General features: G+C 38.7%; 3 protein-coding genes and 1 long non-coding RNA gene across 7 annotated transcripts; 2 read left to right on the forward strand and 2 right to left on the reverse strand.

The window, feature by feature from the left end:
* Positions 1 to 7975: 7975 nt before the first annotated feature.
* Positions 7976 to 17949, reverse strand: NSMCE4A (NSE4 homolog A, SMC5-SMC6 complex component). 2 transcript variants are annotated; one of them, XM_063307284.1, is made up of 11 exons: positions 17626 to 17949; positions 16931 to 17011; positions 14600 to 14736; positions 12783 to 12925; positions 11165 to 11264; positions 10645 to 10735; positions 9970 to 10064; positions 9285 to 9333; positions 9047 to 9135; positions 8231 to 8312; positions 7976 to 8101 (listed from the first exon to the last, which is right to left on the reverse strand). In XM_063307284.1, the coding sequence occupies exons 1-10, from the start codon at positions 17819 to 17821 to the stop codon at positions 8259 to 8261; spliced, it is 1035 nt and encodes a 344-aa protein (XP_063163354.1). In that variant the 5' UTR covers positions 17822 to 17949; the 3' UTR covers positions 7976 to 8101; positions 8231 to 8258. The 2 variants fall into 2 exon arrangements, with proteins under 2 accessions (XP_063163354.1, XP_063163353.1); XM_063307283.1 differs by having other exon boundaries at positions 8226 to 8312.
* Positions 17950 to 85392: 67443 nt separating this feature from the next.
* TACC2 (transforming acidic coiled-coil containing protein 2) lies at positions 85393 to 218915 on the forward strand. Of its 3 annotated transcripts, XM_063307285.1 has the most exons (20): positions 85393 to 87109; positions 112008 to 112124; positions 122338 to 122472; positions 167184 to 167332; positions 168182 to 168232; positions 172473 to 173787; positions 182905 to 182965; positions 183960 to 184167; positions 190351 to 190412; positions 190689 to 190801; positions 191447 to 191618; positions 192456 to 192596; positions 197802 to 197891; positions 204353 to 204490; positions 205605 to 205681; positions 206628 to 206671; positions 215388 to 215548; positions 216366 to 216472; positions 217260 to 217380; positions 218414 to 218915. In XM_063307285.1, the coding sequence occupies exons 1-20, from the start codon at positions 85590 to 85592 to the stop codon at positions 218477 to 218479; spliced, it is 4848 nt and encodes a 1615-aa protein (XP_063163355.1). In that variant the 5' UTR covers positions 85393 to 85589; the 3' UTR covers positions 218480 to 218915. The 3 variants fall into 3 exon arrangements, with proteins under 3 accessions (XP_063163355.1, XP_063163356.1, XP_063163357.1); XM_063307286.1 differs by lacking the exon at positions 197802 to 197891; XM_063307287.1 differs by lacking the exons at positions 85393 to 87109; positions 112008 to 112124; positions 122338 to 122472 and adding an exon at positions 152258 to 152495.
* Positions 218916 to 231017: 12102 nt separating this feature from the next.
* Positions 231018 to 263854, forward strand: BTBD16 (BTB domain containing 16). The gene is made up of 17 exons (XM_063307288.1): positions 231018 to 231124; positions 231850 to 231916; positions 234420 to 234579; positions 237911 to 238031; positions 239004 to 239080; positions 239180 to 239323; positions 239834 to 239959; positions 240670 to 240784; positions 243078 to 243147; positions 243802 to 243932; positions 244868 to 244987; positions 253947 to 254042; positions 257573 to 257651; positions 259626 to 259703; positions 261129 to 261227; positions 262518 to 262706; positions 263786 to 263854. Exons 1-17 carry the CDS (start codon positions 231018 to 231020, stop codon positions 263852 to 263854), a joined length of 1848 nt encoding a protein of 615 aa, XP_063163358.1.
* On the reverse strand, positions 261020 to 280789 carry LOC134500162 (uncharacterized). The gene is made up of 2 exons (XR_010068218.1): positions 280546 to 280789; positions 261020 to 262253 (listed from the first exon to the last, which is right to left on the reverse strand). It is a non-coding gene; the product is annotated as an uncharacterized LOC134500162 (long non-coding RNA).
* Positions 280790 to 288358: the final 7569 nt, after the last annotated feature.

The following is a 288358-nucleotide window of genomic DNA, read 5'->3' on the forward strand; positions in this document are numbered from 1 at the left end:
TCAGGAACCGCCAGTTCCTCCTCCTCCTCCTCCTCCTCCTGCATGTTTGGAAACAACAGGATCCCTCTATCCCAAAGTGCAGAAAGTACAGTAAACTGCTGCAGGGTTGGGGTAGCCAACTCTACCTTTAGGCAAGTAAATACCACGAAAGTTACTGTTAAATTTCTACTGCTAATGACTAGAAGACTCGAGGGTTTTTCTCCTTTACGTGCCAAGATGCTTTGTTGCTTTTCCTCGGGCACAAAAAATGTTAGGCTGACCAAAAGATTAGAAGTGAACATCGGAAAACGCCCGCCAGTCATTGGTCCTGTCAATAAAAGCCTAATTTTATATTGATAAAGCCAGTGCGTATTGCAGTAATGTCTGGATTTTTGTAATGTTAAATCCTCTACTCTGCTCTTGCATTGGTAGTACGCTTCTCTAATCTAAACTCCCTCTTTATCGGTAAGGCTAAGGGGTCTCCCTAAGCTGGATGGCTTTTTTCACGAAGTCGTGGGGGCGGAGTTCGGGCAGCACATGGGCAATTAATGTACTTTTTGCCATCTTTCCTTTGGGGTACAGCAGCGAACCGACAGATAATTGCCTGGTTATGTGTCAAGGAGTCACTGCCCATTGTGACATACGTGAGAACCAGCAACGGCCATTTGAGGGTTCTTTTTTGCACTCATGTAGAGATCCAAGGTATAACGTTTCCCCTCTCCAGGAAATAGTCATTGCCATCCAAGCGCCCAGTTCTCTTCATGTTTGGAGGAAGTGCTTTTGGACAGCTTGCACTGCAATACTTTCTAGGTACTGGTTGCTCTCTCTGTATTTGCAACAGATCCATGAAAGCAAATGCGCGTCCTTCCCCCGACCTTCGTCCTGCTTCAGCTCACCATCAAGGGTTCATTGCCTGGTTGTACAAGTGTATTTTTTTCTGTTTTGGAAGATCATCCAGCACTAAATACATTCCTTAAGACCGTTTTAGGGCAACAAATTATATTTGACAAAACACATGGGGCTGCTGCTGTTTTAAATTTAACAATATTGTTACCAAGTTCAGTATAGCAACAATAAATCATAGTAAATGGCACTGGTTGGTTTCCACTAAACTTTTTTTTCATCCTTGCAGGAGAACTGAGAGCTGTTCATATAAAAGCAATGAAGAATATCAGAAAACCTTGCATGCTTAAGTCTGGGTTTTTTAAACTGGAGTCGCATATTTTCCCAAGTAAGTGCATTCTTACTTTCTTGGTATGTACATATCTATAGATTTTCAGCTGATTCTTTGCATATTCAGTCTATTCTGACTACAGAGGTATTCATATAGTTTGAACCTCACACTTGGACTCCTATGTGTTCCAAAGCTAATGTTAGTTTTTATTAAGCATAAAAATAGAGACTAGAAAATATCTATTTATGGTATGCTGCAGGAGCTGGATTTGGCAGGATCAGAGGCACTATTCTCATTTGTCACAGAATGTAGTCAGCTAACTCATTATGGTTATATAGTCACAAGGATGATGAGATACAGAGTAGTCTTTGCTTAACAACCATTCATTCAGCGATGGTTCAAAGTTACAACAGTGCTGAGCGAAGGGCCTTACAACCAGTCCTCAAAGTTCTGGACAGTGCAGCACCCCCGCGGTCACATGAACAAAATTCCGGCCTGCCTGCATTTACAACTCCCCCCCCCCCCCGGCTGACCCTTGTTGTCATCTTCACTTGCTTCCCCATCACTGGGCTCACGATCCCAGCCACACATGGGGGATGTACCATGGAAACATCCTGCAGGTGGGTACGTGCTGTGCCGCATGCCACTACCGGCCAGGGGTTTCCTTTCACGCACCAGCCAGGGTCTCCTTTCACAAGAAGGCCCTGCTGCGCTGGCACAAAAGGAGGCCCTGGCTGACACAACAGGTAGCCTGGCTGCGCCAGGATGAAAGCTGACCCTGGCTGGCATGCAAAAGGACCTGGCTGCACTGGCATGAAGGAAGACCCCAGCCAGTAACGGCGCATGGTGCAGCAGGCAGGGCTGGGAGGGAAAGGCAGCTGGCGGGTAGGCGGGGGGCCAAAAGGGCAGAGATGTGGGGAGATAGGTGATTGGGGGAAGTTGAAGTAGAGGCAGTCTCTTACCTTCTTCCAAGAATGGCTTGGATCCTGGTGGGTCCTCGCTTAACAACCACATAGGAGTCATGTGACAGCAACTGGGCTTGCTGGAACTGCTGTCACTAAGCAAAGAGGTCACATGACATTCCGCTTAATGACCACATCAGTTTGTGTTAAGTGAGGACTATCCATACCTCAGTAATTCCAGGCACAGGAAAATAGGTTTTATTTTGCTTTTTGATTATGTGCCATCAAGTTGGTGTTGACTTTTAGCAACCACATAAATAAGATTCTGCCTTTAATTAATCCATTGTAGGTAGAAACAATGGCAATCAATTAAAAACTTAATATATTGTTCTAACCATTTCCATCAAACTCAAAACAAAAAATAGTTCATACTTTTTTACTGTTTTCTTGGATGGAGAAAGTATGCGTATACTTTAGTTCTTAAAACTGTTCCACTTATAGATATGGAACGCTTTTCTAGGTATGAAGAAATAAAATAAGTTACAGGTAGTCCTTGCTTAATGACCACAATTAGGACCAGAATTTTGGTTGCTAAGCAAGGCGGTCATTAAGCAAATCCAACCCAATTTTATTACCGTTTTGCAGCAGTCATTAAGTGAATCGCTGCAGTAATTAAGTGAACCACATGGTCATTATGTGAATCACAGAGTTCCCCATTGATTTTGCTTGCCAGACGCTCACTGGGAAGGTAGAAAATGGCGATCACATGACCCCAGGACACTGCGACAGTTATAAATGTGAACCGGTTGCCAAGCACCCAAATCATGATCATGTGACTGCAGGGGCACTGCTACGGTCGTAAGTACAAGGAATGGTCATAAATTGTTTTTTCCAGCACCATCGTTAAGTCCAAAACATCACTAAACTAATAGTCATTAAGTGAATGACTTTTTACATCACGTCTTAATGTGGGCCACCAAAATTGGCGGAGTACCAGATGCAAGGTTTTGACAAACCCAAAATGACCAGCCACTTTATCATCATGAGATCTAATCAAAATTTCCCTTCGCAAACTGTCAGGGACATAGAGGCGGTTTTGCTTCCAAGCTAAGCCTCTGTCAAATGTAACATTGTTTCTATTCGCTTGCAACCAAGTATCAGATTTCACCTCTAGCAGAAACTGTTGTTGCAATTGCGAGGGAATTGGCGTCCTTCCCCCAGCCGGTGAATCTGAAGCTGGGGGCAGCTGCGCATGAGTTTGACTGCGTGTGACAGCTTGCAAACCCAATTGTCCTAACAACCAGGAAACACACTGAGACAAGGAACTGGTCTCTAATATTTATTATTAGTACTTAACAGGAATCCTAACAAACTGAAGAAGCATGGGAAAAACCCAGACATATAACCCCTAAGGGTTAAGGCGGTCCCGATCTGTGCCTCTTTGAATGGCTGAACAATTCCTCAGTGCTACGCATGCGCTTGACAGTCTGGATGGGAGCCCCCTGCTCGCCATCCTTACTCATGACACCAATTGGGGTTCTGTCCACACTGTACCCACAATGTCAGGTGCCTGGACCGAATCCTGAGGCAGGCGGGAAAGCGCATCAGCTAGGAAGTTTTTCTTTCCTGGAATGAATTTCAACTTAAAGTCAAAGCGACTGAAAAATTGAGCCCAGCGGATATGCTTAGGACTGACCTTACGGGGCGTGCTGAGCGCTTCCAAATTTTTATGGTCAGTCCAAACCTCAAAAGGACATTTAGCCCCCTCTAAGAGGTGGCGCCATGCCTCCAAAGCAGCCTTGACTGCAAAAGCTTCTTTCTCCCAAACATGCCATCACCAATTTCCGGGACAGATACGCACAGGGCTTCAGGCGGCCAGCAGCATCCGCTTGCAGCAAGAGCGCTCCAATTGAGAAATTGGAAGCATCCACTTGAACCACAAAGGGTTTAGTGTGATCAGGGTGTTGAAGAATGGGTTCAGCAGTGAACAGGCTTTTGAGTTTGTCGAAAGCCAACTGGCAGTCAGGTGTCCAATTGAGCAATGCCCCCGGGTTCTTTACCTTGCGTGTGTCCCCAAACCCCTTTGTACATAACAAGTCAGTGAGAGGCAACGCAATTTCTGCGAAACCCTGGATGAATTGGCGGTAATAGTTGGAAAACCCAAGAAAACTTTGGAGCTGCCTGCGGGTGCGCAGGCGCTCCCACCCCAAAATGGCATGAATCTTCACAGAATCCATCTCAATGCCCTTGTCAGAGATCCTGTACCCCAGGTAGTCAAGCTGAGTCTGATGAAATTCACACTTAGAAAGCTTAGCATAGAGCTCAGCCTTTCTCAATCTGCTAAGCACCTGTTTCACCAAGCGCTCATGTTCCTCTTCCGTTTCAGTATAGATCAGAACATCATCCAAATAGACCAGTACACCCTTGAACAAATGTTCATGTAACACTTCATTGATCAATTGCATGAACACCCCTGGTGCCCCCAACCCAAAAGGCAAAACTTTATACTGAAAAGAACCCAGTGGACAATTGAAAGCAGTCTTCCATTCATCCCCCTCCCATATGCGGATACGGAAATAGGCTTCCCGCAAATCCAGCTTAGAGAAGATTTTCCCCTTAGCCAGATGGGCTAACATGTCTTTTATTAATGGCAGAGGATATTTGTTTAATATCAAGGTCGCATTTAATCCGCGGTAATCTGTACAAAGTCTCAATGTCCCATCATTCTTTGCTCGAAACAAGACGGGGGCGCCCACTCGCAAATTTGCTGGTTCAATAAAACCCCTGGCCAAATTTTTGTCCACAAACTCCCTCAACGCCGCCAGTTCCTTTTGAGTCATGGCATAAATTTTTGGTTTGGGCAGTTGAGCGTCGGGGACCAACTCTATCGCAGTCAGTTTTTTGATGGGGTGGGAGTTGGTCCGCTTCTTTCTCACCAAACATATCCGCAAAGCCTTGGTATTGCTCTGGCAAGCCCTCCAATGGTGTGACAGCAAAATGCGGGGTTGCTGCCGCCGCCCTCCCCACTGCAGCCTCCGGAGCGTCGTCCTCCCCAGGGGCTTGATAGAAACCATCCCCAAAAATCAAAGTCCTGTGTACCCAATTTATATAGGGGTTTTGTTAGACCAACCAAAGAATCCCCAGAATGACTAAGGGATGCCCCACAGACGCCACCACAAACGGCAGCCCCTCACGGTGGCTGCCCATTTGCAACGCCACCATGCCCGTGTAATGGGTGACCGTTTCCCTCCCCCCACCGTAGAACCATCCAGCTGAGTGAAAATCATGGGACGTTGCAGTGGAAAGCTGAGTAACTCCAAAGCAGCCACCACGTCAGGGTGCATCAAGCAACGCGAACACCCCGAATCGATCAATGCTCAAACTTCAACGGTTCTTGTGCGGGAGCCTAACTTCACTTTCACGTTCAGTGTGGGATAGTTGGCACTCACCGAAACATGTTCTTGCCCATCCTCCACCACCTGCCCACAGGCGCTCCTTAGAGCAGGTGGCTGGCGTTTCCCGCCGGCTGGTGTAGATCGGGCTCCCCCTCGCCCCCAAAGTAAGGAACCTCCTCCACTTCAGTTTCAGCCATGGCTGCCTTCATTTTCCTGGGTAGGGAGGGAGATTTCCCCGTCGGCTTCCCTGAACAATCATCGGTCTTGCCCTTTAGGCACGCCGCCGCTCGGTGATCTTTCCACATCGGAGGCACTGCCCTTTCGCATAGCGGCGCTCCCTCTCCTCTTCCCAGGCACATTGACCGGACTTTCCAGTAGGCGCAGCAGAGCGGGAACCCTTGCGGAGCCCGGAATATCTCATCACCTTCCTGTGAGCAAAGGCTTCATGGGCATGCTCAGCCTTCCCTGCCAACTGTATCCATTCATACAGGGTATCTGGGTCGTCCCTACCGAGCGACCTCAGGACCTCCGTGTTCAGACCGTCCTTAAAAAGTTCTGTTAAGGTAGATTGGGACCAATCCTCAACCTTCCCAGCCAGAGCCTTAAATTCCAGAGCATAGTCTGCCACCGATCGTGGCCCCTGGCTAAGCTCCCTCAGCGCCCGTTTTGCCCTTTCTTTAGCTAATGGGTCTTCAAAGTGTAGCTTCAACGCCCACAGGAATTCTTCGAACTCCTCCAGCTCAGAGGCATCCGATTGACATAACTGCACATACCAATCGGCAGCCCGCCCCTTGAGCTTAGTGGCAATGGCATTAATCTTGGCTCTCTCTGAATGAAAATACGGTTCCCATTCATCCATATAACTCCTTGCATTGGTAAGGAAGAACAATAGCTTAGTTGGATCTCCATCAAATTTGACTATAAAGTCCTTAACCCCCACTCCGGGCGGTCCCTTCGCCACAGCTGGGCGGTCGGACTTTCTTTTTGCTCCCAGGGATCTCCGCTCTCGAGGAGGGGACCTTGAAATTCTCACCCTCGGCGCCCTTGCCTCCTCTCTGCACCGGGTCCTACGCCTTTCCTCCGAAGAAGGTGGGGGCGAAGGAGGAGACAAATGCCTATTACTAGACTCCTCTCTCCTCCTCTCCCGGGGACCCCAGACCCTTGACATTTTCTGAAACATAAATTCTAGTGACTCCAATTTGGCCTCCACCAGTCTTATATGGTCAGGGGTTTGGGAATCCTCCTTTCCCTCCTGCCTCACCACAGTTGGGGAACTCGGGCACCGCTGTTTCCAAGACGTTTTGGACGTCCCTGGTAGGGGTCCCTGTGATTCATTCCAGGTGACCAGTTCACCTGGCGACTCGCCAGTCGGTTCAGGGGCTCTTTTACCTCCAACCTCCTCTTCTCCCAGGCTGGAGCTCGACACCTCCCGAATTTCTGAGAGCTCCTGAGTAGGGACCCTCTCTGTTCCTCTCACCATGGAGTCGGGTTCCCCCTCGCTCGATTCGCTTTCTGTGGTTTGGGGATTTGGTTTGCTCATCGCTAGCACTTCTCCCTCACAAAATAAATCTGGAAAGGGGCTAACGGAAAATTTTTTGAGATTCTCAGCTTTATGTAAGGATTGCCTGTCTTAATAGACTCAGACTCACAAGCAGGAACTTAATGATATCTGATTTATTAAAGAATAGTATGCAAATACAGAGAAAGCTGAGAATGAGCAAAAGCGCGCCAAATACAAACTAAAAACCCTCAGCTCAAACGTAATCCCTCCCCTCGCCCTGCCGTTGCAAACTCTCTCCCCCCCCCCCCCCCCCCCAGGTGCTGGTAACCGTTTCTGCTGATGTCCTGGGAAAGGAACCTTGAACACACAAGATAACCCAAACACATTCCAATCCAGCTGCTAACATATAACAATCCCACGAGATGGAATCCTCCTTCCCTCTCAGACGAAACCCGCATCAGCCAAATGACATGCGAAACGTTACGATGTAACAGCAACATTGGAACGGTGAACGTGACAGTACCCTTCTCCTCAGCCTTTCTTTCCTCTGAGTCTTGCATTTCCACTCTCCCTTTTTCTTCCCTACACCATCATACACAAATAACGAAATTCAAAATCTAATTTTATTATGTAACTACAAATAAGATTTATAAAAGTGCATGTTCTCCTAAAATAAGGTATGATTAACACATCTGCTGCAACACAGTATAGAACAAGCTCCCGTGGGAGCAGTGGCAAGCTATCACTCTTTCCCCCTCTGGAGAATAATCAGTACCTTCCTCTGTTACTGAAATAAAGTTTTGTATTTTGTTTTTACTGTTAGCCAACTGTTTGCTTTGTGGAAAGGGGAAGTACACGTTGAAACAATGCAAGATGGACCAAATTAATGTGTAATAAGACGAAACACATTCGAAACATAAATGCGGGGGGGAAAGCCACAACAATTTGAGACTAATTTGCTGTTACAGCAAATAAACCATATACAGTATGTTGCACAATACACCATTATTATCTAGAAAACCTAGAAGCACTCCCTTTGTTCAAGCAAATATGCAATACTTAAACAGGAAAGTTTTGCTAGTTTCCTCTGTGCCTTCTCCTGCCAAGATCAGACTGATCTGTTTAAGTGTCCTCATGGAACTATGGATACCTGCATAAAAACATGAGATTGAAATTTGCAGTGGATAGACAGAACCCAAGCCAACTCTAATTTTTATCATGCTTGGTTATAAACAACGAAAGTACTATCAGAGAAATTAAACAAAAAATAGTACCTTACATTCAGAACAGCTTCATCTCATCAGTGGCTATGAGGGAGGTGGAATCATGGGCATTGAAATTTCAAATGTCTCCACAATATTCTATTTGAAAATAAAAAATTAATGTCTTTAATTCATACTCTCATATATAAAAATATGCATTAATAAACATGTCCACCTTTTCAGCTATCATTAGCTAAAATATAAAGCTGTTAAATGCAAAGTTATGTACATCACAAAGAAACAGAATATCAGACTAGCATTTATTCAACTTTACCATAATAGTACCAAACATTTTATAATGTAAATTCTGGATCTGCCTGAGTGCTGCAATTTTTTAAAATGGGAGATTATACAAAATACATGAACTGAAATATGTTGCTACTCTGGTCAAAAGCCAGTCCATCTTACTGTGATACACAAGTTGAAGGAAGAAAAGAAGGGATGGGGGAATTTTTCCCCCCACTCCAAACTACAAAACCAGTTTGGTCTAGTGGTTAAGGCAATGGGCTAGAAACCAAGAGACTGTGAGTTCTAGTCCCGCCTTAGGCATGAAAGCCAGCTGGGTGACCTTGGGCCAGTCCCTCTCCCTCTCAGCCCAACTCACCTCACAGGTCTGCTGTTGTGGGGAAAATAGGAGGAGGAAGGAGTATTGGGTATGTTCGCTGCCTTGAGTTATTTATAAAAATAATAAAGGCAGGATAGAAAATAAATAAAATAAATAAACTTGGCTTTCCATGTAATATAGATATGCTATTCCTAGGGTATTACATTTTAGGCACAGTTCAGGGATAATTAAAATAGCTTCAGGAAATGAAAGAATATTTTCATTATACCTGCCATTCTTGATAGTTAATTGATATGACTGCTTGTTTCCGTGCTTGAGTATCCTCATCATTTTTTCCTCCTTCTGGATTTAAAGGTTCTAGTAAAGTATCATATTTTTAGGAAACACATTTATATTTGTAGAAACAGAAACGCCCTTACACTAAAGCAATATAAAAATTAAGTATATTAGTCAAATTAGGACACATTAAGACATTTGTTTAAAACAATTTCTAATATTAGTTTTACCTATTACAGGAAGCTTATCTTGATCCAGTTTTATTCTTGCAAGTCCATCCTAGAAAAAACACACCTCAATTAACCCTTAAGGTAGTAATACCTATCAGAAACAATTAACGAAATCTGAAATACAGTATTTGCTAGGCTGAATTCAACAGTGCTAAGAATGGGTTCACAAAACAGATTTAGCCACAGTATGATTTATTTGGCTTAGATTAAGTGGGTTGTATGAATATAGACAATTGTGGTATATTAAATAAACCATGATTAAGTTAAGCCTTCCAGTGGGAATGGCGGACTGAACAGCTGTGCCTGCTGTTTCAGCGGGCGGAGCTGACAATGCGGTAAATTTTTTCAGGCTCAGGCAGGTTTTTCTGAAGCCCAGAAACATTCTCCAGATCAAGGACAATTGATCCATATTTCAAGTTCTTAAATATCAGACCATATTCTTTATAGTTATCAAGCTTGTTTCAAAATCAATTTATTATTAGTGTCAAAGTACAGAAATCTGGTTTTTAAAAAAGGGGTTAGTAAATTATAAACATACACCAAACTATTTTTATTAAATAAGAGGTAAGGAATTAGCCAACTAGCAGCCCTCCAACATGGATAGTTCAAATCCCATGCTTCTTTATATTTGTGCCACAATACATTTTGCTTTTTGTAACTAAGAGATAAAATTGTTTCTCCTTACCCTTATTAAGAATGAGACATGAAACATGTTTTCCACAGTTCGTGCAAAAGAATTTGGGTCAGTCACAAACTCAAGGAAGGATATTGGTGTATCGGCTGCAATATAAAAACAACGTATTTTTGATATGGATACATTAATTACCTCCAGCCTATTTTTGGTTTACTTTCCATGTTTGATTTTATCTAGCTATCATTCATATATCTATGGAAAAATCTTTCCTATTCCCATATTTAATCTTTTTCACTATTCAATTTTTTAATTTAAAGGGCAGATCTAATCCATGTTCTGCGCCAGAATGAGAACTACAAACTGAATTCTCTTAACAGGTCTTGAACATATGTTGTGTGAACATGTTTCCTACAGAAACTTATCATAACATCAGATTGAGAAGTATGTGTAGATGGAGTCAAATCAATGTAAGTGAGCATTTCCAGCACAAATACCACCTTAAAGTTAAGCTAATTGCAGAAAAAGTACAACTAAATGTAAAGTTTGTTTGAAGCATACAACCTCTTTATAACTTCATATAGTTATAACTGACCTTTTCTGCTCAAATATTTAAGTTTCTTCTTATGTAACATTCTCAATACCACATTTTTCCTCTCCTAGTCACCATAACAAAACTTAAAGGAAACAGAGAGGCAACTGAATGTATGTTAAATTCCATTAACTTACGCTCTTCTGCATAATAGGCTTGAAGGAATCCCAAAATCCTTTCTACTTCCTTTTCAGTAGCTTCTTGATGAGATTCTTCCATTCTCTTTAACTAAAAGAAGAATTAATTTAACAAGCTATCATTAATACAGCTAAATTTTATGGCAATATTACAGCAGTCTTTCCCTTACCATGATAATATCCTCAGACAAGGTTTTTAAAAAATGTTATGGTCTTCCTTAAAGCATACTTTATTATGGTGTCTTGTAACGTGCAAGACTTTTATCAATGTAAACTTGATTTCTGGGATAACTGAAATATATTTTTAAAAAGAGTAAACATCTGAAGCTGATGTGAAGTTTTTCCTTCACGTTCAGTTATCCCATTTCCTATGGGAAATGCAAACATCTAACAGATATGAGAATGTGCAAGAGTATTATTTATGTATCCTCCTCTGTTACTATACTATGAATTGCAATTGGAAGTTTCCCATCTCAAAATTAATGTTCTAAGCTTTGTATGTCTCGCACACATAACTCACTTGTGCAGGCATTGCTCTGTTTCCATCTGAACTTTTCTTCTTTCGTTGCCTTTCAATTCGTGGCCTCTCAGCAGGAGGATCAGGAGTAAATGTGCCCAACCTAAACCAATTAAAACATTGTAAATTCCTTATGTAACATTCCAAATAATCTGAAAACTTAACACTGTAATTCTTTTTGCAAGCAGGGCTAACAGACGGTATAAGCATATAGCAACTTAACCCCCACAAAAAAGTTTTTTGACTGCTGAGAGATTAGAATTTCTTTCAGCTTCATGCCTTCAGACCTAATAAAGTTTTGATTTGATTTTATAAAGTTCATGTCAGATTAATGCATGTAAATGCAAAGTCCTAGTCTGGTTGCTCTCAACTACACACATTTCTCACTCTTATTTCAAACTTTAAAATGTTATTATCTAAGAGCAGCAAAAGGGGACATTAATAGAAGGCCTCTAAAGCAATGTTGGAAAGAGGATCTTTTTCCAATTATGGAATAAATTAGGAGCAAAGACATTCTCCGTCCAGAAACCTCCTTGCCCCAAACCCAGTTGATGTATGTCACATGGAAGCAAGCTAGGAATGACAATATTATGAAAGATCTTTGGTTTCTTTATCTGCAGAAATCTTAAAGCCCTGTTAAATATAATATAGAAGCCAGATATTTTGCTCACTTCAACAAGTCCTCAGGAACTCCATCCTAATGGTCATTTGAACTTGCAATAGCATGAAACTTCCAGAAAATACATGCAAGGCTTCTCAAAGTGTATGAAGTGCAGAAAACAGGGCTCAAAGAATGGGGAACAGAGAAGGAGTAAACAAACACATCTAAAATAATAATTTGAAAGTTGCCTTACTTGTGCTATTCAAGTCCCAAACTACAATTAATCTACAAGTAGTCCTCGACTTACGACAACTGGGACCAGAATTTCCATTGCTAAGTGATGTGGTCGTAAAGTGTGACTGCACTGCTTAGCAACGGCAATCCCTACAGTCCTGACTGCCATAATTAAGTGAATCCCACAGTCGTTAGGTGAGGCAATTTCCTGCCAGCTTCCCACAACCAAAGTCAGTGGGGAAGCTGGCAGGAAGTTACAAGTCCCAGGGCAGCAGGTACATAAATGGCTGCTGCTGGGTCAAGGAGGGTGCGCAGCCGCACGTGAGAGGTGCCGCACAGGTTGGGGAAGGTGCACAGCAGTGCACAAGAGGCAGGCCAGGGAAGGAACGTGGGGATGAGCAAGGTGCCATGCGGGTACGCGAGAGGCATGGCGCAAGTTGGAAATGATGCACGAGTGGCCAGTGCAGCATGAGCGCAGAGGGGCTGGGGAGGCTGCACAGGTGGGAGAGACTTACTCAACAACCTGCAACCTGCCTTGCAGGCTTTCCCATTGACTTTCTGGGGAAGCTGGCAGGGAAGGTTGCAAATACTGTAGCGATCACATGACCATGGGGGGTGCTAGGATGGCTGTAACTCTGAGGACCAGTCGTAACCACATTTGTTCAGCACTGTCGTAACTTTGAATGATCGCTAAACGAATGGTCATTAGTCAAGGACTACCTGTATAGCAGAACTCCTGTGAAAGATATCACACACTGAATGGAAGGATACCACAAATAAACTCACATGAAATGAAAAACCGGTGCCCTCCTAAAGTGTTTTTTTGCTTCTTCACCAAGTTTATGCCAAGCATTATTAGGTAAGAATCCACTAGCAACCTGTTCTTCACTTTCTTCTCTTTCCAAACGATTTAGACCCATAAGTGATAACTGTAGAAGAAACATATTATGGTATCAGTTTGCATTTTAGCAAAAATTTATGACATTATTAAATTAGAATTCAAGAAGAAATATAACATTAAGATGCATGATACTTTGACAATATTTGTAATATCATGTTCATGGAATTCCATCCATGTCTGAATCTATACTGAATGATGCTATATGCATGTGTAAATAATTTGAAATACATTGCAACTTTTATCCAAAATTACAACATCCTAATCTTTGGGAAAAAAGGAAGGTCAGCAATTTATCTTTTTTCTTGCTTTTAACAGGAAATCATTATAAAATATATGGTACAAGTAATCTCTTTGCACACAGAAGACAAACCTCTCCCCCTCACACCACCTCCAAAAATGCAGAACTAGTCACATAACTTAAATTGAGGAGGCATCCAATTCTCTCCTCACAGCAGTACCAGGAACGGTTTAAATTTCCTTAGCTACTATAACACGTACTTCCAGACAAGAGAGCCGACAAATATCTGTTTTTCCAAACCCAGACTGCCCTAATTTCAGCAACTCTGGCCTGTGAACCCAGCTAAAAAAAGAGAAAATCCAAAGAAATCAGAGCAATAAGAATATAGAATATATTTACATGTATTCTACATACAATTTTCTTTAGCTTTGTTTTTCACGATTGGTGATGGAGCAGAAATGAATATTAACTGTGACACATGGCTTACAATTCTGTCAACTACCCAGTGCAGCAAAATAATTCTATCAGATAAAAAAACATCTTCAGATCACTATATTTTTGATAATATGAATAGTTTGATTTTCAATTCTGCAAGAATTCAATAATTTGAAGTTAGTGTGGGAAAACCAGGGAATAGATCATAAACTGATAGCCCAAGAGTTACAGTTTACATTTAAAATAAGCAATACGGTTCTAACTCCTGTTAAAATATATGATTAATGCAACAGCAGTCTTATCCAGCTAACAGTCTGGCTTCCATGAACTCAGGGACCTCGAGTGCACTGCATACTTTCTTGGTTTCAGGTTCACGATCAATGAAAAAGTAAAAACACAATCCAAACCTGTGCCATTCAAATAAATTGGATAAAATTTAGACTTCATGTCTCTTTTATATAGTTAAGGGTGTGCTGGTGAAGAATTTTAATTTGTTGATAGTCTTACACATAAAGGCTAGTATCAGACTATGATCTGCATTAATTAGTTAAGAAACAATAGTACAATTTGTGCTATGATGAAGCCACCTTCTGAGCAAAGCAATGGCCCTTAACTGTGAACTGAGACTTAGAAACAAAACAGCCAGAACACATTACATTTTAAAAATCAATTTTAAAATGTAATGTTAGACCTTGGGTTGTCTATCCCAAGCAAGCTATAGTCTGTGGGCCATCTGTTTCACACATTTTAAAATGCCATAATTTTGCATTACAACTGAATCAAAGTATGTCCTAACTGCACTTTAAATCTGATATTTCAGTTTATACGACTGAGAGATTTAAGTATACTTCTAAACACTGCTACCAGCTTTGCTAAAAAAGTTATTTTGTTTCACATTTAAACAATCAATACATAATGAGTTACTATAGTGAAAGTTGCCAGAGTTCATAAAAAACGATGTATACAATCAAGTTCTATTTAATAAAACAGAACTTTTTATTACTATACAACTCATCACTGCAAACTTACTAAATCTTCAGCAAATGCAGAAGGATCAAATCCTGTCATATCTGAGCGCAACTGGTTTGCTTTTTCTTTTCCTAGATTTGATGCTAAAACTAGGAACTGGGCATCCAAAGCAGCCTCCCTTGTCGAGGGCACTGTCACTGTTTTGAAAGAAGAAAAATATTTTGCTACAGTCAAAGGCAACTGAAGACAAGAATGTGATTTTCATTAATATCCAATTTCTGATGAATGCCTGTTGCTTCCAAGAGCCCCAAGTTAACTAAATAAGAATTAGTTAGTTAACCATTCAATGGAATATGCTGGAAGAAAAATATTGTATTTTTTGTGAGAATTCTGAGACAAGATATGCATTCCAATTATTTGCTTTATGATCTCCTAGAAAAATAGGGAAGTTCTATTATAATTGGCAATATTTAATAGATTATAATCTGTAAAAAATGTTGATTTAGTATAGGTCACACTAGTTGTGTATTTTTTGTTTGTGAGTATTTTAATACCTTTGTTAACAGCTTGACAATATAAGAAGATTGGACATTACTGGCATTGACACCCTACCAACATTTGTCTAGAAAATCTTGAACAAGACTAGTATCAGGACTCAGATTCACAAACATTAAGCTCTATATTTTTTGACAGATGGAAGCTTAGGAAATTTCAGAGATTCAATTTTTAAGCTATAGAATCTGAACCACATGGAAGGGGCACGCATAACTAAGTATCAGTGTCTTATTAATAATATTCCTATTAATATTATTAATAATCTTGCTCATTAAGAGAGAGGATGGGTGCTTGGAAGGGGAGAAAGAAAAAATAAACCCTTGTCTATTATCAACCTTTCAAGATAACAAGGTGAATCTATTAAGAGCAGTGTCGAGAATGACAATCACATTTTGCAATCATGTTTAAAGTATTTTATCAGCAACGCAGTGTAACCCACTGGCCAAAAACAGCAGCATGCAAGTGTACTAGAAGCTGCCACCCATCTGCAAAGGAAATAAAAGTTAGAGATAGAACCATTAGAGCCTCAACAGTGAAATAAAGATGTGCTTTATTAAAACAATTTGAAAAATTACAGATTTGTGTCTGACAATTTATCTCCAAACACTAATGGGGCTAGCTACTTCTCAGTACTGGATTTTATCAAGAAATAAGCTTAAATTCCCCTACCCTTATTACAGAAAGTAATAAGAAAAGTTCTTCCTTGAAGCTTAAGCTTTGAGGCTTGCCAATCAAAGATTGTCTTCAAAGTGCACTAAAACTACAAGAGAGCCCAAAACAAAAGAAAACCACTATTGCTCAGAACTAGATAGCTATTTGTAACTGAAAAGGCAACAAAGAGATTATTACTTTGTTGATATTACCTTGTAACATTCTTTAAACATGATCTATGCTATATGAGATGCATTCCCCATATGAGTTATCTCTGATCAGTAAGATGTGTTTATTTATTTGCCTAGCTCAGTGGGAGCTGGTCTGGAAATATGGGGCTCTAAGACCAGCTAGAAAATCTGCTGCTTAAGGTACTAAAAGGCAGTCTGAACACACAGCCTGGTTTCTTGCATTCTGTATTATTCATTTTATCTTGCCTGGGAAGATTCTGAATTTAGCTTCAAAGACTGCCAATTAATAAAGCTGCTATGTCATTATTGGTTATATGCTTAGCAGTGTTCATAGCTGCATCAGATGTATCATTTAATTAATATTTGATAGCTGTATATCATTGCCTTATTGCTTGCTTATATTATTCTATATATCATTGCTATGTTCATTATTACATTATTGTTTTGTAAAAACACGCTATGGGTTTCTGTTAATACTTAAAACAATGATAAGAACTGCTTACTGCTGATTTTCATATTTTATCACTTTATTTTTCATATTATATCCCTTGATATAACATGTCCTGGCCACCAAACATCAAAACACAGTCTATTAATAAATGACAATGACACCAATGCCTATAAACCAAAAAGAAAGTGGCATATCATTAAGACAGAAACAATTATTGAGGGAAAAAAAGAGATGAGATTGTATTTTAAATTGCTTTTAATCACAAAGGAAAATAAAGTCATTTCTCTCTCTGCTTTCCTCCTCTAGTTCCTTCAGGCCTCTAGAAAGTTACTTTTCATGCTTTCTGAAGACTAAAGAAGGCAACTATTAGTAAATAAAATCTGCTTACATTTTTCTTCACTAGAATAAGTTGAATGTATTAAATAAAAGTGGTAATGTCCCTTTGTTTGACATACATTCTTTCCTGTTTTTATTTCAAGCCCTTTCTAAGAGGAAATCAAGCACTGAAGAAATGATAAATATTCTGGGCAATTCTCATCTCACCTCCAGTAAATAGTTTATCAGCATCTTCTAGAGCCTCTGTCAATTTATCATTACTGGTGCTCAACATCAGCTCTCTGTTCTCTACAAAAACAGAAAAAAATTAATTGTTGAGATACCCAAACCAAAAAAGTCACTCTGTTAAAACCAGTATATGCACCAATTTGGAAGACAGATTTCCATTTCCTGAAGCTACAGCCACAACACGCCCAAATATTCCAGTAAGATTTAGAATACATTTTGAAATATCTTTTTTTATAAAAAGGAAGATTGTGAGCCCCCAATTAGTAACTCGAGGCATTCAGACTTCACTTCGAAGGCATCAGGTTTAAGGAAAAAATTCTCAGAAAGGTGTGAGCTCTCAATAGCTTGTCTTCCACCAGACCGCAACAACCTGGGGATGGAAGAGGTAAAAGACTGGGTGCACCTCATTCATGTTCCTCAGAGACAGGAGCGAGGATCCCAAATCAGAAGGGAAGCAGTTATTCGTGTACTGCACCGCTATCTCGCACGTTCCTCGGAGAGCCCGAGGCGCCACGCCCCCCTCTTTCCATCTCCACACCACACCGCCCCCGCCAAGCAGACGGGGCTGAGCTGCAATGACCGATCCAAGGCCACCCAGCGAGTTTCCTGGACCTGACCCCTGATCCCGGCTTAGCCCGCGCCCCTTCCCTCCTGCTCCAAGGGGAGGCACCTACGCTGAACGGTAGATATTAGTTCTCGGTACTGCTGGCGGATCAAGCGGCGCCTCGTCACGTCGCCAAAATCCTCTCCGGCAGTTTTCTCCCCAGGGAGGCCCCTGTCGGCTCCTCCCCTCCTTTCTTCTTCGCCGTCGGGGTCACAGTCGCCATTTCGGGCGCAGCCACCGACCTCTGGAGCCGACCGACGTTGCATGGGATCTCAGCGGTAGCCGGCATAGACTACAAATCCCGGTGAGCGCCGAGACGAGCCACCCCCCGGGTCCCGGCCTAGCCTCCCGCCTAACGCTGCTTTCGCTCAGCTCTTCCTTCCCGCGCAGAACTCCGGGAAAAGGGGGCGGGAAGAGGCGGAGCGAAGTCCGACACAGAGATAAAAAGTGAAGAGAGAATCCTCGATGCGAAGAAGAAAGGCGAGGTTCGCACAGTAGACTTTGGAATATGCAGACATATATTTAGCCGTCTACAGTCTGTAATTTGTAACGAACTGGCGAAAACCACTCGAAATCTTCAGCTTTCAGCGTCGCTGTAGTGTTGTTTCCCCTTGGGATAGGAATAAAGTTAGGGGAACTTTACAACAAAAAGTTGGCTCTGTCGCTGTAAAATTGTGTCGGTCAACCTATCTAAGGCCACGGATTTGATCCTCAGAAACTTTCTGGAAATGGCGACGGCAACTCGGCCGGTTCAAATCAGAATACGAATGTTGCGCTTTCCAAAGTTCGGTATTGGTGGTTCTTCCCCCATCACCTAGAAGAGAGTTTCTCAAACTCAGCCACTTTAAGATGTGTGGACTTCAACGTGCTGGCTGAGGAATTCTGGGAGTTGAAGTCCACACATCTTAGCTGAGTTTGAGAAACGCTGACATAGAAGAATGAGGAGTTGTGCGTGTTTTCTAGGAAGGCGTCTATTTACTGAGATAGACAGACAGACAGACAGACATGTTTTTTTTCGTTTTTTTTCTTTTATAATTTTGTATAACCTTTATATTTTATTTATTCTTTAAATATACATTTATTACACACTAAATAGTAATAAAACATGCAGTAGAAAATTAAGTAAGGATGTCTTGTGAAGAAATGTGCTCTTGTTTTCCTAACCTAGTTCTATCTGAGTTGCAGGGAAAGCTGCTGAGTGAAAATGCACAGACACCCAGTTCTATTATTCCATTTTGTTTCGTTTTTTAAGTAAGAGAGCTGATTTCTTGATTAGACTTTGGCAGTGAAAAAGGGTACCTCCAGCAGTGGCAACTTACAGTCATCCAACATGATGCAACTGGCATTTTAAGGATCTTGATTAAACCAAGGTGGTCTAGTCAGAAAATTAAACGGTGATAAGAATAGAGTGTGAGAAGAACAGAGGTGAGAAGAATACAGTAGAGTGTGACCAGTTATCTAGCTGTGTTGTGTTTTGCTGTTTCCTTTAGTCACAAAAATAAATTTGACCAAAAATTAAAATAATGGAAGGACGAACCATTATTATATGCTTAGTATATTTTCCCTAGTGGACAGAAATATGTTTATTTGGACATTGTAGGAGGAGAGCAATGTTAGACTATGGTGGCAAAAACTCAGAAGTCTGGTAGCATCCTTCCTCAGTCTAGCTCCTCTATTAATCTGATGAAGTGAACTGCAGCTCCTGAAAGCTTACGCCTGTTCATAAAATTTGTTAGTCAGAAAACACTCCTGATGTTTATTTGGAGTCACTCTTTAATATGGTTTACAGACTTTAAGCCACTATTTCTTCAAGCTTCAGATGGTTAACTGTATTTTAAAGTGCATAAAATAGTATTTCCTTATTCTGAAATGTATCAAATTGCATGTTAAAAACTGTTAACGAATTTTCATAATAAGCCTTTTCATAACTTCTATGAGCACTGGTCCACCATCAGTACCACTGGACTCTATATGGACATTTAGTATTTAGAAGTCACTATCAAAATACTGTTCTCAGATGGCAGTAACAATCAAGCCACACATAACTCAGAGATACGCTGCATCCTTTGTACTTTATTGGAGAGAATTAGCACACTGGCTGTGCTTGCACTGATATGATTATCCATGTTTTACTGAGCTCTTGTGATGCACAGAACCCTAAACTAACCATTTGGTTTTGCCCAACAAGCCAGCTAAATACAGCGCATAGTCGTTGGCTAAGTTTTTGTTCCTATTTATTTATTTATTATTTGTCACAGGTGACTTTATGCAACTTCAGTCAAAAGCATCTGAGCAGCCCACAAAAGCTATAATACCAATAATAACCAGCACCAACACACATACTCAATTAACTCCTCAATCCCCATCTAAACAGCCAGCGCTTAAGATCTTTGAAATAACAATGTTAATTCAAAAATTAAATTATTTTGAGCGAGTATATTTCTGGGAGCAATCAGTTCCCTAAGAGGGGACCTCTGGCAAAGGATATTTGCCTTTAAATGCCTTGCCTGCCACACTTCAGAGAAAGAAGAAACGCTCAATGTACACTTCACTGGCACCCCTTGGAGGGCAGATTCTACCTGAAATAAGCATTCTCACAGATGCCCAAGTCCCAACCTATGTGTCATCTACTCCTCAAATTGCACTTGCAAGCAAACTGGCACCAGTGCAGCTCCTGCAGTACTGAAGGGTGTATAATAATATTGTGCGGCAGCAGTGTTTCTCAGCCTTAGCAAGTTCAAGATGTGTGGACTTCAGCTCGCAGAATTCCCCAGCCAGCATGCTGGCTGGGGAATTCTGGGAGCTGAAATCCACACATCTTGAAGTTACCAAGGTTGAGAAACACTGTGTGAAAAAGGTAGTGATTGCCTTGGGAAGAAGGAAGGGAGCAATGCAATATTACGGAAGGAGAAAAGTTTACACCATCCTGAGAAAGAAGGAAATGTGAAAAAGAAACTCAGAATAACCCCACCTTGATTTTGTTTGGCAGGGAGAAACTCCAACAAGCTTTTCAGATTCTAATATTCTACCCTACATCAATAAAGAGCGTTCCTGGAATCCCTGCTGCTTCTGTTTCTTTACCCTGTCTTGAAGGGCTGTCATCCTGAGATATTCCCATTAGCCCATTCCCATTTTGTTCCAGCTGAAGTTTCTGGATGGTCTTGAAAAGTCTCTGCCTTAATATATACAGGGATATATTGGCTGTAAATTGAAAACAGTTCAGTTGCTAGAATTCTTGGGACCCAATCCTTAGATTTCCATAAATCTTGCTACAGAGAATGCTCTGAGACTCTGAATCCCCTTCAGTTCTAAGCAGCTGCTAAACAGCCTGACACCCCCCATAAGTCATCAACAAAAGTGACCTGTGCAGTTTCCACTCCATGGTTCATGTACTAGAGAATGATTTAATGTGCTTTCAGAACCCATGAGCACATTGAGGTTGGGGGGATTTTGATGTTTGTGTGATTGTGTCATGATATAAATCCCATGACTTATGTACTTACAACAGATGTTGTGATGTGAGTATCTAATTTTGGCATTTGTGTGTTGCCATTGTGTGTATATCATTTTTATGTCTCTGAGGCGTGTTATGAACACCACCATCAAGATCTTAGGATTCTTGGCTTTGTTTGCACTCTTTGATAACCAATGTTTAATTGAAAATGGTTTACTGAATTAATGCAATTGCCTCGGTTTGCACAACCATAACTTATTCACATAAGCTGGATTCGCAGAACACAGTGCTGTGCTCATTATCCATGATTAACTCAACTACAGTTTATTCATATCCTCTATTTAGGGGGTAATTTGCACAGCACCTTGAATCATAAACTAATCAAGCAGGCTGACATAATACAATTTGCCAGACCCTCTTTTCTCAGCTAGGGTTCCATGAAAAGGCGCTAGGGGTTCCATGAAAAATTGTGAGTAAAAAAAACATTTTTTTAAACTTTGTATGCTGCACAATGCCTATACCCACAGTGGTTTTGAATTTTTACATGCTGTGACTTAGATGCCAGCCATTCACGTTGCTTTTCTTGCACATGCAGTAAAATGTGGATTGTGTAGGTTAGAAATTAATTGTTTTGTGAAGTTTCTTTTTTCTTTTTTTCAGATTTTTAGGCAGGGGTTCCCTGGGACCTGAAAGTTTCAAGGGTTTCTCCAGGACTTCAGGGTTGGTGAAGATGATGGAACTTGCTGAGATGGCTTAATTGACTTCTTTGATCAGAGAAAATGCAATATCTACGTTAATTGCTGACTGGAAACCCCTTATGGACTTTTTGCAGAAAACAGAAAAAAATGAACTTATGATTTATGATTTTGATGATTAGACAGGACGGATTATAGGATGAAGAGAGTTATGTTGTAACCACAGAGTTAGGGGTAAATTTATAATTGTACTTATAACTGCTGTAACGAATATCAGACGCTATTTCATTGTATCTTTTTTCTTCCTTTTCTATTTTTCTTTTACTTTTTCCCTGCTTTCTTGCACTTTTAGCTTCCTTTTGATTTCTTTCTTTTTCTTTTCTTTTTCTTACTTTATATTAGTTTGTATTCATTTTTAACCTTCCTTTTTAAAAACCTTTAATAAAAATCATATGTGTGTGTGTATACACACACACACACAGTATATGATTTAATGACTTCAGACTGAATCACCATTACTAACTGGAGGAGCAAACTATTACAAATATGCATAATGAGCCTCCAGATGGATTAGTTGCTTTATTTTGGGTTGCAATTAAAAGGCTTATAATGCAGTGTATCTGGAGGAACATTTTAAAATGGTGTTTTTCCTGCACTAATAGTGCCGCATCTCCTTCCCTGCACCCCCAGGCTTACCCATCTCCACAGACAGTGACTTTCTCATTCCACGGTTATGTTTGTACAGTTGTCAGAGTACCAGGGCTAGAGAAGAGCTAATAATATTGAAGCATTAAGAGAGAAGCTGCTCTCATTATTCAGAAATACTCTCTGTTTATAGGCCACAAGGGTTTCAACAACTCTAAAGAAAAAACTGGTTTGACCAGACCATAGAGGGTCACAATTACACTACTAGAATCATGTATATTATGGTCACAATGATTTCACAATTATATTTTCCTTGAAAAGCTAGACTTTTTTTTTTTTACAACTAAGCATTGAGCTTTATACCAGAGCATGGTATTGTGAGTACAGGAAAAGAAGGTGTTTGGAAGGTCATGTGTATTTTTAGCAATTATACTCTGATCGTTCTCCTTGTCATTTTTTTTTTTGCTCTGTTAATTTCATGCAATATTTCTGGGCATCAAAAACTTCAACTCTTCACAGGTATGGAGTTTAAAAATTATATGAAATAAACAAACACTACAGTACTAATTTCCCACTGTGAAATCTTTTCCCAGATCAGAACCAAAAACTTGGTTTTTTGTTAACTCTCATTTTTAGACATTAGCTGCTTGCTCCTGGCACCAGCCCTGCTGAGCAAAGGGATTTCTTTTTGCTTTCCTTTTGTTTCTCCCACAAGAGTGCATGGTCTTCTGTGCCATTTGGTTGCAGAAACGCAGGCCGAGCTATCCCGCTACCCTTGCATGCAATCTGACTCTGATTCAGTAAACAGGAGCCCTGCAAACTTGGAGCACGTTTGACTTGCAGCTGCTGTCCCCATTACCAAAACTATCTGGGAGAAAAAAAGCAAGCTAAGGGTAGATGGTGTCAGAAGGATGGGATGGGAGAATGTCCAGAGTGTCTCGTGAACAGGCTGGACATCATTCAGCCTGGATCAAGTCCTTATGCATATTGTGTATCAGGCCAATCTATAGAAAAATTGAATAACGGAATTGCTTTCAAGCAATGTCTTTTCTGTGGAAAATAATGGGATGTTTCAATCATGCTTTTGTCAACTTTTATGAGTAATTATTGATTTATTCATTAGATTTATATTGTACAGTACCCTTCATCTGCAGCTTACATTGAACGTCTTCATTTTTTCCATACAACAATCCTCTGAGGTAGCTTAGGCTGAAAGAGAGTAACTGGCTCCAAATCACCCAGCAAACTTCTGCGGCAGAGGGTAGAACTGAACCTGGGTTTCCCCAACCCTGTTACAGCATCCAACTATTGTACCACACTGGCTCTCACATCTGGTACAGTTGATTCTCCAGAAAAGTTTTTTGGTGGAGATTGCTATGCTGTACAGTTTGTTTACCCAATATTATGCATGTAAACTTTAATTTTTGGCAAGGATATCACAGGTTTTAAGTATAGGCAGGTTTACTTGCTTACCATTATAATTCTGTTCATGATAAGCAGGCAAAACGAGATGTGCTTGGGTACACACACACACGCACCCATTTACAGAAATATAAATACCTATATACTGCACTTCTAAGTATACAGGACAGAAATGATATGTGTATGTACTTAGGACTGAAACCAGAAATGTATAGGGTAAAAAAAATCCATTAAGGCTATGTGACAGAAAATGACACACTAGCACCAGACCTGGTTCGGAAGCACATCGGTGCTGGCTTGTGGAACTTGCAAGGATAGACGTACTGCCTTTTCTTTGTAATATTTTCCCATTCAGTAGCTGACAGCTCCTGTAGAGTACTGACATTGCAGCTTAGAGCTCCCGGGTCAGATTCCTTACCCTTCGGTGTTATCCAGCCCAGTGTTCTCAAACCTAAGCCAATTCACATTAATAGAACCCTTTCATGTGATCGGGCGAGGGGGGGAGTCATCCCAGCACAGAGAAGGAGTGAAAGGCAGTGAAGGACTTGGGAAAATGAGGTCTCTCTCTCTGTTTTCAGTTTAAGGAAGACTAGGTAAGTACATCCTCAATCACACTTTTATAAATCCTTGATAACAGAAAGCTTAGATGGATTTTGTCAACTCAAGTTTGCAGTGTTACCAAAAAAAGACCTTTGTTTTATATTTTGTACTTCGTGCTGAAATATTCATTTTATGATCATTCTCAAATATTGGTTTGCTAGCCTACATAATGACCGAAGGAGAAAGAACATTTTGTTTTTCTGGCATATATAATTGGAATAATGTACCCATATGTCAGAAAGCCAAATAGAGGTGTTATGCCAACATGAGTTATGCTAAAGCAACTCTTGTAAAGGGGTAGGATTACTATCAGTGGTGCTTTTTTTTTTTAACTTGTAAGAGACTTAAAATGCTATTTGTTAACTTTCAGGAGTTTATTTATTGGCTTTCAATATCATACAATACAGTAAAATATAGGAAAACATTTCCAACTCCAGTATCATGCTTGGTGTTTATGATTTCCATCCACTCAAGTATGTCCTAAAAATATATGGCTTTTCTTTCTTACCTTGAGTACATCTAAAAATAAAAATACTGACACATTGCTGTAGTCTCCATGGCTATTTATCCCAAGAATATAGTATGGACAGAATTTAAATCTCTGTTAGCTCATTAATTTTGCTATGTTTTTGTCGTTAATTGAAATAGTCTCTGAAGTTTATTATAATCAAATCAATGCAATAGAGAATATTCAAACTACATTTTAAGTATACTTGTCACGCATGGAAGAAAATGATTGAACCATACTTTTTGTATTTCTCAGTATTATCATTATTCTGTATTTGTTACAAATTTATACTTACCTTTCCCCCAAGGCATTAATCAGCTTGGTTACATAAGCCGCCCTGATTTAGGCCCATCTAGTTCAACTTTCAGTTTCTCATAATAGATAATAACTTGCATTTGGGAAGCCTCAAGCACAACAATGATTCTTTCCTGCTGTTGTTTGCCTGCATCTTGATTCCCTTTGTGAACTTTCCAAAAAGAGGACATTCTGGCAAGGGGGACAAAGCTGTATCAGCATCTGATAACTCATGTGGTAGCAATGTATCCTCATACAGACTGAGTGTATGGAATGAGTCACAAGGAGTACGTTGCATGGAGAAGTCCTTATGCCACACTGTGTAGCTATTCTTCTATTACTTCTTGTTCATTATGTTTCTAGTAAGAAAAAAAGATAGGAGCAACATTCAGAAAACACTGAAAATGATGTATTCAGTTAACAATATCACTTAACTGCCTCCCTCATAACATACCATGAATGAGGTAAGATGACTGCAGAATAAAAACCCAGATTGGAAGCAACCTCTAGCCTTTCAAACTGAAAATTTGAAATAATAATAAAAACATATTAATGAAGTATATGTTCACCTTCACAGCTATAGTACATTTTCCATAATTATTGGTTTTAGTCTGGGTAGAGTACAAGTGTAAGGAATGCCTAAGACCAAATAAAAGACTCAGACTCTAAATCAAGTTTAAGCTCTGGCTTTTATTTAGAATAGAATGCACACCAGTAAAAAGCTGAGAGTGAGGGAAACGCGCCAAAAGCTGAATTAAATAGTCTCGCGCCAAACCACTCCACCCCCACACTCTCCGGGTGTGCCCCACGAGTTCCACGGAGTGACAGGTCATCAAGACTTGATAGGTGAGATGTCGTCCAGCCCCATTCGCCCCGGGCATCGCCCTGTTTATCTTCCTGTGAGGTAATGGTCCATTACCGGATGATTAGACCTCGATATTCCTCGAAAGCCCGGACGCGACCTTCCGAACCTCGCCCTGATCATTTCTTTGACAATGGTGTCAATGGTCGATTACCGGGCGATGAGACCTTGTTGTTCAATAGATCTCCCAAACCCATTACCTTCTTTGTCTGGTTTATTGCCCGCACCTCTCCAGTCATTGACATGCATCCGCGCTTTGTCATGCGAGCCGTTACGATGTCACAAACATTGCAACAGCGATCATGACATACCGCCCCCCTGAAGAAAATCAAGCCGAGGGCTTGGAGGGATATGCAACATGGAAATTGCAGACTAGCTCAGGGGCCTGAATGTCATGGGCAGCGACCCACTCAGGGTGGGGAAAGTATTTCCAGCACACTAAGTATTGGAGAGAGCCACGAAGCTTGCGGGAGTCAAGAACCTCCTTGACTTTGAAGTGCTGCTGTCCATCGATCATGACGGGTGGAGGGGGGGAGTGCGTGGATGCCACCAGGAGGGGTCACTGGCCGGCTTGAGTAAGCTGCAGTGGAACACAGGGTGCAGCCGCTTCAAATTATGAGGTAGATCCAAACGCACCGTGACCAGGTTCACAATTGTGTAACCTGAAAGGGGCCAATAAATTTGGGGGCCAGTTTCTTGGAAGGCTGAGGTGACTTGATAAATTTAGTGGAGAGATAAACCAGGTCCCCTACTCGAAAAGGCAGCTGTTGGCACCTGTGCTTGTCAGCCTGAAGTTTGTATGAGGTCTGAGCCTCATTGAGAGCGTCCTTAATGACGGGCCAGGAGTCTGCGAGTTTAGAACCCCAATCACAGGCCACCACTACTGGAGACAGGGGCTGTGGGAGCTCAGGAATGGGGACGAAGTCCCAACCCGACACCACCCCGAAGGGGGTTTGTCCCATGCTTTGATGCACAGCGTTATTGTATGCAACCTCCGCGAAAGGAAGCAAATCCACCCAGTCCTCCTGGTGGTAGTTGATGTAGGAGCGGAGGAATTGTTCAAGGGTGGCATTGAGGATCTCAGTAGATCCGTCAGTCTGGGGATGCCAGGAGGTTGACAATGCTTGCTCGGTGCCAATTAGTTTCAAAAAAGCCCGCCAAAATTGGCATCGGGTCAAGTGGAGGGATTTGAGGAACCCGAAATGACCAGCCTGTTTGCTGTCATGAGACCGGCTGAGGATAGTTGATCATTGCGAGTCAGGGACGTATAAACGACCCTCCACCCAGGCGAGGTCGTGTTCCATGGAAACCTTGTCAGGGTTAGCAAGGAGTCAGGGATCAGACTTTAATGCGAGGGCAAAATCTGCACGTAACCCACCCGGCATCTGTGGTTGCCTGCGGCCCGGAGCGGGCTGTGCTGGAGTCGTTCGCAAGGGGGGGGGGGAGGCTGTTCCCGAGCGCGGCTCCGGGTGACAGCGGCCAAACCCAATTGAGACTCAGAGAGCACAGTCCCCACGACGTCGGAGACAGGCTCCGCGTCCTGGGGCAGTCGGGAAAGTGCATCTGCCAAAAAATTCTTCTTCCCCGGAATAAACTTCAGCTGAAAGTTAAAACGGCTGAAAAATTGAGCCCAGCGAATCTGCTTAGGGCTGAGGCGCCTGGGCGTGCGGAGCGCCTCAAGGTTGCAGTGGTCTGTCCAGACCTCAAAAGGGCAAGTTGCCCCTTCTAAAAGGTGACGCCAAGCCTCCAGTGCCGCTTTCACTGCAAATGCCTCTTTTTCCCAGACATGCCAGCACCTTTCCATCTCGGAAAATTTCCGGGAGAGATAGGCACAGGGCTTCAAGAGTCCGGCAGAATCCTTTTGTAATAGGATAGCTCCAATTGAAAAATCAGAGGCTGTTTGGGGTCGGGATGGGATAAAATTGGCTCTGCTGTAAAGAGAGCTTTCAACCGGTCGAAAGCAGCCTGATAGGCGGGAGTCCAATTGAGCACGGCCCCTGGGTTTTTTTACCTTGCACGTCTCCCCAACGCCTTTGGTCTGCAACAAATCAGTCAAGGGCAGGGCAATCTCCGTGAACCCTTTTGCGAAGGATCTGTAGAAATTTGCAAATCCCAGGAAACTTTGGAGCTGGTGCCAGGTGCGCAGGCGCTCCCAGCTCAAAACAGCCTGAACCTTTGCAGGATCCATTTCGATGCCCTTATCTGAAATCCTGTAGCCTAAGTAATCCAGATAAATGGAATTATGGAATTCGCACTTGGAAAGCTTAGCATAAAGTTTAGCGTGCCGGAGTTTGGTGAGAATCTGTCTTACCAATCTTTCGTGTTCTCTCTCAGTTTTGGAGTATATCAGGACATTGTCCAGATAAACCAGTACTCCTTTAAACAAATGGTTATGCAGAACCTCATTAATTAGTTGCATGAAAACCCCCGGGGCCCCTGCAAGACCAAAAGGCAGTACCTTATACTGAAAGGAGCCCAAGGGACAGTTAAAAGCTGTTTTCCATTCGTCCCTGTCCCTGATGTGAATACGGTAATACGCCTCGCGGAGGTCAAGTTTGGAAAAAACCTTTCCAGTCAACAAGTGTGCCAACATATCTTTGACGAGGGGGAGGGGGTACTTGTTTGACAAGGAGGCTGAATTTAACCCGCAATTGTTTGTACACAGTCTTAGGGTATCGTCCTTCTTCTCGCGGAACAGAACGGGTGCTCCAACCGGCGAGTTTGCTGGTTTGATGAAGCCCCGAGCGAGGTTTTTATCGAGGAAGTCCCGCAACGCCGCCAATTCCTTTTGTGTCATTGGGTAAATTTTTGGCTTAGGCAATGGGACATGAGGGAGCAGTTCAATGGCACAGTCCGTCTTGCGATGGGGGGGTAACTGGTCCACCTCCTCCTCCCCGAAGACGTCAGTGAAGTCTGTGTATTGTTCCGGCAACCCCTCCATCGGGGAAGCATGAACTTGAGGGTCGACAATCTCAGCCCTCCCTACAGTCAAAGTGAGGGATTTCCCCTTAGCAGGTGCCTGGTAGAACCCATCCTCAAACATTATCGTACGGGTCCTCCAGTTAATGTAAGGATTGTGGCGAGTTAGCCAGGGGATTCCCAGAACTACTATAGGCTTGCCCACCAGGGTGACCACGAATTCTATGGCTTCCCTGTGCATGCCTATTTGTAGGGTAACATTCCCTGTACCCTGGGTGCCTGCCCACCCTCCCGCCGTGGAACCATCGAGTTGCTGGAAGATCAGCGGCTTCGGGAGAGGGAAACAGGGTAAATTTAGCGCAGCGACTAGGTTGGGGTGGATCAGGCATCTGGAACACCCGGAGTCCACCAAAGCCCCGACTTCGATGGTCTTGGAGCAGTAGCTCAGTTCAATTTTTACAGCCAGGATGGGACAGTCTGCACTCACCCTGGTGGTATCATGCCCATTCTCCACCACCTGCCCAGCGGCGCTGTTTAGGACAGGTGGAAGGCGTTTTCCACCGGCTGCTCCAGGGCAGCCAACCCGTCCCCCGCGAGGTAGATGTCCTCTTCTTCGTCCGGGGTCGCTAGTGCCCCTGTCAGCCATTGGGGAGGGTTGGGTGGTTTCTGCGGAGCCTTCTGCGTTGGTCTAGGTGGGCGATCCGCCGTCCTAGCCTTGTGGCATTCTGCCTCATGGTGACCTGCCTTACTGCACTTGATGCATTTCCCACGGGCAACACATTGTCTTTCGGCGTCCCATGTCGGGCCCGACTGTGGCACTGGCCCTTTCCCACTGGGAGGAAGCCTGTCTCTCTTAGCCGCCAGCATGAAGGTGCTCTGGGCGTGTTCAGCCTTCCCAGCAAGACAGTTCCAGTCATGCAGTGAGTCTGGATCATCTCTGTACAGTGCCCATTGCAACACCTCTTGACTGAGGCCATCCTTAAACATATCGATCAGGGTGGCTTCCGACCATTCAGGGACCTTCCCTGTCAAGACCTTAAATTCTAGGGTGTAATCTGCGACCAATTTCTGCCCCTGATTAAGTTCTTTCAGAGCACCTTTAGCCCTCTCCTTCACCAGGGGGTCTTCAAAGTACCACTTCAAGGCGGTCAGGAAGGTGTGAAAGGTAGCCAGGGTTGGGGCTCTGGACTCTGACATTTGTACGTACCAGTCTGCAGCTCTGCCCTTAAGTTTTGTGGCAATAGCCGAGATTTTAGCCCCTTCCGATGCAAAACAATGTCCGTATAGCTGGATGTAGTTTGTTGTGTTAGTTAAAAAGAATGACAGGTTCGTGGGGTCGCCATCAAATTTTACTGGAAAGTCTTTAGCGATCCCACCAACTGGAGAAACCCCAACCTGTGAGTGAGTAGGGGTAATCCCCACTGGAATAAAACCATGGGGCCCTGGGAAAAAGTCCCACACCTGGCCCCTTCCTCTCGGGGCTGGCGATAGGGTGGGTGGGATGCCGAGACCCCTCCCTGCGCCCTGCGCAGCAGCACTCTTCGTGAGCTCACTCACCACAGTTGACATGGATCGCAGCATGTGTTCTAATGATTGCACCTTGGACTCCAGAGCCCTGATCCTGTCCGGTGTGACGGGATCGTCCATCCTCGGTGCTGCCGGTTGTTGCCCGATCGGCGGTCCTGCGAATTCCCTCTTGGGTGTCTGGGGGCATTGGAGTCTCCAAGTGGTGTAGGATGTACCCAGCCGGGGGTCTGCTATGCTGTCCCACCTGAAGTGTTGTTGACTCACAACTCCCTCTTCCATCGGGGCCCTCCACTCCGGGCTGGGGCTCCAGGCTCCAAACTGGAGTGAGGTGTGGGTAGGGAGGGGGCTCGTGTCCTATCTTGGGAGTGCCAATTCCAGAAGCTGTCTGGTCACCTCCCCCACTCGTGTTGAGTCCTTCGCGTCTCCGCTCTGAAGTGCCGACTCTAGGATCATCCCCGGTTCAGTCATCGCTAGTTGCTTCTCTCGCAAAAAAAAAATTCCTGGTAGAGGCTAGCGAGGTTCGTTCTTAAAAGACTCTCAGCTTTATGTAAGGAATGCCTAAGACCAAATAAAAGACTCAGACTCTAAATCAAGTTTAAGCTCTGGCTTTTATTTAGAATAGAATGCACACCAGTAAAAGGCTGAGAGTGAGGGAAGCACGCCAAAAGTTGAATTAAATAGTCTCGCGCCAAACAGCGCTCCACTCCCACACTCCCCGGGTGTGCCCCACAAGTTCCACGGAGTGACAGGTCATCAAGACTTGATAGGTGAGAGGTCGTCCAGCCCCATTTGCCCCGGGCATCGCCCTGTTTATCTTCCTGTGAGGTAATGGTCCATTACCGGGCGATTAGACCTCGATATTCCTCGAAAGCCCGGACGCGCCCTTCCGAACCTCGCCCTGATCATTTCTTTGACAATGGTGTCAATGGTCAATTACCGGGCAATGAGACCTTGTTGTTCAATAGATCTCCCAAACCCATTACCTTCTTTGTCTGGTTTATCGCCCGCACCTCTCCAGTCATTGACACGCATCCGCGTTTTGTCATGCGAGCCGTTACAATGTCGCAAACATCGCAATGGCGATCATGACAACAAGTCCTATTATTAGCGTTTATTCAGCTGACAGGTGTTAAATGATCCCTTTAAGTAGATGGACTTTTGGCATAACTTTTGAAACAATTTTATGTTTTGAATAAACAGTCAAGCCACAGGAGTGCCATTTTGTGCATCCATTGGTAGGGGAGAGGAAACAAGGAAAGCAAAATCTAAAAAAATCCTTTCTTAATAGAAACTTAAGGATTAGAAAGGGTGACATAACTGGAAAAACCTGAATATATGACAATCCTACCTTAACATAACATATGGTCATCATACTTAATAATATCTGATAGTTCTTTCCTCACCACTTTTTCCTTTCAACATCTCTCTGAAATAGGTTAGGCTGAGACAGAATGACAGAAAGCAACTGTGTTTCATGAATGGGTAGGAATTACTACTTGGACTTTCCCAGTCCTGGCCTAAATACAATAGCAAATTGCTGAGTTCTGCAGTGTTCCTGGTAACAGCACTGCATATTCATATTCATTATTTTTTAGCATTTTATGGTGAAAACATATTGTGCCTCCATTTTTTCAAGTCATATATGGTGATGAATGGATAGCTGCATTATTGTCAAAACATGTCAAACATCAAAAGTGAATTTAAAAAAAGAAAACAAGAAAACTTAAAAATCCAGAAGTTTAAGCCTACTGAGCTACAGAGGGAAATAGGGAAGAATAATGGAAGGAATCCTATAATTGTATGAAGTTATATAAGGAGTGGAAATCAGCATCCACCTCACTTGTTGCTTTTTCTAAAGATGCTTTGTATTTTTGTAGAATATGAGATTTTCCATGTTTGTTTGCTTTTCCTAAAGAATCTTTGTATTTTTGTAGAATACTGTATGGGGTTTTCCACATTTGTTTATACTTCTACACATTAGGAGAAGGAATTCCCTAGACAGAAATGTAAGATAGCATCTGATATTTAAACTCTTTCAGGGGGATTAAGTTGCATGAGAGGTTACAAGTAGGTTACAGTTCATATCTTCATTACTGCTTTTACAAAAAAGAGCACACACCAAAGATGGGAAGACAAATATAGCTAAAAATAATCTTTATTGCAAATATCCCAGAAATATCCCAGTACAACAATAGGCTGTACTTCTGCATTGAACGAACTAGATTCTTTCAACAAAAATTCATGCCATATATTTCAGCCCTTATATGCAAGAATTGGCTTGAAGGTTTTGGGAGAAAAACAGACTGATCCAGCTACATTTTTCAAATTTAATTCTGTACAAAGCATTGGGATGAGAAATTGACAGTTTTCAAATTCTTTTGAGCCTCCTCTCTTGTACTTTGCAGAGTTTACAATGTAATAGCAAAACCAATGTTCCAATAAAACAGTTGATACATCTCCATTATCCTTTGATACTCTAAGTTATTTTAAATTTATCCAGACCTCCTTACCCTTAGGGAATGCTTGATAAAACTCCTGAAACAAAAAAAAAATACCATATATTATTTTAGAGGAGATAATTTATTGTAAAATCACTTTCCTTTTGAAACAAATTTTGAAAGCATATTATCTTGATCAGATTGAACAAGAACTGGTAGGGTGAAAAATGCAGAGGAAAATTGCATGGACTAGTATGAATAAATTTTTGAATAGTATTAAATATGAGATCATTCTGAATGCACAATTAATAAGGCACTTAAAGTTATGATATGACATAGTCCAGATAGTAACATCTGCATAGAAAAGTACTACGTAACATGTTGCTGGTGACTATGTCGTCTTGGCAAGTAGGTGTTCCCACTTTCTCCAAGTTGTGAAAGGCAACAACAAAAGTTTAGAACAGTGTTTCTCAGCCTTAGCAAGTTCAAATGTGTAGACTTCAACTCCCAGAATTCCCCAGCCAGCCATGCTGCATCTTAAAGTTGCCAAGGTTGAGAACCACTGGTTTAGAAGGTAATGATTTGGCATAAGCAAACTGTATATAGGTCTTGCTATATTCACTAAGGATTTGATGATAATATAGTACAATATTAAAGTACTGTGAGCTTATAACAACAACCATTGTATTCTTTTATGATGGAAGCTAGTGATACTCTAGTTGGGATCATTTCTTGGATGATGTTATGTGTTTGCTCTCTGCTTAGGCATCATCTGGATAAAGATGTAATAGAAACACCAACCAATAAAAACAATTTGATCAGAGTTTAATGCTTTACATAAAAACTGCACTTCTTTCCATATATTATAACACAAAAATGCATTCATGCTCCTTTTTTTCTTCTTTCCTTTGCATTTTCCTGTTCATATTTGTATTTTGTATCTCTTCTTATTGTGTTGCAAAGCAATAGAAACATACCCACTGATTATAGTTTAGAATGAAGTAATGAAATCTATAGAAAAACTCTTTGTTTACTTCTGGAATCTGCACACTGAGTTCTGTGGCTTTGAAAGAAATATCTTAGGCATCAGGAACACTGCTTTGCAGGTGTAAAGCACGTTCTTTGACTAATTAAATTTCTCATAATGTACAAGTTAGGACTTGGCAAATGCTCTTCCTCATTCTGGGTTTTGATCAAGGACAACTGCAATGAAAGGTATCAGTCCCATGTTTTCAGCAAGATTTAACCACCCCACTTTAGACTTTGGAAACCTAGAGAAAATTGCATATGCACAGTTGTTCTTACAACTATTTGGGACAAGCTGCTGCATAAAAACCAAGTGGAAACCCCCCCCTACATTTTCACATAAATATTGTTGCCACTGGCGAATGAATTCTTCTTTCAACAGTATAGTAAAACTGTGCAGTCACTGGATGCAAATGATGCTGGAACCAGTTTCTGACTGAGTGTACCAAACTGGTGTAACTGGAATGGGTTGGTAAAGCTTTTAAAATACTTTTCTTACATTTTATTACAGGATAGTTTGCAATGGAGAGAAATAACTACATTAAAACACACAACACACACACAGACATGAACACACACACACAGATCTGCCTATTGCTTTTGACTCAAAGAAAGCAACTTTGGTGCCCAACAGACTTCCTGCAACAGCATTCCCTAACCCTGGCCCTAATGTAAAATGCTTTTTGCTTTGCTGCCACCAGCATCTGAGCAGGCAGGGGCCAAATGATCTTAGAGCATAAATATGGTATCATGGAATTAGGTGCTCTTTGAGGTATTTGGATTACTTAAAGCTTCAAAGATAAGTGCTCGTGCACTGAATTTTAAGGGAACAGATTGTCAGCAGAGGAGAGATAAGCATCTTTTTCAGGCTGGTGGACACACGGGCAACCTTCAGAACAGGTGAGATTATTTCTTGCTATTCTCTATAGATTTCTGGGGTCCTGTCATTTCTGGCTAAGAGGGCACACTTTCAAATAAAGCAGTGCCCATTTTTATTTTCCAAGAGTGCCTGTCAGATTCATCTTGCTAAATAAAATTCATGCTTCAAGACAGACTTTTGTTTTGGAGCATGACAGCATTCTGTGTGTGTGTGTGTGTGTGTGAATAATAAAGAAGCTTGTAGAAAATTTAAAGATATGAGACTTAATAAGCATCAAGAGAGTAACTGGTGAGCACATTGGAGCTTGTGGGCACTATGTTGATAACTATATTATGTTGATTACTGCCAAAGTTGAACTTCAGTAAAATTGGAGAAAGAGAACACAGATAAGCAGTCCACTGAGAATTTTTTACAGCGATATACTTGGCAGTAACATAACTCCTAGTTTAGCAAGAAAAGCAGACCTACATATAACGCATAGCAGTAGTCTAGTTTGGCAATCCAGTAGCCCAATGGGATCAGTTAGGTTTTGGATTCACTGGTGCTTCTACCTCTTCCTGGAAAGATACTGTGTCTTCTTGAATCCTTGTGCTTCTAGTTCTAAGCACACCTCTAATCAATTGTTCTTATTATACTTTCTCCAAAGCCATGTGCTCCTCTGCAGAAACCACTCCAGCCTTCTTCTTATCTTTCACAGTGATATCTTGAACTTGCAGAATATTTACAGTGGTTGCCAATCATATGGTGTTGACCGTTCTTTATATTTAGCAGTTACATCACAATCATAAAAGCTTTGATCTGTTTATCAGATTTTCTCTCCACATAAATTATGTTTCTTGTGTCTTTTATTTGTATGCCACTCTTGAGTTCAAGACAATAGAAGGGCTCAGGGGTTGGAGAGAGGGGTTGATAACACCATCCAGAAAAGTAATAGGAAAAAACTGAAAGTGTTCTGTGACATCAGTTTATTAAGGGAGGATACTGTGAATAAATCAAATTGCACTTTAACTTGTCTCTGTAAATAATTTTAGCTTTTAAAACAAATCTTAATTAATGAGAACACTGCTATTTCCCTCAACTTTTCCCATACTATCATTGATATCCTGTAAGAAAGTAAATATTGTTTGGTATAACAGCCAAAGATCAGGCATTCCCTTTTATACATTCAGTAGTTTATAGCTAAATAATATATATGGATTAAACACCATCTATCAACCATTGCAGCAGGCAACTGCAAGATCTCAGGAGGTCCAAGAAGCACATAAAGCATATACCTCCATTCCTGAGGACATCCTCAGTTGCCTCCCAACATTGCTTTTAGACTGGAGGCTGGTTTATCCAGGATTGTCAGGCTTCATATCCAGACTCAGAAGTAAATCACTAATCTCCAGATAATTAACCCTTAGTTCAATTTCTCAGGTGGACCTGGCAGAAAACTCACAAACATGGTTCAGCTAGATTAGATGGCTAGATTATAGGCCGGAAGAAAGCCTGAAACACAACAGCTCATTGCCCGTTGTGTTCAATGGAAACAGATTTATACATATAGTCTCAAAAGTTTAATTCCACTTCTTTCTCCAACCCTTTCTGAATTAAGATAATTGATGTGTTTCTTGGTAGCCTTGGGCAGCTGAGATACTTTATACAGTATAATGGCCATCTCTAGCCAGGAACTGCTAGTTCCCATCTCATCAGCCTTAGCTCTTACGAAAGTGGAGCCTTGCTGTTCTTTAACCTCTCTTGGGGTTGGCTCCTTTAATAATCTTTGATAAATTTAATTTGACCTGGAATAGGACACTGTTGGTGAAATTCTGCCCTACAGCCTCTGTTTTTGGTGTCCATTATAATCAAGCCTGGATCCTTTTTTGTTTTTTGCTGCATTTTTCATTTTATTTTATTGCTGAAAGTATTCCTGCATTGCTGCTTTTTTTAATGAATATTTTTTAGAAAAGAATATAAGCAAAGAAGATACAAAAGTATAAAGGAAATAAAAGAACAAGGTACAAATAGGCAAAAAATATAAAATATCATAAAGGTTACTATTTTCTAACTTCTTATTAATTAAGTTATTATAAAATGTATTATTTTATTAAAAAAAATCCATATTGAACTTTACTAAATATACATGATTAACACAGTATCAATCATTAACTAAAACAATAAAGCGCAATACATTAAATCAATATTAGAAATCTAGTTGTCCATAAAATTAAAATGTAGATTCTATATGTAGAAAAACCCAAATTCTGGATGTGGTTCAAATCCATGTATAAAGATATTGCCCAAGAATGGTTTTGTTAGAATTGAATTCCACATCAGATTTACTTTTTAAATACAAAGTTATTGTTTATTTCTGTTGGTATCACCCCAAAGATATATATGGAATCCATATGCATGGAACTGCACCTTGGTCTCTTGAATTCTGCAAGATCTTGAATTTAATGATTGGCCTTTTATTGGACTATATATAATTCTGTACCAGTCACTGAATTCCTTATTTTCAATTTGTACCAGAATCATTTGAAAGAGGAAATTAAATCTTGGTAGCATATTCCTTTTGACAGCTGCATTGTTTTTTCTAATCAAGAAAAAATTGTTTCCATCTAGAAATATATGTTGTTATACTTTTCCAAACTGGTATATAAGCTTGGATGTTTCTGAAGTAGCAAATCCTGGATGCCAAATGGCAAAGTAAGTAACATCAAACACTCTTAGGTTTTGAAAAACAAATCCAATTATGCAGCTGGCAAAATATCTTAACATATAATAACTGCTTAATTATCATAGTCTTCTTGCAGATTTAGTGCAATGTAAGATTTAGCAACACCCCCTTTTAGTGGCATTCTTATCCATGTACGTACTTAAGGGCAGATGAAAGGGTGGGCATGGTGTGCTATACTATGAATTTTATAGCGCTTTATGCAATACACTTATTTTGTGCTCTTTAGTAAACTTTCCAGGCCAACCAAATTAATTTCTTTTCATCTTTTTACTTGTGGACAGGCAGGCAGCTAGTTCGTACAATGAACAGCAGTGTGTAGAATGCAGTAACCACAGGGGTAGTTGCAGAGGGGGGTCAAAAAAGTCAAAGTGGTTGTTATCACAGGCCAAGCCCTGCCCCTTTCTAATGTGCAAAAGGTGTAGGGCTACAATTGCATCATCATGGCTGCCATCTTGACATTTGGGACTCCCACTCCTGCAGACGTCCAAGTAGTAGATAGCAAGGGGGACACTAGCAAAAATACTGATCAGTCCTGTTTGTAGTATATAATTTATTGCTTTTCTGTTACTGCTTGTTTTATTATGTACTGTGTTAATGTAATAATACAAAAAAATCCTTAAAGTTGTATGCTGCCAGACTCTCACTGACCTTGGATGGCTCATAACTATCAAACAAAGAAATTACAATGAAATGAATAAAACATAAAAGGTAAAGGTAAAAGATGGCAAGCATAATGAAGCAAGGGTCTCACTCTGCCTCGTCAAAGGCTCAGATGAAGACCCTGGTCTTCACAGCAGTTCTAAACAACAGCAGAGTGAACATAATATCTGGACATTTTAGCATTTGTTGGCTAGTTTAAGCACTGGGCTTTGGCCATGATAAAGCATTCATTCATATGCCTCCCTGAAATTAGTGCAAACCCAGAAAACTCCAAGATTGTAATTTTTAACCTGACAGAAAAAGGACAATGTTTTTTAAATTCATGATTCAAGAGTATACATGCATTCTATGTAATTTTAATTGAATATAAATGTCAATTAAATGAAATTACTTTTTGGCCTGCCCCACTCCTCTTTTTGGAGTGTGGGTATTGGCTTGCCACTCGAGGGCCATGTGTGGTCCTTGGCCCAGAAAACATGTACCCTTCTGATTGAAAACATATTCCCACTTAACTAGCTGTTGCATGCTGAGAGCTTCCCATCTTGTAATTTGGTTTTTCATCACTGAATCAAATAGCTAATTATAGGACCAGCTTCTGTGAGAATATATCATTTGAGGTGATGGCAAACTTATTTGCTGTATGGTAGCTGTTTCATGTGTACACTTGATACTACAATCACCACTTCTGTCATCATTTTTGTAGCATGAAGTGCTTATTGGCGAAGAATTGGAGTTGGGTAAATATCAATGGAACTGAAGTAGTTAGTGCAGATGGTTTGAGTTATCCCTTGGGCAAAGCAAATATTGAAGGGAAAATGTATTGTGGAGAAACCTGCCTCTGAAACATTCAAACTAGAAGCTGATGATTATACTTGGTGCTTTCTATGTGAGAATATTGCTGTTACCCACAAATCTGGAGTACTATACACTAGCTGTGTTTGGCTCAGATGTTCTGAGCCAAAACTGACCATTGAACTACAGTTTATGGAATCCATCTTCAACAGCTGGCTCACTTTTTTTTCTAGACATAGGAAAAAAGATCATTTATTTGTTAAAAGAAAGCCTATGGAGAGTCAAATCAAATCTTTATTACAGCAAAGACCAGCATAAGGAGGGTGGGGTACAGTCAATTAAAAAGCATAGACTCATTCAGACTATGAAGAGTTTATTTTCAACACTGGCTAGCTTTAACACTTGCCCAAAGTACCTTACAGTGTTCTTATTCCAGGAATAGTTACAGCAGCTCACAGCTAGCATTCTGACCACAACAATGTGTGACATTTCTAGGAATTTAAATAAAGACCACAACTTCCCAAAGCTACTTTAGGCTTTTCAGAAAAACCATATAAAGTATATCAAGTTCTATGCACATCATGCCAATTAGGAGTCTGTAGAACAGGATGGCCAAACTCGTTGTCAAGTGGGGAGTTGTTTAGAAGCTTCTCATACAGGAATTTATGTACCCAGTGATGCCTCTACACACCTTTGTCTTGTTCCCTGAAAGGCATTTCCTTTTCTAGCAATAATTCCTCATCTCAGCAATTTTTGCCAGCTTTTGGTGAAAAAAGCCAGAAGCCTTGTTACTTCCCCATTCCTTTCAGTGACCCGACTGGAGATCCATGACATCATGAACTGATTTTATCAGTTGTTTGCTTCTGCTAACAAACAGCTGAAATACCACAATATTGAGCAGGATTACTAGCAGACACAGGAAATGCAAATGGTTTTCTACTTCCTGCTATTATTCTTGCTGGATTCTTGATTGCAAGAACTCCCAGACACTTTACCAGCCACCAAGTTACTGGTAGAAGAGCTGCCTGGAAGAATGTACCACCATTGGGATAATTCTTCAACTTGAGATCGTTGGTGTGGGGGCAGCATCCATAGTGGGTCATACACAATAGTATACACTATACACTATGGTATAGTGTAGTGTTTCTCACCTTTGGCAACTTTAAGATATGTGGACTTCAACTCCCAGAATTCCCCAGCCAGCATGTGAATTAGATGTGTTTGATCCTTCAAAGCTGCCATGCAGCTGCTGATTTTAGCTGCTGTATACAATATAGACAGCCTCGTGTGGCTCAGAGTGGTAGGCGGCAGTATTGCAACTGAAACTCTCCCCACGACCCGAGTTCAATCCCAGCGGAAGCTGGATTCTTGGGTAGCCGGCTCAGGTTCGACTCAGCCTTCCATCCTTCCGAGGTCGGTAAAATGAGTATCCAGTTTGCTGGGGAAGGTGACAACTGGGGAAGGCAATGGCAAACCACCCCGCTCTATAGTTTGCCAAGAAACCGTCGCGAAAGCAGGGGACCTTTCACCTTTCACACATACAATATATACTATCCTGAGTTACAACTTGCTTCTGCCTGCAAAAGAAAAAAAAGGAAAATAGTACAGGTATAATGATTAGAGGTACATGTGGCTTTTAAAGGTATGATATTACACCAAAAAGCCAGAAACAAAATCAGTCCAAATAATTCCTGTTAATAACAGGTCAGAAGAGGACCCAAGTGTTGCTCCAAGCTTATATATAGGTCATGTTCAGTTCTGCTACGTTACAGACTTAGAGTCTTATTTTGAAATTGGGATTTGATGAGTATAGATAATTTTAAGATTGGAGTCAATGAGTGTGGACTATTTTTGGCTCCTCTCCAGATTAAAATACTAAGATCTCAGGATAGGGTTTCTCTATTCTTCAGAATAATTCCTCTACAGAAGAGAAGTACTTTACTGAAGGGATGTTTTTCTGGACAATCTGATCACTGTTTGCACAAGAAAATTCAGAAATTTAGAAAAAACATTTGCAAGAAGTTTGTATTATTGCTAGTCTGGTTTGGCATTAGAATAATTCTCATGAAACCAGCCATTTTAGGTCAAAGCCATAGTTTATTTTAACCATGCTTTCTGAACAAGCCATGTTGGTTGTTTTTGCTCATCATGCTAAGCCATAAACTATGGTTAACAAACCACATTTTCTGGATTCATGCAATATGTAAAGCCAAAAGCACAACACCCAAAATAAACTCAGTGCAACAGTGTGTGAAACAGTTCTAGGCAGACATTGCTGAATACATTTTTTTTTCTCTGTACTCTGATGGATCCATGATACAGCAAATTCCTCCATGTAGCTTTTCCAATATGGGTGAGGAATATAGAGACTATTTTTATATGTGTATTTCTGATCTAAGAAGAATAATCCAACTGTGGGCAGAAGGTAATCTGCAATAGAAAAAATTTACATACCCAGTAATAACAACAATTACAACAAACATTTTGTCCCAACCCTTCTAAATTAGGATGAGGAAAGGGACTGGATTTTTATGTGACCAGGCTGAATTCAGTTCCACACTAACAATAAATCCTTAACTTAAACCTGTACTCAGAGACAGCCTTGCTCCTTAAATCTAAGACTACATTTCTCCCTCACTGCTGCTACTTAGCACCTAGGTCCACTTTGCAGATCTCAGGATGCTGATAAAAATCAGAATAGGTCCCATAAACCTGAAGTCTGCTCACTCCTGCTTTAAGTAAATAACAAATAACTAAAAAAACTCTTTGCCAGTAAGATTTACAATATTATGTCCCTCAAATATTGTATTTGTCTGTGGTTCCTTTCTACATTCCCCACATCTTCTATGATGTTTATAAGTGTGCTGAAATCACATGTGTGGGACTCAGTAAATACCATCCTAAAATGTGCCTAGCTCCTGAAAACAGATATGACCTGACCCTTTTAGCAGCTTGCTTTTATGACTGAAAGACAGTAACATCAGCTATTAGTAGAACTAGAGCCTGCCTGGTAAAGGAAATGCGATCCAGATTAGTTTTGTCATTAGAGCAGCAGATTAGATTTTCTGTTTGAAGCACCGAAGGTTTGTGCCATCTGGGACAACAGAAGCTGGCTTTGTTCACTTACATCCACAAGGCCTGCTAGAGCTTTTTTTTTTTTTTTATAACCCTCATGATCCAATTAGAAAGTGTGATAATGTGGTTTAGCAAATGGCCTTAAAAACACTAAATCACAGACCATGAGGCACCTTGCTTTATTAAATGACTTCTTGTTCCTTCTAAATGATGTGCAGGGTATTATTTATAGCACTTACACCACAATAATCACACAAAACCTCTAAGTACTAAATAGGTACCATTTTCTTTTTTCCTTCTGAAAAGGTCCATCTCTTTATCAGCAGTCCCTGCATCTTGAAAAAGCTACCCTTGTGGGAAACCAAACCACCTCCCACCTGTCTTTAATTTCTAAAGCTCAATCCACCAGCAGTCATGACTAACTCTGATTAAGCTGTCCAAGAGCAGTTCATTTAGCCAGGAAATCATCTGAATGACTCAGCTATGGAGGAGGGAACTATCATATGCATACTCGTCTGAAACTAACTTATCTGAGGACAGTCCTCATGTGGTTTGGCTCTCAGTTAAATTAATGCTGTGCCAAAGTCTGTTGTTTCATTTCCTGAGCATTTCTTTCCCCAGGAAACTGTAGGAGGAGAGCTCTTTTAGTCTATGGTGGCAAAAATCAGAAGGAGTCAGATAGCACCTTTTCCAACTAGCAAATTTTATGAAAAGGCACAAGCTTTTGTGAACTACATAAGCTCATGAAAGCTTATGCCTTTTCATAAAATTTGTTAGTTGAAAAAGGTGCAATGAGATTCCTTATGATTTTGCCTCTGTGAAAGAAGCTTCTGTTTTTCTTTCTCATTCTCAGGATGTTTTCAACTTTTTTTGGTGGCTCACTCGAACTTATTTGGTTGTAATCAGGTAGCATGAGTTGCCATAGTTACTGTTTTCTGTCACATACCTCACCATCAGTCTGTAGCCTCCCTGGCTGCTCTTCCTGCCTGAATAGTATAGCCCTGTCAATGGGAAGCCTTCTTCCATGACTTCTTGGAATATAATTGACATCTGCGAAGCCAAGGAAGTTGTAGACTGCTGGGAAGATGAAGATAGAATCAAAACATTGTATATGCCCTTGGTCACTGGGAAGTAAAACGTAGACTGCCTTTGAACATTGCTCTGAAAAGTTCTCATTTGGAGGGGGGGAAAAGCAACTTCCTTCCCATAAAACTGAATGGGCATGATTTAAAAAATCCTGTTGTTTCAAGTAATGTGTATGGCAATCCATTGATACTATAAAAAAGACTCATGTTTCATATGTTCTACACTAGAGATCTTTGCTCCAGTCTAGTGGCCATGCATATTTTTGCAACCCAGATCAGGCAGCCCTCATCTAGTCTTCCTTGAATCAGTGAAATAAATTATTAAATTATAGTTCCCATCACCTCTAGCCAACATGGCCAATTTCTGGGTACAATGATTGGAAGTTGTACTCCCCAAAGGTCTGGAGGTTGGTTGCTGAAAATTAGTTTACTCCTATGGCACAATGATGAGGCAGATATGAACTGGTAAGTCCTGTAGAATGAAAACAAACTATATTACTATATTACTTTAAGTAGTAAGTGAAGAATTATACAGTAAATGTACGTATTGTTCGGAAGCAGGGATGGAGATACGGTTATCCTGATGTTGCTCATCATTTGCCATGCTGATTGGAACTGATGAGAACTCCAACTGTATCTGGAGAACCATAAGCTCATGCCCTTGGCATAGCAGGAAAAAAAACTGACTCAGAGAGCTACAATTCCCACTCTTGCCATAGGAAGAAAGACAGAGCAAAACAAAACAAAGTCCTACAGGAAAAAAAGCAGAACTAGGTAATCTGCAAGGAATAAGGAATACTTGTTTTTACATAAGGAATTTTAAAAAATCGTAATCTATACATGAAGTTTGAAGTGATGCCAACCAGAAATCTATCGTCTTGTTCTCCTAAACTTTCAGAGAAGGCCTATACAGGCTAGCTTCTTCAGAAGCAATTCTCAGTCATGTGGGAATCAGTAATGCATAAGCAGTTCCTATAAAATGGAAGAATGTGTCAAGGGCATATATAATCTGGTCTCTAATGAGTGTACCCTGGGTCAGCCCTACCATTAAGCAATTTGTGGCATCAGAGTCAGACAGGTGATATGGGAAGGCAGCCATGATGGTTTCTTTTGTGTTCCCAGATACTCACTCCTCTTTATCACTGGCCAAAGCAGCATATGCCACATGTTCCAGCTTAAGTTTTCTAAGCTAGCCTCCTGGAAGAAAATGGCATAGAAGAAGATTTATCCTATCAATTCTCAGTCTAGCAGCTTCAGGGAAGAAAATTACCAGCTTTTCCCTGGCCTCAAACAACATGCATCTTAAGATGACTATGGATGTATTAATTCTAAATTCTATGGAGCAGAAATAGGTCTGAATCGCCCTCCCGTTGAATAAGTCCAATCAGGATGTTCATCTAGACACTACACTATCAATTGTAGATTATTGTTCTTTCAGTTATTGCTAAAAAAAGCATATTTTAATTTTAATTTTATTTGCATTCATTTTAATATTTTGTAATGATAAGTAATTCGAGCTTTTTCCACCTTGCAACTTGTTTCCACGTTAGGTCCCCATTACTTCTATTGTTCAGGTAGAAAACTGAGGCCAGGTAACTTGGTCATAGGGATGCCAATCCATTATTCCTCCCCATCCCCTCTTTGCTCTTGTGATATGAAAAAAAACCAAACATCTGTCATACAAAACAGTGAGGATATTTGAAGGAACTATCTTACTCTGTCAGTCAAATGATCCATCTAATAGATTCTAATCCAACTATTAGTTGCCCTGACTAGCCACAGTTTTCTATAATCAGACCAGACAATCTTTCCAGCTTTGGAACATGAAATAAATGAGATCTTCCCATTTCAAAAAATATGTATATTTGGCCAGCTGACATGTAAAATGTGAACAACAGACATTTTCTTGGCCTGGAGAAAAGAGAGTGTTTGTTGTACAATCATCCTGCCTCGTTCAGAAAATATAATGGGTGGATCCAGACAATGATAGCTTCCTTTTGTAACTTGCCTACATGCATTTTCCAGAAAAAAAAACTCTTTTAAGGAGGGCAAGACAAGGTTTTTCATTGGTAGCATTAGGAGTGTTCTTTCTGGAAGAAGTCCAAGTGAAAAGCTAGATCTGTTTAATTTCTTCATGTAGGGCAACACTAGGGAGCATCTTGACAGGCGGTGTCAAGGAAAAAACATCCTGAGCATGCAGAAACATGTATTTTGCCATTGAACTTTCTTTCCAAATAAAATATCACTCCCCGGATCAATGGTATGCAGTTTATATAGTTGCTATTTTGTTTCTGCAAATTGTGCTATTTTTGCAGGCATAGCTGAAGTCTAGTACAATTTTGGTGGAATTACGTTACTATTTTGCACATACAAATTGGGCTGAATAATGCTGCTTCAGTTGGAGTTATATAAAGATTAGAATTATATGCAGTGCGATGCACTTAAACCAAATGATCTCAATGAACTTTTGCTATGCCAAATTGAAGAACTCCGTATTGTATCACAACCTACACAGGGGTGACCGAATCTATACACTAAACTGCAGTTGATTGTGTTTATATTTAATGCTACAACATAAACCATAGTTCACAAATCACAATGGCTACTAGGTTCATACAACTGGTTAAATTAAATAAAAACAAAATACACATTTTGGTTCTTAGTGATGTATAAACCAGGTCACTACAGAATCATATTAATCCCGTTCTCACAGGTTTCAGAGGTTTACAACATAGTGGAGCAACATTAGTATTTGTTCATTTATTTTGCCTCAGAACCGCAGCTACTTCTCTTGACTGTCCAAGAGAAGGATTTCCAGTGATGCGGAAATGCCTTCTTTTGAATGGACAGCATTGGGATTTGGTGATAGTTTTAAGATAAGAATGATAGTACTTTAACCTCTTCTTCCCATTCCCATTTTTTTTTCATTTTAGCTGAAAATTACACTGCCAAAATTCAGTCATTTGGCTGCTTAATTTTGGCTCAGTGATCCCAGGGTGCTTAAAGATGCACCCCCCCGATGTGTTGTTTCCCCTCCCAGTCCACAAGTCTCTGTTGGCTGTTTCTGCAAGCAAGATTTGTCCAGGTTCCATGGATTCATTGGTGCTGACATCAAATGTTATTAATAGCTATTAAGCCACCAACTAAAGCAGGTGCCATGCTTTTTGCATCAGCACATTTCAGTGAGTTTTTGGCTTTTATATTCCATCTTTCCATTATGACTCACCAGGAAATTATCTCCAGCAGAGAAAATGAAGTTTGACAATAGCAAACAAAACAAAAGAAAATCTTTTGTGAAGGGATTGCTGAATTCATTAAAAAGAAACAAATCCATGCACAACCTATAACAAATCCATTCAAATAGCCACCAGCTTTTAATATTATTTACCGTCCACAAATGCATGCAGTTGAAACTTGACCTGGTTCGAACTACTTCTTGAAACCATTTCAGTGTTGTACTTGTTCTTCAACCATGCTTGCTGGATATGCATGAATATGTCCTATGGGTATCAAGTTGCAATCCAGAAGACATGAGTGTAAATTCTCTGATGCTGCAGTATAAGAGGCAAACACTGTCTCTTTTTTGGATTTGGTCATCCCTTGTAATACTTGCTGTAATGAATAGGACTCCAAATGCGATATAATGACCTGTGAAAAATAAAGTTTCAGTTTTTTCTCATGAAACAGTTCAGAGTTCTTAGGTAAAGAGTGTTTATGGCCACAGGTAGGTCTTCCTTTGTACATCCAGTGTAGGTAAAAGTAATCTGCCATAAAGCTCACAGGTTTCATATTTTTTATTAGGTGGAAATATAGGAAGGTAATCAAACATCCTGGCTCATCTATACACTGTAACTCTAACATATCAAAGATCTTTCTCACTTTTTAAATTAGCTGCTATAGAGTGTGTTAACTGCTGGGGTGGAGTCAACATATTTGCTCAACTGGTTATGCTTAATTTAAGGTGGGTCATTTAAATGAAGGGTAGATTCATGTGATTCAGAGCACTAAAGGAAAACACAGATAGAGCTGGGTGAAGCATTACAGTTGAAAACAGACTGAAATGCTTGAATGCCAGCAGGGATCCAGATTATACCTCCCCATGTAAGTGTACTGAAATTTCTTATGAGATCCATTTTTCTAATGATTTGATTAGATCAGCTTTATGTGAGCATTATTTTAATTACATAAAACCAGCATGCTTCAAAAATGTGCTGTCTAAAAATAAGAATGGGGAACTAAAATAATATTAACTGATTATAAGTACGCTGAAAGAATAACAATATGAGAATGTAGCAAAGTTAGAAACTTAGTTGTAGTGGGTTTTACGAAGGCTTGTACAGTTTCTTCGCAAATGGTAGTATTTTAGAATATAATACTAGGGGATTACATTTTAATCTGCAGTAATAACACATTATATTTTAAGGGTTCCTATGTATCTTAATTCTAATACATTAGGATATGAATGAAAGAGCCCAAATGACTTTACATTGCAGCATGGACTGAAAGGAATTAAATCGGGAAAACATTCTTATAAAATGAATGGTAGTTGTTTCTGTTGCAGATTTGGTTATAGATTCTAAATATGTTTACTCAGAAATAAACCCTTCTGAGTTGGATTTATTCTCTTGTCAGTTATTTAGTAGTGTAGACCACTGAGAGACCACTTAAGTCTTCCAGATGTTTTGGACCACAACTTTTGCAATCCTTTTTGATTGCCTACAGGATTTGGGACTGATGAAGGCTAGCTGAAGAATAGCTGTGTGCCTGATACTAATCTAGGTTTTGACTAGGTTCATGCATTGTACTAAATCATAACAACATTTGTTTTGGATTTAGCTGTCTTCTCTCAACCTAGAACTGTAGGTTTTAAACCATGATTTCTACCTTACAGAAATGTGTGAACTCAGCCTATTGTAGTTTATTTAACAAATGATAGTCACATTTTAGCTAGATTATATTATATGCACATACAAAGTTTTACAAGTTTATTTATTTATCAAATTTTGCCACCACCCATGTCCCCCCAGAATGTGGTATTAGCTGTTTTTGTGTTTTAAGAGGTAAAGGTAAGGCTTTAATCAGATATAAAAGCACGAATATACTTCAATTTACACAAAGGACTGAAGTGAGCCACAATGCAGTTTAAGAGACGTGTGTGGTTTACTTCCAATTTAAACTTTTGGTTTAGGTAAATGCAGTTTGGTAATTTGAGTTGACTTGGAAAATCAGGTTGATTCAGTTTTACAAATCAGTTAAGAGCATTCAGATTAATGATTTAATTTAAATCAATGATCCAATTCATGAAGTTGATATCTAACTGCCTTCAAATGAAAACTCTGAAATGAAGCTCTATACCTATATTTATACTATATTTAGTGTGCTAAAGGCTCTGTTCATGGAAATATAATCTCCTAAACTTGGTATATTATTTAGTTTAGAAACATATTTCACACAGTTTAACCATAGAAGTAACTGTACAAATTTAAAAGGAAAAAGATGAACAAAGCATGGTTTATTAAACCAAGTACAAGCCCTTCCCTGTCATCTCTCATGGCCACTTACATCTGTATAGGAAAACTGGTTTAGTCTCAGATTACTAGATGAGCTATGAAACTAGGATAATTGTTTTTTACATGAAAACAAAGCTGTTCACAAATAGAACAAGAACCCAACATGAACAACCTAAACTGTAAATATGCCCAAGTATTCATATATCTCCCATATAAAGGGAAGATCAAAGGTGTAGATGTTGTAGAACTACCACTTCTGGGCTGCCAAAATCTCGGTGACTGCTAAAAGGCAGCAAAGAAACACAGAAATCTCTATTTGCTGCCATATCATAGTCATCGGGATTTTGCAGCCAAGATATGGTGCACCTACTTGTCAATTATAATGCAGTAACACATAGATTAGGATACTGCTAACAGAAGATTTATATCATTAAAATACCTGCCTCCAGAAGTAAGGGTACTAAGGGTACTTTCACTACCCATTCCCCAAGCTGGGCGCAGTGGTTGAAAAGAAATACCTCTTTGAAGGACAAGTTGCAGAGGTGTGCAAAGATGAACTTCCAAAAGATAATAAAATGGGTAAGAGAAGGTACATCTTTCTCCCCATCCAACATCATATTCTGCTTTCACAGATAGTTTGGTTTGGCATTGTCACATGTAGTTTATTCTTTATACAAAACTAAAATGAAACAAATATCATCTTCTGCAAGGCTGTAAGTCTATCCACACTTAACCTGAGAGCAAGATCAATGTTGTGTAGTTGGATGTGTTCTGAATAAACAAAAGTACATTGCAATGCAGTAAGTTCTGAATTCCAGCCTCAGGCAAAGGTGGAGAAGTTTCTTGTTAATATTCTAAAACTTTGCAACCTAGTGAATGACGTAAAATGTACATTAAGAGATCAGCTCTAATCGTCAACTTCATACATATTCATGTACCACGTGGGATTGAATTGGATGCTGAAGTCTTGGCTCTGGTTGGAATAAAAGATGAAGTAATCATTTAGCACATAAAAGACCTGTTAGAAGAATAGATCATTATATGTTTATGTGTATGATCTGGTTCATATATTGCATTTATAGCCATAGCTTCTTTAATTATGGTTTGCTGAATGAACCATAATTGGCTAGATTCAGATATGATAAATTAAATGTATGTATGGATTGAGTCTAACTCTTTCTCTAACTCTTATAATATGTTTGGGCTTCTGATTTCTGGACAATTTTGTTGTTCCCTTTTGTTGATTAGAAGCTATAGCAATGTGTCCTAGATTTACTTTGTGTTAGAATCTGACCTTCTAAATTTGTACTGATGAAAAATATAATAGTGAAATTTGAAGTAATAGGAAAGGCAGCAGTATCACCAACATGTGGGCTAATTAAATGTGCACTTACTTCAGTGCTGGGACATCATGCTACATGGACTAGTAGCTTCTTGTCAGACACTCAAGACTACAAGGAGTGGGAGAGGGAATTCTCTACTATATGTTATTCTTACTCACCAATAACTGCAAGCAAGCATTTGACTGAACAACTCAAGAACAATGATATACTTCTGATTATTCTCTAATTTAGGGGTCCCCAATATAGCATCTGTGGCCAACACATACCTGCCTTTTTGTCCATTAGTCTCCCTGCCCATCTGACTTTGAATTTTGTTAAAGCTCTATTTGAATTTAAACAAAAGTAAGTGGGAAGGTGAAATGTTGCAGAGCAGACAAGTGACCTCTAGCGTAATCTCTACTTCTAAGAGGGTCTGTGGACTTCAGGTAGATCCTATGGGCACAATTAGAAAATGAGAATGTGACTTGTTTGGAAGTACATCTAATTCCTTAGAAAAAGGGAACAGTAAGCAGAGGCTATGTAGGAAGTATCTGGGAAGGCTTGAGAGGGTAGAAGGAAGCAACGTCATCATGTTGTCTTTTAGTAAATGCATGTTTTGCACTGGCTGGATCTGCATGGCAACTCATGGCCCATTCTCAAAATTTCATTTTGTTTTCATATTTTATAAACTGTCTTAAATTTTATTTATTTATTTATTTATCATATTTGTATCACCACCCATCTCCCCCACATGGGGGACCCTGGGCGGTTCACAGTAAAAACAATTTAAAATTCACTAGAGACTCAGTGATTCACTAAATGATCACTAGAGCAGAAAAGTATGGCCTAAATCAAATCAATAAATCATCCTTGGGTCCAAATTTGGGGGGGGTGGAGGGTGGCACTTTCTCTAATGAATCTTACTGTATTTGTATAGAAAGTTTTAGGACATGGCTGCTTCCTTCTAAGCTCTTTTTGCCAGAAGCCTTGTAATGGGATCAGTTTGTAAATACGTGAACACTCTAAAGAGGAAAAATTGGCTCATTAAAGAACCCCAAATACAAGGTTATATATTCAGGAAATAAATCAGACATCTCTTTAAAAAACAACAACCATAAAACTGAATAAACTGAGCACAAATTTTCAAAGTTTAGTTCCACATATTTGAATACCTTATGTAATTTTAAAACTATAGGTTACTATTAAAATCAAGTTAATATGAGTATCAACAGAATCAGCTCAGTATGAATCATATCAATCAAATGGAAAGTTATAGTCATTTCTACGTAGTCAAAGAGATCTATTCTTGTGGAATCCCCGGCGCTCTCCAAGCCCTGTTGTTTTCCTGCACACATTTCATTGCCAGTCGCACTGAGGATGTTGCCTGGTCTGGCAACGAAACATCTGCAAGAAAACAACAGGGCTCAGAGAGCGCCGAGGACTCCGCAGTTCAACCCTGAGCTACAAATATTCACTTAGATCTATTCTTATTTAATGGATCATCCAAGGCTTGAATGTTAAAATTTAGGTTAAGAGAAACCCAGATTTTGGATGGGGTACCAGCATATGGAATTTGGAATCATAGTCCAAACACTGTTTTCATGTTAAATTTAATTATGTATTGAATTTGTCAAATATGAGGCTATTTCAAATATCAAGACATATTCTCACAATTTGAATAGCCATTCTCCCAACTCTTAAGTGCATATCACCTTTGTCATGTTCACCGTTCCAATGTTGCCGGTACATCGTAACATTTCGCATGTCATTTGGCTGATGCGTGTTTCGTCTGGGAGGGGAGGAGGATTCCATCTCGTGGGATTGTTATGTGTTAGCAGCTGGATTGGAATGTGTTTGGGTTATCTCGTGTGTTCAAGGTTCCTTTCCCAGGACATCAGCAGAAATGGTTACCAGCACCTGGGGGGGGGGGGGAGTTTGCAACGGCAGGGCGAGTGGAGGGATTACGTTTGAGCCGAGGGTTTTTAGTTTGTATTTGGCGCGCTTTTGCTCATTCTCAGCTTTCTCTGTATTTGCATACTATTCTTTAATAAATCAGATATCATTAAGTTCCTGCTTGTGAGTCTGAGTCTATTAGAGTAGGCAATCATTACATAAAGCTGAGAATCTAAAAAATTTACTGGTAGCCCCTTTCCAGATTTATTTTGTGAGGGAGAAGTGCTAGCGATGAGCAAACCAAATCCCCAAACCACGGAAAGCGAGGAATCAAGCGAGGGGGAACCCGACTCCACAGTGATAAGAACGGAGAGGGTCCCTCCTCGAGAGCTTTCAGAAGTTCAAGAGGGGTCGAGTTCCAGCCTAAGAGAAGAGGAGGTTGGAGGTAAAAGAGCCCCTGAACCGACTGGTGAGTCACCAGGCGAGCTGACCACATGGGATGAGACACAGGGATCCCTACCAGGGATGTCCAAAACATCTTGGAAGCAGCGATACCCGAGTTCCCCAACTGTGGTGAGGCAAGAGGCAAAGGAGGATTCCCAAACCCCTGACCATATAAGACTGGTGGAGGCCAAATTGGAGTCACTAGAATTTATGTTTCAAAAGATGTCCATGGACTGGGGTCCCCGGGAGAGGAGGAGAGACGAGTCTAGTACTAGGCATTCGACTCCTTTGCCCCCAACTTCCCCGGAGGAAAGGAGTAGGACCTGGCACAGAGAGGAAGCAAGAGCACCGAGGGTGAGGATTTCAAGGTCCCCTCCTTGAGAGCGGAGATCCCTGGGAGCTACAAGAAAACTCGACTGCCCAGCTGTGGCGAAGGGACCGCCCGGAGTGGGGTTTAAGGACTTTACCGTTAAATTTGATGGAGATCCAACTAAGCTATCGTTCTTCCTTACCAATGCAAGGAGTTATATGGATGAGTGGGAGCAGTTTTTCCATTCAGAAAGAGCCAAGATTAATGCCATTGCCACTAGGCTCAAGGGGCGGGCAGCCGATTGGTATGTGCAGTTATGTCAATCGGATGCCCCTGAGCTGGAGGAGTTCGAAGAATTCCTGTGGGCATTGAAACTACACTTTGAAGACCCGTTAGCTAAAGAAAGAGCAAAACGGGCACTGAGAGAGCTGTGCCAGGGGCCACGATCAGTGGCAGACTACGCTCTGGAATTTAAGGCTCTGGCTGGGAAGGTTGAGGATTGGTCCCAATCCACATTAATAGAACTTTTTAAGGACGGTCTGAATACGGAGGTCCTGAGGTGGTCGCTCGGCAGGGATGACCCAGATACCCTGTATGAATGGATACAGCTGGCAGGGAAGGCTGAGCATGCCCATGAGACCTTCGCTCACAGGAAGGTGATGAGATATTCTGAGCTCAGCAAGGGTTCCCGCACTGTTGCGCCCACTGGAAAGTCCGGTCAACGTGCCTGGGAAGAGGAGAGGGAGCACCGCTATGTGAAAGGGCAATGCCTCCGATGTGGGAAGGAAGGTCACCGAGCGGTGGTGTGCCCGAAGGGAAAGACGGATGATCGTCTGGGGAAGTCCTCGGGGAAATCTCCCTCTCTACCCAGGAAAATGAAGGCAGCCATGGCTGAAATTGAAGTGGAGGAAATTCCTTACTTCGGGGGCAAGGGGGAGCCCGATCTACTCCAGCCGGCGGGAAACGCCAGCCACCTGCTTTAAAGAGCGCCTCTGGGCAGGTGGTGGAGGAGGGGCGCGAACATATTTCGGTGAGTGGCAACTATCCCACACTGACCGTTAAAGTGAAGTTAGGCTCCCGCATAAGAACCGTTGAAGTTTGGGTATTGATCGATTCAGGGTGTTCGCGTTGCTTGATGCACCCTGACGTGGTGGCTGCTTTGGTGTTGCCCAGCTTTCCACTACAATGTCCCATGATTTTCACCCAGCTGGATGGTTCTACGGTGGGGGGAAGCCAGTCACCCATTTCATGGGCATGGTGACATTGCAAATGGGCAGCCACCGTGAGGGGCTGCCATTTGTGGTGGCGCCTGTGGGGGGTCCCTTAGTCATTCTGGGGATTCCTTGGTTGGTCCAACAAAACCCATATATAAATTGGGTGCACAGGACTTTGACTTTTGGGGATGGTTTCTATCAAGCCCCTGGGGAAGACGACGCTCCGAAGGCTGCAGTGAGGAGGGCAGCAACCCCGCATTTCACTGTCACCCCACTGGAGGGCTTGCCGGAGCAATACCAAAGCTTTGTGGATGTGTTTGGTGAGAAGGAAGCAGACCAACTTCCACCTCATCGAAAAACTGACTGTGCGATAGAGTTGGTCCCCGATGCACAACTGCCCAAACCAAAAATCTATGCCATGACTCAAAAGGAACAGGCGGCGTTGCAGGAGTTTGTGGACAAAAACTTGGCCAGGGGTTTTATTGAACCAGCAAATTCACCAGTGGGCACCCCCGTCTTGTTTCGAGTGAAGAAGGATGGGACATTGAGACTTTGTACAGATTACCGCGGATTAAATGCGGTCTCGATATTAAACAAATATCCTCTGCCAATAATGAAAGACATGTTAGCACATCTGGCTAAGGGGAAAATCTTCTCTAAGCTGGATTTGCGGGAAGCCTATTTCCGTATCCGCATATGGGAGGCGGATGAATGGAAGACTGCTTTTAATTGTCCACTGGGTTCTTTTCAGTATAAAGTTTTGCCTTTTGGGTTGGGGGCACCAGGGGTGTTCATGCAATTGATCAATGAAGTGTTACATGAACATTTGTTCAAGGGTGTACTGGTCTATTTGGATGATGTTTTGGTTTATACTGAAATGGAGGAGGAACATGAGCGCTTGGTAAAACAGGTGCTTAGCAAACTGAGAAAGGCTGAGCTTTATGCTAAACTTTCTAAGTGTGAATTTCATCAGACTCAGCTTGACTACTTGGGGTACAGGATCTCTGACAAAGGCATTGAAATGGATCCTGCGAAGATTCAAGCTATTTTGGGGTGGGAGCGCCCCCATACCTGCAGGCAGCTCCAAAGTTTTCTTGGATTTTCCAACTATTACCGCCAATTCATCCAGGGGTTCGCAGAAATTGCATTGCCTCTCACTGTTTTGTTACGTACGAAGAGGTTGGGGGACACACGCAAGGTAAAAAACCCGGGGGCGTTGCTCAATTGGACACCTGAATGCCAGTTGGCTTTCGACAAACTCAAAAGCCTGTTCACTGCTGAACCCATTTTTCAACACCCTGATCCCACTAAACCCTTTGTGGTTCAAGTGGATGCTTCCGATTTCTCAATTGGAGCGCTCTTGCTGCAAGCGGATGCTGGTGGCCACCCGAAGCCCTGTGCGTATCTGTCCCGGAAATTTTCCGAGACGGAAAGGTGATGGCATGTTTGGGAAAAAGAAGCTTTTGCAGTCAAGGCTGCTTTGGAGGCATGGCGCCACCTCTTAGAGGGGGCTAAATGTCCTTTTGAAGTTTGGACTGACCATAAAAATTTGGAAGCGCTCAGCACGCCCTGCAAGCTCAGTCCTAAGCAGATCCGCTGGGCTCAATTTTTCAGTTGAAGTTCATTCCGGGCAAGAAAAACTTCCTGGCTGATGCGCTTTCCTGCCTGCCCCAGGATTCGGTCCAGGCACCTGACGTTGTGGGTAAAGTGTGGACAGCACCCCAGTTGGGGTTGCAAGCTGTCACACGCAGTCAGACTCGTGCACAGCTACCCCCAGCTTCGGTTTCACCAGCTGGGGGAAGAATGCCAATTCCCTCGCAATTGCAACAACAGTTTCTGCTAGAGCTGAAATCTGACACTTGGTTGCAAGCGAATAGAGACAATGTTACATTTGACAGAGGCTTCGCTTGGAAGCAAAACCGCCTCTATGTCCCTGACAGTTTGCGAAGGGAAATTTTGATTAAGTCTCATGATGATAAAGTGGCTGGTCATTTTGGGTTTGTCAAAACCTTGCATCTGGTGCGCCACCAATTCTGGTGGCCCACATTGAGACGTGATGTAAAAAGTTATGTTGCTTCTTGTCCTGTCTGTGCCATGTCTAAACAGAAGGGGGGCAAACCGCAAGGGCTGCTGCAGCCGTTGGCTAGCCCCTCCCGTCCTTGGGAGGAGGTTTCCATGGATTTCATTGTGGATTTGCCTCCTAGTCAGAGAAAGACTGTGATTTGGGTGGTAAAGGACTACTTTTCTAAGCAAGCCCATTTCATTCCATGTGCTTCCATTCTGTCTGCGCAGCAATTGGCCCGCCTTTTTCTAATCCACATCTACCGGATTCATGGGAGCCCCTCCCGCTTCATCACGGACCACGGAACACAGTTCACTTCCCAATTTTGGAGGGCATTTTTAAAGCTGGTGGGTACCAAGCAGGCGTTGTCCACTGCGTCGCATCTGGAGACTGACGGATCTACGGAGGCTCTTAATTCGACTCTGGAGCAATTTTTGCAGGCATTTGTCAACTATCAGCAGGACAATTGGGTTGATCTGCTACCTTTTGCTGAGGTGGCTTATAACAACGCCGTCCATCAGAGCACAGGGCACACCCCTTTCCATACTGTGTTTGGCCGGGACTTTGTTCCCATTCCTGAGTTGCCTCAACCCTCCACAAAGCCCTGCTCCGCTTCTGATTGGGCTGCTCAACTGGCTGATTTGTGGCCAGTGATTCAACAGGCATTAGCTGATGCCCAATCTGCCTATAAACTGCACGCCGATAAGCGACGAGCCCTTCAACCTGCTTTTAAAGTTGGTGATAAGGTATACCTTTCCACTAAGTTCATTAAGTCCCCTCAGCCCTCGAAGAAATTGGCTCCTAAGTTTGTTGGACCTTTTCCCATTGTGGGAGTTGTTAACCCTGTCATGTTTAGATTGGATTTGCCAATCTGAAACGTTTACATCCTGTTTTTCATTGCAGCTTACTCAAGCCTGTCACCCACTCCGATCACTGGCATCCGCAACCCCCACCTCCTGCTCCGATCTTGATTGATGGACAGCAACATTTTGAGGTGAAGGAGGTCCTTGATTCTCGCAGACTTCGTGGCACCCTGCAGTACCTCATTCGGTGGAAACACTTTCCCCACCCTGAGTGGGTGTCTGCCCGTGATGTTCAATCTCCTGTTTTAGTTAGACGCTTTCATCTAGCTTATCCTATGAAACCTGCTCCTTAATTTTTTTTGCGGGGCGGTATGTCATGTTCACCGTTCCAATGTTGCCGGTACATCGCAACGTTTCACATGTCATTTGGCTGATGCGTGTTTTGTCTGGGAGGGGAGGTGGATTCCATCTCGTGGGATTGTTATATGTTAGCTGCTGGATTGGAATGTGTTTGGGTTATCTCGTGTGTTCAAGGTTCCTTTCCCAGGACATCAGCAGAAACGGTTACCAGCACCTGGGGGAGGGGGGGAGTTTGCAACGGCCGGGCGAGGGGAGGGATTACGTTTGAGCCGAGGGTTTTTAGTTTGTATTTGCCGCGCTTTTGCTCATTCTCAGCTTTCTCTGTATTTGCATACTATTCTTTAATAAATCAGATATCATTAAGTCCCTGCTTGTGAGTCTGAGTCTATTAGAGTAGGCAATCATTACAACCTTACTGTGATGTTGAACTTATCTATAGGCACATTATGCATGGCTTACAGACCTCAGTTCCTGGCAAGCCTGAGTTTGCCACAAACTTGTTATCACCAGCAAATTCCATCTATTGTGTCTGGCTGCCCCAACTGATATTTGAACAAGTAGCCTTGCAGACAGTGATTCAAGAGTTCAGCTTTTTGATAAGCTAGATTTTTTTTGCAAAAACTAGAACTAGAACAACTGTTATGAAGAAGTACAACTGCAGAAGGAAAGATTCTAGACAACCAAATTCAAATATTGTGCTTCTTTCTCCCATCTATGCAGTATAACAGTATGAGAGCTTCTCACTTTGGGATGGAAGGAGCAGTGAACCCGTGTATTGTTATTGTAATGGACCAGTTTGGCCTCAGGCTTTTTGCCCCTAACTTTGTCCAATCTAGTCCTTGCATATTGGCAGTGACAGATGTAGCAAACAGGGTGGATAAGAACAGAGGTGGCTTAAGACATTGCATTGCCTGAAGCCCATACAGTACTTGCTAGGGATAATGCTAAAAAGTCTTGCCAGGCTATTCATTTAAGACTTCAACCTTCATCTATCTTCCTCTTGTGGTGTTGTCAAAGTCATGTCACTTCAACTCTGCTCCCAAACAGAGCTGATGCAGTAGGGCTGTGAGATGGACAGAGGGCATTCTTTTTTCTATCTTTTTGTTGGATTTAGACTGATTTTGCAATAAAGAGGAAACATATTTTGAAATGATGTGGGCCCACCTTTTTCCTTTTTTGTCTTGAGACTCTGTCTTGAGCATATCCTTGAGTATATAAGTGTGGCCCTCAGATTGCCCCCCTCTGCTGTATGGGACTTAGCAAGCAAGGACTTCAGAGCTATGACTGGCAGAAAGTTAGCCCTGTAATATAAAGCCATTTCTCCAGGGCTCATAACTGCTTGGCTTGGTGAGAATTTCTTTTGGGAACTGTTCAGGGAGGTGCAAAGCAGGGTGTTTTCTTCTTGGACTGTTGTTTTCCCACACTATTGGGAAATCCCTGATGACTATTTGTTTCTTTCAGCTGGTATTCTTAAAGCAACGGTTGATCCTGAAATTTTCCTGTTGAAATGGGCAATGAAAACAGCAGCCAAGAAAGTCAGGTGAGTATGAACATAATTACAGAAAAGCCTTCCTTAAAGTTACTAAATTTTAAAAGTTAAGGGACAAGATTTGTTAGATTCATAACTGATAGACAAATTTGATGCCAGTAGCATCTATGCATTCAAAGCTATGAATTGCCATTTGGGTGAGTGGAATGAAGAGGGAGGACAAATTGCTTTTCTCTTTGTACGAAAGTTCCTATCTAGCAGACAGAGATCTACATCACCAAACTATGTGCACCAAAGGGGCTGGTTAGTAATTTTTGAACAGAAAGAAAAATTCAGAAAAGGCTAGAGATGCCCATGCTGTGATTTGGCCAGTTTAGGATGGGGTACGTGTCTATCTTATGGGGGTGATGAGGGAAATTACTGGTTTGGAAATACTTCAGAACCCTCTTCAAGGTTGGAGTTAATATATAGCCAGCAAGATAGTATTAGTCAACATGGTAAGTTCCATGGGTCTAGCGATAGGGATCAGGCCTTTAGAGGATTAGAGTTGTGGAATGGCTAATGGATGTTCCTTGCTCTGTCCCATCAAGTCTTAAGTTGTTTTGCTGACCCCTCTCACTTCGCAGTTTGTGTACTGACTCCTCAACCCACGCTTGAGGCAAACTAAGCCAACTCTAGTTTATGAAGTACATTGAGGGTAAAGTCATATCTGCTCTGGATAACATGCCACAATAACTGTAGAATCTGTGGAGTTAGTGGGGACAGTGTCTAGGCTTGTGGGATCAGTTTCAATTATTGTGGCCTTGTGTGGGGTTAGGCCAACTACCTGTGCTTAAGACCGTTGCTCATGATAGTTAAGAGCTATCAGGCAGAGTGAATCCAGGGAATGGCCAATGTCTCTTGTGTGAGGGACTTAAGCCCACTATTTTGAAGGAGAGGGTGGTGGTATAACCTCTCTTGAAAAGACCATCCTTGGATCCTGAATGATGATCTTTAGTGGAAGAGAAACAGGGAAAACGTGACAAGACTGATTCTCTTGACCTCTTAATGGTCTTTGACAACACAGGACTGCTACCACAGAATGGTAATGTGAGATTGGTGTTCAACCCATGGCTCTTTCATTGGAAAAAATTGTATTCTTTCTGTTGTTTGTATCTCCATGAAGTCATTGTGTGTTGTCATTGGATATTTGGAGTAACATCAGGATGCTAAAGACACTCAAACCTTTATATTCTTTCCATTTGAATCAAGAGAGGTTGTGTCGAAGCCTGGATAGAGAGTCACAGACTGGATGAGGGCCAAAAAAATTGAAGCTGATTCCAGTTATGATGGATGTGCTATGGATAGAGGTTTGAGCCTGCTTCTGACTCCGAAAACGAAACTTATTCGGAGTCAGAAGGGGAAAACAAAACCTATCAGCAAGGTCTTGAAGAATCTAAACCAGGAAGTGACTCAGCAGGGTGGGAGAAATCTCAGGAGATGATTGGACAAACTCCGGAGGGAGATTTGAAGCCTCCAATCAGTGCTTTGTGGGGGGGTGGGGGGAAAGAAGCGTGATTGGCTGGTAAGGGAAAATGGCACGAAAAGGAGCAAATAAAAAGGCAGGCGCACCAAGAGCAAGCTGATGGAGACAACCACTCCTTTGAGCTCACAGCACCTGCGAAAAAATCCTTACCAGCATCGGAAGCCTTGCCTGTAGCCAGTATGGAACCAGCGCCAGCACCTTCTGCCTTCGCAGAACAGCCTTCTGTTTGGGTCGCTCCAGTAGACCCTCCCTCCGCTGTCCCTGTTGAGCACAGTCTCGCATCTGGCTCCAAGCCTCGTTGCTTCACTTCAACGCAATCCAGGTGTGCCTCCAGCTCTCAGCCTTGCCTGAACGCTCCAGTCCAGTCCAGTCCTGCCTTCAGAACCCAGCCTTGCCTAGATGCTCCAGCCAAGTCCATTCTTGTCTCCAGGCCAAGACCTGCCCAGATACTCCAGCCCAGCCTTGTCTAGCCTCTGTGTGCCAGCCTGATCCAGCTGCGTGCCAGGACACCAATCCGAGGGTTCAGCCTCTCCTTTGCCACACACGCTAGCTCCTTCCAGCCTTGCAGCTTTGATCCGAGAATTGGCCAAGTTCTGCCTTGCTGCCTTGCCACAGTCTGACTCGGCAGTGTTGCCTGGGTGTCCTTTGCCACCTGGGTGGACTTGATTGAATTGCATGCCCTAATCTATTGCAAGAACTTTTATGACTGTAAATAGTTTATTCAATAAAGAATTTTATAGTAACTCTGCCTGGCTGTCTCATAGTCTGAACAGGACAGGTTCTCAAGTCCAGAAATGAGGAAGGTTCATGTTCTAGATCAATGTTTCTCAATCTTGGCAGCTTGAAGATGTGTGGACTTCAACTCCCAGAATTCCCCAGCCAGCCTGGAAATGAGATAGCCAAGATTTTCATCTTATTTGTCCATATTTTGCACTGTTCAGATTCATTGATGATTTATGGTTGTCATATTTTAAGAGAGAAAGAACAACTTCATCCAATCATTTTTTCTACCATTCATATTTATTCATTTTATTTTTTTTTCCCTTCCTTCCTTCCTTCCTTCCTTCTAAGCTATAATGGCACAAATGGAGTATCTCCATGTAGCCACTCCAGACACTTGAACACTTTTCCTGTTTGGCATGTTTTTTCACCAAACAATATTCTTTGTTACAGTATTGTTTCATGTGGAGTCACTGGGAAAATGGCTGTTTATTTTCAAATTTCTTGCCCAACGCTTGCATTTTTCATCATTGTCACACAATATGTTGATATTTTCATTGAGCTATCCACTGGAACCTCAAAATTTTAGAGTGGGGGAGGTCAGACATTATTTCCCATCGGCATATTTGTGAAGTTAGATTCCTATGTGTGCTGTATAAATTAGAAGACAGAATGGTGTTTATTATAGGAAGTGAATGTTATTACAGAAACCATCATCCCATAACAATAGGTCATAACTGTAATCATAATCCAGAATGGTGTGTATTTTCCTCACCCATCAGTTTCTGTAACTGAATGTTCTATGTTAAGTAGGTGGGCTTCCTATATTCTATAATATTGACAGTGAAAACACTGGGCCTGCATCTTTCAGAGGAGGAAGAGCATAAAACATGTTGGATTGTTTCAAGGATACAAAGCATAGAAAGGTTGTTGTGAACTTAAATTATTATCCACACTGCAAATTGCATCAAAGCATTGGTTATGCATGTTTGAGCAGGACTGGTTCCTTTACAATGATTAAACAGAAGCTTAGTAAGTCGTCAGTGCAAGTGTTGGAAAGATTAATGGTGTACTTAGAAGACATTGCAATGCTCTGAAAGGTTCAGCATGGGTAAAAGTTAAGGAACACAAAGCACATTGAAAATGTTCTGCCTCTGCAACACAATTTCTCCCTGAGGTTTGTATTTATTGAAAATTGCAGTGTATTGTAGAAAACTAAGTTACAGTTCTGAATTTTCTAATAGTAGGACTTAATTGCTTTCATGGCAATAGTCTAGTCATTTGGTTTCCTTTTGACACACTTTCTCCTTGTCAGTCCTCTGAGAGTTCTTATATAAAGGACATTCATTTAAATTATACTGTGCTGATGTATTTTATTTCATAATCTTTATTTAAGGCTAAACAGTGTAGACAGGCAGACAGACAGATGATAGAATATGAGTTGTATATGAGAATCCAAAGAGTCTATGAGAATCCAAAGATTCTTGGGGGTTTACAGCCATAAAAACAAATTATACTGATAAAAGCACAAGGAAAACAAATAATCTATAAATACAATATCAAATGGTGCCCACCAATGTTTTCCTTCCTTCCTTCCTTCCTTCCGTCCTGATAATAACTCTTGGCAACTGCCAGGACAAGTCCCTACATTTTTCTTGGCAAGATTTTGTAAGTGATTTGCCATTGCCTGCTTCCTAGGACTGAGAGAGATTGACTGGCCCTAAGTCACCCAGTTGGCTTTGTGCCTAAGGTGGGACTAGAACTCACAGTCTCTCAGTTTCTAGCCTTTTGCCTTAACCACTACCCCAAACTGGCCTCCAACACACACTGTTACAGAATCCAAAATTATGTTTGTACAGAAAGATTGATAGTGAAGTTCTGTACAAATCTTGCAAAAAATCATCGGTTTAAACCGATCAGTAGCAATGGAACTCAAACTCTTGACTAAAGAAACAATTCAGAGTTAATCTAACTGCCAGTGTTGTAGAAATGAAGACTAGGACGCTCGGGTCTTCATTCAGGAAAAGAGTTTAATATGCGCATAGGTTCAGACAAGCTCATGCTTCAAATTCTGAACCCCGAAGATTCGGGGTCCTACTTCTTTTATACCCCCCCATTGATTATACAGCATAGACTAAGTGTCAACTTAGAGATATATGATATAACTACAAAAGCAAGCCGTGTGAAACAAGCCTGGAGGAGCTGGTGAGCTTCCTCCCCGTTCCTTATCTTTTCTCACCTAGTTGCTACAGAATACACATACATTCTTGTTTCTTATCTGCCCGTTCGGCTCTTTCCCACATACCACACTTGCAACAGATAGCTTACTTGCAATAGACAATTGCCTGATGAAAGGGCTTTAGTTCTTTGTTGTTTCCTTGACCCTAATTCCAATTCCACCTCATTCCCCCCTTTGAAAGTATTCAGCCTTTTCAGGGCAGATTACTTTCACTAAGGTTATCATTGGGGATAGACTGATATTCCCACATGGCCAGGACTTGTGAGGTAGCCTCCTTTTTGCCAATAGTGAGATACTGTTGGTGATCGCACGGGGCAATATCACACACCCCACAGCGATCAATCCAATTAGGGCTACGATAGCCTGGAGTCCTGGTAGCTTTGGGAACCATTCCCCAAAAACGTCTCCCAAATGCAGTCCCTTCCAGGTCTGTACAGATACGTGGGCTAGTTTCACCATCCTATCTGTGATTTTCTTGTACCACTTTTCCACTTTCATCTATTTCAATGCGACAATTTGACAGATTAAATTTTCCACACACTCCCATCTACCAAAATTTGAAATGCAAAAAGTGTTCCCCTTAATTCCCCTCATTCCCCTCACCAGAGTCACCAGGGTGACGATTATCCACAGCTTCTCCAGTGCGTAGAGGGTCAGCTTCCGGGGGTGACCCAGCAGTGGGATGCAGTAAAACTTCCCCGGTTCCTGGTGGTGAGTTCTTAAAGATTTCAATCCTAAGAGGATCAGCTGTTGGGCATACGTGCCACTTCCCCTGGTCCTTTGCTATAAGCTAATATTAGTATTTACACCTTAAAATCTCCCCCAACCAAGATCTATATGATATTGCTTTATATGGATATATATATATAGATCTTCCTTATTTACAAATTGTATTTTTCTATACCTTACAATTCCCCCCTTTTAATCTTTATCAGTTTGTTCAATTTGTAACTCGAATTGTTGTAAAATGTTTCTTGCCTCTAGATATCCTTGAGTATCAACTCCCCAGACAGTGCAGCCAGACCCTGCAAGGCCCGAGCAACAGTTCCATCGGGGGCTGTGCTGCCCGGAATAAAGGCACAACAGCTCCCCCCCAGCACCATACAGACTCCCCCTTTCTCCACCAACAGCACATCCAATGCCATTCCACTCTCCCAGGCCACCCCACTAGTGGCATCCAACCATTCTGCAATACCCTTCACAACATCTCCGGTACAGTTCATGAACCCCTGTTGGCCACAATAGATGTAGTTGATCGGATCCACATCCCCGTTGACCATCACCCACCAAAACAGAAAGGATTCAAATCCCACCAAAATTTAGCCTCTAGCCCTGACCTCATCCGGCACTCCCCTAGGCACTTCCACCCCGTCTACACATACTTCACTGTCAAATGATCCTCCCGGTGCATCTCTCATTCCTTCTGGGTTTTAAAGTACCCCTTTTAAATGCAAGAGTAAATGGAATGGCCACTTAGCTGCTGCTCACAAGCAAGCTGGCCAGCCTTGTGCTTCAGCTGCTTAGAGAAGTTTGCCACAGGCCGTTTTCAATTTCCCAATTTCTGAGTTAGTACCCCATTTGCAACCCCTTTGTTTTCGGAAGCAAACAAAACAAAACAAAACAAAACAAAAGGCTTCTTGAGGTTGGCAAACCTAAAGCTGGAGCTTTCTCTTCCCCCGTAAGACTTTATATTATCTCAAAAGGGGAGAGCCCCAGTCTTTCGGATGTCTGAATACTTATTCTCAGGAGAGCAATTGGCAAGGCCTGGGGCCACCTCAATTTCGCCTCCTGAGCCAATTTTGCCACTGCCCTCTTTAAGAGCCCATCAGCCTTTTCTAAATCCATGTCCACCATGAAGAGTTGTAAACCCACACAACCAGCAATTAAGATATTTAGCCTGACAAGCTATTTTCTGAGTTAACGCTATTAAGGTGTTAAATTTTTCACCCTCCTTCAATAGTTGTTCATCAGTCCACTTGTGACTCAGGCGCCAGCCTATAAGGCTAACAAATCCAAACCAGTGGATTAACCATAGTTCCATACTACAGGTAGGCTGGATTTCAGAATTGTATCTTAATACCTTTTCATATGAAAATATAAATTCCCTATTGTTCTAAATTGAGTGCATCTTCAAAGCTTCCCTTGAACCCTGTGACTCTCTTTTCCAGGTTCAGGGACCCGTATGGTCATCAAAACTACAAGGTATTAGACAAAAAAGTTCAGGCGCATTTTTTTTTTTTTCTTTTTCTGCACAGTCCAGTGTCCAGCAGTATTTGGCAACACCAGTGTCTTCTTTAGGGTTTCTCCCAACTCAGTTGCTGACTCCCCTCCGTCTGGTTTAACTCGATTTCCAGACTTAAAAGGATGCGTCTTCTGTTCCAACAGTTGGACTCTGTGTTCCTGTAGATAGGGAGACAAGGACAAGACTTGCGCAGATAACTGTTTCAAATGCTTGCAGACAAATTTCTTCCCCATGGCATGCATGTCTCCTACTTCTCCACTAAGAATTCCAAGATAGAGTCACCCATCTCAAATGGACTGACTGCTAGTCTGTTCTTAGGAGCAATCCAGAGACTTAGTATTGTCACTAAAAAGGCCTGTGTCCATGTTAATCCTGCCTTTGGTCCTAGCCCCTCCAAGTGTCTTTTTAGCCTATAAAGAAAGCCTTTCACCCATGCTAAGAAGCAGTTCACCCGAGGGCCACCCCCCTTTGGAGGTTCCCCTGGAGTTGAACCTGGTTGGTCTTTGGGTTGTCCTTTTGGCATACCACACATCTCTCACACACACCTGTTTGGCTTTCAAAAAGATTCCAGGACAAATAAATATTCTAGACACACAATCCCCTAAAGTGTTTGTCCCATGTGACTAGATTGGTAGGTGTAGTTTTGGATATATCTAAGCACTACTTTGGATAAAACTAATTTTCTTGCCCTAGCAATGCCACCCTAAGTAAGTAGGCTGACCCAATTGCTTAAACAACAAGTCTCTTTCAAAACCCCCAAAATTGGGTCAAGACTTTTACAGCCAAACCTCTAATTTTAATATATATATATATATATAATGACTTAAAGTCAATTCATTTTTTTTTTAATAAAAACAATATTATATTTCAGTTGCCAATATTTAATTCCCCAATAACTTCCCTAAAATCAAAACTTGTAAAACTAGAAAAACAAGAAAGCATTGACATAAGAGTTTATCTAGTGTTTGGACTGTTTCCATAGTCAAAATTGTTAAAACAAAAAACAAAAACAAAACTCAGATAGATCATACCAGTCCATGGAAGCTCTACTAAAACCATATGTTGTCCAAATTTTTTTATTTTTTTTATTTTTCCTCTCCCTCTCCTGTTTTTATCATCATGTGCCATGTTGAGGAGGGATTAAAATTTAATCCATATAAAATTTATAAAAACACACACACTTTTCTAAAACTGGAATGCCAGGGGCAGAGCAGAGTGGAGCTGTGAGAGCAAAGGGGTGCCCCCCCTTCTCTGAGTCATTGCCTCTCTGAAACTGCCCACATTCCCCCCCTTTTCACAAGAAGAGTAATCATTTCCTTCTACAGCAGAAAGAGAAATCTCTGAAACTTAAAAGATTGTCCCCGGTGTGTGTAAAGGTATTGTAAAAGGAAGAATCCTAAAAGATGGGGGAGTAAAGGATCTTCTGTAAAAGCATTGCCCCTCCCCTCTGTCACCCTTCTGTCCCCTCATCTGGATCCTCAAGCCTGTAACAAGCAGGCAAGAGGCAGACTGAAGGGGGGAGTTTGGGTGAGATTGGGCAAATAATGAAACACACATACTCCTCAAACAATTAAAAAAGTGGGAAAGGATCGACAAAAACCTTTCAACTTTCCCATAATATGCATTCAAATTACACAAATCACAACACACACACACAAAACCAGAATTAATGGTGGATGCAGGCATGGCCAGAACCTGCAGCCTCCTAAGGAATAGACTCACATAATCTCTCAACTCTCTTTTCACAACTCAAAACAGTTTCTCAACCTTACATGTACGCGCACATTGAGACAAACAAATGCTCTCAAAAAGAAAACCGCACACCAATGCCTCAACAGGCTGTTGCCACATGCAATCCATCACAGCCCTGCAGGAACACAGAAGCTCTTCCTCCCTGCCTCTCAGCCAGGAGAAAGGAATGCTTTATTAAAAGGGCGATGGCTCCCATCAAGATGAATCTAGCCGCTCCCATGCCTATTGGAGACAATCCACACTCAACTGCCCTATTGTGATTCAACTCAACTCCCTTCCCAGAGAGCCTGCGTCTCTCCAGGGCCTTTCCGCGCCTGTCTGTTTCCCGAGCTCTCCATCCCATGGAATACCTCCTCGACCAATCTTCCGAGAATTCCCCTGCCTCCCCCTCTTTGGGGCCGCAAACCTTGAGTTAAAAACAAGGCATTTCATCTTTCTTTTTCTCTCTTCCTCTTGGGGTTGCCCTGCAAACACCCTGTTCATTTATGGGCTCTGCCAGAATATCCTCCCAACCTTTCCCTTTTCTGTCCTATTTCAATAACCATCCTCTTTTCCTCCAGTGTCGGGAAGACTGATAACAAAGTCTGAATATCTTGTCACCTTGGATTGTGGGTTTGCATCAATCCAATCCACAGACTCTCAACTAAATCACTGACCCTTCATCCATCCAACCTTCCATCCACATACAGTTGCCAATCCTCAGCTCTCGTTTCCAAATTCGAATTAAGCAAACAACCCAAAACACAAGGCTTGTGTTCCTCAGTGTGACCTTTGGTATACCCTTTGCATAATTGGTTTAGTTACTATTTCTATCCCTTCTGGCAACATTAGTTTATTGTTACTGCCCCATGGGTAATCCAGCTTGCTTCTTCCTCTGGGGTTAGGATAACTTTACTTAAGCTCCTGTAAGTGTGGTGTTATTACAGGGAAAAACTTCTTTCCCTTTAGTCCCCTCTCTAACCATATTTTTCCAAAATTGTGTACCACCCCATAGGCATTCTTTCTCTCAAGTCATCTCAACATCACAAGTTCATTCTTATTTCTCCTTCACTTTATTTAATTCACTTTTACCCAATTCCCTTCCACACAAATTAAAGTGGTCACCTACTCACAGCACTGAACACATGGCACAATCAAATCCCATGTCCCTCCATTCACAGCAAATAACAGACGGGATTGCATAGCCAAAAATTTGGAAGACCCGCAGCCTGGCCAGAGCTATGGATTTCCAAAAACTTGACGCATTCCCCTTTTACTGCGGAGGAATTCAGTTCTATAAAGGGACAGACTCACATTTAACTCCTTAAGGGACAAGCTCACACAGCTTTTCTCTCCTCAGCTCAGGACAGATGCCCATGCCACATACACATACATGAGCACACACAGAGACTCTCTGCACCATTTCCCTCAACAAATAAAATAAAATAAAAACTATTAACTTTTCAATTCTAATTACTAGGTCTCCCCACAGGTCTCACCCCTTTTTTTTTTTTTTTTTTTTCCAATTGCCATTGTTTACCATTTTCTTATAAGGTTCCTTTTCCCAATTTCTCAACAAGAGTCCAAGCGGACTCTCCTTAGGTATGTTTCTAGGTAATTCTGGAAGGGAAACCTTCCTTTTGGAACTTTTATTGTTGCCCATATTGATTACTGCCTTCCCTTACCCTGATCCCTGATCAGTACAGCCCTCTCTTGACCTTCTTATTGTTTTTACCCCCCCCAAGGTAGAGCACTCCAGCCTCGCTGGATTTGCTTTTCAGCAATTTTAAGCCTCTGACTGTCGAGGGGGTAAAACCGGGCTGGCCTCCCAGCAGGCGCTGGCTAATTTTAAAGTCCGACCTCAACCTAACACATTGAACCAGCCACGCGGGTCTCCGCTTTACAGCGAATCGCCACTGATCTATGCACTGAAACTGATCCCAATGTCCATCTTTGGTCACCTTCTGATGGACTTTACTAATAACATTAGAATTGAATGTCCCCTCTTCTGGCCAGCCGACCCCGAAGGTGGGCCACTCATTTCTACAAAACTATCTTCAGTGTCTGGGTCAGCCAGGGAATCTCCATAATCTCCACCAAAAGCATCAGAAAAGTTTCTCACCATACACTTCAGTGGGGTGTCGGAGGTGCCACTTCCTTCCCCCATTTTCTTCTATTTTCTTCTACAACCTTAGGTTCGGGGCAATCCAGTCACCCCCCTTCTTCTCCGCAAACTTCACCGCCCTTTGGAACTGGTCTCCCAGCAGACGCTGGCTCTCTTTAAAGACCACTAACTTCCCGTCCAGTCTCCCAGCAATCGCTGGCTGTCTTTAAAGACTAGGGATGACGGTATTTGCGTGAAAAAGGGTTTCTCGGACCTATGTTTTTCTCCTAGGGTTCCCTCCCTGGGTTCCTTACACACTACAGCCGACCTGTGGCACCGGACTCTCAACGGCTACCACCAGAAACTGCGACTGTTTAACCACCCACACAACCTACACAGACTTGGGCACGCCGGCCCTATCTGTTTCTATTAGTGTGCCCTCCCTGGGTTCTGCACACACTACAGCCGACCTGTGGCACCGGACTCTCAACGGCTACCACCAGGAACTGCGACTGTTTAACCACCCACACAACTTACACAGACTTGGGCACGCCGGCCCTATCTGTTTCTATTAGTGTGCCCTCCCTGGGTTCTGCACACACTACAGCCGACCTGTGGCACCGGACTCTCAACGGCTACCACCAGGAACTGCGACTGTTTAACCTCCCACACAACCTACATGGACTTCATTAGGCACGCCGGCCCGAGTCCAGGGGGGTGTACGGGCCCCCTCTTCTATCCTCAAGCGGGATAGGCACCTCTTCTATCCTCAAGCAGGATAGGTACCCCTTAGTTTAAGTATATACTTGCCTCAGTTATCTTGGTTCCACGTTCATTCAGCCTGTCATTTGCACCACGCCGGCCGGCTCTCCATTCAGACCTCTCTTTTCCTTGTCATGAAGGGTTCTTGGAATCGGGAGGAGGTATCCCCAGGACCGAACCGTCGACTCGGTTGAGACCTTCAGGAGAACTCTCCTGCGGCGCCTAGGCATCGACTCCAGGCGGCGGCTCCATGCCTTGGGGTTCCTCCCGTTCCAGCGAAAAATCGCCCTCGAGCAGTCCCATCTGGGTCGCCAAAATTGTTGTAGAAATGAAGACTAGGACGCTCGGGTCTTCATTCAGGAAAAGAGTTTAATATGCGCATAGGTTCAGACAAGCTCATGCTTCAAATTCTGAACCCCGAAGATTCGGGGTCCTACTTCTTTTATACCCCCCCATTGATTATACAGCATAGACTAAGTGTCAACTTAGAGATATATGATATAACTACAAAAGCAAGCCGTGTGAAACAAGCCTGGAGGAGCTGGTGAGCTTCCTCCCCGTTCCTTATCTTTTCTCACCTAGTTGCTACAGAATACACATACATTCTTGTTTCTTATCTGCCCGTTCGGCTCTTTCCCACATACCACACTTGCAACAGATAGCTTACTTGCAATAGACAATTGCCTGATGAAAGGGCTTTAGTTCTTTGTTGTTTCCTTGACCCTAATTCCAATTCCACCTCACCAGTACAGGACACTAACTATATTGTCTGCTGCAAACAATGCTAATTAAACTCTTCTTTCCCAGATATTACTTAGATAGTCTGTATATCTGTAGATTAATGGCTATCTGGCTTCAAAGCAGGATGGCTTGCTCTGGACAGCATTTTAACAACTGCCATGTGCTTTTAGCTGGCTACTTTAGCAGTTGTTTCTGAAATCAGACTCATGACACCATAGGGATGTCCTGGGTCAATTTCCCAGAGTTCACCTTCAATCAGAAGCTCCTTATGGAGGAAGTAAGTCCTTCAGAATGAACACACTGATGTATTTAACAGACAAAGGTTTAAGGCTGTGCCAAACAGATTGCTCTCTCTGTGTACATAAACGTACAATGGGAGATGCAGTGACAATAAAAGGTAAGAAGGTCAGCTTTACTACAATCTTTTTCCAGGGCTCCATCTCCTTGTAAGCACAGAGTTATTAGGAATGGAAACTTGGTGTAATTCATCCAGGCTGACTTCCAGCCAAGACACAGAACTATATCATGTTGCAACAACTGCCATAAAAGGCTGTGTGTTTATGATGAGGAAAGTACCACAGGAAGAAGACTGTTGGGGGAGGGGTGGGAGAAAGAATAGAGAGAGAGGACCTTGATTAACTTGAGCCAATTAAGAATGGTTGCTAATAATCCCACCCATCCTTCAGGCTTTCCAAATGCAAAACTTGAGTTCAAAGCCTCTTCTTTTTTTCCCCTTTTCTAAATGACAATTAAGTCCTTGATGATTAGAAAGGAAATTTCAGAGAAGTTTGTCATTCAGTATACTGACATTGTCTTAACAATGACAAGAGTAGAATTACAAACTTAACTTTTGCAGGAATTTGATGGATAAAAGCTTATGTTGTATGAATCCTATTTAATAACATTTGTTACAGTTTACTAGTAGATTTTTTTTGGCAAGATTCCTGTTCTCTTTGGCTCTGGATTTATTTTTATTTAATAAAAAATAACTTGTTTGATGAGCTCTTGATCATACAAAAATTTGTTTTGGGTATTTGGATTGTTCATGCTTATTTTATTCCTGCTCCCCAAAGGATAGATTGCACATTATAGAAATTTATTTATTTTCTTTACACTACATAAGGATAATTTAGTATTACTATACTATAAATATAAAACCCTGGTAATATAGATATTAATTCTGGGAATCATTATTTGTTGTTTGATTAATGTAATGTTTTTATGGAAGGACTCTTGAGATGATGGCTGTGTTCTTGCACCATGCTTCCTTAAATCAACCCAGTTTTCTAGGTTCACATGATAGAGTGAATAATAAAGTAACTACATGGGATGAGTCTTTACAACACATTAGGCTAAAACACCTATGTCTTGAGTGCTGCCATTTACTATACACATGTTGTGTGTATATACTAGCATTCATTGTTTCTGTGTTACCAACAAAATGAAATCTCTTATAAATTTATAAAAATTGAAAGCTGAGTGGAAAATGTCTATTTGCCTAACACTCGGCCTGCCCCAACCAACCAGACAATCTTCATATTTCTTCCCCACCCTGCTCAGTCAGGGTCATAGCAGTAAGTCCAAAAGAAGGAATATGACTTTCCCTTTCTGCAATCTGTGGAACATGCTGGTATCTTAAGCCTAGGATCTGAGAGAATCTGGAGAGGCGTAGGCCTTCCAAGGCATATTACCAGATTACAGTCACACCCCCAAGACACAACTTGGCACCCCCCCCCCCAAATCTGCTTAAAATTCTATTTATTTTATTAAAAACACAAAACAGCAAAGAAAAACATGGATAGGTGTTAGGCTTAAATGAAGAGATTAAGCTTCAGAAGTAGTATAAACAAAGGAAAAATAGGTAGACCCATCTAAGATGTTGATTAGACCTTAAAATTATCTTTGAATGAAACAGAACACTTACTTTGAGCAGAAAATAAAACCAGATCTAATGCTACTTTATCTAGTTATTAACCACATCTAGAAAATCTATGTGAGTTAAATTTCTTCTTGCATCCTACAAGATTTCATCCCATTGCTTTAGTAGCAGTATTCTTAATTGGTATGTGTATATACTGTACCTAAGTGCAAGACAAGTTTTGTATCTGTCTCCTTCCTTCAGCAGTCTGCTGTTCCCAGGGAAATTCAAAAGAACCAAAATCTCCAACCAATTTGTTCCTTGCTACAGTGTTTCATCTCAAGGAGAGGGGAAATGCTCTTGCTCAAGGATTTAGCAAACCAGCCCTTATAGACATATTACTAGAGGGAGAAGGGATTAGTCTATAGGTCAGTTGTAGATATCTTCTGATCCAACGGAAATCTTTATAAGCTTTCATTGCTAAAGATACTTGTTACACCAGGTGTGTGTGTGTGTAATATACCCATGCATACTATCATTGAAGAATTACAGAATGGAAGAAACTATTCTTTCAACTCACTCTTTAACACTTCATTTAAGTGAGTGATGTAATAGTAGCTTCAGATCACCTGTTCTTGCCTTTTAACTCATGAATGATTTCTTGCAACTTAATACTCTCATACTCCAAAACCTGAATGCTGCTATAATCAAGAAGTGTAAGTACAGTTAAAGATCTGTCTTGATCTCCATTTTTATAATGATGCCAACTATTTCAGCCTAATTAAAATACAAGTTGTTATAGTGGATATTACAAGGTATAGACATAATAGTCTGCTTCATATTTAACACTAACTCAAAAACTAGAGATGGGCAACATTTTAGGGCTTGGTTGTTGCAGACAATCTATCAACCTTCCAGGGGACTAAAGAAAGCTGTCCAGTGTCATGGTGATAGTTCTGCAATGGGGGAGAGTGATTGTTTTGAGGTTCCTTAGGATTTTAAGGGTTGGGATGGGAGTGAAAATTAGCAAACTCCATACTCACCCTAACCCTTGAAACCTTAAATGGCCTATACCTACCATTTTCAGGACTTAAATGTTGGGGTGTTTTCCATGTTTAGAGGTCTATAACGGAATGTGGGAAATTACACCACCTGCAGGTTACTATGTCTGTCATAAACCTAGAAGCCTCCTATGGCCCATGGTTCTCAAACAATAGTGTTTTAGTTCACATACAGTATAACACTAACTACGAAAGCAAAGCAAACCACATAGTGGCTGAATATGATATGGGAGATTAAACTAGTTGAGCTTGATCCTTTATCACTACATGGTCATATCCATATCCATGTAATTTTCTTACCAACCATTCAGAAGAGGTTTGCTATTGTCTTTTTCCATGATGGCTTTTGTTTTCCCAGTCTGGCTTACAGCACTGGAATTCCCTGGTAGCCTTTCATCTCTAACTAAATCCAACATGTTTAGCTTTGAAACACAGAGGAGGTTAGTCAGGTGTTGCCACCTGCCATTCACAATTGGATTGGTTGTAGTCAGAATTATTGTTCTGTGGTATGGGTTTAGAAAATAGTAAGCCATGTTGAAAGGGGAAAATTCCAATCAAGTGCTTCTCAGATATCTTGCTGTTAAAAATGTGTATCAATTCAGCTGTCCATGGTTAGAAAGAAACATCAACTTATGGTAGTCTAAATGAAAGAGTTAATCCAGTGGGAATTACAATTTATAATAAAATGTAGAAGCACTGAGTCTAATAAGATTAGTGTCTTTAGTTATTTTATTGTACATTCACTATATTTTGTACACATACAATATGATTCTTTCAGTTTATTATTACAATAGCCTAACAAATTCCCTACTGAATTCCAACAACTGAAAGCTTTCTTTGAGACTGACAGATCATTGTTTCATGTTTTTGATCAATGTACCCAAAGGTTTGAGAGCCAGTCTGGTGTAATGGTTAAGGCATCAGGCTAGAAACTGGGAGACTGTGAGTTCTAGTCCCAGGGCCGCAACTAGGGGGGGGCAACTGGGGCATGTGCCCCGGGCGCCACACTGGTGGGTGCCAAAATGAGCGCTGGGGTGGCGCCAAAATGGGCACGGAATCCATGTTTGCCCTGGGTGACACAGACCCTAGTTGCGGTCCTGTCTAGTCCTGCCTTGGGCATAAATCCAGCTGAGTGACCTTGGGCCGGTCACTTTCTCTCAGCAAATCACTTCTGAAAAACCTTGCCAAGAAAACTGCAGGAACTTGTCTAGGCAGTCTCCAAGAATCGGATACAACTGAACAGATTAAAGGAAAAAAAAGCTTGAAGGAAAATATGAAAATGCAACAAAATGCAACAATAGTCTGTTGCAAGAAAAACAACAGAAAGTCTTGTGTTGTATGAACGTAAAGTATCTTTACATTTAGAACATTTAAAACAAAATTGTTTAATCTTTAAGATGCCGCAAGTCTCTTGTCATGTGGGTACCGAGTTACTCTTCAACTTCATTCTGAAGTATATTTTTTGTAATTTTTAAAAAAATTATTTTGAAGCACAGCTTTTCTCCTCTCTGCCATACAGGTAGATTTCCTGATCAAAAGGAAATGTTCAACAGGCAGGAAAAGGAGATAAGGATACCCCTATGGGCCAGCTAAGAGCATCATACAGTTGTTCTTCTCCCAGTCCCATACACAATTCCAGACTTTTTCTTTATAATTATTTGTTTATTCATTATTTCTCTTTAGTCAGAGCAACATTAAGACAGGACATCTATAAAAGATGCAATTTTTATTTTGTTATAAAATAACAGGATGCAATTTTTATTTTGTTAAAAAACAAAGTATTAATTCTGTTGTTTGTTTGCTTTTTAACTAAAACTCACACTTTTATTTCCCTTTTCCAGGATGTTCCTTCGGTTCCTAAATCAACTGAGCCACTTAGTAGTGAGAGAGAAATAAAAAATAAAAAGTCAAGGAAAAAGAGCAGAGATAAATCTCTCAAGCAAGATGACTTGGATACCTTACCATCAGATTCCTCTGTTTCATTATTACTACCAGATGATGGTTTCTCTTTAATGGCAGAAGATACGAGGTAGGCAGAAATTATTTTTTACTTTGTTAGTGAAATAAGTAATTGGAAGTCATAATACATTTGAAGAAGTTGGCTGTTGCCCAGGAAGCCATTGCCTAGGAGATCCACTATAGTAACCCAATTAACATTACAAATTAAAAGTCACTTACTACCCAATTAACCTCCTTTTTATATTCATGGGCAATACAAGAACATAACAGGATTTTAATACCATTTCAGTACATGCCTGTTATGAAGTAAGAGATCTTATCAAATGTAGTATCTGGGAATTCAGGAACAGGATGTCATTCTTTTGAATTAATAAAGATTAAAATAATGACCTGATATATGTGTTACTACAAACTTTGCTATTACTTAAAACGTACCTTCATATGTATTAGTTTCCCATCTGGCAGTTAACTGAGGCTGCATATTCCGTACTATAGGTTTTACTTCAGTCATGCAGTGTTTGGGCTTTGGGCTAGCTTTTCTTCCCGGAAAGCACGGAATTCTTTTAGGTTGGAGTCTTGATGCAGAAAGTGAATTGGAGGGGATGAATAATTTCCAGCAATATATAACAGCAAAGGTCAGCAGATTTTTCAGCTAGTGAGCATGACTGCCCATTTATAGGGAGATTGCTGTGAGGACTAAGGTAGGAACCAGCAGTTCTCAGACCAAAGATGTCTATAAACATACAACATCTTTCTCTACCTCTACCTCTATCTCAACAAGCAACAACCATTTGCTGGTATCTGTTAGATTGGAAAAGTAGAAGGAAGATGTCATGAGTTTTAACTTTTTATACCACTAGTGGTATAAAAGTAATTTAGATCTTCTCATTGGCAGTAGGCAGTCAACCGTTTTGCACGGCTTTATTCTTGTCTGCAATAAAGAGTCAATCTAGCCAAGCCATCTCTGTGAGTCTTCTGCCAAATTGAGGAGTCAAACTAAGCTATGAAGTGTCAGAAGATCCCAAGTCCAGGGAGAGAAGCTGGACAGATTGATTTCCCACTCCATACCTTCATCACTGTGGGAAGAGAGTCAATGCCTAGATGTAAAAAGGGAAGGGAAGACTTAAAAGTGCATTGATACAAATCACAAATGTCTGACTCTACAGTGATAATATCCTAAGGAAACCGGTTGCATGCCAATTTGATTTTTCCATTTTAAATTTGGTATTAATAATTATGAATGTATTTCTTTTTCCACAACCCCCCCCCCTTTTTTTTTTCTGGCAGAGGGAATTGGCCTCTAGTGTCTGACTTGAAGGAAAGGGAGTCCTACCGATCCCTAGCTCAAGATAATCATCTTTTTGCTGGGATTGATAAAAATGAAGAGTTAATGACCCAGAACTCTATCCTAAACAGGTATAGCTAATTTGCGAAAAATATTCTTGTTTGTTTTTCATTGTACTGATGGACTTGGATTAGCATCTTGCTTATGCTTTCTAATAAAATGCATCCATACATAAGTAAACTTATCCTGCCTTTTTGAACCTCCCTTATATAGCTTTCAACTTTTTATTAGATTTGGGTTTTCTGGATGGCAGTGTGCAGCTTGAGTTCTGCATGTTTCTAAGGCTTGGCTGCTCAGTCTTGGTTTTGTTTTTGTTTTAATTGTTCTGTCTGTCCAAACACTGGTATGAGTAACATGCACTAATGAACAAATACAGTACAAGTATATTAGCTTACTGAGATCTGAGCTTTCACACTTTCATGAGGTTAAACGGTATAAAGCAAGTGTGGAAAGGCTGCAATTGGAACAGGGTTATTTTTTGTTACTTCTGTCAGTCTTCAACTGTGAAAGAATTCTCATGCTTAAAAACTCACTTATTTTGTGATTTCTGACACCTGTTGCTTATGTATAATGATCAGTAAGTACAGTACAATGATAAATTCTCCTTTAAAAGCAACTTTGCAAAGCCAAGTGATCATCTAATGATCTGAGTTTTAAGAACCCCAGTTGTTAAAGACACAATAGCCCCTCACATGTTAAGTGTATGAAGTAGGGATAACGTGGAAAGAAGCCACTCTCTCTTCAACTCAAAGAGCTTATCTCCCCCTCACCTTCTGATAGTTAGCTTGAGCATGGATGTTTAGAAAGAGAAGTCTTGGTGCCTCTACAGTAGTTGAAGCCATGATTCCTTGTAGGCTTTACTTTTTGGCCTAAATTCATACTTGGTAGCAATTGTAGAGCTTCATAATGTACATAACAATGGCTGAGTTTGGTGTTACCCTACTTGTATGTTATCACCAACTTCTCTTAGACCTTAAGGAAGTCTTAGGAGACCAAAATTGTTAATTGATGTTCTTTCTCCTTCATATTTCAAGAGGCATAATATCATTCTTCACATATGTAGGAAAGCTGTGCATTTCCAGATATGGCCATATCAGCATAGCTAATGCTGAAGTGTACTGGGAAGTAAAATTCAGCATCTTCTGGAAATCACTGGTTTCCACCCTGCACTACATAAAACTTTCTACTATTTTAATGCCATGTTAATCTGGATGTGCATACAATATTTAGAGAAATTAACCCAGAAATGATGATATACAACTCTCCATACTATCTAAAACCAGACACATGGATATTCCAATAGATTCGGATACCATCTAGCTGAACGTTTGCAGCTCACTAAATTTTGTTAATTTGAAGTTCGTAAGTTAAATAAACATGAACTAGACTGAAACATAGTATAAAAGGAGTCTTGATATTAAGTGCATTGTGACTGATGCATGTTTAGCATACTGAATTCTCTCCCCACCTGAAAATCTGATTCGGTAAGTAAGTCTCCTAATCTTAATCTATCAAACTGCAGTCAGTATGGGACCAGATGAGCCATAAATTTTTAAATCCATATTCAATATATGATTGCCACTCCTAATGTATTTGGACATTCTACAAGCTACAGTATATAAAATTAGTATATAAAATTAGGAGCTGACATATTCTGGCCCATCCTATTTTTGAAACCTTAGATTTCAGCTTGGAATGGGTTTATATGGCAGTATGTTTCACTGATGAGGATCAGAAGCTTACAGATATGCAGTTTACAACATGAACTTGGACTTGGGCTTTTGTTGTTATCTTTTTTATTTATTAACATCTGACATTATTACAGTTTGTATTTTATTTGGAAATGACACTGAGAGGATTCTTTTCTCTTAAAGATAACATAACAGATCCTTAGAATAAATAAATGACTACATTCTATATCCTAATTTCCTCGTTACTGAGCTTTTCAACAACTCTTATTTCTCACTAGCAAAATACAGTCTGGCATGCATATTCTTCAAATTTACTAGGTCACTTGCCAACACATCCTTTTTTTTCTTTTTAACATGATATACTGCATATGTAAATGTGGTAAATGGAAAGCAGCTCTTCTCACTTCCCAAAGCCTCAAGACATGATCATTCTAATTAGAAATATTTCATTTTTGCTACTCAATAGGAAAGAATCTACTGAGGTTCCCCAGTGACAACTGGGGAAGGCAGTGGCAAATCACCCAGCTCTATAGTCTGCCAAGAAAACGTCGTGAAAGCGGCGTCCCCCCAAAGGGTCAGACATGACTCAGTGCTTGCACAGGGGACCTTCCACCTTTCACACAGGAAGGAACCATGGGTTTAATAGGATTGTGCAGTAGTATTATACCAGAAAAGAAAGAGGAGACCGTTTTTGTACATTCTCTTAAATAATAATAATAAAAATATTATTATTATTATTATTATTATTTTGTAAGTAGATACAGGCTATGGAACCTTCCAGACCCTCCTCCAGAAACCTAAGTCAGTTCCTTAATTTTTTTTTTAAAAAATGTAGATGATTATTATACCAGAAAAGAAAGAGGAGATCATTTTTGTACATTCTCTTAAATTATTAAGCCAATAGTCTTACGGAATTCTGAAAGTCTTGCTAAATTTCTTTCCACCATTCCAGCTATTACATCCAGGTACAGTTGCGTAACAGTGTGTGCTATATTTGACAGTAAATGCATGTTTGCATGGCAAATCAAACTTTATGTGCAGCATAATTTGTTTTGTCTTTGTTATCATGAGGCACCTCAATGTATTTAAATATATTTCTACACACTCTGATATAACATAATAGTACATAATGAAATGCCTGGCTGACCATAATATATATTTCAAATGCAGCAAGGGCATTTTTTGAATAAAAAATAAAAATTGATCTTGATTCCTGTTTGAACAAGAATAATTGAGAGTAAATTAAAAATTAAAGGCAGCAGCATATTGAATAGCTAATAATAGCAATGACCTGTCTCAGCATGTGACTCAGGATTCATCAAGGTGGAGATTGCTCTTGGTTTTCAATGATGTGCCATGACTCACACTGCAAAAAACTGGGTGAGGCCAGAACAAGAAAGTAGATCTTACCAAGAAGAAAATAAATTAAAATTATATTAATTAAATACTGTAAATATGATGGTTTCACATTAATAAAATAATTTTCCCTTTGGTTGCATTAATAATTATAATTTAGTGGTATTTTTTGCAGTAGCTCCAGGGGCATGAAGTTCTGGGGTCTCTTGTACACTCTATTCACAGGTACTAGATATAGAGTTACTTTGATTAATAGATGATCATAGATCAGGTCTGTATAGTTTGGGACCTGCTAAACTGAATGCCTCTCCCCAGCCAAGTACTGTGGGCACCTGCTTACTTGATGGCTTTTCTATTTTTGAATTCAAGGAAGGCAATGAAAAGAGAAGGTTCACTGAATTCCTAGTGAGTTATATTATGGTGCTATACAATTTGATGTTCCATAACTTGCTTGTACCTGAACTTGATTGTTACCTAGGCAGAAGACAGTATCCTCCATTTTTCCAGTGAAGGTACTAGTAGAAAGTTTGCATTCCCAGCTACTGAAATCCATCAGCACTCATAAAACAGTTGAGCATAAAGCAAACATGGGGAGGTCTGTTCATGGGGAAGTCAAGATGGAAGGATGTGACAGCAAGTATAGGCCTACAAGATCTGGGCTGCAAAAATCCAGACCGCAGGAGTGCAGCAAAATTACCCTGAGCTTTGCTGCCCTCTAATGATCATCTGTATTTTTGCAGGTATCTTTTGCAGATCAGTTTCAATTTATGACCCAAAGTTCAGTCAGGGATGATGGTAGGCAGAAGATAGATAGAAAATGACTACCAAATTATGGAAATAATAGAAGCTGAGGACTGTCTCACTGGGACTGAATAAGTCAGAGAAACATGTAGAATAAGAATCAGAATGTCATTTGGCCAGGCTTTCTAGTACATGAAAATAGTTAGCATTTTAATTTTTCTTTAGGACAAAATTGCATATCAAGAATTGGTAAGCATCCTATGCATTTGCTCAGAATTAAGTATTACTAAATTCATTGGGCTTATTCCATAATAAATTGGTCTTGGATTTTAGCCGTAATTTATTAAATACATAAAAGTGCAATATAGAAGTAATATAAAAGGTATTTCTGGACTGTTGGAGCTATAATTGCCAGAATTTCCATTGGAGAATTTTGGGAGTTACAGTTGCTGCATACTTGAGAAGTACAAGACTGGAGAATGGTGACCTAAATTAAACTTAAATCAGATGATCTTTGAAAACCAGGGACATATGGTCAACCATATAACAGGTTTCAGTCTAAAATTCAGTTCTTCTCTGATGAATTTTCTATGTTCAATTCAGGATTTATTTTAAGTCTGTCATGGAACATGTGAACCAACAGACAATTCAATAAATTATTTACAATTATCTATAGAAAATAAATTCACATATCTAACGCAATAGTGCAAAATGATACAGGAGTATATTTGTACCTAATGATTCTCTTGCAGAGATTTTATATCACTGATGCCTCTGACTTCTTGCCTCATGAAAGCAGACAGACAGCTTTTCAGTGCATGTGCATGCATGGCTTTGAAACTTCTGCGATGTGGCATTTATTGCCAATTTGAAATGAATAAATGTTTTCATTGTTGGCAGCCTAAACAGTGAAGGCCTCTGTAGTAACACTGCTGAAAAATCAGCCAGTGAAAACACTGCTGTGGCCTATCCAGATGTGATGGCACTGGAGAATGACGTGCACAAGATAGATTCCTTGGAATGCACTGAAAAAGAAGGAAAAGATCAAAGTCAACGAATGCCAATGCTTTCTCAGCATGGTAAAGAATGCCCTGCACTAAGCCTTGAAAGTAGTCCCGAAGGCTTGCCTGCCTTGGTGTCATACCCTGCTAGTGAAAATGAGAAAGACACAAGAACTGTACCTCTGGACACTGGAACAGATGCTGACCATCATGCTACTACTTTTGCAAGAGAATATGAGAAAGATCCAAGTAATAGTGCTTTGGAACAGATTCCTTCAGCAGGTTGTACTTGGACACCAGGACCTGAAACTGAGGAAAGCAATGCCAGTGAATTAGATTCATTGCAACAGAGTGAACAGTTGATTGAAGGAAGGGAGACATGCATTACCCTGTTGCCTAAGAGTGAAAAAGGCAGAGATTCTTATACTGCTAAAGAAATCAGACAGGAAACCGAACTGGAAGTCAGTCACAAGGAGGAGGCTATAATAAAACCAGTGGGACTGAACACAGATAGTGTAGACAGCCTGGTAACGAAAAAAGAAAATTGTATCCCAAATAATCTCATAACAGGAAGTTCAGACATTAATAAATACGGAGCAGCTGGTATTGATCAGAGCATTGTAGAGTTCAGAAGTGTCATCAGTGAATGTAGCAAGAGCCAAGCAATGAGCAGAGGGGACATACAATTCCAAATGTTTCCAGAAAAGAACACTGAGGTGCTTGGGGATCATCCCACTGTATCCAGTTTGTCCTCAAACACATCAAACCTGTTTCCACTAACCATGACAGAACAACCGACCAGTGATTCTTCATCTGAAAAAGAATGTCTAGAAAAAACCTTAACTGCAAAACCAGACATCCATTATGTGGATTTACCAGTTAGCTTGGAGCCTTCTGATGTGTCCTTGTTGCCAGAAAGAAGAAACAAAATGCAAAAAGCAAATACTACATCTGAGAACACAGCAAGGCAAATTGGTGGCAATGAAATCATACAAGCTGAATGTGTGAACAGAGGAAATACAACCTTAGCTGACCCAGAAAATGTTGGGTATATGGTGAAGGAAGAATCTGTTGGGGATAAATTGTTGTTCCTTGAGAGAAGGACAAGCGATTTCACAAGTGAGAATGACCTTGCTGAGCATAATAAAGAAGAAACTGTAGTATCTGAGAAACATGAACACACATCTTCTGAAAAAGGAGAGGATAGATGTCAGGAGTTGCCAACCACAAGTCAGATTATACATGAAGATGCAAACTGTCCCCAAGAGACACCACTACCCTTTGATATTAACTCAAGACAGGTCAGTCCAGATGCTGCCTTGGACGATTATTGGAGTTCTCAAGTAAATAGCTCAGAAACCAATATCAGTGACAAAGTTTTAGAAAAGAACCTCAATTCAGGATGTGATTTGAATATGCCCAAAGACCATTCACCTGAGTTAAGTCAGAACTTGGAGCAAAAAACCACAACCTCAAGTGAAAAAGAAGTAGCTAGCGTTGGCCCAGCTGAACTACTACATTTACAAGGAAAAGACAGCTTGCAGAGCTGTGATCTTTTAAACTCTAGTGTAGAAGACACACAGTCTTGCTTTCCAGCCAATAAAAAGACAGAGGATGTACATGGTTCACTGTCTCTGCACTCTGAAGACTCAGCTGTTATGCAAAATAAAAAACAGAAATCCTGGGAACACCCATTTGCTCAAAAAACTAAATCAGAATTGGAAGACCAATCTATGGACGAAATAAAATCTGAAAGCAATGCCTCACCTGCAGAAATAATTCCAGTGCCTCAAACAGAACGTGAGCGTCAGAATTTAAATGAACAGGCTAGGAGTGCTGAATGTGTTGCGGCCGAAAAAACAAACATCCTGGATGATGAATGCCATTTTGAAAGTAAGACGTGTGCCTCAACAGCTGGCAGTGACCCAAACTCTGTACCTGCAACTGCTGCTGAACAAAGCAGTGCTGTGGGGAAGAATGACAGTAATGAAGCAAGACAGGAGGAATGCAAAACAGCAGTGAAGAAACAAGAAACTGACACAACTTTGGCACAAGAAACCCAGACCACATTGGACTCCACTCAGCAAGTACAGCTGGAACAAGCAACCAAAGAAAATGACCCCAGTATAAAACATGGTTATTTTGGCAACCCTTTAGTATCAGCAGTTGGATCAGAAACCAGTGCCCAGCCACTGAAGCTTGGAGATTTAGGTGATAACAGCATAAGGGCAAACAATTCTCCTCTCAAGAGCAATGTTTGCAAAGAATATTTGGAAACTCATCCCAAAGAGACTGTGGAAAACCAACAGATGGTGGGCATTTTAATACCATCTCCTGAAGTGCAGCCAAACAGAAGCCCAAAGCCCTTTGTCACTGTCTGCAGGGCAAGTGAAGAAGAACAGTATATTTCAGACACAAAAGATGAAGACCCGGATCATGATGGTCTTCAAACAGTTGAAAGTTCCCATGGGCAGAACTCTAACTGGACATCTCCTGAAGGGGACCGCCCCCTGGAACTGAATCATACCAGTGGCCATGGGGAGCTTGATAAAAGTGAACTACAACAAACTGGAGACAATCTGAACAAGCTCCAAACAGTACTTGGTGGGTCAGAGACAAAACCAAATAATCTATCAGATGAAAGTGCATCTTTAACATGTATTTCTGAATGTGTGGGAAATGCCACGCAAAACAACAACCTGCCAAATGTAATAAACCCACTGGCAAAGGAAAGTTGTGTTAACAAAGAAACCTTAAACAACTTTAAGCAAGAGATTTCTAATCCTCTGTTTCCAGATGGGTTTTTTGAAGGAGTAAGCCAGAATGATGCATTTGCTAAAGAATCTGTCACAGTTAAACCTTTGGATGGCTTATATAACCTTTCAGACAGCAAATACACAAGCAATACTGATGTTACAGAATATATTCCAGTGACACAGAAAATTGCTACTGCCGATACTGAACAGGTACAGACCCTGCAGAACAGTTTAACTTGTGTAGGTGAACATTCTAAGAACGATGGGACTGATTTTCACTTACCAAGCAAAGAACCGAAATTGGCTGAACGACGCTTACATACAGAGATAGAGGAGCACTTACATTTAGTAGATGAAACCATTCTGAAAGATGAACAAGTAAGTTGCAAACAGGACTTAACTTTCCTGCCTTCTGAAAATACAGCAATGGATGAGCATCCTCCTGGATTATCTGATAGCCCAGAAATTCCTTTGAGTGATAAAACAGATAATATTGAAAAGGCTGAGATTCTATCTGCTAGCTCTCAAGCAGAACTAACACCTCTTTCAACATTCGTACTTCTACATGATGGGCCCAGCCAAGTGAGCTGCCAGCCTACAGACTATATGTATCCTGGCCTTGAAGATGAGTTACAAAAAGATGAGCCAGAAGCTGTGGCATGTCAAGACGTCTTAGATACCACTCCCAGTGTGCAGACTGCAGATGCTACATGCATTTACTTAGATGATGCTTTTGTAGAGAACAGCACTACTGATCAAAGGAAACAAGAAGTAATGAATTTAGACGATATTCCTTCAGAAGCCGTCCCAGGGAAAGGATCTGGTGTTCCAGGCCAAGGGTTCCTTTCAGAAAAGTGTATCTTAACCTTGCAGGAGGCTTCTGAGGTCAGGCAATTTGAAAGAAATTTGTCACCATTTAATTTCAAGAAGCTGCAGGCTGAGATCTCAGCAATTAAACTAAAAGGGGATAAAAGTGATGTAAACTTCAAAGCCCAGCAGTTTAACAGCTCAGCAGAATCTCTACTCAGCCTTTCAAGCTTAGAAAGGAAGCTTTTGAACCTTTCATCATTTGATAAGCAGGCAGATTGTAATGAAGACACTGCGACAAATATCAGCTGTGAAGATAACAAGGACGGTAAGAGTGAAGAAGAGAGCAAATGTGCTCTTATAGAGAAATTCAAGATCCCCAAGATGGAGGTAGACATTCCCAGGCAGCCTGCAGCAATATCTGAACAAGAACAGGAAGTTTCATCTTCCAGGGGATTCAGCATTGGCTTTTTTGATTTCAGGAAACATATTAGCAAAATATTTGAACAGGCAGTACCAAATTCCCTGACTGCAGACTTGTCTCACCTGGCCACTGAACAGAGTCCAAGTATGAGGGGCAGCCCAGTGGCTAAAGAAATAGAGGTTAAGCAAGGACTGGAAGAAATTGCTAATAGCAATGAAAAGGGAGACCCAGAGAATGATTGGAAGACAGAAGTATGCACATTGCCTAAAGAGACTGAACTTTGTGATAGAGCCACTAAAGAGAAAATAGCACAGGAAGAGGAACACAAAGGAATGCTGGCAAACAGTCAGGAATACTGTTTGCCAAGTGCCTTTTCAGAAAAGATCCCTATCGACAAATATTGCTTAAATGAAGACTCTCTTGCAACTTTCCCCAAGTTAGTTAAGAAAGTGGATAGCTTATGCAGTCATGAAATGAAGGCAGAGGTAAATGACCATCTTTGCGCTTTAAGTAGTGATGGGGCTGAGAACCAAGCGAGCACAGAAAAAGTAGTGTTTCAGTCTGAAAATTCTGGAAGCCAAGAAATAGAGAATCTTCCATCTTCTGCTAAAAATGAAGAGCCTTTAATCATACCTGTTTCTACAGAAGTTGTTCCTAATTTTGAAGCAGCTGCTGCTGCTGTTGCTGCTGAAGGAAAGGAAGGTAACTTAATTAGTCTCTGTAATGTTGAAACAGACAAATCTAAAGAACAGTTAATATATTATGGAAATAAAAGCATCGACAAGGGAAACAGTGAGAACAGTATTGACCTAAGCAAGATTTCATCATTGCCATTTCTTCTAGATGATTTTGGAGCCCATAAAGAACAAACAGATCAGTCCAGGATATTGCCCGATGAAAATCCTAAGAACGTTTCCAATGAATGTACATTACAGAACAAAGCAGTTACAGTACTGGATGCCTTAGATGGCGATAAATGGTTGCAGAAGTCTGTAGTTGTTGTAGAGGAAGAGAAGAGAGGGGACACAGCAGAACACAAGCTAATTACTTACTTTAAAGATGAAGTAAATCCTGATCACTCACAAGATGAGTCCAAATCAGGATCCAGCAGTGTGCAGGAGAGTTGTACAGAAAAAGCAAATGACATAAATTTGAGCACACCAGAAGGACCAGGGTTTTCTACTGATATTCCTCAAGCAGGTACTACAAGCGCACTAATCGTCAATGACTGTGACTCAGTTTTGCAGGCCAGCATAGACATTCAAAGAACTGATGTAAAAAGGCATTCGGAAACACTTCAAGGGAAGGAACAAACTATATGTACAGATGTGGAAGTGGCTTCTTTAAATCAACCCAAAGAAGAACCTGTAAGTTTTCAAGAAGTCCAGGAAATAATATCAACTACTTCACTTTCTGAATTGGAGCAAAGCTTTCCTAGTTTGCTTGAAAACATGGCAACAGAAGAATTACCCCCTGAAAGGTATTTAATTTCAAATTAACTGTAACAAGAATTAATTCATGTATTGATGTTCAAGCAAGATAGCAATTAGGGAGGATGGATCAAGTAATTTTTTAATTAAATAGAATTTTGTTTAGCATGTTTTATCTTGCAGCAGGGACAACCTACTCAGAAAAAGCCTCATAATTATTCATGTGAAATTAATGAAAATACTGGATTTTAAGGAAGTAATGCTACTTTTTACAGCCTGGGAGCTATAAAAATGTCATGTTTTTCTGAGCTCTAACACTTAGGCTATAATTCAATATACACTTTCCAGACAGTAAGCTTTACTGTAGAACTACTTTGGTGGAGTGGTTAAGGCAGCAGGCTAGAAACCGGGAGACCACCAGTTCTAGTCCTGCCTTGGACACAAAGTCAGCTGGGTGACCTTGGGCCAGTCACTTTCTCTCAGCTGTAGGAAGCAGGCAGTGGCAAACCACTTCTGAAAAACCTTGCCAGGAAAACTGCAGGGACTAGTCCAGCTTCACTGACCTCAAAGGAGCTTATTTCTGAATATACAATTTTAGGGATGAACATCATGATCTCTCAGTTGTCAGTTATATTCCACTAGCTATAATCAGACAGTTCTGCTTTATTATTAAGTGTAGTCTCCTTTTTTAATACAAGGTCTTACATATAAGGAAAAGGTTGACCAGGAATATTTCTGTCTGCTGTAGTATAATTCACCTAGATTACTCAAAATTGTCTTCCAATGTTCTCTCGTATTCTAAAATGTCCTGTTTCTTTTCCTATAACATATAATTTCAGAATTTCCAATGTGGTTTGGTTAACTGAGATCTTAATTTATATGGCATAACATTGGTATACAGATGTGTGGGATCTGACGTTTGCATGTTTGTTTTATTAGAGAATTTATATAGCTATACATTGCTTACTTATATAGTATAGTATAGAAGATCATTCTCTCACAGAGATAGCAGCTGAATTGTTAATATCTCACAACTGGGGAACAAATTAAGCAGACTACCCATCCTGTTCCCTAGTGTTTATGTTCACACAATTTTTTCAATTTTTAACCAAATCATTGCTTGCTGGGTCCATACAGCAAATTGAAACCTAAAGTAACCATATTTTGGCTGAGTTCTGTCAGCACCCTGAGCTAACCCCCTTTTAACCTAATACTGTTCATGAATCCAGCTATTGTTTCATCACTTCCTCCCAAATTCAGAGAATTGTGGATCAAATGGGAGAGAAATCTTAATCTCCAACCTTAAAACTATTTTAAAGAAATTTTCTAATTAGACTTACACCAATGACTCATTTCAAGATTTAGCAATCCTCTTCTTTTAATACTTTAAGTATGTCTTTTAGGGTTTCCCTGATCATAACTGAAACTGAGGAGAAGTTTTGCATGAATTAGCATATCTGAGTCCATAGACTTTCTCCTGCATTAACTAGTCCTGTCATAACTTTGGCAACTTTCCTGATCTTTCCATGCTGTATTTGACAGGGGCACCACAGCATAGCTGCCAAAGAATCTCAGATAAGGTTCAGAGGAAACATTAATTGTTCCTGAAGGTGAGGGGGCATGGGTTGGCAGAGGCTCTTTAAAAGATCATTTCTTCATGAAAAAGGATTGGACACTGGACATTTAGATTCACACAGCACTGTAAGCCAAAATAAGACAAACCACATTATGGCATAATATATGGTGTGAACCCAGCCAATTGTGGTTTAGCTAATACATTATATTTAAGCAAAACATGGCCAAGAGTGTTACATGAAAACACAGCTAAAAACCACAAACAGGTTTCAACATTGGCAGATTTTTAGTGCTAACTGCAAAGTAATAATGTGGAAGGAAACTCCTTTATTTTACCCATCATCCACCAAGACCGAGCCAGAGAACTAGTATTTGGACTCATCATTGGGTCAGGTAACTTATTAAGAGAGTATGCTTAATAATATGGTTATATAGTGTTTTCATTCCTGCCCTCCTCTTATGATTAAATGTAGCAGGTCTTATTCATCTAAGGACAAACTATTTCTAGCAGAATATGATGTGACTTTCAAATGAGATACTTCGTTGTTGTTTATTCATTTAGTCGCTTCCGACTCTTCATGACTTCATGGACCAGCTTCCTGTCGGTTGTCAACACCCCCAGCTCCCCCAGGGACGCATCCATCACCTCTAGAATATCATCTATCCATCTTGCCCTTGGTCGGCCCCTCTTCCTTTTGCCTTCCACTCTCCCTAGCATCAGCATCTTCTACAGGGTGTCCTGTCTTCTCATTATGTGGTCAAAGTATTTCAGTTTTGCCTTTAATATCATTCCCTCAAGTGAGCAGTCTGGCTTTATTTCCTGGAGGATGGACTGGTTTGATCTTCTTGCAGTCCAAGGCACTCTCAGGATTTTCCTCCAACACTACAGTTCAAAAGCATCTATCTTCCTTCTGTCAGCCTTTCTTATGGTCCAGTTCTCACAGCCATATGTTACTACAGGGAACACCATTGCTTTAACTATGCAGACCTTTGTTGTCAGTGTGATGTCTCTGCTCTTAACTGTTTTATCGAGATTTGTCATTGCTCTTCTCCCAAAGATTAAACATCTTCTGATTTCCTGACTGCAGTCAGCGTCTGCAGTAATCTTCGCACCTAGAAATACAAAGTCTTTCACTGCTTCTACATTTTCTCCTTCTATTTGCCAGTTATCAATCAAGCTGGTTGCCATAATCTTGGTTTTTTTGAAGTTTAGCTGCAAGCCAGCTTTTGCACTTTCTTCTTTTACCTTCATCATAAGACTCCTCAGTTCCTCTTTGCTTTCAGCCATCAAAGTGGTATCATCTGCATATCTGAGATTGTTAATGTTTCTTCCAGAGATTTTAACTCCAGCCTTGGATTCCTCAAGCCCAGCTTGTCGCATGATGTGTTCTGAGTACAAGTTGAATAGGTAGGGTGAGAGTATACAGCCCTGCCGTACTCCTTTCCCAATCTTAAACCAGTCCGTTGTTCTGTGGTCTGTTCTTCCTGTTGCTACTTGGTCGTTATACAGATTCTTCAGGAGGCAGACAAGATGACTTGGTATCCCCATACCACTAAGAACTTGCCACAATTTGTTATGGTCCACACAGTCAAAGGCTTTAGAATAGTCAATAAAACAGAAATAGATGTTTTTTCTGAAACTCCCTGGATTTTTCCATTATCCAGCAGATATTGGCAATTTGGTCCCTAGTCCCTTTGCCTTTTCTAAACCCAGCTTGTACATCTGGCAATTCTCGCTCCATGAATTGCTGAAGTCTACTTTGCAGGATCTTGAGCATTACCTTACTGGCATGTGAAATGAGTGCCACCGTTTGATAGTTTGAACACTCTTTAGTGTTTCCCTTTTTTGGTATGGGGATATAAGTTGATTTTTTCCAATCTGATGGCCATTCCTGTGTTTTCCAAATTTGCTGGCATATAGCATGCATTACCTTGACAGCATCATCTTGCAAGATTTTGAACAGTTCAGCTGGGATGCCGTCGTCTCCTGCTGCCTTGTTATTAGCAATGCTTCTTAAGGCCCATTCAACCTCACTCTTCAGGATGTCTGGCTCTAGCTCACTGACCACACCGTCAAAGCTATCCCTGATATTGTTATCCTTCCTATACAGGTCTTCTGTATATTCTTGCCACCTTTTCTTGATCTCTTCTTCTTCTGTTAGGTCCTTGCCATCTTTGTTTTTGATCACACCCATTTTTGCCTGGAATTTACCTCCGATGTTTCTAATTTTCTGGAAGAGGTCTCTTGTCCTTCCTATTCTATTGTCTTCTTCCATTTCTGCGCATTGCTTTTTTAAAAATAATTCCTTATCTCTTCTGGCTAAGCTCTGGAATTTTGCATTTAATTGGGCATATCTCCCCCTATCACTGTTGCCTTTTGCTTTCCTTCTTTCTTGGGCTACTTCTAGTGTCTCAGCAGACAGCCATTTTGCCTTCTTGGTTTTCTCTTTCTTTGGGATGTATTTTGTTGCCGCCTCCTGAACAATGTTGCGAACTTCTGTCCATAGTTCTTCCAGGACCCTATCTACTAAGTCCAGTCCCTTAAATCTATTCTTCACCTCCACTGCATATTCCTTAGGAATATTAGTGAGCTCATATCTAGCTGATCTGTGGGTCTTCCCTAATCTCTTTAGTCTGATCCTAAATTGTGCAAGAAGACGTTTGTGATCAGAACTACAGTCAGCTCCAGGACTTGTTTTTACCAACTGTATAGATGTCCGCCACCTTTGGCTGCAAAGATTGTAGTCAATCTGATTTCGGTGTTGTCGATCTGGTGAAGTCCACGTATAAAGCCGTCTCTTAGGTTGTTGGAAGAGAGTGTTTGTTATGCAGAGTGAGTTGTCTTGGCAAAATTCTATCAGCCTATGTCCTGCTTCGTTTTGTTCTCCCAGGCCATGCTTACCTGTAATTCCAGGTGTCATTTGACTGCCCACCTTAGCATTCCAGTCTCCTGTGATGAAAATAAGATCTCTTTTAGGCGTGTTGTCCAGTAGGTGCTGCAGATCCTCACAGAACTGCTCAAATTCAGCTTCTTCAGCATCTGTGGTTGGGGCGTATATTTGGATCACTGTGATGTTAGATGGCTTGCTCTGAGTTCGAATTGAGTTCATTCTATCGTTTTTTGGATTGTATCCAAGCACTGCTTTAGCCACTTTACTATTAGTTATGAAGGCTACTCCATTTCTTCTGTGGTCCTCTTGTCCACAGTAGTAGATCTGGTGGTCATTTGATGTGAAGTGGCCCATTCCAGTCCATTTCAGTTCACTGACGCCCAAAATGTCTATCTTTAATCTTGACATCTCACCAATAACCACATCCAATTTGCCCTGGCTCATGGATCTTACATTCCAGGTTCCAATGGTGTGTTGATCCTTAGAACATCGGATTCGCCGTTCATCACCAGCACCGTCGGCCGCTAGCCGTCCTTTCGGCTTTGAGCTTGCTGCGTCATCACGTCTGGGGCTAGTTGAACTCATCCTCTGTTCCTCCCCAGTAGCATTTTGACCATCTTCCCACCTGGGGGTCTCATCTTCCGATAGTATACCGACATATCTCTGGTTGTACTGATCCACTGAGTTTTCACAGCAAGAATACTGGGGTGGGTTGCCATTACCTTCCCCAGGGATCGCATTTAGTCTGACCTCTCTGTCATGACCCTCCTGTCTTGAGTGGCCCTTCACGGTTTAGCTCATGGCATCATTGAGGTGCTCAAGCTCCAGCAGCACAACAAGGTAACGATCCTTTGCTGAAGAAATGAGATACTAATTTGTTACAAACTTTTGGGGCTGTGATCTAGTGTCGTGAATATAAAACTGCAATTACAGATTAGGCAAAAAGATGTCATAATAATGGAAAAAAGGAGAAAAATGAATTGAAAATGAAATATATAATTAATATACATTGCATAAGTATTGCCTAGAAATTGAAGGAGGACAAGAATGCATCTAAATATATTGAACAATGAGAGTTAGGACTGTACAGTTTACATAGGTAAGCAGTGCTCATCAGATACATTTTGACAGATGTGTTTTCCTCAGTTCTTTCAAACTTACTATGTTTAGAATGAATTTAGAATATTAATATTTTAATATTCAGTTCAAAAGAAATGTAATAATACAGAAACAAGTATCTCATAAAATTCTGAGGGAATCAAAGGCAAGAATCGAAAGCATTTCTTTCTCTGTAACAGAGAAGCTGTAGAAGCTGCTCCTGCAGTTTGTATTGAAATAAGTCTGATTGTATTTTGATTGGCAAGGAAGGAATTAATTTTTACTTTCCTGCCAGTTTTATTCAATAAGTTTCTGTAGCCAAGCTAACAGATTAGGATGGGTGGAAAGGAAACATTGTTTTAAAAAGGGTCAGTTTTAGTCAGAGCTCAGTCTGAGAAGAAGGGAAGAGACCAGTTCTGGAAAAAAAAGACTGGGATGGTATTATTATAATTGTACCTGAGCAGAGCTTGTAACAGCCACATAATGTCATATGTTTTACAGGAAGCCCTTGCTTCACTTTCTAACATGATCTATAAAATCCTATTTAAGCCATCATGAGTGAACAAATTTTTGCAATGCATTGTGATTTCTGAGGAATTATCCACTAATAGAAAAACTGCATTCACTTCCGTAGAGCAGGGTGATAAATAAGGAGAGATATTGGTTTCAAGCATCATATATGGTAGAATTGATAGCTTAACAAAATAGGCAATGATTTAGATTCCACTGCATGTTCCCTGCAAGGGCAAGTTTGATCTTGGAAGAGGATGTTGCCATATACCCTCCCCAGAAGCAAAGATGCTAAGCCGTTATGCCTGATAAGTATAAATGAGGAAGATAACATTGGGCCAAATCTGCGGCTATGCTTTTTCTTTCCATGAGGAATCAAATGTTTGAGTTTCAGTTAATGAATTAAGGATTTCTCCCCCCAAAGTAATTTTAACTAATATTTCAATCAACTGATCATTATACATGTCTCTATTGATATATAGTACATCTGAGCACCAACATCAAGATTGCATTTGATACACAAGGGAGGCAAAGCATTGTTCTTAAACTTCTTTATGGGCATAGATTTGTGTACCACAAAGTATAAGATTCAACACTAATTCTGAATAGCATGATTGCAGCAGGGACATTATTATTTCCACAATGATTGGCAACTTAATTACAGCACTAGAAGTTTTAGATGTGCTAGATGAAATGGCTTTTATTTGCTCCTTCTAAGCATTAGAGGATTGAAAGAAAATTCCTAAATATTTAAAGATCTTAATTTGCTCAATCTGATTATCATCAATTTTCCATTTATGGAGGCAATTAACAGATTGCTTTGTTTTGATAAAACCACCTTTGTTTTTCTTCAATGTAAACTCTTCTGAATATTGACCTGTGTAAGGGGAAGGATAACAGTCTCAACTGCATAAAGCAAAGTAGATACTTGTTTATTAGATGAGCCAGAATATATCCTTGTTTAACTCTTCTTATGTGGAAATTGGGACTGAAAGACATTTGTTTGCTGTACATCTGACCCACACATATGTATTCTTGTGGAGCATCATAATTAGTCCGATAAGCTGGTAAATAGATGTATTTATTAATTCTTTCCACAATCACTGGAGATCAAATCACAGGCAACATACAAGATACCTCATGACCAAAAGAATATATTTCTGCCAGGAGGGTTTAGGATAATGCATTATTGTATACAATAATGGATCAACTGAAACCAGCTTGCTCATCAATTTCAAAATTAATCACAAAGATAGTGACCATTTTTCCTATAAATTGTAAAAACTGCAGCTACTTTGGCTTTGGTTTCTACATATTCTTTGTCAACCCATGGCTTCAGGGATTTCAAATTTTAACTCCAACTAAGTATAGAATTAACTTTTAAAGATTCCTGAATGAAAATGGTTGTCCATTGATAGGTATATAAAATTCTTGCTTAGATGCCAGATTGTATAAAGATTGTTTATACTGGAAGGCTATGGGAGATTTTTTAAAAATGGGAAATAATCTTATTGAACTCATTTGACCTTGTTATTTAAGAACTGCTAATAGTCACTGCATCGCCTTTACTCTCCTGCCTGCATTCCAAAATAGCAGAGACTAGTCCAGCAATGAGGGAAAGTTATCACTATCTAAGTGGAAAAAGACTTTAACATCTGTTATATTGGGGATGGACATTAGAAGACACCATTATACAATTATATTTGTTCCTGTATTTTCCATGACCCAAGAAAGTCAGTTCATCCTCCAGATTGTCATCAGCTGAACCATTTAAGATGAATAGGTCAAATTTAAAACCTAATTGGGTTAACTCGCAGCCTGCACTAATAATATATTTATCCACTGAGTGACAATCTCCGGTCTGACGTAATTTATTAAACCAAAATCTGCCTTACTGATACATTCAGAAAAGAGTTTTATTGTTTGCACTGAAATCTGCAAGATTCAATTCTGAGTTAAGAAATTTAAGTAGCAATTCAGTAATCCTCAGTAATCCTATATGGTCATATTGTGTACTGAGACCACAATATGCCTGTCAGAAAAACACAGCACCCTTGTGCTTTCTTCTTCTTTGAAGGCAGAAGCTATCACTCTTCATGAGGAAAACAGGGCTGATTTTTGGCTACTTTTGGTTCATTTAAGAGAAAGTATGTGTTTCGAAGCATTTGATTGTCTCAGGAGGTGTTCAGTTCAGAGATCTGTGCGTTCTTCTTCTGTCCTTTTTTTCTTCACCGTATTATTAGAAGAGAGGAATTTCCTTTTTGAATAATATCCTCCATTTTGTATCTGTTCAGAGGCTTTGGGGCAGATTGTACATCTGTTTTAAAAAGATAATGCATGGTATAATTTTGTACCTGTGGCAAACAAGGTAGTGTCTTGAGCAGCTGTTAGTACATAACTCCGCTGCTTCATACATGCATAAGCTGAAAGAATTCCTTATCACCTGTTTCTCCTGTCTGGGTATTTATCCCAAGTGGTAGCAGCTGCTGCCTTTTAGAGAACTGCAAACATTTTTTAGCAGCATGCCTGTAGATAAATATGTTTTGCATACATGGAATAATGTGAAAAACAGATTCCAGAACTTGGGGCTTTCCAAGGTAATTAGCAGAATGTTGTCTTTGTACAGACTTGCTTATTATAGGAATGTATAATTACAGGAGGAAGAAAATGTGTATATATTAAACTTGCCTATCCCAGGCTCTTGCACTTCATATAGCCCATTTTAAGAATATTTACACCAACACCACAGAGGCAGTATTATTGAAAAGTTGATCAGGTACAATTTCTGGAATTTCTTTCCTCTTTGTTGATGCTATTGAATTCAGTTTCAGTTTCTCACTTTAAATTCATTCCAACTTATTTCCGCATCAGTTTGCAGTAGTGTAAAAAAACTTGTATGCCGCCTGGCTCACAACTCTGAACATTTTGTGCACTTTTCTCTTAATATACGTTTTTGTGCATACTTTTCCTTATTACATGCACTTTTCCTTAATTATTTTTCTAACTGCAAACTGTATCATAGAATTTTGAAAAGGGCAGATAGAGATAACTCTGTCTTACTTCATTTACAGATTGTAGAACTGCAAATTGTGTAAGACTGTATTAAAGTCCAAACAATCCAATCTTAATTGCCTATTAGAGCTACACAGCAATCCAGATCCGAAACAGAAAATGTGATTCAGATCATATGTAAGAGTGCATGTTGCATCTGTCAGCAACTCCTTAAAGAATTTGCACTTTTTCCTGGGTATGTGCAGGACAAGTTGAGTATCTCTGAGTCTAGCCAGGGCAGCATTCCCCAGACAAAGCTGGTACGCAACTTGGGGTTCTCAGGGATTTGCAGCTTCTGCCCAAGGAGCAGGTGACAGCTGTGGTTAGAAGGGCCTTCACACAAATTTGTCTCATGTGCCAATTGCGTCCATTCCTGGACTGGGAGGACTTGCTCACAGTCATTCACATTCACATTCTGGTCACTTTCTGATTGGACTACTGCAATGCACTCTACATGGTGCTGCCCTTGAAGTGAAAAAGGTGAAAGGTCCCCTGTGCAAGCACCAAGTCATGTCTGACCCTTTGGGGGGATGCCACTTTTGCGACATCTTCTTGGCAGACTACAGAGGGGTGGTTTGCCTTTGCCTTCCCCAGTTGTCATCTTCCCCAGCAAGCTGGGTGCTCATTTTACCGACCTCGGAAGGGTGGAAGGCTGAAGACCCCCCATAAATTCCAACTGGTCAGGAATGCAGCTGCGCACATAGTTCTGGGTGTTCTACAGTTTGCCTCTATCACACTGCTGCTGTGCAAACTGCACTGGCTTCCAGTTTCTTTCTGGGTGCAATTCAGGGTGCTGGTTATCACCTTTGAAGTTGAATGGCATGGGGACAGGTTATTTGCAAGACCGCCTCTCCCAGAAAGTATCTGCCCATTCTACCAAATCTGATTGGGTGGGTGTGCTCCAGGTCCCTTCCCTTAAATGCTGTCACCTCATGGGACCTAGGAAATGTGCCTTCTCCATGGCAGCCCCTGCCCTGTGGAACACACTTTTTCCTGAGATCTGGCAGCCACCCCCCCATCCCCAGATTTCTGGAAGGCCTTGAAAAGCAGGCTCTTCCTGCAAGCATTGGAGTAAAGTGAGGCCAGAGCCCAGTATAACTGAATGTGGATGTGTAGGAGACAGTTGCCTTTGGGGCACCAGGAGTTTTTGTTGTGGTTTTTATAGTTTTTCATGTTTTTATTGTTGTTCTGTGAGTCACCCAGGGTTATAGTCTTGTATATAAGATGGGGGTGGGGGATGTAAGTATTTTAAATAAGTAAATAAAATAAATAGGATCTAATGTTATTAGTGGTGTCGGCATAAAACCAGAACTATTTTTTTTCCAGACATGATTCACAGAGCCCCTTAGCAAGCTTTATTAAAAAGGGATGGAGTTAGGAGTTCCAGTGACTCAACTATTTCCCATCATACAACTAAATCACTCCCCAGCACACATTAGGGTACAGTCAGCCTCGTTTTCTTTTTTTACTGCCTTTCTGTGAACTGGGGTGTCTCTTCACTGATAAGGATTGACTTTATCACAGTTATGATGAGTGAAATCATTGGTATCAACTGGTGCTGTAGACTACAAAAAAACTTGATGCTGGCTGAGCCTTACGATGAACCTTAACGTTTACGAAAAGGTTTCTAAAGCTATTTAAAACCAAATAGGAAGAGCGCAAAATATACATCTTTTAGAAAGGAGTTTCATAAATTTGAGCCTCCTTGGAATGGCTCTGATGTGAAATTGCATCGATAAGCAGAAAATAAAAAGAAATTATACTTCTAGTTATTGTGCTGAAGTGTCAGATGAAAATTTTCTGATGCATTATAGTGTTCTGTGTAATGTTGCTGTCTATTTAACTATGTGTTGCCCTGAACAATAATATTATATTATTAAATTTAATTAGCAGAGTAAATAGTATTTGCAGTGAGACAGATCAATATCTAAAAGACCTTGGTTAATAAAAAGTACTGAAAAGAAAGCCAGACCCTAGGAGATAATTTCTTTGATTACTTCTAATTATGGGGACTCAAACAAATCTCTCAGGATGGTATTAGGTGGTTCTTAAGAAACATAATACTAGACTGCCCATAAGAAGCTACTGAGCACAGATGTTATTATTCAGAGCAATATGAAACTTGGTGCTTTTAGTAGTGGGGGAAGATGATGCAGAGTGATGATGCAGAGTAGCACAAGGAACAGCAATAGCCAATACAGCTCGCTTCTGGGGTAGTGCCATTCACTGATCTGCTTATGAACCAATCTGTATATTATTAGTTTAAATCCCCTTGGATGTGAACGATTCTCATGGCTTTAAAACATAATGTGGACAGTGTTCTTAATTTCTTTTATTTGCCTGAGTGCCTCTGTTAAGATCTGTCTAAAGTTGTAATTTTGTACATGCTTACTCAGTGAGCTGGATTGTATCTTAAAGACATGGCAGCCTCATGTTCTTTTAGCATTGGCTTGTCATACCTACCAGAAATTACCAAGAATTGTTTTGCATCAAGCTGTGTCACTTGGAGTTCTAAATAGCTTATTTGGATAGAAAATAAATAACAGCACTTAGTTATGGAATAACAGCAGCTGTACTGCTTGAATTAGCATTTATAGCAACGAGATGGGAATCTTCTACATGTTACTTTTCTGGGTTTTTTTGTTTTTTGTTTTGTTTGTTTTCAGTTGCCTAGGTAGTAAAAACAATGCAACCATTCTCAAACAATTATTTCAGTTTTTCTCTTCATTCTGCATTCATGTTTTAACCTGCTTTTTATTAGCTTGCTTTTTTAGTGGAGTACCTAAAGCATCCTAGGCATAGGCAAACAAATTTTGTTATTCATACCTTAATCATTTTTACATGTTACATCAAACAGTAGCAAGAATGAGGTATGTGAGAAATGTTCTTTGAGGTATGTTCTTTTGATAAGCTTGTTGCCAGATGTGTGCATATGCTGACATCATGTTTTTGAAGACTGAATTTTGCATTTATGATTTTCTTCTGTAAGAGTTTGAGACATATGAGTTTTTATATACATGTGATAAGGAGAGCCATACTGAATCCTTAGTGCATGGTTGGATGATCTATGCAACTGAAAATTACAAGACATCTTGTTTTTGAAGTCACTGATTTAGTGGACATCAAAAGCATAATGTCAACTGAAAATGAATACAAATAGAAACACGTTGTGGAAATGGGACTTCAGTAAAATTGAACTGTTCAGTTCTATGCGCACCTGCTCAAAGGGACTTACATAAGTGCACTCTATACTATTTTGCCTCATCTTCTTGCGTGTAAATATACATCGTTTTAATGCTGGAGTTTCTAGTCCTTATTCCTTCCCCCAAACAATTATATGAGCATTATCAGTGTCACAGACATATCAGGATAATACAGTGTGCTCATTTTTAAAAATTCATCCTGTAGTAACTCAGCTTATACAAGAGATGTTGGTGCCTTAAGTTAAATTACTTTCCATCTATACGTCTGATATATCAAGAACATTATCAGTAAAATATTTTTCAAGTTTCAAGCAGTTAATCATTATACAAGGTATGAGGAATTCATTACTATGATAAGAGTGTGAGGCATTCCCTCTTGCTAGAAATGCCATGGCTAAGAATAGCTTCCAAAGCATGCATTGAAAGTTACATTTGTTTCTGAAAGTATTGCCAAGATAGGCTGGTAAGTCAGTTATAAACATTACAGCTGTGCTTACAAACAATATCAAAGGATGGGATTTGTAGACAACTACCACTGGCTTTCCAGAAATTAGTGTGATTTTCCCGAAATTAGGCATGACTAGTTGAGAGCATGTAACAGCAGGTGGCAGGACCTAACAGACCTTGATTAGTCTCAGAAAAGTTAAGCAAGACCAGTCCTGGCTAATAAGTGAATGGATGCCATTAGAACCTCGTGACTATTGGAAAGTTGAAAATATCCATGAACTATCCATGAAAGTAGGGTTGGCAAATCACTTCCATATTGCTGCTAAAAACACAACCCTACATGGATGTCTCTATGTCGTCATCAGGAATCAAGCTCAGTTTAAAGGAACCTTTCCCATTTTTAAGGGGGAATACGAGAGGCATAGGTAGGACTTTCAGGGTGATAGTTCATGTCACACTTTATTCCAAGCCAGAGAACTTGTCAGTTGTTAACACAAATGTATGTTTGATGTCCAGAAAAAAATGCTAAAGTCAGTCATATCTCTGATGGAGTCCTTCCTCTTGGAGTTACTAAATCTAGTCAGCTGAGCTTCCTGATATGCCTAGTCTGTCTAGCTGGGGAATTTTTAGCCCTTCTGTCAAGAGCTAATCCTTCAGCCCAAACCTAAGAAAAATAGGTAAGAAGGTACAACAGAACTTCCTGCCCAAAACCCAGATATAAAGATCTTAACAAACTGGATACCAATCCTGAAACACAAAGGTTAGTCACTGAACTATGCAGTCCTGCATATAGGGAAGTTTTAATGAGAATTTCCCTTAGAAAATCAATGAAGCCAAATCTCTAAAAATTATTGGGAAAAGGGGAATGCAGTAAAACAATGAGATGCCACAGTCATACCCAGAGTTGCAAATATTACTATAGCCAGGCTAACTAAGCAAGTTACTTATTACCTGCATTGCTTCAGCACATGCTCAGAGGTTATTGTAGAGAGAATAGCTGGAGAGAGATCAGTTAGACTTCATGACTGGCTGATGCTAAGCAACACCCTTTTCAGTTCCTCTCTTCTTGAGCATTTATCTCTAGGATAAGTAAGCCAGCTTCTGGGAGACTATATCTGAACCTGATATCCTAAGTCTAGCAATCAAATCAGAAATTACTTAGTACCTGAACCTAGTTCCTAATGACTTGTGGTTGAATGATAAAGCTCCAAACTATTTTTCATCTGCTGGACAATTGTGTAAGGAGGAGGAAAGTACAGGAGAGACTTTTGGGGAAAATTATCAATTCACTGCTCTCATCATGGAATCAACTTTCCAGTACTTCAGATAGCACTAAGGGTTTGTTGCAAAAAGTCTTAACTATAATCAAAAATTAAGGGTTTGTTGTAAAAAACCTTAACTATAATCTCAGCCACGTTCAGATGATACCCTAAATCCAACAATAATACCTTAGTCTTGGTTCAAGGTCAACAAATCTGACTAAACGTGATCATAAGCCATTTTAGGCTTCTCATTTTCACCTTTAAAGCAAACCTTTAAAATATTTTTCAGTGTATTTTTAAATTTGGATACTGTTCATTATTTAAAAAATATGAAGTAAAACAATACGGAACACCCTTGAAATGTAAACCTGGGAGAAAAAGGCTGAGTTTTGCCCTCTTTCATTCTTGTATCATCATTATTCTATACATCAACAATATACATTGTTGCCTTATAGCATAATGAAAAACACGTGTCTATCTCATGAATACCTTACAGTCTGAAGTTTGATAGAGAACAGATGAATAAGCAATGGTAACAAAATATAAATATGGGCAACAATACTTATATTGTAAGATAAATATGTAGTTGGGCTATAATCCTTCGTATATTAGTTACAGAATTTAGTCCCACTGAATTTAGTGTAAATTGTGTCATAGTAAATATATTGTTAGGTTAGGGAAGAACAACAGTGTTAGCAATACTGTTTTGTAATATGGGAAGGTTGTATGTTTTACTTGGTTGGACAATATGGGTGATTCAGAACACATTTTCTTTTACCTGGAGTAAAGCAGACAGCTAGGAACTTATTGCATTTAAATTCAGGTACTCTATACAGCTCTGTCCCTCTGAAGCAGCCTTTTTCAACCTTTTGACCCTGGAGAAACCCTTGAAATATTTTTCAGACCTCAGGGAACCCCTGTACATTCAGGCTCAAATGTAGGCCAGAAGTTACAAAATTATTATATTTGTGTCATGTGTAGGCCTGTATATTGCATTAACAGTGTTCTTAAACTAAAAATAAAGAATGAAACTTACCTCTTTAATGTGAAGTTGCCTGAATTTGAAATATTTTTTTAAATAAATCATGATCTCCCAGGGAACCCCTAGTGACCTCATCCTGCAGAACCCTGGTTGAGAAACCCTGCTCTGAAGGTTAATATTGTGGCAGCTGCTTCAGAAAGAAAAATCAGTGTTCATTTAAAACCCTGGGACAGGGCAGAGTATTGAATTCAGTAGTCAACAGATCTTTTTTTCAAATCAGAGTATTCTTTTGAACACATTACCACTGAAAGCATTTGGAGAACAAGGAGAAATTTGTAATGTCATTTGTTCCATTTTACTGTTCATTTGTATGCTTCTTTCTCATAGCCCCCGACAGGAAAAACCATATGCAGAAAAGAGCATTCCTCTGTCCTTATGAACAGTTCTTCCCTTTGCCCAAATCCTCTTTAGTCTATTGCATAACATCTGGCATGCATGGGTGCCTCCTTTCATAGTAACAGTTACTGCTTCAGAGGTCATCATATTCTGGCTCCAAACAATGAATTATAGGTATTGAAAGATACAACTTAAAAGGAGTATAGCTCAAAATTCTTACTTTTTCCCTAATAATAGCCTAGCTTGCCTACAATTCTTTCTCCATTCTGGTGAAAACAAAATTGTATCTACTGGGGTTTTTCCCATGCTAGATAATGGGAGAACAGAACTAGCTGCCAAAAGCTGAGTATTTGTGTGATCTTATTTTCTTCATTCACATTACGCTGAGCTGCATGGTTGGTTATTTGATTCTGTTTTGCTGTGATGTGATGTGCAAATCATGGTTTGTGAACTCAGCCAGGCGTTGCTGAATTTAAAAATATGCTTAAGAAGACCATACATTAGCAGATACATACACCCAGCTTCTTTGACACTTTTAGTTTTCTTAGATATGGATGTTTTCATGCGCACACCTTTTTCTCTGATAATGGTGGCATGCACTGCATCCGCATAATAGCACTGAGAGGTAGGTTGGAAAAAGAGGCAATGACTTGCCCAACATCATAACAAGTTGTAGTTTGGAGCTAGGTGGCAATCTGAATCCTGATCTCCTTGTGTAGGTCTGCTCTCTGTTCATCCATCTCAGGCAGGCTTCTGAACTTGGCAAAAGGCCTCATGATGTGGGATAAACAAAGTTCACACAGACCTATTAATCTAATATAGAGGAATGGTACATCATGCAAACATACTCAATAGCTATGTGTACAATAACCGAAGTCTGTATATTACTTACAGAATAATCAAGGATTATAATCAAGATTACACAGCTGAAAATAGCCAATTAATTTTTTTAAAAATGAGACTTTTTGTTCCCTACAGTATTTTCCCCTGTAATTAACAAAATCACCAACTGTGCCACTATTAAGAGACTATAAAAATCTTCCCCAAAGCCAGTGTTTCTCCACCTTGGCAACTTTAAGACATGTGGACTTCAACTCCCAGAATTCCCCAGCGAGCCAAAGCCATGCTGGCTGGGAATCCTGGGAGTTACAGGATAATGTGGAGGACAGCAGATAGTTGTGCTTCCTTCCCCATTCTTATACCATTCACTAAAATAGCTTAGACTTTTGAACAGACATTTGCAGGATTTCACTGTACATCCTTGTTTTATGTTTTCTTCCTATTTCTGTGAGACTTATCAGTTTTAATAGCATCCTGAGCTTCTATGAATGAGAAAAGTCATTTTTGAAAAACAAAAATAATCAAACACCCATTCCAAGATGTTTAAGGGCTAATATAATCTGGAATTGCTGACTCGGGAATTTAACTTCTAACATTTGGACACAACTTCTGTGCCAGCGAGCAAACGGAGCTGTAGAGATGGCTGGAGCGCAGATTGCTCACCTCTCCCACCGTTTTAACAAGTTGTTGTAATCCTTTCTAGTGTTAATTCCAAGGTTGGGCGGATATACGGCGGAAGTCTTAAAATGAAAGCTTCAGAGAGGAAGGGTCCGGCTTGGGAGTTTAATAAAACTTATTTGTGTCGAAAAGGGCTATTATTGCTGCGTCGAGTGGAAAGTGTTTCCGAAAATTCAAGACAGCAACGGGTTTATCATGACTCAAAAAATCCTGGACTCAAAACCTCCAGCTCTGCTAAAGGGCTGGAGAGAGAAAGGAATGAACACGCACCGCATGCACCACGTGTTTGTTTTTCCTGGCGTCCACACGCGCTGCTCTCGGGGGCAGAGGAGGGGGCAGGAGGAACTCCAGATTATTGTGACTTCAGAACCCCTCAAGCCTTCGCCATCGCCTGCGACTCGCCGGGCGCTTTCCCCACCCACAAGGGAAGGCTGCTGCGGGCGAGAGGCGTGCCGACATTCCAACGACCGGGGAGCAGCCTCAGATGCCTGGCGGACGAGCGCCTGGTTGCTAGACGCCCGCTCTCCCTCTGGGGGAATTGGGGGCGGAGCTTCTTAAGTTGGGCTCCTCCAGGACCTTTCTTTTTTTTAAATAGCCATTGGCCTTTTGTGTGGGTGAGCCGTCTAACAGCTTTCCGGATAGTGGTGGTAGGCAACGCGACCCACAACAGGCGGAGGCTGATTTCCTTCGGTCTGTAAAATAAGTTTTGACTCGAGTGGATTTGCCAAAAGACGGCTTGGGTATGTTGATTTCTGACTGTCAGTACGCGTTTATTTATTTATTTCTTAAATCATTCCCCTTCAGTGGAATGAACTGCCTTGTGTGAGCTCTAAGTCTTAGATTTTACCTTTTAAAGCTGATCCAACAGTACTCGGTGAACTGTTTTCCTTTTAGTGTGATTCGCGTTGTAGATGGCTGGATTTTGGGCTTGAGGGATCTCAGGACTTTTTAAATAACCGTGTAACGAAAGTGACCTTTAACTTGATTGTTCCGATTTTCCCCTTTCCTTATGTGACTCATCCTCTGTTGTATGCATTAAACCGTGACTACGCTTAGGTGCTCTTTTGAAGAAAAAAAATGCCACAAATGAAGGAAAGCAAATTATCTTTATTTTCTGGTCGCTGAAGACAGTTGTGCACATGGCTGTAAAATATGCCTGAATGTTTCTGACTCGCGGAATGTGTTTATCAGTTGCATGGAGACCCAGAGGGTTGGCCCCGGCATCGTACAGGAAAACTTTTGGCTTTGCTTTTATGAGCCATAAATTGGAGGCTTAACCAACTGTTACATTAGAAGGAAGACAAGTGCTTCATCCTTTCATTTTAAACACATTCTAGACATTTATAAGGATTGCTGTTTATTGTGCTAGGGCGGTGGCAGAATAAATTGTGCTTATTTAGGGGGAGATAAGCTCATAACTTCTCAGGTAGTTAAATTGTCATCGCATGGGTAACAATCCAGATTTAGCCCTACATATATTATGAATTTTTTTTCACACTTCGAAACTTTTTAAAAGAAACATTTTAGGGTTTTGTCTATGACTATAAGTAAATATTTCCTTTAAAATGAATGAGTACCATTTGATTTATGTTATATGCCATGCTATTCATAGGTAAATTGCACTGAGTTCATTTCTTGATAGATGTATACAGGGTTGCTAATTTAGTATGCAGTTCTACAAAGTCTGTTAAGCTGACTGAAATTGGTTTTCCTATAAGTATGTGCAGAATCAAATTGTGTGATATTCCGCAGTGTTGATTCTGAGGCTTACGTAGCATTAGTGCTGCGATTCTGTGCATATTTGGAAACTTTCGGAAGCTCGAGAGGATTAACTTCTGAATAAACTGGCTGTAAGGTTGTTTTTCTAATGAGGCTAAAATAGCCTTTTTGGTATCACCTGTACGTTTATATTTCATGTAAGTTTCAAAGATGTGAGCCTTGCAGATGAAAATGCACTATGAAGTCTATTCAGTCGCTTGTGTGCACCTGCTCTCTTCTTGTGACACCATGGGTTCGGATTGTTTGGGGTGATTGGATTTACTTGCATTTCCTGTTAATTCCAAAGGAGATCGCAGTATATATGTCCTTCAAACATCCTGTGAGATTTCAGCTGAACTGAGAAAAGGTGCCCTTGCCTTAGCCTCCTGTGTGAATCTAACCTGTGTTTTGAAGCAACTGTAACTAGAACACCAAGCTGGCCTTACCTCCAGTGATACTGAATGTGTTGTCTGGCTCTTGCCCTTGCCTGCTTCTGTTAAATGTGGGCTGCTCGGATTTGTTGATAGTTTCAGCACTTTACTCCTGTTTTCCACTTTCCTCCCCCCCCCTTTTTTTAAATTTTGCTTTTGAGGACAAAGTTAAGCAACATAAACTTTTGCCACACTGGTGGTGCAGTGCTGAAGTTATTGAAGATGTTAAAAGTGAAATACGTCTACCCGATGAAGTTCTTTCAGCTATAGTTGTAAAAATATAGGTTCAAATCAAAACAATGTTCATGAACATAGAAACCATACCTCACTATTTTGGTGTATTTGTTTCTCTGAGTTGAAAAGCAGCATTTCTCTAAGAAAGCTCTGGTGACTTTTCCTGGACTGAAACAAATGTACCTCAGTCATGTTCTCCAGAGCTGTAGAAATATTGGCTGGGAATTGTAATCTATCTCAACTCACTAAGAAACCACAGATTAAATAAGGCTGTTTCAGGCCAACTGCACTAATAATTTGAATGTGTTTTTTTTTTCCTCACCAAGGGAGATTGGTTTGTATAGGCTGTAAGCTCCAACACAAGGGTGTTATTCTATAACCATATGTCTCTTGTACATTTAGTGACTCACTTGGGATGTTTTTCCTTGTCCTCTGCTGAATGAAAAAAGATGTAAGCATGGAATAGGTACCACAGGGTTGGGGTTCTGGCCCCCAGATACAGCTTTCTGACTAATCTCATCACCTGGCAAGAGTTTTGCCTAGCCTGCCAAGATTCCAAAGAGCTGTTACAAAATTCCATTTTCATCTGCAGATACAGTCAGTGTCAGACTGTTCTCTTCCTGCATCCATTCCAGATTCATATCTGGGGGGCGGGTAGGGGAGTGGGTCGGGGTTGGTGATGTCAGCCATTCAAGATAGGCTAAGAAGCAGAAGCAGAAGGGATTCCAGGAATGGGCTTTGTTATTTCAGGGTAGACTAACAAAATCTTGAAAGCCTGTCAGGATTTCTCACTGCCCTATCTTATACCGAATAAATCAAGGTGGGGTTATTTTGAGTTCCTTTCTAACCCTTTCTACTTTCTCAGGTTTACATTACCTGTTCTCTTTTCCTAATGGTTCGTTGCTCTCTTTTCCTGTCCTAGGCCAGATCTTGATTCTTTCACAGGTGAATAGGACAGCATGCTATGTTCCTGTAAGAAGTTGAGACAAATTTTCTGCAATACAGGGGGTTTGGTTTGTTCTGCTTTGTTTTTTGGACATACTAGGTTAAACAATAGAGTCATGGCCATGTCTTCCTCAGATATTCTCAGCCAACAAAAGAAAACTAATAATGTCATGTATCATGGAACATCCTTAACATTTCCCTAAGACTGACATTTTTAGGGAAAGAGATGGAATTAGAAACTAGCTGTCTTTCAGAGAAGCTTGTTCAGTATTACTGACTGAGGCACCTCTGAATGGAGATAAAAAAAATAATGTAAATTCTATTCAATAATGGGCCCAATTACCTTGCAAGTAGTGAGCTGCTCTTTGTAGGAGATGTTTAAGGAAGAGGTTAAAACAGCCATCATTTTGTTTTGCCCTACCTTCTCAGGGCTTTGCATCCAACAGACTTGATCTTCTATGTTCTTCATGCCACCTCCAGCGTTCTGTTAATCTTCTAAGAACCCTAGGAACACAGTATACCAAGAATTCTGGAATCAAATTTAAATATTTATAAAATATTTCATTTCAAGGAACAGTAGAATGAGGATGATGGCGTGTTTCTTCTTTTAATTGTAGTTTTTTTGTGTGTATTTGTTCAATGGCTATAGTTATCCTGTTTCAGCATATTAAGTTCAGGAATTCGAGAGAATCTGGTAGTTTATTTTACCAGGAAACTAGAGAACACTCAAAAACAACTTGTTTATAAGCACAGAAATCAGTAAAATGTATCACAAATGATTTTACAGTGAAAAGTGAAAATACGCACAGTGGGTCTTTTTAAAACAAAAACAAAAACCAAGCTTGATATCTGGAAAATAAAAATTCAGTATCCCAAGCAGCTTCATCATACACCATCATATGTTTTTGCTGTCAGTAATGCAACTGAAGAAAAATTATATGTAGTTTATCCTGCTATTTAGTCTGTTTTTGAGTTAGACTATTAGCACCTCCAGCTTTCTGGAGTACTCCAGTTTCAGAGTACTTCAGTAATAGATTATGACAGAGTCCATTTTAGCAGAGGTTACTTTGGAACCAAACCCTCTCTCTTGTTTGAATACTATTAGAGCGATGAACCAATAGAATAAGTACCCCACCCCCATGTTGTTTTAGGTACTGTATTTAGTATGTGGTTATATAAACTGTATTTTGCAATTTCTTGATTTTTCATTTCCAAAATGAAGCGTATCCACATTTTGTTTACAAAATATCTGAGTTCAGGAACAGAACTTGGTGAAAATTGAGGAATTTTATGAATTCACTTCTTTCACCTCCCTGACCAGTATGTGCTCACTGCATTCCTTGGATGAGTCTCCTCCTCACTACTGTCGTTACTACCCTTGCAGTTGCTCTGAACTTCTAGGTTTAATCTGCATGTTCCTCTCCTTTACTGTTATTTCTTTATAAGGTCTCAGATGGCAGACATATGAGCAAAGAAGACAACTGGCAGTGGGCTGCAGCGAGTCCCCAACTAAACCAAAATTTCATACCAGCTGTGCTACTTCTGGGTAAATGTATGCCTAGCAAATAGCACAATGTAGTACTGCCTTAATCTACGCCTGAGTAGCCCACTAGAACTTCTGGACATATTTTGTTATTTAAATAAACAGAAAGATAAACAGAGATTGATCATAGCTTGACTTAATTTAGCATTCACATGCAACTTTCACCCATTTAGTGACTCTAGGCAGATTACAAGCTTCTAAAATTCATTCTTAAAAGACACCTAAGTTCCAATGTAGTTTTTACTCTAAACTAAACATATTAAAACAGTAAATATTAGTATTTATAAGAAGGACTTGTCAGAATGGCTCTTAGTGAAATATATCGGTTCACAGTGACTTCATTCATCTGGAAGAAACCCTATCTAAACAAGTGATGCACAGTTACACGTGGAATGTTTGGGTATTACATAACCATGTCCTGCCAATCTATGTCATGTGTTAAATCTTTTTTTTTTTTTAGTCATCACCATTATATCATCAAACATAAGGAAGATGATGTACAGATCTTTGAAAGGGTGCTTTTTTCAACAAAAATGAAGTAAAATGCCTTATTGAAGCACTGAGGTGCCCTACTTCTAACTGGTGGGGTGGCTTCACTTGGTACAGATTTCATCAAAATGAAAAGTTTGATTGATCAAGGCAACATCTCTGCTTTGTGGCAGTAGAGCAATATACCTCTGTAGACCAGCCTTTCTCAACTTTTTGACCCTGAAGGAACCCTTGAAATAGTCTTCAGGCCTCAGAGAACCCCTACACATTCAGGTTCAAATATAGGCCAGAAGATACAAATGATTATATTCATTCATGTGTAGGACTGTATATATGCATTAACAGTGTTCTTAAACTAAAAATAAAGAATGAAACTTACCTCTTTAATGTGAAGTTGCCCACATTTGAAATAATTTTTAAATAAATCATGATTTCCCAAGGAACCCCTAGTGACCTCTTGCAGAACCCTAGGCTTCCCTGGACCCCTGGTTGAGAAACCCTGCTGTAGACCCTTCATTGTAGCAAGGCATAGACACATGCCTCCATAAAGTACATCATCTCATTGAATTAGATCAAGAGTATTCTTGGGAACAGTTTGCATGAAGAAAAAAACTGGCCCAAAGAATCTAGTTTGGAGATTCTTTAATGTTTTAAAAAGTGATTCTGAGGACTGAATGGTGCCTTCAAGTTCTTCTGATTCTATGCTGTAGCACAAAAAGTAAGGGTACAACAGTTTTCCATAACCAGTTTGTTGGGAAATTATGGAAGTCTAAAACACGAGGTTGTATAACGTGTTATACGTTGTGGAAAAGACAAGGATGTGTTTATACATTTCTTCTAGATTGTCTTGTGGCTAGCATAGAAAGCTATTTGCATAAGAATGTTGTCTCAGTGTAGATCTTGTTCTGTCCTTAACACTGTGGACTGATGTGAAGCAATGTAGATTAAAATCTATTTGACTTCTGAATAATGGACAGTTAAGAATGCTGAAATTATTCCCTGACTTCAACAGCAGGAGATGCCTGAATGAGCCGTCTTGTGTTAATAATTATTTTAAGTCAATAGGGTATGTAGAAAAAAAAATGACTGTGGTTACCATGGCAGATGTGGAAGAGTGTTGTGTGTTGCAAGCATTAAGTTTGTGCCTTTACCAGAAATTTTATGAATATGTTGTAAATTCAACCTTCAGTCCCTAGTATCTAGAAGCCTCTTGGGTCTATAGTTTACTTATACTCATTATTAGTGTACTTTCCTTAAAGGCTTAAAAATTACACTCAAATTGGTTTGTGTACACTGTCACTGTGCATTGACTCAGGTACTATGCGCACATTTCAACTGTCATTAAGCAGCTAGTCATTAAACTGAGAAGTTTTTTCTGATTATTTCAGTCTCAAGAGTCTTAAGCATAATTAGGAAGACATTTTTTCTGCCAAGCCTTCCTTAAGAATCCATGCGCTAGTAGATACACCTTTATCAAGTGCTGTTTTATCATTTTCCCTCCAAAAATTCTGTTTGTGCAGTACATTCCACCTCTGCATGAGCAAGTATTAATCTGTTTGTCAAAGGTGTAAATATATGTTGATGTTACTGAGGTATTTAAACCAAACTTCAGATTTGATGAGATTATTATTTATTATTTATTTATTTATTTAAATGTATGGGCTGCCCAACTCCATTTTATCAAATCACTTTGGAGTGCATTGGAGTCAGAAAATGTGAACTATTTTGAAAAGCATTCGTAGGCTTTCCAATGCTTCCAGGGAGCAGAAGAGTGGGAAAAGGTAGATTCTGTTCCCTAACCTGAACTAACCAGACTATTTCAGGACAACAGATACGGTCATTTATGAGGAAATCTATGTGTAACCTCCTTGATGGAAAGGTAGTATGCGAATCTGAGAGACTTCTCATTTTAAAGCACTTTGAATCCGAAGTACTTTAAAATCTTTACCGTGAGGCTTCAACATATTTTCAAGGCAGATTCTTTTTTATCTGTTTTATATGTTGCAGCCCATGATTACTTCAGCCTGAGCTACAGTATTGGCCACTTTGAAATGGTAGATGCAGCATTGTCCTGAGCTTGGGATTCAAGTATGAACTATGTATCATGTTAGACTGTAATTTGTTTATTTGTAGTTTTGGCTAGCTTTTAAAATAACTAGGCCCTTATGGGTTGTTCAGCAAAGCATGGTTTTAAACAATTCTGACATAATGTTATGTCTGAATGGTCTTTCCCAACATTTGTGACCTGGGTGAGAGAATGGCAACATTATATCGACATGAAGGCAACAGATTAGTTAATCAAAATTCCTACTAGGACCAGGGATCATTCAGTGCAACTGATCAGAATGTGAACCACCACCCCCGCCATAACCAAAAAACCTTCACACACTGCATAATTAACCTATGGAATTCACTATCACAAGACACAATGATGGTCACTAACTTGGATAGCTTTAATAGAAGACTAGATAATTCATGGAAGAGAGGTATATCAGGTGCTACTAATCTTTCAAACTCAGTGTCACCTTTGGGTTGGGGGCAGCATGCCTTGGATATTCTAAACACAGTTCTTTTAGAAAAAATGTTCTAATACATTTCTATTTCTTTTTGCCCAGTTCTTCTGTTCTAGACAATGCCATTAAATTGGAGCCTGATGTGGATTCTTTCAAAGAACCACTGACCACAGCCCTCTGTGATGCTGCTCTTCACGCTACTGAGCTGACTACAGCGAGGTAGGATATAAATTGTGGTTTTAAGACCTGTGTGAACAGGGATATATTGAATGTGCTAGTTAGTTCAATAACTTTATTTAAGTGACACAGAGTTAAGGCAGCTGAGATATAGCTGTGCATGTCCTGAATTAGTTTGGACCATCCTGTGGCACAATAGAATTTGTCAAATTATTCAAACCTATCAATTATGTCGCATTCCTGCATTTTATTAATGGCTTCTTTACTTCTTGTTTGCCATTGTGTGCAACTGGGTTCTTGAATTATCAAACAACGAGGCTGTGATATCATGTTTTAGGGTTGTCTAATTTTTAAATGACCATCCCTAAATTATCTTGTTTCTTTTCCCAAGTGTCTGATCCTTTATTGTTTTGAAGAAGTGATATTTTACCCCCCCCAAAAAAGTTTTGAACACCCTTCAGAAGATATATTATGAGAAACATTTGTATTTTTAAAGTAAGTTCTGTAGTTTCACTAACTTTTAAAGAATTTTACAGAAATATTTGGTAGTCCTTGTAGAATGGCTTGCTTGCATAGTTCTTCTTTCCCAGAAAAGTGTTAAATGATATATTGCTTGTTTACCAGTTGAGACACATACATCTATTTCATCCAGTATTTCTTGAAAAGATGAGGACCTATATAGAATGTAGAAACTATTTTATTTCTGCCTGTGACAGTTTGTGGGGCAGTAAATAATTCAGAAGTGTGTGGATTTTTGTTGTTTTTCAAACCTGAAGTGGACGTTTTAGGCAAAACTGGTGGAGATCTCTTATGAGATGCTTTACTTTTGAAATGAGTGACATACTTCTGAAGCAGTATTTTAAAGCCTTATTGTTGCACCCAAGCTTCAGCATAGCTCATAGTTCAGTGATTTGTAGGAAGGACAGTAATATTTAGAGAACAGTGCTGCTACTGTGCTTGATAGGCTGTCATAAAAATAATTTCATGTTAGAAAATGCTTTGAAAAATTCTAGTAGATTGGATCTTTGGCTTTATAGCTTGACAGCCTGGTAAGAGCCTACCAAACATAATGCTTTTAGTTTGGTAGCAAGATCATAGTGCACAAATGTATCATCTTATTGTATATGTGCACCATCTGCTCATAGATCCCTAGGGCCATAATCTCATATCATGTATCCATGTTAGATGAAACTGGCTTTCAGGGACATAAAAAAATCAATAGTTTCTCCATTGACTGTGCTAGATCTTGACAAAGGCAATTAAGAAGAATTGGCTATTAAGAATTGCCTTATTTATGTAGCTGTGAACTTTTGTTTTAGGTGGAGCAAAGAGAAAATAGGAACTATTTTCATTCATTGAATATAAACTTGATGGTTTTAAGGACTATAATAGCTTTTTGTGTTAAAATAAACAGTCAATAAATTTGCGGACAAATAATGCACTTATCATTTTAGCCAGCTTTATGTTTTAGTGCAAGCAATTTTGCTCAGATGCAATGGTTACACTGACAATAGATTTGTGGAACTAAGAACTCCCAAGTGAGTGCTGGAAGGAGAGGAGAAATTGGGATGGGTCAATTCCCTACTTCATCATTCACTAGTCTGAGCAATTCTGTATTTGCAGATGAATATTTTAAAAGCACTGTTACCAGCTGGTAAGTGTGAGCAGTTATGTAATGCTTTTCTGACCCATTACAAAAATGCTAGAGCAGAAAGAATGGAAAAAGTTGATGACTTAAGAACCACCAGTTTCATTCTGCAAATGAATGAAATGAAATGCAGGGTATTCATTGGGAAATACAAATCAGTAGTTGCCACAGCTTTGCACACAGTACTAGACTAGGTAAGCTTCATTTTCACATGGAATGAACTCAGAATGAAAGACACATGCATTCATTGAACTTTCCCTACACTGACATTGTTTATATAGGAAAGGGTCATTTCCAAAGTGAAAAAAACAAGCAAGACCTTCTGACTGTAGAAAACAGGGAAGATTATGGGGGAAAAATACAGTATTTGGACATATTAGCAAATATTTTTCCTGGAATAATGATCTCATTTTTACTTTCATCATCCTTATGTCATTGTTTAAGCTCATTATCTTGTACAGTCACATTGCTTTGTGGTTTCTGCCCCCCCCCCCCAGCGATAAAATAATTATCCAGAAGCTTTTCTGTAACACTATGTTAGAACTTCCCTTTTTATACACCATGCTTCCTTAGTGTTCTTTCCATTGGCTTTTCCTTACTGTGTTCTGATTGCACATCAAAGCTATCAGAAGATGCTTCAGCAATTTCTGATTTGTAGCTGCCTTGACAATGAATTCCAGCCCTCTTCTCCTAATGCTATTACTCTTTTTTATGGTTGTGTTTTACTGCTTATCCATAAAAGCTGACCTGCAATTCTGATATGTACTGGGTATGTATCAGTATGAAAAAAAACTATATTTTGCTAAAAGTCTGCCAGATGGAAGTGTGTAACAGGAGCTAAGATTCTGTCCTTCCATCTGTCCAGTGAAGATATGAACTATTTTGTTTCTAAAGGACAATTCTCTGAAACTTATACCAGTCTCCAGTGATAACATACCAGTCAGCACAGTGGGGCAGGCAGAGGAGATTTGTTGTTGTTTATTCACCCAGTCGCTTCCGACTCTTCGTGACTCGAGGTCCTGCATGTTAAATGGCAAAACCCCTCTCCATTTTCTAGAGGAAATTGAGCTGTTAATCAGAATGTCATAAGGAGCTGAGCATCCCTGAAATACGTACTATAATTTAAAATCTCAGAATCATATAAGTTTGTATGTAAAAATACTCATCAAAAAAAAAGACACGGAAATACTGAATTAAATCGAGATGGGTGAAGCACCTTCTTCCTGGTCCTGGAGAGGCTCTCTTAATATGATTGTTCCATCCATTCAAAAAACCCTCTTTTTGTAATTTTATTAAAGAAACCAGAAGCAATATTCTGAATTTGGATCTACTAGAGACCAAATGAAAACCTTCTGAAATGAACATAGAATCTTTCTTTAAAAGATTCTGAAGAGGGCTTTTCCAAGGGAGTATTGAACACGTATCTGAATCCAAAGCGTGAATGTTGCTTGTTTTTTTTTTTTTTGTAACTTATAGTAGCTGAATAGGATAGGAGCTATTCTGGATCAGGAGCATAGTTCAGGAGGAAGAGGGAAGTTGGTTTCTCCTGGCTGTTTTTTTCCCTGAAGAATTCAGCTACACTACACCAAACTGGCTCTTGGGCTAATGAATGAATTAATAAGTAAATAAATAAAACTTCTTTTACTCTTTACATCCCTTTCACTCATACACATCAATTCCTTTCTAGAAATCCACTGCAAACCAGATGATCAGGCAGTGGACTAGCTGGGAGGACCAAGTTACTTGGTTTCCAGCCATCAATAGCAATAGCAGCAGGAAGCAAATGATCCCTTTGCTTATTCCAGTGCTCCTCAGCTGGCTAAGAAGACAAATAGTCAAGTTTCCTCAGAGTTCCAGGAGTTGCCATTCTTGTGCCTACAGTACTTGAGTTGGGGTTGTGGTATGTTCATGGCTGCCTTAATACAAAAGAAATAGGCAAACAGTGTTCCAACATAACTTTTTAAAGCATGATTTTGAAAATCATTGATTGTAGCAGGGATTTAAGTCACTTTTCAGGTGTCTGCAATGCCAAGTTTATGTTAGCCACATTTTGGTAATCCATAGAATAAATGTAAACATGCAAGTACAGGTACCTTGACTTACAACCACAATTAGAACCGGAATTTCCATAAGTCATTGTGGTCGTAAGTCGAATCACCATGTGACTGTATCTGATTTTATGACCATTTTTATGGCAGTTGTTAAGTGAATCACAGATAGTTACGTGAATCACCGTGGTTGTTAAATGAATCCAGCTTCCCCAATGGGTGTTTTTTGCTGGAAATGGCAAAAAACATCACAGAACGCAATTGCATGACCATGGGATGCTACAATTGGTTGTAAGTGTGAGCCAGTTGCCAAGCGCCTGAAATGCAATCATGTGACTGCAAGGGGCAGCGAGGTTTTGTGACTCTCTGAAGTGCTTTATAGGCCATAAAGCACCCATTCCAAGGCTGTTGTAATTTTGGACTATCGTTAAACAAATGGTCATAAGTCGAGTACTACCAGTAATTCAAGAGATACTTGTTTTTGAAAAGAAATGTTGCTTCCCTTCTATTAGAATTGCCATTCTTCTCTATGCCAGATGATATTTCTCTAATGGGTTTGAACAGTAAGCACTGGGGAGACAAATATCAGACCTGAAATAATGAAGAGGAATATCTGGACAATAAAAGGTCTCATTTTAGCATCCAGTTAGTTACTTCTTTTGCCATGCTTTATTTGAATATGAGAGCAACTGTTGAGAATTGGTTGCCATGCCTTTTTGTAGACTTGCCCTTTGTTTTAGGACATTTAGGCAGGTGACAGCGGTAAATGAATATGGCCAGCACTTACTTTAAATCAGTTCATTAACTGTTTACATGCAGTTTAATTAAATGTTTTTGCAGTGTATGGTGATAATTTTTTTCCTTTGCAAATGCTGTTAATGCTTAATAATGCTTAATACAGCCTTGTCCACCCTGGTGTTCTCCAGATGGTTGAATTTCAGTCTCTCCAAGAGAGAGGAACCATTCCAGCACTTTGGGAAGCCCCAGGTTAAGAAGGATGGCTTAAAGTTGATTGCATGTTTCCCTGAACCTGACATACTTTGATCAGTTTCAGTGAGAAGCTGCGCTTCAGTATTAACCTACATGGAATAAGCCCCACTGACATCAGTGGAACTAGATGGGTGGCCACAGCAAGGAACAGAAGTTATGATCCTTCAGCCCATTTGCCTCCACCTAATCTGGAACCACCCAGTTAATTTTAAAGTTAATTTTAATTTATTTCAGCATATGCAAAACATTTTCTTCTTGGAATAAATATTGATGATGACATTTTCCACAGGGAAATGCTTTATATATTAGAATGTAGAAAAACACTGATATTTTCAAGATACTTCTGCAAGAAGGACTAGATAAATTAATCCATTTAATTTGTAATATTATTTTTCCTATAAACTTCCTGTTTAAGTATTGTCTGAGAGTGCCCTCATGATATTATAACCAGATGTTGTAGCACTTCTGTTGTTGTTGTTATGAATGCTTTCAGATCTCATTTTGTGGAAGACACTTGAAGAATGTGCAGGCTTCTAGAACAATTTGTATAGCACTGAATCAAAAAGAACAGTGTAGATCCACTAATGCTGTGTATAGTTTGCTTGGTTTGCTGCAATGAGTCCAGCAAAGAAGATGCTACCTTAAAGACTAACATCCTAACCAGCTAGGGATTATATAGTCATAGAAGCAGGTTTTCTTTTTTAATTCTTTAGCTTCATGCAAGAGCCAAAAAATTTTAAAAAACAATTTGAGAGGGGGAGGGAAGGAAGGAAGGAAGGAAGGAAGGAAGGAAGGAAGGAAGGAAGGAAGGAAGGAAGGAAGGAAGGAAAGAAGGAAGGAAGGAAGAGTTTGATGTCAGCTAGCCAGTTGCTGGAGGGGCCAAGTCAGATTTACCATAGCTGCCTCCTTTCTGTATTTTGGTACCAAACAGCTGATTGGCAGATGTCCAGCTTCATGTGTGTGTGTGTAGAATCCATGCTACATTGAATAAGGTAATTTTACCAGGTTCTTGCCTGTTCTTACATTCTGTCTATCTATCATGCATATATGTGTATGGTTTATCTTATTTTCTTCTTTAATATATTGGAAATGAATATAGTATAATTTTCATGACATTATTCCATAGTCTTTATGATCTACATCTTACTGACAAAAAATTTAATTGCAATAAATTTATTAATTTTACATTTTGCCAAACAGACTTTACCATTTTCCCCACAGACTTGAATGGCTGTCTATATTTTTGGAGATGACGATGCATTTATTTTGGAAAAGAAAGCAAATAAGAATATCAGCGTGAAATTTATTTATAGGGATTCTGATGTGGGTTCCATGCTTGGATTTCTGATGCTGATTCCCCTCTCTTCTGGGAATGTTTTCCCCTACATTTAATTTTAGACCATTTATTTTGCCTGAGGTTACTATTGCACAGTCTGCATATGGCTGTTTACATTATATTACATGTTATTACCATATAAGTCAATGGAAAATTTAGCCAAGAAAATCAGGGGCAGAGAAGAAAAGGGAGGCCAAATTGTAATGGAAATAATTTTATAATTGTTATAGATGGCCACATACACTATTGGTCCTGATTTCAGAAACAGCTTCTAAGTCTTGGTGTGGAACTTGAGAAAGCCCTGGGAACAAATGCTCTTGTGACTACATAAGTTCAGCAATTGTCAGATGGAAAAAGAAGAATTTGAGATCACTAAACGACAACTGCAGTGTTGTTTTAATTTGCTGAATGGAATCCAAGTATTTCTGCTCTATGTAGTCTTCTATTTCAGAGGCTGTGGCCTTGTAAGAAAAAATAATGGTTTCTCTTAGTACATGTAACTTCTGGCAAATTTGTAAGTCATTGATTTCCCCTCTTTTATATAAGGATGAATGAAAACTGCCATTTTTTTATTTAAGCTAGCTACTGTTTACTGGTGTGTTCAAATCCTGGGAACTTTGTTTAGCTTAAATTCTAACTGATGAAAAATTAAGGCTCATAAACTTTGGTTTTAATATTGAATTAATCAGAATACCCAGAGTTTGGATGGAATAGAACTGTGGCTAGTTTACAATTCAAAGAAGTAAGGTTTTTTTTAAACAAAATCTTTAGTATAGCAAAAGTAGGGAATGCAGAAAAGGGAATATGTGAACCTGAGTTTTGTTACATACCTTGCCCCCATAGCAGAGTTTCTTGCTACTTCCAAACCATATCTATGGATGATTCAGGCTCAGGACCAGTATATCCTTAAGTGACTCCAGAACATGATACCTGTTTTAAACATGTAGGTCTGTTTTATGCATTGGGCTAAGCCAAAATGTGATTTGTGTGGCTTTGACTTGACGTTTTAAGTCTTTTCCTTCATTATAGCTTAGTTTAGCATGTTATATAACCCAACAAACTACGGGTAATTCAGTAAACTAGGACTAAGTCACAGGACATTTTATCTGATTACTTTATGTAAAATATTTTATTGTTGTTGAAAACAATCTAAATGTTCTCAGGGCAGATGTATAATAGTGAGCAGATGTTCCCCAATTGCAAGCTGTGAAGAGAATGGCCCAATCTGATTCTAAAAGATAGGAAAAAAAATATCTCAGATATAAACTCTTGGGCAGACATATAAATAGAGCTTGATTTCTGTGAGTTTTTTAGGAAGCCTATCTTATTACACGTGTAGGACTTCTATATTGCTGCAATAACACAACTTACCTTATTCTTGTGTGGTCTCTGTGGGCTTCCATTGTAAAGAAGTCTCTGAATATACAGTTACGGGTCTGAGATTAAAGATACTGAAACTAAATATTAGTAAATGATTGCTAGTTTGCTCTTGGAATTGTTAAGAACAGTGTTTCTCAACCTTGGCAACTTCAAAATGCATGGACTTCAACTCCCAGAATCCCCCAGCCAGCATGGTTGGCTGGGCGATTCTGGGGGTTGAAGTCCATGCATCTTAAAGTTGTCAAGGCTGAGAAACACTGGTTTAGAGAATTTGCACAGGCGTAGGTGGTATAAAACAGTTTTGTTTGTTTGTTTGTTTGTTTGTCAAATTTTATCACTGTCCATCTCCCCCCTAAGGGGGAAGTTGAATTGCTTGAGGGGGGGGGGGAATGTCAGTTTTTATTCATAGGTTGAACTGATTTGCTAACAATGTACCAGTGCAGTGCTCTGAATCACTAGAAGTGCTATGAATATTATGAACTGCATTCCAGAACATATACTATGTATGCTGCCAAACCAAGTTCTACAAAGAATTAAAGGAATTTATTCTCATGACCTCTTTTCTTCCTTCAAATTCCTAGCTGATGTGTAATTTCAAATAGTCAGAGTTGGCGTAGACAAACTTAATTCTTCCAGGAAACTCCATTTAGTTTTTAAGTTGCCGCAGTCCTTTTTCACTGGTACAGACTGGCAGATCTTGTCTGTGTTAATATCATATTAATTAGCATTGTATATTTCCACTCAAGAGTGCTTGTTTTAACCACAGTGGGGAATTATGAATGATGATCTGTGTGTTCATTCATCTCACCCCTACCTGCTGTTAAGCTTTTTGTAAGCACCCCGGTGGTCAGGGTATTATCCAGGTGTTATTTCATCTCTGATCAATAGAGGGCAGTCCTATAACAAAACATAAACATCATTTTGGTCACCTACATTCATTCACCTGCTCAGTAATTATTATATAGCTATTTTCATATTTTCAAAACTATACACTGAATATACAACGTTGGTTATAGATAATGATTAATGTAGTACTCCTACTTCACCAATATACTGTAATCTGAAAACTTCTAATTTTCTAAACATATAATTGAAATCAAGCGATTTAATCTAACATTTTCAGGTATCAGTGTCTTCATATTGTCCTTTATGTAAAATCCCAACTAATTCAATGTTTTGGGTAGAAAAAGAGTTATCTCTTTTTGGGCTATTGACAGTCTCTAACTTTTGCAAGTGTGAAAAGCGCATCAAAAGATTGGCCCTGGGACACTTTTGCATTTTAATGTCTGCTGAAAGGCTTCCCGCTGATATTTCTGGCAGTCACTATCCAAAATGAGTTGTCCTAAGATGATCAATATTATTCCTCCAAGACTACCCCCTCCAAATGTATGGAACTAATTAAAAGTCTTGGTATATTGAAAAGTTGAGGACCGTGCTAGCAATTAGAGTTCAGATAGTGAAAAAAACACATGCTAAACCCAAGCTAGGGTCCAGTTTAGGCCTACTGTGGAATTTGGCAATCTTTTCAGACTTCATGCAAACCCAGCCAAAGAAATCTTCAGAATCCCCAGGGCGGTTGGGGGTGGGGGGAGGAAAAACTTCTAAAAATTCAAGCGCCACATATGTGCATTACACAGTTTCTGCCTGTTGTAGTCCTTGTTCTCCTCAAAATTAAGTGTGCCCACCCCCCAGTCATCAAAAGGTTGTCCAGCCCATGTTTTTACACAGTGTGTGAACCCGGTCCTGGTTTGGACAATGGCAAACAAATTGGCACTTAATGCATGGAAATAGTGTATGTTATTGGTTCAGAGTCCTGTAGTTTAGGTTGTGGTATATAGCAACCCCTAAAGATGAAACACTTCCATAGAAGAAGGAAATATACAGTTTAGGAGTGATTCGGAATGCAATGTTGCCTTTGCATGTTCAGTTGGTGTTAGGAGCATCCTTTATAACCTTTGTCTGGCTCAAGTACAATCTTATCTGGTGAAGATTAGATGAGGTTTCACTAATGCTACATTAATGATATCCTGATTGGAATGCTGCAAAGTTCTCTGTATAACTTTAAATGATCTTTGGGATTCTCTAATTGATACAATATGCAGCCACCAGATGTTTAAGATAACAGTGATCAGAACAGCTTAGGTATTACTGCACCATCTCTTTTGGTCATTAGTTTCTTTCTGGGTTCAGTTTCAGGTGCTGATACTAGCCTTTAAATGACCAGCACTTGAAGATCACTTTCACAGAATCTGTTTTCTTACAGATCCATAATGGGTATTTGTTTGGCAGGTACCAGTGACAGAGCCCTTAAAGTTCCTTTCTTGGTGAGGTTCAGCAAAGCCCTACCTTCTTGCCTTTAAATGTCATTTGAAAATGTATTGGCATGAGCTATTTGTGTTGGATTTCTTCTGTTTCAACATTTTGCTGTTTTTACATATCTTGGTAATACTGAATATTTGTATTTGTGTGTGTTGCTAATTATGAACATTAATGTACATGTTATTTTATAATTGTGCTTTGTTGTACATTGACTTAATTTATTCAAACAATGAAACAGAAATTCAGAGTGCAATTGTCATCCTCATCATCCGAATGAAAATTATCATTAAATGGTTGGATTACTAGTTTGGTTTTTAAAAATGATCTCATACGTTGAGCTCTTCTGAAATTTCTGGGTCAAGTCTACATCTGTTTAACTTCAACTGGGCTGAAGAAGCCTAGATTTCCCACTAGGAGCCAAACATGAGATAAATGTGCAGTTAATCTAGTCTCTGAATACAGTTTAAAACATATGTGCACTTCTTGTGCTTTACTAATATTAGTATTTTATAACAGTCATCAATTATTTTGCAGCACTTCCCAGCTTTGTGATAGCCATCAGACTGATAGCACCATTGCATCTCTTCCTGAATCATTGACTCCTGAATTCACTACGGAGATAAAGCAGTCTGTCAAAGAGAGTGGAAAACCCATACCTGAAACCAAGAGGTATGTTAATTCCATTTGACACAAGAAAATTCTAGCTCCATGTGAGTCCTTTTTAGGATATCAGTATTTTATAAGTCGTGTATTGCACAGTGTATGGCATGGAAACAACATATCTTAATTAGTGCAATTAGTACACTAAACAATTTATGCTACAAATTAACAAACCAACTGCCTGAAATTGAAGGTAGCATTTTGATGGTTTCACAAATACGCTGCCTTCCTTTTCGTGCCAAACTTGATGGGAAAAATGGTTTCCTTCCTGTATGTGTTCAGAGCAAGCAGATGGTTTGCATTTTGATATAAAATCAGTGTGGATTTTCTTTTCTTTTTTTTTGCATACGAACCTACCTCATGCTGTTGGAGAAAGTAGTGTTCTAGAAAGCACAGAATTGTAAGAAGTGAAAACTGCTGTCTTTCAGTAAGTCTTCAAGTGAAAGGTGTCATTAAATTGGAGGCATCTCTTGGGGTAGGTAGAGCTGCATGACATAGGAGGCTTGAGATTTTGAGATTTTTATGGTTTTCTTCTTATATTGTAAGCTGCTTAGAATGTATTGAGTAAGATGGCAGGCAGATTTATGAAGTAAATGAAGGTAGTAAGAAAAGAAATTAAAAGCAAGATACAAAATAAACAGAAGGATCGTTACCTTGTCGTGGTGATGGAGCTTGAGCACCTCAATGATGCCATGAGCTAAACTGTGAAGGGCCACCCAAGACGGGAAGGTCATGACAGAGAGGTCAGACTAAATGCGATCCCTGGGGAAGGTAATGGCAACCCACCCCAGTATTCTTGCCGTGAAAACTAAATGGATCAGTACAACCAGAGATATGTTGGTATACCATCGGAAGATGAGACCCCCAGGTGGGAAGATGGTCAAAATGCTACTGGGGAGGAACAGAGGATGAGTTCAACTAGCCCCAGACGTGATGACGCAGCTAGCTCAAAGCCGAAAGGACGGCTAGTGGCCAACGGTGCTGGTGGTGAACGGCGAATCCGATGTTCTAAGGATCAACACGCCATTGGAACCTGGAATGTAAGATCTATGAGCCAGGGCAAATTGGATGTGGTTCTTGGTGAGATGTCAAGATTCAAGATAGACATTTTGGGCGTCAGTGAACTGAAATGGATTGGAATGGGCCACTTCACATCAAATGACCACCAGGTCTACTACTGTGGACAAGAGGACCACAGAAGAAATGGAGTAGCCTTCATAATTAATAGTAAAGTAGCTAAAGCAGTGTTTGGATACAATCCAAAAAACGATAGAATGATCTCAATTTGAATTCAGAGCAAGCCATCTAACATCACAGTGATCCAAATATACGCCCCAACCACAGATGCTGAAGAAGCTGAATTTGAGCAGTTCTGTGAGGATCTGCAGCACCTACTGGACAACACGCCTAAAAGAGATCTTATTTTCATCACAGGAGACTGGAATGCTAAGGTGGGCAGTCAAATGACACCTGGAATTACAGGTAAGCATGGCCTGGGAGAACAAAACGAAGCAGGACATAGGCTGATAGAATTTTGCCAAGACAACTCACTCTGCATAACAAACACTCTCTTCCAACAACCTAAGAGACAGCTTTGTACGTGGACTTCCCCAGATGGACAACACCGAAATCAGATTGACTACATCCTTTGCAGCCAAAGGTGGCGGATATCTATACAGTCGGTAAAAACAAGACCTGGAGCTGACTGTAGTTCAGATCACGAACTTCTTCTTGCACAATTTAGGATCAGACTAAAGAGATTAGGGAAGACCCACAGATCAGCTAGATATGAGCTCACTAATATTCCTAAGGAATATGCACTGGAGGTGAAGAATCGATTTAAGAGACTGGACTTAGTAGATAGGGTCCCGGAAGAACTCTGGACAGAAGTTCGCAACATTGTTCAGGAGGCGGCAACAAAATACATCCCAAAGAAAGAGAAAACCAAGAATGCAAAATGGCTGTCTGCTGAGACACTAGAAGTAGCCCAAGAAAGAAGGAAAGCAAAAGGCAACAGTGATAGGGGGAGATATGCCCAATTAAATGCAAAATTCCAGAGGTTAGCCAGAAGAGATAAGGAATTATTTTTAAACAAGCAATGCGCGGAAGTGGAAGAAGACAATAGAATAGGAAGGACAAGAGACCTCTTCCATAAAATTAGAAACATTGGAGGTAAATTCCAGGCAAAAATGGGCACGATCAAAAACAAAGATGGCAAGGACCTAACAGAAGAAGAAGAGATCAAGAAAAGGTGGCAAGAATATACAGAAGACCTGTATAGGAAGGATAACAATATCAGGGATAGCTTTGACGGTGTGGTCAGGGAGCTAGAGCCAGACATCCTGAAGAGTGAGGTTGAATGGGCCTTAAGAAGCATTGCTAATAACAAGGCGGCAGGACACGACGGCATCCCAGCTGAACTGTTCAAAATCTTGCAAGATGATGCTGTCAAGGTAATGCATGCTATATGCCAGCAAATTTGGAAAACACAGGAATGGCCATCAGATTGGAAAAAATCAACTTATATCCCCATACCAAAAAAGGGAAACACTAAAGAATGTTCAAACTATCGAACAGTGGCACTCATTTCACATGCCAGTAAGGTAATGCTCAAGATCCTGCAAGGTAGACTTCAGCAGTTCATGGAGCGAGAATTGCCAGATGTACAAGCTGGGTTTAGAAAAGGCAGAGGAACTAGGGACCAAATTGCCAATATCCGCTGGATAATGGAAAAAGCCAGGGAGTTTCCGAAAAACATCTATTTCTGTTTTATTGACTATTCTAAAGCCTTTGACTGTGTGGACCATAACAAATTGTGGCAAGTTCTTAGTGGTATGGGGATACCAAATCATCTTGTCTGCCTCCTGAAAAATCTGTATAACGACCAAGTAGCAACAGTAAGAACAGACGACAGAACAATGGACTGGTTTAAGATTGGGAAAGGAGTACGGCAGGGCTGTATACTCTCACCCTACCTATTCAACTTGTACGCAGAACACATCATGCAACGTGCTGGGCTTGAGGAATCCAAGGCTGGGGTTAAAATCGCTGGAAGAACCATTAACAATCTCAGATATGCAGATGATACCACTTTGATGGCTGAAAGCAAAGAGGAACTGAGGAGCCTTATGATGAAGGTCAAAGAAGAAAGTGCAAAAGCTGGCTTGCAGCTAAACCGCAAAAAAACCAAGATTATGGCAACCAGCTTGATTGATAACTGGCAAATAGAGGGAGAAAATGTAGAAGCAGTGAAAGACTTTGTATTTCTAGGTGCAAAGATTACTGCAGATGCTGACTGCAGTCAGGAAATCAGAAGACGTTTAATCCTTGGGAGAAGAGCAATGACAAATCTCGATAAAATAGTTAAGAGCAGAGACATCACACTGACAACAAAGGTCCACATAGTTAAAGCAATGGTATTCCCCGTAGTAACATACGGCTGCGAGAGCTGGACCATAATGAAGGCTGAGAGAAGGAAGATCGATGCTTTGGAACTGTGGTGTTGGAGGAAAATTCTGAGAGTGCCTTGGACTGCAAGAAGATCCAACCGGTCCATCCTCCAGGAAATAAAGCCAGACTGCTCACTTGAGGGAATGATATTAAAGGCAAAACTGGAATACTTTGGCCACTTAATGAGAAGACAGGACACCCTGGAGAAGGTGCTGATGCTAGGGAGAGTGGAAGGCAAAAGGAAGAGGGGCCGACCAAGGGCAAGATGGATGGATGATATTCTAGAGGTGACGGACTCGTCCCTGGGGGAGCTGGGGGTGTTGACGACCGACAGGAAGCTCTGGCATGGGCTAGTCCATGAAGTCACGAAGAGTCGGAAGCGACTGAACGAATAAACAAGAAAAGTACATCTAGTTTATGTGAAGACTATTCACTATACCTTTCCATACTTCCTTATCCTTGAAACCATCCCCATGCAAACACAAATTAACACTTTGCCTTTTGTTCTTAAACTTTTCGTCTCTCTTTTTGAGGATCTTAACCATTACAGCCAACCATGACTTCCTCAGTTTTTCCTTTCTGTTACCACACTATCCACTCTTCCTTCATATATAGTATTTGTTTTGTGAATTGATCCTCATTCATTTTCTCTATATTAGAAACCCATATCGAAAGGTTTCCTACTTCTTTCATTCACTTTTTATTCAATTATTATTTTATATTTTATATTCACTTTTTATTCACTCTTGAGTGAATCTCATTTTACCACATCTTCATTAGTACCAGCATTTGCAGCCTTATCATTTTTCAACATTTTCACAATTTTTGTAAATTTATTTTCTTGATTTTTTTGTCTTGGAGATTAACAGCTATAGGCTTCAATTTTAGTTCCAATTTTGTCATATCACTGTCATTTCTATACAAAATTTCTAATTATTCATTCCAGCATTGTCTTACTGCAGTTCCATCCTAAATTATTTCAGCAGTATTATTTCAATTCTGTTCAACCTGCTCGAAGCTGCCTGTTTAGCCCTTTTTACCTACTTCCCAAACAACTTTTATTTTCATTTTATAAAAGGCCCAGCTAATGCATCATACCCAAAAGGGATATTTTAATGGTTTTAGGTAATCCAAATTGTTTTTTTCAGATATTTTTGAAAACTGATTAGCAATAAGCTGGTATAAAATAAGACTTGTTTGCTCATGAACTCCAGAAAAAATAATTTGCCAAAATCTTTTTTTTTTAATCATATGGCATAGCAGTTTGGTGTTCACGCTGCTTTTTTTCTTGCTGGGAAATCCTTGTGTGGTCCAGCAGCCGGATGTGTAGACTATTTAGCCATGACAAGTCACATTGCCTGGGGTGTACCACGAGGAGGCTAGTCTACCTTGCACCGAGTTGAGCTGAGAAGAAGTGACTGGTCCAAGGTCACCCAGCCAGCTTTCATGCCTAAGGCGGGACTAGAACTCTCAGTCTCCTGGTTTCTAGCCCAGAACCTTAACCACTAGACCAAGCTGGCTCTCACCAAAAGAACTGGGTTATTCTATAAGGTCAGATTCTCATGAAAATTTAGATAAATTTTAATTTTTTCCCCCAACATATTCCAAATCCATCTGACTGTCCTTTAAAAATGTTCTCAGTATCTGTTCTGTTTATAGGAATTAACATACTATATAAATCCTCTAAAAATATACATTAACCTTGAAGCAACATTTATTTTAACACTTTTTCTCCATTAAGGTTTTGAGAATTTGCAGTTAACTTTTTCTGTCTAAATACAGTGAATAGTCTTTTGCATCCACTTTTTTGGAAAGGATTCTTTTATATGCATTCTTTTTTGTCACAGGCTCTTTTATTCTATAATTCCACCCAAGAATATTTCCCATTAGCATAACCCATATATGTTTGTGGCACTCTGTAACACACTTCTTTTCACTCTGTTCCAAGAAGTTTTCATATAATCTTTCTATGTTTTTATTCATATACAGGGAGATTATTGTATCTTCTAATATTTTTTCATATAGGATGCGTATGTTCTCTTCCTGTGGTCATTCTACAACTACTTTTCTTTCTTTCACTTCTTTCCTTTTTTTTTGTCTATTTTTCCCATGATCCACTCTTGACGCTACAAAATAATATCTGTCTCACATTCAGAGCCTCTAATACTCTTCAATAATTTTCTCAACATTTCATTACAAACAATAAACTCAAAAATGCTTATAGAGACACGAACAGATTTATGCTTAAACCATGTATTTTAAACAAACTTCTAAGTAAATATTCACCAATCTTGGGTCTCTGAAGGGCCTAATCACTTTTTCTGTGCCATCTCATTTCATTTCCACCTAGTCATCTATTCATGTCAGCTAAAAGAATAACAACCAGATTGTATTCATTCCAAATGTTGCACACTTTTCCCCAAAATTCATCCCTAGTTCTTTCATTAGCGCCATTCCATGGAGGGTAACTTACAGCTATGACTAACCTGTGAAGTAAGAATACTTTCATAAGCACCCACAACAATTACCAGTTCACACTTTCTGACAGACACTTTAGCCTTTTCATTCAATATTAAACTTACATGCATGTATTCACCAAGTCCACTCAACAAGATCAGACCATGTTCATTCAGATTTATTCCATTCTTCTCCCTTTTTCTCAGTTTCACAAGTGCATACCATAGCTATTTTTTTAAAAAAAAACATTTCATTCATTAATTCATTATCTTTACCATATATTCCTCTTAGATTACACGTCATATTCTTCCATATGCCATTGACGTCAACAAATGACCTGTGAACACTCAACCTTCTGCTGCCAATTGTGGCTTTAGTTCATCAAGGTTTCACATAATGCTTTTTAGTGAAATAAAGAGTAGATGAGATTGCCAGCTATTCCTACATGCAGCATGCCCTGTAAAGATAAAGATACAATACTAGCCAGTTTGGGCATATTTTTGCAGTATGTCACAAGTGCACCCTAAATCCAGTTTTACACTGTTCTATTCCAGCTTGACTCTCTATTCTGAAGACTGCTTTTCAAGGCAACATACAACTGCCTACATCTCACAACTGGTAGATACATGTAGTGTACTGACACATTCAGGATATTATTTCCTTTTAACGATAAGAACAAAAAACAGCTGAAGTACATAGGGCATAGCTCATATGTAGTCTGTATACTACAAACATTATTTGTGATATTGGATTTGAACTTACTACTATTTTTTTTTTGATGTTGATTAGACAATACTGGGTTGCTGTAATTAAAATGTATTATTTACCAGCATTCTGAGACAGAAAATAAATAAACTAAGGTTTCTTTTCAATAAGAATATATGCCCTTTCAATATGCTCACAAAGGTACTATGTATAATATTATGCTATATATACTAAAAGCAATAACATGGCAAACCAAAACGTTTTTATTTCCCTGGAAATATGCTCACAACATAATATACAATTTTAAGAAAAAGGTTTTGCCCCCTTTTGGAAGTTCTTGAATTGGGGACAAAGACATGCAAACATTCCCAAAAATCTGAAAGTGGGTTAATGCTTTTTCAGAGGACTGTAGATTTTGCAATACTGAAATTGGAGTTCACCTCTGAGGACTTCCGCCCCCATCAAATCTCTTAGCAAAGACAGATTGAAGAACAGATATGACAGCATATATGAGATCTTTGCATTATAGTTCATTAAATATAGAAATGATCATTCAATTCATTTGAATGAAAGTGTTGACCATGTTTCTGTAATTATTAAATCCTGCTATGAATCATGTTCTGTTTAAATATTATCTAGTTTGCAATCAGATGGCTATACTTTTCTCTGAATGTAACCTTCCCTTCCCCTCCCCAGTGTTTAGGCCAGCTGAAATGAGACATGTGCTCACATAGGTATCAGATGCAAAAAATCCCATCAGTTTTCATGCTGATGAGCAGCAGCTGCTGTGTGTGGCTTTATACATTTATATTCTTGTTCATGAAAAGGTCATCCTATGGAATTGAGCCAATTGAGCCATACCTTCCCCAGGGACCATGTTTTCTTCCACCTCATTGTTCAAGCTGGCAGCTTGTGGCAACTGTCCTGTGCATTACCTGAATCCAGAAGAAATGTATCCACTTAACATGCATCAATTAACAGAAGAGGAAATTGCAGGACAAGTGGTACATTGTCTTTCCTTCCACCTCAGCAAATAAAAGCAGGGGGTGAGGGGTGGCTATCTAAGGACTAATTACATGATGCAGACTATATGAAAGATGGCAGCAAAACCAGAATATCAGTGGTTTCTTCTTGGCATTAGGCCTAATGTTGCACATGAGCAGGAAAAAGTACTACAGCATCACAGGGACTCTGTTAATTGATTGCCAGTGTAGCTTTCTAATGAGAATTGATTAGAGAACCCATATCTCAGTGGTAATATTCTGTTGCCCTGTTCGTTTGTTTATTTTTTCGGGAACATTGCTCAGCATTATTTTTTCTTTATGATCCAAAGCATTCAAACTAGGAGAAAGTGGTAGAATTAAATGTTCATATTTTTGTAAAACGTACCAACCTTAGCTTTAAGGAAATTCTTTGTGTTGGCTTATTGTGTTATGAAATAATGTATTTTAAAATCATGTTTTGCTGTTCTTACCTGTATCTGCACATTCTAAAAAAGACAGACCTGTAGGAGGATATTGGGAATAGGAAAAAAAACCTTTGTCAGTTGATGGATTATCAAGGCTGCAAGCTTGTAGCGTCTTCTATAGGAGTAACCCCTAATAAAACTCAGAAGAATTTGTTTCAGAGTAAATATGTGCAGGATTGGTAACAATAGCATTAGGAATAAAAAATTCTTTTTAAAAGAAATGAGAAAAGTGATTAGAAGAACTTTTCAACCTGATGTTCTCTAGATTTGTTGGGATTTTAACTCCCAGAATATGGTCTCATCACATCGGAAGGATAAAAGTTTGGGGAAGGTTGAACTAGGCAACTGTTAATGAACAACAAATGAGAAAGGTAATACAAAATAAATGTTTTAAGAGTGTTATTGGATATATTTAAGGATTCAAAGGATTTGATTGAAATAATGCAAAGCATCATTCTAGTTTTTCCCAATTTTATTCAAACTAATAAAATAGCAAAAGCAGTTTCATTTCCAGCTAAATCTTGCAAATATGATTTATAGTTTCTGATTGCTGTGCATACCAACGCAAACTATTCTCCCTCCCTCGCTGATAAGACAGGGCTTCAAAAGTACAAGTGAGCATTTTTTATGAACTCCCAACTTCCTTCCTCAGTCAACTTTAAGCATGAATGTTTATACAATGAATTATTATGCAACCTTGGCATATGTGTTCACTGTTCTAATCCTACCTCCATCTACTCTTCCTAGTTCTACAGTTAAGGAAGGGCTTATAGATATTAGTGGCAAAACTTCCTCTTTCTCTGGTTCAGTCAGATGAATTGGCAGCTGGCTTTGATCTGGTTGGTGAAACCCTTTGATAAGTAAAACTTTTGATCTCTCTTCTGTCATCCAGCTGTACCAAGGCTTGTCTGAAATGAGTAAATTAAGTCCCACACTGGTCCTCTTCATCTACAGTACCTCAGGTACTGCCCTCAAACACTTCATGGACTTTGGACTACTCACAAACTAGCAAACCGTTAGCAGTGATAGATAGATAGTTTATTGATTGACTAGTCTTATGACCATATCAAAAATTAAAAAAATTAAAAGGTAAAATACAAGGTCTATTTCTAAGATAAACTAGGTAAAAGAAAATACAGTAATAAAATACCTGTGTGCTAAATACAAAGAATCAACATTCATGTACATTGCTTTTACACGATACATTGAACTGTTCAATATAACAGATTCTTAGCAGAACTGACTTGTCTATAAACTTAGCAGTTCTGCTAAAAATGTATAATTAGAGCCCAGGAAAAAATAGGACAATCTGCGATTCAAGTCCCAGTGGGCTGTTCTTTCAAATAAGGATTTTAAATAAATAAGCCTAAAAGGGGCATACAGTTGACAATCAAAACATGAACAATATCTTTGATGACTCAGGCACCACATACAGACATCCTCTCATGATATGGCAAGTGATGGACACTTTACCAGTGCAAATACTGCATAGTCCATTTTAGGATCCCTAGCCACCCTTTTTTGAATTAAAATCAAAAATCCATCTTCAGCAGCTACTAGAGCTGTTTAAGTCCATGTTACTTATTTTAGCTGCCAGTTATCACCTCCATTTCCTAGCTTCTTCCTCCCAGATTTCTCCTGGGTGTTTCCAAGACTCCCTTCTTTGCCATTTCATATCTGCCACCCGTCTTTCTCCAATGAGAATTATTTCCCATCAGATTCTAAACTATCACCTAATATCAGTGCTTTACCAGCGAAGCAAGCACAGATTGTTTCGTTTGGGTTTGTGCATAGTCACATGGATTTGTGAAGAGCCATTGAAAAGCTATGGCTGAGATCAGATTGATCACAAAAAGTAGTTTAAAGAGCATCTGGACTTTAAAAATGTGACTCAGATAAGGCAGAGTCAGAGCTTGGGAAAAAAATAAGTAGCTATTTAAAACATCATAAGATGCACTGAAAATGGTAAGATCCACCTAATCTTTGAGGCCAGGGTGCGTTTTAATAATCTTATCAAGAGAGACCCATCCTTTTTATGTTGTTATATTTCAAGAGTGGAACAAGATGAGAAATAAGTTCACCCAACAGTAAGAAATATTGCAGTGTACTAGTAAATGGAGACTACGTATTTTTCAAGTTCATGAAGTCCCTTGTGGCATTTTTTACACTGTCTTTGCTACTTCAATTGCTGACAAGAAAAGGCTTGTGCTAAAAGAAGTTTAACTTTCATTTCTTGGCAAGTAAGGCAGAGCTTTTCAGCCTGTTTAAGCAGCTTGTCTCACAAATTTGCCTGCGTCAACCTGTATAAATGCATGGAGGGCTGAGATATTCCTATGGTTTTCTGTACAAGGGATCCAATTAATGTGAATATGAATATGTATTGAATTGCTACTAGCAGGCCTCTGGTTCTTTTACTCTCTGTGAAATATATGTGTTACAAAGCAAGCCCATCTAGGTTTAAGTGGGAAAAAACCCTTATATCAGTGGAAGTGCACCACTGAATGAAGCAAGTTATCTTTCATATTCCTCCTTGAGCTAAAACGTTAGCAATAATAACAAAATTCTATATGTGTGCATGAGAGAAAATAGGCAGGAACTTAAATATTCCTAATGGGGCTTTTCTGTAGGGCAAAAGTATCCAATAACACTTGTTCTTGTACATTCTCAGGAAAAGCAAATACATTATTATTTAATGACTCTTTGCCATTATAATCAAACTTGTCCTGCAAAATGTTTTACAATTCCAAGAAAAATGTGAATGTGTGCCAGATAAGCAATATATATCACATGCCAGCTATATGTTTCACATTTAGAGCTAGGAGTGTTCGCTGTGTGAAAAGGATAACCTTTCCTAAACCATTTTATATTCTACAAAGAAGATCCTTTTTACAATTCATTGTAACATTTTCTGCAATGAACTTTAAAGGTAGATTGGAAGAAGCAGTTCCATCTAAAGTTTATGTGGTGATGAATATTACTGTACACTGCTTTGTGTTTATGCAGGATAAAAAATTAGAATTTTAAAACGCTATTAATGGCTTTCTTCAACCTGGAAACCCTTTAGATATGTGGAGTTTAACCCGTAGAATTCCCCAGCCAGCACTGGAATTGTTGGGAACTCTGGGAGTTGGTGCACACCTCTGGGGCTGCCCAGGTTAGGGAAAACTGAAATATAAAATACAAGTCAGGGACAGGTTGCATTGAGTAGACAATTCTTAATCCTGCCTGAAGGTTTGATTCACTTGTATATAGATACCACCCCATACATACAGAATTGCATTGATTTAAGAATTAGACCCCAGCTTTATCTTTTACTTGAATAACTCTTGCTGACTTTGTGAGAGGTGTGCTTTGCTTTTTATATGCACTTTGGTTATAAGAACCAAAGTTGGTTCAAAGAACATGGTAAAAGGAATTGTAGGAAGGAGATTCATCTATTGTGAGTGTATCAACAATGGGAGACTATCCAGTGGTAGGAAGCTATTTCAATCTGATCAAAGGAGCTCTTCTTTAATTGGCATTTCAGAAGACTGAGCTTTGTGGTGTGAATTGCTAAGTTGTGATAGATGACTATGGCTTGGTTTGCATATTGTGCTAAGCTATTGTGAGATTTACTTTTATCAGATTTAGTGTGATATGTGAACCCACCCATGATTGCTTAGTGTTCAGTGAGGCCATTTTGTCTTCGTAAACGAAAGTTGAAAAATCCTAGTTTAGCATTATGTGTGATGTGTATTTAATCCATCCGGTAAACAAGAAGTAATACTAAACTGTACGGGCTGGTTATTATTATTATTATTATCATTATTATTATTACTATTATTATTTTATCCAGTTTAACAAAATGCAGCAGTAATGGGGCATTGTTATGTGACTTTATGTGCATCAATGCACATAGAATGTGAAATAAGCATTATATGTTGTTCCTCAAAAAAAATTTGTAGAGTCAGCCCAGAAATGGATGATATCAACTAACATATCATTGTTTTAATTACTCATATAGAATCCTGCCCTGTGAAAAGTATCCTCCCAGAATTAAAAGTTATACTACAGATAGATGTTGCTTTGTTTGTTCCAATACAATCATTGTTTTCTTAAGAGTGTGTGCAAATCTCCAACTAACCTTTAAGTTAAAGATGACTCTAGAACCTACATACTTAAGCACAGATAATGCCTACTTCTTTCTCACTATAGATGCAGATGGTGTTAAGCACAACTGGTAATATATCCTGTCAAATGTAAATACCATGAAATAAAAAGCCATGTCTTTCAATGGAAATCATCTCATTTTGTACAAATAATCTTGCTTATCAATAAATAAGTAGTCATCTTAACTATAAGTTCCAAACTGTAAACTCGTGTCCCAAGCAAGGAAATAGCTTTTCTCAGTAGAGAAAAGATGTTCCATGGAAAATGCCAACAATCTTGGCAGTTGATACTACAGACTTTACAGAAGAGTGGGTTTTAATTGTCAATATTTCTAAAAAAGGGAGGGGCTAATATCAGTCAAGTCACAATTTTTAAGGTACTGAACTATCGTGCCTTTTTAAAATATTGGGCCTCTGAGAATTAAGAAAAGCTTCCAGCAGCTAGCGTGTTCTGACTGGGAAAGATGGGATGCTTCTGAAGGGCATCAGGTTAGGGAAGGCTAGTCTGTATTATATTCAATATTTTTGGTGGGGAAGTTGCTTAAGTTTTATTGCCTTTTCCTTTCCCCTGCTTCCCATTGTCCTATGCATAACACAGAAAGAGAGTAAAACCCCACCAGATATTTTGAACATATCCATATTTTGACACCAAAGTGAAAGGGATAATTAACTCACTAGCTCTACCTCAAGCTAGTGAGGTAGAGATGGTACCTAAACCACATATAGCTACAATGACCCATTATTTACTTTTTATTACATTTTATCTTAAATCCTACTGCTAGTCTCAAGCCATAGGGAGCTCCAATGGCTTTTTGCCTCAGTTTGGTTGGTGGGTTTTTTTGTTTTTGCTTGAATTGTGCAACCACATCACTTCAGTTATAGTATTTTGTACATGGCTCTGTTTGTAATTTTCCTGTCTGTTCTTTTTACACTAAACTCCATTTTAAAAGGTAAGATGGAATTGTTGTACGCTATCTTTTGATAGAATTTTGCCAAGACAACTCACTCTGCATAACAAACACTCTCTTCCAACAACCTAAGAGACGGCTTTATACATGGACTTCACCAGATGGACAACACCGAAATCAGATTGATTACATCCTTTGCAGCCAAAGGTGGCGGACATCTGTACAGTCAGTAAAAACAAGGCCTGGAGCTGACTGTAGTTCAGATCACGAACTTCTTGCACAATTTAGGATCAGACTAAAGAGATTAGGGAAGATCCACAGATCAGCTAGATATGAGCTCACTAATATTCCTAAGGAATATGCAGTGGAGGTGAAGAATAGATTTAAGGGACTGGACTTAGTAGATAGGGTCCCAGAAGAACTCTGGACAGAAGTTGGCAGCATTGTTCAGGAGGCGGCAACAAAATACATCCCAAAGAAAGAGAAAACCAAGAATGCAAAATGGCTGTCTGCTGAGACACTAGAAGTAGCCCAAGAAAGAAGGAAAGCAAAAGGCAACAGCGATAGGGGGAGATATGCCCAATTAAATGCAAAATTCCAGAGGTTAGCCAGAAGAGATAAGGAATTATTTTTAAACAAGCAATGTGCGGAAGTGGAAGAAGACAATAGAATAGGAAGGACAAGAGACCTCTTCCATAAAATTAGAAACATCGGAGGTAAATTCCAGGCCAAAATGGGTATGATCAAAAACAAAGATGGCAAGGACCTAACAGAAGAAGAAGAGATCAAGAAAAGGTGGCAAGAATATACAGAAGACCTGTATAGGAAGAATAACAATATCGGGGATAGCTTTGACAGTGTGGTCAGGGAGCTAGAGCCAGACATTGCTAATAACAAGGCAGCAGGAGACGACGGCATCCCAGCTGAACTGTTCAAAATCTTGCAAGATGATGCTGTCAAGGTAATGCATGCTATATGCCAGCCAATTTGGAAAACACAAGAATCACCATCAGATTGGAAAAAATCAACTTATATCCCCATACCAAAAAAGGGAAACACTAAAGAATGTTCAAACTATCGAACAGTGGCACTCATTTCACATGCCAGTAAGGTAATGCTCAAGATCCTGCAAGGTAGACTTCAGCAGTTCATGGAGCGAGAATTGCCAGATGTACAAGCTGGGTTTAGAAAAGGCAGAGGAACTAGAGACCAAATTGCCAATATCCGCTGGATAATGGAAAAAGCCAGGGAGTTTCAGAAAAACATCTATTTCTGTTTTATTGACTATTCTAAAGCCTTTGACTGTGTGGGCCATAACAAATTGTGGCAAGTTCTTAGTGGTATGGGGATACCAAGTCATCTTGTATGCCTCCTGAAGAATCTGTATAACGACCAAGTAGCAACAGTAAGAACAGACCATGGAACAACGGACTGGTTTAAGATGGGGAAAGGAGTACGGCAGGGCTGTATACTCTCACCCTACCTATTCAACTTGTATGCAGAACACATCATGCGACAAGCTGGGCTTGAGGAATCCAAGGCTGGAGTTAAAATCTCTGGAAGAAACATTAACAATCTCAGATATGCAGATGATACCACTTTGATGGCTGAAAGTGAAGAGGAACTGAGGAGCCTTATGATGAAGGTGAAAGAAGAAAGTGCAAAAGCTGGTTTGCAGCTAAACCTCAAAAAAACCAAGATTATGGCAACCAGCTTGATTGATAACTGGCAAATAGAGGGAGAAATTGTAGAAGCAGTGAAAGACTTTGTATTCCTAGGTGCAAAGATTACTGCAGATGCTGACTGCAGTCAGGAAATCAGAAGACGCTTAATCCTTGGGAGAAGAGCAATGACAAATCTCGATAAAATAGTTAAGAGCAGAGACATCACACTGACAACAAAGGCCCGCATAGTTAAAGCAATGGTGTTCCCTGTAGTAACATATGGCTGCGAGAGTTGGACCATAAGGAAGGCTGAGCGAAGGAAGATCGATGCTTTTGAACTGTGGTGTTGGAGGAAAATTCTGAGAGTGCCTTGGACTGCAAGAAGATCCAACCAGTCCATCCTCCAGGAAATAAAGCCAGACTGCTCACTTGAGGGAATGATATTAAAGGCAAAACTGAAATACTTTGGCCACATAATGAGAAGACAGGACACCCTGGAGAAGATGCTGATGCTAAGGAGAGTGGAGGGCAAAAGGAAGAGGGGCCGACCAAGGGCAAGATGGATGGATGATATTCTAGAGGTGACGGACCTGTCCCTGGGGGAGCTGGGGGTGTTGACGACCGACAGGAAGCTCTGGCGTGGGCTGGTCCATGAAGTCACGAAGAGTCGGAAGCGACTAAACGAATAAACAACAACAACAAACATCTTTTGATTAGTTGCTCTAGCGATCCCTTATCCGGAGGCATCATAAATCATGTATTTTAACATCAGTATTGATCATAACTATGGAAAGGAAAAGTAGGTTTTTAGTACTTGTCTATAAGTCCCATTCTGTAGATCTCACTAATATAGTCCTTTTTAATTTGAAGGTATCTTTTTTTTTTTTACAGGGATGTTATGGTTTTGTGTTAAAACATACAGGACTGCCGCTGTTTCATCTAATTTTGTTTTGAGAGGTAGATGATCACTGTGTTCAAATATTTAAAACATTGCTATAAAGAAAATAGACACCCATTGTTATTTGGCATTAAAGATAAAAGGTTTAAACTACAGGAAGAGAGTTTATAATTAAATATTAATAGTGTCCCAACCACTGATCATGGTTGGATAACAAAAGTTGTTGCCTAGTGAGTTATCCTGGGAATTTGCAAAGGATTGTTTGTAGTTAGAACGAGATGTAGTCTCTGACAGAACCCATGAAGAAATAGAGACTCAGAATCCACTTTTAGCTTTCAGTTAAATGTGAATATAGAAAATGAGAGCTCTAGCCTATTTGCACATAGTTGTGTCATGAGTACTGATGGCGAGCTGGAAGGGGCCTCTATCCAGGGGGGAAAATGCATGCGTAGTACTGAGGAGTTAAGCAGCCATTCAAAGAGACACAGATCAGACCCGCCTTAACTTTTGGGGTTTATCTGTCTGGGTTTTTCCCACGCTTCTTCAGTTTGTTAGGATTCTGTTTTATGTAGCAGTAATAAACACTAGAGACCTACTCCTCGTCTCAGCGTGATTCCTGACTGTTAGGACAAGTTGATCAGAGAACTGTTGAGGTGTGATAGTGACTTTACAAGTATGTTGTCTTTTATATTTACAATCCAAAGTTTTCTTAAGGATATAAATAGAACACGCAACTCACTTTTAAATTCAAAACATTTTTTATACCAAGAAGTGTTGAACATCAAGGTGGATGAGAACCTGATTTCCTCATTATTTCTTGTATCTGAGCAATGCCCAATTTCTCTAGTTCCTGATCTAAATTTACACATTGCAAGCACAAATAACACAGAGATGAGATAGGAATATTTTATGGACCATACCTCCTGATATCCTGTGATGTCAAGTATACAGGTGAGCATTTGATAGTGAAATATGACTATAACAAATCTGCTGAATGTGTCTGGGTTTTGAAGCAACTGGTAATGCTATACAATTAGTTTCTCAACTAAAGTAATTTATAATAGAAAAAAATCTGATTTGACATTTGACAACCCTTTTGTACATGTGATTTAGTTTATTGTCCACAAAATTGAGAATCACTTCTTTGGTGAAATAGAAGTAGATGGTCAGTTGCACATTCTAAGAGGACATTGACAAGACATCATCCATTTCCTTAGCAATTTTATGGATTTATATTCAAGTCCTGAGGAGACCATTAATATAGTGTGATTCTGTTAAAGACTTTGATCATACAGTACAGGATATTACATTTGTCTGCCACGAAATAAGAAACATAACTCAAAACTGAAACAAAGTCTTTCCTGAAACAATGTTTTATTAATTTAAATATTTCAGCTGCTACCCCATACTTTTTTTAAAAAAAAACTGCTGTTATGGGTACATTTGCTATGTAACACTGGCCAATTGCCTTAAACCATAAAAAGATGGACAATCCTGTCTAAATATTTACACACAGTTCTTTTTATATGTACTTTTAGTCGATATGTGCTTATAGCTAAACACAGTACAAGACCTGTTTTTCTCCACAACAGTAACCCTGTGAGGTGGACTGGGCTGCGAGAGAGACTGACTTATCCAAAGTCACCCAGCCAGCTTTCGTGCCTAAGGGAGGACTAGAACCCGGGTCTCCCCATTCCTAGTCCAACTTCCCAACCACCACATCATATTGGCTTTCATATCATACATCAAATAACATTTATTAATCCTTTGTTAGTCATACATATATCTATTTGGTTAAAAGATTGACTAATTAACCTGTCATGAGTACGGATGGTGAGCAGGAAGGGGCCCCTATCCAGGTGGAAAGCGCATGCGTAGTTTAGAGGCTTTGAACTTCCCTTCAAAGAAACTCAGAGCAGACCCGCCTTGAGTTTTGGGTTTATCTGTCTGGGTTTCCCACGCTCCTTCAGTTTGGCAGGATTCTATCTACTAGAGCATTCAATAAACACTAGAGACCAACTCACTGTCTCAGCGTGGTACTTCGCTCTAAGTTAGGACATAACCTTTCTGAAGGTTGTCCTTAGATTTTTACAATACATAATCAGTTTTACATTAAGATTAGACAGAGCCAGATATAAATGTTTCAGTAGACTAGTTACTTAAGTCCGTATAACTGTCCTTATAACTATCCTTATAACATGCTGATCCCTGCCTCACACTGCTGGATGGGAAAATAGGAGGAGGAAAGAAAATGGGATAACTGAAAGCAGAACTTCTACTTTTAGGTTTTTAAAAGGCATGTTAAGAATTCATTTTTGACAGTTGGAAAGGATATGAAGCCCTAGCTGATACCAGTGGTTCTATTGTGCAAACAGGAACTACTGTATGTAACTAATTCCTTCTCTGGGCTGAGAAAGCTAAACCAGCCTTGATAGCAGATGGTGGTAGGTGGGAATAACTATCCTCAGAAATTCTCCTAGATCCCCTGACCATGACCTACATTGTAGAATAGGGCTGTGCATGCTGCACAGTGTACCTAATCTTTGGTATCTTGAAGTATCAGGAAATGAACTGCATTTGTAGAGCCTTTAGCCAAATTCACATGGCAATATTTTCTAATCCCAGCTGCAAAGCCAGTTTCACAACATAGTTCATACATATTTTGATATGGTTGGTGGGTTGGTGATCTGTAATAAAGATATTCATTTATACATAGGAACGATAACCAAAGAATCTCATTCTCTAGGAAGTGGGGAATTTTCTTAAATACCCCCAATCATCACTGCCTCCTGACTGTCCAGCTAATGCACTAATTAGTACATTGGCTGAATTTACCCCCAAATGTCCTTGTCACTGCCTTTCTCCATCCTGCTTTGTCCTGTCATCTTGCCTTTAAGTATGTTTAATAATATATCTATATCCAGCAGTTCCCTGTTGCCTTGTTTATCTTAGCTCTTTGTGACATTCCCCCTACTTTCCCAGTGGAAGATTCCATTTCTGGGAGAGGGATGAGGTCTTTTGTTTGAAGAAAAGGGAGGGAAAGGAAATTTGGATTTTTAAAAATCCTATACTTTAGTCTGCATTGTTTGCTGCTGCAAAGTATATGCGGTGCTTGCCCACAAAATAAAGAGCACATGCAAGATGTGGTATGCAAATCTGTCTGCATTTCAAATCAGCTGAGTCAACACAATGTAATGATCCTGCCTGAAGGTTCTTAGGGATCCACAGTAGCTGACAATGTGTGCTTAAAGGGAGGGTCTTAATTTTTCTTTTCCTTTTTTCCCTCCCCCAAAGCCACTTGGAATAGCCAATAGACCTTGCAAGGCACTTGCCCAGGACTTAGCTTCAATTCTCCAGGCTGTTACGTAGCCTGACACAATAGCGACAATAGCCGGGACATTTTATTTATTTGAAATCAATTTCCATTTGAGTGAAGGAAAAGAAAGCGGTGTGTGTGTGTGTGTGTGTGGTGGCTGAGAAAGGAACCTGGCACCAGTTCAGAGGAGAGAAGCTGCTGTTAAAGTCTCTGGGTTGTTGCCCCTGATGCAAGCAGCTGTTTTCATCTGCACTGCAGTATTTGCAGCGTTTACCGTCCCGATCTCTCTGGGCTTCTTGGTGGCGGACTTACACAGAGGCTGGCTGCACTTGCTGGGAAGTCCAACACAAGGGCACCCTGAGGATGGGAGGGTCGCAGTCTCTGCAGCAGGCGCAGACAAATAGCCTGATCCGGGAGCCATCGGAAGCAATGTAAGTATGAGCTTGCGTTACTCCTGTTCCCCCCCTCCTCGTCCCTCCCCACACAAGGCAAGGATTGAAATGGCGATGGGGAAGCTCTAGAGTCTATTTAGAAAGGGGGGCTGATCGGAGAGGGTCCATTCTATCCCTACCCGAGCCTTTGGCAGTTTTCAGCCCTATCGGCTTTCAGAAATGCTGCTGAAGCATTTAGGCATTTTACTCGGATAGGGTAGTGGATTCCTTTTGTATCGGGCAGGGCAATAGCTGTGTGTGCCATTTGTTTCCTCCACGTTCCGTAGTCATAATCAATCAAGCCCATCACCGTTTTCAGCAAAATCGCCTCTCTTTCTGCCCAAAATGCACAGCATTTAGATGGATTTCACTGGGTTTGTTTCTTGAGGTTTTCATCCTGTCTGCTCACCAGCAATTCATTTCTCTCCAGCAATTCATTTTTCTCCGTTCTCATTACCCTCCTTTGAATCTAATGCTCTTCAGTTAGTGATTAAAAAAAAAAGCTACCGTTTCTGATTGTCGAAATGATACCTCAGAATGATACCATATTCCACCTCAGAAAGGATAAGATAGGCAGTTCCTGAGACAGTACTCTTATTCTCATGCTAGATTTTTTAAATGATTTGTCATCTTTAGTTTGGCATCTGCTAGCTGCTGAGTATATTTATTAAGCTGATTCTGTTTTCTGATGACTGGAGTATCACAACCAAATAGGCAAAAACAGTTGTAATCTGGTTGACCTTTTCTTCTTGATTCAGATCTATAGGCCTGGGTTTCAGATGCATAGGTGTGAGTGGCTCAGTATATGTTACCTGAAATCAGAGCTAAGTTCAGGCAGTTCACTGAGAAGGAGGTGCAATATAAATCGCCTTGAATTCCTGGCGGAATGCCAGTGTATAAATCCAACAACTAATATATATATATTTCCTGTATTATACTGCATAATTTCAAAATGGCTTCAGCTAGTACTTTCTTTTATCCTGAATTTCTATATGATTTCCTCCCCCCTCCCCCCCAAATTTAAGAATGAATGGTACCAAACACTTATACTTCCTAATAGTAAGGCCACAGATCCTGATTGGTATTTGGAATCGATTTAACAAGCATGGATGCCCTGGAAATGTACTTGAGCAATGCAGTCCATGATTTTTTTTTATCCTCCATGCATACCTTCTGTTGCAAAAATTGTGTGACGATAAATTTGGATTAAAATGATGTTTCATAAAATGTGCCAATCTTCTGTTTTTATCCTTTTCTGTAACACTGTTCCATTGTTAAACTGTTTTCCCTTTACCATAGTAAGGAATTTGATTAAGTTCTATATTTTTTCACCTTCATTAATCATTTTGACCATTTTGTGGAAATCCCCTTGGAAAGTATTGACTAGAGGATGCTTCCTGTACAGCCACATTCACACTCACAGCCACATTCCCTCACCTATAAACAGAAGTTCTGATTTTTAGTTTTCTCTGCAAGTGTCAACTGTGCTGAATGAACAAGGTCTCTAGCAACACTTCATGCAAGTATTAATCCAAGGATCACTGCTTTAGTTAATGCTGTGAAGAGGCCCTAGAGTACAACACTGCCCTTTTTTAACAAGTAAAAGGCTTGTTATATACCTGGAAACAGCAAGAAGTGCTGATTTTTTCACATGAAACTTCATGCTGAAAGACCATTGCTATATTTTTCACCCTTGTATCTCTATTAAAATATAATTCCTGCACTAAATATAGTAGGCACTTTTCTACATTGGTAATTTTTCCATAGCTTGCTTACAATTGTAAGTAAAAGAAGCAGCTAAATATACAAATATTATGTACAAATTTTTATAATAGTGCTCATATATTAAGAGGCAAGATAAAATAGAACCTGGCAATGGTCAAGTATGCTTTGAGCCTTCCTAAACCAAGTGTTTATAAATAACCATATCAGCCTCCCCAGTCTTTAAATTTATATTGTAACATCTTGACCTCAAGTTTGGCAAGAATATCCAGAAGACTGACTGATCAATAATTTTGGATACTTGTTTATCTCCCCTTTTGGAAAAGGACCAGTCTCTATCTCTCTGGATAAAATGCCTTTTTCATCACTACAAGTAAACAGTTTAGCTAGCAATGGTAGCCACCAATAGGCATAACACCTGTACATCTCTACAGGGATCATATTGTAACCCAAAGGTTGTTATATTTTTTAAGGAATCCTAAATCTACGATGCTGAAACTTTGTAGGTGGGAGCTGAAGGTCATCTCTTGCATTATAAAACTTACTGAGAATACATTTCAAATTATCTGTATCATTCTAGTAACTGATGACTTTTATATAGTATAATAATACATTTATCTGAGTTAATAAGCAGTTAATTCAGTTTATCCAGCAGTTTTAAACCAGCTTCTATTTCATATTTTTCACGGCAGGAACTTACTCTTCCCAATACAAGCATATCTGCAGCAGAATGAAGAACTTTATTTTAATTTTTAAGATTAATCATAATATGAGAGTTGCTTATTTGGCCACTTCTGGAAAGCTTATGAACAAAAAATAGTATGAAATTTGTACTTTTGTTAGTAGCAGTAAATATTGTAAGATCCTTTATGCAAGTAACAAAACTATACTAAGAATATGTCAGTATTTCCTGTGCAGTGGTAGAAACAGGTTCTCCATTCATATGTATGAAGAAACCTCTCCTCCTTCCCATGTCTGTTTGCTTGTTGTACACACATGAGAGAGTTTCTATACCAACTAAATTATTTCTGAAATGTTTCTTTAGAGAATGTTAATAACATATAAGCTTGAGGCTCCTAGTTGAAATGAAGTAAGTTTTCCAGCTAAGCTTAGCTGAACTAAACTGTACTGTACTTCTGTTGCCATCCTAGCACAAGAGCTGGGTGGCCCAATCTTACTACATCAACACATGAAAAACACAGCAGAACAGAAGATTAAATCAGAGGCCTAGTCTTCTGGGATAGTCTCTTGAATAAGTTTTATTCAAAGGAATTGGAACTGCATGGGAAAAGTTTGCAGAACATTGTGCCTCAATTAACAGAAATGTGGGGGTAGGTATGTTTATAAATCCAATATTAGATAAAGAAGAAAAAATATTATGGATGCCGATAAAGTATTAGACATATTATTCTGGCAATTTTGAGAGCATGTGTATATATGGGTTGTAATTCAGACATCCAAGCATATATAAACCTTTCACATTCAAGTGCATTTCATGTTTTCTTCTGACAGAACATTATGAGAAATCTCTAAAAGCTGGCTACATGTGTATTGCTTATCTTCACATAAATATAGTTATCATAGGATTACTGCATTTTCTCCCACGGCTGTCCTAGAGTACAGCTGCTTTTCTTTTATGTGTTGTCACTGTAGTGATTTACCTCTACCTATTCTAGTAGCTAGAGAGCCAGTTTGGTGTACTGGTTAAGGCATCAGTCTAGAAACTGGGAGACTGAGAGTTCTAGTCCTGCCTTAGGACCATAGCCAGCTGGGTGACCTGGGCCAGTCACTTTCTCTCAGCCCTAGGAAGGAGGCAATGGCAAACCATTTCTGAAAAAAACCTTGCCAAGGAAACAGCATGGACTTGTCCAGGCCATCTCTGAGAATCGGACGTGATTGAACAGATTTAAAAAAAATGCTAGTAGTTACTTTATAAGACAAAACAAAGGAAACTCAAGGAAGCAGTCAAGGAGCAAGATGTTATATGGAATAAATTCTGTGGTTGAAAGTCTTAAACGTCAGTCTTAGAAATCAAATTAATCTGATTCTGAAGGACTGCATCAAAGAAAGTGTGATAGCTTCCTGTGAAATTTATAACAGAAGTCAGTAGCTGAAAACTATAATTCACTAGCAACATCTGGAGGGCCTTAGGAGTCCACCTCCAAAGCTTTAAGAGATGCATGTAGCACTGAGCCTCATATTGTGCACAGATGATGTATACCTTTGTAGCCATATTTATCTTCCCTTTTTACCTTTTGGTATTGAAGCAGTAGACTCTTTTTCAGAGAACTGATGACCAATACAACCTAATTTTTGTTTTGCCCAGTAACAAGTGAACTTGCTTAAGTTTATCTTAGAGCATGGCTGGGACAGGGGTCAGGAAAGGACTTCAAAACAGACTCCATATTGCCCTATCTTCTCCTCCAGTTTAAGCACACATTTTGCACTTTAGTTTTATGTTGTCTACATTGCTGCCTATATAGTTCCTTTTTCCTTTTTTATAAGCATCCAGAACTACTTAAGATTGAATGCCATATAAATTTATAATACTCAATATGCTTCATATGCCTACTTAACAATAGGTCTTGTGAGGTAATATTACAGGCACCAAAAGATAGATAAGCTATATAAACGATCAATCACAGGATGGCTGTACTCAAGTTACTATTGAATGCTCTTAGCCACTATGTACTCTTAAGTCAGACTATTGAGAAGCTTAAAGAATTTGGGAAAAATGTCTGAAATATGAACGTCTTGGTGTGAATCCTAAATGTTCTTGTCGCTAAATCTTATAAAGAATGTTTTTTTATGTTTTCTCTTATTCTTTTGATCAAGTGTAAGGTGAAGTTATTGGAGGGAGAGAGGAATCCACTATGTTATCAGCATGGAGGTCTGCCTTATTGTAAGACTCATGGGACTGTGCAAAACATTCAGTTATGGTCATTCACAACACATGGGAGGAAAAATTTCCTCAGACAATGGATGCACCTGTATCTTTTGCAAGACACATGAGGCTAAAACAGTTCTCACCTGTCTTTGCACGTATGTGCATGCCCAGCCACTTTGCTAGGAAGAAAGTGAAATAGAATGGCTATGTGTTCAGAGATAACCAGGACAGCTTCCAAACAGCTGTTTGAGTCTTGCCAAAGAAGTGGCTGCTTTAATAATATGAAGAAAAGTGCTTCGTTCACATATACATGTGTTCTGAAACATTCAAAGGCTTTTCACAGCCTTAAAACCTGAATATCATGTAAAATATTGGGATCATTTTTCTAATGAAGGGTGGGGTATAGGGCCTGGATATCTGCCTTTCTCCCATTGTTTTGGCCAATGCAGTGAGAACTGATATAGTAGGAATGCTAAAGTTCCATTGTTGAAACGTCATCTGATGGGACCTAGGTGGCATGTCTTATCTGTCACAGCACCTGCCATCTGGAAGACTATCCTCCCAGAGATTCCAGTCGACTGGCCCTGCCATCTTTTCCCCAGACCTGGCTTTTTCCCCAGGTACTAGGTTAGGAAGTATGTCTGCTGTGGGAACTTTATTAATGCATTGGTATATTAATATCTGATGGTTTGCGCTCTTTTGTTGGTACTGCCTTGATTGTTTTTATCTTGTATGCTGCCCAGAGACACTATGAGTTGGGTGGTTATAAATTTGATTTATAAATAAATGTTTCACATAACTATTGAAAAATTTTGAGATTTATGTTAAGGCACTCACTTGTTGAGATTTCTCATCTTACGGTACTAGTCAATAAATTGACCATTGTGAATATTCATCAGAATTGCTATATACAGTAATAAAATTAATGATCATTGTTGTAATTACTTATGCTAATCTTGCAAGAGCAGCCTATATAATGATGACCCAAATTCTGTTGTTCATCTGATTTCATCTGAAGAGGATTTAGTTAATATTCCTGTTCTTTTTGTGTATCCTACATAATTACATGATTAGTCCTTTTTTTAGGATAGACCAGTTTGACCTACATAATGTTACTGTTGGTGTGAAAGATTAAAAGAAATTATTTTGAATTGCGGGATTCCAGATATATTTTAGCTGTGCTTCAGTTCCCCAAGTCAGAATCCATTTGTAAAGATTTTGCATTTTTATACCATAATTTTCACTTTCTGGATTATAGGAGCTAGTTGCTAAAGTACTATTACTGAGGATATTAATTTTTTTGTTTGTAAGAAGAATCAAATAACTATAGATATTCAGTGATAGGATTTATATATTCTATAGATTATGTACGATAAAGAATTCCTTCACAATCATGAAAATAAATGATGTCTTTCAGTACTACCTTCTAATAAAAATTAAAAAATATAAAATTGGAGCTGTTCCCTACTGTGAGAAACTTTTAAATTTCTGCAACAGCTAATGGTAAAGAAAAGAGATTTAGAAATTAATAGGATTAAAGAAAATGTTTGCCTGTTGACTTTCATCTGTGGCAGTAAAAATAAGTTTTTTGAATTTTTTTTTGGTTATTCTAGATTGCTAGAGAGGAATATGTAAATGAATTGGAAAGTATTTACACACAGGAAGGTTATTAGCATCCTAGCCCAAAGAGAACAACCAAGGGAACAACCAAGTTTTTAAGGCCAACAGGTCAGGGTCATCCAGATCTCCAGAGGATGGTGGTCCATTCTTAGAGTTCTTCGTGCAGTGAGGGATTCCACCTCAGTGAGGGTCTTCATCATAGGGAGGAGCTGTAAATATATAAATAAGAATATGTGGGGAACCCTTTCCTTTAGCCAAGCAGTAGGGTATAAGTCTGGCTGCACAGTGTTGTTGGCTCACTCATGAATTCAGTCTTGAAGTCTAAGGTGTGCTAGACCACTGTTAGCAAATGTCCAAAGGAGGAAACATTATGAGTAAGTTAACATGCTACTAGGAGATAGAAATATCTACATAAAATCCACATTGCTGGCTAGAGAGATCAATTTGTCCCAAGCATTTGCCAAATCTAATACTGATAATGTATTGTGATTGTATTTGGTTAATGTTTCTCTGAGTTCCTTTATGGGGAGTTTCTGGATCAAGCAGCTTACATCTGCTTCACAGAGAGAAAAGGAACAGTTTAGTGATCTTCACTCTGTCTGTCTGTCTGTCTGTCTGTCTGTCTGTCTGTCTGTCTGTCTATCTATCTATCTATCTATCTATCTATCTATCTATCTATCTATCTATCTATCTATCTATCTGATTTATCACCGCCCATCTCCCAAAAGGGACTCATATGCATGAATTGCAGATACACAGTATCAGATACATGAGTATCTTTCTGTTTATGATGGTGATCAACCAAATATTTCAGGTAGAAACACAGGAACAACTGAATAGTTGAATTCATTTCCTCTTTATTTTTCAACATGTGGTAACCTTACAAGCATGGTACTGCTGAACAAATCCCATTAAAGCAGATATTTAGCAGAGAATTTTTTCTGGAAAAGGCAGGATTTTGCTATCTAAACTTGCAGTCTTGCCTCTCAAGTTAGTGTAAAATAACAACTATCGAGTTTATTTATTATTATTTATTTATTAAATTTATATCACCGCCCATCTCCCCCAATGGGGGACTCAGTTGTTATATTGTTGGCTTTATCAATTGCCAGTTGCAGTCTCCAGGTTTGCTAAGCTTAAATGGAAATGGAGTCTTAGCAGTTTGAAACAGAATAGCGTATTATTTTCCTATGGATGAGTATTTAGTTCTTTAAAATCCCAATGTCCCCTGAAATGCAAAAAAGAAAAAGAAAAGAAAATCCAAAACCAAAGCTTTTGATCAAAAGACCGAAGGGTCCTTGCACACAGACTGGATTTTTTTTGCATCCCTAATGTATCCTCTCTCACACACACACCTTCAAAATTCTCGTCTTTTAGGAATAGGCAGGGAAATACAAGGCCTAAGAGGTAGTAAAAAATGAAACTCAAAATTGCAGATTTGTTCTTTTTTTTTTTGGAATGGAATTGGGAACCAATTGCCCTTGATTACAGACCTTGTGGAAATATGGGAAACAAGGGGTTAAGTAGATGTAAGTGTCTTTCTGATGAGTATTTTCTTGCCTTGGACACTGGCCTAAACTCTAAATATAACTTGGTTGTTTCCTCTCATCTCTTAAGAGAGTTCTGCAGATGTGCTGCATAGTTTAAAGAGAGATGATTATTCAGTGTCCGTTGTTGCAAGTGTTGCCATACTGTCATCAAGATGAGTGTCTGTTGATGAAGGTATGTACATCTGTGCTTTTTCTTATGGCAATGCCATATCCCAGCAATGGAAAAATTGGCAGCCTTGAATAGGAGAGTTAATGAATGTGACATAAAAGTGTTTCATGTGAGTTTGCATGATTGCATTAGCTGTCGTTAACTCCTTTTTTCTTGTGCAGATGTACTTAAAGCAATCCAAATGTATGTAATATTGTGCAAATGCACACACAACTGCAATTTACAACATGCATTATCAATCAAAGCTATATCTGTCATGGCCAGATTTGAAATTAGACTGAAACAAGTGGTAGCTGGATAGTATTCCCTGGCAAGCCTCTCAGATGGACCCCGCCAGTGGTGAAAGAACACAGGTACCAAGCCCCAATAGGCTGTGGGGTGAGCAGCATAAAAAGAGGAAAAGACTCAGATGGTTATTTCTTCCCTGCCACAGCTGCAACAGTCTCCCTTCAGTTCCTCACTCAGTGCAAAGTGTTATTTTCAGTTGAGGAAGGATGGACAAGAAGTCCAGCAGTGGGAAATGCTGCTGCTTCTGCTGCTGCTGATGACTGAAGTGATCGTTTACTTTCTTCTGTACTGCTCCATCACTTTGGCTCTTCTCAAGCCAGGTGACTAGGATTTTTTTCCCCTTGTCTTTTCTTTTAAATTAAGTGTTGGACAAGGGGTAGTTTTGGATGCCTCCTTGCCTTCATTATTTATATTCCCCTGGAAATGGATCTATAGATAAGCTGCATCATTCAGAATCTAGTGGTTTAGCTGGTTTAGTAAAATATTTGTTTCCTAAAGTTGATGACACAGATTAAATTTTACTGTTTTTCTAAACAAATACAATTGTCCTATAGTAGTATTACTTAGAATGTCACAGAAGCAGGGAGAATCAAATCACACTATTTCAAGTAAGGAATGTGCACTGTCTCTTACTCTATTTAATAAAATGATTGATTGATTGATTGATTGATTGATTGTTTATGTGCCATCAAGTCATTTTCCACTCCTAGTGATCACATAGATAGATTTTTTTTCCATGTTAATCTATCCCTAACCTGTTCTTTCATGTCTTCCAACAGTGCCCCCATCACCACTGTAATCACCTTGTTACTGGTCATCCTCTTCTTCTCTTTCCTTCGATCTTTCCCAGCATTACTGCCTTTTCCAGAGAGCTAGGTCTTTGCATAATGTGTCCAAAGTAGGACAATTTGAGCCTGTTCATTTGTGCCTCAAGTAAAACTATATGCATATAGCCATTCTTTCTATGAATTACCCTGTTCCATTGCAAAGTATTATAAAGATGCATTTAGTTCCATCTTTAAAGTTTTTCAGTACGTCTTCATTATCTATCACTTGTATTGCTTGAGGTTTTCCAGTTTTAATAATTTATTAAAACTACATAGATTTGAGAATGTTACCGGGTTTCTTTTGTCCTATTATATAAGTGAGTGATAGCCAAATAAATTTCTAATGACATTCTGCTTCTATATAGGCCTGTGACATGTGATCCCTTTCAAGGCTCAGATCCAATGATCTAAATTTCAGACTAATCTCTGGGTAACCAAATAGAGGCTGGGTTCACATATCATACCAAGGTATGTTTTCCCTGTGGTTCACCACAGTGGAAGAGCCTAACCATTGTAGTGTATAAACTCTGACGTATGGCTTGACGTTATATGATAAGGTAGCTATGACAACATACTGTAGCTGTTAAGGCTTAATTAGCAAACCATTATTTTTTTAAAAAAATACAATAGCTTTGTATAATGCATAAATATGTAATACTGTATAGCATGGTAGCAATTGACATTGAGCCACTTTGGTTATAAAAAAATTGTGTTTCGGGGCAGATGAATCTAAATTATTTAATTTTCTTACGCTTTGCAGATTACCAGACTAAAATCTGAAGTTTGGGAAGCAGCATTTTATTGCAGTTTAGTCCTGTTTCCATTCTCTTGGGAAGAAGTGAGATTCCTGAATCGTATGGGAATATTTAGGATGAAATCTCAATTTTTTTTCCCTAGAGATGGATGCTGTGCTGTTCTGCAAGGCTGAAGAAAACTAATGCTCTTCCCAGGGTAATTGCATTGCAGTAAAATAGGCCTCTCCTTTCTTATCTTGGTAACATTGGTTTATTTCTGGAGAGTCTTTTTTTTCCCCTCAGAAAAAGGAAAAATGCAATCTTTTCACATTTTGATTGTTAGTCTCAATTGTACAATAGCACACTACCTATTACAGGAAGAGTGTCAGGTACAAGCTAGGCACTAAGAATTAATAGACAAACGGGGAAAAGACTGCTTATAAGTGACTGGTTCTGCTTATCTTAAGTAAACAAATTGCTTGGCTTCTACTGTGCCAAAGATAATTCAGTGTTGCAGGCAGAAAGCTGATATAGGAAACCTCCATATATTAACTGACTTCCTAGGAGGAATACCTTTTGAAACCATTTTAAAGAGGATTTCCTTTTGGTTGCTATACAAAACACACTGTCATAACCCAGAAGATCGCCAAAGAAAAGAAGAAGAAACATTTTTCCAGTTTCTGGTTTCCAGAAATATAATTTATTTTAGCATTATAATATCAAGAGACATCTGTTAGAGCTACACACTTGAAAAAGAAATGGAAGGCATACATGAGGTGCCATCAAAATGGTGAGAGAATGACACAGACGTGTTGGGAGTCTTTGAGAAGAGTTAATATAAGATGATATGGGGCATCATAAAAAGCTAAGTGTGAAAATATATAATAATTTTTAAAATGAAATGCCTAAATATTTTATTCATTAGATATTTATGTAAATATCTATGTAATTTTAAATTGAGTTCTGTATTTTTCATTCTGCTCTTGCATGTTCTAGGTAGATAAATTATTTAAAATAAAAATTTTGGTTGGTTGTAGAAATATGATGTCCAGTAGAGTTGGATGTGAGTGTTAGATAGAATCTGAAGGTAGAGGTAGGGCTGATATATCCGAATAGTAATAATACCTGCAGTGGTAAGATGAAAGATCAGGGCAGGAACAGTACCATAAGGAATAGTTCATACAGTTAGCCTGAGAAACAGGAAAGGATAATGAGTAAGATTACAAACAAGGGAATAGTAACTCTTTTAAAAATAACATGCTATAAAAGGATGGTTGTGTTGGATGGAAACATGTGAATCTTGTATGGGTAATGTTGGATTTTAACACTTGAACAACTGACACACAGTTGGCTATTATTTTGATTGGACCCAGGGGGAGGAATTACTTAGTTTCAGTATGACAGACAATTTTAAAAGAAGCTTCTGAAATCTAAAACTACAAAACATAACTGGAATTAAAATAATAAATATACTCAGATAGTTTGCTGTGTTTTGTATTTTGGCTTATATGTCTCATAAAGATCTCTAGTTCTAACCCAATAGTAATGGGAAGCTCGCAGGAGGAGATGGTTCTACCTCAGATGCTACTGCACAGCCCTAAGAAAGAATGAGCCAAGAAATAGTGACAGAGCAGTGCTTGGGAAGAGCAGAGCATCCGTCTGACCAGATGAAAATGTAATGAAATTGTTCTCTTGTTGGATCATAGCCACGGTGGTGATGATGATGATGATGATGATGATGATAGCCACTCTAAAAGATTTGCAGAGTTGCTGTAGGAGGTTGCAATGTGTTGCATGAGGGGGAAATCACTTGTAATCTTTTTGTGACAATACAGTGAAGCCTCATAACCCCTAAAATGTGTTCCCTAATTTTGTCTTTGTAAGCACTTGGCTTGTGCTTTCCAGACAACAAACACTGTTCACCAGTGAGAGGCAGGAGACTTTAAGTATTAACCAGAGGTCCGACCTTAAAGGGGTGTCCCTTTGGGCAAAAGAAGGCTCTGTCTTGAGCAAATATGAAAAGGTTTGACAGGTAAGTTAAAACTACAGTCTAACACAGAAGAATGTATTCTGCCAGTGGCAGCCAAGGAAATGTATATATCCTCTGAAAAACAGCCAGAGGCAAACAGACTTCTGCATGTATAGAAACCAGAAGAATCATACTTCTGTGGCAGTGTCCTAGCTGATGATGCAAGAAAAAATTATTAATTTTGCTATTATGTTTACCCATTGTTTTGGTTACCTATTACTTTCCTCTATCACATTGGCTGGGGAATTCTGGGAGTTGAAGCCCACATATCTTAAAGTTGCCAAGGTTGAGAAACACTGGGCTTAGACAATGATGAGCTTTGCAATTTCCAGTTGTCAGTCAAATCATGGGATAGATGATCTTATCTCTGGGAAAGTCTTTCAAGGGGTATAATAGAAAGCTGTTAATAGTTTTTTTAAAAATGTTCTGAAGGATATTTCAAGAAAATGGATTCTTAAGGATGCTTATTCTGTAAATAGAGTGGAATATCCATCTGACTGTTAGGGCATTAGATGGCTGCCTATGGGAAGAAAGTGAATGGTTTAGGATTTTAAACCCTTTCTATAATTCACTGACCCATCAATTTACTGTATATTGGTTAGACTAAAGTCAGTCCTATATAAGGGCAGAAGCAATAGTGTAACCTCTGTTAAAAATGGGAGGATTGTTGTTCTGTAAATGGATATAGTATTACCATTGTGTGAGAGAAGGAAAATATGTATATTTTTGTTGTTTGCATGTAGAGCTTCAACATACATGTTCGTGTGATTACCTGACATGTGCCTCAATAAGCTATTATCAAAAGCAGCAGGAGCAGCAGAACAACAGCAAAATAAACTTATTTGAACAAGCAAGTTTTAAGGATAGAACCACAATGGCTATTGTCTATTTAATTCCTACCTCATAGCGAGGCACATATGAGAACTCTGCAAATCTGAATTCAGTGGTGAGAAGTATAGTATTTTCCATAGTGTATTCTGGGAAACAGTTTTAATTCATGCTTGGGAAGTTTTCAGAGGAATGGAGTCCAGCATGATGAATGAAGATACAGTCATGGAATTTATTATATTTATCATTTGTGTCTCTCTAGAGCAGAGGGAAAGGGGAACTTTAATGCAATTTGAGTCGTAGTGGGAAGATTGAAAATACACATTTTTTTCTTACTATATGCCTGATAAAGAAATCCAATAAACACAGGCTTAAATTTATAGCCTGATTCTATGATGAATCTGTGTGAATGGTGCACTGTACTGTGGGGAAACAGAATCGATACAGCAGAAATGGGCAGTAGACCTGATCCGGTAATTAAACCTTGTAATTCACTGTTATGTACTGTTTTTCTCGCAGTTCTAGAGAGCATGATAAAATTGAGATACACACACACACGGACAAAACCATATATATTAACTAGGTTGATTAAGCCTTGGTCAGCTAAACGTTTTGGCTTTGTTGAGGCAAAATGATTGGGAAAATGTTTAGGGGGCTGTGCTTTGGACTCGTACTTCTCCATTTCTATTTCTTCTTGTTCTATTGTAAGTAATTTAGAACTGTCTGCTATTATTTATCCACAATTTCTTATGTTATCCAGACTCTTAAATATGGATAGCATTAACTGTATGTTGCTTCAACATGCACCTTCATAAAGCGCAATTCAAAATGAGTTTCTTTAAAACAAATCATCATTAATGTTAGCCACAGTTTTTCAGTCATAGATGGCATATCATGCTATGGCTTAAGAAGAATGGTAGCAGAAGCATCTTGTCCTTCTCCCTGCTGGGTGGGAGTACTTTGTTGGCATCTATAGAAGTTCGAAGTGTACATTGTGCAAGACCTTGGTGTGCCATGATGATCAAATGCACCTGCCCTCCAGAACTCCCTCCTCAGTTTGCCAGCCAGGTTTGGTGATAAATTATAACTTTGTCTACTGTTGGATACAGCAGAAATGTGTTAATTTTTTTCCTTTTGTTTTAAAGTATTGTTTGGAATTTTAAGGACTTGTGTTTCCCATGCTCCTCCCATTTTTCTGCTTTTATCCTGCCCATTTCTTTCAACATGCCACTTCATGACCAAAGAAATGTTGCCCAACCCTGGCTATAATTTACTTCATGAGAAGCAGGTATAAACTGTAAAGCTAGTATGTTTTTATATGTATTGGAGGAGTGACAGTCGTGTGTGGTGAGAGACAATCTACCCCATTAATACCCCCATATATCTTTCTTCATTATTTTCTCCTGTGCATTAGTATTATTCTTCATTATTTACCGCTGTGCATCAAGTTTTCCAGATTCTATGCAATCCTTATATATTATCAAGTGAATACCTGGAAGATCTGTGGTTGGAGGGAAGAACAGAGAGACTCTTGGTGTGTGAATTTGTGGTGGAAAGAAAAGTGGAGATGAAAATTGAATTGTAAATGTACAATTGTTGGGGTTGCCAAATGTGATGGAAGAAGCTTTGTGAAAGTACTTGCAAAAGAAGTAAGATTGTAGAATATGGAAAATGGAGAGACATGTGCAAAGGAAGAAGAAATGGAATAAAAAGTTGTAGAGATCGTAGATATGCACTGTGATTGTGATGTGGGAAAAAGAACTGTGTGAATATAGATCTGCAGGAAGGAAGGAAGAAGGTGGAGTTGTGAAGGATTTGAATTATGAATAGGACTTGCGTTATTTTTGTTGAATGCATATCATTCCTGATATGGTGAATTGACAAGAAAAAGTAATTTCAATTGATTCATTGAGTTGGTTTCTTGTATAGGTGTGAACTGGGAGGGTTGAAGTTAGTTGGAGGACTTGTCCAGCACCTTTGACAAATTATTTATTGGAGATATATTTCTAATTTTGTGTTTACCTGAAAACACTACATAATCACACACACAGCAAAGTGGATTGTGCATGACTACAGGGCTTTTTAATCATTCTCATTATCATGTATGTCCCATTGTACTTTTTAATACATACTGTTGTTGTTTTATAAAGAAATCTGGGTCAGTAACCCATAAAAACGTTTGACTTGACTATGTAATCTGTAATATATGAGACCTGGCTTTGTACAACTGCTGGCTTATAGTGAAGAGAAACTGGTACTGTGTTTGCTACCGCCATTATTGTTCAGCAAAGCTTGTTGTGGGGAGAGGAAGAGGCATTGCTGAGCCCATTCTCATGCTATGTTTTGGTTGTCCTTGGTTCTCTTAATTTTGTCTGGCTTAGTTTTATTTATTTTGATGATTTGGAGGTGATAAATTTGTTTCTTGTTTTGTTTTTCTCCTTTTTAAAATTGGGGTTGAATTGGTAATTGATTTGGTTGATGCATTATTTTTATTTTGGCATTTTTCTTGATTTTCTTTGTGGATGTTTATTGTCTGTGATGTGCATTCAGGGGAGCGACAGATGATTAGCAGCTCCCATGTCATGAGTACTGATAGTGAGCAGGAGGGGGCCCCTATCCAGGGGGGAAAATGCATGCGTAGTACTGAGGAGTTAAGCAGCCACTCAAAGAGACACAGATCAGACCCACCTTAACTTTTGGGGTTTATCTGTCTGGGTTTTTCCCACGCTTCTTCAGTTTGTTAGGATTTTCTGTCTAATGTAGCAGTAATAAAACACTAGAGACCTATTCCTTGTCTCAGCGTGGTTCCTGGCTGTTAGGACATCCCAGAGGGGGAGGGGGCAAAACCACAATGGGTCTCATGCTGGCCATTCCAGCAGATGGAAAATCGGGTAGGTTGTGTCTGTTCCCTGATCTGGCCCAGTTCCATTCTAGGGAAGTTGGGAAGGTGCACAAATAACCCCTTTTCTCTCTTCTTCTCTTTTGCATGCTAGATTGGTAGAAAGTAAGATTTATTTCAGAATGACAAGGCTGTCTGGTTTATGTGACAGGGACATGGTGGGGGGGACTGGGCGATATTATTTGGGCCCAGCTGTTCCCACTAGATTTCTGGGTTTAGGAGCAAAAATGGGATGAGGTATGGTGGGAGGTGTGGCCCTCATTGCCAGAGGTCTAAGATAAAAGAAGCTAAAGGCTCAGAGTCTAGTTGTGGATTCTCTTGGAATGCCATGTAGTCAGCTACCCAACAGTCTCTCTGTGTGAAGTGTTGGAGCTGTTCTCAGAAATGGAATTGAAGGTCCTCAGACTTTCGATTCTTGGATACTTCAATATTTATGCCAGGACTAGTCTTTTTGGAGAATCTCAGGCATTCATGGCCTCTATAACTACTATGGTCCTGTCTCAGTATTTTTTGTACTTATTTGTAGATATTGCAAACATACTCTGGACCCAGTGTTTTGCATCGATACTTGTGATATGTGATTGGGGAGCCAGACGTGATTCCTTTGTCACAGATGGATTACCATCTGGTTACATTGCAGTGTTTGGCTATCCCCCTTCCTTCCTTTCAAGTGCCCTGAGCCAGTTTTGAGAATCATTTTCTGAATCTGAAAGAATTCCAGAATCTATTGGTGGGTAAATGTATTGTGCTGAAATCTTAAAGCTTTAGTGAATTATTGGAATTTCTAAGTATGCTCTTGATTATTTGGCTCCTAAATGTCCTTTCTCAGCCCACTGCGCCCAAGAATTCTTTGGTTTACGGAAGAACTGCAGACAGTGAATTGGGATGGCAGACGTCTACAGTGGCAGTGGTTTACGTCTAAGAGCAAGCACTGTATAAAGTGGATTGGAAAGTCTATGCGATGGGACTGGTGATAGAAGAAAAAAGTTTTCTCCATCCCCATTGCTCAAAATCACTCAAGAAAGCTGTTCTGAGGGGTTAGAAGGTTGCCACAGTCTATTAAGGCTATGTAAGCCCTCTCTGAAGCTTTGGCAGCTTTATGGACTTTTTCACAGACAAAGTCTGTCATACGCATTTCAAATTATGATGTGTTTGATGCTGGTGTGAAGGAGAGAAGACGTTAGCTGGTCTTGGGTTGATGAATTGGTTTTGATCTGTCTCACTGAGGATGAGGACAGAGTGTCTGAATGAGTTCAGCCAGCACATGTGCTTTAGTTTCTGCTTTCCCTGAAGATGTATATGATTTTTAATGCCTCCTTCTGCAGAGGGGAGATGCTGCTAGCCTTAATGATGAAGAAATCATTATATTATAGCTCTCCTTCTTAATAACTTTAGCTGTGTTTTGAATCTTTGGCTTGTGGCCAAGTGGGTGATGCCACAACAATGCTCCTGGATGAAATTGGTTATCTAGAGCAGCCTTTCTCAACCTTTTGATCCTGGAGGAACCCTTGAAATATTCTTCAGGCCTTGGGGAACCCCTGCACATTCAGGCTCAAATATAGGCCAGAAGTTACAGAATTATTATATTTTTTCATGGCTAGACCTGTATACACAGTATGCATTAACAGTGTTCTTAAACTAAAAATAAAGAATTATTTAATGTGAAGTTGCCTGAATTTGAAATAATTTTTAAAATAGCTTGTGATCTCCCAGGGAACCCCTAGTGACCTCTTGTGGAACCCTAGGGCTCCACAGAACCCTGGTTGAGAAACCCTCATTTAGACTGTTGAGATGGCTTTGGTCATCCCGATAGACATCTTTTAAGGGAGCAGAATAGGGAAAGTTTGTCCATGCTCGTGCTGCTGGGTAATTCTGTGGTTTTTGATACCATTGACTGTGGTATCCTTCAGGACTGCCTTCAAGAATTGGGGGTTGGGTGCATGGCTTTGTTGTGGTGCTGCTTCTTCCTTCAGTGCATGTTTATGTCAACCTTGCATGGTAGTCCAGTCAGAAGCACAACCAGATGGACTAACTATACTTTATTGTGGAGTTATATTAACAGAATCTTGCAAGTCTGAAAATACATATTTCCTTTACAACCCAAGAAACTAGGGAGGGTCCCTTCTGAGATGTTTGCCACACCCGCATTCCTTTTGCAGGCTAAGTTACTTCTTGTCCTACCATTCTTCTGGCTGTGGCTCTTCCCGCTGTCTTCCAAGGTCATTCCCACATAACATTATGGTTTCAGACAGCAGTCCTGGGAAAGTTGTGCTCTAATCCACAATCTTCTGGCATAGCTAGCCTTCCACTTAGACTCTTTCTACATGGGGATGCCTTCAAAAGGTTACAGAAATTACTGTGAGTCCAAAATGTGGCAGCCAGGCTTCTGTCAAGGGTCTCATGGCAAAAGCATGCAATAGATACCTGCCCCAGCTAAGTTGCATTGGCTTATAGTTGCCTTCAGTGCCAAAGTTCAAAGTGCTTGTTGTTCCCCCTGCAGATAAGGACTGTTTAAGGTTGCCTCTTCTTGTTTTAAGATAAATCTTAGAGCATATTTTTTATTCTCTAGTGTTCTGCCCATAGTAGCCATGCTTTATTTACTACCATTTCTTTTTCAGACACTATTGTTATCTTTGTCTTTAATTAACTTTGGTCTTTTAGTTAGTTAATTTAGACATTCACATTTAAAAAGACAATCTTTAATTTTAAAGAAAAAGAAAATTAAAAAAAATTAAAAATACAAACTAAAAATACAGACTAAGAAAGAAAAAAAGAAAAATACATTATATTTTATACTTATCAATAGTCACTGGTTTACTAATGAATTCACTACTATAATGTATTGTAAACAATACAAATTATTATTGTAAGATACCACAAAATCTCTGCCATACTAATACATATTTCTGCATTGTTTGATTAGTAGAATATATTGCCTCTTCCAAAACAGATGTCACACATTTCTGACAACCATTCATTGACATCTGGAATAATATCACTTTTTCAATTTCTCAATATAATTCTTTAAACACCCTCTGCCCCCCCCATGCTTGATACAACCATAATTCCTGAAAATAGTTGAATTCCAAAGCTTTGATTCCTAGTTCAATATTACATTAACATCTTTAACACTGAAAGATTTTCCATGAATCTGCTTATATACACTGATACACTATAACAAAAAGATACTAAATAATCACATGACCATATTGTATGGATCAGTGAGCTCTCAATTTTTTAATACCTCAAGCACAGAAAATCCGATGTCCATTCTTTCAAATCCATTCTTTGGGGAGTCCAGTACACCCTACATACAAATTTTTGATGCATTAACCTTAATCTCAGATCTGTAGATACCATTCAAACATTTTTTTAAGGGCATGAATCCATTGCTGGGACTTTATAGGAGATTCCAGTTTCTTAGTCCATGTTTGAAATATCCCAGAAATGTCCACTTCAAAAATATTCTTTAAAAGTGGTTTTTGAGACGTTTACGTTTTTGATGGCTTTATGATGTTTGTATTTTATTCTGTGTTGTTTTACTTCTGTGCTTTTGATGCTATTGATTCTGTTGTTAACTGCTGCATAGGCTGGTTTGTAGGTTGGGAACATGGGATATGTAAATGGTGGAACACCATTCCACCTGAGATTAGGTTAACCCCAACCCTGCTGGACTTTCTTAAGGCCCTAAAAAATTGGTTTTGTGCCTGGGCCTGGGCCCCTGGGAGTGTGATAGAGCCCATCTCTTGGCTTTTTGATGGTAATTTTATGATGCTTGGCTGCTATGTGTTGTATTTTATATTATATATCTTATTTGTTTTTTATCTATTTTATTGTAAACTTCCCAGAGTCATGTATGTGAGAAGGACAGCTATATAAATCAAGTAAACAAACAAACTTACTATCTGTTAATAAATCCATTAGCTCAGTGATGGACAATTATAATCTACAGGCCATTTCGGACCCCTTAGAGCTTTTTGTCCAGGAACTTTTCATCTTACCTAATTTGCCTGGCTGAGGAGTGAATGGTACAATGAATCTTCTCAATGCCCAAATGAGGGCAGTGGCCTCCAATTGTATCAGAGAGAGAGAGAGAGAGAGAGAGCCATATCACCCGCCATTAAAATGGAGACTTCAGAAGAGGTGTCCTGCAAGAAGCAGTGAGCTGGGCCATGTAATTTTGAAAATGAAGGGTAGACAGTAAGGCAAGATTGTGTGTCCTTCTCCTATCAACTGATGAAGAATTTGTTTGATGAAGAGGAGTGCTATAATACTGTTTTCTTTGTGGAAGCGTGTTGTGACCAGAGCTTTACACGTTAACCAGGAGATAACAGATGAGTCAAATAAAGGCAGAGAAATAGATTGTTGTGCAGTGGTTTATTCAGCTGAATTCATATGTGTGACATTTTTCCTTCTCCGCTGTGGCTTTTGTTATTTTTTTCCCCTTTTTTAAACCTTTTATTAGGGCTATGTTTTATAAATAAAATTCATGGTTAGTTTTTGAAAATTGAGATTTTAAAACAAGGACTCATACAAGGATTTTGCTTGTATTGCTCACATTAGGCAAAGGAAAAAGGATGAACATGTTTTCTTTGTAATGTATTTCTGTGATGGCATAGCAATAGTAAGTAAATGGTTTTATTTAATTCAGATCCATATTGGTTTCTTCAGCACATTTATGGGCCGCTGTCTAATTTAAGGTTTGAAGAATTGGTTCATCCTGGCGCTACTATATGCTGAACCCAGAATTTTTATTTATGTTTGAAACATGAAGCTTCAACAGATAGAGTTGCAATACATTATTCTTGAATGTCAGTACAGCTTTTCTTTCCTTTTGCATAATATGTGCAGTGCTATTTAACTACGAAAGGCAATAATATGTGCTGTGCAGTAAAAATCTTGCTGTTATGTATTGCTTGGCTTCATTTATAATGGTTTACCATAGTACTAAATTAATCTGTCTCTCTGCTCATGCTAATATTCTTGACCTAAATACAGTACTTTAAAAGGAAATGTGATTAAGAGGGAAGAGGATTAGGATTTATGACAAAAGTTTTATGTAAGGTACCATAGTGAGAATCGTTAAAATTTTTCGAAAGAGCTTGTATAATATTTATTAATGAATTCAGTTCTAAATTAACATTCTCCAAAGGATGTTTTGACTTCAGTATTGCTTGATTTCCTATTTAATTTGAATTCTCTATTTCCTCTGGGGGCTCTTCTTTTCTTGCTTTTGAAATGACTACTGTCCTTACAATTTTAGATACTGACTTAAATTTTATCAATCTTCAGTGGTCTACAGCATCATATAATTGGATCATCTTGTCTGGCTTGGATAAGCACAGGAATTCTGCATATTTAATGTTTACTGTTTAATCTTAATAGTGCCACAAATAAAATGTGCAGTGAAGAAGACTAACATTTGAATGTCCTGCAGAAGAAAATATTTTTAAACTCAGAATATCTATATTTTTATGGTTAATAGGCTGATGCTTTAATAGTAGTACAGTTGCTGTGAGGAACATTTTAGATCTAGGTCACCATTCTTGAAAAATATGAGGAAAGAGAGCCAAAGCTTAATAGTAGAACATATCCTTTGCATGCAGAATGTCCCAACTCTAGTCTTTGCTATATCCAGATAGAGCTTCAGCTGAAAATCATAATGAATCACTGCTAGTCAGTTTCAATGATACTGGACTAGAAGAATCGGTGGCCTTCACTCAGGATAGGGCACCTTCCAATTTTCTTATGTCTTGTTCAGTTTTGGCAAAAATATAGCATCATGCCTCTCAAGATGTTTCTGAATTATAACTTCAAAGTTCTGTCATTAGCCAGACTGGTTTGGGTTGCTGGAATTATCAATTCCTGCAGAGAAACTGGATCATTCCATTTTGCAAGCATTTACCACTGACATGCAGGAAAGTCTGCAAGAGAGCAGGCTGATCAAGGAACACAGAAATACTGTGAAAGTAAACTAAAGCTAGTTTGAGTGTCTAATTTTCAGCCTTGGGAACAGCTGTTTATAGGTATATGATGGTGGATGTATGCTTTTGTTCAGTTTTTTTATTCTTATCCAGATGATTTCTCATGTAATCTACCGACATATGCACATACTGTTATCTAAAATTTCATCTACCTCTGTTGCTCTATGTGGAAAAGTTTCATTTCCTGGCACTGTTCCTACATAACATCTCTTCAACAAAAATAATGAGCATTGTTGCAGTAACCAAGATATGGGACAGATTGTAAAATTCCAATGTCCAAAACATCCCAACATAAGCAAGGATTTCACTGACTTCTTGTTGATTTCTCACCCCAGTTCAAAGTGCTGGTGGATCCAGGTTCTGGAAAGAATGCCAGTCTCCATAGCATATACTGTACATCTCTAGTGATGTCAGCATCAACTAAGGAAAGGGCTTTCTTAACTCAGCCACTCCAGTTATAGAACTTCATTCCTAAGTGACATATTCCATTATCAGCATTTTCTAGATATGAGGTAAAAAAAACCCACCATTTTTATTGATGGAGGGAGGGAGGGAGATAAGGAAATATAAACAATTCTACAGTATGAGAAAGGGTGGTATGTAGGGTTCAATTAAACTTAAAAACAAAACGATTTATGAATTGCTGCTAGCCAGGTATTAGAGCAAACATTTGTGATTTAAAAAAAATTCCATTCAAACTTTTTTTGACACAGGGTTGGTGAAATGAAATAGCACAATCTTAATTTCATTGGAACTGACACAGGATCCTTTGTTTTTCTGGAATTAGGGTCAATGAATTGTGTCTGGTTAACAGAGATAGCTTCAGTCTTCCTCTCTATTTTGTGGGTATCTCTACTGTTTAAAGATTTCCAGGCAATACTTCATGTTCATGCTAATAAGTAAGCAGGAGATTATACTACTTTATTAAGTCTAAAAAAAATGGAAGGAAATAGTGCATCAGATAAGAATGCCATCTTTGAACCATAAGTTGTTGGCAAGTGTTTGAAACAGGACCTTGTTTGACATATGTTTACTGTGAGGTAATATATGATGTGGTCCTAACAAAGATAACCTTTGTAGAAGAAAGTAGGTTGTGCTTTCATCTTGGTTTAAGTGGGATGAGGAATTGAGGAGAGAAGCCATAAAGTTTCAAAAGTTGATGTATCCAGGGAAGGTCTCTTGGTTTAGTGCTGTAGTTTTGTTTTTCTTTAATAGAAGGCATTTATTTATGCTGTACTGTACTGGGAAGTTGGGAGGAACAGGGTGTATCTTAGAACTGGGTGTAGCTTAGAAGGAGTAATAACAATAAAAATCTCACCATGTGCTTTTGCATGCTACACAAGCATAGACTGAACCAGGAAGCTAAAAAAAAGTGTTTTGAGGAGCTATTAATAAACAACAAAGAGAAATATATCAGCTGAAAGCAAACGGGTGTCATTTTTCTATGCTGGTGGTAATTTTATTTATAATAAGCATAAGCAAACTGAAAAAAGAACTTGGAACAATTTACTAAAAATCTTTTGGTTTTGCACAGGCTTAATAAGGCAAATAATTTTGGAGAGGATGGCTAGTTCCAGACAGCTGCATGTAAATCTGACAATGTCAGATAAAATGTCACTGACATTCTGCAGAAATAACAGAGAAAAGATCAATCCCTCAAAATCAGGAGGAACACTAAAGGATTTTCACCTACTGCCTTTATAGACATCCCACCAAAAAAAACCCCTGAATTAAATTATTCTTGTAGGAATGCAAATCCAGCAATTGCCCATAATCACTGAAAAGGAATCATTTATTGCAGATCCTACAGCTGGCTTGCAAAAGGATCTTGCTGGTTGCTTGCAAGGATCTGCTTTGTTCTCCAGGTGTGGTGAAAACAGGGAAGTTCTGTGCTTTCCTGCTGTGTCTGGGTGGCTTACAGACAGATTCTTCAGGAGGAAATGGCTGTCACCTCATGGGAAATTTTATCCCTGTGCATTCGGCACATTGGATGAGGACAGCTGTAAGAAGCAGCAGTCTATAGCAGTGTTTCTCAACCTTGGTAACTTTAAGATGTGTGGACTTCAACTCCCAGAATTCCCTGGGAGTTGAAGTCCACACATCTTAAAGTTGCCAAGGTTGAGAAACACTGGTCTATAGTATCCTAGCTGTGTGACAAACCATGGGATATTGCAAGTCAGGAAACCATCAAACATTAGATTCATTTCGTTTAAAAAAAAAAAAAGAGGAGGAGGAGGAAGCTGCCATTTGATCAATTAAATTCTTGCTGAATAATGTTCAAGATAAAGTGTGCTACATTGTTTTCAACTGTATTTTAAACATGTATAATTGTATCTAGTGTTTCATTTCATTCATAAAAAACACACCTTCATTTATTTTCAGCTCTATAATATTCATAACCTCAAATGTTAATTTGCTTTAACTTAATCTTTGTGGATCTTTGTATTACTTGTACACTATTTCCCTGAACTTCATTTTTACTACAGCAACCTTCTATAATCTGGTATCCTCCAGATACACTAGATATTTTGTTGTCTTCAGTTTTGACTTCCCTTGTCTGCATGGACAAGTTCATGGAGTTTTTTAAGCAACATTTTCAGAAATGGTCTGCCATTGCCGCCTTCTCAGTGGTGAAAGTGACTAGCCCAGTTGGCTTCCATACCTAAGGCAGGAATAGAACTCAGGTATCAAGTCGTCTAGTCCAGCACCTTAACCACTAGACCAAAACCCATAATTCCCAGTATCACTGTCAGCTGCTGATGGAGATAGTTATAGTCCAGCATGTTTGGAGGTCATCTTTTGGGGGATAAAGTGTTCCATCTTTAACTAGTTTGACTTTACATACTGCATTTATGATTGTGCTAATCTTGTTCTTCAGTGTCTTTTTATTTGTTTGAAATAGCTTTTAAAAATTAAGTTCACAGATCTTTATGCAGAAAATGGTTTAAAATATATTTTAAAATAGCCTAAATAATTGAGGCAATGTGTAGAAAATTTTTGATCATGATGAATTAACTATCAGGATATATGAAATGAATGAATGAATGAATGAATGACTTTACTGATAGCCAGCAATTTTGAAGGAAGAAAGGATGCTTTTGCATGTATTGAGAATGTTCGTGTTTTGTGTGAACTGTGAAAAATGAGTCTGTCCCATCTCCATTAACAGTACATTAGTCTGAAAGGCTCTAGGCAGCATCCAATGTCACCTAAAGGCCGTGTTTTCTTGTTTTATAGGAACTCTCATTCAGCTGCACATCAAGGTAGATCTCTTCAGACTTGAGAGCATTATGAGACTCTCATAAGATTTTGCTTATTAGGTTTGCTTATGCTTGTGCCAAGAAAAAAAATCCAACATCCTATCAAAAGGTTCCATTAACATTGCTTTTGTTTGTCTATGCTGAAGCCTCCTTTATGCCAGAAAGGCAGGCTTTTTTCAGGTGCCTTTCACTTGATCCCACCTGCATGTTTGCTTTTGTGATGTCTTGAAATCTACAGTAGTGTCAAGATTTCTTCAGAATAAAGTTGAGAACATGATATTCTGCTCGAGAAATCATGCTGCAAAAAAAGCCTGATAGTTCCTCAATAGCTCTGAAAAAAAGCAGAGGTATTCTTGCTTTCTCAGATAGGAGAGCTCTACATTTTGCAAAAGTTGTTTGTTTTTGTTTGCCTTGTTCTTAGGAAAAAAATAGCCATGCAATGCTTTTCTTTTTTTCCTTCCTTTTCGTATGTGCTCAGGAGTTCAGACTCTGAAGAAGCATTTGAAACACCAGAATCTACAACTCCTGTAAAGGCTGCATCTCCACTACCACAACTACCACCGGAAGTTGTAGCATTTGACATAGAGGAACAGGAAGTAAGACCTCAGCTTCCATCAGAAGACACAGGTAACAATTGTACAGTGAATAGGATGGGCTTCTCTGCACATGTACAGTCTGTACACTTGGAGAGCACCAGAATAGATTTGGGAAGAGCCTCAGTATTCCTGAGGAGTGTTTGTAGCTCAGCGGTAGAGCACATGCTTTGTATGTCAAGTCTCTTGGTTTAACCATTAGGAATAATTCTGATTAAGAACTTGTCAAGCTTTATTGTAAAGCAACTTTACATGTTAGGTTAAAAGTACTGATCATCTCATTACCTTGTTCCCTGTGAAAGAGCTTGTATCAACAGTTTTAATTTTAATTTAATATTTCAATTCTGAGCCATCCTGACTCCTCTGGCTGGCTTATAATTAAAAAAGAATTACGAAGAAAATAACATACTGTATATCAAAGAAAAGGGAATACAACTGACCCAACAATTAAGCCTGTTGGATGGCATTTTTGCCTTATTTCACACAGGTAAATGTACAGTGAAGACGAGAAGTATAGAATTCATCCAAGCTGGCCCTCTTGAAAACCAGAAACTTTCCCCATACTTTGTTCTGGACTTCCTCCTGTATATGACAGTGATTCACTGATCAGATTCAATGTTTGGGAACCAGTTTTTGCTTCTCTCAGTAATAGCGGCTAACCCTTATTACTTTTCTAACCTTATGGGGTGTACATCAGGGGTGGAAACCTCAGAGCCTATTTGCCCTTTCCACAAAGTGCTGTATGCAGTTGCTGGAGCCCTTTGAAAAGTTGTTACTGTAATTGTGTTATCTGCAGTCAATTTAAATACAGTTAGAGTCCATCAGGCCATGTTGTAGCTCTTGTCCACACCTCAGTCACTTCTTTGTTCTTTACATTCTTCAGGTTGCAGTCCCAGCACACCTCCCAAAGGCCAAGTGAGCTCCGTGTCTCAAAGTAAGTTGGAAAGGAATGCTGTAACGTATTAGCCCTTCATTAGCTCCCCAACTCCCCCCAATAGCCTGTTAATAAGATATGTTTGTGTGTGTGTGTGTTTATGTTTGTGTACACAGAGAAATGGAAGCTTAAGAGTCAGTTTCTACATCTTTTTATTGCAATAAATCTCTGCTTTGGTTAGAATTAAGACTGGATTGGGCAAGTTGCAAAAACTGTAAATAAATAAATGTGCTTGGTTAATCTTCTCAAGAGAGCCAGTTTGGTGCAGTGGTTAAGGCACTGGGCCAGAAACCAGGAGACTGTGAGTTCTAGTCCTGCCTTGGGTACAAAGCCAGCTGTGTGACCTTGGGCCAGTCTCTCTCTCTTGGCCCTAGGAAGAAGGAAGTGGCAAACCATTTCGGAAAAACCTTGCCCGGAAAACTGCAGGGACTTGTCTAGGCAGTCTCCAAGAATCGTACACAATTGAACAGATTAAAAAAAAAATCTTTTGACAGCCTGTGCCATTTAGAATATCATGCCTGCTGTTCTGCTTGGAAACCTCATGCAGTGTATGCAAAGTTAATGCAATAAAAGATGGTGAATCTATATTTCTGTGGTGAATTGGAAGAAACTCAGAAAAACAACGTGAAGTATATCTGAAGTAAAAATAAATAGTATTAGCAATAATAACAATAACACATCTCTTTATCCTGAGTCCTCCATTCTGGGTACCCCACAACTCTCTGAATTCTCAGCATTTGCTTTGCAAACTGGGGAATTCTGTGGGTCAAAGTTCACATATCTGGAGAGCATCTAGATTGGTGAAGTCTGTCTTCTACAGTCCAAAATAATCAGGGTATCACTGTCAAAAACATCTCTCCATAACTTTGCCACAACTTTTGCTGCATATGCATTGTTGTTTAAATATCACTACATATTGTTCACATTTCATATTTTTCTGCAAAAAGTGTCTGCACCATCATTATGCCATCAGCAAACATAATTGATACTCAAATACGGAGAGAAGCCCTTTATAGAGATTTTGTTCTAGATGTATGAATATCCCCTGCTTGTCTTTCACCATTGTCTTCTTACATTTATTGTAAATCTGTACAGAACAATTACCTTTTCACATTTATTGTTGTCTCTATGAAAAGAAAATTAATTTTCCTGCTTGCTAAAGAAATGTAAATGAGGAAGGAGCGAAGATCATTTATGTTAAACAGGATTTGAAGAGAGGTTTTTAATTACAAAACTAAAGTGCAATTCATTCTGAAATCCCAGTTATTCACATTTATTCCTGTTTATTTCTATCCCTTTCTGTATTCTTTTTCTTTCATTCCTTCTGTGTTTTAAGCAGTAGAAAGTACTATATTCACAAGTACTATGTCCATAGTGAAAAAGATTATCATCTGGACTCTCCATATCAATTAAGATTCTTGAGTTTCTGAACGAAAGGCAAGATATAAATGTAATAAACATTTCCTGCTTTACGTATGATTTATATCCATTGTTATTTCCTTATGTTTTGCATGTATTTATATCCAGTCCTAAAAGATCTCTGGTGTGATGCTATCCAAAGCCCAGTAGTATTCATATGGCAAATCCATGCCAGACTTAATGTAACAGAAAAACTTCAGTCTCTGAGATTAAGTGTCATGAATAGTAAAACTCCCTTGTTGAGGCTGCTTTGAAGTGAAAGGGCGAAATTCCTTTCATTTCTGACCAGTTTTTGGTGTCAAGAGGGCAGGGTCTCAAAAACCGCTCTCTAGACACAAAGCTGCATTGTCTACTGTTCAAGTCTTCCTGGAACGGTTTTCCACTTGATTGTTCTGTTTTCATTAATACATTGAACAGAGTTCTTAGAGTAGCTTGTGTATGCACTTTTGAAGTTAGAGTATAAAAAGGAAAAGAAGGCTCACGTAAAAAATACTGTGAATTACTCTGTGTAGTCTATTCTAGTAAATTAACTATAGAATCTGGTATTTGAAGACTTCTAATACTGATAATGTGGTAAGCTCATTGGAAAAATAATGTCTGGGAGCAAGCAAATTTTTTTTAAGAACTTAATATACGTAAAAGGGCAGTGCATTTGATTCAGGAAATTAGATGAGCTGCAGCCCGATACAAGTAGGTATATCTGGTTTCTGGCACAATATGTTTTACTTCCTTGTGTTTTATTTTTTTCCTCGATTTGGGGTTTTTTAGTCCTTGGTAGCCACCTGGAGCTATATGCTGAGTGGACATTCATAAAATGTGCAACTTGGCTACAGGTAAATTTGACTTTGCCAGAAGTATTCCTAAATAGAGGATGTGTATGTGTTGGCCACATGAGTCACACAAACAGCTGCTAGCCCAAGTGGGCTCACAGAACCAGTATAGTGGCCCAGAATCTGGCATAAAACCAACAATGCCAAATTATCATCCATTCCTGCTGATTACATAGACCCATGTTTGTCATCGCCTTCTTTTAGCTCAAGCTCAAATGATGGTCCACTAGAATAGTGAAATGGATTGTGAATATGCTTTTGGCTTTGTTCTTAAGAGAAATTTTATGGGATCACATGACTAGTGCAGTAGTTGCTGGGGGAAAGACAACTCATCTGCTGAAAACATCAACGCTGACAGCCAGTAAATTATTTTCACTTTGATTTTTTATCGTCAGTGCCTTATTTTCATTGTGGAAGTATAATGGGCATGTAATTGTTTTGCCCAAGTATGGGCAGTGTGGTATATGAATTTAAATTTAAATTGATCAAATTGGTATTCTGGTAGGAAAGCCATGTTCAAATGAAGTCACCTTTTCCATTCAATAACCTATTTAATGTCTTAGAAATTAGAATGCTCAGATAGATAGATAGATAGATAGATAGATAGATAGATAGATAGATAGATAGATAGATAGATAGATTCTTTTTTAAGGGATGGCATGATAAAATTGCAGTTATTGCACTAAGGCAGTAAACGTGTAGGTAATTTTGAGATGGACTATGGCTGCCAGTTCCTACAATAAGTTACTTTACCCCAGTAGCATGGGTGTCTGTAAGGCACTGCCTTGGAAGAATGAAAAAAGCAGTGTTGCACTGCAAACTCCATCCCTTTCATGAATGTGACATCACAACACAAGTACAAAAGGAGAAGAGATTGCATTGTAATGCTGCAACACTGCCTTCATCATTCTGCAAGACAATATCAGATAAATCTCAATCATTCTCTGAAAGCTTGCCTCTGCATCATCAGCCAAAATCTGCTGGCAGAGTATTAGGGCTTAATAGGAAAGAAGACAGTATTACAGAATGTGTGTCTACCAGTTGAAAATGATTACTTGTTCCTTTCTTAAGTTCATGGCAGGCCTATCCTGTCTCCCATAACAAACCTTATAGTAGAAGGTAGAAGTTCAGCTAAAGGCAAAAATATGCAGCTTCTTCCTTGTTAACAACACATTTCCTATTTGGACTTCAGGGTTAAAGTCATTAGATTTGCTCTCAATATTGATTTTCAGTTCATGGAAATTTCTTGATAGCATTCTGTTGACTTGCACAATTATAAAGTATTTTTCTGATCTATGATTGTAATAAAAGATTTGGATTTGATTATAACATATAATTACCCATGTTATATTTTTAAAGGTAATGTATCCAAAATCTATTAGAAATTATTTTTGGAAAAACATAAAATTAATTCACTTCTTGCTTCCTATTTTTTGTTTATCCTGTGTGTTTCCTGATTTGAATGCTTGTCTTGAAGAAGAAGAAGAAAAAGAAGAAGAAAAGAGAGTAGGATGAGAAAAAAAAATGTTTAGCAAAGAAGGAATTGAACATTCTAAAAGGAAAGTTTTTTTTAATCAAATTTTGTCACCGCCCATCTCCCTCAAAAGAGGAACTCTGGGTGGTTTACAGTAAAGCTAAAAAGAGATTAAAATACAATAAAAACAAGATATCTTAAATATAAATATAAAATAGCATCCAGGTTGGCAATATGAAAAGTTCTGATTTAAATTCATAAGTACACGGGAACCACTTTAAGGTGCTAGCCACCCCCTGGATTGACTAACTCCCTTCCTGCCCCAAGCGAGATGGCAGAGCCAGGTCATTAACCCTTTCCGGAAGGCCAGGAGAGAAGGGGTCTGCCTCACCTCTGGTATATATCCTGAATTACAAGATGCATAATCTGCTTTCTTTTCTCTAGCTCTTTCCCTTCTCTAGCTACTTCAGGTTCAACATTCCTAAATGTTGATAATTTTTACCTTTGCTTTTTATAGGTTTTTGTTCTGAAACGGTATCAGTGACTGATGTTCCTCATTGTGAACCAATTGAAGAAACTCCATTGTCCCCTCCTTCGCACTCATTTTCTACAGTTTTTGATGAAGACAAGCCAATTGCTAGCAGTGGGATTTACAACCTAGACTTTGATAACATTGAAGTTGTAGATTCCTCACAAGCTGTAGATCCGAGCTCTCTAGACACAAAGAGTCGGGATTCCAAGTCACATGTTAGAAGAAAATCCACGGATTCTGTTCCAGTTTCTAGATCTACTTTATCTCGTTCCCTTAGTTTACAAGCTGGGGAATTTGATGGAGCCTCTTTTCTTGGGAATAACGAGACAGCAGGTTCTGCAACAGACACTTTTAGTACTGGTTCAAGCAGTGCTTCTAGTACTCTTAAGCGCACAAAAAAACCTAGGCCTGCTTCCTTAAAGAAAAAACAATTAGCAAAAAAATCCTTGGACGTATCTCCAGTAAAAGAGCCAGAAATATCAGACCTCAAGCAAGATTCTGCTGCCTCAAGTGACGAAAAGGTTTCTGAAGAACCTTTGGAGCCCACTGAACCTGAGCCTTTCAACGCTTCTCAAAGCACTGTCAAGAAAGACGAGTCTACTCCTGGACTGGAGGCATTGTGTGCATTTGACCCACATAACTTGGAAGAAATTCCTCTATCAGGAGACGGCAAAGTACAGAAATCTCCACTTGCCAACAAGAAAACTGTATCTCTTACCACAACACCAGAAGCTGTGGAGGTGACACCATCAGACACTGGGGGACAAGAAAATCCTCCAGGGAAAGGCTTGGCAGTGAGATTGGAATTTGATTATTCTGAGGAAAAAGGCAGTGGTGAGGAGCAGACAGAGAGTCCTCTTCTGCCCAAAAAAGTGGGCAAAAAACCTGGGGCCAAAATGCCCCTAAGGAGGCCAAAGGCTAAAAAGACTGGGGAAAAACTTGACAATACTCCCACAACCCCAACCAAGACTCCTGCTGAACCCAATGAGATTCCTGTCCCCAAAGGCTCATATACTTTTGATATTGACAAATGGGATGATCCCAACTTCAATCCATTCTCTTCCACTTGCAAAATGCAGAAGTCTCCGAAACTGCCTCAGCAAACCACCACAACGTACAGTTTCGAACCAGACATCTCTGAGGATTCTCTCGATCCATTCAAGCCTTCCTCAAAGGTAGCCACCTCTCCCACACAATCTCCAGCCTCCTTTGAGATTTCAGCTAATGTCAGTGAAATTAATGGATCAGAAGGAGATGGCCTGAACAAGCCTGCAAAAAAGAAGAAGACACCACTCAAGACGTAAGTCGAAATGTAGAAAAGTATGTGTGCAGTAAAACATTTCCCTGGACAAATCTTTGCAAACTTCCTTATGTTTTTATGTTGACACTATGTTTGTTGAACATGTTTGCTGTAGTATGTCCTACTCAGCTGAACTTCTGATACCAGAATAATCATATTACTGCAGCTGGAATTAAAACAAAGCATTTTCCTTTTTGACTTTGAGGTGCACGAGGAGCTCAATCCTTTTTTTAATTCTCAACATTTAGAGAGTAAGCTTTAATTTTGCTGGATGTATGATGTGTCTTTTGCTTCCGAGTTTAGGAATCATGCTAATCCCTAGGAGATGAGATTGGAGACATTTGGCAAAAGTTGTTCCTGTTTGGAGGACTGAGGAGCAACCTGACCCTCATTTTTTAAAAACAGTGTATTTTTTAAATTGTTGGGTTTCTTGTGGCATTCCATCATGACAAGGAAAAGCCTTCAAGGTCGTTTTTAAAAATAAAATCTAAATATATTCTGTAATACAACTGATCAGTTGATTCAGTCAAATAATAAAAAAAACTTGTCAGGATTAACAGGTTACTCTGCAGAGTGTTCATCATGAGGGTATAGTTTATGCAGAGTTCAGAATGACAGGAGCTATTCACATACTTAAAAGATAGCCTTTCTTTGGAGTATTTCAGTCCATTATAGCCCATTACAGCGGCTGGTTTACCAACAAGCCACAAATGTTATTGAAGTGAGTGTAGTTTATCTTTACTTTCTTAAAGTAAGGTCTGGACCTGGGAAAGTGGCTTGGAGGGTAACTGCCGACAGGTTTCCCTTCAGCTATATAGCTACTGTACGTGGATTTATTGATGAGCTGTGAAGCCATGATTAAAATTGGTTTTGAGAATGGGGAGCTAGATAGCATATCCTTGCAAACTTCATTGCTTGCTATGAATTTCAGCAAAACACAGTTAACCCTGAATTTCTTACATGAGGTAATTCACCCATATGCAAATTCTTCCAGTAGATAAAGTTGATCATTGCTACTTGCTGTGTATTCTTGAAAAACCTACTGCTTAATTTTTCTACACAAGATTCAGAGTTCCTTTTTTTTCATTTTTTTAAAGCTAATCTATATTGAACTAGGTGTTTATGCTTTTTACCCATAGTTTGTGCAGGGCGAGGGGGAGAACACGTTCTTTTTTTGTTAATTAATCCAATTAGGTGTAAGTCACCTCTGACAAAGAGCCAGTTTGGTGTAGTGGTTAAGGCACCAGGCTAGAAACCAGGAGGCTGTGCGTTCTAGTCCCGCGTTAGACACAAAGCCAGCTGGGTGACCTTGGGCCAGTCTCTCTCTTTTAGCCCTAGGAAGGAGGCAATGGCAAACCATTTCCAAAAAGCCTTGCCAGAGAACTGCAGGGAGTTGTCCAGGCTTGTTGCCAAGAGTCAACACTGATTTGAAGGTGCACATACAGACACACACCTCTTATGATAACTTGTGATATTTTTAAAATGTCATACTAATTTCCTTAAGCATTACTTTTCAAAATATGAATTCATACAGCTCTTACTTGAAAATATTGTTACAGTTATCTATGGAGAGCTTTAGATTCTTTTTAAAAATGGTTCATTGTAAATGTATATTTGGATTGATTCTGATGAAAGTAAAGTAATATTAGTAGGTATTAGCCATCCCCAGTAGGTGGGCTACAGTCTAGCATATACTCAGAGCTGAAACATAGACTCTGGAGTAAATGAAACAAACCTATGCTGATACACCCATGTCACCCAGGAGATGGTTCAAGGAAATCTTTAATACAAAAATTAGCCCTAGTTCCAGCTAAAAATAATGCAGAATTTTTAAATGAATTCCCAGATAAATTGGAAATCTGGAAATAAGTGTAAACCAAACTTTCAAATTATGGGTTAATAGTGGAACAATAAAGCACAATTATCAATTTGGATGTAACTAGAGTTATTTTTATTTCCTGATTAATTTCCAGTTATAATGGTGTTTTGGAATGATTTTGCAAAATACTATTCTGTTTAGAGTCAGCTGCAGACACAGTCATTGTGAAACTGAAAATAGCATTTTAGGGCATTATGAAGAAAAATCAGTTGATTTTTGTTCACCAGATTTAAAATTCCTTGTTATGGAGATTTCTTAAACGGTAGCCATTTTAGTTATGTGAACAGGTGCAGCTGTATGGGTGATGAATGTATGTTAATTCATGCAAGATATTGGCCATGAAATAATAAGCAATTAGTTTGTATACTCTAGATTATAATTGAAAGAATGAAATGTGATTATAAATCCCTGAATAACATCAGCGGGACTTCAAATAGGATATCAGCACTGGAGCCAATTGAAGCAAATGTTTGTAGCTCAGGGTTGAACTGTGGAGTCCTTGGCGCTCTCTGAGCCTTGTTGTTTTCTTGCAGACGTTTCATTGCCAGACTAGGCAACATCTTCAGTGCAAAGAGGGAGTGGGCCTTGCTCTCAGTTTCCTAAACCAAGCCAAATCCAAAAACGCCAGAGAATTCCTGGAAGCCTGGCACTCAGACAATGCAGCCATCAACAGACACATAGAGGTAAACAACATTTACATACCATTCAAAAGAGACAATAGAAAAGCCAAAAGACCAGTACACTCCCTTGCCAGCAATCAACACCCAGATACGCAAAAATCAACACTAGGATTAACACCAGATGAACCATCAAACAGCACAATACACCCTAATCAAGGAACTATTAACTCAGGCAATCAACCAAGCAGCAAGCAACAGCCCAATCAAAGAACTCCCAAGGAGAGAACAACCTCCCCACCAACACAAGCAGGGCAAGCCACGTATATAAACTGAGAGCAAGGCCCACTCCCTCTTTGCACTGAAGATGTTGCCTAGTCTGGCAATGAAACATCTGCAAGAAAACAAGGCTCAGAGAGCAGCAAGGACTCCACAGCACTGGAGCATTTAGAAATCAATTATGTTAATAAAAATGAGAATATATTATTGCATTTTTTAAAACTTGGAGCCTTATGAACAGGAAGCAAAGCAGCTCCCACCTATTCTTTTTGAACATCCAGTTTAATCCTTTGATGGGAACATGTTGGAATTTGGTCACTAGATTCTACAAGAAAGACTTGAAAGTATGCAGTCTTAAATATTTAACATTTATTCATTTATAAAGAATTAAATAACATTTAAAATAATGTAAGTCCCATGTAGTTCTAACTCAGAATTTAGTTGAACAGAATTTTTTTTAAAATATTAGACATGCTTTCTGAGGCAGGCAAGGGTTCTCCTTCTCTTTTTATGTATTTCATTAATATATATTCCACCGTTTTCCACCATGACTCCAAGACAATATGTTGATACAGTCTCTTATTCAACAATAGGTAGACCTATTCCTGTTTAACTTCAGCAAGGATGCAGCCTCCTATGCCTTAGATCAGTGTTTTTCAAACTTGGCAACTTTAAGATATATAGACTTCAAGTCCCAGAATTCCCCAGCCAGCATGATGGTCAGGGAATTCTGGGAGTTGAAGTCCACACGTCTTAAAAGTTGCCAAGTTTGAAAAAACACTGCTTTAGATCATACCATGAAGACCATCCTCAAAGTTCAAACAGGATCAGATTTGTATTTCAAATACTGTATTTCTCTGGGTTATCTTTTTTTCCCCTCATATTAATATCCTTTGTCCTTTACTGTATGTTTCATAGCACCTGGAATTATACCCTTGGACAACCCCCTTTCCTAGTATCTTCAAACTTTATGGGTAACCTTGTCTGACAGTTTTAAAAGCATCAGGTTAGGGTTTTCTTAAGTTTATAGCTTCCTGAAGATTGCTCTACTTAGAACCTTAAAATATATATTGGAACTCTCAGCAGTCTTTCTTAATAACTTTGCATCCTCCAGGTTTAAGTTTACATTAAGCTTTGTGTAACTCTTTTATTTCGATAAAAGGGCATAAATATTTGCCAGGAATCAAACCTGAATTCTGGTGTAAGTTTAGAGAATATACTACAGTGCTGCTGTATCCTAAAAAGCACAAGATAAGCCATAATTATCTGCATATCCCAATAAACCAGATTGGATTTGGAGTTGTACATACCTCCAAATAAAATACCTCCAAATAAAAGATTTTGGATCAGGCAGTTAACTTTTGAGTAAATAGGTGCTTGCTGTTACTTGCTAAATGTTGCCTTTGCAATATATGAATCGAGCAGCAATTTTTGTTGATTAAAGAAGCCTGATATGATACACTTCATGAATTTATAGCCTATGATGTTTTTGTAACAGTTGTCTCCCCCCACTCCGTGTTAAAAATCTTGAGAATCTTCAGATAAACATACTCCTTCCTGGCCAAGAGAAATCTCTGCTTGCCAGTTCAGTGAGAAGTCTTCTTAGACTGGCAAAGGATAAAGATCTGTACATTTCACACAGTGGTGGTTTTTACAAATCAATTCGTTTCAACCACTTAAGATACAACTAACTTGCTGTTGTCTTTACGTTACTTTACATTAATGAATTTAAATAAGCTTCACTCTTATGAACAGGGTGTAACGAAGTAGAAAAAGAGCACTGTTATTTGAGACACATTTTCCATTGTCATTATTTAAATATTTTGAACTATTGCTTGTATTTTACTTAGTCCGGTACCTTTTATGCCAGTTGTAAAGCATCTGTTCTGTTTTACAGCAGTGGATGGTTTTACATCTCTGTGTCAGCAAGTTGTTTGATAGCAGACGTGTACTTCAAAAGTACATCTTGATGTGACAGTTATCTTTCAAAGTCACTATGAAAAGAAGAGATAGCATTTAAGCTGATAGGTGTTGAAGAGAGTAAAATATTTTTATATGCTTTGTAACCACACTGCTATAAAAACAATCTAACTCGTAACTCAGGATATTGAAGATAATAGAATCTTAATTGTTTCTTGGATTTTTCTGTTGCTGTTGTACATTTCGAAACCTTCTAATTTTTTGTGGATTAGACTACTGAAAAGTTTGAAATCTGTCAAGATTTAGAAGGTTTTTGGATACATGTGCATAATTTTAATTATACACGGTGAAGTGCTCTGTAGCGTTTATGCAGCCATAATCATCATATTGTGTATGATGTAATAGGTGTACACATATTATATAGCAGACTGAATATGTGTTACATCCATGTAATTTACAAATTGCATGTAACTTTCTACTAACAGGTTTAAAGTGGGGGAGTAAGCAACAAGAATTTACATTCTTGAATGCTCACCCTTCTCCCGGAAGGAGGTTGCACTTTACTGTGTGGAGGAAAATGCATGCATGGGAGAAGAGCAACCTTCTTTAATGTGGCCTTAGAATACTTAACTCTTCAACAGGCCTGGGGGTACAGGACACTGGGGGTACAAGAGCATTGATCGTGCTTGTAGATGGCCTCTGGCAGGAGCAGAATGGGGTTGGTGTGTCCATCTTGGCTTTCCTTGGCCTTCCAGCAGCTTTCAGTTCCACTGATCATGGTATTCTTCTGGACCAGCTCAGGGGGTTGGGGATGGGGGATATGATGCTACGGTGGCTCCCCTTCCTCAGGTTCCAGTCAGTGTGGATAGGAGGGGGAGATGTGACCCAAGATCCTTTCTCTGTGAATTGTCTCAGGCCTCTCCCCACTCCTGTTTAACTTCTACGTGACGCCTCTGGGTAAGGTTATCCATCAGCATGGAGTGAAGTATCACTATGCTGTCCATCTCTGGGCTGACAAAATGATACTGTTAGGGTTCTTTCTTGGCGTCTGGAGGCTATTGGGAAAGAACTGTCTTCAACTCAATCCTAGCAAGACTGAGTGGCTTTGGGTTTAAGGGCCCCCTGGATCTGAGGCTCCTCCTGGACTCATGGCTCCTCTTCAAAGAGTAGATAGTAGTTGTGGCCAGGAGGGCTTATGCATAAATTCATCATATGTCCTAATCGTACCCTTTCCTGGATTGAGGCACTGCTCACTGTCACTCATACCTGGGCCACCTCCCAAATAGATTACAGCAATGTGTTTTACATGTGGCTGCCCTTGAATACCACCTGGAAGTTGTAACTGATCCAGAATATGGTGGCATGGGCAGTTATGGGTACACCTTGGTACACCACTGCTCGACAAACTGCACTGGCTCCCATAGGGGTCTGGATGAAATTCAAGGCATTGGTTACTGCCTCTAAAGTCTTTCATGGCATGGGGCATGGTTATTTGCAGGACCACCTTCCTCTGGTTGTTTCTGTCCATCCCTGTAGATCCAGCAGAGTGGGGATGCTTCAGCTCCTGTCTGTTAAAAAGTGCCATCTGACAGGACCCAGGAAGTATGCCTTTTCTGTCACAACACCTGCCCCCTGGAACACCATGCCTCCTGAGATATGTTTGGCCCAGACCCCACTAAAATTTTGTAAATCCTTGAAGACATGGGACTGGGAGGTTCAGTGGCCCATCAATGTGATTTTTGTTTTGTATGATCTGAGTTAATTGTCCTTGGCACCATTATGTTGTTGTTTTTAAGTCTTACCTTTTTTCTTGTGTTGGTTTTTAATCCTATTTTTGCCACTCAGAGTCACAACTGTGAGATGGATGGCTATATAAACCAATATAATAAACCAATAAGCATTGCCCAATATTTAGGGAGATGTCAATTTCTTAAAACAGTAGAAACATGGGGTGTGAAGTTTTTTTCTGCAATGTAATAAATGGAATTTCTCCTTTGTGTCAGTGAGTTCCTTCTGTCTTGTCTCTCTCTTTTGTCTTACTTGTCTTAGGATGGTTGAAGATGTGATGTCTGTATGTTCTCTGTTGTAAGTAATTTTTAACTCTAAACATACTTGTTACAAGCAAAAGGGCCTCATGATTTTTCTGTCTATATGTTTGTGTTTTGTCTTGTTTCAGTTGTTTATTTATTTTTACAAGTTTGTTTGTAGTGATATCCAGCAATGTAGGTCATGATGCTTACATTCAGTAAGATTATTTTGACTTGCGTAGACATTATTTTGAGAAGAAAAAATGCTGATCAGTATATAAAGTTGAGCAAATTTATCTATCCCCATCTGAAGTACATGTTATTTGGAATGCAAATGTGCTGGCAGATTATACCTTTGCAATTAAGCCTTGAGGTAGCAATTTCAACTCTTTTTCTCCATGTCAGTCACCATGCCTGCTTGAGTGGCGTGCATACATTCTAGAGTCTGGGACCCAGGAGAGGAAACATGAAGCCGTAACAGTCCATTTCTCTTTCTGCTATACAGTTTAGCATGGGTTTGGGAACAGTTTCACAGTGTTATAGATGAAAAAGCTATTTTCCTTCCATACACGTTTTGCAAAGCAATATAACAATATTGTAATTTATTTTATAAATAAGATATGGCTAGCCAGCATGTTTATCATGTGTTTCAACAATTGGATAAGATACTGGTATGTTTTAACAAATTGACTCATTTTTGCTTTAGCTTCTTTTTTTTTTTGCCATTTCAGAAATTACTTGAGACATAGCTGATGTGTTTGAAATTCTTGTTCTCATCCAATTACATCCCACCTGAGTGTAATACCATAACTTTTAGCTAATTTTATTTCCCCCCCCCTCTTCCTGATACAAAGCATTTCTTTAAGATCTGTACATATAGTTCTTTCTCCCCTTGAAATTTGAAGTCTGCCTTAGAATTCCCCAAACAGTTTGGGTTGGTAGCCATTTTGGGAATACTGAGAGTATACAATGGGATATTCACAAAATGGCTACTCAATTCCTAAACCAAAAGTTGCTGAAAATGCTCCTTACCCTTCAAGATGTTGCTTGATACCCTGCAGCTGATTATTGTTCTTTCTCTGAACTGGTGAGCTTATTTTCCAAACAAAGATCGCATGGTAGCACTCCAACATTTTTATTTTCTAAAAGTATCTAATCTTGAGGCACTCTTGGAAATACAGTTTTGAAGGCCTGGCTATGCTGTCAACATGACAGTTTCCTCTGTATTTTTTAAAATTAAAATCATTACTGTCATCATCAGCATCATAATTTTTAAAAAAGTTAGGGAAATGAGATCAGTAAAAACCAATTAAATACCTATTGTGTCATGAGTACGGATGGAGAGCAGGGGGCTCCCATCCAGGCTGTAAAGCGCATGCGCAGCACTGAGGAATTGGGCAGCCACTCCAAGAGACACAGACCAGGCCCGCCTTAGCCTTTGGGGTTGATATGTCTGGGTTTTTCCCACGCTTCTTTAGTTTGTTAGGATTTTCCTGTTATGTAGCAGCAATAAAACACTAGAGACCCGTTCTTTGTCTCAGCGTGGTTCCTGGCTGTTAGGACAATTGGCACATAATCCCTGCAGTATCATACTTCATTCTGTATATCCTATTCAAATGTTTTAATGCTTTTGGAAAATAAATATGCATAGTGTAACTAGTAGAAGACAAAAAGGATATGGATTCTATGAAGTCATACATGTTTATCATAAAATTTAATAAGTTCTCAGGCAATATCGCTAGCTGTAATATGCACTAATGAATATCTTCTGCAACCAGCAATGGTTAGAAGATAAGATCAAGACATGAACCATTGTCCCATATCTGCTTTGCTCAAATTGTGTGGTCTTGTTCACTGGAATTTTGTATGCATTTTATTCATTTGTCACTGGGCAATTGAAGTAGCATACCTGAGGTGGTAGTTTGGTAGATAAAACTGAAGACATTTTACACAACACTTACATAGCTGTAGTGGTGCTGGTGTTGTACTTAATGAGCAGTGATGTCCATGTAGTTCTCATGGCAAGGACTTATGCAGATCAGGATTCTTATTTACTGAATTATGTTGGCTATTCTCCAGTAGCACTGTAACTGTTTTGTTGTTGTTTTCAACTGCAAACCACCCACATCTATTTCTCATTGTTTGGATTGACTTTTTACCTTAATACAAAACTCAATTTAATTTAATTCTTGTATCTTGTGCTTGATTTTTAATTTGGCAAAGACTGAGTGCAAGAGTGCCTGATAAGCAAAGGCCATGGCATGCTGTTCTGTGGTGTTTATATGCTGAACCTTCTGAAACAGGAAATCTCCATAGTAATATATTCATTAGCTGCTTGTTGTTATGTCATTTTTTCTATGGTTGGCCATACTCAGAGTTTCCATTTTCTTCTCAGTGATACTTTCAGGGTGAAAAAGTCACCAAAAAGATCTCCACTGTCTGATGCACCTTCACAGGTAAATGATTTTAACAAGCTTTACTTAAAAAAAAACTTCCTCTTTTCTCTAAGGTAGATTCAATGACAATTATCCACTGCCTCAAACTGCACAAAGAAAGGAGGCAGCTCAGATGACTAGATTGGAAGTCATCTTCCCACCATTCATATTATAAAGCCAGCACAATAAGGAGAGAATGAATAATCATCACAGAAGAGGAAGCATCAGATGGGCAAGCATAAGTAAATGTCAGATCACATTCAGCTAATGTTTTGGAAGATTTGAAAATTAGGCCCTTTCTGAGAAATGGCTGAAGTTATTCAAGCCTTCATTGAAAATTGCAACTGATCTTATTTCTTCTTTTGCTGAGCACACAATGGATTGTGGCTGCTTGTGATGCAATATGCATTGCAAGATAGTTTACATTACCATGAGATGTGATAATTTTCTGTGCTGTAGTAATATTTATCTAGAATTATTGAGTGAACTCAAAGGAGCAGTCTCAGTCTGATGTTTTTATAAACCAGTACGTATTTGGTAGAATTTTTCAATAAAATCTGTTTACAAGTAAACTAATCAATAGGGTACTTGGACTAATAAAAACATATAAAACATTATTTAATGAATTATTAGATCTATACTAATTAAGGTAGTGATTTTCAGATCTCTGCAGTAGATCAAATGTCATCCTTCTCCATCCCTAAGATGACAATCCCACGACCTGATTATGAGTTAGAATAACTTTCATAGCATTATAAAGAGTTCCAAAATCCATATTATGCCAAGTCTTTTCTTGAACCAATGCAAAGATCACAAAATAGCCTGCAAGTTTTGGAAGTTCAGAGTATTCTGTCAGGCAAAAAAAGAGAGAGAAGGAAAAGGGGAGGAGTTTAGTGGCTGTTCCTGCAACTACAAACATCTGCATTTATAGTCAAACTCTTAAGAAGAAAGCAAGAGAGACAATTGCTTCTTTCTTTATAGCACAATCGTTTTTTAACATTGCTTTTCTTCTTAGGAATCCACGGCACTGCCTACTACTGAAACACCCTCTGTTGTATCCACTGTGGTTCATGCAACAGATGAGGAAAAACTGGCATCCTCTGTGGGCAATCAGAAATGGACTTGTATGACGGTGGATCTTGATTCTGATAAGCAGGATTATCCTCAGCCATCAGATCTGTCAACGTTTGTAAATGAAACAAAGTTCAACTCTCCTACAGAAGGTAAACTGGGAAAAGAAGGTAGAATCAATTGGTTTATTTATTTAAGGAGGGAAAAGTAGACACAGAATAATGGGAAAACAAAGGATGTCATTGCTATCAGCAGAATACTTAATGGTCCATTTAATTAGACTTTCTAATATATTTAGCTTTATCTTGATTATATTAAGAACATTGTTTTGGGCCAATAATCCTTGGAAACAGTCCAAAAAACTGCTGAAATCAATAGTTAATTCTAATGGTCATAAGTGGAGATAATACCAAATGTTACATTTCTATGCCCTCTTACATCCTTGTGGGAGCTCCCACATTCAAATTCTACTTTTGATCTTGCTGCTATATTAAATGGCCCTGCTGCTGATAAACCCCGTAAGTGCATTTTTCAGAAACAAGTAAAAACTACCTTTCCAACTGTTCCAGAGGGAAAGAAAGGAAAACCAGCCTGCCCTCATGTACTATAGCAAGGACGGGTTCTTTTATTTACATGGGGTAGGGACAGTTAAAGGCAAAACTGAAATACTTTGGCCACATAATGAGAAGACAGGACACCCTGGAGAAGATGCTGATGCTAGGGAGAGTGGAAGGCAAAAGGAAGAGGGGCCGACCAAAGGCAAGATGGATGGATGATATTCTAGAGGTGACGGACTTGTCCCTGGGGGAGCTGGGGGTGTCGATGACCAACAGGAAGCTCTGGCATGGGCTGGTCCATGAAGTCACGAAGAGTCGGAAGCGACTAAACGAATAAACAACAACAGGGACAGTTAAACATGTGACATTTCACCTTTATAATTGAACTGCATGATTTATATTGAATATGTAGAGCATATTTCTTACCTGGGATGAAGTTATGTCTGACATGGTCCTAACACATCAGAAAGATCAGGGTGGAGATGGGTGGTATTGAAAAGGCTGGAAATATCTCTTACCTATAGGTGACCACCCACTTAGTATACTTATCCTAATAGGCACATAATCAAGAGAGGGTTTCGCTCAGCATGAACACAGTTCTCAATATTTCATGCCTTTGTGACACTTTTACTGGGATAATTGCTATAATAAATGAATCAACCCAGAACTTTTACCTTTTTCCACATGTCGTTGTCAATAACTGCTATCTTTATGCAGCATTATGCATTTAAATAGTAATGATACTAATTTGATTTATTTATCAAATCATCATCCATCTAAACTCTGGGCAGTTCACAATCAAACCATCAACATAAACATGTTCCCTGAGAACATCTCAGGAAGGCCTGTTAAGAATCCCTTCCTCTTTCTGAAATGAGAGGGACTTGGATGAGGTTATGGGTCTTCTCTGTAGTAGCCCCCACACTTTAGAACTCCTTACCCTCAGAAGTCCATAAAGCTCCCTCCCTCATGGTTTTTAGAAGATAGTTAATTTTATTTCACCAAGCCCTCAACCTAGCTATGTTTTACGAGTATCCATTTTGGATGATTTATTATTGTTGATGTATTGTTAGTGTTGTTTTTGTAATTTTGATTTATTTTGATTGATTGATTGATTTTCTATCCTGCCTTTATTATTTTTATAAATAACTCAAGGCAGTGAACATACTTAATACTGCTTCATCCTATTTTCCCAAAACAACAACTCTGTGAGGTGAATTGGGCTGAGAGAGAGTGACCGGCCCAAGGTCACCCAGCCGGCTCACATGCCTAAGGCAGGACTAGAACTCACAGACTCCTGGTTTCTAGCCTGTTGCCTTAACCACTAACAAAACTGGCTCTCAATTTATTTTATTGTTGCATTGATAATTTTAACTTATCAACCAAGAGTCTTTTGAGTTAGGCTACAGAAGCTGATAAACAAATCAAAGCAATTTGAAATCATAACTCCCTACTATTAAAAGAACATTGAAATAACTCTAATGGTAACCCTGTCACCATCAGATTAATAATTCAATGCCTAGTGGAAAAGATGTGTCTTCAATACTTTTTGGAGTGCCAAGAGCAAGGGTCTAGGCACGCATCTGATGATAGTCTATTCCATGATGTCATGGCCTCTACTGGGAAGGCACATGTTCTCTTTACCATCAGAGAAGACAGGACCATAAGTATAATAATTGATACAGACATTACAGGTAGTCCTCACTTAACGACCATTCATTCAGCGACTGTTCGAAATTGTGACGGCGCTGAAAAAATGAATTTACAACTTGTGCCTGAAATTACAACTGTTGCAGCGCCTCCGCAGTCACTTGATCAAAATTCGGGTGCTTGGCAGCCCACCTGCACTTACAACTGCAGGGGTGCTTCAACTCCCCCCACCCACCTATCTCCCCCCCCATCTCTGCCCTTTTGGAAGCCCTGCACCCTGCAGCAAGCAGGCCCGGAACCGCACGGTTCTGAGGCTGCAGCCAGCTCCAGCCTCCCTAGCCCACATTTGTTCATCCAGCTGACTCCCCTCCCAGTTCCCCAGACCTGCCTTTGGACGTTTTCACTCAGCCGCCACAGGAAAAGCAGAAGCGCCTCATTGCCAGACCCAGCTTCTCCGGCGTGTGTTTCCTCTCCACATGGCTCCCTTCTGAATGCTATCTCCTGAAGCTTACGCTATCTTCTCAGAGCCACCTGTCTGGCTATAAAATAAAATTTGATTTGATTTGATTTGACTTGATTTGATTTGATTTGATTTGATTTAATAATAGAACATTGATTTTAACAATTGCTTAACTAAAATTACAAGACCCAAAGTATCGTCTGGAAAAAGATCTGTTCTGACTAATGTCATAATAAGGTGTTAAGGATTAAATACAGTGAGTGGTTTTAGAATGGGTTTTTGTGAAGGTAAAAGTTAAAGAAAAGATAACCATCTAACTTTTAAAGGAAATGATATCCTTTCTTGAGGGAATCTGTGTATTAGAATTGTTATAATGTCCGACTGGGGCCAGAGACTTTGGTTCAGTCCCTACTCATCTGTGAAAGTCACAGAGTGACCTTGGTCCAATCACCTTTTCATAGATTTACCTGCCATACTGGCTTATTGTAAGAATAATACTGCAACAAGAAAAGAGAAGCACGCTACCTTGAACTTCCTGAAAGCAGTCTGGGATAAAAATGAAATAAATAGAGTGTAATAATTATAGAACGTGATAAATTTTTTAAAAAGATTTGCAATCAAAGGTACATTATTATGTTGGTAACATAGGATTTAATGTCAATGCAGGCTGGCATCCACCCTCACTATAAATACTAATTTGTCTACTGGGTTACATGTGGCTCAATTTGCCTATTAATTATGGTTGTGTTTCCTCTGTGGAGGTTTTTTGAACATAGTCATACCTTCCCCCTGGAATCTCCTATGTGCTTCATTTGGAGACTTCAAAGTAATTAAAGGATTCCATCTGAGAATTTGCACTACTTTCTCCTGTTAGCTAAATACTGAAATAAGGAAGAATGCTGGTTAGCAAAGGAACAAGCTCAAGGTGACTGTGTTGTAATTCAAGAGTGAAACGAACACTCAAATACCTCACTAGTCCTGTTGAGTTTATTCCTTTGTTAATTCGTTAGAATTCTTTCTTTACTTGCTCCTTAATATAATTAAGCATTTGAGCTATGAAAAAAAATATAATTTTGTTGTTCTGAATTGCTAGCTTGTACAATATTTGGGAATGTCTAGGATTAAAAGCTTATCAGCCCCCGTTTCTAAAACTCAACTGTACTTATGGTAAGAAGAAACAGTAATCTCAGTATATATTTAGAGAACACAAAGTAATGTCTGCTTCATATGGGTATGGTCAACTTTCCTCACCTTGAAGCTATGCAGGTATGCTGGTCCATGATCTTCAGTCAGTTGCTCTCCATGGATTTACAGGTTATAATGAAACTCATTTGGGAGCCCCCCCACCCCCGCCATCCCCCAGGCTGGAAAAACTAGTCTTTTCCAATAGTCATTGCCAGTAGAAATTCTATTTTATAAAAAAAGTGTGTGAGCAACTTATTCTAGAGCTTGTTTCTTTTTAATTGGTTTTCATTTTGAAACATTATCTAAGTTCATTTCATTTTTAATGTTATTGTTACATTACTATTAGAATGTGTCCATATGTTTGGAATAGCAGGTTTTATTTTTGTTTTTGAGTTGATTTAAATAATAGAAAACACCTTGGCAGCTATTTGTATTTTATTATTAAATTAGTTATGATTTAACCAGCAGCAATTGGTGTAAGACATTTAATTGTTACCATGTTTGCATTTAAAAGTTCCAGAAATATTTCATCCTGCATATTAAAGGAGAGTTAAGGCAATTGGTACATCTTCACACTAACAAATGCCATAATTAGCACATTTATCTGTGATTATGGCAGGACTTGCTTGAAGGGTTATTTTAATTAACCAATGTATTTTTATGAGAGAATGTGTGGAAGTGTTACACAAAGGGAATTATCCAGAGCTCTATAGGCTAACAGATTTCATTTCTTTCTACATGTAGCCATACATACAAGAATTTATCATCTGAGCCATAGAATACTCTCCCTTAACAGAAGAGAATGAGGAAGCCGTGATATTTGTGAAGTGTACTTGTTAGATTGCAGTCCCAAACCTATGTTGGTATTTTATTGTAACAGATTTGTGCCACTGGTTATTAAGTACATGGTTGGGACAAAAATCATAAGGAGCCAGATTAAATTTATTCTGGATTTTTAAAATATTGCTCATAAAATATGATATGAATGGAAACATGATAATTGATTTCCATTTGTTCTCCTTACAACATACCTTTTTAAAAATGAAGATATTTCTTACCTTGTGACACTTTTAGCTTTAAACATAGAGGACATACTGATTTCAGATAAATGTATTTCCAAACAGTGATTTAAAGCCATTTACATATGTACATGGTCGTCTGCCTCATAGGAAATCCCCCCTTCCTAAAAGTGAGCTCTTCTCCCATCTTATAAATGTTGAGTCCTCTTGTTTTAAGCTTCAGTTACTTGTTTTAAGCAAGGAAGTTTTAACACTCAGATCAGGTTGGAACTAGAGATGGCACTTAGGCCAGTTCATGACTAGGGATGTTATGAAAGATGGGACTGTAATTTCCAGCAAACACCAGAAGCATAACTGGAGGGCTTAACCCTTCTTCTGGTTTACAGTTGTCCCCCCAACCAGTTTTTTTTTTGGGGGGGGGGTATTTGTTTGTTTGTTAGTTAGCAGGACAAACAAGCATTTGGATAATGCAAGATCACGTTTAAGCATCATCCCCTTTTGCCCTATGCATCCTCTCCAGGCCCATTTTCTGTACAAACGTTCAGTAGCAACTGAAGCTTCTTAGACTTTTCCTGCCATAAACCACTGATCTGACTTCTACTGCTGAATATCAGTTTTCTAAGCAAATTCTCAGGGTAGCAGCATTCTTCTCCCGCAAAGGAGTACTTTCTTGTGTTTAATTGAACTTCTTAATGCTTTTGAATGTTCCTGGAGCTGTTTCTGGAAACAGAAGCAGAAGTACAGAACAGGCATACAGCCTGGCAATTCCAGATGGTGGTACTTTATTTTAAGTAATGAAATATTTTTTTAAAATCATGTGAGCATATCCATGTTATGAAGAAAGAAATAATCCTGGAAAAGACGTCTTGACTATGTGGGATAGCCTAGATTTGATTTATTACACTTATTAAAAACATTTTTGGAGAGGTAGTATTTTCCTATATATACTCACGTCTCATGTAATAATAGAAGGCTGTAGCAGTCTTTTCCTGTATAAATATATACCTAACCTATCATCTGTAACATTCCAGAAAAAAATATATAACCACCATTGATAAATAAAAGGTGTGTTATGATATGTAAGTTCTACAGTTTGAGAATTCAGCAGTTTGTAAATATGATTCTGCATTTGAGCAAATAGCATTTAAAAATTCACTTAGCTATATATTAATGGTTTAAAAATTGAGGTGGTTATTTATGAAGGTTTTTTTTTTAATCTGACCCTTGAGTTATTTTGACAAAAATAAATGAAGAAAGTGTATTTAATATAAGGGCCTACATTATAAATGGAATGAACAACATTTAATCCTGGTTTATGCTGTTGAGCTGTGACTTGGCCAAAAATCTTTGTTCAGCATGTTTTAGGTTATAATTTATCATTCTGATTTTAATGTTTAGGGGATGTATATTGTCCAAAAGGACACTTTCTTTTCTTTACTAAAAACATTTTATTTTATATTTCAGAGCTGGAATATGGCAATGCATATGAAATAGAATACATGGAAAAGATTGGTTCTTCCATACCTGTAAGTTTCTACTTGTGGGTTTCTTGTTATTTCCCCTTATAGTATTTCTCTATGGTATATATAGAAGAAAGGCAGCGGTCCCAATCTAGTTATTTATTCGAATGCAGAACAGCTGAAAAGCCTGCCAACTTATTCTGTAATAGCTTTGATAACCTGAATTTTGGGAGTTACTTTTGGCATTTTAATATGTTTGACAATATGCTAGGATAGTTAGGAGACTTTCTTCCAGGTGAAGATGTATGGTAACATTGTTCTTATATTTTCTTTTAACACAAGGATGATGATGGCCAGACGAAACAATCTTTGTACCTTATGTTCAATGCACAGCAAGAGAGTCCAATCAAGTCTCCTCCAGCCCATTTATCAGATTCTACAACTCCTTGTTCTGGGTACTTTGTTGCATTATCCATTAAAACAATCAACTGTAAAAAAAGATATGCAGTGTTCACAGCTATAAATAGTTTTTCTTGGAGCTTTTGTGTTGCTCCACATGGAGGGAACTAAATAAACTGCTGCATGACAACGTGGCAAACTCTTTAATTGTGCATGCTTTGGAATGGCATAGGATAAGATCAGCTTAACATTTAAGATGTCAATCCCATTAATGTCCAAGAGGGAGAAAATGGCAAAAGTAGAAATAATTCATAAAGAGATTGATAGCCTACAGCTTTCAACGTTTATTAATTGCTATATGCATTTAGAGTCGTAATGTAGGCAGATGTGGATTTAACAATGGGATGACCTAAAGAGTAAAATATATTGCACCATAGCTTTAGTATGGAATGTAACCAAATTGTTCTGTTGGCTCATAAGTCTGCCATTCAGATGCTGTCTGCATAGCGTGGAATGAGACCTGGTGATAGTGCTGATCATTTTATACAAATGCTAATTTAAAACAAAAATACTCATTCTAAATCCTGAGACTTAGACCAAGATGTAATCCTGAGACTTAGACTAAGATGTATGTAGGTAGTTCTGCAATCAGTGAATGTGTCCTGTTAGCCAGTTTGAAAACATACTGCTGTCTCATTTAGGTCAAGTTTGGAAGAAACAGAAAGCCAGCTTTCCTGTAGTATAAAACTTCAGCACCCAGCTTCACGATCCCTGGTAGCTAACCAAGAATCATTGGTACAGCCCTCTGATAAAACAAAAACAAAAGAACTGGAATCCGTATCCTTGGGAAGTGCTTCAGACAACATAGATATAGTAAGTTATCAGGGGTTTGGAAGGTGTCTTCATTGGGCATCCAGCTGGACTGTAAAGTAAGCTTGCTCTACATCATTGGTCTTGAACTGTTTGACCCAATTATCTCTTTTCCCCAGTCTCAAATAATGCCACCACCACCACCACCACCACGTGCAAACAAAAAAAACCAGATTCTGTTGTTATACACAGATATCTTAGCAGTCCCAAACTGGATCCTCAACTTACAAACAAGCAATTACAAATAGCTCCCTTACCCTGAGGATATGCCCCAGTTTAAGAGTCACTGCTCTAGATCAACATTTCCCTGAGTGTGGTCCATGGCCCTGAACCAGTCCTCAGAAAACATGCAAATGATTATATTCTCCCTGCTCTGGTAGACTCATGCAAAATCCCACCACTTGATTTCTGCATGTCTACAAAGATACAAAATTGGCCACAAATGTTCCCCAGCTATAGTTTGGGAAACCCTGCTGTGGACTAATTTTCCCAAACCTGGCAGGGATTTGTAGTCCTTATACATCTAGTGTTACCAGCCTATGAAAAGCTGTTTGGAAATGGAATTGCTTCATTAGTTAGCAGAAAATATTTGTTTACTATACCTTTTTTTTCTTTTTTTGAAAAGTCTGTATAAGAACGATTCCCAGTGGTATTCAATTTCTTTTAATACTTTTTTTCCTTGCCAGATCTCAAGTTTGTAAGGTCCGGCTGAAAGAAAACATATTTTACTTTTGATTTAGTTGGCACTTGCCTGAAGATTAAGCATATATTTATAGGAGCTAATGGATGGTTTTAATCATGAGTAGTTCTGTCAATTTCTTTTTATCTCTTGCTCTTCAGATCACACCCGAAGATCCCTTTGTTTCTGCTGATGCTCTCCTTAGTAGGATATCTCATCCATCTTCAGTATGTGATCAGCTTCAGTATCTGGAGCCTGACTTAGCAGAAAAGAATCCCCCAGTATTTGCTCAGAAACTTCAGGTTTGTAATGCAAATTTGTTCGTGTAGAAGGGCAGACTTCTAAAGTCTAGCAAAAATCTGCCATGAACATTAGAAAAAAACTAAAAATTGTACTGTTTATGTGTATGTCACATTACATCACATAGCATATATTGAGTTAGTTGATTTCCAAAGGAAAAACAGGTGTATAGTTTATCTCTTTTATGTAGTTTCGCATTTACACCTTCCTTTCCGGTAATTCAATATCTGATATATGAATGGTCTCTCTACATCTTTATGTTATAATCATTTCATCTGTCTAGCTCTCTGGTCGTGCCAGATGAATGGAGCTTCAGTCATGATGCTGCATCTGCCATCTTGCAGATTTTGACATTATCTTCTCCCCCTTTTGGGGCATTGCTATGTCTAGGGGAATTCTTGGTTGCTTAATAAGAAATCTAGAACTCACAAAATCTCAGTAAATGACATACTGTAGTGTTGAAATTATAAAACAATGTGGGAAAACTGTGGCCTTCCACAGACTACTGTTCCAGTACCCTAACCAGCTTGGAGAGCAGTGAGGGCTATCAGATCCCATTCCATATCCTAGATAAACCTTTTATTAAGACAACCAATTAATTGTATGAGGTTATTTTTTAAGGCTGCAATCTTTGTATATTCATGTGGGTAAGAAGTCTTCAAACTCAAAGTTTTATTTATCTGTTTGTTTGTTTGTTTATTTATTAAATTTAGCCACTGCCCATCTCCCCCCAAAGAGGGACTCTTGGCAGTTTACAACAAAGATAAAAGCATTAAAATACCATAAATAAATATAAATACAAATATTGAGCATAAATTCAATATAAAATCCAGATGGCAATAATAGTTAGAATATCACTCACATGTATCTAAAGGGGCCATTTTAGGGCGCTAACCATCTCCAGGGGTGATTACTTCCCTTCCCTCCTCAAGCGAGGTGGCAAAACCAGGTCTTCAGTTGTTTTCGGAAGGCCACAAGAGATGGAATCTGTCTTATCTCTGTGGGAAGGATGTTTCAGAGGGCGGGAGCTACTGCAGAGAAGGCCCACTTCCTGGACCCCGCCAGATGGAATTCTCTTACAGACAGGGTCCATGACATGCCGTCTCTGCATGATTGGGTGGGGTGGGTTGATGCAGTGCGGATGAGATGGTCCCTCAGGTACTCTGGACCCATGCCACAAAGGGCTTTAAAGGTAATAACCAACACCTTGAATTGCACCTGGAAGTGGACCGGTACCCAATGCAGCTCGTGAAGCAGTGGTGTCACGTGTGCTGATCTAGGGGCACCAAAAATTGTCCGTGCAGCTGCATTCTGGACCAGCTGTAGCTTCCGGATACTCTTCCAGAGTAGCCCCATGTAGAGCGCATTGCAGTAGTCTATATGGGAGATGACCAGGGCATGAGTGTGCAAAGGCCCTCCTGGCCACGATGGCTACCTGCTTCTTTGAGCAGTAGTTGTGAGTCCAGGAGAACCTCCATATTACACAGAGCTTCCTGTCGGTTGTCAACACCCCCAGCTCCCCCAGGGTCGAATCCATCACCTCTAGAATATCATCTATCCATCTTGCCCTTGGTTGGCCCCTCTTCCTTTTGCCTTCCACTCTCCCTAGCATCATCATCTTCTCCGGGGTGTCCTGTCTTCTCATTATGTGGCCAAAGTATTTCAGTTTTGCCTTTAATATCATTCCCTCAAGTGAGCAGTCTGGCTTTATTTCCTGGAGGATGGACTGGTTTGATCTTCTTGCAGTCCAAGGCACTCTCAGAATTTTCCTCCAGCACCACAGTTCCAAAGCATCTATCTTCCTTCTCTCAGCCTTCCTTATGGTCCAGCTCTCGCAGCCATATGTTACTACTGGGAACACCATTGCTTTAACTATGCGGACCTTTGTTGTCAGTGTGATGTCTCTGCTCTTAACTATTTTATCGAGATTTGTCATTGCTCTTCTCCCAAGGATTAAGCGTCTTCTGATTTCCTGACTGCAGTCAGCATCTGCAATAATCTTCACACCTAGAAATACAAAGTCTTTCACTGTGTCTACATTTTCTCCCTCTATTTGCCAGTTATCAATCAAGCTGGTTGCCATCATCTTGGTTTTTTTGAGGTTTAGCTGCAAGCCAGCTTTTGCACTTTCTTCTTTCACCTTCATCATAAGACTCCTCAGTTCCTCTTCGCTTTCAGCCATCAAAGTGGTATCATCTGCATATCTGAGATTGTTAATGTTTCTTCCAGCGACTTTAACTCCAGCCTTGGATTCCTCAAGCCCAGCATGTTGCATGATGTGTACTGCGTAGAAGTTGAATAGGTAGGGTGAGAGTATACAGCCCTGCCGTATTCCTTTCCCAATCTTAAACCAGTCCGTTGTTCCGTGGTCTGTTCTTACTGTTGCTACTTGGTCGTTATACAGATTCTTCAGGAGGCAGACAAGATGACTTGGTATCCCCATACCGCTAAGAACTTGCCACAATTTGTTATGGTCCACACAGTCAAAGGCTTTAGAATAGTCAATAAAACAGAAATAGATGTTTTTCGGAAACTCCCTAGCTTTTTCCATTATCCAGCGGATATTGGCAATTTGGTCCCTAGTTCCTCTGCCTTTTCTAAACCCAGCTTGTACATCTGGCAATTCTCGCTCCATGAGTTGCTGAAGTCTACCTTGCAGGATCTTGAGCATTACCTTACTGGCATGTGAAATGAGTGCCACTGTTCGATAGTTTGAACATTCTTTAGTGCTTCCCTTTTTTGGTATGGGGATATAAGTTGATTTTTTCCAATCTATGGCCATTCTTGTGTTTTCCAAATTTGCTGGCATATAGCATGCATTACCTTGACAGCATCATCTTGCAAGATTTTGAACAGTTCAGCTGGGATGCCGTCATCTCCTGCTGCCTTGTTATTAGCAATGCTTCTTAAGGCCCATTCAACCTCACTCTTCAGGATGTCTGGCTCTAGCTCACTGACCACACCGTCAAAGCTATCCCCGATATTTTTATCCTTCCTATACAGGTCTTTTGTAAATTCCTGTCTCCCTTTCTTGATCTCTTCTTCTTCTGTTAGGTCCTTGCCATCTTTGTTTTTGATCATGCCCATTTTTGCCTGGAATTTACCTCCAATGTTTCTAATTTTCTGGAAGAGGTCTCTTGTCCTTCCTATTCTATTGTCTTCTTCCACTTCCGTGCATTGCTTGTTTAAAAATAATTCCTTATCTCTTCTGGCTAACCTCTGGAATTTTGCATTTAATTGGGCATATCTCCCCCTATCACTGTTGCCTTTTGCTTTCCTTCTTTCTTGGGCTACTTCTAGTGTCTCAGCAGACAGCCATTTTGCATTCTTGGTTTTCTCTTCCTTTGGGATGTATTTTGTTGCCGCCTCCTGGACAATGTTGCGAACTTCTGTCCATAGTTCTTCCAGGACCCTATCTACTAAGTCCAGTCCCTTAAATCGATTCTTCACCTCCACTGCGTATTCCTTAGGAATATTAGTGAGCTCATATCTAGCTGATCTGTGGGTCTTCCCTAATCTCTTTAGTCTGATCCTAAATTGTGCAAGAAGAAGTTCGTGATCTGAACTACAGTCAGCTCCAGGTCTTGTTTTTACCGACTGTACAGATGTCCGCCACCTTTGGCTGCAAAGGATGTAGTCAATCTGATTTCGGTGTTGTCCATCTGGGGAAGTCCACATACAAAGCCGTCTCTTAGGTTGTTGGAAGAGAGTGTTTGTTATGCAGAGTGAGTTGTCTTGGCGAAATTCTATCAACCTATGTCCTGCTTCGTTTTGTTCACCCAGGCCATGCTTACCTGTAATTCCAGGTGTCATTTGACTGCCCACCTTAGCATTCCAGTCTCCCGTGATGAAAATAATATCTCTTTTAGGCGTGTTGTCCAGTAGGTGCTGCAGATCCTCATAGAACTGCTCTACTTCAGCTTCTTCAGCATCTGTGGTTGGAGTGTATATTTGGATCACTGTGATGTTAGATGGCTTGCCCTGAATTCGAATTGAGATCATTCTATCGTTTTTTGGATTGTATCCAAGCACTGCTTTAGCCTCTTTACTATTAATTATGAAGGCTACTCCATTTCTTCTGTGGTCCTCTTGTCCACAGTAGTAGATCTGTGGTCATTTGATGTGAAGTGGCCCATTCCAGTCCATTTCAGTTTACTGACGCCCAAAATGTCTATCTTGAATCTTGACCTCTCACCAAGAACCACATCCAATTTGCCCTGGCTCATAGATCTTACATTCCAGGTTCCGATGGTGTGTTGATCCTTAGAACATCGGATTCGCCGTTCACCACCAGCACCGTCGGCTGCTAGGCGTCCTTTCAGCTTTGAGTTAGCTGTGTCATCACATCTGGGGCTAGTTGAACTCCTCCTCTGTTCCTCCCCAGTAGCATTTTGACCATCTTCCGACCTGGGGGTCTCATCTTCTGATGGTATACCGACATATCTCTGGTTGTACTGATCCATTTAGTTTCACGGTAAGAATACTGGGGTGGGTTGCCATTACCTTCCCCAGGGATCGCATTTAGTCTGACCTCTCTGTCATGACCTTCCCGTCTTGGGTGGCCCTTCACGGTTTAGCTCATGGCATCATTGAGGTGCTCAAGCTCCAGCACCACAACAAGGTAACAATCCTTTGCTGAAGACACTTGACTGAGTCAACTTAATTTTGTCCCCTGAACAAAATTCAATCTATTTTAAAAGTTTCTTTCTCTGCCACAGCTAAACAGTGTTTAGCTCTGCTTAACTATAAATACGATTTCTAAAATCCTTTTGCTGACATTTCACAGATATTAAACATTCAATATGTAGTTTGTAGCTACATCTCAAGGATATGTAATGAGCTCCCTGAACAAAATAAAATGTATGTCAGAAGGAGTTTTACCACTAATTCAATGAAAAATTTAGATAGATAGTTGCAGGTTGCATGTTAAATATTTCATGTGATTCCTCCTTAAATCTTTCAGCATGTTGAGCTATAATGTAGCTTTTTTGGCTTAGCATGTTGTGGTAGTGGATCAGCCATTGTGGCTTCTTCAGTCATTGATAGCTAAAACAAATCATGGCTTAGTACAATATGTGGACCTCAGCCAATATGTATGTAATATCCTAAAGTACTGTTCCTAATATATTCTGTAAATATGGGCATTTGTTTCTGCATCATGTTTAATGGATTTTCCCTGTACATTTTCACAACCATCTCACTGGCAGGAGGAATTAGAATTTGCTGCAATGAGGATAGAAGCTCTGAAGTTAGCCAAACAAATTACCTTGTCTTCTTTCAACTCCTTAGATACTGAGGTATCTTCTGTGCCTGCAGTTTGTGTGCTTAAAAAACTGTGTTGCTGCTTTTCCTTTAACAATAAGTTTTTCTGAGTGGTTATGCTGGATGATTTTGGCCCATTCCTATCCAGAAAGACAGAAAAGAGCATGTGGAAGTTCGTCCTCTAATCTCAGATGTAATTGCATTTCACTTTGCAGGTATCTTTCAAAAATGACTATCACGTGAGCTTGATCTCAGGAATACATTTGGCTGCCATTCTCTTATATAGATCTGGGTTGCTTTTCACAGTCTAATATTAATTATTTTGTCAATACATACTAGAAATGTAAATGAGGTTGGTGATTTCTGTAGAAGTGCATGGAACAGACACTGAGTATGTTATGGAGAACACTGAAGAGTTTGGTGAGTGCCAATGGTTCCACAGAAACACAGACAATCTTAGAAGAATTGGGTGAATATATGAAAGATATTCACAGTTGTGTGATAACATTCAGTGCTGTATATGCAGAAGCATCAGTGTGGCAAGCATTCAGAAAACTACTCAAGTTTCTTTCATCCATTTGTACATGCAACAATTCATCAAATTTGGGACGTTCACTGTAGCATGGTGCAGGTATTCCTCAATTTACGAACGCTATAAATACCGGAAAATGCATTGTTAAGCAGTGCAGTCATTAAGTGAGGCATCACATAACTGCAGCCAATTTTAAGACATTTATTGCAGCGGTCGTTAAGTGAATCATGCGGTTCCCCATTGATTTTGCTTGTGGGAAGCTGGCTGGGAAGGTGGCAAATGGCAATCATGTGATCCTGGGATTCAGCAACTGTCGCAAATACATGCTGGTTGCCACGCACCCGAATTCTGATCACGTGGCCATGGGGACAATGTGATCATCATAAGTGTGAGGACAGGTTGCAAGTCACTTTTTTCAGCACTGTCATAACTTTGAACAGTCGCTAAATGAATGTTCGTAACTTGAGGACTACCTGTATTGTTTGAAAGCTGGCTTTAACTGCGGGCCAGCAACTGCAGGGACCAATGTCTTGAGAAGTGGAAACACATACACATCCAGTTTAAGAAGTGGATGGGTTTGGATCCAAGATTTTTCTTCACATAGATGGAAAGCTTTTCCCATCTGCAGAAGACTTCTGATTTAGCAAATCCCTTCTTCTTTCCTCCATTAGTCTCCCAAGCCCTTTGAAAATCTGTGCTATATGGTTGTTGACCACATTTAAAACTCAGGCCCCTGCAAAAGAGTGGGGAAATAAGCAAAATTCACCTATTTTTTCCCATTGGCTGTCACAAATGAAATTATATCTAGAATTGTTGCCATGGGAGAGGAGGGTTGAGATGGACTTTAATCCATTGTCTAAATCTGCAATAAAGAGCTTTAGTCATAAGCAAGAAGTGGTATCTGTATAATCAAACAGAGCCCTGAGGCTGATGTCTCACTTCATTGATAAGAACACTACATTTCAAAGTCGCACGCTACATACAAGAAACTGCAAATGCCAGTATTCACATCTGTGTGTGTGTCTGAGAAATTCTGCATAGATGACAGTTTTGCTCTTCAGGCAACAATCCACAGCTCAACTGTCTAAAGAAGTGGTTTAAAATAATTGTGGGGGTGGGGGAACCGGATAGTTTCTAAGAGGAGGAAGAAGCCTCATATGTTAATCTCTTCTTTATTCATTAAGATCTAAAATGTTTTGTTTCTTTTTTTCCCTGCTATGCACACAGCATGCTGGCTGTTGCTATATTGGAGTGAAGTTGAGCCTGTGGTGCATGCAGCCTAAACTAGAGTGAAATGTTAGTTCTTAAGTTGCGTGTTTGATGTGTGTAGCTTCCCTAGAGGATCCCTTATGGTGATATCAGTAGAAAGGGACCCATGGGGTTTCCCTTATGGGAGTTTATGGTTGGATGTAAGTTTGCTTTTTCTGTTTTTTTTTTTTTTTAATACTGATGCCAACTGAATATTTGCCTGCCAGTGCTCTACCACAACCTGAAATACTCAGTTCAAAACAGGAAGGATATTAGAGGAATGTACTATTGCAGTTAATTTATTATTACACCAGAGACCAGCAAGCTATACATTTTAACATGATTGTATTTTGCATTACTGTAACTGAGACCCTGCTGCGGCTGATTGTGACCAGGGTAATTCAGAAAAGGAAAGTCTTCCTGTTTTTATTCTCTGTGATTATTCAGTCAAATTGTATAGTTTGAAAAACAGCTTTTTTTTTTTTAATATCAATCCTTCAAGAGAATATGCTTGGATATATAGAACAGATTCCACCTTTGAAAAGGCTCTTTTATATTTAATGTAAGTAAGTTTTAAATACAAGCTGGTAATTAGAAACAGAAGAGCAAAAATGATGGCTCGAAAAGCTGAAAAGGCCCATTTCAAATAAAAGTTAAAAACACATATATTTTGTATACTCACGGACTGATTAAAATCTTTTGCCGCTTAGATCTTATTATATCTTTATTTTATTGTATTGTTGTATTGAAATGGTTTTAAATTTTAACTTCGTTTTATTGTAAACCGCCCAGAGTCCCCCATGAGGCGGAGATGGGCGGTGAATAAATTTATAACTAAATAACTATATTTTATCTAGTTGCTTCTGAATCCAGAAAGTACTGGAAGTGTTTTATTCTTTTTGGGAGAAAGATGGCAGCAGAGGAATTGACATTTAGGCCAAAAGTTTTTCGTTATGTTTTACCTTAAGAATTATTTTGCAAGTACATTCACTGTTAGTACTAAAGTAGAAAAGATTAATTCCTAGCCCAGAGGCAATTTAGAAAATGTGACAGCAAGACAGAACAAAGAAATGTGACGTGCCCCAAATAAAGTAGTTGCTTTTTTATTAAAAAACAAAAATCTGATAGAATCTCATTTGAATTTGCATAAACATTGATTGATATACATTAGCATTCTGATATATATTTAAACATTTAATGTACTCCCCCCCCCCACCGTTTTTGTATTTTTGTCATTTTTATAATGTAAGAAATATAAACTTTTTCAGAACTCTGGCTCTTTTGCCTGAATTGATGACGATGGTGTTGAAGATATTATTTTCTTCCATTACTTAAAGCTTGCATCTCCAACATTATAACACCTCTAAGTTAAATATCTAGCAGAGCAGTCATTCTGCTAGTCCAGTATGTGCTGAGAACAGGGAGGAAGAGCAATCACCACACTGCCTGCCTAGTTGTTTCGTTTTGTTGTTTATTAGAGAAATTTGTCAGCTTTTCAAAGTCAAGACACAGACACCCCAGGGATTCCAGGAAGGCGACGTTATTGTTGTGAGGTATATTAACAGCTCTGCTATACTCAGGAATGGGTTGTTCTGAGTCTCTTTCTTACACTTCCTACTTTCCCAGGGCTGAGCAGCTGTTTGCCCACACCCACCTCCTCCTCAAGGCCAGAGTTAACTCCTCTATGAGTGTTTCTCAACCTTGGCAACTTTAAGATATGTAGACTTCAACTCCCAGAATTCCCCAGCCAGCATGGCTGGCTGGGGAATTCCAGGGGTTGAAGTCTACATATCTTAATGTTGGTAAGGGTGAGAAACACCGCTCTATGAAATTGTAAGCCTGCTCCAGGATTGATATAATTTTTCTTCTGAGCTGCGGCTGTAGCAGTGACTGTGGAAATAATCAGATGAAACAGATTTGTGATTGCTGCTTCCAGCACACCCCCCAGTCTAATGCTCTTTTCTTAGCCTTTTTAACACTAGAGCGTCAAAGGTACTAAATAATTTAATATCCTTTGGAAGCCACGAAGTATTTCAAAACTACTGGGCATTTTCCCGGAATGAATCATCAAGATGTGATATAATTATATGAATGGCTTGTTAAGTAATTCATCTTAATTAGAGTTTACAAGAGATTATTCTGACAGACGAATTTGAAAATCAAGCTTTGGGCAAGCTGCCCTGGTTAAATTAAACATAGTGTTCCCCTGTAACTTGTTGGGTTGGGAAGCACAATTTGATTTACTTCTTTAAGCAGTCATTATCATAGTCAACATGTCAAAACAGTGATGGGTAGATCTGATAGAACATCCATAGACTTATAGTGGACAAGAAATAAATACAGATTAGGTATATAGGGTTTGCCAAGAATATCAGATTTCTTTTGAATATCATGTGGCTATTTGCTTTATCTAAAGGATCAACATTTCTGTCCATATCTACTTGTAAATTGCAATTTCTCCCCAAATATTTGTATTTTTTAAAAAAATTAATCCTGTCAATTTGTTTTTGTGCTATGGTAAACCATTTTGGGTTTCATGCAAATGAGTAGCTGAATTCAAATTATTTGAATACATAATAAAATTGTCCAATAGTGAACCTGCTAATCTTCATGATAATATTGGTGCCAACTATGGAATCAGTGCATTGTGCTCTCAATAATGGTTTATATGTGAATAATATTGGATTAATTCCCTACTTCTTTCAGAGAATACTCTTTAGTTCTCATCTAGAGAACAAAAATTAACCAAAATATAACTGTGTTAAGTCATTGAAGAATGCTTCTGATGCACATAAATGTTGCTAATAAAAGTTTCCATTTAACATGAGTTACGTGTTCAAAGAATTGATCAGATGGAAAAATACAATTTACATAGCAAATAGACCTAGCTTTTTGCCAAAATAGCAGACATAGGTCTAAGTGTCTTCAATAACAGGAGCTGTTATTTAACTGGAGTCAAGAAGTACCTTCATTCCATGCTATTCTGTACTAATCTTACAAGTTAGGGTAGATAGCTTAGTCTTAGTTTATTTATGATACATTTATGATACATGAATCATAAATCCATGGGGTGGTTGTTTATTATTATTATTATTAATATGAGAAAGAATGTTCAAACTGAAAAAGCATATGTATTTCATCTCAAAGTAGACATTTTCATATGCATATTATTTTTGAAACCAAGAAGTATCACAATATTCAGAAAAGTAAAAGCCAAGACAAAAAACAAAAAACCCTATTCCTTCACAGGCATTCTCTCAGACTAATAGGAATCAGATCAGTTCTCTTCCAAATGCAGAGCAAAGGAAATCCTCGAACATTTCTTAAACTAGTGTTTATAATAGATGATCTAAGTGTGTAACTTTGATATTATCACAAAAGTTATGGAATTAATAGGTCTTTGGCTAGATCTGGTGTTACCAAATTTTTTTAAACTCTTTTAACTATTTTTAGCTCTGAAAACAGTTTGCTCAGACTGTTACATATCTTACTGATCTCTTGTAGATGAAGAATTTGTAAAGAAAATAGCACAGCCAATCTCTAATATTCTCTTAGCTTCCTTTCGTATATTGCAGTTGAAAGAATTTGTAGTTTATAGTTTCAAGCTTAAACTTACGACTTTAGATGATATTTAGTCACTGATTAGGTGCTTGAATCCAGTATTGATTATTATGAGTTACTCTACTATAATTGCATTTTTAATTTTAAAAATGTTCAGTCAGATCTGCCAGTAAATTGAGTATTAAGCAAGTAAATTAAATATTAATATTGTGATCACATTCTTATAAAATTGAATCTGTACCAGCAGTTTCATATTTTATCTGAAATTATTATACCATCTGCAGAACTATATTTAGATAACTGTTGTGTAGTGCTTTTAGTAATAAGGTTAACATCAAATAAAAAGTGAAACTGTATAAGCCAAAACCATAGCTATGTTATAAACATTTTAAATATTGTGGTGGAAAACATGTTTTGAGATATATGATGGAGCAGCTTTTATCTTCAATAGAGAGTGTTGGATCTGCTTTTCAGTTGGGGTATCATTGGAATGCCTTTGTTCTTTTCTTTGACATTACTGACTTTCAAATAAAATTCACCTTGCTTTTACTGATCTTTGTGTTCATTGTTGCATAGTGAGTAGTACACAGTTCAGTAGATATCTGGCTGCATCCTGTGTAAAGTTGCCCAGGTGCATTTTGCTTACTGAGAACCAGATGGCATCATAGCAAGGATTTTCTGTTTTTTTAAAATGAAGAGTAGAAATAGCAGCAAAACAGGGTTCAAGCACAATCTGATGTAATTCAGATATCTTTAAAAATTGCAACTCCCATAATTTCCACGCTGGCTCAGAATTCTGAAAGGTACAGTCCAATATATTTGGAAGTCATCAGGTTGGGGAGTCTAACAAAACTGTCCTCTCTTCCCAAACTAGCTTTATTGAATAGAACCTTTAGTGATCAGTTTTGGTGCTGAAGTTCAATGAGACAGTACTTTGCAAGAAATATCGGAATTTCCAGTACTCTGTATACTGTCTTGCTACATGTGTAATAGTGACCATTGTGAAATAGCTTAATGATAAACACAGATTAATATTGTAATTAATTAATTCCACTTTTTCATGTTTCACATTCTTTTCTCACTTCCCTTGAAATTGTTCACCAAAGTACTACTGGAACATATTACTAACTGTCTGTCCTTCTTTTGAATGAACAGAGAGACCCTGCAGCTGATGCTTCTATCTCCAAAAGTGCATTGTACTCCCGGATAAGCAGCTCAGAGGGAGAAAATGCCTCCACTTTGCTTTATAAGCAGCAAGACGTGGATACTGCCTTAAGAGTTGCCAGGGAGGAGGTAATGGGAATTTTAATCAAGAAAGTCCTGCTTCTTTATTGGTAGGCATTTTGCCAATGCAGCTGCTTTGAGGTTTGTTCTTCTGATTAATTCATTAAATTTGAATGAATTAATGATTTTCCAACTATTGATCAACAGCAACATTGTGGGCTCTTCTTTTAAGAATCGGTTCTCCCTCATCTACTAAGCATAATTCAGTGAATGTGTTCCATAGTTACCTTCTTGAGATTGCATGTTCCTTATCCAATAATGTAGATGTTAATTGTGGTTAACAGAAAACAAGAATTCATTATAGAAAACTGGCCCTCTTGTTTGGGCAAATTTGGTGCATATCCCATCTACTGATGATGATAATTATTTACTGAGGAAACCCATGCATGGTTGGAATATTCATTATATATCTCTGTTCAGGCTTGCTTTCTTTACCAAATGGTGCATAAGGGCACCATTTATTTTTTGTTTGTTTATATGTTTAGAAAACTTTGGTAACATTTTAGCAAGGCTTAGGTCAAAGTTTTATATGTAGAAGTAAAATTATGATCAACAATTTAGATCTTTTTTACAGTCTAGGTAATAGTGTTGTATATTTGGCAATATACAGTAGTTAGATCTGTCAGTAGGCATTTAGGTAGGTAGAATGGAATTCACATAAAGGCATGAGTATGGCTCACAGTGTACAGCACTGCACAAAAAATCCCTTCCTAGACTCCAGTCCATTGTCTGCAGTAAACTGTGATTTTGAAGAAGTATAATTTTGCTTGTATTTTTGCTTTGTCTTAGCTTAGCAAGAGGGAGAAATGCTCACACATTTTGATTTTATAAAAGTGGCATCTGCAGCAAACAGTGATGACATCAAAAAGACATGCGCATGGTGACATCACATGTGCCACAATTATGTACTTGCATCCTGATATCTGACGCAAGTATGTAAGTCACAGCATTTGTGTGATAACATAATTGTGCACGTTTCATCAGTTGCTCTCCTTGCCTTCCCTGTGAATGCCATAATTATAATCTTGCTATATATTTCTATCAATCCTTAGGATGTTATGTGGCAAAGTATTTTGTACTTTTTCAAGCTGATACAACCTTATTTCTTCTCTTTCTGTAACAGATTGTTGCAAAGGAAAGGATGATTTCAGAATGGAAAGAGAAATACGAAGAGAGTAGGAGGGAAGTAATGGAAATGAGGTTTGTGTAATTTTCTCTGAATTAATACTGTTAAAGTTTTTCAAATAGTTAAAAAAATATTTTTAGATCATCATTATGTTGCTCATAGAAAACATAATCAGACAGGGAGAAATGTGGAAATAGGTTTCCTTTCTTTACGTATTTATTTATTTGCATAAATTCAACAAAGGAATATGATATAGCCACAAACAGTGCTATTCAAGATTCAAGAGCTACCTTGAGGGTGCTTACTGAATAGAAAAGCAGGATATAAATCAAATTAATAAACCGAATAGATTAAATAAATATATATTCTACCCCTTTCTGTTTGAAAATCCCACAAGTTATCTATCAAAATCTTATAAAATCCAAATATATATATCAGTTGTTTAAATCACATTTAATCAGCTATCCTCCTTGGGAGAACAAATTCAAAATGTTTTTAAAGTGAGGGTGGTGCTTTTGAATTGTTGTTTTGCATCACATTATTGGGTATTTTGTAGAATTGGAACATCGCAACGGGTTTTTTTTTATTTCTGCAACTCAGGATGTAATTGCTAATTAATTTATATAGGACTCTGGGACATTAGATGGAAACCATCAATCTTTCCCCTCTGCTATCACTTCCTAGCAAAATCAGTTCAAAATGTTATTAGTAGAAGGCACAAGTTAGTATACAGAATAGCAGATCTCTATCTTCTACTGAAGTAACTGAGAAAACAGTCTCAATGTGGAGGTCACAATCTATAGGTAGTAAATTACTTATTTTTTATGACAGGAATATGGATTTAACAGTATCATAGCTGTCTGTGAATTAAGCTTTGGATAAAAAAATGTCACATTGTAACAACCTGATTCTGTCATACATTTTGGAGCTAGTTTGTAAGCTTTTAACAGAAGAGATGGCATTAGAAAAATCCATTCTATGGATGCATGTTCATTCTCTTGTCTTTTCTTCTTTTAATAGGAAAATCGTTTCAGAGTATGAGAAGACAATTGCTCAAATGATAGGTAGGTATTTACTGTCATGAAAAGTAAATATTCTGTTCTCATTCTGTAAGGGGAATATATGTAAGAGCAAATTAGTGGTGCAATGAACAAAGATGCTTTTAAGAAACAGGTTCGAGAATCGCAATGCATCTGCAGATCCCTACATATGCCTGGAAGTTTTCTTGGAAATTATTTACCTGGAAGCTGGTTTCATTGATTACAAAAGTAATCATTGATTACTTTTTTAGAGAAAACATGCTCTAATTCCATAGCTATGTGTCATGCCACATGTATGAACTGAATCAGTGTACGATTTCATCCCATCATATTATAACAATGTTCATAAATAACGGAAAAGTAAAGACAAGTAGATGCCAGGAAAAAATATATTTATTTGACACCAGCCAATTATGAAAGAACCCTAAATGTATGATAGTGCTATTTACCAAAACATTTAACAAATGCTAATATATAATATTTAGGCCTAGGAAATTGCAGATTTCTAGACATCTTTGGCCTCTCAATCACATTATTGTGCCAGATTTCACTTTAATTAAACTATTAGTATCTAACTCATTGAAAGAAGATATCAAAATATGTCCATCAATACAAGCCTAATAAGTATAAAGTATTAAGCCTCAAAAACATTTTTCATGTCAAAGTAAAATGTAGAAACATTTTAATTACTTGAGCTGCTGTTTTTAGTATTACCATTTTAATTATTCTGTTATATTGTTCACTGTTGAGAATTTTGTTTGGCAAGTCTCCCTGGAAAGACCTGGTTTAGAAGAGTGACATACACATTTTAAACATAAATAAAATGTTTAAAGGGTTTATAGTGTGGTTGGAAGCTGTATAATTTTTGCCCTTCGTAACATATCCATATGATTTCACAAATGCAGAATCATCTAGTGAGTCCAAGGTTAATCTGAATTATGCAGAATTGGGGGCAACATAATTTTGTCCATCTGTCTGGCTTTATACTTACCATGACCCTTTCATTTGAAATTAGCGTTTATTTATATTCTGTAATTCTGTACCTCTAGAATGAATTCTGGTTAACAGTTTCCAGTATACAATGCATATGTGTGTGTGATCTTTGTGAGAGAGATGCTGAACAAGAGACAGAAATGCTTAAATCTTGTTCATCCTTTGCATTTCAGTTCTGTAGATTATTTTCCCCCAGGTTAAGAGATAGGAAGAAGTTTTTACTATTTCTATTTAACATTCTTTATACCCAACTTTTCCCCCATCACAAAAAAAAGCTTATAAAACATTTTTTTCTGATGCAAAATACCACTTTCATAGATATCATTGCATTATTTTATTTGCTTGTCATGTATGTACCCAATCAAAATGTTTTCCATAAAGACACTATTTGGAGCAAGGCTTACGATTGATTGATTGATTGATTGATTGACTGAGTGGGCGAGTGAGTTTTTAAGCTGCCCAAAACAACTCTGGGCAGCTTCACAAATTTGAAAATCAGGAAAAAAACAGCATTATATAAAAAAGGACACAGTTGCCCCAAGGGAACAAATTAAAAAAACAAACCACTCTCCCATATCACTCACAACATAGAAGGGGCCACCAAATACCCTAACCCAAGGCCTGGGGAAAGAGCCAAAGTTTAGGGCTCACTTATGGTGGGGACTGTATGAATCCTCTGAGGGATACTGTTCTAGAGGGCAGGTACTGATACAGAGAAAGCCTACTTCCTAAGTCCCAGTAGAAGACTTTGTTTGATTTATGGCACCCAAAGAAAGAAGATTCTGTCAGAGCACATAGGAAGGGAAACTACATCAGACTACACAGGAAGGGCAGACACTATGGCAGACAGATGATCCCTCAGATAGCACTATGGCATGTAGGGTTTAATAGATACTAACCTGTACCCTGAATTGTACCAGGAAGCTTACTGGTAAGTACAGCTTACAAAGTGGAGTTGTTATATAGGCATAGCAAGGCCTGCCCATTGCTTCTCATGCCGCTGCATTCTGGATCTTCTGTAGTTTCTGAGTGGTCTCCAAGAGCAGCCCCATGTAGAATGCATTGCAAAAATCTACCCACAAGACGATCAAGATGTCAGTGACTGTAAGGAGGGCTTCTCAATGCAGAGGCAGGTCCAATTAGAGTACAAGTTGAACTTGTGCAAAGGCTTTCCTGGCCATAGCTGCCACCTGCTCCTTGAGCAGGAGCTGAGAATCCAGGAAGATCCCTAGATTGTGCACAAATGGGAAAGTACAGCCCCATTAGGTGGAGAGTTCCCAGAATCAGAAAGTCCAAGCACCCACAGCCACTCAGTCTAGCTGGGTTGATCCTAAGCCTGTTCCTCCCCTTGCAGATCGCAGGACTATGATAAGACCTTGATAGTATTGCTTGGTCAGCCAGGGGTTAAGATATATGGCTAAGCATCATCTGCATACTGATTATACCTGACCCCAAACCAACAGATCACCTCCTCCATTGGCCTCATATAGTTATTAAACACATAAGAGAATCAAGGCTTGAGGCACCTCACAAATTAGGGGCATTGGACTTGATTTCTCTCCCCAACCCCCTAACACCCAACTAGAACTGGCTGTGGAGAAAGGAAAACCACCTTAACACCATGCCCCTTACTCCTATTCCTTGCAGATGGTCCAGAGTACACTATGATCAGTGATATTGAAAGCAACATTTTGAGGTAGAATTGAATAATATGATTTCTGAACTTGTTTTGAATATTGGATAGCCTAGTACTATTATGAAAAATGGAATGATTCACCCAGGTTGTAAATAAGAACTGATTTATCTTATATTTTTAAAACCTTTTGAATTTTAACATTTGAAGTAATTTTAATCTTCCAAATTTTAAAGATTTCTTTTAAATGGTCATTAATTTTTGGAGAATCTACACTAATTCTCTACCAGAGCAGCTACATTAAATTGAGCCCATTCCTACTTCTTTAAAAATTCAATTTAACATTAAACTATCACACTGCAGGGAATTATTGAATTTATACTGCTCTGTGTATTACCTAGAATTCTGTGTGTTCCTAGAAGTAATTCCTCTTACGCAGAATAGGATATATTTCCAGTATATAAGTGGCAATAATAGAGATCTATATAGCTTGGTAAAGATGCAGACCCAGATGAAACCTTTGTAAAGCTCACCTAGAGTAGATTCAGCTGCCCTTTCCAAAGAGCATTCTGTGGCAGATGGTGGTAAAGTTCAGAAGCTTAACTAGCTGGTTGATCTGTCACATGATCAGCCCCCTCATGAAGGGAGCTTCTGTGTGAAGGGTTTTCTTTAGGTGTATCATGGAGGAACTAAGCATGCACAGATGCAGCAACAACATTAAAATAATGACTGATTGATCTGGGATTTAATCTATTGGAAAGTTATAGAATTATTATTATCATTATTAATTGTATTTCTACTAGTGACTTATTTGAGTGAGATAGTGCAGTCTGAGAATAGAAAAGGGTAGCTTATGGAGATTGGGCATGGACCTGGATGAGTGTTGCCCTTAGGCAACATTGACTGATGGTGCCATCTCCTGTTGATGTGAAGATGTGCCTTTTTTGAATGATTCAGGAGGGTTTGTGCCCCCTAAGCTTTGGCACCCTTGGCCAGTGCCTACCGAGCCTTAGCCTAAAGCTAGCTGTGACCTAGATATATGAAATGTGAATGTGATTTTCCAGACAGGGTTTGTACAGTTTGAGTGCTAGTTGAGTGCAGCCTCAAGATCTAGTGCCCCAAATTCAGAATTGGGCTGATCTGATCCTCTTTTAGACATTCAGTTGGAGTGCTTTAAATATGCATATGGAAGAATGCTTTATATGCTAACCGAAAGGAAAATGAAATGTTCTGTGCTTGGTAATTTCTGACTAATCTTTATGCATGTGGCTTTGTCCCTGGTTAGAAATGCAGCAGGAGCATCTGGTATGTTTAGATAAAACATACTGAAGTGTGCTATTTAACAAGTATTGGTATCCTGCAAGGGAAAAAAGAAAAAATGAGTATCTTATATTTATAGCTGGAGAGATCCTTCTAAGCACTTTATAAATCTGAACTAAACTAATACCCCTTTAGAGAAAGTTGATTTTGACCAAATAGTGAAGAAAAGGGGCTAAAGAAGTGCCCTAATGTAATACAAAACTCAGTGGCTCCAGTACAAATGTAAAAAAGGTTAGCTCATAAAGATTTAAGGAGGCAGAAACTTGGCCAGACTGAGTTTGTAGAGCTCTTGGTAATTCCTTGGTATGTACTTTTCAGATAGCATCTACCTTCATATAATTTCCTTTAAAATCCACATCTTCATTTAGCCTCTGCCTCTATTGCATCCTTGTCTCCATTAAAAGAATAATTCTTGAACAGAGAAAAATTGCCCATTGCATTCAATCTACAGATTATGTGAGTGCTTTTTGAACTGTTCTTGTTGCACGTGGTGCTTTGTCAAGGTGAATCTCATCCACAGTATTTCCATTTCCAGTGAATTCCACATCTACAGCTACTGTCACCTTGTTGAGCCATTCATTCATTCATTCATTCATTCACTTCCTTCATGCATATGCTTGTATGAAAGCTGAAAGCAAACTCATCTATTCAAAATTATTATGCTGCTCCATTTTTCGTCATTGAACTAAAAGGAATATTGTGCTTTGTGCATTACAGATCGTTGCATTCAGGTTTTTTCTGCTTTCGTAATAAATCCCTTGATTTTTTTTTCTATTTTGCTTCCATTTTTGTTGCTGCTTGTTCTTTGCTTGCAAATCCAAAACAAAGGCAAGCCTGGTAAGTAATGCTTTTGCCAACTTTGGCACCTGGCATATTGCACTTTTTATTTTTTATTTATTTATTTTGGCATTTACTTTATGTGTTTGCTCTGTCTTCTTATGAATGAGCTCTTAACAGAAAATGTAGATATAAATCTTGTTATTTCTAATGATAACGGTGGTTATAATGACCAATAGATTCTGAAAGCATTGGTGGATTTTTTATGGTGAAATACATTGTTCCTTTTCACTTCAGGAATAGGGTGTAGCAACAAATATCTTTATTAACTGACTACATTACAGTGGTTTCCAAAATACTTGCAGTGGCAGTGGTGCATCATAAAAATGTAGTTAGAAACTGATACTTTCACTCAGATAATTTCACATGATTATTTTGGTCACCTAAATACACAATTTAAGAAGAGTGGAGGCCGTCAGTTTTAGGTCTTATCAACTGAATGCCCTACCTGCAATAAGATATGCAAGCTTCAGTAGCAAGGACAACTCATTTATTTCAATACAGGAGAACTGCACAGATTCTCATATTGGATGCTAGTTAACTTTTTAAACTAGATGCTCTTTGTCCCTTTCAAATCCCATATTAGAACTGATGATCTTGAGAATCCTATCATAAGAAAGGCTGGACTACATCATCCTAGATGGTGCTGTGTCATTAAGCAAAAGCCTCTCTGCATAGTTTTAGGAGCAAGGAACACTATGCTCAGATGTGTTTGTTACACATTAATTAATTAACAAATTGTTAAATTTGATATTGTGAATATGTAATCTATGCTTTATGCTGATTTTATTAATTGTATGGCTGTTAATTGCCCACAGGCCTTTTGAAACTATGTGATAGCAGGACATAAATTAAAAATCAGTAATTTGGGGGAGACATCTACTTGCCCCGTAAATTCTAGTAGAACAGGCTATTTACACATTTCCTCAGTCAGAGACTATTATCTGCAGAGGCTACAGAAACATGCCTTTTCGATTGCTGTCCCTCTCTTGAAATACGGTATGCCCTGGACATCAGAATGTCCTCTTATCTTCAGAAGGTCAATGCAGATTTGACTATTGTATCAAATCTTGGGGGCATGGCTCTTAGGATTATGTCTCTGGAGGAACATCTATTTTAATGGTGTTCTTTGGTATCTTTGCTTCCTGGTGCATGTAATTGTTTATATTATATGTTTGGGTTTTAATTTTTGATTATCATGTATTTGTCTTAACCCAAATTACAGATTTGGGGAATTGTATGTTGCTTGGTGTCAGTTGATTGGAGTGGCTGATAAGCCAAACAAATCCATTTAAATAATTAATGCCTTAGTATGAATGATGATACTCCTTGGAATGAGATGATGCTGATTGTCAAGTTTGCAGTGGAGGGAAAATGGATGAACTTGATGTTTGTTCCCATAAATCAATTCCTAACCACAGCTTGTTAAGATAAGAGGACAACCAACATCAAGACAGAGTCACTTGATGGAGAAAATAATAAAATAAAGGATTTACTTTCATGCCCATGATCTTAACTCCCCAAATGATGTTTGATTAGGCAAGCTTTAACCTGTCACTTAATCCAGCATTCTCTTTCTTCATCTTCCATGGCTTTTTATTTAAACTGGAGCTCTGGATAAACAGATCACTTTTGTGAAGACCCATAATCAGTAGAGAGATGACTGAAGGCTGTCTGGTCAACCCTGGCAAAATGAAAACCTACCCTAAATTACCTTTCCACCTCAAGATTTGCAACTGGCTTGAATTTAATGAACATTTCTGCTAAATGGCATTGAGTAAAAGTCATATTTGAAAATTAGTCAACAAAGTGCATATTAAATGTAAAAATTAGTTTACATAAAAGTTTAACCCATAAACTGTTCCAGTATTGACTAGAAACTTACTTTGGCCCATTTTTGGAAAAGTTAGAAGAAGCTGCTAGAAAAATATTTTGTTTCTATGTAGTTCAAATTACACAACAGCAATGAAAGTCTTAATCTATTTTAAGGATTTCATTCAAAGAATCCTGATTATTATAAAAATGGGAGGGAATCAATACTTAGAATAATACATTAGAAGAATGGCACATTCAGTTGATGTTTTGCCTGAAAGAAGAAATATTGAATATACAAGTGCTTAGTACTGTATATTCATATTAAATTACAAACAAGTAGTAGTGACAAACTGTATGTTGCTGTACTTGTTAAACTGCTTCTAGCCAAGTTTTCTTTTTTTTCCAGAACCACTATTCCTCAGTCACAGGATTTTACAGCAGTCTAAAAGACATTCATCCATGTGGAACTATTCCATGTTTTCTCGTTCCTTCTTTCGTGTTTTTCTTTCCAAAGTTTTTGTACTATTGTGGAGTAAAAGATGGAATATTTGCAGAATGACTTCTTGGGGGGTATAGTTAGATTTAAGAACAGTTAGGAATAACCCACTTCCATTTTGAAAATTTACTAAAATTAATTTACTAAAAGAATAACTGGCTTCTAATTGATGTTGCTTGTACAGGTAGTTCTCACTTAGTGACCACAATTGGGACTGGAAGCTTGGTCAATAAGCAAAGCAGTCACTAAGTGACTTAGTCACTAAGTCACATAAGTGACCGTGCTTATGATCTTACCTCAGTTTTCCTTTGCTTTACAGACAACAGACCTGCAAGGATTGGTCATAAAGTTACTTTTTCATCACCTTCGTAACTGCAATCACTAAATGAGGCAGTCGCTAAACAAGGACTACCTGTACCTCTGTTGTTTTTATTGATAGAATCGTTCTTAGAGAAGCAATAACAAAAATAATTGGTTCAGCATAAAGTTAAGACTGCTTTATGGTATACTGAAATGATTCATGCATCAATATTATGCATGTGCATCTAAGAATACCATACAACCAAAGCTGTTCACAGTTCACATGCTGTGTAAGCTCTGGTTTGCTACAGCTCTGAGAAAAGTGGACACTTGATAATGACATGGCTGTAATGGTGTAAAATATAACGACCTTTTAAAGTGATACGATTAAAAAATCTGGCAATTTGGGGGAGTTGCAATCCAAAACACAGCAGGTGGGTAAAGCTGGATTACAACAGTAGAAAACAGGCAGAAAAGAGGGAACATTGTAGAAATACATAAACCTGTGCATACAGTAGAGAAAGTGGAGAGGGAGAACTTCTCAGAGGGCTAAGCATCCAGTGAAATTGAGCAGTGGGAAATTCAGGCAAGACAGAGGGGAAAATCGATTTGCAGGACTCATAGCTAAACTATAGAATCATTTTTATAAGATTACTAAGGGCCACTGTGTTTAAGGGATGCAGATCAAATAAATTCATACAGGATCAAGCTTTTAATGACTATCTGTAATGATGGCTACACTGTTTCCAGAATCAGTCAGAATAGTATGGCTAGTATGAAAGTCTGATCTGGCAGAATTCTTCTGAAGTTATTATATGTATAGATTTGTCTGCACTTTTCTTTATGGATTGTTTTGTTTCAGGGCTGAAGTGCCATTTTATAAACTGAAGTATTTAGTTTGATATATTAAAATTTTCAATTAATTGAAATAATGCTAAGTTTGCCCAACCCAGTGGCAGGTTTTTGGATGCCAGGATGAGCTTATTTTACATTGATTCAAACTTCCTATTTTTGCTGAGTTAATAACTATGGTGCAAGTTTCAGGCAACGTGATTCCCATATCAGAGCTGTTCTTTGTGTTGAGTACATGCTTCTGAGTACTTACTTGTAAAGCACAAGAAGTCAAGTTCCATTGCCTTATTTAATGTATCAGTTTTGAGTGATGTGATAAATTAGTTATTCCCATAATAAAACAATGTTTTAAATGCTGAACAGATTTACCAGGCAAACATGTCCCCTTCATTATACTTAGCATGATCTCATCTTCATGCTTTAACTTAACTTTAGAATACTAAGTTTTAAAACTATTCATTATTTTTGAGCCTTTTAATCATTGTCTCCTATAGAGGATGAGCAGAGAGAAAAATCCATGTCCCATCACACAGTCCAGCAGCTTATTATGGAAAAAGAGCAAGCATTAGCAGACCTGAACTCTGTGGAAAAATCTCTGGCAGATCTTTTCAGAAGATATGAAAAAATGAAAGAAGTTCTTGAAGGATTTAGGAAGGTAGGTCACAGTGAATAGTGCTTTCATCAAAATGCCCACATCCACTAAGATGCACATGTAGGTCTGGAGTTGGAGCTGCACTTCTGCAATCATTTCAGTGGAGGGCCTGATTTCCATATCCACAGGCAGGATTTTGGCTGAAGGTCAAGTCCCTCCACTCATGGATTTGGGGATAAGAATTCTTCATGGAGGTGCCAGTTCTCAAACTTCCTTCCCAACCTCGATGCTTCTTCCTATAGAACATCTGTAACCACATCTGCCCCATTTGTTAGGGCTTTATACAGCAACACTTCTTAATCTAATAACCTGACACACATCAGCCTGAAAGTCAGCTTATGTGCTGCCACCCAGGTTTAGTACAAGTAGATGACAGCACTGAGACCAGCCAAAATCACCTTTTTATGCCAGTGTGCAAGAATGAATTATATAATATTCCCTGACTCCAGTAAAAGATCTAGCTTGGATTAATTTTCCCTTAATTGGTTTTCTTACTCATTCACTGCATTTTAAAAGCAATCATGTGTACATGCCAAAAATTCAAAACAACAATTTCTGTAGACACTGGATGTTGCAGAAAAGGGATTCTTAGACTGGTTGAACTTCATATGGCATTCATGGCCTGTATAATTCATACTGAGAGGATTACTTAGCATTTATGTATTTTCTGTCACTCTTATTTTAAGTAAATCAACTAATTCTGTGTTTGCTTTCAAGAAAATTATCTGCTACCTAAAACTATGGAGTATGATCAAAAGCCTACAACTTACTGTGAACCTGTTTGTCTGTTTTTAAACTATTTTTATGTTTCCCATTAAAGAATGAAGAAGTATTAAAGAAATGTGCACAAGAATATTTATCACGAGTTAAAAAGGAAGAGCAGAGATATCAAGCCCTCAAGGTTCATGCAGAAGAAAAACTGGACAGGTATTTTATTAGGGCTTGGGAGGAATCCTGAATTGCAGCCAAAGACTTCTGCTCTAATTCTGAAGTTCTCTGTGTTCATCAGATTCTTGTCAGTACTGCCATATAATTTTGATTTGAGTTCTACAAAATGTATTCTGTCACTTAAGAGAAGACCTGATTCCTTGGAAACTTGTTTAGCCTCCTTAAGGCTCTCCTCTATTTTCATAGCCAAAACAGCTACTTTTTAAAAAATTCAGTGAAGGTTTAATTCCACATCAAACATCAAGTCTTACATAATATAACGTAACTGGGGAATCCTGGTATACCAATACTGTGCTGAATTTCATAATGAATTGTGCCTGTGTTTCACAAGTTACAATAATACGATGTTTTTTATAAATATGTACGTGCTTAAAATTGTGTCTTATAGGCAGTTCTACAGTCTGAATTTCTGAACAGTATGTTCCAAACAGTTAAATTACCCAATTAGTACTCGCCCAGATATTTGGATGTAGTTAAGAGTCTTCAAAATGAGAGCCAGTTTGGTGTAATGGTTAAGGCACCAGGCTAGAAACTGTGAGACACTAAGTTCTAGTTCCACCTTAGGCATGAAGCCAACTGGGTGACCTTGGACCAGTCAGACACACTCAACCCTAGAAGGCAGTGGCAAACCAGCTTCAAAAATCTTGCCAAGAAAACTGCTGGGACTAGTCTAGGCAGTTTCCAGGAGTCAACACTAATGTGGAGGGAGGGGGAGAGAGAGAGAAAGGTTCCTTGGCACTCAATATTATGACCTGTGTTTCTGCAGAGCCAATGCTGAAATTGCACAAGTTCGGGGCAAGGCTCAGCAAGAACAAGCAGCTTACCAAGCCAGCCTTCGTAAAGAGCAGTTAAAAGTGGATGCCTTGGAAAGAACACTGGAACAAAAGGTGACTAGTTCTGAACTGTATGACAAAGCTGCTTGTAGAGGAAGTATGGTGTTTGGTAGCTGTTCCCTAAGTCAGATACAGCGTTTTACTTAAATGGAGAACTGGCAAACTTTTTGCAGTAAGAGGCTGTCCTCCTTAAAAACTTCAATAAATGTTTAAAATGCTTTTGTGGTCCTGGTGGTGGCTCGGCCTCTGAAGTTCAGTATAGTCTGTGGTGGTGATGCAGTAATATCAGAGAGAGAGGAGCTCAGATTTCATGGGGTGTTTGAGGCAGTTCAAGGGTCCTATAGACCTAGTATCTCATTTTACTGTTTATTAGGGCTGGGCAGCACTTCATGTTTGATCTCCAGAAACTACATTGGAATGGGAGGGAGGGTGAATAGAACACCTGTCTGCAGCGCTTTAAAGCAGCTGGGTCTTCTCCCATAATCAGCACAGAGATTTTAAGGCATTGTAGGCAGTCAGTATGTTCGTACTCCCTCCCAAGTCAAAGGAGATCAAATCTAAGCACTACTCTTAATGAAACAAGTTAAAATACCAGATTGCTCACTCCTGCCTTAATCCATGGATGGGTGACTGTGGCTTAGCCCAGTGTTTCTCAACCTCAGCAACTTTAAGATGTTATTCTGGGAGAATTCTGGGAGTTGAAGTCCACACATCTTAAAGTTGCTGAGGTTGAGAAACATTGGCTTAGCCAATTGATAGCCGAAGTCTGGCTTCTGCCAAGCAGTTGCTTGCCCTTTCAGAATGATTTGAATCTTTAAGGAAAGACCCAGACATAAGGTAATATAAAAAATGAAATATGAAATCTTTTCCTGAAAGGCTCCACAGTGGTAATGCTAAAGTGATGGGTATAGCAGAACTGATTGCTGCTGCTGATTCAGCATAACTGCTGACAGATAGATTTTGCTCTTTCCCCAGAGCATGTACTATATTCTTAATGGCAACAAACATTATTTTGACAACAAAGGGTGTAAATACAGCTTTTTACTAAAATATGTTTATCCTCTCTTCTCTGTCTCTGTGTTTTTAGAATAAAGAAATAGAAGAGTTGACGAAGATTTGTGATGAACTGATTGCCAAAATGGGGAAAAGCTAACTTTTAACCAAAACCTTAAATTACAATCTTGCGTGCAATATGACCATTGGCACAGTGATATCCAGGCAGTGATGTGAACGGAATCTATTTTCACTTTTTTGTATGCACTACTGTATTTTTTCTTAATAATATTGATTTGATTGTATGCAGTACTAAGACTATCAGAAATCCTTGCTATTATCTGCAATTCTTTCCTTTGTATAATTCATAGCAAGTTGATCTCAAAAGTTCCTGTATCAGGGAGATTTGTCAAGTTCTTTAATAAATTACAGTTGCTTATCCTAGCCTTCCCTTTGTACATGAGTTCCCATGTTGGATGTCTTTTTTGGATTTAATATAAATGTGTATTACATGCATGGGGACTCTTGCCTTAAGGAGTGTAAATTTGACCTGCATTTTCTGATTTGTAAAATAAAATGGAAACTTGAAAAATTAAGATATTTGCCTCTGTGATGCTTACTGTAAATAATATTTCCCTTCCCATTTGAAAAGTGGTTTCATATCATTACTGGGAAGTTGAAAATCAATCTAAATCTAGTATTCATTAGCATCAGCTTTTTATATATTATTCTGTTATTTCATTGGTTTGAAAAACAGTATTTCTCAGGATACCAATGTACCAATGCCCTAGAGATCACCCAGGTGTACTTTATACAAAATTCTAATGACTAGATCAGGGTTTCCCTACCAGGGTTCTGTGGAACCCAGGGTTCCATGAGAGGTCACTAGGGGTCACCCTGGGAGATCACAATTTATTTTAAAAATTATTTCAAATTCAGGCAACTTCACATTAAAGAGGTAAGTTTCATTCTTTATTTTTAGTTTAAGAACACTGTTAATGCCTATATACAGGTCTACACATGAAACAAATATAATAATTCTGTAACTTCTGGCCTATGTTAGAGCCCGAATGTGCAGGGGTACCCCAAGCCTGAAAAATATTTCAAGGGTTCCTCCAGGGTCTAAAGGTTGGGAAAGGCTGGACTAGATCATAAGTTTTATATTAAAAAATCTGTTAGTATAAAATAAAGGTGACTTTTGTTGTGAATGCTTGTACAAACAATGCTAGGACTGATACAAACTATTGTAAATATCTGGCTTTAAAGGATCTTGGTGCTTTGAGGTAAGTTTGCAGACAAGCTCAGCTTCAGCTAAAAACTTTACAGCTGTCCCCTGTATGAGGAAGAGTTTTCTCTCAAGATACCCAAAGCAGGGGTATTATCCCAAGTAACTGAAAGTTTGACTGGTCCATGTGGCAGTCTATCCATTGTAGCAACAGTCCATCCACTGGATATTGGAGAAGGCATCTGGAAGTGCACACCATGACCTGCCAAAAAAATCATAATGGATATATTCATCAGTAAGAACAGAAAGTATGAAGGTGGCAATAAGGACAAAGCAACAGACAAAGATGAAAAATGTGAGTGAAAAAGAAAATTGTTGTTCCACAATAAGCAAGACTCAGGAGCTTTGTACAGAGTGACCAGATCCTATCTTGTTTTCTTTTGTATTGTGTCTTTGTTGTTTATATTGTGAGTTGCCCAGAGTTATTTTGGAGCTAAGTGGTGGTAAATTGAAATAAATGCCTTTTAAAAATCCATCCAGACATCCAGATATTTTCTGAGCAACAAGATTCACTTGGTGTAGTGATGAATTCAATCCTACTCCAAAATCTATCATTTGTGGCGATAAACATCTGACCTACTTTGATGCTTAAATTCGAGAAAGCAACAGATCTTGGAATTTACCAAAACAGAGTGTCAGATGTAGCTCAAGAAACCTGCTACTTTAGTAGCAACTTTTTAAAGAGTGAAATGTATGTAATCCAAGTAAATGAATGAAAGAGTTATTGCATGAAAGCTCAGTTACTGGTATTTGTTCATCACATTCATAATTGTAAAATAGTAGAACAGTTTTTAATATTGTAGAGAAGAGGCTCAACATACTCATACTACCTTGACTGACTACTTGGAATGTGTTAGCTTGTCCTGGAAATTCTGTGTAGAAATTTATAGAGATGGTGCTTCTTCCAAGTCACTAAAAAGATTTGCATCATTAGTTTTAAAAAGTAAACAGTCATAACAATACGTTGTTTTCTGTATCACAAAGCTTTTGTTTTAAAACAAACAGCGATAAGATGAAAATTGTGCTGGACTAAGTCACAGAAATGGGGAACTATATTAAAAGTACTTCTCTTAAGTCATGTATCTTTATCACAGTAACTAATTTGGGGTGACCACATGGAAGTGGAATGCTTCAGTTTTTGCCACTGTAGGCAGCTTATACTGACCATCGTAAGTTGTGCCTTTCAGGGTAAGCCCGATATCAAAATTCCTGATTCTTTCATCTTACTTGCTAAGCTCCAGATGAATGCACATGGAGCACTCTTCCTCTTTAAATGCTTAATCTTTGTGTATAAATGAATTATTTAAAACCAGAGTACTCATTCTTACTAGAATGGAGTGTATGTGAGCTTAACACTCAGTCCTCAATAAAGCAGTAAGATGCATGATTAATTCAACAGCTGATTCTGTCACAATTGCTCTACATTAGCAGCAATCCTTTTAGTAGAAAATGAACAGTGTCATTTCTAACTTATCACATATTGGCTGATCTATTAGAATAAAGTAAGTACTGAACACCTCAGCAAACTAAGAGTCTTGTATTTAATCTGAAAATGTTTATATATACTCCCATAAAATGCCAATTAGTATTGCACTGTTTTTAGGAAATGGTGGGTGTTTGGGCAGATGAAATGTTCCATTTTTGATAGCTGATAAAAGTATTTCCTGAGAATGCTACAAATATGGAGAAATGCATCTGACTTGAAGAATAGCCAGAAAAAGCCAGATAAGTATCGAATGTCCTGCACCATTTAGCCTCTACATGATCCTCTAGAGAGGATTAACTCTGCTGAATAAGCATTAGAGCGTAAATGACGAACAGTTGTTTTCTCTAACAATACCTTTGTTGGCTCTCCGTGATGAAGCCATTCACCAGCTTCGTCCTTCTCAGCTTTCTTTTCATCATAGAAAGTAAGTAATTTTGTTCCACGTTTCCTCTCTGGTTTAGCATAATTCAGCATCTGAACATTCTAGATTTGCAAATAATCATACTGTTTTTTTAAGGTAGCTTGTAGTAGTTAATAACCAATTATGTTCTACTGGTGTTGTCTGCTTCATCTTTGAGATTCACAGAACTGTAACTGGATTGCTTCAATTATTTTTAATTAATGTTACTTTTTAGAGCAAAATCTAAGTATGGAGCCAAGACTTTGTGACTTAAGTTCTGTAGTGGCTGAGTATCCAGCTTCCTTCCTCAGAATTCTTAACTACAGACATAAAAGGGAAAAGGAGTTCATTTATTCTTGACATTTACATGATTAGGGATGAGTGTTTGTTCTTCTTTTCCAGACTGAACTTTACAAAGAAGATTAAAACAATGCATGATACAGTTTTGAGTTTTCAAGAACATGGGTTTTTTAATTATTATTTATTGAGAGTTAAAAATGAAAGTATATCCCATTCTAAAACATTTATGTTGAGGCTGTTTTCATCATGTGGAAACCAGTGACTTCTATAAAATGACTGAAACCAGTAACATTTTTCAATTGTAGTTAAAACTGCCTCCTAGTAAAAATAGAATCAGCTGATTTGCGGTTTCCTTTGCAAATAAAGCTTTCCTTTTTTCTATATAATAATAATATCAGGTGAAGCACTTCAGTGCTATACGTGTGCAGGCTCAAGTAATGAAGAGTGTAACCAGCAAGGCTCCCAGCAATGTCCAGGACATTCTGATGCTTGTGTAATCATCAGAGGACAATCAAGTAAGTGGCTATATAATGACGACAATCGGAAGTTTCAATTTGGTTAAATTCAAAAAGTATCAAACAGCAGAAGTCTTTCTCAATATTGTTAGGACAAGAGGAACAAGAAATCAAAACAAATTTTGATCACAAAATAGAGACCGTGGAAGCCATTCACAATTTATCATTAGCATTGTTGATAAATTCCATTTACATCTTTTGCACAGCCAGTCACTAGATTTCTGGCTGCCTATGAATAGAGGCTTCCACCCTTTTCCCCTTTTACAGATAAATCATTTGCTCACTGAATAGTAAATAAGAGGCTTATCTGATACTTCAGTTAGCAGGAAGGATTTTCTACTATAAGTGGCCCAGTGGTAAATGTCCTGTAGCATGTAAGTTTCTACTTTTTTCTAAATTAAAAGGTACAGAGTTTTGTACCAGTGCATCTGTGTTTTGTGTAAAGCAAACCAGATACAAGGGAAGGGCAAAATGTTCTTAGAATTATTTATTCCTTGAACTGTCCATGCCTTGGGTAAGCCGTTTGATGAGCCGAGATGTTCCAATTCAAGCTAATAAGATAAAGGAGCAGATAAGCATGGATGAAGTAATGTCTTTTGGATTTGTCTCTGAATCTGTTCTAGGTGGCATTATGAAGTCCTGTTCATTTAGGTCATTCTGTGAGCAAGCCCAGAGGGGAGCTTCGCAAACTCCTGGCATGAGCGTTTACTGCTGCTACTCAAACAACTGCAACGCCAAAGGCCTGGGCTCCAGAAACATTCTCTCGGCTAGTTACTTCTCCCTTTTTGTCTTTGCTGTCTTTTGGCACCTGCTGAACTGAACTTTTAAGCCAGAAAGAGGGACAGACAAGTTTTCAGGCTGTATTTAAATCCCAGAGAGGGAAAGGATCCTGATCACGTGAGCACAGCACATTATATAATCAAATTCAGTGGATGCCCTGGAAGAAAATCACCATGCTTTGGCTCAGGATAAATACTATAGAAGGCTCTTTGTAATTAGAAAATGACAGTACTGTATACAGCTGATCTGCAAAGATGGTAACCCTTAATTATCACTGGAAGAAACACATGATTTAAAAATCTGACCCACTTACCTTTTTTTAATGCCCACACGTTGAATCGAGACATTAGTGGAAATGGAAAGTGGTGCCCACCAACTAGTCCTCCTTTTTCCTTACTCCATCCACCTGACATATAAAATGTGAGCATCTGCAGTGAGACAGCCAGCATGCTTATGCTCTGGAACTTAGAATTTTCACAGTCAGGGTTTTAGATCAGCTGGATGTCTTTGAGTGTGCAGTTGTATTTTGAAAGAGTTTCTCATTACAACTGTCGTAATATATGCATGAACATTAAGGCAAAGTGCCATGATTGTGCCATGACCTTGGGATGTGGCTAGGGCCCTCAATGTGCATACTTTCACCCTAAAACCCTTCTTTAAATTAGGTCTTTATTCTCTTTATTCTAATTTATCCTATTAATCTGGTAAACAAAGCAGCTGCTTGTGAAGAGCAACCAACAGCTGTGGTATCAACAGCTTTATGATTTAGCCATACCCATAAATGCCACCCTAAGCAATGTCATTTGAAAATTGATAAATATATTCACAGTAGTAATCCTTCATAAGAATTTCTCAATCACATTGCTCAAGAAAGAAGCAACCAAAAGATCCAGATGAAACAAAGAATTAGAATTTGTTATACTGCTTGATTTTAGAGATACACCACTTTGGTATCCTTTGCATATTTCAAGGTACATGACTGAAGAGGAAAATTAAAGGCTTGGGGCATTGAGTGGATTCAGCAACAAAACACAACTGAGAAAGGAACACATATTTATCTTGGATTATTGCTAAGGATAAATTGAAAAATAAATTGACATGGTTTCCAGTCAACAGGCTTATGAGACTTCAGTCCCATCTGCCTTTCTGAGACTGAATCTTATTGAACTCAGGGACAATAACTTAGAGCAGACATGTAGGGATTATGCTATTAAAATTAATTTTACAATAACATTGAGTAGAATATTTAGTCCCAATGTCCTAATTCAATACTGTACTGTTCAGATAACATGCCACTGCAGCAAGCATATCACCATGAAAAAATAGGAGTTACTCTGTGCACATGCTTTTATACAAACAGAAACTATTCCACAATCTTCCACAGAATCATCAAAATAGTTCAAATTCTGTACAAGCTATTTCATAGTATTTATGTTTGTACTTACCTTTTTGGTCTAGTTTGTGGGCCACTTCATAATCACTTTTGCCAGTATTAAGATCCATGAGTATCCTTTATTGATTCATCTTAACACTAATACATTGTCACCGGAATGTGTTTTTCTCCCCCCAACATAGAGGTGAATCTTTATGATAAAAAAGGATGTGTGAAGTGATCCTGAAAACATCAGACACTTCTGGTATATTCCATGTTTCTTCCAAGAGCTTATGTCCCCAAATTACTCTGTAAAATAGATAAGGTTAAAAGACTGGCACAAGTCACCAAATGAACTTCCATGGCTGACTGTGAATTGAAACTTGCATCTCCCCTGTCCTAATCCAGCATCCAAAACTACTATACTATATTACCTTCATCAAAAAATATTTATTTAAACCAATTACATTTACTAATATACATGTTGCGTGTGCTACGTTCTACTAAGATATTTTCCCACTGCAGAAATACAGGTAGTCCTCACTTAACAACCATTCATTTAGTGACAGTTCAGACTTACAACAGTTCTGAAAAAACTGACAACCAGTCCTCACACTTAAGACTGTTGCAGCATCCCCACAGTCATGTAATCTCGATTTGGGTGCTTGGCAACTGGTTTGCATTTATGACTGTCACAGTGTCCCATGGTCACGTGATCGCCATTTTCAACTTTCCTGGCCAACTTCTGGCATGCAAAATCAATGGGGAGCCATGTGATTTGCTTAACAGCCACATGGTTCACTTAACACCCACTGTGATTCGCTGAACAACCACTGCAAAAAAGGTCATAAAATCAGGTTGGATTTGCTTAATGACTGCTTCACTTAGCAACCAAAATTCCAGTCCCAATTGTGGTCATTAAGTGAGGACTACCTGTAGTTATCTTAAACCTTATCCAGAGTGAGAATTCTCAGCTGAATCCCAACACAACTGGGGTTTGAACATTTTTTACAATGCTTATGGCATCATCAAGGTAACCTTATTCTAACCTAAGTCCCCTTGAGAATAATTTCCACAGATGTATGCATAGAACTGGAGCTTTAGTTTCACTTCCATAGCTACCCTGGGTTTCTTAAATTGTTGCCCTAGCAATGGCAATGATGCTTAAACACAAAACTGATATTCTTAGCTAAGATATAGGAACATTGGCGCCAGATGCATTTAACTACAACTTCTGTCAACCACAGTGGAGAATAGTCAGGTTGTGGGAACTGTAGTTTAAAGTATCTCCACAACACCAGTCCATAGCTCTTTATCATGAATGCTTATATTTGTTAATTCCTTTGACATACTTGAATTGTATTGTACTATATATTTAGCATCTATTTTTACCTTTGTTCAAAATATTTAACAACAAATATTTATGCATTTCATTAATTTTAAAACTGTTGTAACCTTATGTCATTAACTTAAAAAAAGTCTGTGGGGCAGAATGAAATGCATTCAATATACAACAATGCAATATAACTGTACTGTTGCTTTTCCTAATTTAAGAGAATTATGCAAGCAAGAACAGGGATGGGTAGATAGTAATTGATCAAGTGCTTTGACATGTTAGCCCTCTGTGGAATTTAAGCTGCGAACCAGAGATATTCTCAGGACAGAGATGTTAATTAGGTCAACAACCAAGAGCTACAAGACCAAGAAATGCAGGGGAAAAAGTCTGCTAAACAATGGGAGAGGTGGGAGAAAGAAGTGCCAGCATTAGTCTGTAATGGGTATAAAAAGGAAACTGCACCTTCATGTTGACTAAAGGCAATCAACTTTTTGGGTGGCTGCTTCCTAGTATGCAATAAAGATTCTTATTTAACTGTGTGCTGTTGTGTGTCTGAGAGTCTTCAGCTGAGTTCAAACCTAAGAACTTAGCTAAGCTGGGTTGTTGTTGTTTTTGCAAATACTGCTTTAGGATACAGGAAAAAGAGAAAAGAAAGAGATACTTAGAAGAATTAAAGAAAACAGAAAAAAGGAAAAGGAAGTATTAAATCCAGACAACATACAATAAGATTAGTCTTTCCATTACAATGATAAAGATATAGCTCATAAACAGAGAACACAGTTTATCAATCCAGTGCTGTAAATCTGGGGTAGAACTATTGTACCATCATAAAAGTTTTAAGTGATTGTTTTCCTACTCCCCATGCTTGGTAAATCAATACCTCTTCATATAATGATCAATTCCACATTTTTAGAATGTGGTATAGAATTCAAAATCACATTCACATCTTTAAATCATATTACTGTTCTCAAAACCATATTAACAAATTTGTGGACATTAGATCAAAATGGGGCAATAATGGAGAAATCCATATAATATATGATGTCCATAATGATAATATGGATGATAATCCATACGATAATATGAAATCCATATAATAATGTAAGAGATCCTTCCATCGTTTTACAGTATACTTTCAGCAAACTGAGGTTCATAACCAATTCTTTTTAAACATTTTCTGGGCTGTCTAGTAAACATGAGAGAAGATATTTTGCTGAATTAATCACATCGTAAGATCACAAGAGACGTGTTTATATTTCTATTATTTATTGGCTATTTTGTATCATTTTTGCTGCTTTTAATCCTTTCTGTGCTGTCCAGATTCCTTATTGTGAAATGGGTGACTATATAAATTGTTTAAGTGAGTCAGTGAATGAATGTGTAATGTTCTTTAAGATTAATAATTGATTTGTTAATATGAGGTATTTCAAAGTCCATGCAAATACCTAATATTCATCTTAACAATACTCTTTTATTGTCTATATAAAAATATAATGGATTTAGAATTGTCCAAAACACATTTCGGTGCTGATTAGGAGTTTTTAGAGGCTGCTAATGCATCTGGACCAAACTGAGAAATGAAACTGAAAATACTGCCAATTAGCAGTTTTAGACTTTCCAAATTCCTCTTGCAATACATCAAATGAGTCCCATGCTCCAGGTCCACTGAATGAATAGTGTCATCTAATGGGATCTAGCAAGTGGGCCTTCTCGTTGCAGCGCCTGCCCTCTGGAATAGCATCCCCCCAAATATTTGTATGGCTCCTACCCTTGTTCAAATGGCTCTTAAAAACATGGCTTTTCCCACAGACTTTGGGCTAGGGTGAGTGGCAGGCCTCTGATGGAAATGTGTATATTAAGCTGCTACTTTTATTGCTTTGACTAGACATCATTGTTCTTTCTTCTTTCTTATATATATATTTTTACTGGTTTTAGTGTTGTTTGCTGCCAAGAGTTGCTGTGGAATTGGGCAGTCTTATAAATGAGACAGATGAAAACAGACAAACAAATGAAAAAGAGATAGGACTTGAATCATTCGTGTATGATTAAAAAAAAAAACCTGCCATTTTCAAACTGGGATTATCCAGAAATGAAAATTTATGATGATCCACAGTTAAAGTAAAAACCTATCCAAAGCACATCGATAAAACATGGATTATTTTTAGGAAGTTCCTTATAACTGATAAACACAGTAACATTTTTAAAACATTAAATCACCACTATTTTTAGAAACAGCTTATTTTTTGATACTGCTTCCTATTTTTAGACTTCTTACCGTAGTCAAAATTACTAAACCCTGAGCAGGTGTAGCAGTCAAGCCAAGCTGAGTCAAAATGTTTAGGAACTACTGCCAAGTTCTTCTCATTGAGCCTGAAAGTCCCTCCTCCCGATATCTTCCCTTGCCAGATGATATTTGTTTGAAAGATCCAATCTCCCAAACTTAAAACCATTTCTGCTGCAAAAGAAACACCATCCTAGAGTAAGAGATTGCTGTGGTTCTCCTTGGGCCTCACAGGTCTCTGTTTTAGCCTTGCTTCTGATGAGAATTTCCTTTTATAACAGACCAATCCTCCAGAACACCAAGAGCAACAGTAGTCAGAGCAACAGGTACCTGGGCATCAGGTTTAGCAAGAAAAGATGGGGAGGAAGATGCCACAACCGGACTGAGCTCTAATTTATTGGATCTAAATTCATCCTGTGATGAATTTGCTCATTTGTATCTACAGAGGCACCACTAGCAAATGGGACTAGGTGTTCCTGGGGTGGGGTAGGAGGGGAGATCTCTATGAGGTGTGGTGACAGCTTGGAGAAACATAGGTATAGAGTTGCCATCTTAGCCTGTTGGTCCCTAGATTAATTAGACTGCTATGCTAATTTGGCAACCCTTAGCCATAGAAAGACACTGACTTTGAGTCAACAAGTATTTCTAGCTCAGACTCATAGGTTGCTGTGGGGAGCAGTTGGACAAGACTATGTATATATGCTACCTAAGTTCTTAGGGGGAAAATAAATAATGATGATATTGATGATGATTGATGATAGATGATGATATGACCCTACCCCAATATTGGGCATAGTGTTTCCTCTTCCAGGTTTATGCCACTTAGGTCATAAAACCCATTTCAGAAGCACTAGTGTTGATCCAAGCAACCCTGTTCCCTAAGTACTGATAAAAAACATGCCGATCAAGGCTTACACTTTCATACAAGGCATCATTACTGGTTTGAAAGCATTTTACTCTTCCTATTGCTCATTGGAAAGATTTATCAGACACCTTTATGTCATCATAGACCACTTGGAACATCCATTCATTCCAGCACAAAGGTAGCTGAAATGTTCTACACTCACTTAGAAGTGGCGTAGAGACTCTGTGTCATATAAGACCTAGTAACTTCAGTTCCCATGCAGTTTCTTGGGGAAAAAATGCTACTTCGGCCAGTGACTGAAAAAATTAGATTCACACTGCTGATAGGAATCCCAGTAGGTCCCCTTCTTTCATCTGTTGCCACTGTCAAGCAGTAAGAGAAAGCAACGGTAGGAAAGCAAGCTGCTTGTGAACTGGGCCCATGCAATGGTGAAGTAGACAGTCTCTGTCTAAGTGCACAGCTTCAGTGAATCCAATGATCTGACACAGTCTATGGATTTGGATATAAGTATCATTGGATTCAGTGTCGCTTCATTATTAAACTTACACAGTGTACATGCATGCATTCTAAGACAGCATACAAGGCCCCTCCAGCAGAGTGAACGGAATTTAAAAAAAATATCAAATTATTTGAGATGAAACTGAAATGAGAGAATGTTGAAAGGAGTATTTTAGAGATTTGTACAAGAATGATACACTGAAAGGATGAATTGCAATGTATGCTCTTGGTAATATGCAAAAGAAAAAGAAAAAAAGTGGAAAGGGAAGTCACAAATGCTGTAATAAAGCTGAACAAATGGTAAACCTGCAGGTGAAAATGGTATAATTGGAGAAATGTTAAAAAAAGAAGAAGACATAGTTTGCTTTTAGAATAGCAACCCAGATACTAAAACTGGAACGATGCAGAGAAGGTGGGGTGCGCACGTCAGCGCTGTGTCTGTGCCTGACAACTGGATGAAAGCCATGATCGTTCTGTTGTAGGAAGTAAAGGACACCAAGGGTGAATGCAGAAAGCACCCTGGGTTTAGTCTAAGTGTGCCTGGGTAGGTTTGGCAGAATTCTGATCAAAAGTGATCAGAAGTGGCAATTTGCAAAACTGGGAAGTGCAATGTGGTTTTATGTCACACAGGGTTGTGCAGACCAGATTTTAGCTCTTCAACAGGTCACTGGAAATACATAAATGGGAGAAAGGAAGTTTTTTACACATTTATTGATTTAGACAAAGTAGGCTTGAATGAGGGGATTTGGGGCAAATATATAAAAGGTTGGTTGCTGAATGTGATAAGACTGGCATAAAATGGAATTAAAGAACACAGGAAAATAACTGGAATGTTTAGCAAATGGTTAAACACTGAACAGGGAATACGTTGAGGATGTGTGATATCCTCTTGTTTGCTTAATGCTTGTAGAGGTAGGAGAGGATGGTTGAGTGGCTTTAAAATAGATGACTAATCTGGCCTTTTTAAAAATTAGGTTTTACTCTGAATGTGCCTCTATCTGCTTTGATCATACCTATTATCCCCTGTGTTTCACTCACATTCAGCCACTTAATAACAAGACCCACATTGGGATGTCAGTATAATTCTTTTAATTAGAATCAGCAGCATTAAGATGTTAGGATTTATACATATACAGTCATGTTTATTTTATAAAAAAAAAAAATTACATGCCATTTGTTTCCATTTTGCTTGCTTGCTTGCTTATATTTGTTTGCAGCAGGGAGGTAACTGAAAATCTTTTTTCTATTTGTATACCGACAACAGTAATCTTTCTGAGACACGTGTCCTTCTGAAGGACCCTTCTTTGTTGATACCTTTTTTCCTGGCTTTGAACCAGAAATGTGGGTGTTGCTGTGGCTGTATTGTGATGCCACAGTGAGGTAAGATGTCACAATACTGGCTTATATGTATGACAGCCTCTCATTTGTTGATTATATTGATGCTAGACATCTTTTACTTTTGAAGGAGAGTGTTGGAGAGGAAATTGAAAGGGGATGGTGAGCTTCTCTTCAGCAGCTCTTAGTTATTCTACCTGAGGATTAACAATAAACTAGTGTACCATTTTTGAACTTCTTGCCACATGGCTTGCTACAAGCATCTTTATGCAAAAAAACGGAATTCCATAGACATTTTTCAGTTCTCTTCCTTTGTTCCTGAAACACTGGCTTCGGACAATACGGCACACCTGTAAGTAGAAGCTAACACTTCCAAATACATGTTTGCAATGGGCAAGTGGTTGGCAAAGGGAATGACTTCTTGGTGTTTGCTTCTAGGCATGTCTGTTAGCAGATCAGCCTTCCCCAACTAGATAGCATTCCTAAATGTTCAGCTGTAAGTCTCATTAGTCTTAGACAGCATGACTAGGGATGATGGGGAGTGAAGTCGAATGCATTGAAGAGCACCAAGTTGGGACAGGCTATGATAGAACATTCCAGGCATTCCATAGGATGTGGACTATGTTCTCAGAATATGGGTTCTCTATCTTTTTCAGGCTGAGGCCACATCTGCTGTTTGAGAACTGTGCTCCAAACATAAAGGAGGGCAGGACCTAAACTATATTTATTGTGATTTAAATGTAAATGATATTTAATAAATTAAATTAATATTTAATAATTCAATACAGTCATACTGATTATTCACTACATATTATGTATCACATTAAAATTACAATTTGGTAGCAAGCTTTAGAGAGACTTTGGTCCTCACAGGATACTGATTTCATCTACCTTGCAAATGTCCCACTTTCATGTAAGATAAAATACATGACAGTAAATGTATAGAGGACTAATTTTTCACTTGCTTTTGTATGGGCTAAAAGAATTGTGCACTTTTGAGAGGGAGGTTATGTAAACTTAGTTTTATCTTTGCAGCCTTCTTTGGTGTAGCATTGATTGTACCTTCTTAACCTTTAGTTACCTGCTATCAGCTCCCTTTGTATCTCTGGGAGGACTTTCACCATGTGAGAAAGTGCTATCGAAGGTAAGTGTAGTTTCTGGTGGCTATGGGATCAAAGGAAAATGATACACTGAGAGTTGTAAGATACCTACTCCCAAATTAAGTTATTGACCATAAAATTCAATGAATTTAAAATGGAGTAGTCATATCTTAGGACTGCCTTACCTGGACTGTTAAAATCCAGATGACCACCTATTACCTGTAATTCTTCCATTAGAGTTATAACCGAGGTGTATAGGTCAGAGTGCAATTGTGTATGTGATGCCATCCAGAGGTTATCTGGATTTCTTAGCTCAGATATAAAACCCTATCATATATACAATTGCACAACGATTTAACTTACATGAACTAAAGAGTCTACTACTGTATATTACTCCTATGGATCTACAAGATTTACTGTACCAGTAAAAGCTATACTGCAAAGTGTATGTGTCTCACTTAACTACTCAATTGGAAGAAGCAAAGATAATTCTGCCATACTAGAGGCTTGCAGTCAACATTAAAAATTAATTAATTATCCTCTGTCTTTTTGCCCCCAAACCCTTAATTCCTTGTCTAAGCTCCATTCCATTAACATTACAGAACCTCTTTTTTCTTTACATTCAGCATGAAATTTTCATGAAATCCTGTTTCCTTCACTTCTACCTTCAGTTTTTTATTTGTTGGTCCACTGTCTTTCTCCACCTGCCTTCTTGTCACTGAGATTTGGTTCTAAGTTAATATTAAACCATGGTTTGCTTAACTATGGTTACTTTAATAAACCACAGTTGATGGGTTCATACAATATGCTTAGCCACAAATAAATCATATTATGGCTTAGCATGATATAGGGATCAGTTTTTCTCATCTCTCCTTCCATCAAGCTGAACTCTTGTTCTTCCCTACTGATCTGTAATCCTTCTGGATGACCTCTTTGCTAACTTCTCACACACAGCTGCATAGGGTAATAATATTTTATATTTGACCTTTCCCCATTAAGAACTGGAATGAACATTAACATTATAGCGGGCAAAGCTCAGACAACATAAAGGGGACACCAGCATGTGCTTGAAATGGCTGTCCTAGATCATCCTGCAAGTATTAGGTTTCATACTGACAAAAGAAATAACAATGAACATACGGAGACTACCATGACTTTACACAAGAGGCAAGCCTCTTCCCCTGCAGTTAAAAAAGCACAAGAAAATGGCTAAGGGTTTTATTGTCATAAATTGCCTATATATAGGTCTCTCATTTGAAAGTATTCATTGGAATGCTTGTGTTGCATTGTTAGCCTTCCTTCTAACAGCAACTATTAACCAGAACATTTACAGCCTCGTTCCTCAGATGATCCATTTCTAGTCTAGATGGCCAAGAAGGCAAACCTGACCACACCAAAAGCCACCTAAACTGGGTAGCTTCAGCAAATGCTGCAGGCAATCCTAAAGATGCTGTCATGAACAACCCCCACCTGGGTGCCATTGTGACATGGTGCCAGCCAGGGAATGCTCAGTAAACAAACACACGAAAGCAATAGCCAGCAGACGGGCAGGAAGGGGAAGTTGCTAATTCAGCACCTTGGACCTTCAAACACACTGACAGAGGCACCAGACAAGCGGAGCTACTGACCCCAGAAACTGACTAGAGGGGAGGGGAAAAGGAAGGTATTTATACTGATACTTGTAAATCTGAAATCACTTGGATCTTTAATGTGTCATGAGTTACGGAGAGCAAGAAAGGATTCCCATCGATTCCAACGTGTTTCGTGTGTGGAGTACTGATTGCAAGCCAGGACCATCACAGGTACTCAACTTTGAAGGCATTGCTGGAGGAGAACGCTGATAGGAGTCTTTTCCCACTACTGCTCAAAGCAATTCAATGCCATCCAAACTGATGTTAAGTTAAGAATGTTTTGTTTCACTGAAGCAAAGCATGTCACCTTTACAGACTAAATCACTTTGTCAAGATGGACAGTATCTATGTTACTTCACACAGGCCTACTTCTTGTCTCCCAGTACCTTTCACCCACCCATTGTCACCAAAACTTTCACAGATAATGTTTGGCTCAGATTTCATTTTTCTTTTGCATTACAGTTAGGAGGATGGTGGATTATTATGTAAGCCATTTTACATAATAACCCACCAGAGATTCCTTGAGGAAATTTTGGTAGTCTCATAGAGATTTGTTTAACTCTCCTCAGAATTATAAAGAATTCCCTTTGAATTTTGCTTCAGTGAATAAACAATTGTCCAACAACTGTCATTATCGCTGACTAATGTCTGTCTTGGCTGAAACAAAGGGAAAAAATAGGCTGAGATATCTGGATGGCCCTTACTCCAGCAGCCTGTTTCCAAAACAGTCAATCAGTTTTTCCAAGGAAAACCATAAAGTAAGGTATAAAGGTAAGAAATAACTCTCCTTGTCACCTCTAGGACCTGATGATATTTCCTCTGAAATCTGGATTCCCTAACTATGTCTTTGACAGAGCAGACAATTTTTAATATACATATATTGAACATCCTGGGATAAAAAATGCTTTTGTTTAAGATTCCAGCACCCGTGAAAACACGTTTCTTCCGCAATCAAGCTGGACTCACCAATCGCTGGCAATTTCCATTCAGCCTAACCTGTGACTTACTAGGAATTTCACAAGCTAATAAAGCTAAACAAACTGGCCTCCATGAGAACTTGATGAGAATAATGTCAGGTAAAGTGATAACTAGAAATATTGCCTGGGTTCAGACTCCACAGTAAGGATTATTTCTTTTAACCTTCATTGCTAACAACCTACAATGCATGGATTCATATACTGCATGAAGCCAGAACAATAAGCTATATAATGGCTTAGTGGGAAATGTTCTTCCAGTTCCTACATGCTTTTTTAAATAGGCTCTCTTTTTAAGTGTCACTGGGATTGTGAGTCCTTGAGTTTTGGGGAGTTTCCTCGCAACCCATCTGCTGATACACCAAGTAACCTAGGTTGGCCAGGGCAATCACAATTTTGTACAGATTCTTTTGTTGAAAAAACTGAAAGAGCAGATAGAAATGATCCCTGTGAGAAGGAAAAAAATGGGAAAAGCTTTAAGAGGCCTTTATGGATGAGTATCCAAGAAGCAAAGTGGAGAATTATAGGAAATAGAAGCAGAAACTAATATATAAAAAGTTTAAACAGGTAGCCCAAGCCAACAGGGATGCAGTCAGGAAGGTTAAAGGTCATGGCCAGATAAGGCCACCAAGGAATGCAGAATGTAGTAGAAAGTGTTTTAGCTTGTCCACAGAAAAAGAGTCATGAAGATTGTTGGTTATTTGGAAGGGGGAAAGTGAAAACAGGGAATAGGGATCAGGCAGACCTGTTCAACATCTCCTTTCTGTCTCTCTTCTCTGAGAAGGAGATAGGGCCCTTCCTAACATGATTGAGGAAGTGGAGGAGGGGGAAGGTCAGGATTAATGAAGGCATAGTAAGAACCTGCCTTGCTACCCTAAATTAATGTAAATCTTCAAGGCCTGGCAAATTAAGCCCCACCCCAACCCTGAAAGGGTATTGGGAGTATTTTCAAAACTTCTGACTATAAACTTTGAAAAATGCTAGAGAACTGGTGAGGTGTCAGAAGTTTACAGAAGATCAAACTAAGACCAGGTATTCAAAAAGGTGAAAGAGGAGGATGAGGAAACTACAGGCCAGCTAACTGGGCAAAATTTCAGAACAGACTGTGAAGCCACATGTCTGTGAGCACATAGACAACAATGCCAAAATTACCAGACATCTTTCTATGACGGAGTTACTAGTTAGAAAGACCAAAGGAATGCTGTGGACATAGAATACCTTGATCTCAGAAAAGTGTTTGGCAGTCTCACATGATATTCTTGTGGGAAACATGAATAAAAATGGGCTTGAGGGGACAGTGATCCAGTACATTTGCAGCTGGTGGAACAAGTTCACCCAATGGCTTCTTGTAAATGGTTGTGTATTAAGTGATGTCCCCCGGGGCTCATCTTTTGCTGTGTGCTATTCAGCAGAATTACAAATCATTTAGGGGATGGAATGGAAAGGAGACTTATTAAATATACAGATGAACATCAAGCTAGGGGGATTGGTTAGCACCTTAGAAGACAACTTCATTTATTTAATTAAATTTATAAGGTCACTCAATTCTATAACAACTCATAATGACATTAACAGGCTTGAACATTAAAGTGACAAGAGTAACTGCATCAGAATAGGGAAAAAGGACAAGAATGGATTGGAGACATCTGATGCAATGCATGAACAAAGAATCTAGGGGTCTCACTGGACAACTAAGCATGTGCAGGCATGAGATGCAACAATTGAACAGGCCAATGCAATCTCAGAATGCAGTAATAGAAGCATTGTATCTAAATCATGGGAAGTAATTGATCAATTGTACTTTGCATGGGTTAAACCACACTTGGACTACTGCATCCAGTTCTGGGTATTGCACTTTAGAACAGGGTTTCTTAATCAGGGTTCTGTGGCACCCTAGGGTTCCATGAGAGGTCACTAGGGGTTCTCCGGGAGATCACGATTTATTTAAAAAAATATTTCAAATTTGGGCAACTTCACATTAAAGAGGTAAGTTTCATTCTTTATTTTTAGTTTAAGAACACTGTTAATGCATATATACAGGCCTACCCATGAAACAAATATTATAATTTTGTAACTTGTAGCCTATATTTGAGCCTGAATGTGCAGGGGTTCCCCAAGCCCTGAAAAATATTTCAAGGGTTCCTCCAGGGTCAAAAGGTTGAGAAAGGCTGCTTTAGAAGGTAGAAAATGGAGAAACTAGCAGGTGTGATTGCAATGAGGGGGTCCAAAAAATCAAGATGGTAACCACAACCATGTGATCAAACTCCTGCCCTTCTGTTTATGTTATGGATACCCCTGAGCAGGTTCACAAGAAAATTACTAGGATGATAAGGGATATAGAAATAAAGTATTATGAGGAACTGGGGATGTTTGCTTGAGAACATGAGGACTTGAAATGAGGTAGAAAATAGGGTCATATCTACAAGCCTCAATCCTTGTGGCTGTGTTCAGATGACTCACTTTAATCATTGTTTATTCAGTTAAGAATAACAAATTCCTGCCCTATGGAAGAGCATACCTCTGGAGATCTGGATGGCCCTGACCTTGCCTGCCTGCCTGCCTTATGTAAGGCACTGAAGACCTGGTTTTCCCCCCAGGTGTTGGATCAGAAGGTCTTGTGAACCTGTCAAGATTCATTGTTTTGTATGCATTGCCCAGTCCATCAATTGCATGTGATGGAATGTGTCCCTGAGGAGGGGTGGTGGTGATGTGATGGAGCTCGGACCTGGGGGAGAAGAGAGCGCATTCCAGGCTGATAAATGTTCTCATAGTTTGGAGAGCATGGGGGGGGGGGCTGCAAGGAAGAGCGTTAGACTAGCCCCACCTTAGATTTCCAAGAGTATTTTTCCTTTTAGATCAGTTAGGAGACCTTTAGTCTGGCAAGATTCTGTATGTGGCAAGAACAATAAAGAACCAGAGTTGCAAAGCTGACTCAACGTGGTTTCATCGTCAATTCCCCTGACATTGCTTCTGACAAAACTTGCTTTACAATTTCTTATATTTTATTTTTGTAGGGTTATTTGTCATTTTAATTGTACACTGCCCTGAATTGCATGTCAAGTGGGCAGCTACATACATTGACTAAATAAATAAATAACCAAGCCAATTTTCTGAGTTGACCATAAACACAGAGAACCATAAAACTAACTGATGGGCTGCATTTATATGACACACCAAGCTACAATGTGGTTGGCTGGTTCATGGCTCAGTATGTTGTAAAAACTCAGCCATCCTCACCAATTTTCATGCATTCAGCCTGGCAATCTGAAGGGAACCTTAAGGATTCCTGTTAGCATTCAGAGTGGTATAATGTTGAAGAAACACAAGTGACTTTCCCTTGCAGACTGCACAGTTGAATTAACAGCATATAAACATGTTTGCTATCTCATAGTTACTGAAATCCTTCCTTGCATTTTTTTTTCCAACTGTCCAGCTGATACACCTGTGTCTCTGGAGGAAGAACATGAGGACTGGAAGGCAGGTGCAGAACTTCTCAAAGAACCTAGTGGGCACTCTTTTTCAACTATGCCTCCCAAAATCAAACACAGACCCAGGTACCAGCCAGAACTAGTTCTTATTATAACACTACACCAAATGCTTTAAAATGGAAATTATTGATAGCATAGCTCAGGCTTATATGTGATGGAAAAGGTAATATACTGTATGAAAACAACCAAAGACCATAGTTCCATTATGTTTAGTAGTAAGAATGTACTTTATTGAGAGAATGTATTACTAACCTTTTCCAACCTGGTGCTCTTCTAAGTAAACGTTCTGAGAGTTGAATCAGGGATAGAACCAGGTTGAGAAAGTTATATATATGTCAGTGTTTCTCAAACTTGGCAATTTTAAGATGTGTGGACTTCAGCTCCTGCTGGCTAGGGAATTCTGGGAGTTGAAGTCCACATATGTTAAAGTTGCCAAGTTTGAAAAATACTGATACATGTCCATCACTCACATATAAGAAGTCCCAAAATGCATAAGGGTGTTATGTATTTGACTGAATTTGACTGAGGAATATACAACTGTAACCTGAAATGTATTGTTAATTACTGGGTTACCTCCAAAGTAAATTGCCATTGGTACTCATTCATTGGTGGAAGCAAAATTGGAACTCAGTCTATTATGTACAATATATGCGCATATGTTAGGTGCACTTTAACTTAGAGACATAGATAGAAATTTAGCAAACTGCTACTAAACTCTCCTATAATCTTACTACTCATAGGCTGAATTTCTAATGTCCAGATGGGTTTACACAGATCACTTTACACTTGGAAATTATTACTGCATCATATGGATAATTTTAGATCACGTGCAGATTAAAAATATCAGCTATTTTTCACTTATGTCCAATCCCCCAGATGCACTGGGGCTGTACCTTCTACATTCCCTGCCAGCATGACCCCCAAAATTGCAGTCCTGATACATCAGGTTTGGAAATTTAATGTAGAGTGTGCCATGATGGCTTTTAATCAAATTATGTGCATTAAAATCATGGTTTCTTCACCCTTTTTTTCACTAAGGATATTCTCCCGCCAAGGATCTCCCAATGAGATGCTTTTTTCTTTTACACAGAAGATCACAGAAGGCATGGAACCAGGTAAGCAGTATGATTTGAAATACATATGCTGCAATGACTGACTTTTCATCTCCCAAGAAATAGCTATGGCTTCTGACCATCTTCCCTCTCTTTCTTCAGATGTAACCTTGGACTGTTTGGGCTATGAATGGGAACTTCATCGAATGTATTTATTTAAATCCTATGTCCTTTCACAACTTCTTGCTGAAGCAGTACAGAATAGTGACTCCCCAAACTCAGAAAGCCCACCGATGCCTAAGAAAGGTATTGGTAGATGTTCTGTTACAAAATTTATGTTTTATAAGTCTATAGACATGCTTAAAACACTGATATATAATATATAATTAATATATAATTCATCTTCTAATTCACTGGATTCGCAGTGGTTTACAGTCAGGGACTTTCAGTGATACCTGCTGACCCTAAGCCAGAAATCCACAGTCATATTTTTCAAGCTATGATCAGAGGGTTAAAAATTAGTGTTGGTGTTTTTACATTTTTACATTTCTCCCTCTTCTATATGAGCAATCAAGATAGATAGAAAATGTTAGAAAAGATGTTTGGTTCTTTGAAAATAACAACTAAACTGTCATGAACTATTAAACTGCCAGTATACTAGTAGGCAAAATGCCTTATTTATTTTATAAAAATAAATCTTATTTATAAAAATTTAGACGTTTTCCTCAATCCACCATTGCCTTGAATAAGCCACATATTCTGCATTTTTATACTGTCTTTACTTCAGTTTTCCTGTGTTTCCAATGTTTTTGGCAGAAACCAATTGTTATAAACTATGTCTACTAACTGATCATAAACCTGACAAATTCCACAAACAGAAGGAAAAATTGCCCAAAGTCACCATTGTTTTGGAGATCAGTGATCAAGATGTCACTCGGTTTGGTAATGTAAACTATCTGACTCTATAAATTGACTGTTTGCCATAGGTATTAGGGTGTTTCACAGGCCAGTGTGAGGAAATAGATTAGGTTAGATCTCTCATTGTACTACCTGTACTCATTACTATATTTTTTTAAATATTTCTCTACTTCATCAGCGAGAGTCATTTAAGAATGAATTGGTTTAAAACTTTTAAAAATTAATAAAAATATCTGGGGCCAAATAAAATTCCCATCTGTGATAATTAGCTGTGCTGGTTGGGGTTCATGGGAATAAGTCTAACACCTGGAAAGCCATGGGTGCCCCATCCCCATCCTTATGATGAGCATATGATACTAATAGTAAGTGGAAAAGAATGGACTCAATCTGTTTCTCATGTTCCTTTGCATGGAAACAGCTATACTGATCCCAGTGTCCTACTTGCATTCTATGCCTTCTAAGAGACTTTATTGTTTTATGTTCCCTAGATATCAAAAATATTGAGCAACCTTTTCAGAATCTGCTTTGGACCAGAAAGCATGGGTGTTTGAGAGAGGCGTTCTTGATATCCACCTGTTGTTTAAAATCATTGATGGTGGGAGCAAATAATATATATGTAGTGATAGTTCTATAGTAGCCTGAATAAATATTCTGTTCAGGAGCAGAGATTGTGCTGACAACTTATTATATTTATACTGATGTATTTATTTGCATATTCTGTTGATATGATGAAGCCTTTGCTGTTGCACTCAAGAACTTGTACAATTCTGAACCAGAAGTGAATGAAGAAGATGTTCTGGGAATTCTGGCTGCAGCAGAAGTGTTACAGTTCCCTAGACTTTTCCAAAAGTAAGTAGATTTTGACATACCATAATACAATTTGCTTGAGATTTGGGGATTGAACTGTGCAGTGGCCCTTCTCTTATTACAAAAATGTTCTGAGTAAAATGTTAGCTTTCATCAGCCAAAATATATCCAAAAGTCATGTTTAAACAACTATATTTATACTTAAGTGACAAGTGTAATTAAGTTAGGAGTTTATACTTGTGGCCTTCTAAATTTTGGTGAAATTATCTTCCAGCATCCTTCCCATGTTGTCTGGGGTTGCATCCCTCCCATTTTGCCTGAGGTTGAGGAGAAATTGAACCAGTTTGATGTAGTGGTTAAGGTGCTGGCCTAGAAACCAAGAGACTGTGAGTTCTAGTCCCACCTTAGGCATGAAAGCCGGCTGGGTGACTTTAGGCCAGTCACATACTCTCAGCCCAACCCACCTCACAGGGTTGTTGTTGTGGGGAAACAGAAGGAAGGAATATTATATATGTTTCCTTATAAAGTAATTAAGGTGGGATAAAAATAAAAGTATTGGAGTACTATAGATTCCCCACCCCTGACCTAAACTATTGTTTCTCTAGTAATATTGTAGAACAGCCTTCACTAAATATGTGGCCTTCCAAATGTGTTCAAAGTCAGCTCCCATAACCTCTAGCCACAATATAGTACAACCAATGACTCTGCTCCCATAAACCACTGGAATTATGGGAAGTGATGTCCAATACATTTGAAGACTGCCAGGTTGGAGAAAGCTGCTATAGAAGAATATATCAAGCAGATTTGCGTATGTTAAGCACCCAACGTGATGCAAGAAGCACCCAGCTACAAGAAGATGCAAAACAAGAAGATGTTTTGCATCTTCTTGTAGTTGAACTTCAAGACCAGCTTTTTAATATTTATTATTGGCAAAACTTTCTATATTCCCATAAATCTCTTGAAGCCAGCAATATTGGAGTGAGAGAATGATTGAAATATATCTTTCTGTCACCCAGCGAGAGCATAAGATGATACTCTCTGCCTGCCAGGAAACATGAGATGAATAATCTGAGTTGTATATTTTTAAAACTGCCTTATAAAAATCTGTCTCCAAAATATACTTCCTGATCTTGAAAAAAAAACCATGTTATCTCAGTAGTTAATGGATTAAACATATATTTTAGACACTGGTGGACTTCTGTTTGATATTGCTAGAGAACTGGTAACATGAGTGAGCATTCACTGACAAGTTTAACTTGTAAGTTTCCACAATTATGTAAATAAAGTTTTGTGATGAAACAATGGTGTCTGGTGCACAAATCAGTATCCTGAAGAGATTCTCTTTCTCTCTTCTCCCTTCGATAAGATAAATTTGAAAGTATGTGCACAGTGTACAGTGATAGCTGAAAGACCGAGTAAATAAGTCATGAAAAGAAAAAAGTTAACAATTATTGCAGGTGGAGAAGAACATTACATCAGGCTTCTGATTTTGGGCAGAATTTTTAAAGTGCTTTCATATCCATAGATTTCTCACCTTTCGAGCTGCCCTCATAATGCTGCTATTTGCTTTGATGGAAATACTGCTTTCCATTGCTTGGAGTGGGGGTGATTTTAGGAAAGGGAACACAAAAGAATGATCGTTAAATTCCAGTCCTGGTGTGGTGTCTTGAGTAAATTTCCCCTTCCCCTTAAATTTTGTTTTAAGAACACAGAATATGTTGATTTTCCTTCATTTCTAGCTTAGCCCTAAATGGCTTTTATACAAATTTAGACTCGCCAGCAACTCTAACTAGCTACTTTTTGCTAACGGAGGTTACAAAAGGAACACTTCTGAGGACCCATTTTTATCTGGGGCTGGGGAGGAGGCAGCCTGAATTGTCCTCCAGAGAGTTAGAGTGTTTGTCCAAAACGCCAATCATACTGTCCCTGAGAGAACTGTGTTGTATGGAATTAAACAGGAAGTAAACAATCCAAACAAACATTGTTTCCCTGCAGCAGTTGTCTGCTATGCCCCCTGAGAGGAAAAACGTTGCTCAGTGACCTAGGCTAAGCTGGGTAAGAAGGGTAAGGAAAATACGTTCCCCCCAATTCACACTGAAATCCCTGAAATCGTCTTCTCCAGGCTGATTCTCTGAAGAATCACTGAGACACAATTCCTAGAATGTCCCACTGGGTGGCTAAAGAAGTTCTGAGGTTTGCAGTTCCATGGCATCTGGTGGGCATTTGCTTGTAGAGAGCCAAAGGCTAGAGAGATTACTTGTGTCTTGCACTTCCTTCTTCCGGTTCTCCCCTTAACCCTTTTCTCAGTTATAGCTCCATTTCTTCTGTCCTCCAGGAGCATCCAGGTCATGAGAAGAAGCATTTGCACAGCCAATGTCTGTAGATATTATACTGCAGGCTGCAAGGTGAGCTTCAAACTTAATGGTTTTTTTTAAAGTAGTAAACTAATATATACTGTAGTGCTGCTCTATTGTGTATTCACAGGCACTTGTTGCTCTCCTTACATTTGTGTAAGTCTTTGTGTAGCTGTGAGGATGATCTGGAACAAACTGACTTCTCCATTTCCTTTTTTCGCTTTCTTCCTCATCAGTTAGTTGCCTTACTGGGTTCTGACGAAACTTGCACCCATCTGTTCAGTGAAAAAATCCTTTATGGGTTCAAGAAGGTGGTTTCTGGAAGCAATTTTTAAAGAAATTGGGCATGTCTCCAGGATGGAGATTAATAGTCCTACAGAACTGTGGCAGGAGAAGTGCCTTCATATTACATAGCAATTGAAAATAGAGATTTTTTCACATACAGTACAGACGCTTAGCACAGAGTACAAATTCAGCAGAGATCTGCAAATCTTCCTGGTGTGGGAATTCTAAATGAATTAGTTGCACTTTCATTTTATAAGATTAGATTTGCAGTTATTAAAATGTCTTTCAAAAAGAAATGAATGTTCTTTTTGTCTCAACTCATATACAGATACAGCGGTTTAATTTCCAGTTTCCACCACAAGATGGTTCTAGAGTTCAGAGTTTAACTTCTCTTCCCCCCCCCCCTCTCTTTGGAAACAGTATAAGCAACCTTCCTTGATCACTGATTGTGAAAGATGGATTGAGGTGAACCTTGTCCCACAGCTTGGTTCCCAGATTTACCTGCGGAATCTGCCATTGGAGCTGCTACAGAAAGTGCTTAAATCTCCAAGGTCAGAAAGTACTTGGTCAAAAGGAATGGTTCCTGGAATATAGATTTGGTCTTATTAGATTTAGTAATGATCCATCAAGATAATGTATAAACACACTTTGTGGTGAGTTACATGCTGTATTTACAAACAGGCATATTTACATGTACACTTACCCCTGTACTTGTTATCATTCCTGTACATGAATCTGAGTGCAGTTGAGACTTCTAAGGATGGACAGTTTCCACCACTAACGTTAATTGTGATCCATGAAAACCTTGTTATATGATTAGTTTAGGAAGCAAGCAGCTGCCAAGGCTTGTCTTGATTAGGCAGTAGATATTATGCAAGTAATCCATTGGAGGTTGTTATTAAAAAATGAAAAGCATGTCCATGGAATATGCATAAATAAATACAATTATGTTTTGCTTTTAAAATAAAGTCACATGTGACTGCTGATATATTGATAATATTTTTATAGATTAGAAGTAATCATCACAATATTCTAGATGTTGGCTTGGTCTTTCACATTTAAACTGTAACATAATCAAGAGTTGCTCTGGACATCTTCCTTGTTAAAGTTGGTCCCTGCACCTATTGAATTATGAAATGGCACCCATGTTAACCTTAATTGTATTATTTCAAAGGTAAAATATTTTATAAAAACAATGTAATTTGTGTCTTTGCCTGCTAATAAATTTGGAATTTTGCAAACACTGGGCCATATCATATGCTGTTTTTGGAATTATAGTCATTATCTGCCAGATCAGATGTTAATCAATATGCTGAAATAAATATTACTTCAAATTTCATACATTTGAAGTAATAGAACCTTTGAAAAACATTATCAAAGGGAAATATTTTAAGATTAAATGTTTTTCCTACATCTTAAAATAACTACTTTTTAAATAGTTTACTTTAAAATGTAACTCTTTGATTAATATTTCCCCTTTTGCCAGGTTGTTTACCATCAATGAATTCTACCTCTTGAGAACTGTACTATGCTGGGTCTTCCTGCAGCAAAATCCCAAAATTCAGATAATCCCATTTTATGATACTGTCCTCACATATTTTAGCAGGTATTGAAATACAGGTATATACTTCTCTTATTCTCTTATATGGATCATAACCCTCCTCTAAAGTAGGGTTGGGCCACTTGGCTTAGGCCTGATTTCCTGCAGCTCTCAGCCTAAATTCAAATGTCTTGTGCCAATAAGCAATTGTTTGGCCGAATGCAAGAGTTTGGCCTGTTTGCAAGTGGAAAAAAAGAGAAAGGAAGGGGGTGGCAGGGGAAAAAAAGGAGGTTTCTTTAAGTCTCACCTACTATGTATTGATATGAAATTCCCAGATCCAATGTGGTCTTTAACAGAAGTTCTAGATGGGCTACCTTGTTTATATTTCTCAACAATTCTATGATGTTGATTGGGCTGCAAAAGAGAACTGTCTCCAGACAAAGGACTAATAAGAGTTGGAAGGGGCCCTTTAGGCCATCCCTGGCTCACTGCAGGAATCTCCCACTATGTTCTATGGCTGAACCTCTGTTCATTTTTCCCATGCCAGTCAAATACAGCGTAGAGAATTAGCAGCCCTTCAGCAGCATCCCCCACTTCATCTGCTGCTGCTAAGGCAGAGAGCCAACAGGTCATCCTTTTCATGCCCTTTCCCCATCTAAACAGAATTCCCTGAAGTGAGCCGAGTTCAGCTTCAGCCACGAAAGATTTCTAGGCTTGCTTGTGAAATATACTTTATGTGGTTTAGGTTGATTTCTTTTAAAAGAAAAGACTGTCTTAACACTGCTGTTGCTACCCCATGAGACATTCTTTCCTGTGAGTCATGGACCACTATAAAGAAATCACTGTTTGAATCAAAAGAGAGCTCCCATGTCTCAAATATCAACCTCTCTTCCTTCTTTTCATCTCTCTCTCCCAGCCCTGCCTTTTCCACCAAGAGATAGGAATGAACTGAAGGCAGGCCTAGTTGAATCATTATTTATTAGTTTGACCTAAGAAGCACTCATTCCATGAAAATATTTCTGAAAATAAGGACATTTGCAGCTACACACCCGCACAGGCTGAACGTGATGCATAATGTGATGCATAAGCTCATTCTTGCACAGGTTATATTTAATAAAATGTGCAAGATGATGTGGTTAAGCAATCTATCTTTCAAATGCTATTTGCTTTCAAAATAGCTGATTAACTACCCCTCCAGCCAGAAATCCATACTCTTAATCATCTGATTTAAGCTCATTGAATTTTAAATATTTTTGTCATTTACAGCTTTGTATTCTTTCAGCTTAATATAATCTTCTGTAACAAGCTTCAGTTTAAGACATCTGGAAAAATAGAGCATGTAACGCTTGCTTATTAAGCCATATGAAATATGTACGTGTAGGCAGTACTCCTTTAGAAGTTTATTCTTTTGCTAGTCATTTAGATTTTGCTGTCATCTCATTATGTCAACCAAAATTAAACAAGTTTAATAGGAAACAAACCAAAGAGACAAAGGTATCAGCAGGGCCGATTATAACTCCTCTAGCATCCTAAATCAGCTTCTCAACTGAGTAAATCAACTGCTTTTAATCTGGCAGTGATTCCTATTGCTTTTAATAAGACTTCCAGTCATAGACATATTGAATCCAGAGTTATATATACTTAAATCCAGTGACTGCAACTGACTGAAAATGGATTATATCAAAGTCCATCTTCATGAACATTTTCTTGCCTTGAAAGAGAAGGCTTGATTTTTCATTCTGAGGATGGTTTTGTCCTTGCTTTATTGTAAGGAGATGGACGATGCTACTTGTTGTGTGTGTATTTTGGCAACATGTTTTTTCATCACTCTGCAGCTTTCTGGCCACCCATGCTTCAGAAAAAGTCCCGCTGGGGGGGTTTCTTTTTGAATGACATCTGTCCTTGAGATCTGATTCTAATAGCCCTTGAGGCAATCAGCAAGCAAAAATTCACATACTCAGGGCTTATGTGACAAATGGATGATAGCAAAATTATTTTGCTTGGCAAGGCTGAGAAGCAAGAAAAAGAGGAAGACAGTGGCTAATGTAGGTGGATAGGACCAATGAGATCATTGGAATGTCATTGAAAGAGCTATGGAATACCACCAGGACTAGTAGAGGTAGGAGGCATTTGTCCATTCAGTCATCAGGGATCAGGCACAATTTCCCTAACCAACCAAATTGCTATGGAAAGGAGCCTGCAAACCCCTGGAAAGATGATTACATGATAAAGGACAAAACACAAATATTCCTTGGCTACCTTTTAAGTAAGATAAATGCTAGAATCCCATATTTCATACCTGAGAATTTCTGAAAATTTCTTCCCCTCTGAGAGGAAAAATTAAAAGTAACATCTCATCAATTTGCATGAGGATGGTTGAAAATGTGACAGAAGAAATTTTTGGCACAGCATTGACTTAGACCTCTTTTGGATATGGCTGATACATACTGAGACTGGAGTCTCTTAAAAACCATACCATTACCTTAAACATTATCATCCTTTTAAATATTACCATCCAACCATCCCTAAAAGGTTATCCTGAGAATAAGCCAATGGCTTTTTATTATCTATTATTTTTGTGAATAGTAGGTGAAAATGTTCCAAGTAGAGTTTTCTGTTTGCACAAAAATAGTCTAGCAAAGAGAATGGCAGAAGCAAGTCAAGGTAATTTGCTTAGGTTGCCATGGGCCAAGAGAAAAAGCAAATACACAAAGCTTTACATTGTTTAGCAGCCACATGAGATACCAAGTAGCTTTATGCTATTTTATAACAGTTCCTTACACAGTTCATGGAAACAGCTGCAGGAGATCTCTTGCACTGGAAATTGCAGCCAATTCCCAGTTACTGGCCAGGTTCCAAAGAACCACACAACTGAACTCATTCCACAGTGCCTAAAGGAGGTCTGTGTTTGCTTTTCTTTCCAGCAGAAGCCTCCTCTGCCACATCACAGCTCTATTTTAAAACCAGAGAGAGTTCAGAATTAATGTTCAGCATGACTTTGAGAACATAAGAGAGTCCTGCTAAGTCAAACCAAAGGTCCATTTAGTACAGCATCCTGTTTCCAACACTAGCCAGCCAAATGCTTTTACAATGCCATCTCTGTTACAGTGCATGTCCAGCTACTGATTTTAAGATGTATACTCACTAGGAAAATAGAATCTCTTTTTAGAAGATGTTATAGATAATAACCATTGCTATATCTATACTTCATTCATTTTTTAAACCTAACCTTTCCTGCCTAGTGCCCTCAGATGTGTTGAAATTACCAAAAGTCATGCTTTCTGAATATTCCTGATGTTGCAGTCCCAACAAATCTTGAAGGTTGCAGGCTGTGGATGGTTGATCCTACTCCAAAATGTTCTAATGTAAATTATTTAAGTAACAATTCAATCTAAAATACTGCATTTTACATTGTTCATTTTGGACTAACTACAGTTCAGTTTCATTGAGAGCTTGCAGGATACCCAATTATATTATAAATGGAGAAAAATATGTACCCCTTGTTTCCATGCCATTCATCATTTTACAAACCTTGTACATTCTTAACCAGCTTCTTAAAGAAGCATGTTCACCACTGATGCATTAGTGCCATCTGAGGTAAGTGCTCAATATCAGAATTCCTTGACCCAAGACAATGCTCTCCTTTTTAAATTGAAAGTGGAAATTTGTGAGTGAGTGTCTATACCAGAGAAAAATGCATTCTCACAGAATACAGAAGCCAATAACTTTGTCTTAAACTGAGGGCACTTTCACATGGGTCTTTGGTATGTTTCAGAATCTATGCTGTGTCCCTTTGATCCTACACTTATGTCAACATAAATTGCTCAGATGCAGCACAGCAGAAATTGCAAGAAATTTATTTTCAACCTGCAAGTGTTATAAGTGACTTTCTCACTGATGCGAGCTCCTACTTCGTGGCTTCTGGGGTCTTCTCTCACCAGCATTTCACAAACTTTTGAGCACTGACAATGCATTGAGCAGCTGGATGGTATTGTAGTTGTGTTTACCAGCACCCTTTTTAATAGTGACCTGGGTGATTTGTTAGAAATCACAGATTATGGCAGAGTGGGGTGTGGCAGGGTACTGATTGGGCAAAATGATTTATCCTTTGCAGTCGGTCAGCTGAAAAGAGTGCCATGGGGGTCTCAATCTTTAAAGATCAGCTGTAGTAAGAATATTTGCAGTTTGTTGTTGAACAGTTTCAAAATGTTCCAGGGGGAGTTGAAAGTTGTGATGGTGTGGAAATGCCATATATCTAAATAACTTTTATTTCAGGAAGTTGCCTACACTAAATATACAGTATTATGGAAGTAACTGGTGTAACTTCCTTGGTGATTGTATCAACTTTCAGACACCATTCTTATTTAAGATAGATAATTTAAAAATATGAATACATATGTCTTTCTGTGGAAACAGAATAGGTTGGTCTAGCTTTGGATTCTGATAGATTTCAGGGAGGCCCTGGAAAATTTCCATCTAACGCAACTCATGTTCTGTTGACATCTGGTTGATCTTTCAGATGTCTCGAGTCTTAAACACTTTCACTACTGAGTTTCTTTTCATCTTTATAAAAATAATTCTTGACTTCCCTTGTTTAATAGGAGCAATGAAATAGTTTGGAATGATGGATGAATTATGGGTTGATTGAAGAAGACTTAAAAATAAGTCTACATGAACACAGGGAGGAGCTCACATTAGATCCTTCTTTAAAGACTCAGCATTTCTTAGCCATTATTGTCTGTTTGCCATGCTATTTGCTAGAGATATTCTAAAAGGGTTATGGTTTTGGTTCTGCATGATGGCCTAATTCTTCAGCTTGATGTATCCATTTGTAGGCTTAATATGTTTATTTTTAATAATACTTTGTACTGTTTACCTACATTTAACTTAGATATTAAGCTATTACAGTCATAATTTCCTGGGTCCTCCAGATGGTTTTTTATGAATTACATCATTTTGTCAGATCAATAGCTTTATATATATATATATTTATTTATTTTCTATCCCGCCTTTTATTATTTTTATAAATAACTCAAGGCGGTTGTCCTAACAGTCAGGAACCACGCTGAGACGAGGAATAGGTCTCTAGTGTTTATTACTGCCACATAAGACAGAAAATCCTAACAAACTGAAGAAGCGTGGGAAAAACCCAGACAGATAAACCCCAAAAGTCAAGGCGGGTCTGTTCTGTCTCTTTGAATGGCTGCTTAACTCCTCAGTACTACGCATGCGTTTTCCCCCCTGGATAGGGGCCCCCTCCTGGTCACCATCAGTGCTCATGACAGCGGTGAACATACCTAATACTCCTTCCTTCTCCTATTCTTCCCGCAACAACCCTGTGAGGCGAGTTGGGCTGAGAGAGAGAGACTGGCCCAAGGTCACCCAGCCGGCTTTCACGTCTATATGAGTTTTCAAATGGATACTGTCTGAAACTGATGGATTGTTAATGTTTGTCAAAATGATGTAGGCATTCACCTCACATTATTATGATGTGCTGCAGATCTCCAGAATTCTTTCCTTATAAGAACTCAATAACTAAGATGATATGAGGACAAAAAAAAAAGCGTATCTGTTTTCCTTAAACTCTGTCAGCACACACTGTACCCTCTTATCAAGTAGTCTGCCTACCCTCCGTAGTCAGTTTCTCTTTCAAGGCACTTAATTATTGTTAATCATCAGTTAGCAGCATCTTCAGCAAACCACAATGACACCAAAATGGCATTACTGAACATTTGTATCCCAACGTCTAATATAAGGGCATAAGTGGCAGTGTTTATGTAATGATGACCCATGTCATCACTTATGCACTTTTAATGATATGGGCCTTGTATTCCTTCTTTGTAACGCTTAATGTCTGCTTTACTGGATACTTCTGATGTCCTGACAATTGAATTGTCCTCAGTCAGTTGGAAAGACAGGCGTTGAAGAGAAGTCTAAAGATATTTTGAAGCTACATTTTGTAAATACAGAGGCTAGTTTATTACTAATTAGGACTTGGTTGCAGAAATAGTTTCCTAGTTTTAAAAACAACTGCATTGAGGCACTCATCTCAGGTCCGTTCCTTGATCTACTTCTAGGTACTCTTAGAAAGGAAAAAGAATGAAACTTCCAGCTGCACAAAGTGTGTGTGTTGTGTGTGTGTGTGTGTGATTGAGAGAGAGAGAGAAAAAAGATAAGGGAAAAGGGAAGAGGAAGAGGAAGAGAGGAAGGTCTGTTCCATTCTTCTCCAAGAAGAAAATTTTGAATCCAAGCCCATATGCACGTGCTTTCAGATGTCTTTTATTTAATACATTGATTATAAAATTCTTAAATATAGAATATTTTCCCAAAATTATAAGGTGAAATATATTGTATTTAAATAATGAATTAAATTCAAATATGGGATATTGTGATAATTTCAGTGAAGGCAGCTGGTTTCTATGCAAATCCCTTGGAACTGGAAATGAACTATTGTTTAAAGTAAAAGAAAACTGCTTCTGAGTTCCTTTTAGCCTTTTGAAGTCAACTACCGCAAGAGGCAGATGATTCCTCTCTGACCTTGTAATGACATGTTGCATGTTTTTTGGTATTCAGAGAGCTTACTTCTGAGTGCCTTGCACCTATAAAATAAAATATAAAAAGTATTTGAATTGAATCAAGCCAAGTTGCAGATGAATTCCCCCAAAGTCACGGAACCTGGATGAGATGAAGAAAGTAACTTCCTTCAGAGTTTCTTTTATGAATGGCTGCAGTTTTAGAGGTTCCATTGATAATAATGGCTCTGATACAAATAACATTGGAAGAGATCTACTAAAAGGCGCTACAGAAAGAGGAAGGAAAGATCTGACAGATATTGGGAGCCACCCAGAGTTTGATATAAGATGGGTGACTATGTAAATAATGTTTTAAGTAAGTAAATATTTAGAAAGAGTCCAAGTTGTGTACTGGAGAACACATTCTAGAAGCCCTCAGAGACTTTGGGTTGTAATCCTATATTCAGTTACTCAGGAGTAAACTCTTCTGAGTTCTGCTTATGTCAAATGGCTTTTTAACCTGAGCAGAATTACTGAAGTTAGTGATATGTCTGGGGGAGGGATGGAAATCAGCTGTTCAAAAGCAAATAGGCCCAATTTGACAGCTTCACATTCCCTTCCTCCCATGCACTGGGCACGTGAAGTTGTCTGTCAGCCCTCTGAGGCAGGTCAGATCAGGAAACAAACACCACAGGAAATATTAGAATTCTTCTTTATTGACATAAGCTATAATAACAGAATCCTGGAAGTCTGACCAAGTTTCTCTTTCCCTCCCTCTAATACCAAAGAGAGTGAAGGCAGGCTGATCTTGAGTTTCTTCTTCACTGCTTTCTGTCTTTCCGGGCTAAGTTCATGCTTTACTAACAGATGCCTCAGACCTTGTTCAGGCCATAGTCCTCTGCACCACCTTATCAGAAAAAAATAATCATTGTATGTATTCTTCAGGTTTTTTTTTTAAGAACATGATGATAGACAGATTTTTTTTCAGTGTTAAACACTTACATTTTAGATACTTTAAAAAACAAGGCTGTCTAGACATGTCTGTGGAAAGCAAGATGAAATAACGCAGAAAAGAATTGCTTCAGAAATACAATAGAAATCTTTAACTCCACTATCTGAAAATTTTGATTTGTTTATCAAATGCTACCCAAGCGTTCTTTGCTTAGATCAGTGAACCTTTGACAGCTTTGTTTAGTCTACCAACTCCATGCTGCTGCTTTCTTCCGCATTGGCAAAGACTGGGTCTTCAAATGAGGTGCTTGGCTCTTATTAATCATTATATAACCACCTAAATGGCTGGTTAGATATTACCTCCAGTTATGAATCGATTCAACCTTTGGAACAACCTTTGAGAGACCTTACACATGATCTTTCAGAGCTTTATTAGCAGATTAAGCTTTCCATATTGCAGTTCATTCCCAAAATAAATTTTGACACACCAGGAAATGATATTACAGTATAGAAACACATGTGTGAGTGCTGGCTCTGAGTAAATATAGCAATAAACTACGATTTACTGTTAAAGCATATAAGTAAGATTTGAATTATGTATCTTTCCTCTCTCCTTTTCTGATGTAATTCTGAGATCAGAGGCTTCTGTTTCTGCTTTCAACTAACTAAAATGTAACACTATGTTAAAATAGGGGCCATGTTTAGTTTTGTAGTTTTCTCAAGGAGCCAATTAAAGTGAGGAAGCTGGTCTGTTTCAGTATGTTATGTTTGTGTGTTATGCTAATCTATGACTGGAAAGCTTTTAAACAAGTCCTGCAGCCTCTTTCCTTCCAGTCTCCTTCCCTTTGCCTCTTGTTCAGGGAAGTTATTACTCCTCTTAGAGCCAGCCCTAACATTAGGTATTATGAGCCCAACAAGTCCAACGTGGCAAAGAATTTGGAAGGGGAACAAAATAGGGTAGGTGTTTCTCCCTCCAGCCAAAGGCCTCTCACCTCCACACCTGCAGCAGATGCTCTAATACCTGGCCCTGAAAAGTTCATTGAAGAGCCATCTCTAGTCCAATAGCATACTGTGAGCAAAGCTCCAAGGCTTCTGTGATCTTCAGGGAGCCCTGAATAGCCTCTTTGCTGAGGCTGCAGCAGAAAGTGGGTAGCATGTTTCTCTGGGATGAACAACCAGCCTGAATGCTTTATATATCTGCCACAATTTGTAAATAATTCTGCTCATGCCAACCTGGGGAATTTAAAGAATTATAAACAGAAACAATTATGTCTTTTAAAAAATAGAACTACAGCACAATAAAGACTTTGTGGTTGAAGTGCTTTCAGTGGCCATCTGTGTTGCTGAAGCAAAAGCGTCTATCCCAATCACCTCATTTGTAGTATCTTGCCCTGAGGTGTGTGCAAGGGTGTGTGGATACCTTGAACTTTATTTTTGGCTGCCTTGCAAAGGCTTTTCAAAAAGAACATGAATAACATTTATAGAATGAAACGTTTCAGGAGGAGATAATGTTAGGGATGGCATTAAATCAAGTCTTCTGCTCCATTATTTTGATTCTTTAGTTTACCCAAGATATGTGCCTTCTTGGAAAGGGAAGAAGGACAGCAATACATAGCTATTTTTCAGTCTCTCCGTTTACATGGCATCACTTCAAGTAAGTTTACTTTTTCTTTAAACTTAGAAAGAAGTTGAGTATTCAGACAAAACTGATGTCTTAAATTTTGTGACGGCAAAAAATACTTATTTGTAAACATACATAAATTCAGTAAGATAGAATCAATGACATAAACTGCATTTGTGGGTGCCTGGTACTTTATAGAACAGGTTTCAAAGCATTCTATACCTATTAGTGTGTAGATGTACATGCAAAATATATATTGACAATCTTCTACCTACATTTTCTCAATTACATTTTTTCCTCTAACCATTCAGAAACAATTTGATTGAACTATGATATCTCCTGATATCTTCCAAAGCATTTATAAAGTAATTATTTTTTCAATCAAGGAACAGTACTTCAAATATTGTACAGCCCCACTTCTACCTTATGATTAATATTCACTGACATTTAATAAAAATAAAGGAAAAGTCAGTAGTTGGAAATAACTCTCTGAATCTATTGTATTTTTCCCCGTCTTACCACATCATGTTTAATGATACATAACGAAATAGTAGAAACATTATTTGATACTTTAAGAAGTATAATAGATTATAAAAAGCATAATCTGTAACTGATGATAAGTTTGATATGGTGTCCAGAACCCAAAAAGAGGTAAGTCCTGCTTCTTTGTCCTTGCTTGGATGGGCCTGTGACAAGCAGGACTGTGCTAGTGGCTTTGATCGCACAGATCTCTCACTTGGGAGTGACCAAGCTGAGTCACATTGCTTTGGCACACCCTCTTCTCTAAGAGTTAATCAGTGCTGTGACAGTTGATCAAACCATGCCAACTTTCTGTTCTGATAACTGATCTCTCATATGCATTGCCCGCCACTCTATGCAATTACTTCACGTCAAGGCAGTGGAAAAGACAAAAATCTGACACCACCTTTAGGTCTAACTACATTTTTTACTACTTTTCTTGATTTGATGCCCATCAGAGGTGTTGGAATTACAACTCCCAACCATCCCGCTCATTTATCAGTTATATATCTCTCTTTTTATCATCTCTATCTCTCTATCTTCTATCTATCTCTTGTCTTTCCTTCTGGAAATCAAGACAAGCATCCACAGCACTCCCTCTTCCCACTTTTCTTCAAGAACTCAGAGAGGTTGGGCTGAAAGAATAACTGGCACCATGTTAGCTAGTAAGGGCAAGTCTCCCCAATGCCAGTCCAACACTTTAACCCAGGGTTTCTCAACCAGGATTCCATGGAACCCTAGGATTCTGCTAGAGGTCACTAGGGGTTCCCTGGGAGATCACAATGTATTTATTGAAACAATTTAAGAATTGTTTCAAATTCAGGCAACTTCACATTAAAGAGTTTCATTCTTTAGTTTTAGTTTAAGAACACTGTTAACACATACAGTATATACAGGCCTACAAATGAAACGAATTTAATTTTGTAACTTCTGGCCTATATTTGATTCTGAATGTGCAGGGGTTCCCCAAGGCCTGAAAAAATATTTCAAGGGTTCCTCCAGGGTCAGAAGGTTGAGAAAGGCTGCTTGAACCAGTATGTCAGATACGTATATAGTTCCAATTACTGTATGTGAAATGTTGTATTGTCTACTTGTTGTGATGGCAGAGGAATAAGTGAGTGAGAAGCTTCTTTCTTCACATTCTTTAAAATAAATGACTTCTTTTTATTCAGCCACATTGTAAGCTCCAACAATAGGTGCTTTCATTTGCAGGCTGATGATATACTTTCTCCTATCAACCTAGGAGCAGCACCTAAAGTCTCTACTTCATAGACTTCAGATGCATTTTTTTTTTCTAAATCAGTGTTTCTCAACCTTGGCAGCTTAAAGATGTGTGGACTGCAACTCCCAGAATTCCCCAGCCAGCATGCTGGCTGGGGAATTCTGGGAGTTGCTGTCCACACATCTTCAAGTTTCCAGGTTTGATAAACATTGCTCTAAATCAAAGCCATGCAATTTTCACTGTCTTGGAAACTCTAATAAGATTAGAGTGATATGTTGAGGACTGCATTGCAAAAGTGGGTGGAGTAAGGGCCTTTGGGAAAATGGGGGTCAAGCATTTTAAGGACTGAAATGAATGCCTTATGTGCTGGGAAGCTTAAGCTACCCATTTTGTCTTAACTTTCCCAAATGAAAAACAGGGGCCCAAAACTCTCTCAATTCTAGGAGTCTAGGGCAAGTGACATTCTTTGCACCCCTCTTCTAAGCAAATGATATGAAATTATTTAGCAGAAGCTATACATACATGAACGCTGAATCTATTTTTCCCTTCATTGTATGAACATCCCAGCAGCAGGTGAATGGAAAACTGGGCCAAATGTTGTTAAACCTGATCCTTGGCATTGTGTTTGTCTGGCATAAACACATAGCAGGAAGAACTGCATGACTACAGACTGTGCAAAACTCCAAACTCTGACAAGTTTAGATTATGTGAATTGTTGACACAAGAATGCCTTTGTTTGACAATGTTTAATTCTGGTAGAGTTACAAGCAAAAGCAGGAATGGGCACTGGGTCAAAAGTGCAGCCAGAGTAATGAATTGCCTTAAGGTGCTTCTAAACCAGGTTATATTGAGCAATTGTCATGCTTCTTTCGGAGCATTTTAATTGGAGGGGGAGAGTCCATTTAAAAAAGGTACTTGAGTTTTGTACAACAATCTAAGCCACAAAAAACTAACTATAGTTAAAAGTAATCAAGCTTGGTATGTTAGGCAAGAATTCAGTGGTACCACTACAGCTGGACCATTGGGTGTAAATCCAGATTCCTAAGAATTGGGAAGGGCTGCAGATAAACTTTCATAATGACAGATTAATGGTTGTGGCAGTGATGGAGGAGGTAGTGATAGAGGAGTAAAAGGTTTTGTTTATAATTTGCCAGATATAAATAATTAGATTGGTGTAGCAGGGAAGACAGGGAGGGCTAATGGGTGAGGACAACCAGATAAAAGGCCAGGAGGCTGGAAACTTTTGTGAATAGTCAGTGAGGAACAGGAAAAATACTGCAGGGAGTACTCAGAAAAAGAAGAGAACAAATTAATTAATTATTTTGACTTTGATGCCACCCAGCTCCACTCGACTCTGGGCGGTTCACAGCATAAAATGCTCCAAATGCTGTGGAGATGGCATTCCCATAGCCCAAGAGCCTTGTAGAGATTCCTTTTCTAATCAGCAGATCAACAGATGAGCTGTGAATGGTTTCCAGAAACAGAGTATCTCACATCTGATGGAATGGGTTTCACAAGGGAGGACCTGCTAAGCGGATGTGTCCAATGCCTGTTGTATAAAAATCCTATCCTAGAAAGTAAGGAGGAGTACAGAGGGGTACCTGTCTCTGCCTTATCCCACAGCTTTCTTGGCTACTGTTCATGTTCTTCCATAAAGTGTGGCATTTTAAAACTACAGCTTCATCTCATATATTTTTCTTCCTGTTATATTCTTATTATAACTAGCCCATAAGTTATTCACCATATTGTATCAGAAACAGCTCTTCCTTTGGTCCTGAATAACAAAAATGCAACAATTGAGTTTTTTTTCCCCCCCCCAAAGGCAGACATCTAGAGGAGCTATGGGGAATTAATTTCTTTCCTTTGCCGTGGCTGACAAGGATCTTGTCTGATCACTACCATGCAGTGAGTTGGTATGCTTAGTGTGAAAATGGGGGAGTCTGGGTTCATTTTAAATTTTATGTTTTTTCATATGATGTATTTTCACAGTATACCTTTGTATGCATGCAGGGATCCTGCATTAAAACAAAAAATCTTTAATTTGGAACTGTGCCTCTATATTTGGTGACATTGCCCAGATCTAGACCCTCAGAAATACAGAAACACAGGAAGAACATACTGGACAAACATGTATGGCCATATTAATATCACTTCTAAGCTTGTATAATGAAACTGATATGGAAGGTGAATCTAATTGGTTTCACCACATTATATAGCAATAGCATTGTCCAGACTGCAAATTAATACACTTAGTTGTTATTTTGCAAAGACTTATACGAAACAAGCAAGAGTTTACTTCTCTTGACTTGAAGTTGATGCAGGAAAAAAAGTCAAGTCTTTTTCAAGTCCTGATAATTCCATGTACACAACCATGTAGTTGTCATGGCAGTAGAACAGAATTGGTTTGCTACTGTTTTCTTCCAGGATGTTTTTAAAACACCCCAGTCTAGTCTATAGCTCTGCCATTTCCTGGTCATGTCCCACTGACTGTCTGACCTTGATTAGCTCTTTTTTGAGATCAGATAAGTTCACCAGGTGCTAATATATTTATACAATATATTAGTGTATAAATAGGAATAGTGAACATTTGCATTACTTCAGAAATACAGTGACAATCCATCCTGCTGTAAATAGCCCTCTTTTTTAAAGTGCTCTCTATTCGAAAGATAGTTCAAGTGTATTTATTTTATTTATTTTATCATATTTTTATCACCGCCCATCTCCCCCACACGGGGGACCCTGGGCAGTTCACAATAAAAACAGTTTAAAATTCAGTAAAATTATAAATAATATCGATAATCAATAAATGTAAATATAAAATATAAAGAAATCCAAGTAACAGCAGATCTAATTCCACCCAAAGGGGACAAGACCGGTTCTGGCAGGACTAGGGAACCAACCAACCCCAAGAGTGGCTCTTCCTCTCCCCACTCCAAGCATGGTGACAAAACCAGGTTTTCAGCTGTTTTCTGAAGTCCAGAATAGAGGGGGCTAACCACACTTCCACGGGAAGGATGTTCCAAAGGGTGGGAGCTGCTGCAGAGAAGGCCCACCTCCTGGACCCCACCAGATGAAATTCTCTTGCAGATGGGGTCCGTAGCATGCCCTCTCCACATGACCGGGTGGGGCGGGCTGATGCAACAGGGATGAGACGGTCCCTTAGGTAACCTGGACCCATGCCATGTAGGGCTTTAAAGATGAAGCTAAATCCAGTGTAAAGGTCAAGAACTGTGGAAAAAGTGGGGAGCCATGAAACTATCTATTACTATTTAGCATTTGAGTACCAGATTGAGATCTCCAGGTCATCCTGTCTGTCATTTTTGCCCTACGAATATATAGCATCTTCTAGAGTCATCCAACCATTATTGTGCCAAAATATGGTTAGGTCATTCTAGAAGACACTATGAAGTGCAGAAATAATCCCTTGGTCATCTGTGAGGGTACTGCAGATAATCCTGATACAGGTGACAATATATATATTACTGTCCCCAAATTTAGCAGATCACCAAAATCTGCAAAATGTTAGTGTTCTCCACCCAAATCTCACAAGTTTTCAGATGGGCAATCTCATGATATTTTGGACCATTTAGTTGAGTTTTAAAGTTTGGATGACATACAAACCTCCCTATTTTCTATGACTCAGATAAGCATGTCATGCAGGTGAGATGTAAGGAATGATGATGGAAGATATAAACAATTAAAAATGCTGTCTGAAATTGTTAAATAGAAAACCTGTGATATTATACATATTGATAGGAAAATTGGCATATGGCTGAGGTACAATTGCATTTTCTGTTCAGTTTGATTGAATACTCTATTTAAATGAAAAATACCAAGTTTATGGATGCTACAACATGGAAGATTTTATTTTCGTTTCAGCTAGAGAATGGTGGTGACATGGCCTTTCAGTCAGACTTTAACACTCAGTCAGTGAGATTTGGTCTCGTGCTCACAAAGGTAAGCTGTGAAGAACCGACTAAACTAAGTGGGGGAGAAATGACAAAATGCAGTCAACAGAACCTCTCACACAATCTTCCAGGGTAACATTGATGGGAAGAAAGTGCATTGTTGAAATGAAAGAAATCGATTGTAATGCAATTTATCCCTAATCTGTCTTCAGTTATCATCCTATCTACAGTTGAAAAATTGTGTGTGGGTGATAGAGATTATAGTATAACATATCTGCAGGGCAGTGGGATTTTCATCCTTTTTTTTTTTAACAAAAATATAAAAAATATTAATTCATTATTTTGATAGCAACTGAGTTTATGGAGGCTTTTAAATAGTGGTTTTCACCACTATTCCACCCAAAGATGTCCACAAATTATTGTATACTTATGAATTAAACATACATAAGGTACATCCTACACATACTTGGTTATGAGTAAATCCCACTGAATTCATGAAACTTACTTCTGCATAAACACATAGGTTTTCATTGCAATGATTTTAATGGGAATATTATATTGCAATTCAGCAGGTCCCCGGTTTAAGAACTTCCCAGTTTACGGACTGCTAGTTAAGAATGGACTGCTATAAAGACTGTTATATTAAAAATTTGAGTTAAGTACAATGTTTTGGGTTAAATACACAATACTACTTCATGTATTATTATGTTTAAAACGTTTTAGTGTGTCTGGAAGTGTTTAAGTGTTTTATATGCATAGAAAGGTAAAATATATGCTATAACCCACCTCACAGGGTGGTTGTTGTGGGGAAAATAGGAGGAGGAAGGAGTATTAGGTATGTTTGCCACCTTGAGATATTTATAAAAATAATAAAGGTGGGATAAAAATAAAATAAAATAAATAAAATAAATATACTAACATTTGATTGTCTGATGCTAAATAACTGTTCTCACTTGCATACAAATTTGATTTAGACTTAGGAACAGAACTCGTTCTTAAATCGGAGACCTGCTGTGCTAAATATATCTGTTAGAAGTCCTATTGAGTTCAGTGGGCATACTTCAAGGAAAATAAGTGTTTTAATGTTAAACACATGCTGAATTCTCCCATTTAACTGAATGAGATATCAAAATGCTTCAGTTTGGCTACATTAGGTTCTCTGTATTTTTCTTTTCCAACAACAGAATGTTGTAAAATCCTGCAATATTTACAAACTACTTTTAAAATTATAAACATTTATGAAATCTCAGTTAATAGCTTACTTTATCTGTGGACAATGATACAGAAAACAAGTAGTATTTCATTGCTCTAAGATTCTTAACATTTCAAAGAGAAGTAAATGATAATTCTCCTGTAGAGAATTAATGAGGTATTTATGAATTATTTATTCCCCATAACTGATCCTTTACTGATATTTTAAGACACTGGAATAGCATACCTTTATATAAATATATAAACATGCTGATTATTCCAGGAACCAAGATATCATGCAGAAGTAATTTCCATTTATGGATTCTTCTTTGAGATAAAAGCAATAAAACATGATGCTTCAGCATACAGTTTTTACATGCAAGTAAGAACACCATTTCTATGATCCTTGAGGTTCAAAGGAATATTAGCAAACAAAGCACTTTTAAGTCCTATTAATTCCTGTTTGAGAGTTTTGTGCATTCTTCAGGCTATCATCATCTATACCCACATGGCTATCTCGAGCTGTTTTGGCTTACACCCATGTTGACAGTAGAGGATGAGAAATGCATTCTCAAATATTTAGAGAGAATTAGCTTGGTGAACAATGATCTATATACATTTACCTGCAAAGAAATATTTTAAATGCTTAGTATTGGTGGTTTTGTCTCTTTGTTATACAATAAGTTCCATGTGAAGGTTCTTTTTTTAATCTAATGAATTCTGAAGAAAGGATTGGGAGAGAAAGAAGGGTCTAGCAGATTAGACAGAGCATGCTGTGGTATCAAATGATTTTCAACTTGAATAAAAAATTGAGCTAGATTATACATTCAGCATGATAAAATACCATGATGAAGAATATGTCTTTAATATTTTAGGCGGTAAGGAGGAAAGAAATAATGGAGGCTTGCTGAAAAAAAAAAGTTTTTTTTTCTTGGCCAAAAGTGCTCTTGGGCAGTATCCATTCATTTTATAGGCCTTCACATGGGAACATGTCTTGGTAGTTTATTTGTGCTCCTTTTATGTCTAGATAGCTAGATATTTGCAGGTCCAATAAGCTCACTTTCCCTACCCAGATGCTCTCTAGATAAGTTGACTACACTGGCCGAGAATTCTGGGAGTTAAGGCACAACTTATCTTGAGAGGGTCATATTGGACAAAGCTGACCTATGCTTTTCTTGTAGTTCTGTACTATGTGATCAAGGTGTGTGGGAGGCTGAATCTGCAGCTGGTCCTCCCTTGACCCCAGTGATTTCCTCAGCTGATCTGTTGTTCCAACTGAAGATCAGACCCAGGCCTTAGGTTTATACCTTGGTATGTAGAGATGATTGGTTCTCCTTGGTCACATGACTCCCTGTTCCAGTGATGTCCTGGGTTGGACTCTATAGTGATAATGTGCTGAAAGAGGGCTCTGGGCAGCATTAGAGAAATTTTATGCTATTTTCATCTCCCAGTCTTTGTTCCTATCAATCTGTCTGAACTCCCCCCCCCAACTTCCATTTCTTGCCAAAATAATCTTTCTATATAAAAAAAAGTTCATGAAATCCTTAAACAGTGCCAGTGGAGTGACAATATTCTATCCTAAATTAGGGTTTTATTGGTACAGGGTTTTGAACAACTTCAACACATAGGCATTGGTGAGCAAAGAACTGAATTTAACTCCCTGTCTTTTCAGAGAGTCAGACATGCAGATCCAATTATCTCTTACTTTACTTCTGAGCGCAGTCCTGTCAGTTTAAAGCAAGAACGGGAAATTAAGTATGAAATAAAAGCACAGTGCCAAATAGATGGAAAGTGGGAAGAATTCACCACTGAAAGGCTTACCCAAAGGTTTGGAGTTAAGAAGCCTTCTTCTAAAAGCAAGGTGAGAAAAAAACGAAGTCAATTTACTAATTACTTTAAGACATTTTTTTGTGGCAAAAAGTGAAATCAAGATGTAGCTTCAATAATATCTTGGGCTGGAGAAGTATAGTTTCTGGGCTACTTAAGAAAAATAAACATTGTGGGCAAAGGCCTAAATTACATGAACAGTGATGTAAGGATGATATGGGAATAATCTACAAGACAAAAAAGGCAATTAGTCCATCCATTTGGACACATTTTAAACAATTATAAAATATTTGTGTGAACATGTGAAATAATTATATTATAATCTACTTCTCCATTAAAGTCTCTTAGATGGCTTCAAACAATAATTTATAACTGGGAAAAGACAATATAAATTCACAAGATGAAAAGAACTCAGGAGAGAGCAGAAAAAACACGGCATTTAAAACATTAAGAACCTGACACGCCTGATCACTCTCTGATTATTTAAATAAACATTTGCATGTTGCCTCTTCCATTGACTTGGTGACTTACAATAAATGAAGCCCAAAAGATTCATGAAATCACCATAAGAACTATCCACCATAAATAAGAACATAAATACTATTGAGAGAAACAATTGCTACCATTAGATAAGTTCATCCTTCCCAAATGTCCTTCTAAACAGGACATTTGTTTAACACCATAAAGGTAGGGGCACATCTGCTCTTCCAGAGTGGCCTGCAACTGAGAACATTCTCAGGATCCCAACCCTTTTAGGGTGGGCACCTGAGCATCCTCTCTCTGCTAGACCATGTATAATCTCTCCTGATAACAAAGGTTCAAGCTTAAGAATTAGTAAGAAACCATCACCGTAAAATAAGGCAGGCTTCCCATGGAAGGGATTTCTTCTATCAGGAAGGAGAGCTTTTTTAACAAAAGTTCATTAAGGTTAAAATGGGAAGAATTCTTTAGATATTATCTTTCTGGACAAGCTGGGCAAATATTTGCAGGCATATCTCATTTTCTTTCTTCCCTTTTTCCTTCTAACAAAATAATCAGTTTTATTTTTGACTTATTGGTCCCATAAGTAGAAACATGTATTAACCCTTCCTTTTTTCCCCCCCCTGAACACAGGTCTTGAAAGCAAGCATACCATCAGTTCCCATCTATGTGACATTTTCCCTTCTTTTCCCATCATCCTAAAAGACCACAAGCACTCTTCATCTCTTCCTCCATTGGTAAACTCATTCTGACATCTGGCAAATAGAGGAGAGTTAGAACTGGAGATGTTCTGGCAGGTGACCACAGTTGCTATAGCATGAAAATAAACTGTACCCTCTCCCATCATATTCAGCTCACTATAGTTTGACCTTCCTAAACCTGGTGCCCTTCAGTAAGATTGATGTATTGGCTGGGAATGCTGAGATATATAGTCTAACCCATTTGAGGACAGCACATTGGGGAAAACTGCTTTGTATTTCCTTAGGCATGATTCCAATCAGAAGTACGGTCCTTACTAGCAAGTAAATGGCATGCTCTTTCCTTCCATGTGTACATGAAATTTAATCGAGCTTTCTTCTCTCACTTTATCCAGCTGGCCTGCAGCCAGCTTCACTGCAATTCCCATAAACAGTGGTGATGAAGCAATAAGATTACCATGCCAACCCACTCCAGCTTCCCCTCCCACTGCACAAATTCCACACGAAGCACAAGAAATTACAGATGATTCCAGATGAATATACAATATGCATAATTCATGACAATAGTTTCTGAGAGCAGATGTTGATGCTATCCTTTACCCATCAGATCATGTTTTACCTGTTTTGTCCCTTTTTTTAATCTTAACAACGATAAGGCAGAAAAACTCAGAACAGAAGCACAAATCTTAAAAAGGAGTAGATATGTTCCATGTTGCTCTATATCAAACTGCATTCAGTTAAGAAATGGCTGTTTGCCGTTCTCTTGTTCCCTGTCCCCTTGGAGCAACTGGATAGCTATTGAAACTTCTTTACAGAATTTTTCCTATATATAAATTCCTTCAATACATAAATTCTTCATAGAATATTTAATTAATTTTAATTAAATTTGTCTTCATCCTTTGGGGATAAATTAAGAACAAGGTTATACCATTTAAATAACTGCATGCAAATGAAAAACCCAGACCCATAGAAAGGCAGGAATCTCAATACTCCAATAATTTTATTATTTTCTTTCGTAGATAATGGTTGATAACCACCAGCCCTATGACTCTACTACACAGTTAGTATGTGGAATAAAAACAGATCATTGGTTGAGAAACAAGGAGTGGGAAGAAATCAGGCCACAGCTAATAGTTTTGTCCATGTGGTAACTATCAGTGCACTATTTTCATCAGCATACTGAAAAGTAGACAAGTGCTATTCTCCTTGGACATCCTTATAAATTCAGTAAAATAAGAAGTCTGTTGCTTAGTAAACAATTAGTAGTTGCATTCACAAATTGGAGAAAACGCCAAAGAGGCTTTAGGTTTGGCTTAATGTGTTGTTGAACCAATTGCACTTTGTAGGTTATGGTGGGGTAGATAATCCATGGTGGATCCACTGTGTATACAGCTCCTGAAGCCTGATTTCATGGTCCCAGGTGCCCTCCAGAACCACAGAGCAGAAGTTTGGTAGCTAATCATAGAGATGGACAATGGAACAAAGAAGCTGCAATAAAGTTTTAGTTAAATGTCATACAGTACCTAATTCCCCCAGAAACCCCATTAAAAACAACAACAACCTTAAAAGGATTAGTTCTGTCTATCTGCATGCTTTGTGATATCATTGCTCCAGCCTCTCTTGCCATCGCCTGCCTAAAATAAAAGCTCCTCCCACCTGTGAAAAATTGCCAGCCCCTGGTTTATGGCTTTTGATGTTGTATGAATGCAAGCTGTTGTGCCTTACTCAAAAAAATTAAATAAACAAATAAACAAATAAAGACAATTGATGCTTGTCTCCAAGTGCTCTGTGAGCCAACCAGAAGCCAGCATGCAATGAGGCTTTATTGGCCTAATTTATTTATTTATTAAATTGCCATTTTGCTGCAATCAAATATGTCTGTTGATGGTTATATACTTCATGATCTCACAGCTAAAAACCAGGAGGGCATACTAGCTATATAATACCGCCCATGCTTTGCAAGTCACAGTTTTTGTACTCTTTGTATCTCCAATTACCTTTGGAAAGCTTCAGATACCAGGTGATATAAAAGGTCTTTACTTGAGACCCTGGAAGTCTGCTGCCACTGAAGGTATACATTACTTTCTTAGATGGGTGAGTAATCTGACCTGATTCAAAGCATGTCCTATCCATGAATATTCCTCTCAGATACTATTTAAAAAATCAGGACTTTTAACAAGGGTATGTTTATTTTGCAGCAATTAGCAAGCCCCCCACCCCAATAAAAAGACTGTATTTTACACCCTGTTCTGGGTGTAAACGTCATAAGAATATTACCTATTTATAAAAGATTTCTAGGCCTGAAGATACTGAAGATGGTTCTTGGAAATATCCAGGAAATATTTTCTGAAATTTCAGAATCAGAGGGCATTTTCAGGACTCAGTGACTGCATTGCAGTTTACAGGTAGTCTGAGTTGTTTTATTGTGCCTACTTAAAAAGCTTGTATTTAGATATTTTAAATTAATTTGATTTCTGGTTAAAGGAAGTATGTGGGGGAGGGAGTGAGGGGGTGCATGGAGGTGTGGGGCAGGGTGAGCAAGGGTGCACTGGGCTGCAGTGCATGTACACGGGGGTGCAGCATGAATTGGGGAGGGTGCACAAGTGGGGGAGACTTAGGCCAGAGACTTGCAACCTTCCCTACAGGTTTCCCCACTGAATTTCTAGGGAAACTGGCAGGGAAGGTTGCAAATGGTGATCACGTGATCGTGGGGCACTTGGCATCCTGTCGTAAGTACAAACTAGTTGCCAAGTGCCCAGATCGTGATCATGGGACCATGAGGGTACTAGGATGGATGGAACACTGAGGACCGGTTATAACCACCATTCATTCAGCACCGTCGTAACTTTGAATGGACACTGAACAAATGGTTTTAAGTCAAGGACTACCTGTATTTATTTTTTTACTTTTACTCTATGATGAAAGCACAAAAAGGCAAATTTAATTAAATCCCATAATTCAGAAAATTGCAGAATCTTGTTTTGCTTTTTTAAAGTATAGAATGGGCATGCCCTAAGATTAATAATTTACCTCACAGACAATATATTCCACTTTTACTGAGTATTTGGGCATACAATTTCCTTGTCCAATTAACAAATTGTAAAGCAGCTTCAATTTTTAGGGCACCATCAAGATGTGTATGAATGCCCTCTCCCACCCAGGAAGTTCTGAAAAAAACACATGAAATAAGAAGACAGAAAGTGCTTAAAACCGTGGGAAGTTCAGGCATACCTATCTCTTACACGCTTCATGAATAAACTTTCAAATCTTCTGCACAGCATTTCCATGGGCAGGATACTGTAGATGGGCATCCAGAAAACTGGGCGCACGTTCTTGCTGGTAGGCCTTTGCTTTGATGACACTTGATGCAAAAGACTCCAAATGACTTCAAAGCTGCTTTGCAAAGCAACAAGGCCCCCTTTTTTTTCTAAAAGCAGAGCAAAGCAAAGCTGGCTAATGGTACTGCTCTGAGGTATTGATACTGCTCATCAAGTATTTCTGGTAACACCAAACTTAGGGAAACAATATGAAAGAGTATGCATAAAATTAGGGCTGGGTTTATGCCTTACAATAAATTATAATATGATTATAAATTAACTTGTGCAGATGGGTAGATAATTATTTATGGCTTAATGTATTCTATGAACCTGTCTAATAGATGTTGATAAACTGTGGTTAAGCAAACCATTATATAGTACAATTTATAAATGCAGGGTACATATAAATTATTTTCTCTTCAATGGAGAAAAGGGCTAGCTAATGACCAATTAGTACAATCAGTGACTAGATTCATACATCATGCTTAATTATGGCTTGTTGACTGACCTACAGCAAGCTAGCACGATGTGTTAAACCCCACCACTTAATTTGTATTTGTGGTAACTACTGAAGAGTGATGGCATTGCTGGTTAGCCAGAAAATAGGCAGAGCTGGTGTCTTTTCCTTAAAAATTCAGAATCAACAACAACAAAGCAAATGGCATTGTTAAAAAAACCCCAAAAGATACTCCAAAAATTCAAAATAGCAGAAAGCAGAGAAGAGAAAGAAATAGAATCCTAACTCTTGCAAAAATCATTTGCTTTAGTCCCTGACTTTCACCTTGGTCCTGTCAGCAAAACACCTACACACCAAGAAATGCAAAGGTCAGGATCACGATTTGTATCAGGTAACAATAATAAAAATACCCATGGAGTCAAAACGTGGGTGTTACAGGAAACACGGTCAGCATGTCAGCAAAGTTAAATACAGGAAGCATGATGCAACTACTGGGCCTGAGAGAAGGAGGAGGAGGAGGAGGAGGAGGGCCAGAGAATCTTTCTGTATTTGCAGACAAAGAGCTTAGGAAGAAAGCTGAAACTTCACCAAAGATTCCCCCAAAACCACTTGAAAAATATGGATGCCATGAATTCAGCCTTGTGGAAGGTGAAGAAAATGCCCCAAACACCTTTACAAAACAACAACAGCAGCTATTTCAGTTATCTATTCTATTCTTAGACAAGATGTGGAGGGAAAGAACATTTGGCTGTTCAACAAGCCATCAGGGCAATTTGCAGTAAAAAAAAAAGTATGTTGTTGACTGTTTTAAAACTTTGGTTCAGACAGTGGACAAGAGCACCATAACAGGAAAATAATCAAAAGGAGAAGTCAAATCTCTTTACATTTTTAACATGGAAAAATGAAAAAGTCAGATCAGACGAGTGTCCCAGGAAAGAAAGTCCAGTATACGGAGTGTTACCACTGTAAGTTTATGTTTTTTGTTACCCCGGATTCTGTAGGAACATTCTGAAGCAGGTCAAAGCACTCAGGTGGTTGAAATGGGGAAATTATTCCTTTAAGATCCCGGGTTCCATACTGTGTAGGTCCTTGATGGTAAGTACTAGCCTCTGGATATGTGGTCAGAACCAGATCAGGAGGCTACTCAGTCCCTTAAGTGCTGGACTAATATTTTCTTTTCTTTCAGATCGAATTAACAATCTTGCCGCTGTATTATCCAGTGGCAAGTGGTTTTCAAGCAGTGTTTAAATGGGGCTCAAGGTACAAAAGATGCAGTATCCTAAGCTGAAGAGCACGAATAAATGTCTAAATTAATTGTATGTTTATACAATTTGCAATGCCAAGGCCATCTACAGTCAGTTGGAGAAAGAATAAGAAAGGATGAATTGACTATTGGGTAGAATTTCCAGCAGTACCAACCTTCTAATTTTGATTGCTCGTAAGAGAGATTGTAACCAAAATGGTTCTGCTGTATTCCAGATTTGTTGTTCTAAGGATGAATGGAATTAACCCAGTAGTTGTGTATCATCCAGGGATTATGGTTGTGTGAGGAAACAGCCCACTATATGTCTGATCTCATGACAAATGATGTTTCCTGATATTACTTCAGACACAGAACTTGTTATCCTTGTTTGGATTATGATATCATTCAGATACTGAGTTTGACCATGAAATTTCCCATTCCCTCTTTGAGTTCACAGGTCCATGAAACATGCTTCTCCAGCCTGTGTTAGACCATTTATGGAAATTGCACTAGAGAATAATTAACCATTGGATCATAAATATATTTCTGCATGTTATCATTCATGCATGTTGGAATAGATCTTGTGCAACCAGGCAAAATATAAAACCTTCACCTAGGTTGGCCCAGAAATTATACAGTGATAATTCTGATTGAGTTGTCTTCTGTTTGTTATAGTGTATGAAGTTTCAAAACAGGACTTTGTGTTTAGTTGAATGGAACAATCAAACACCTAGCCTACAGAATATTGGAAAGACAAACACACAGAATAAATCAGCTTATATATAACTTAACTCCTAAAACAAATGTTAAAAAGGGACACATGCCTTTACCAAAATTTGAGTATATTAAATCTTGCTAATCCCAGGATAATCAGGAAGGCAAGATATGATGCAAAACTTTGCCATACTGTTAGAGATGCTTTAATCTCTGATTAGATAGGAAATAAGAAGCATAAAATTCAGAACCTCTGCCCAGAAAATATGTTAAAAAGTAGTCACCAGAAGTCAAGACTGACTCAAAGGCACCAAAAAACCAAAAACATGTGATTGGCTGAATAGAACATCTCTGTCTCTCAAGGACAGAGATACTGCTCAAATGCTATCTTCTGATCTCTATCTTTCATTAGCACTGAAGGAAATCAAGCCAGCATAAAAGCACTATGATGTTTCAGTATTATGATATGGGAAAGATAGGTAGAAGGGACAAAACTATTATTAGCCAACCTTGCATATAAATGGCTAGAAATCAAACTGTCTCTTTATGACGCCTGTCGTGGCTTCAGAGTTCAATGTCTGCATGTTGGTAGTTCTCTCGGTATGAAATAATTCACAAATACTTGTGGACTATAGATGATCCATATCTTACAAGAAGACACAGCATTGTATTAACAGGGATAAGCCATCTTGGGTCTTCTTCCATTTCCTCTTGAACCTTTCATAAAAACCTCTCACCTTTTGGACTGAATTAAGTCGGTATCTCTGTTGCTTAAAAGTTAAAATTTGTCCCAGTGGAATGGTATCCTCTTCTGTTTAAGTTTATCTGTCAAAAAGGTGTATTCTTTTCTCCTGCACAATATTCTAATAAGTGTTTCTTTGAACAAAATTCCTTTTGACTTATTTATTCTTAACTTAGTATTGAAATATTGTTATAGAACCTGGTCTCTTATCTTTTTCCTGACAAAGTGCACAAGTATATATCTTGGTACTTTTCTTAATTTTGCATATCATGTATTAATGCTGTATACCTTGTCCACTTCTACATCCATGTCTTGTATCAATAATTTTTTTAACCACTCCACTCATCTGTATTACAGATTCTTCAAATTTTTTATTAATCTTTTCTTCCATACTTGCAAACGTTTCCTCCATTCTTCCTTCAGGTGTAGCCAAATCTCTTTCAACTGATGCAGTCACTGATGCAGTTACTGATGCTGCAACATTCTTCCCCAATTCTTCAAACATTCTTTGTTAAATCTTTGGTGTAATTCTTCTTCTGTTACTTGTTGTCCCTCTGTAAATGACCCTCACCTCCCTTCTATAATTTTCACTACTTTTCTAGTATTAGCCATTTTCTTTTTCTAATTTGTAATCCAGAAAGGAGAAGTAAAGAGTAGCCATGTTGTGGCTTCCAAATGTTTAGGCTTCAATTTCCATTATTGATAATTGCAAGTCACTGTGGGAGTTGTAGAGAAAACATCTGGGGATCAAGGAATCAGATTGCCTATCCTTGAAACGCAGCATATCAGCCTTCCACAAAACAGGAACTCTCCAGATGATTTGATACTGCAGCTTTCTTAATTCCCAGACAGCAAGTCTGACTGGAAATTCTAAGAACTGCAGCCAAGTTCCAGAAGAGAATGGCCAGTTGGGGAAGATTGCAATATACAGAATGTTTCCTTAACAAACATTAAAATGATCAAGTAGTCTTGATTTTTCATGCAAAACACACAACAATCTGTTTAAATCGTTCATGAGAAGATCTGATGTCAAGTGATGTTCAGCCACAGGAGCTTGGTCAGCTAAAGCTCACAAATTTCTACCACATTGTTCAGACTTGCTACACCTTTCCTCTTTCTCTTTCTCTATAGTATTTCAGCTATCCCTTCTAGCATTTGAATAGCTTTTCATTTACTCTCAAGTAAATCTTACTAAGTTTGACAAGGCTATGATGTAAGTGGCATAAAATTGCACCAAGTTGCATACTTCTATCTTTGCTTACTCAGAAGTTACTCCTATTGCAGTTTTGACAAAGCCTGCCTGCCTGCCTGCCTTTCTTTCTGACCTAAGATAGTGGGATTTATTTTTGAGTAAACTTGCATTGGATTGCAAGTTTAAGGTTTAAAGCATGTCCACAATTTGTCACCAAAATAACACTGCTAAATTGAACTCATTTCTAAATGAATCACCTTCAGTGAGTCATATTTATTGTGAAAGACAAGTGCATCTTGGTACTGTTCTCCATGTTCGGACTACAACTGCAACCATCTGAAGCGACTGCCTAAACAAAATCATTATTATTGATACAATTGTATCTTTTTTCAAATATCAGATGTATGTCTGAAATACTGTACTGTATGTCAAATATTCTTTTGTTATACCCCACATTTTTGTAATAAATTGAAGAGCCAATGTCGAAAGTATACAAAAAGAATCTATTTAGTTTTCTATTTATTCAAATTACATTTGCTTAATTTTTATTTATGTTTCATTTCATTCATTCATTTTTTTATTTTTATTCATTTTATTTTTTTTTAAAGGTTTTGTATTGATTTCATTGGGAGGCCCACTAGTCTGATGCTGACAATAACTGTACCACCATCATTAATCTTGCAGCTGTTCTACAGCCTGACCAACTTTCAGACAGATTTGTTATGAACCGGGAGCAAGGTATGTTACACCTCACTCATAAACTCCAATAAGCCTGCACCAGTAAGGCTGAACCTCCTGGCACCCACTAGATCAATGTTTCTCAACCTTAGCAATGTTTCTCAGCCTTAGCATGGCTGGCTGGGGAATTCTGAGAGTTGTAGTCCACATATCTTAAAATTGCAAAGGTTGAGAAACACGGCACTAGATTTTCCAATGGAAAGTTTTAATCTTCCGACCCAGCACTTCTCACTTCAGCCTAGTTCTAGAGAAATAGAAAGGAAGATGCTTTGGATGCTCCTGTCCAAAGTTCAGAAGTAAAAAACTTAACAAACCATGTGCCAGTTCTAATACACAGAGGTAGCTGTTCAACCATGCAATCTTGGAAATGGGAAATTCTATTTCTGAACCAATTGTCAGTCCTTTGAGGTGAGCCAGGTTAAAAAATAGACACCCCAGGAATTCCAGGATACTACTTTACTGTTGTGGGGTACAGTAATGTAACATATTCATGAAAGCCTATCCAGATTCCTCTCTGTCTCACCTTACACTAAACACACTCAAGGAAGGGTTATTTTGAGTTTCTTTTTCATGCTTGTCTCAATTCCTGGACTGGGTAATCTTTCCTGCAAGTCACTTCTTAATGGTTCTTTCATACCTTACCCAAGGTCATCTCTAAATTCCTTTATACCAATTTAGACACATCTCAAGATATCAAAAGGAATCTATTGTGGAAAAGGAGATAACAGGAAAAATTAATGAAGGCAAGCACTACACAGCACATGTCTAAATAAATATAATCAGCCTACTTAAGCCAGAAACTTACAACATGCTTGAATAAGACCTTGGGTTTCAGAATCTGTTTCGAGTGTATTGCAGAGAGGATAGTTAGTGAGAGTTCACATGGACTCCCTTCATCTCTATGCCTAGCCAATATATAAGGACATTAAGCGCTGAACCTACTTCCTTATGATCTTGTAGTTAAATGCTAAATACACTCACTAACATGGGTTCAGTTTGCCAGATGTTTTAGACTAGCCTTTCTCAACCTTTTGACCCTGGAGGAACCCTTGAAATATTTTTCAGGCCTCGGGGAACCCCTGCACATTCAGGCTCAAAGATAGGCCAGAAGTTACAAAACCATTATATTTGTTTCATGTGTAGGCCTGTATATATGCATTAACAGTGTTCTTAAACTAAAAAATAAAGAATGAAACTTACTTCTTTAATGTGAAGTTGCCTAAATTTGAAATATTTTTTTAAATAAATCATGATCTCCCAGGGAACCCCTAGTGACCTCTCGCAGAACCCTAGGATTCCGCGGAACTCTGGTTGAGAAACCCTGTTTTAGACAATACCAAAACTGAGGATTTTGTTCCACTATTATTTTGTGTGGAGCAGATTAACTTTGTCAGATGGAATTATTGTATTGCTATATTACATGGTCGTCAAACAACTTTCTCTTATGGCTATAGTATAACTAAGACTTTGAAAAAGAATTTTTTTGCATCTTAAAACAACGGCATTGAAATACAGTAGATACCCACAAGACAGAAGAAGCTGTATCACCACATATTTATCAATTATATTATCACACTTCATTACACAGGCTTGATTTTACAAAATCATTTAGTCAAGAATAGTTTACAACACATGAAATTATACTTCTCTAGGAGAAAAAAGAACTCAGTTCTCCAGATTGTCTTGAAATAAGAAAACCTTTGTTGCTTTTTTATATAGGTAGAACTGGCATTGTTGGTTTTATTACACTAGAAAAGGATGAGGGATAGACTTGTAAACAGAGATTTTTAGCATGAAAAATAATAATGGGAAAAGCCAAAGACACAGAGTGGCAATTGTGGTAGACTTTGGTAGCTCATTCCTGACTTTCATAAAGTATACTAAGGAATTGTGTTAAGTATGCAACAGATGTGACCCACAAATATGGCATGAAAATGGATTTACCCTGCATTGAACTGATTATGTTGTTTGAGTAACCGTAAATAAAAAGACAGGATGACCTAAAGCAGAAATTCATTGACACAAGATGATCCAATGGCTTCAGGAAATGCCATTGTTTTAAAAGAATAGATTGGGGCAACCCTTTACCTGGAATGACATAGCAACTCTCCTCCTATCAAAAACAAACAACTTTGCTAAGCTAAAGTTCAGAGTTGTTTGTATGTGAATGAGCTACTATGTATGCCCTTCCTTCTGGAGTTGTATACTGTAATAATCATTTGTGAACAACAGGAAAGAAACAAAGGGAATAAAAAGAAACGGGACAAACAAACCAATGGAGGAAGGAAGTACAGTGGGGTTATTTTCAGGTTTTACCACATTCGCCTCTATACGCCATGCACTCCTATAGTTGGATGTCGCTGCAGAAGTGAATATCCTGCTGCATTTTCCCCCTCTTAAGGTGGCAAGTTGAGCAAGAATGCATACAATCAGCCTTAAAAGTTAAATATAGGGTTATGTGCAGAAAAAAAAGATTGCTTTTTTAATAGCAGTAAGACATTACGAATCAGTCAGCACAACTAGGTAGTCATTTGTGGGCTAAAAGAAAACAAAAAATTGACACTTCTAATGTATCCCTGAGGCTCACTTGGAGGCAATCCTTTCTTCCCACAGTCTGATTATATTGCTAACGTTCACTTCAGCATCATCCACAGAGACAGAGAAGTGGGCGGCATCAATTAGGTCACTGAGTCTTTCTGCTTTGTGCAAGAATCCAAACACAAGCATTCGTGTTGGATGCCCACCTCTGCTCCATCACAGTCAGCAAAGGGGAGCCAACCACCTCCCTGGGCTATTGGTTCTACTCTTTAACTGCTCTTACTTGCTAACGTTCATCCAGAATCTGCCTTCCTATAATGTAGATCGATTATTCCGTGTCACTCTGAAATAACAGAGAATAGGTTGTTGCTTCCTTTTGTGTGACATCCTCTCAGGTGCTTGAAGAATTTCATCATATCTCCTCTCCCATATTCTTCTCAAGGCTAGATAGTCTCTGTTCCTTAAATTTCTTTTCAAAGACTTAGTTTCTAATCCCTTGATAATACTCATTCCTCTTCTCTGAACTTCTTTCAGATGGTTGAATAATTTCTAATGTCTGGTACGCCGGACTGGATACCATATTGATGCTGTGGTCTCATCAGTGTAGAATACAGTGGAACTATTAGACTACTGTAATATGCTCTACACGGGGCTACCCTTGAAGAGTATCCAGAAGCTACAGCTGGTCCAAAATGCAGCCACGCGGGCAGTTTTTGGTGCCTCAAGATCAGCACATATTACTCCTTTGCTCCACGAGCTGCATTGGGTGCCAGTTTGCTTTCTGGTTGGTTATCACCTTTAAAGCCCTACATGGCATGGGTCCAGGTTACCTAAGGGACCGTCTCATTCCTGTTATATCAACCCGTCCCACCCGGTCATGCAGAGAGGGCATGCTACGGACCCCATCTGCAAGAAAATTCCATCTGGCGGGGTCCAGGAGGTGGGCCTTCTCTGCAGCAGCTCCCGCCCTTTGGAACATCCTTCCCCCAGAAGTGAAGTTGGCCTCCTCTCTTCTGGACTTCAGGAAATGGCTGAAGATCTGGTTTTGTCACCATGCCTGGAGTGGGGAGAGGAAGAGCCACTCTTGGGTCTGGTTGGTTCTAGTCCTGCCAGAACCAGTTCCGGTCCCCTTTGGGTGGAATTAGATCTGCCATTACTTGGATTTTATTATATGTATATTTATTGATATTATTCTGATTTTATTGTATTTTATACTGTTTTATTGTGAACAGCCCAGGGTCCCCCGAGTGGGGGAGATGGGTGGTAATATAAATATGACAAATAAATAAAATAAACTATTCCTTTGCATGATCTGAAATGGAGGCTTCTATTGATACAGCCTAAAATCCCATCTTTTTACAGTCACATCATACTGCTGACTCATATTCCATTTTTTTCACAAGCACTTTCACCAAGCTATCTCCATTCTATTTTGGTGCCTTTGATTTTTGTTTCCTAAATGATGAACTTATAGCTTCAGGATCGGTTGTGGCCACAATACATAAAATAAGGGATAGAATATCCTAAGTCTTCTCAGCAAAGAGATGCATGAGATTTAACAGCATCACGCATCAAGTGGTGGTACGCCAAACATCGTGAACAAGAGGCACCAAAAACGATCAACAGCAGCATAAGAAGAGTCTCCCTTACATAAATGACCAATACAAGTGTTGCTGTCACAAGAATAAAGACAAGCTTTGTGGCAGAAGGTTTTCTCTTTCTTTATGAATCATCCCATAATATAGTGCTAGCAGACTTGGCTATGGGACTGCTACTGAAGAATGATTTGAACTGTATGAATAATTGTGAGTCTATGAAAAGCTGCAGGCCCACACAGAAAGAAACACAATATGTGACCCTTCATAGCTTTGGTAGACATGTAGCTATGGTAATGACAATCCGTTGTTCGCAGCTGACTTCTGCATTCATTGTTGAAGTGATTACTCCTTTGTTTCATTATGAAGTACAATTATGAAGTACAATTATGGAATGCCTGCTTGCAACAAAGATGTATTTATATGTAAGAATTAAGTATTCAGGACATCTTTGACAAATTTGTCTCTTTTAAGCATAAAGTTTTTGTATGTGTGTATGAGAGTGAGCTCTTTTAGAATTAATGCATACTGGTCAATTTAAAATATTCTACAGAAAACAAAATAAAACTTGATGGTTGTAAACATGGTTTTATGTGTCACAAGCAATAACTGCTCCTGGAAAGGACTATAAAGGATTGGCTTTTTTTGTTTTTGGTGTCTCAGAGCTTCCTAAATATTTGCAGCAATTTATTGCTAACTTTTATGTTAAAACAAGAGCAAAAGAGGGGTTTTTCTTTTTTAAAAAGCATTTACTCAAACCATTTCATAATTATGTTGTTTGAGTTGTTTTATTGTGTCTACTTAAAAAGTTTATATTTAGGTATTCTAAATTAATTCAATTTCTGGTTAAAGGAAGTATTTTATCTACTTCCATCTTTTTTCAGTATCTCAACATCCTGTGTCCATTGACATTACCTGATCATGACCAGTGGAATAACTATCAATTTCCACTAGGCATTTTAAAAATATATCTTTATGAAATCTTTATACAGTACAGTGTTCCTCGACCTTGGCAACTTTAAGATGTGTGGACTTCAACTCCCAGAATAGCAATGGCTATTCCAAAATGTTTTTACCTGGTGCACTGAGGTTTGAGAAAAAGCTCTGATCTTGGAGGAAAAAAATACTATGTCAAACTCCCCTTTCCTTCCCACCATTGTAGTTTTCTAACATAAGACAGAGGAGAAAAAATGTACAGGGGATGTGAGGAGCGGGGTATAGAAGGAGCTAGGGATCTACTGCATGCCTAACCCACCCTGCAGCTGGACTAAATTAATTCCCTGCTATTATTTGCAATGGGATGGAAATAAGTGATGCAAACTTCTCTCTGTCCTCATTTATTCTCTGCTATTATGAGCTGAAAGCAAGCTAGCAGGGCCTTCAATTCCATATGGAAGCAGACTGCCTGTACCATTTCCATATTTCAGTTAACATATTCATGGGGGTATTACTTTTTCTTTTTGCTTAAGAAACAGCTTTAATACATGAAAAGAGAGAGAAAAGGAAAAGTAATTATGAAAGCAAACAGCAAAAGAAAACAATAGTAACACATACAGAAGATAATTTATCCTAATTTGTAGACAAATTGTTAAACCTTGGCTGCACAAAATAATATTGATATATTGCCATTTCATGCCTTATGTTATAGATTAGTGACCAAATTATGGGTGTCTGTCAGCAAATATTTCAACTGCTATTGTGTAACTTGATTTATTTATGTAATTTTTATCCCGCCTTTATAATGTTTATAAATAACTCAAGGTAGCGAACATACATTATCCCTCTCTTTGAGTCTTTTGGGCACCAAAAAAGCCTTCCTATTCTTTATTACTTATTGCACGATGAGACAGAATGCATGGGAGGACATGGGGAGATATAAGCTATTGGAAGACATAGTTTTGAATTGCCATGACTGAATGTATGCAGTGAAGGACTTTATGAGAAGAGATGCATTGCTCTTAGGCTGGATCAGTTTGCCATGGATTTCTGGCTGCTTATCCTAGTTGGTCATGGGTATGCTTAAGCACCAGATTCCTTTGTGCATCCCATATCAGGGCAAGATAATCATTTAGAATAATGGAACATCTTTGCCAGGGGGTGGGGGAATACTTAGTTAATTTTAGGGCCTTCTCCGTATGATCCGCCACACCAGCAAATCAGTGGAACCAAGTCATTTCACTGCAGTCCAAGATTATATTTTCTAAACATACACTGTTTTTTAATACCATCATGAGCAATGCAAGATTGTACCCTGGAACTTCCTCCATTGTCTGATGCATACCATTAGCATTAACATAGTCCCAGGTAAAGCACCATGTACCTAGGGTTATCAGATATCTGAACAGGCAAAAGAGGACACAGACAATTGGAAAGAAGGAAAAATGGGGTGGGGGGGAGACGCACTAACTGTTTAACTTTCTTGGCATCTGTGACAAAAATTACAGTGAAAAACTGCAAAAAAAAAAAATTACTTAGGCCTCCATGTATATGAAATTACTTTTTCCAGCATCAGAAAGACTGGTTTTTCAATAGCAGGAATGTGCTAGAACAGGTTAGGAGGCAAAAGCCTTCGGGGGTGTAACTGATTAAGGTCTTGTCAATTTCAGGCAGCAGCAAACTGGCTGGAGGGTGCTAATTAACTAATTGTCACAGAGCTCAGCTTGTTAACTTGTGGTTAGCACTTATTAGGGAAGCGCTGCTCAGCTAAGAAAAACTGCTCAGGAAGAGCTACTAAAAAAACTTGGACAATATTTGACTGTAAGTTTATGTCTGTTGGACTGAGGACAAAAAGGAGGACATGTCCTCCTTTTGCCCAACATCTGGTAACCGTACCTGTACCCGAATATGATCAAAGCGGGTTCAAATGAGGGAAAGACAGGGGATGACTCATCTGGAGGTCATTAAAAACAGTTTGGGCCTCATAATATCTCTCTGCAGCTGTAAGGTGATACACCACACCTACTGCATCCTACTCTGTGAGCTTTCAGTGAGGTACAAACATCTTTTTACAAAAAAATATGCCAGGATATGCCTGAGTATTAGGAGTCTTGTAAAATAATGGTAGTCAACAGCATTTAAAAAAAACATTATTAACATATAATTAGAGCTAACATATTTCTTCTACTGCATGTTCTAGAATCACAATTCTGGGGGCATTTCAATGCATATATTCATGAAGGGAAAAACTTTCATTATAATAAAAGATAAAGATACCCTCCTTTGCAATAACACCCAGTGCACCTAACACTTGATCTAAAAACATGAGTGAGATTTCTAGCAACTATATCCTTTGTTTCTATTGTTTATTTGAATGCCCCTGTTTTGTTTGAACAACAATTGTGAATATGGCTTACTATGCATTAACAACTGTTAAAGGAAATAAAAATATGTTAATCTAGAAAAGCTTAATTTTTTTGTTTACATCTGAAAAAAATTAAATTATTTGCTGGTTTTATCATGGGTATAACTATTTGAGTACAAATGTTGGGTGTATTTATACAATAAAAGTTTATCACCCAGTCATGTAACCAGGGGTTTATGGGCAGTAATGGGGACTTTTCTGGTGCAGTGAACAATATTGTAATAGCTTCTTTTTCAGCTAATGCATTTTGTCACCATTTGCATTAGGCTTGTCAGGAACTGCACATGGTTCTAATAGAATGGGCTCAAGTTTTTAAAAAGATTTTTTAAAAAAGAGGGGGGACCAATCTGGTCAACAATAGCAATGATTTCCTTTCCTGTCAGCCACATTATATTCCTCCCCTTCAGTGATAAGTAAATTTTTTATTTTAAAGGCAACTGTATAGTCCTCACCAACGCACATATGGCATTTTCTCTAGAAATGCCCTGCCCACTTCCCATCTACTCTGTTGCTGGCCTTGACTGAGCATGACTTGAATGCTATAGTTAGCACTATATTTTGGGTGGGTGGAAGATACGAGGTGCTCCTTCCTTCCTTCCGATAGAGATCATTGTGTCTTTCCTAACAGCAAAATAATTTTTTTTCAGTCACTAAATACGGGGAACAGTCCCTGCCTGAACAGATGGCAGGTCCAAGCCTGCAGCTCTAGTTCTGAAGGCGGTGAAATGGAGCATACAAATCCCAGCCTGCAACGCTTCAAAGGAATGGCGCGACGCAGAGTTGCTCTAGACTACATACCCCATGATGCTTCTCGGCAGCCCTGCCAGTTTTCCTATCTCCTTTCTGGCGTATTGCCTTTATGGGATCTGTAGTCCTGGTGCCTTAACCCCATCTTGTTCGCCGCTGCTCAGAGCTCTGCGCAGGCGCGTAGCTCCTGGGAGGCCGTTCCTGTAGCTTAGCGATGTCATAAAGTTTCTCCTTTGAGGAGGAAAGAGCGAAGCCGAAGTGTTGTGAGAAAAAGAGGGCGGGACGGCGCCGAGGAGAGGCGAAGCGGTTGCGGGTCTGCTTGCGCCTGAGGCTCAGCGCGAGCGAGGACCAGCTGGGCCGAAGCAAGTCTTCCCGCCCATTTACTGCACCCCGCAGAGGATCGCGCCGCCTCGGTGGAGGGCTGTGCCAGGGGGAAGCAGGCGAAGGTACGCGGCGTGGAAGAGCGAAGGAAGCGGGGGAAGGTCCGAAGCAGGGCTGGGGAGGAAGAGGCGACGCGGAGCCCGTAGGGGAACGCTCGGGAAGCCGCCTAACTCTTATGGTCCGGCAGCTCCACAGAGCGAGCTGTTCTTGCTCCTCCGTGCCACCCTCGTCCCTTTCTTGTGAGTTCAGCTCCGCGGACGATTGGTCTCATCATAGATGGGGTAACGTTGGTGTTAGAGGGGAGTTGGAAAGGGGGCTCTACCGACCCTAGCAGCCGTGATGGAACTTCCATGTTCAGAGGCAGCATGCTGAGCAGAAATAGCAGGGGAGGACTGGAAGCCCTTTGGCTGGCCGCTGTAGGAAACGGGGCTGGGCTGGAGTACTTTTAAGGCTGTCGAATAGCCCCCTTCCCCTGTTTCAAAAGCTGGGAGGAGCAGGAGCAGCAGCTGAGAAGCCCCAAAGCTGGGGAAGGAAGGCGTGTTGGGAATTCAGGTGCAGGATACGGCGGAAGGCATCGCGTATGTGCCATTAGATGGGTGGGTGTTGGGAAAGGCAAGCTGGGAGACGACGAGGAGGTAAAGAGTGAGTGAACTAAGGGTGTTGGGGTTACCTGTTTAATAAGCATGTTTAGCCTTTGCTTAGTCGTGCAGCATGCCTCGTTTTCTCTGGAATGAACGCCTACTTTTTGACTAGGACTCCTGCTGACTTTTTACCTGGGAGGGAAATTTTGCAGTGCGTGGTATAATTAACCTGGTAAATATTTAAGGCTGTGCAGCTTCCTTAGTGGTCAAGGGTGTTGAGGAGTAATTCTTGTTATTTCAGTGTTTTTAGTGTGACTTGGAAGAGACTCGGATCTTACCCGACTTGAATCATAGAGTAATTTGAGTTGTTGCATGCTTTGTTCCTATAAAGGATGGGTGGGGGCATGAATGTTTGCAACTCTGAGTTCTCAGAAGTTGTGCACTTCTGTGTGTGTTAACCAACTGAGATCTCAGAGCAGCTGATAAAGGACACATTGGATTTGAGTATAATTTGGGGTTGTTACTCTATTTCTTCTGTGTCTGGTATTTATTGACCAGGGCAGTAATGTTACTATGCCAAAACTGCTACAGCATTGATACTTACAGAATGTAGAGATGGTCTACAGTACTTTGGCATTTATAAAACTTTAAAAAAAATTGCAGTGTTTCTGTACAAAATGAAAAGTATCTTTTTCTGAACAACAGCAGATTTCAATATTGGTATATTATATGAAGTAATTCACTTACTGGTTCACAACTGAAATGGCTGGTTGAAAGAAATTACTTTCTCTAAACTTTCAAGAGAAATGTATTGAAAAAATCCTAACTTATTTCTGATTATGATCATGATTATGAACATTTTTTTAAAATTGTGGCCATATTCACAGATGGCTTTTAGAATCAGTAGCCATTTTTGCAGAAAAATTGACTCATTAAGATGATGTGATAATATCCTATTTTAAAGTGTGTATAATTAAAGTATATTTAACAATGTTTTAAAACATCAGTTGTTGAGTATAAAGTATGGTGTGGCTTAGCTTTATGTATTTGCTAAGTACAATTAATAATATAAAAGGTGATTGCTTGAATTTTATAGAGTTACTAAACTCTATGCAATTTTTTTCTTTATGTGATTTGCTTTTCTTTTTAAGCAACCATTTCCAAAGATAGTATTTTAACCATCAGCATCATTTGAGGAGTACAGTTAGGCTTAGATGTCTTTAATTCAGTGGCAAGCTGGTGACTCTGTCCCTGTTATCAGTAATTTTAAGTTCTATCTGCCTTGCAGAGAAAAAGCTAGACAACTCCTTATAAATGCTTGTGTAAGAAAAGATCGTTAGATTCCTGAATTCTTGATGGACTATTTCTTAAAACCAAATTGTTTCCTACTATTTCTGTTTTTACAAAATAACTATATAATAAATGTACCTTTGATGAAGTAACTACTGTTTGTAACTAATTGAAGGAACTCTTGTTCTCCTGCGGAGAATGGATTTTTTAAGATTGCAATGAATTGGTTGTGGAGTTTAAAATATTTTTAAAAACTCAGATGCACTGCTCATGCTAGATTAATATTAAATAAAAGTCCAAGTTGTGCTTCAGTATGTTCATTGCAGTAGCCTTAAAGTTTTTACTGCTAATGCTTTTATTTAGTAACCTTTATACCACACTATTATATACTGTACCATATTATAATTAAGTATCAACAGCATATATGCTGGATTGTTTATATAGGAATGGTTGTAAATTGTCATCATGTAATGTTATTTTATCCTGGTCAGTGACCAAAATAATAATTTCTTTAAAAAAATTCTATACATTTCAGAATGCCTCATGCTGGGAATTGAATAAGTGTTCATGATTTTTTTAATTTATATGGCTGTGATTATATACTTCATTTCATTCTCCTGTTTAGCATGAAGTATATTAAATAATGCTAACATGAAATCTAGAGATTAGTCAAGATACTAAAACATTACCATTGTAGCACAAAAGTATCTGGTTTTTGAATTGTTGGTTTTTGTCAATTTAACATCATCTGGCTGGTTAACCTAGCATTCATGATATAGGGGCTTATGCCATGTTGTAACAACTGCAGCTATACATTCTAAAGTTAATATAAAGACAAAGTAGAAGTCTATGAAACAGTTTCCTATTAAAGCACATACATAAATTTAAAAAGATATATATATACACATACATACACACACACACTTTTTTTTGTAAAAAACAGTAACTATATAAGGAAAAAGTTTCCTAAAAAGTGCTGCACAACTGTTGAGTGACAGTTATTTAGGATAATAGACTGTCACCTCTTTTACCTACTTTTCAGTTTTCATGTTATAGAAGATAGGAACTTAAACTAGAAAGTCAATGAAAAACCATCTGTTTTGGAACTTTATACTGCATAAATCTAAGAAAATAAAATTACCTGAGATATAGATTACAAGTGTAGGGTGTTAAACTGAGGCTATTCTTTGTGTGTATGTCTGTATATATACAATGTGTGTGTATAAATAACATGTACTCAGAAATTCTCTGAAGGAGTTGCTATGGATAATGAGTTATGTGGTGCATATTTTCGGTTGAATTGATCTTAAGGTAATTTGGATTTTGAAATTTTAAATCACCATATATTTCTTGCCCAAACTCTTTTTAAAGAAACACTTTTTTAAAAAAAGGAAACTAATAGTGTTTCTTTAAAAATAGGTGCACTTCCTTAAGGGAAATTCATTGACATCAGCAGTGTGTAGGTGTCTAATATTACAGAGAACAATATAAGAAATATATGATTTTTCATGTAAAGAGTATTTATATTTTGGATGTTTTATATCTTATACAGCTTTGGAAAATAGACAAGGCCCATAACATCTGGTTAATATCTGCATTTAAAATTTTGTGAGTTGGGTGAAGTGGTCTGTGTGAGAATTTCTGGAATGCATATTTTTTAATTTGTTCTGCTTTGTTTGCTTTTTTGTTATATGGTATGTCTTATTGATGGGTTATTTGGTTGAATGCTGTTCATAAACTGAGAATCCTTGCTGATTGAAAAGACAGAATATAAACTACACAATAACTTTTTAGGATGGAAGTAGCCAGGCATTGGCAATGGGGTAAGAAATCAGAACACTTTTCCTAGTAAGGTTATGTGATTCAAACTAGTCAAGACAGGTTGGAGTTGTAACAGAAAACATTCCAAGCATAGTGTCCAGAGGTTTTTTTTCCCCTTGTCCTAATATTAAAATACAAACACATATGCAAATCTTTAAATTTTGGCTAGCTTCCCCCGCACCCCAGAAAACCAGTTAAAGAAAGATTTGGAAATACAGCAATCAATTTACTCAATTTAAATGAGGCTACCACATCATGTGGCCCTTAAGACAGTATCTCGGCCTTCTTCAATATGTTGGTCTCCAGATGTTTTGGGACTGAATTCTTGCAGTTGTGATAACACATCTGGAAGGCACTATCTGGAGAGTGCCATGTTAGAGTAGGCTGCTATGTATCAACAAATATGATTAAGATTGAAGGGTAGATCAAAATGAAAAATAGCTGAAGGTGTCCATAAAACTTGTTTAAAAACTAAGTGCCACTACATTTGAACCAGAGCATATCCCTTGATCCTAAAAAAAAGGAAAACTACTCATATTCTGCCTATCTAATACTACTGGTGTGCTAAGGTCTGTCTAGAGGTAATTAAACATAGATATGAATCTAAAAAGTTGACTATGCTCACATTTCAGTGAGATCATAGTATTGGCAATAGTGTTACTTGGCAATTTTATCCTGCATCCAAATGCACAGTGTGTGTGTGTGTGTATACACATACACATACACTGTGCATTTGGATGCAGGATGTATGTATGTATGTAGAACTAATTGATTGAGCATTGATTCACATGGGCTCAAGAGGTAACCAAGGTTGGGCCTGGTTAGTACTTGGATGGGAGAATATAAGCGAATACCAGGACTCCAGGCTAAACACCAGAAGTTGTGCTTGACTTGAAGGAATCTTTACCGTGCTTTACGTTAGCATTCCACAATTTCTTATATTCTCAAATTTCCACTTCAGTTGCCGGGTCGCCCAAATTATATATCAGTCTATAATAACTAATAATACAACACTTATAATTTGCACAACCTTTCCCTACAACATATGTACATAAGTATTACTAGTTCCATTCCAACATGCACCCTGTAATCTTCCCTATGGCATACGACCTTGTAAATACTTTCAGTATTAAAAAAATACTGAATAAACTTCCAGGACAGCTTTATATATGAAAAACATAAACACTACATGTCTTCAAATTATGTTGTAGGCATTGAAGTACAAGCTTGGCAAAACACAGCCTGTGTATGATCATTATTATTAGGGGGAAAATATTGTTAGGGTATCAGACATCGGTCAAGATAAAAATCTACTTTTGTACTGAACACAAAGCATGAACATAAAACTAAAAAAAAAATATCTAGGCCCTGTGATTTGCCAGTTTGCCTAGTAAGCAAAGCAGTGTTGATATGTTGAGCCCTTTGCTGTTACATTTGAGCTATTAGGATTTCAGCAAATGGCCAAGCAGCAGAAATTGGACTATGTTGATATCAGAGCTGCAGATTTACTTTCTTTTTTAAAAGATCTGGTTGACCAGCCTTTTAGAAATATGTGTTTCTTGGTAATTTAGTTGCCAATAGATCAATACATAGTCCAAGTGAAAACATTTTGTAAGGCCACAGGACTTACAGATCATTGGCTGGAATATTAGCTTGGTAAAAAAAAAAAGAGCCAGTGTGGTCTAATGGTTAAGGCATCAGGCTAGAAACCAGGAGACCTTGAGTTCTAGTCCTGCCTTAGGCACAAAGCCAGCTGGTGACCTTGGGCCAGTCACTTTCTCTCAGCCCTAGGAAGGAGGCAATGGCAAACCACTTCTGAAAAACCTTGCCAAGAAAACTGCGGGGACTTGTCCTGGCAGTCACCAGGAGTCAAAAAGTGACTTGAAGGCACGCACATACATGCACACACACAAATAAGTACAGGGAGCTGCCTGGATTCTCATTACTAGATTTGTTTCATTTTTTTCATATTAATTCAAATTAAAAAATTTTTTTTTGAGGAAAGAATTTTTGGTCGTTTGTAGTGGGTGAAGAAGTTCTGAAATATATCTACACAAAAGCGTGACATAGTTTGTAAAGGAATATCAAAGCAATAGAATCTAATGACTGAAAATATGTCCATGCTTGTTTTATCTTAGAAAATCTGGGGCATGCGAAGTATTTGTTAGCTCTCAAGTTTTGTGAAAGTTACCTCTTTTAATATCAATTTGGTCTTAAATACACAGTTTCTGTGTACAACTCCAAGGCGCTGTGGTGAAATGTAACTTGTTCCAACATAGGATACAAGTACAGCATAATTCCCCAGCCAACTATAGCAGGAATAAATGGAGTTCTGACATCTTAACCATTTCAAAAATACTTTAGCTTATAGCTCTTGATCTATATGCTATAGATGTCTAATTCTACTAACAGACACTAAAATGATGGCAAATGCTGTCAAGTGATACACTAGCTCTTTGATAGTTGTTAAATAAATCAGCCTCTTCCTCAGTAAATGTTTTGAATTGTATTCAGTATGACTAGATTGGGGAAAATATCCAAAGGTTATATCTGAAAACCAAAATTAGATTAAATATTTGATTTTTTAAATTTACTGTTGGATTCAGCTTTACAGTTCAATAAAATATTACAAACTTAATATGTATGTATGCATAAATGCAGATAATTTTTTTCCATTATAGCATAAAATGTTCTATGTGTGTAAGCTAGGTTTTAAAATGCATTGTAAAATATGTAACCATAAACATACTGTTCTCACTTGCAAAAAATAAAAAATAAACTTCATAAAATCTTTAAATTGCATAAAAGAAATAATAGCAACATAATATTGTTAAAAATTGAATTGGAAAATCTGCATTACAGAATGCTTTACAAGTGACAAAAAAATATCCCCAAGCTTCCTGAAATCCTTAAAATATTAAGTTTTGCCATTTTCTAATTTGTTGTATTCCTTTCTTGAGTTCAGGTTACTAATTTAGCCTGTTCCCCTCCCCCCCCTTATTTCTATTTATTTTTACTTAGCTTATTTATTAAAGACGTATCCTTTCCTGATGTAAACTGTAGTCAGGTTCTTTTGCAACATTTAAACATTACAATTTATAAATGAAAACAATATAAAAAACCCCAGACTGATAGAATGAGCATTAAAAATCAAAAGAAAAACTAGTAACTAATAAATAACAGGAGTTGGGGGAATGGATGAAACAAAATTATCTTCAGTAATTATCCAACAACCTTCCCCCCACACCTTCCCTTGGATGTGTGGGACAGCCATACCTAAGGAAAATAGAAGGCAGGAATGTTAGGTACACTGCTTTATGTTGGACAAAATAAAGGCAGGATATAAATAATAATGTAATTTTATATATGGGGAACAACAGTTTAGAAATCCACCTCTCTTGTCCTACTCAAAAGGGCTTCTATTTCAGATGGGACATCAAAAGGGATCTTTTGAACTTGCAAAGCATGCAGAATGGCATGAAAAAAAAATGCCTAACATATCCTCTGTAATTAATTTAATGCTGTAAAAGTTAACACAAATAGCAGCAAATATATGAACACTGCAGCTTTTGCAAGAATTGAGACAGTGGTTATATTATAAATTAGTTCTCAGTTGAAGAGATGGTCTCTGGGATAAGCTTCAAGTGTCCCAGGACAATTTTCCATGGAGATTTCAGTGTCCAATCAAAGCCATCTCAGGATTTCATGATCACTGACAATCATGGGACTGTCCAGAACATTTTAGGTGCAACAAATATTGCCAGTTATCACACTCTAGGCCAGGATTTCTC

Source organism: Candoia aspera, chromosome 6 (assembly GCF_035149785.1).
Source record: "Candoia aspera isolate rCanAsp1 chromosome 6, rCanAsp1.hap2, whole genome shotgun sequence".
Classification (NCBI taxonomy): Eukaryota; Metazoa; Chordata; class Lepidosauria; order Squamata; family Boidae; genus Candoia; species Candoia aspera.

Bases quoted from the DNA above. Each gene is read 5' to 3' on its own strand.
- BTBD16 (XM_063307288.1), top strand. From the start codon at position 231,018: ATGGCTTGCTACAAGCATCTTTATGCAAAAAAACGGAATTCCATAGAC. The intron at 238,032-239,003 runs GTACCAGCCAGA...TTTTTCACTAAG, and splicing joins AAAATCAAACACAGACCCAG to GATATTCTCCCGCCAAGGAT. The intron at 261,228-262,517 runs GTAAGAACACCA...CTGTCTTTTCAG, and splicing joins CATACAGTTTTTACATGCAA to AGAGTCAGACATGCAGATCC.
- NSMCE4A (XM_063307284.1), bottom strand. From the start codon at position 17,821: ATGCAACGTCGGTCGGCTCCAGAGGTCGGTGGCTGCGCCCGAAATGGC. The intron at 17,012-17,625 runs GTAGGTGCCTCC...CTGTTTTTGTAG, and splicing joins ACTAATATCTACCGTTCAGC to AGAACAGAGAGCTGATGTTG. The intron at 12,926-14,599 runs GTAAGTTTGCAG...TTTCTTCTACAG, and splicing joins CTGCATTTGCTGAAGATTTA to TTATCACTTATGGGTCTAAA.
- TACC2 (XM_063307285.1), top strand. From the start codon at position 85,590: ATGGAGGTAGACATTCCCAGGCAGCCTGCAGCAATATCTGAACAAGAA. The intron at 184,168-190,350 runs GTAAACTGGGAA...TTTATATTTCAG, and splicing joins GTTCAACTCTCCTACAGAAG to AGCTGGAATATGGCAATGCA. The intron at 217,381-218,413 runs GTGACTAGTTCT...CTGTGTTTTTAG, and splicing joins AAAGAACACTGGAACAAAAG to AATAAAGAAATAGAAGAGTT.